The 208,199-nt window shown below is 49.3% G+C and overlaps 8 protein-coding genes and 1 non-coding gene across 18 annotated transcripts; 6 read left to right on the forward strand and 3 right to left on the reverse strand.

Annotated features, from left to right (window-relative positions):
• The first annotated feature begins 19,072 nt into the window (after window positions 1-19,072).
• LOC100584516 (nucleophosmin-like) lies at window positions 19,073-20,039 on the forward strand. The gene is made up of 2 exons (XM_030805510.1): window positions 19,073-19,731; window positions 19,820-20,039. The coding sequence occupies exons 1-2, from the start codon at window positions 19,073-19,075 to the stop codon at window positions 20,037-20,039; spliced, it is 879 nt and encodes a 292-aa protein (XP_030661370.1).
• Window positions 20,040-47,294: 27,255 nt separating this feature from the next.
• On the forward strand, window positions 47,295-124,845 carry WDTC1 (WD and tetratricopeptide repeats 1). The gene is made up of 16 exons (XM_012498512.2): window positions 47,295-47,639; window positions 73,294-73,440; window positions 75,507-75,590; window positions 100,289-100,335; window positions 101,393-101,504; window positions 105,467-105,654; window positions 108,268-108,450; window positions 110,056-110,150; window positions 110,548-110,663; window positions 112,380-112,455; window positions 113,042-113,150; window positions 113,922-114,095; window positions 117,207-117,442; window positions 119,612-119,786; window positions 121,264-121,456; window positions 122,466-124,845. Exons 2-16 carry the CDS (start codon window positions 73,393-73,395, stop codon window positions 122,661-122,663), a joined length of 2,034 nt encoding a protein of 677 aa, XP_012353966.1. The 5' UTR covers window positions 47,295-47,639; window positions 73,294-73,392; the 3' UTR covers window positions 122,664-124,845.
• Window positions 124,846-138,382: 13,537 nt separating this feature from the next.
• On the forward strand, window positions 138,383-152,685 carry TMEM222 (transmembrane protein 222). 3 transcript variants are annotated; one of them, XM_030805144.1, is made up of 7 exons: window positions 138,462-138,626; window positions 146,968-147,052; window positions 148,321-148,352; window positions 148,697-148,865; window positions 150,208-150,304; window positions 150,400-150,530; window positions 151,632-152,685. In XM_030805144.1, the coding sequence occupies exons 1-7, from the start codon at window positions 138,569-138,571 to the stop codon at window positions 151,717-151,719; spliced, it is 660 nt and encodes a 219-aa protein (XP_030661004.1). In that variant the 5' UTR covers window positions 138,462-138,568; the 3' UTR covers window positions 151,720-152,685. The 3 variants fall into 3 exon arrangements, with proteins under 3 accessions (XP_003271720.2, XP_030661004.1, XP_030661005.1); XM_003271672.4 differs by lacking the exon at window positions 148,697-148,865 and having other exon boundaries at window positions 138,383-138,626; XM_030805145.1 differs by lacking the exons at window positions 138,462-138,626; window positions 148,697-148,865 and adding an exon at window positions 138,668-138,733.
• LOC100582629 (actin, alpha skeletal muscle-like) lies at window positions 138,637-142,778 on the forward strand. Its single transcript, XM_012498514.2, has one exon. The coding sequence runs from the start codon at window positions 141,447-141,449 to the stop codon at window positions 142,038-142,040; it is 594 nt and encodes a 197-aa protein (XP_012353968.2). The 5' UTR covers window positions 138,637-141,446; the 3' UTR covers window positions 142,041-142,778.
• LOC115833082 lies at window positions 141,463-141,569 on the forward strand. Its single transcript, XR_004028533.1, has one exon. It is a non-coding gene; the product is annotated as a U6 spliceosomal RNA (small nuclear RNA).
• A 6,347-nt stretch (window positions 152,686-159,032) lies between the features above and the next one.
• On the forward strand, window positions 159,033-171,060 carry SYTL1 (synaptotagmin like 1). 4 transcript variants are annotated; one of them, XM_030805528.1, is made up of 15 exons: window positions 159,033-159,190; window positions 162,292-162,520; window positions 164,414-164,562; window positions 164,801-164,873; window positions 164,960-165,005; window positions 166,099-166,171; window positions 166,416-166,516; window positions 166,670-166,783; window positions 166,993-167,153; window positions 167,410-167,506; window positions 167,821-167,979; window positions 168,285-168,363; window positions 168,483-168,582; window positions 170,423-170,628; window positions 170,841-171,060. In XM_030805528.1, the coding sequence occupies exons 2-15, from the start codon at window positions 162,330-162,332 to the stop codon at window positions 170,978-170,980; spliced, it is 1,689 nt and encodes a 562-aa protein (XP_030661388.1). In that variant the 5' UTR covers window positions 159,033-159,190; window positions 162,292-162,329; the 3' UTR covers window positions 170,981-171,060. The 4 variants fall into 4 exon arrangements, 3 of the variants coding, with proteins under 3 accessions (XP_030661388.1, XP_030661387.1, XP_030661389.1); XM_030805527.1 differs by having other exon boundaries at window positions 166,416-166,783; XR_004028435.1 differs by lacking the exon at window positions 168,285-168,363 and having other exon boundaries at window positions 166,416-166,783.
• Window positions 171,061-172,314: 1,254 nt separating this feature from the next.
• Window positions 172,315-184,481, reverse strand: MAP3K6 (mitogen-activated protein kinase kinase kinase 6). 4 transcript variants are annotated; one of them, XM_030805682.1, is made up of 29 exons: window positions 183,456-184,481; window positions 181,965-182,104; window positions 181,853-181,876; window positions 181,398-181,588; window positions 181,111-181,279; window positions 180,637-180,743; window positions 180,047-180,217; window positions 179,837-179,949; window positions 179,286-179,445; window positions 178,900-179,062; window positions 178,715-178,822; window positions 178,541-178,590; window positions 178,352-178,447; window positions 178,118-178,205; window positions 177,902-178,035; window positions 177,438-177,565; window positions 177,055-177,191; window positions 176,616-176,721; window positions 175,907-176,064; window positions 175,617-175,809; window positions 175,379-175,517; window positions 174,921-175,074; window positions 174,610-174,786; window positions 174,217-174,322; window positions 173,801-173,960; window positions 173,606-173,718; window positions 173,164-173,225; window positions 172,806-172,882; window positions 172,315-172,606 (listed from the first exon to the last, which is right to left on the reverse strand). In XM_030805682.1, exons 1-29 carry the CDS (start codon window positions 183,793-183,795, stop codon window positions 172,516-172,518), a joined length of 3,855 nt encoding a protein of 1,284 aa, XP_030661542.1. In that variant the 5' UTR covers window positions 183,796-184,481; the 3' UTR covers window positions 172,315-172,515. The 4 variants fall into 4 exon arrangements, 2 of the variants coding, with proteins under 2 accessions (XP_030661542.1, XP_030661543.1); XR_004028462.1 differs by lacking the exon at window positions 181,853-181,876 and having other exon boundaries at window positions 173,164-173,240; window positions 173,607-173,718; XM_030805683.1 differs by lacking the exon at window positions 181,853-181,876.
• A 1,311-nt stretch (window positions 184,482-185,792) lies between these two features.
• Window positions 185,793-191,447, reverse strand: FCN3 (ficolin 3). Of its 2 annotated transcripts, XM_003271676.2 has the most exons (8): window positions 191,140-191,447; window positions 190,768-190,863; window positions 190,377-190,421; window positions 190,044-190,076; window positions 189,688-189,815; window positions 187,863-187,992; window positions 187,616-187,750; window positions 185,793-186,160 (listed from the first exon to the last, which is right to left on the reverse strand). In XM_003271676.2, the coding sequence occupies exons 1-8, from the start codon at window positions 191,291-191,293 to the stop codon at window positions 185,919-185,921; spliced, it is 963 nt and encodes a 320-aa protein (XP_003271724.2). In that variant the 5' UTR covers window positions 191,294-191,447; the 3' UTR covers window positions 185,793-185,918. The 2 variants fall into 2 exon arrangements, with proteins under 2 accessions (XP_003271724.2, XP_003271725.2); XM_003271677.2 differs by lacking the exon at window positions 190,044-190,076.
• Window positions 191,448-195,592: 4,145 nt separating this feature from the next.
• On the reverse strand, window positions 195,593-199,736 carry CD164L2 (CD164 molecule like 2). The gene is made up of 5 exons (XM_030805898.1): window positions 199,578-199,736; window positions 198,922-199,089; window positions 198,750-198,821; window positions 198,198-198,242; window positions 195,593-196,617 (listed from the first exon to the last, which is right to left on the reverse strand). The coding sequence occupies exons 1-5, from the start codon at window positions 199,663-199,665 to the stop codon at window positions 196,469-196,471; spliced, it is 522 nt and encodes a 173-aa protein (XP_030661758.1). The 5' UTR covers window positions 199,666-199,736; the 3' UTR covers window positions 195,593-196,468.
• Between the last annotated feature and the right edge of the window lie 8,463 nt (window positions 199,737-208,199).

A 208,199-nucleotide genomic window follows, 5' to 3' on the forward strand; every position in this document is an offset into this window, starting at 1 on the left:
GCTATCTCTAGAATGTCAAATGGTCTCTCTTCAACTGGAACGACAAGAGCTGAAAGAAATGTGTGACCATGAGGATACTGTAACCTATGAATGACATGCTGAGACCAGAAACTCAAAATGATGGTAACTGACAGTAGCACTAAGGCCCTAAGTTTTGGTCCAAAAAGGGAGAATTTTTAAAAACAAAATTATGAGAGGCCATTGTTTTGGATTGAGCTCATGCACTAGGCCCCAACAGACCAAACCAGACCAAAATGGAGTTGCTCATGCTAAGACTTTAAGGAAACACATAGATCCTAGAACAGACAACAGACCAGGTTTTGTTTTTCCCCTGCAGATCTCTATAACAAACATTCCTGACAGCATAGCTATCCACCCCATGAAGTTACCATTAACTCTTTTAACCAAATTCATTTCCTCTCACCTAGAGACCATCAAGCTTCAGATGATCATGTGACAACTGTTCCAGCCAGTTCCAGGTGAAGACACCACCCCTGGCCTTCAAGGAGCTACCCTGCCTCCACTAGACAGAGCAGGGTGAGAGTTCTGTGGTCCCCAGTAGGGGGGCACTATGCCCCAAGCCAGCATGAAGCAGTTACAGAAAAAACACCATCCGTCCCTCTGCCTCCTATAAAGATTTATGGGAATCACGTCTTTCAAGGGGGAAATGAGGCAGGGGAATAGGGCCCGGAGGCAGGGAACTTAAGGACTTCCTAGAACTAAATCAAAGGGAAACTCTTCAGCTATGACAGGAAATATCCTCTTGATTTACATGCGGTGTACACAGAATAAATGGCTTTTTTTCTTTCCTTTTTTTTTTTTTTAATGGAGTCTCGCTTTGTTGCCCAGGCTGGAGTGCAGTGGCGCAGTCTCGGCTCACTGCAACCTCTGCCTGCTTGGTTCAAGTGATTCTCCTGCCTTAGCCTCCCAAGTAGCAGGCATTACAGCATGTGCCACCATGCCTGGCTAATTTTTTTTTTTTTTTTTTTGAGACAGAGTTTCACTCTTGTTGCCCAGGCTGGAGTGCAGTGGCACAATTTCAGCTCACTGCAACCACCACCTCCCGGGTTCAAGCGATTCTCCTGCCTCAGCCTGCCAAGTAGCTGGGATTACAGGCACCCACCACCACGCCTGGCTAATTTTTGTATTTTTAGCAGAGACAGGGGTTTCACCATGTTGGTCAGGCTGCTCAAACTCCTGACCTCGTGATCCTCCCGCCTCGGCCTCCCAAGTGCTGGGATTACAGGCGTGAGCCACTGCACCTGGCCTTTTCTTTTTCTTTTTTTTTTTTTTTGAGATGGAGTTTCACTCTTGTTGCCCAGGCTGGAGTGCAATGGAGCGATCTCGGCTCACCGCAACCTCCGCCTACAGAGTTCAAGCGATTCTCCTGCCTCAGCCACCCAAGTAGCTGGGATTACAGGCATGCACCACCATGCCCAGCTAGTTTTTGTATTTTTTAGTAGAGACCAGCTTTCTCCATGTTGGTCAGGCTGGTCTTGAACTCCCGACCTCAGGTGATCTGCCTGCCTTGGCCTCCCAAAGTGCTGGGATTACAGGCGTGAGCCGCCACACCCACTCTTAATTTTTGTATTTTTAGTAGAGATGGGGTTTCACCATGTTAACCAGGCTGGTCTTGAACTCCTGACCTCAAGCGGTCCACCCTCCTCAGCCTCCCACAGGATTACAGGCGTGAGCCACTGTGCCTGGCCAATAACTTTGTAACTTTACTTCATCCTCTTCATTTACATAGGGGGTATACCAAGTAACCAATGGAAACCTCTAGAGGGTATTTAAATCCCAGAAAATTCCATAACGGGGCTCTTGAGCCCCTATGTCCAGGCCTGCTCCCACCCTGTGGAATGTACTTTCATTTTCAATAAATCTTTGCTTTTTTTTTTCTTTTTCTTTTTTTTCTTTTTCCTTTTTTTTGGTGGGGGGCTGGAGTCTCACTCTGCCACCCACGCTAGAGTGCAGTGGCACCATATCGGCTCGCTGCAACTTCCACCTCCCGAGTTCAAGCGATTCTCCTGCCTCAGCCTCCTGAGTAGCTGGGACTACAGGCGCCCACCACGACACCCAGCTAATTTTTTGTATTTTTAGTAGAGACAGGGTTTCGCCATGTTGGTCAGGCTGGTCTCGAACTCCCGAGCTCAGGCAATTCACCCGCCTGGGCTCTTTTTTTTCTTTTCTTTTCTTTTCTTTTCTTTTCTTTTCTTTTCTTTTCTTTTCTTCTTTTCAGAGGGAGTCTTGCTCTGTCACCAGGCTGGAGTGCAATGACTCGATCTTGGCTCACTGCAACCTCTGACTCCTGGGTTCAAGTGATTCTCATGCCTCAGCCTCCTGAGTAGCTGGGATTACAGCTGCGCACCACCATGTCCAGCTAATTTTTGTACTTTTAGTAGAGACAGAGTTTCACCATGCTGGCCAGGCTGGTCTCTATCTCCTGACTTCGTGATCCACCTGTCTTGGCCTCCCAAAGTGCTGGGATTACAGGCGTGAGCCACCGTGCCCAGCAAATCTCTGCTTTTGTTGCTTCATTCTTTCCTTGCTTTGTTTGTGTGTTTTGTCCAATTCTTTGTTCAAGACACCAAGAACCTGGACACATAAGGATGCAAAGGCATAAGAATGATATAATGGGCTGGGTGTGGTGGTTCACACCTGTAATCCCAGCATTTTGGAAGGCGGAGGACAGCTGATCAGGTCAGGAGTTCTAGACCAGTCTGGCCAACACAGTGAAATCTCATCTCTACTAAAAATACAAAAATTAGCTGGGCGTGGTGGCACGCAGCTGTAGTCCCAGCTACTCGGGAGGCTAAAGCAGGAGAATCGCTTGAACCTAGGAAGCAGAGGTTGCAGTGAGCTGAGATGGCACCACTGCACTCCAGCCTGGGCGACAGAGCGAGACTCTGTCTCGAAAAAAAAAACAAAAAAAACCCCATAAAACAAAACCTACGCCAGGCGCAGTGGCTCATGCTTGTAATCCCAGCACTTTGGGAGGCTGAGGCAGGCAGATCACGAGGTCAGGAGATCGAGACCACGGTGAAACCCCATCTCTACTAAAAATACAAAAAAATTAGCCGGGCGTGGTGGCAGGCGCCTGTAGTCCCAGCTACTCGGAGAGGCTGAGGCAGGAGAATGGGGTGAACCCGGGAGGCAGAGCTTGCAGTGAGCCGAGATTGCGCCACTGCACTCCAGCCTGGGCGACAGAGTGAGACTCCGTCTCAAAAAACAAAACAAAACAAAACAAAACAAAACATACTTTTTTTTTTTTTTTTTTTTTGAGATGGAGTCTCGCTCTGTCACCCAGGCTGGAGTGCAGTGGCGCCATCTTGGCTCACTGCAAGCTCTGCCTCCCGGGTTCACGCCATTCTCCTGCCTCAGCCTCTCCGAGTAGCTGGGACTACAGGCGCCTGCCACCACGCCCGGCTAATTTTTTTGTATTTTCGTAGAAATGGGGTTTCACTGTGTTAGCCAGGATGGTCTTGAGCTCCTGACCTCGTGATCTGCCCACATCAGCCTCCCAAAGTGCTGGGATTAGAGGCGTGAGCCACTGTGCCCGGCCAACAAAACATACTTTTTAGTAATTAAAAGAAAATCACCTAATCCAAACTCCGCTACCACCACCTGCCACCCGACACCCAAATCTACTCAGTGCTCAAATATATCTAACACAAGCCATGTATATAATTGAACACATTCTGGTAACTACCAAAAAAGTAAAAAGAAAGAGGTGAAATTAATTTTAATAATATATTTTATGTAACTCAGCAAATCTGAAATATTATCTTTCAACATGATATGATTATAAAAAATCGTTATGGAGATTTTTTTGTATTAAACTGTCTTGCCGGGTGTGGTGGCTCACGCCTATAATCCTAGTACTTTGGGAGGCCAAAGTGGGACAACTGTATGAGTCTGGGAGTTCGAGACCAGCCTGGGCAAGATGGCAAGACTCTGTCTCTACAAAAAATACAAAAATTAGTTGGGCATGGTGGCACATGCCTATAATCCCAGCTACTAAGGAGGCTGAGGTGGGAGGACTGCTTGAGCCCAGGAGGTCAAGGCTGCAGTGAGCCATGATTGAGCCACTGCACTCCAGCCTGGGTGACAGAGCAAGAACCTGTCTCAGAAATAGTCATCATCACAATAAATAATAAATTTTAAAAATCATCTCCATGTAGACCCTTTCATGCGCTCATTAGCCACACTGGGCTGGTGAATGAAGCACAGACTTACAGGGATCCTATTCCATCCTCAGACCACTCTGATGGGAAGTTTTCCCCTAGATGGTAAAATAATGCTGACTTTGTTTCTTCTTTAGGCTTTTTCTGCAAAGTGCTGGGATTACAGGCATGAGCCCCTGCGCCTGGCTCCTGATTTTTTTTTGTGTGTGTGTGAGACGGAGTCTTGCTCTGTTGCCCAGGCTGGAGTGCAGTGGCGTGATCTCGGCTCACTGCAAATTCCGCGTCCCGGGTTCAAGCGATTCTCCTGCCTCAGCCTCCGGAGTAGCTGGGACTACAGGCACCTGCCACCATGCCTGGCTAATTTTTTTGTATTTTTTAATAGAGACGGGGTTTCACCGTGTTAGCCAGGATGGTCTCGATCTCCTGACCTCGTGATCCGCCTGCCTCGGCCTCCCAAAGTGCTGGGATTACAGGCGTGAGCCACTGTGCCTGGCCTTTTTTTTTTTTTTTTTTTAAAGACAGAATCAGCCAGGCTGTTAATCCCAGCTACTCAGGAGGCTGAGGCAGGAGAATCGCTTGAACTCAGGAGGTGGAGGTTGCAGTGAGCCGAGACCGCAGCACCGCACTGCAGCCTGAGTGACAGAGCAAGACTCTGTCTCAAAAAAAAAAGAGACAGAGTCTTGCTATATCGCCCAGGCTGGTCTCAAACTTCTGGCCTCAAGGGATCCTCTCACCTCAGCCTCCCCGAGTGCTGAGATTACAGGGGTGAGCCACTGCACCCAGCTCCCTTGACTATCTCTGCTACTTCTCTGTAAATCTAAAATGATTCCACATAAAAAGTTTATTAAACATAGATATATATATATCTATATATATATATATATATATTTTTTTTTTTTTTTTTTTTTTTGAGATGGAGTCTTGCTCTGTCGCCCAGGCTGGAGTGCAGTGGCACAATCTCGGCTCACTGCAAGCTCTGCCTCCAGGGTTCACGCCATTCTCCTGCCTCAGCCTCTCCGAGTAGCTGGGACTACAGGCGCCCGCCACCACGCCCGGCTAATTTTTTGTATTTTTTAGTAGAGATGGGGTTTCACCGTGGTCTCCATCTCCTGACCTCGTGATCCGCCCGCCTCGGCCTCCCAAAGTGCTGTGATTACAAGCGTGAGCCACCGCACCCGGCCTAAACATAGATATTATATATTGTGTGTATCATATTAGGAATCCTGGGGGGAAAGGCAATAATAAAAAAAAGATTCCGACTTGGCTCTGGTTGAATAACAAAGAAAAAAAAAAAGGGAGCCCAAGCAGAGACCTCTGAGGCTGCTTTTGAGGAAGCATGGGGAAGGGGTGGAGTAGAGTAGTAAGCCAAATGAAATTGGAGGTTGGATCAGGGTTAAGTTTTTGGGACTTTATCCTGTGGCATGGGGAGTCATTGAAGGCTATTGAGCAAGGGTGTGGACTGATTACATAGTGATTCAGCCAAGGTCACACAGTCCAGCTTCCCTCGATCCTTCCCTCCCCCTACCCACTGCCCCTCCCTTCCACGTGCTCTTCTTTGCCTCCAGAGGCCTAGCTCTGGCACGACTCTAAGTCACTAGCATAGAGGTGATCACCTCCACTGCCCACACCTGCCCTAGCCTTGTTCAGGTGTCTTTAAAGACTCAACATTTCTTTTTTTGCGTGTTTGTTTTGAGAAGCAGTCTCTGTCACGTAGGCTGCAGTGGCACAATCTCGGCTCACTGTAACCCCCGCCTCCCAGATTCAAAGGTTTCTCATGCCTCAGCCTCCAGAGTAGCTGGGGTTACAGGTGCGTGCCACCACACCCAGCTAGTAGAGACCGGGTTTCACTGTGTTGACCAGGTCTCAAACTCCTGGCCTCCACCTGCCTTGGCCTCCCAAAGTGCTGGGATTACAGGCGTGAGCTACCACGCCTGACCCTCAACGTTTAGTTTTTATTCTTGCTCTGTTGCCCAGGCTGGAGTGCAGTGGCGCAATCATACCTCACTGCAACTTCAAACTCCTGTGCTCCAGTGATCCTTCTGCCTCAGTGTCTTGAGTAGCTGAGACTACCAGTGAGGCTCAACATTGAGAATTTCAACATGCCACACCTGGTAAGGGCTGGCACCATTCCACCGACCCAGCACAGAGACCCCTTGGGCAGGGAGTTGCAGGGTGGAGCCTTATGCAAAATTCCACAAGTTCTAGGTTGAGTCATTTCTTCACCACACCCGCTCTGCTCACTCTCCTCCCCCAGTGAGATAAGTCCAGTACATCGGTGGAGGAAGGGGCTCAGCAGCAGAAGAAGACGGGGCTTCAAGACTAAACCAGAATATTGTGCCACCAGGAGAACTGTCAATTCTCTCTTCAACAGGCCTTCTTGAAACCACACATATGCCCAGGTCAGAAGCTGGGGGGAAGGAAGTTGGATAGGAAAAGGAGTTGAAGGGGAATAAATGTACCTGTGTACTTTTTTCCTGCCAGCAATAGCAGCAATGAGAGTTCAAGGCTAGAATTAATTAGATTCTCACACCCCAATTAAGCCAGTTTTCTCCATCCTGGTTGTTAACAAAAGGCTAACATTATTAAACAATCTGTTCTGTGCCAGGCACTGTATGCATAACTTCATTTGTTCCTCATGGCAAATCTGTATTAGTATACCCATTTTATAAATGAGAAAACCGAGGCTTAGAGAAGGTAATGATGTGCCCAGGTTTATGCAACTAGTATGTGATGCAGCTGGCAAAGAGCAAAACCAATTCAAGTCTTCCGAAGACTGCATGGGTTTAAAAGTGCTCTGGGGGAATTTCATCTTTCAGGGAAGAAGGAAATGGTTTTATAGTAAAATCCTTATTCCTTTCAGGGTATTCAGTGCCCATTTCTGACCCCTGCCATGACTGGAGTGGTCACAGCATGGAAAGAATCTCTGACCTCAAAGCCACGCCCTTCTTTTTGCCCAGAAGGGTGCGTCCCCATATCTGCCTGTGTCCCTCCTCACTTCATTCAGGTCTCTGCCTAAAAATCAGAGGAGCCTTCTCTGATCACCCTATCCAAATGACAACCTCCGCCTAAAAATCAGAGGAGCCTTCTCTGATCACCCTATCCAAATGACAACCTCCATGTGTAGCCTCATAATCAGTCTAATTTGTCTTCATAGCACCTACCACGCCTTGACATATTTATAGACACTTCTTTGCTTATTGTCTGTCTCCACCCACTAGAATGTAAACTCCATGAGGACAGGACCTGGTCTGTTTTGTTCACTGCTGTATTCTCAATGCCTGGAATGGTGCCTGACATATAGTAGGCCCCTAACAAATATGTGGGGTTTTTTTTGTTTGTTTTTTGTTTTTTTGTTTTGTTTTTTTTGAGACAGAGTCTTGCTCTGTCACCCAGGTTGCAGTGCAGTGGCACGATCTTGGCTCAGTGCAACCTCCACCTCCCAGGTTCAAGCGATTCTCCTGCTTTAGCCTCCTGAGTAGCTGGGATTACATGCCTTTGCCACCATGCCTCACTAATTTTTGTATTTTAAGTAGGGGCAGAGGTTTCACATGTTGCCCAGGCTGGTCTTGAACTCATGGCCTCAAGTGATCCACCCACCTCAGCTTCCCAAAGTGCTGGGATTACAGGCATGAGCCCCCACCCCCAGTCACAAATATGTGTTGAATGAATACAAAGGGAAAATTCAGCTTGCTTTCACTAAGAGTATTTGACACTCCCGCTTCCATCAGCTGCTAAATTCGTCTCACCCCTCAAAGCCTTGCTCCTTTGTCCTCTCTTCAGGGACTTCTCCCTCATCTTCCCCAGCCCAGGGATTGATACAGCCACCCAACCAGCTGCTCCAGCCAGGAACTGGAAGATACCCTCACCTCCTCCTTCTTTCTTCCCACCTCTGCCCCCCGGCTCCCCATTACTTCCAGCGTTCAATTAATCACCAGCTCCAGTCCACTCTGACTCTTTTTAAAACTTTTTTGGGGCAGGGTCTCACTCTGTTGCCCAGGCTGGTCTCGAACTCCTGGGCTCAAGTAGTCCTCCCACCTCTGCCTCCCAAAGTGCTGGGATTACAGGCATGAGCCACCGTGCTCGGCCTCCATTCTGCCTCTTAATTATCTCCTAAATCTGCTCATATCTCCCAATCTTTGCTACAACCCTTCTACCAGGCAACCCTCCTATTTTCACTGGGTTACTGCACCAACTTTCTCACCAGCCTCCTGCCTCCAGTTTGGCCCCTGCTAGTCAGTCTCCACATTGCAATCAGTGATTGGTCTAAAGCTCAAATTGCCTTGGTAAACAAAGCATTGAGTCCTTAGTGGCCTGAGATAAAGTCCAAAACCTTAATGTGGGTTACAAAGCCCTGCCCCATCTGACCACAGCCTCACTCTTAGCCATACTCTGCTCCTGCCTATTTGAACTATTTCCAGTTCCCCAAATGCACTCCTGATAGTTATTTTGCCCCGGAGCTCAGGCCAACTCCTGCTCATCACTCAGGCCTCAGCTCGGACGTTGCTTTCTCCAGGAAAGCCTCCCTGACTTCTTCTGTCCAACTAGGCTGGGCTAGACGTCCTTAGTGTATCTTAGGGTATAGAATCAGGGCATTCTCCCTACCTGGAGGACTGCCAGTGGTCACTGGTCCAATTTCCACCTTTTCCGTTTCTTGATTGGTGTCACTGCTTAAATAGCCTTCTCTGCTGCTGTGATGCCTCTCACCCTTCAAGACCTATCTTTCTAGACTTGTTATCTAGAAAACTCTCTGGGGAGTAAAAAGTAGGCAGCCTCTGAGTGAGGATGCCCCAAGCTCAAACCACCTCTGCCACTTCTTAGTGATACAACCTTGGGCATGTCACCTCCATGTAAAAACATTAATATCTACCTCACAGTTGTTATAAGTAAAATTATAAATGTTAAAGGACAATTGGCCGGGCACAGTGGCTCATGCCTAGAATCCCATCACTTTGGGAGGCCAAGGCGAACGGATCATCTGCAGTCAGGAGGTCGAGACCAGCCTGACCAACATGGTGAAACCCTGTCTCTACTAAAAACACAAAAATTAGTAGGGCGTGGTGGCACACGCCTGTAATTTCAGCTACTCAGGAGGCTGAGGCAGGAGAATTGCTTGAACCTGGGAGGTGAAGGGTGCAACGAGCCGAGATCGTGCTATGGCACGGTAGCCTGGGCGACAAGAGCAAAACTCCATCTCAAGGAAAAAAAAAAAAAAGAAAGAAGGCTGTTAAAGGACAATGTAAACACTGCGATGTGTTATGGAGACGTGAGGATGATTATTCTCTGCTGGCACTGTGCTCCTGCAGCACTCACAGGCCGTGACCTGCCATTTGCATTTCATTATATCCTGCCTCCAGTGATCTACTCTCTGCAGCCAGTGTGGAAGCCAGCTAGGTTCTCTTCTCTGGCTCTTCCGCATCCCCTGGAGTTCAGAGATTAGTGGAGAGCAAATAGAAGGTGTATGTGATTATAACCAACTACCATTTATTTATCACCTACTATGCACTAATTACTTTACATATATTACAGTCAGGCACTGCATAATGATGTTTTACTCAACTACAGACCACGTATACAGCAGTGGTTCCATAAGATTGGAATACCATGTTTTTATTGTACCTTTTTCATGTTTGGGTATGTTTAGATACACAAATACTTACCATCATGTTACAATTGCCTTCAGTGTTCGGTACACTAACATGGTGTATAGGTTTGTAGCCTAGAAGCAATAGGTTATGCCATATAGTCTAGGTGTGTAGGAGGCCATACTATCTAGGTTTGTGTAAGTACACTCTATGATGTTTACATGACGAAATCGCCTAATAATGCATTTCTCAGAATATATCCTTGTTAAGTAACGCATAGCTGTATTTCTTTTTCTTTTTCTTTTCTTTTTTTTGAGACAGAGTCTCACTCTGTCACCCAGGCTGGAGTGCAGTGGCGCAATCTTGGCTCACTGCAACCTCCACCTCCCAGGTTCAAGTGATTCTTCTGCCTCAGCCTCCCAAGTAGCTGGGACTACAGGCACGCGCCATCACGCCCGGCTAATTTTTGTATTTTTAGTAGAAACGGGGTTTCACCATATTAGCCAGGCTGGTCTCGAACTCCTGACCTCGTGATCTGCCTGCCTCAGCCTCCCAAAGTTCTGGGATTACAGGCTTGAGCCACCACACCTGGCCCATATAGCTGTATTTCTAATTCTCAGAACTACCCAGGAGACAAGCAATTTTATCTCCACGATGCAACCTAAGGCTTAGAAAAATTAAATAACTTGCTGGGCGCGGTGGCTCACGCCTGTAATCCTAGCACTTTGGGAGGCCGAGGCAGGTGGATTGCCTGAGTTCAGGAGTTCGAGAACAGCCTGGGCAACACGGTGAAACCCCGTCTCTAATAAAATACAAAAAATTAGCTGGGCATGGCGGCGTGTGCCTGTAGTCCCAGCTACTCGGGAGGCTGAGGCAGGAGAATTGCTTGAACCCGGGAGGCGGAGGTTGCAGTGAGCCGAGATCATGCCACTGCACTCCAGCCTGGTGACAGAGCGAGACTCCGTCTCAAAAAAAAAAAAAAAAAAAAAAAGAAAAATTAAATAACTTGTCCAAGGTCACAGAGCTGTTGAGGTTAGGGACCTTGGGAATCTTTCTGGCACTTTCCCCAGCTTGATGTTAACAGGCTCATGGCCTTCCTCCTGCCGTTTCCTCTCTTGGTCATAAGCTGAGCTGTGTCCAGAGAAAGAGAAAAAATAAATCGAACTTGGGATGTGGCAAAGGAGGTGAGTGTCATGCCGTAGACCAGACACATGGCAGGAGGAGACTTTTATTTTATTTTATTTTATTTTATTTTATTTTATTTTTGAGATGGAGTTTCACTCTTATCGCCCAGGCTGGAGTGCAGTGGTGCAATCTCAGCTCACTGCAACCTCCACCTCCCAGGTTCAAGCGATTCTCCTGCCTTAGCCTCCCAAGTAGCTGGGATTACAGGCACCTGCCACCAAGCCCAGCTAATTTTTGTATTTTTAGTAGAGATGGGATTTCACCATGTTAGCCAGGCTGGTCTTGAACTCCTGACCTCAGGTGATCTGTCCACCTTGCCCTAAAGTGCTGAGATTACAGGCATGAGCCACTGCGCTCAGACAGGAGGAGACTTTTTTTGTTGTTTTTGTTTTTTGAGATGGAGCCTCACCCTGTCACCCAGGCTGGAGTGCAGTGGGACCGTGTTAGCTCACTGCAACCTCCATATCCTGGGTTCAAGCAATTCTCCTGCCTCAGCCTCCTGAGTAGCTGGGATTGCAGGGGCCCACCACCATGCCTGGCTAATTTTTATATTTTTAGTAGAGATGGGGTTTCACCATGTTGGCCAGGCTGGTCTTGAACTCCTGACCTCAGGTGATCCTCCCGCCTGGGCCTCCCAAAGTGCTGGGATTACAGGCGTGAGCCACCGAACCCAGCCAGGAGGAGACTTTTAAAATGAAAATTAAGATACGGCTCCACCCAAAGCACTGTCACAAAGCCCTGGTTCTGTGAATGCAGAGTGTGACAGGTGGTCAGGAAAAGCCCTGTGACATGTTCTAGCTGTGTCAGCACTGAAGTGATGCCCACATCTTACACATGGAGAGTAGATCGGAGTGGGATCTGTTAGCCAGATCACTCACGGTAAGGGAATGGTCCGCTATTACTCACAAGGGTTTCTATCCTCTCTGACAAAGATTTTAATTCAGGAAGAGAAGATGCAGGGTTCATAGTGAGCCACGAGGTGGCACTGTGAGAGGAGGTCACACAAAGTACCGAATTAGAACCTCTGGACGTGAAGGATTAGAAGAGATTTTATAGCAGAGAAATGCAAAGTAAACGCCTCCTTTTACGGAAGAGATAATGAGGTCCAGAGAAGTTATTCAAGTTGTAGAGTTTTGTGGTTAAGCCAGTACCAGAGACCCAGGTCTCTCTAAGTCTGGTGCACTTAACCTATAATGCTCACCAAATCACATCTACAGATTCCCACCCATTCATGGTGTGATCTTACTCAAGTCACTGATGTATTTCTGGGTCTCAGTCTTCCTGACCATAGAATGTAGGACTAGTCTAGATCTGGTTTTCTTTTTCTTTTTCTTTTTTTTTGAGACAGAGTTTTGCTCTTGTTGCCCAGGCTGGAGTGCAATGATGCGATCTCAGCTCACTGCAACCTCCACCTCCTGGGTTCAAGTGATTTTTCTGCCTCAGACTCCCGAGTAGTTGGGACTATGGGCGTGTGTCACCACGCCTAGCTAATTTTTGTATTATTAATAGAGACGGGGGTTTCACCATATTGGCCACGCTGGTCTCAAACTCCTGACCTCAGGTGATGTGCCCGCCTCGGCTTCCCAAAGTGCTGGGATTACAGGCGTGAGCCACCACGTCCGGCCTCATTTTTATATTTTTCTTTTTTTGTTTGAGATGGAGTCTCACTCTGTCACCCAGGCTAGAGTGCAGTGGCATGATCTTGGCTCACTGCAACCTCTGCCTCCCAGACTTAAGTGATTCTCCTGCCTCAGCCTCCCGAGTAGCTGAGATTACAGGCATGCACCACCATGCTCAGCTAATTTTTTTGTATTTTTAGTAGAGATGGAGTTTCACCATGTTGGCCAGGCTGGTCTCAAACTCCTGACCTCAAATGGCTTGCCTGCCTCAGCCTCCCAGAATGCTGGGATTACAGGTGTAAGCCACCGTGCCTGGGTTTTTTTGTTTTTTTTTGTTTGTTTGTTTGTTTGTTTTGTTTTTTGTTTTTTTAGGAGCAGAAGTTTAATAGGTAAGAGAAAGAGAAAGGAAAACAACTCTCTTCTCTAGTGAAAGAGAGGGCACTTTTGAGAGGAAAAGGCTGGCCAGTGGGGATGCACTGGATTTTATATGCAGGCTTGAGGAGGTGCTGTCTGCATACACAGAAAGGATAGGAGACATGGCAGTCACGGACAGAAAAGGAAGAGATTACGATAGAAAAGTTGGAGATCCTGTTGCTGACGCCCCATCGGGTGGTCGGAGGCTGGGGTCAGTCCAGAAGCCTTTGGATAACACCAGGGGGTAGCCTCAGCCAGAAATCCTCAGTTACTTCCAGGACCTCTTCAGCCCCACATGACAGCTAAGTCCTCTGTGAAAGGAAGCTGGTTCAAACACGGCTAACTTGCCCAGCAATCTGTGGGTACTGGGGGATTCTCCATGTTCTTCTCAGCAAGCCTCACATCTAAGTCTTTAAGAACACAGCCATGCTAATCGCATTCTTAAATGGCTGAAGGATGCCTGTTAGTGATTTGATTTGGTTCTAAAATGGAGGCCTGACACGGTGTGGCTCACACCTGGTATCCTATCATTTTGGTAGGCTGAGGCGGGCAGATCACCTGACGTCAGGAGTTCAAGAGGAGCCTGGCCAACATGACAAAACCCCATCTCTACTAACAATACAAAATCAGCTCAGCACGGTGGTGCAGGCCTGTAATCCCAGCTACTTGGGAGGCTGAGGCAGGAGAATCATTTGAACCTGGGAGGTGGAGGTTGCTGTGAGCCGAGATTATACCACTGCACTCCAGCCTGGGTCAGAGAGGAAGACCCTGCCTCAAAATAATAAAATAAAATTAAATAAATAAAATAAAATAAATAAAAATACAATACAATACAATACAATGGAGGCTGAGAGCCCTAAAATGAAAGGACAGAGTTGGAGTCTGCTCCTGTACTCACTGTTTCAATGAATGATGTACCTCGGTGTCCTGGACAAGGTCCCCAGGATGAAGCAGCTATGTCGTCTGGGTAGGTTCCCAGGGTTCATCATCTCACGCCAAGAAAATTTAGGACATGGACACACATGAGGAGTTTAGGAGCAGAGGTTTGATAGGCAAGAGAAAGAGAAAGGAAAACAGCTCTCTCTCTAGTGAAAGAGGGGGGACTTCTGAGAGGAAAAATCCCCTTCTTTTTTTTTTGAGATGGAGTCCTGCTCTGTCACTCAGGCTGGAGTGCATTGGCGCAATCTCAGCTCACTGCAACCTCCACCTCCCAGGTTCAAGCGATTCTCCTGCCTTAGCCTCCTGAGTAGCTGAGTAGCTGAGTAGCAGGCAGATTACTTGAGCTCAGGAGTTCAAGATCAGCCTGGGCAACAACATGGCGAAACTCTGTCTCTACCAAAAAAAAGTAGAGATGAGATCTTGCTATGTTGCCCAGGCTGGTCGTAAACTTGAACCAGGGAGGCAGAGGTTGCAATGAGCCAAGATTGCGCCACTGCACTCCAGCCTGGGCGACAGAGCGAGACTCTGTCTCAAAAAAAAAAAAATTATTTCACTTTATCTCCAGTATTGGCTTACAAGTTATACCTATTTTTAAATTTTCAGTGGTTACCGTAGTACTTATAATGCATATATTTAACTTATCACAGTCTACTTTCTGTTTTTTTTTTTTTTTTTGGGACGGAGTCTCGCTCTGTTGCCGAGGCTGAAGTGCAATGGTGTGATCTCGGCTCCCTGCAAACTCCGCCTCCCGGATTCAAGCGATTCTTCTGCCTCAGCCTCTGGAATAGCTGGGACTACAGGCATGTGCCACTATGCCCAGCTAATTTTTGTATTTTTAGTAGATACAGGGTTTCACCATATTGGTCAAGCTAGCCTCAACTCCTGACCTCGTGATCTGCCCGCTTCGGCCTCTCAAAGTGCTGGGATTACAGGCATGAGCAACTGCACCTGGCCCAGAATCTACTTTCAAAGAATATTAAACCATTTCCCATATATTGCAAGAACCTCACAACAATATACTTCCAGTTCCTTCCTACCACCTTTGGTACTCTTCTTAATCTTTTTATTTTTTTTTTCTTAAGATGGGGTCTCGCTAAATTACCCAGGCTGGTCTTGGACTCCTGGGCTCAAGTAATCCTCCCACCTTGGCTTTCCAAAGTGCTGGGATTACTGGCGTGAGCTACTGTGCCCGGCCAATTATTTTTTAAAGAGATTAAAAATAAGAATAATGGGCTGGGCGTGGTGGCTCACACCTGTAATCCCAGCAATTTGGGAGGCCGAGGCGGGCGGATCATCTAAGGTCGGGAGTTTGAGACCAGCCTGACCAACGTGGTGAAACCCCATCTCTACTAAAAATGCAAAAATTAGCCAGGCGTGGTGGCGCATGCCTGTAATCCCAGCTGCTCAGGAGGCTGAGGCAGGAGAGTTGCTAGAACTCGGGAGGCGGAGGTTGTGGTGAGCCGAAATCGTGCCATTGCACTCTGGCCTGGGCAACAAGAGTGAAACTCCATCTCAAAATAAATTTAAAAAAAGAATAATGTTTTTCATCTTTACCTTGTATTTTTACCATTTTCAGTACTCTTCATTTCTTTGTGTAGATCCAAGTTCCATCTAGTATCATATACCTTCTGCCTGAGGAATTTCCTTTACCTTTTCTCATTGTAGGTCTGCCGACAATGATTTTTCTCAGCTTTTGTTTGTTGCTTGGTCAACTTTCAGCCACCCCTGCACACTTGCACCCCAGCCGAGCTCCTTCCCCATGCTCCTGCATCTCCCACTGTGGCAGACTGCCTTTGCTTGTTCCTTGGTACTGGGCTCCTCAGGAAGTGAGGTGAGTTTCTCCGTTGTCTTGACCCAGCCTTCGTCTTAGGCAGACTCAATACATCCGGGACTTAGGCTGGAGCCTTCTCAGCATTCCTGCCCCTCCTCCATGTATTTTTGGTTATCTGCAGTGTTAGCAGTTCTCAGCTTATTATTGCTGTAGGATCCTGGGCCTCAGATGGTTTCCCTGAAAAGGTAGAGGGTTTTTGCTTCTACCCTTCTCCCAGGTGCAGTGGGTCACGGGGTGAGAGTGTTTCCTACCCACCCAATACCAAAGGCAAATGAGTTTTGCTTCTACTCCTTTCTAGAAGCAATAAATCTTTGCTGAGCTGTGGCATGAGAGGGTCTGCTTTCCCTCCCGCAGACACCTTCGCCCCCTTGAAAAGCAGCTTGTGGGACTTCATGCTCATCCCTCAACTACAGCCTACCACCTGCACACCCTCGCCACTGAGGGGGCTCTCTCTGGTCTCCTGCCCTGCCTCCAGTCTTGTAAGGGCCCAGCGGAGGCCCATGGAAAAGAGCTTGGAGTGAGTGCAAACTCCCCTTGTGTCTAGGACCCAGTCTGTAACAAACTGATACGCTGACGCACACTTGGTGCTTAAAAATGTTTTTAAGCTTTAGCTGATTTTCTTTTACCCACTTGAATGGCAGCCACCACATTCCCCCATGCTCTGACAAAGGTGATGCAATTTGTGTGTTCCATCACATCTGTGAGAGGCTTGTATCTCTTTGAAATTCAATTGACTTGGTTGCCTTGCAACCTTAGCTCTCCGATGAGCTCAAGAAAAATTAGGACTTCATAAATTATCTGCCTTTTCCTCATTGTTAAGGGAGGAGCAATGTTCTTTGCCACTTTCTTCATTCCAGGTGAGAGTGGAAGCCTAAAATCTTTCTTGAAACTTACTTTTTATTACTGAACAACATATCTTGGATATCTTTCATGGCAATAACAAGGGATTTACATAGTGTTTCGGTACCACCTTGGCTGCAATGGAGGACCCTACATAGGAATATTTTCTTTTTTTTTTTTCTTTTTTTTTGAGACAGAATCTCGCTGTGTCACCCAGGCTGGAGTGCAGTGGCACGATCTCGGCTCACTGCAACCTCTGCCTCCTGGGTTCAAGAGATTCTCCTGCCTCAGCCTCCCAAATAGCTGGGATTACAGGCACATGCTGCCACGCCCAGCTAATATTTTGTATTTTTAGTAGAGATGGGGTTTCTGCATGTTGGTCAGGCTGGTCTTGAACTCCTGACCTCAGGTGATCCGCCTGCCTCGGCCTCCCAAAGTGCTGGGATTACAGGCATGAGCCACGGTGCCTGGTGTTTTTTTTTTTTGTTTTTTTGTTTTTTAGACTTTTTTTTTTGAGACAGGGTCTCCCTCTGTCACCCAGGCTGGAGTGCAGTGGCTCAATATCGGCTCACTGCAACCTCCGGCTCCTGGGTTCAAACAATTCTCCTGTCTCAGCCTCCAGAGCAGCTGGGACTACAGGCATGCGCCACCACGCCTGGCTAATCTTTGTATTTTTAGTAGAGACGGGGTTTCACCATGTTGGCCAGGCTTGTCTTGAACTCCTGACCTCAGGTGATCTGCCTGCCTCAGCCTTCCAAAGTGCTGGGATTATAGGCGAGAGCCACCACTCCCGGCTAGAATATTTTCAGAAATAATTCCCAAACCCTCAAGGATGGATCCATCTCTTGCTGCATCCGAGCATTTGTGCCAGGCACTGTGGGGCAACGTATTCGTCCATTCACCTGGTAAGTATTTACTGAGAGCATCCCATGCACACATATCTACCAGGCTAGCTGCTGGAGATTCTATAGGCAGACCCGGTCCTGGCCTTCATGGGGCTCAGAGTATGGCAAAGCAGATAGTGGGGAAAAACATCACAACAGATGTGGTAAGTGTTACAAAAGGGGAAGTAGAGGACACTGTGGGAGATTATGACTGGGGAACCAATCTAGCCCTGTTCAAGAAAGGCCTTCTTGGCCAGGCACAGTGGCTCATGTCTGTAATCCTAGCATTTTGGGAGGCCAAGATGGGTGGATCACTTGAGGTCAGGAGTTCGAAACCAGCCTGGCCAAATGGTGAAACCCATCTCTACTAAAAATACAAAAAAAAAAAAAAAAAAATTAACGGGGCATGGTGGCGGGTGCCTGTAATCCCAGCTAACTCGGGAGGCTGAGGCAGGAGAATCGCTTGAACCTGGGAGGCAGAGGTTGCGGTGAGCCACGATCGCACCCCTGCACTCCAGCCTGGGTGACAGAGCAAGACTCCATCTAAAAAAGAAAAAAAAAAAAAAAAAAGAAAGGCCTTCCTAAAGAAGGGGCATTTTAGTGAGAGCTGCAGGATACTTAGGACTCAGCCAGGCAAAGAGAGGAAGTGTTCTAGTTATGATGGGTGCATACCAAATTTCTCCAATGCTTATTGGCATAAAACAGCCGTTTATTACAATCACGAGTTCTCTGGGTCAGGAATTCAGGCAAGACACCACAGGTGGCCTATCTCTGCACCAGTGTCTGGGGACTAGCTGGAGCACTTAAAGGCTGAAAACTGGAATCATCTAAAGGTGGTGATTAATGTCCGCTGTTGGCTAGGGGCCTCAGCTCCTCTGCACGTGGGCTTCTTTGAGTGATCGCTCCACGTGGGCCAGTTTGGGCTTCCTCAGCACAGGACTAGGTTCCAAGGGCAAACATCCCAAGAAAGAGACTCAGGCAGAAGTAATATCACCTTTTAGACCCAACTTCAGTAGTCACTCGGCATTCTGTCTCCTGTGTTCTAATTGTTAAGGCAGTCAATAAGAGTCCCATTCCATTTCAAGGGGAGGGGAAACAAAAACAGACTCCCCCTCTTGATGAGGGAGCAGCAAGATTCTGGAACAGCAGAAATATTGCCATGGCCATTCTTGGAAAACACAATCTGCCACAGAGGGAAGAGTGTTTCAGTGTGAGAGAATGCTTGAGCAAAAATCTTCCAGTGAGAGAAGAAAGGGCACACCCTAAGACAGAAAAGGAGCCTGGTAAGGCTAGTCACGAGGAGACTGGTAGAAAATGAGGCTTACGAGGTCAAAAACCAACATCCTCACTCTAGCCCTGAAGAGGTGTATCATGTTAACAGCTATGGTGCCTCCCTTCTATTTAATGCTTTATAAGCCACAGAGCGATGCCTCAGTTCTTCCCTTATTTGTTTCAAACAACAGTCCTGTGAGGGACGTAAGCTTAGCCCTATAAAGACGAAGAAACTAACCATCAGTGACGTGAAGTGGGAGGCAACACAGTGGGGCAGGACTACTCACAGCAATTTTAGATGTCACATGGATAAACATTTTACATGTTAATAGTGAATGTCGCCTGGTATGATTCCATCCTGAGCGGCTGTTCTCTCGAGCAGCGTTCGTTTATCTCCGTCCGCCTTCTCTCCCACCTAAGTGTGTGCCGCCACCCGACAGGAGATTCGATGCACATGGACGTGAGCCCCCTGAGGCCCCAGAACTATCTTTTCGGTTGTGAACTAAAGGCTGACAAAGATGATCACTTTAAGGTGGATAATGATGAAAATGAGCACCAGTTATGTTTAAGAACGGCCAGTTTAGGGGCTGGTGCAAAGGATGAATTGCACATTGTTGAAGCAGAGGCAATGAATTACGAAGGCAGTCCAATTAAAGTAACACTGGCGACTTTGAAAATGTCTGCACAGCCAGCGGTTTCCCGTGGGGGCTTTGAAATCACACCACCAGTGGTCTTAAGGCTGAAGTGTGGTTCAGGCCCAGTGCATGTTAGTGGACAGCACTTAGCAGCTGTGGAGGAAGATGCAGAGTCAGAAGATGCAGAGGAGAAGGATGCGAAACTCTTCAGTATATCTGGAAAGCGGTCTGCCCCTGGAGGTGGTACCAGGGTTCCACAGAAAAAAGTAAAACTTGCTGTTGATGAAGATGATGATGATGATGATGGTTTTGATGATGAAGAAGCTGAAGAAAAAGTGCCAGTGAAGAAATCTAATATGAGATACTCCAGCCAAAAATGCACACAAGTCAAATCAGAATGGAAAAGACTCAAAACCATCATCAACACCAAGATCAAAAGGACAAGAGTCCTTCAAAAAACAGGAAAAAACTCCTAAAACACCAAAAGGACCTAGTTCGGTCGAAGACATTAAAGCAAAAATGCAAGCAAGTATAGAAAAAGGTGGTTCTCTTCCCAAAGTGGAAGCTGAGTTCATCAATTATGTGAAGAATTGCTTCTGGCTAACTGACCAAGAGGCTATTCAAGATCTCTGGCAGTGGAGGAAGTCTCCTTAAGGAAATAGTTTCGGCCGGGCGCGGTGGCTCACGCTTGTAATCCCAGCACTTTGGGAGGCCGAGGTGGGCGGATCACGAGGTCAGGAGATCGAGACCACGGTGAAACCCCGTCTCTACTAAAAATACAAAAAAATTAGCCGGGCGTGGTGGCGGGCGCCTGTAGTCCAGCTACTCGGAGAGGCTGAGGCAGGAGAATGGCGGAACCGGGAGGGGAGTTGCAGTGAGCGAGATTGTGCCTGCACTCCAGCCTGGGCGACAGGCGAGACTCGTCTCAAAAAAAAAAAAAAAATTTCATCTATTTCATTTCTGTAAATTGATATTTTTTTTTATAATAATTTTTTTTTTTTTGCAGTGCAGCTGGCCGGTGGACGATCCACGGAGATCGGACACGGTGAAACCCGTCTCTACTAAAAATACAAAAAAATAGCCGGGCGTGGTGGCGGGCGCCTGTAGTCCCAGCTACTCGGAGAGGCTGAGGCAGGAGAATGGCGTGAACCCGGGAGGTGGAGTTTGCAGTGAGCTGAGATTGTGCCACTGCACTCCAGCCTGGGCGACAGAGCGAGACTCCGTCTCAAAAAAAAAAACAAAAAAAAATTTCCATCATATTTCATTTCTGTAACAGTTGATATCTGGCTGTCCTTTTTATAATACAGAGTGAGAACTTTCCCTACCACGTTTGATAAATGTTGTCTGGGTTCCATTGCCAAGAATGTGTTGTCCAAAATGCCTGTTTAGGCCAGGCGCGGTGGCTCACGCCTGTAATCCCAGCACTTTGGGAGGCCGAGGCAGGCAGATCACGAGGTCAGGAGATCGAGACCATCCTGGCTAACACGGTGAAACCCCGTCTCTACTAAAAATACAAAAAATTAGCCGGGCGAGGTGGCGGGCGCCTGTAGTCCCAGCTACGCGGGAGGCTGAGGCAGGAGAATGGTGTGAACCCGGGAGGCGGAGCCTGCAGTGAGCCGAGATCGCGCCACTGCACTCCAGCCTGGGTGAAAGAGTGAGACTCCGTCTCAAAAAAAAAAAAAAAATGCCTGTTTAGTTTTTAAAGATGGAACTCTACCCTTTGCTTGGTTTTAAGTATGTGTAGAATGTTATGATAGGACATAGTAGTAGTGGTGGTCAGACATGGAAATTGTGGGAAGACAAAAATATACATGTGAAATAAAACTCAGTATTTTAATAAAGTAAAAAAAATAGTTAATGTCAGGCCAGGTGTGGTGGCTTATGCCTGTAATCCCAGTACTTTGGGAGGCTGTGATGGGTGGATCATCTGAGGTCAGTAGTTCGAGATCAGCTTGGCCAACATGGTGAAACCCCATCTCAACTAAAAATACAAAAATTAGCTGGGCGTGATGGTGGGTGCCTGTAATCCCAGCTACTTAGGAGGCTGAGGCGGGAGAATCGCTTGAACCCGGGAGGCAGAGGTTGCAGTGAGCCGATATTGAGCCATTGCACTCCAGCCTGGGCGACAGAGCGAGACTCTGTCTCAAAAAAAACAATAACTTGTACAACTTGCGACCTGCGTCCTGTGAGCTGCATACGGCCCACAATGGCTTTGAATGCGGCCCAACACAAATTCATAAATTTTCTAAAATATTATGAGATTTTAGGCCAGGCACGGTAGCTCATGCCTGTAATCCCAGCACTTTGGGAGGCCGAGGCAGGCGGATCACGAGGTCAGGAGTTCAAGACCAGCCTGGCCAAGATGGTGAAACCCCGTCTCTACTAAATATACAAAAAATAGCCGAGTGCAGTGGCAGGGGCCTGTAATCCCAGCTACTCGGGAGGCTGAGGCAGGAGAATCACTTGAACCCAGGGGGCAAAGATTGCAGTGAGCCAAGATCACACCACTGCATTCCAGCTTGGGTGACAGAGTAAGACTCCTTCTAAAAAAAAAAAAAAAAAAAAATTATGAGTTTTTGTTTTTTGTTTTTTAAGCTCATCAGCTATCGTTAGTGTATTTTAGTTAGTGTTTAGTTTAGTTAGTGTGGCCCAAGACAATTCTTCTTCTTCCAGTGTGGCCCAGGAAGCCAAAAGATTGGATGCCCTGGTGGAAGATCTGTGACTATGGTCATAATGATAAAGATAGAAGGTAAATGAGGAGCGTTGAAGAAAGGGGGGGGGGGGGTGACGGGGGGGGGGATATGGTCAGGATGAACAGTGGTCAAAATACAAAATAGCGGCGGGGGCGTAAGATGGAGGGAGCGGAGAATGACGGCATAGGAGATCTTCACGACCAGCGGCTAAAAAAAAAAAAAAATACCGGCAAAGGGTTCAGCGCGTGGGATCTGGAAAGAGAGCAAATCCTGGCTAGTTTCCAAAAGTAACCATCCCAACAAAGACCCAGGCAAGTTATTTAGTTTCCCTGTGCCTCAGTTTTCCCATCTTTAAAATTAAAATAGGCTGGGCGTGGTGGCTCATGCTTGTAATCCTAGCACTTCGGAAAGCCAAGGTAGGAGGATTGCTTGAGACCAGGAGTTCGAGACCAGCCCTGGCAACATAGCGAGACCCTTGTCTCTATGCAAAATTTAAAAAATAAATTGTGGCCAGGTGCACTGTCTCATGCTTGCAATCTTTTGGGAGGACAAGGCAAGAAGATCACTTGAGCTCAGGAGTTTGAGATCAGCCTGGGCAACATTGTGAGACTCCTGTCTCTAAAAAAAAAGAGAGAGAGAAAAAGAAAGTTAAAAAAAAAAAAAAAGCCAGGCGTCATAGCACACGCCTGTAGTCCTAAGCTACTCAGGAGGCTAAGTTGGGGTGATCCCTTGACCCCAAGAAATCCAGGTGGCAGAGCCATGATTACACCACTGTACTCCAGCCTGGGTGATAGAGGGAGAGAGAGACTCTGTATCAAATAAATAAATAAATAATAAATAAAATGAAAATAATTATATTACCTCCTTTCATAAGGTTGTCATGAAGACTAAATTAGTTGATATTTGTATAGTGCCTACAATAGTTCTTGGCACTTAGTAAGTTCTACATGAGTGTTTGTTAAATAACTAAATTAAATTAACTGACAAGCATAAAAGGGAATGTCCTGGCTCTTCTAACTGAAAAGTTCATGGGTATCTGTCTTCAGGCTAGATCTGAGAGCTCAAAGTTTGTCATCAGCTCTCTCTCTCTCTCTTTCCTTTGCCCCCTCCTGCACCTCCCACCCTCCAACATCTCAGCTCTGCTCCGTGTTGATCTGTCCTCAGGTGACCTCCCACCCAGCATTGGCAAGGTGGCTACTGTATCTCCAGGGTTATATCCTCATAGTTACCAGCGCAGAGGAAAGAGATACCTATTTGCCATTGTTGTAGGAAAGTTACATATGCAGCCTAGAATCCAAGAGCTGAAGCCAAGTTCCCCAAACCTCGTGGACTGAATGTGTGGGAGGCATGGTTCCTTAAGGAAAATCCAGGTGTTCTTCAAAGAAAAAAAGAGATCAGATGCTGGATAGACAAACAAGCTAACAAAAATTTAAAGTCTGGGGCTGGGCATGGTGCCTCAGCACTTTGGGAGGCTGAGGCAGGAGGATCGCTTGAGCCTAGGAGTTTAAAACCAGCCTGGGCAACAAGCTGGTTTAAAACCAGGCTGGGCAACAAAGGCAGCAAGATCCCGTATCTATAAAAAAAAAAGAAAGAAAGAAAAAAAAATTAAAGTCCACTATACTAAGTAACTTTGTAAATTATCTTAGCTCTCTGAGCCTCAGTTTCCTTGTATGTAAAGTGAAGACAATCCATGATAGTGCCCACACAATAAAACCGTGGTAAGGATTAAATGAGTTAAACATTTATTACTGAAGTTTAGCACCATACCAGGCAAACAGTAAGTAGTCAAGAAATGTTCGTTATTATTCTGAAAGTTGCTTTCTGAGGTAGCGTGAGAGTCAGTGTCCTCTTTGTGAGATTTCATTTCGGCGTACCTCGGCCAGGGCCAGAAAGTGCAGGTTATGGTGCAGCCCATCAACTTCTCTTCAGATGTTTACAAAACAGATCCCGGATTCAGGTGCGGCTCTATGAGCAAGTGAATATGCGGATAGAAGGCTGTATCATTGGTTTTGATGAATATATAAACCTTGTATTAGATGATGCAGAAGGGATTCATTCTGAAACAAAGTCAAGAAAACAACTGGGTTGATATTTATTTTCTTTTTTTTTTCAGACAGAGTTTCGCTCTTGTTGCCCAGGCTGGAGTGCAACCGTGCAATCTCAGCTCACCACAACCTCCGCCTCCCGGGTTCAAGAGATTCTCCTGCCTCAGCCTCCCAAGAAGCTGGGATTACCAGTGTGCGCCACCACACCCGGCTAATTTTGTATTTTTAGTGGAGACGGTGTTACTCCATGTTGATCAGGCTGGCCTCGAACTCCCAATCTCAGGTGATCCGCCTGCCTTGGCCTCCCAAAGTGCTGGGATTACAGGCGCGAGCCACTGCGCCCGGCCTAGACTTTCTATCAGCTTCCTCTTAACAGCAATCCCTCTTCTCTCTGTAGTATTTTACGGTATACAAAGACTTCACCTACATTTTTAAAATTTGATCCTCACAATAACCTCCTGGCTTTTTGAAAAGGTTACACAGTTGGAGAACTGGAAACTCAAGGAACCATGCATCCATCCACTTCCTCCACAGACATGAAGTGTGCACCACATTCTGTCGGGAATGGTTCCTCCTCATGCTCCAGCTTCTTCCATATTTCCACTCATCTATACCCTAGAGCAGGGTTTTTCAAGTTGCAGGTCATTATTCATTAGCAGGTCATGAAATCAATTTAGTGAGCCGTTATCAGCAATTTAATTTTTTTAATGAAATGAAAAACACCTGGTGCATCCCAAATAGTGCACCAGAATACCGTTTTGTGAGACTCTTATTCAATTACACATCTGCATATATACGTGGATACTGAGTCACAATGTAAAATGGATTTCTCTTTGTAAGGCATTGTTAAAGAGGTTGAAAGCTGTTGACTAGCAGAGCATCTGAAACTTTGTGGTCCCAAGACCCCTTTACAATCTTAAAAATTATTGAGAACCCTCCAAATATGTCTGTTTTTTGTAGATTATTGATATTTACCATACTGGAATTAAAACTGAAAAAATTTCACAGGAATACCAAGCACAGATACCATTAGCCATGAGATTGATATAATCACATCTTGTAGCCTCTGGAAAACTCCACTGTACCCTCATGAGAGAACCACTGTGGAAAAGGCAGATAAGTTTCTAACACTATTATGGATATTGTTTTGACTTTGCAGACCCACTGAAAAGGTCTTGGAGGAATGGACTACAGGATATCTTCGTCTAAATGTTTCTGCCAAATTTCTTTTTTTTTCTTTTTTTTTTTTTTTTTTGAGATGGAGTCTTGCTCTGTCGCCCAGCCTGGAGTGCAGTGGTACAATCTCAGCTCACTGCAAGCTCTGCCTCCCGGGTTCACGCCATTCTCCTGCCTCAGCCTCCTGAGTAGCTGGGACTACAGGTGCTCACCACCATGCCTGGCTAATTTTTTTGTATTTTTAGTAGAGACGGGGTTTCACCATGTTAGCCAGGATGGTCTCGATCTCCTGACCTCGTGATCCGCCCACCTCAGCCTCCCAAAGTGCTGGGATTACAGGCTTCAGCTACCGCGCCCGGCCCAAATTTCTAATTCACCCTTTCCAAAGCAAACTCATCATCTTCTTTTCCAAACCAATAGATTCTCACAGGGTCCACATTATGGTCATTAACACTTTGAAGTTAAAATAAAAATGTAGACCGTGTGTGGTGGCTCACGCCTGTAATCCCAGCACTTTAGGAGGCCGAGGCGGGTGGATCACCTGAGGTCAGGAGTTCGAGACCAGCCTGGCCAACATGGTGAAACCCCGTCTCTACTAAAAATACAAAAAAAAAAAAAAAAAAAAAGTAGCCGGGTGTGGTGGTGGCACCTGTAATCCCAGCTACTTGGGAGGCTGAGGCAGGAGAACTGCTTGAACCCAGGAGGCGGAGGTTGCAGTGAGCGAAGATCGTGCCATTGCACTCTAGCCTGGGCGACAGAGTGAGACTATGTCTCAAACAAACAAACAAACAAACAAATGTAGAGATGAATCTCTAAATTTAACATTTCATTTGTGAAGAAAGAATTGTAATTTGGGGCATATATGCAGACAGGGTAGTCTTCAGTATGTCTGAAGAACAAAGAGAAAGTTGGAGATTTTATTTAAAAAAAGAGAAATGTATTGCTCTTTGAAAATTTTTGGCCAGGTGCAGTGGCTCACACTAGTAATTCCAGCACTTTGGGAGGCCAAGGTGGGAGGATCACTTGAGCCCAGGAGTTCAAGATAAGACTGGGCAACAGAGTGAGACCCCATCTCTACAAAAAATTTTAAAAATTAGCTGCTGGTGGTGTGCACCTGTGGTTCCAGCTACTCCAGAGGCTGAGGTGAGAGGATCACTTGAACCCAGGAGGTCGAGGCTGCAGTGAGCTGTGATTGCGTCACTGCACTCCAGCCTGGGTGACAGGGTGAGACCCTGTCTCCAACAAAGAGAAAGTTGGCTGGGCATGGTGGCTCACGCCAGTAATCTTAACACTTGGGGAGGCCGAGGCGTGCAGATCACCTGAGGTCAGGAGTTCGAGACCAGCCTAGCCAACATGGTGAAACCCTGCCTCTACTAAAAATACAAAAATTAGACGGGCGTGGTTGTGGGCACCTGTAGTCCCAGCTACTCTGAATGCAGAAGCAGGAGAATCGCTTGAACCTGGGAGGCAGAGGTTGCAGTGAGCGGAGACTGCACCACTGCACTCCAGCCTGGGTGACAGAGCAAGACTCCATCTCAAAAAAAAAAAAAAAAAAAAAGACAGAAAGTTCATTGGCACTAGTAAGGTTCTGGGGAGCTGGCAACCTTTGATTGCCACATTCACTTTGATTGGTGAGTGATGGCAGTGGGTAAATTAGTTTTAGAGTCATTTCAGCAACTATTAGATAAAACTGGTTTCAGGTGACAATAGACACGTTCAGCAGCCAGGCTTTCAGAGAATTACATTTTTGAAACAAAATGTGTCCTGAGTGCTTTTCCCCTCAGCCCCTCAACTCTGTTTTAGTTGGGTATGACAAAAACGACCCAATTCATATAATCAATCGGCACACACATTGTCCTCCTGCAGTGACCCACGGTTCAAACGAAGGATTTTGTTTAAGTTCTGTCTCCTTCGTCATCACAGTCAGTGCCACCAAATCTCAACCACCTCTCTTTTGCCTTCCAAGTGGACAAGGCGTGAGATTATCACTTGGGAGGTAGCCTGGCGTCATGATTAACACCATGGATCGGAGTTACACAGACTTTGCCGTAGAGCTTTGGACAAATTACCAATGCGTGTGTAAAATTCAAAAGTAGGTGTAGGCTGTAAAATGCATTTTAATCAGAGTACCATTATTTTGTTCAAATGCTTTTAATTATTGGAATGTACAATTTTATTTATTTATTTATTTATTTATTTATTTATTTATTTATTTTTGAGACAGAGCCTTGCTCTGTTGCCCAGGCCGAACGAAGCGCAGTGGCTCGATCTTGGCTCACAGCAACTTTCGCCTCCCGGGTTCAAGCTATTCTCCTGCCTCAGCCTCCCGAGTAGCTGGGATTACAGGCGCATGCCACTGTACCCAGCTCATTTTTGTATTTTTAGTAGAGACAGGCTTTGGCCATGTTGGCCAGGCTGGTCTCAAACTCCTGACCTCAAGTGATCTGCCCGTCTTGGCCTCCCAAATTGTTGGGATTACAGGCGTGAGCCAGTGAGCCCGGCCTTGGAATGTACAATTTTTAAAATATTCAAATAAAAAGTTTAAAAACTTAGGAAAAAAAGTACTAGGGAGGCTGAAGCAGTCAAATCATGAGGTCAGGAGTTCAAGACCAGCCTGGCCAACATGGTGAAACCCTGTCTCTACTAAAAATACAAAAAAATTGGCTGAGTACGGTGGCTCACACCGGTAATCCCAGCACTTTGGGAAGTCGAGGCGGGCGGATCACATGAAGTCACGAGTTTGAGACCAGCCTGGCTAACATGGCAAAATCCCGTCTCTACTAAAAACACAAAAACAAATTAGCCAGGTATGGTGGCAGATGCCTGTAATCCCAGCTACTCGGGAGGCTGAGGCAGGAGAATCGCTTGAAACTGGGAGGCGGAGTTTGCAGTGAGCTGAGATCGTGCCGCTGCACTCCAGCCCGGGCAACAGAGCGAGAGTCCATCTCAAAACAAATAAAATAAATAAATAAAAATACAAAAAATTAGCTGGGCATAGTGGCGGGCGCCTGTAATCCCAGCTACTCAGGAGGGTGAGCCAGGAGAATCGCTTGAACCCAGGTGGCAGAGTTTGCAGTGAGCCGAGATTGTGACACTACACTCCAGCCCGGGTGACAGAGTGAGACTCCGGCTCAAAAAAAAAAAAAAAAAAGAAAGGAAAAAAGAGTACTAAAAGGTATAGGAATGAAAAGTAAACCTCTTTCTCTCCCCTTTCCCAGAGCCACTCTGTTTCTCACCTAGGAAGGTAGCCACTTCCCGAATGTCAGTTATGAGTTTCTTTTTTTCATTGCTGCTGCACAAATTAAAGTTCTCAGTGTTTCTAACTTCACATCATGCTTTAAGTTTTCGACTATCAAACTTGAGGCTCATCTTAAATCCCTCCCTGACTCTCTCTCCCTAGGACAGAGTCTGTTGTTCCTTCCTGTGGACAAACTACATAAACCTCTACAAAACTTACTGCATTTATTGCTTTGATCATAGATGTATTGATCTTTGTCACTATCTTATGAGTATCTAGGAAATCAGTGCCTTTTGTCTTTGTAAGCCTGAGCTCTACCCAGTTCAGTGCTTGATGCAGTGTGGGTATTTAGTGAATCTCTGATGACTGAATGCATTTCCCCGATCAGGCATTTTCAGACTCCCCAGTGCATGTGGAGATATAATCTCAACTCTTCATATGGGTTTTCCAATTATTTCCATTAAGCCTCACCTCCCCCACCCAAACTGATCTCCTGGGAAATTTGGCTGTAGCCACGATAATCTCCTTATTAACACCTGTCTGCCAAACTCTGTTTTACCAGCAGACATTTGCTTATGCTGCTGACCATCAGTTGAAATTCTGGAATCAAATATTACATGATATCACATGCTATTTCCTAGGAATAAGAGATTTCTCCAATTTTTTTTTTTTTTTTTTTCTGAGTCAGGGTCTCTTTCTGTTGTCCAGGCTGGAGTGCAGTGGCACGGTCACGACTGACTGCAGCCTCAGCCTCCTGGGTTCAATCGATCTGCCTGCCTCAGTCTCCTGAGTAGCCTTCACTACAGGCACGCACCACCATGCCCGGCTAATTTTTATATTTTTTGTAGAGACAGAATGCCATGTTGCCCAGACTGATCTCAAACTCCTGAGCTCAAGCAATCTGCCTGCCTCGGCCTCCTGAAGTGCTGGTATTACTGGCATGAGCCACCACACCCAGTTCCAATCTATATTTATTTATCCAATATATAAATGCTTAATATGTCTCACAGGAAGGTGTCCGGTTTGGGAAGTTGAAGTCAATCCCATTGTAGCACTTTTTAAAATCGCAAAGAACACTGAAAGTACCCTAAATGTTTATGTTTGTCAATACAGGAATGGTTAAACAACATTTATGGGGTCTTCACTCGTGGTATACTACACGGCTGTTAAATGAGCTAGGTCTAGGCAGGTCAATCTGGATAAATGAAATCATGTAGGAGGAAGCAGGCCTGACTTCTTCCTACAGTGTTATGTTTGCGAGATCCTTCTAGATAGTTACATGTGGTGGTAGTTCTCTACTTGTTGCCATATAGTAACCCCCTGTATGAAAAACACCGCAATTTATATACACATTTATTTATCCACTCTACTATTGATGATCATTTGGGTTGTTTTCAACTTTTGGCTGTGATGGTTGCGTTGGCTGTTATAAATATTCTTGTGCATACCTTGGTATACATATGAACATATATTCAGAATCCACTTAGAGTGTAGGATATGCATATGTGTCTTCAGCTTTATTTGATACTGTCGGATAGTTTTGAAAGTGATTGTACCCTTCTACACTCCTACAAACAGCAAAAGTACCAGTTGCTGCACATCCTCAGCAAAACTTGGTAGTGTCAATATTTTACATTTTAGCCATTTTGGTGGATGAGTAGTGAGCTCTCATTGTACTTTGAATTTGTATTTCTCTCATGACTTGAGATTGATAAACTTTTCATATGTTTAATAATCATATGAATTTTCTGTCACTAATGTTCCTGTTCAAGCATCTTGCTCATTTTTTATCGAGTCATCTTTTTTCTTTCTTTTTTTCCTTTTTTTTTTTTTTTGAGACAGAGTCTCGCCCTCTCACCCAGGCTGGAGTGCAGTGGTGCAATCTCAGCTCACTGCAACCTCCACCTCCTGGGCAATTGTCCAGCCTCAGCCTCCTGAGTAGCTGGGATTACAGGAGTCTGCCACCATGCCCAGCTAATTTTTGTATTTTCAGTAGAGATGGCTTTTCGCCATGTTGGCCAGGCTGGTCTTGAACTCCTGACCTCAGGTGATCCACCTGCCCCAGCCTCCCAAAGTGCTGAGATTACAGGCGTGAGCCACCAAGGCTGGCTAGAGTCATCTTTTTTCTTATTGATTTATAGTGATTCTTTATACGGTATATCCTGAATACACGTGTATTTACATGTGTTGTAAATATCTTCTCCCCCTTTGTGGTTTGCCTTTTTATTTTAGCAATATGTAAGGTTGCCCATCCTTCCTCATCTTTGTCAGCATTAAAATGCAATGTAGGTCGGGTGTGGTAGCTCATGCCTTAATCCCAGCACGTTGGGAGGCTGAGGTGGGTGGATCACCTGAGGTCAGGAGTTTGAGACCAGCCTGGCCAACATGGTGAAATCCCATCTCTACTAAACAAACAAACAAACAAAAAACTACACAAAAATTAGCTGGGTGTGGTGGTAGGCACCTGTAATCCCAGCTACTCGGGAGGCTGAGGCAGGAGAATCACTTGAACCCAGGAGGCAAAGGTTGCAGTGAGCCGAGATCACACCACTGCACTCCAGCCTGGGCAATAGAGGGAGACTCCGTCTCAAAAAAATAAAAAAAAGAAAGAAAGAAATGCAGTCCTTAGCCGGGTGCGGTGGCTCACGCTTGTAATCCCAGCACTTTGGGAGGCCGAGGCGGGCAGATCACGAGGTCAGGAGATCGAGACCACGGTGAAATCCTGTCTCTACTAAAAATACAAAAAATTAGCCGGGCGTGGTGGCGGGCGCCTGTAGTCCCAGCTACTCGGAGAGGCTGAGGCAGGAGAATGGCGTGAACCCGGGAGGCGGAGCTTGCAGTGAGCCGAGATTGCGCCACTGCACTCCAGCCTGGGCGACAGAGCAAGACTCCATCTCAAAAAAAAAAAAAAAAAAACAACATATTTTTGCCAAAAAGCCAAAACCACTGTATATTTCTTTTTTTTTTTTTTTTTTTTTGAGACACAGTTTCACTCATGTCTCCCAGGCTGGAGTGCAATGGCACAATCTCGGCTCACTGCAATCTCTGCCTCCCGGGTTCAAGTGATTCTCCTGCCTCAGCCTCCCGAGTAGCTGGGATTACAGGCGCATGCCACCACGCCCAGCTAATTTTTGTATTTTCAGTAGATATGGGGTTTTGCCATGTTGGCCAGGCTGGTCTGGAACTCCTGACCTCAGGTGATCTACCTGCCTCGGCCTCCCAAAGTGCTGGGATTACAGGCATGAGCCACCATGCCCAGCCCACTGTATATCGCTTAATTAATAGAATTATTTATTTATTTTTGTTTTTGTTTTTTGAGACAATTTCTGGCTCTACAGCCCAGGCCGGAGTGAGTGGCACAATCTTGGCTCACTGCCATCCCAGGCTCAAGCCATCCTCCCACCTCAGTCTCCTGAGTAGCTAGAACTATAAGCATGCACCATCACAGCTGGCTAATTTTTGTATTTTTTGTAGAGAGGGGGTTTTGCCATGTTGCCTAGGCTGGTCTGGAACTCGTGAGCTCAAGCAATTCACCTCGGCACCCAAAGGGCTGGAATTATGGGTGTTAGCCACCACGAGAATTTATTTTTTAGAGTAGTTTTAATATTTACTTATTTATTTATTTATGTGCATGTGTGTTTCTTTTTTTCTTTTCTTTTTTGAGACCAACTCTCACTCTGTTGCCGAGGCTGGAGTGCAGTGGTGTGATCTCGGCTCACTGCAACCTCCACCTTCCGGGTTCAAGCAGATCTTGTGCCTCAGCCTCCTGAGTAGCTGGAACTACGGGTGTGAGCCACCACACCCGGCTAATATTTGTATTTTTAGTAGAGACGGGCTTTTGCCATTTTGGCCAGGCTAGTCTCGAACTCCTGACCTCCAGGGATCTGCCCGCCTCCGCCTCCCAAAGTGCTGGGATTACAGGCGTGAGCCACTGCGCCCGAGTGTTTTCTTTTTCTAGAGTAGTTTTAGATTTACAGGAAACTGGCTGGGTGCAGTGGCTCATGCCTGTAATCCAGCACTTTGGGAGGCCGAGGCAGGCGGATCACCTGAGGTCAGGAGTTTGAGAGCCTGGCCAACATCTCTACTAAAAATACAAAACAAAAAAAAATTAGCTGGGCATGGTGGCAGGTGCCTGTAATCCCAGCTACTCAGGAGGCTGAGGCAGGAGAATTGCTTGAACCCAGCAGGCGGAGGCTACAGTGAGCTGAGATCGTGCCATTGCACTCCAGCCTGGGTGACAGAGCGAGACTCGGTCTGAAAAAGAAAAAAGAAAGATTCACAGGAAACTGAGCAGATAGTAGAGTTCCCATATACCTCCTTTCCACTACCTCCCTCACAGTTTCCCCTATTATTAATATTACATTAGCGTGATACATTTGTACCACACTAATTAAACCAACATGGATATATTACTAATAATCATAATTTGAGTATATTATTATTAGCTAAAGTCCATAGTTTACATTAAGATTCACTGTGTCATATAGCAATATGGGTTTTTAAAAAATGCATAATGTCACATATCCACCATTACAGTATCACATAATATAGTTTCACTGCCCTAAAAATCCTATTTTTATCCCTCCCCTTCTTTTCCCCTTGATTATCTGGTAACCACTGATCTTTTTACTGTCTCTACAGTTTTGCTTTTTCCAGGAAGTCATGTATTTACAATCATACAATAGGAAGCCTTTACAGACTGGCTTCTTTCAGAAAGCAATATGCATTTAAGTTTCCTCCATATCTTTTTGTGGCTTGATAGCTCATTTATCACTGAATAACATTCCGTTGTATGAATGTACCACAGTTTGTTTATCCATTCACCTTTTGAAAGACATCTTGGCTGCTTCCAGTTTGGGGCAATTATGAATAAAGCTAGATAAATGTTCATGTGCAGGTTTTTATGTGGACATAAGTCTTTTAGTTCATTAGGGTATTTATTAAAGTAAATAAACTACTATTTACCCTAGTAAATACTCCTAGGTGTTTACCTAGGAGTGTGATTGCAGGATGGTGGGGTAAGACTATTTTTAGCTTTGTAAGAAACTGCCAAACTGTCTTCCAAAGTGGCTGTACCATTGTGCATTTCCACCAGCAATGAATGAGAGTTCTTGTTGCTCCATAGCCATGTCAGCATTTGTTATTGTCAGTTTTTTGGATTTTAGCCATTCCAATAGGTGTGTAGTGGTATCTCATTTTAAGTTACAATTCCCTAATGACACATGTAGTTTGGCATTTTTCCATATGCTTATTTGCCACTTGTATATTTTCTTTCGTGAGATGTCTGTTTAGACCTTTTGCCCATTTTTTAATTGGGTTATTTTCTTATTGTTGAGGTTTTTTGGAGTTTTGCTTTGTTTTAGTTTTTTGAGACTGGGTCTTGCTTTGTCGCCCAGGTTGGAATGCAGTGGCATGATCATAGCTTACTGCAATCTTGTACTCCTGCGCTCAAGTGATCCACCTCAGGCTTCCGGCTAATTGGTGTGGCTGGAACTACAGGCATGTGCCACCATGCCTGGCTAATTTTTTTTAATTTTTAAATTTTTTTTTTTTTTTTGAGACAGAGTCTCGCTCTGTCGCCCAGGCTGGAGTGCAGTGGCACAGTCTCGGCTCACTGCAAGCTCCGCCTCCCGGGTTCACGCCATTCTCCTGCCTCAGCCTCCGGAGTAGCTGGGACTACAGGTGTCTGCCACCACGTCCGGCTAATTTTTTCTATTTTTTAGTAGAGAAGGGGTTTCACCGTGTTAGCCAGGATGGTCTCTATCTCCTGACATCATGATCTGCCCCCCTTGGCCTCCCAAAGTGCTGGGATTACAGGCATGAGCCACTGCGCCCGACAAATTTTTAAATATTTTTAGAGACATGATCTTGCTCTGTTGACCAGGCTGGTCTTGAACTCCTGGCCTTAAGCAATCCTCCCACCTTGGCATCCCAGAATGCTGGGATTATAGGCATGAACCACCATTCCTGGTCTTATTGTTGAGTTTTAAGAGTACTTTGTCTTTTGCAAATGTTTTTTCCCAGTTGTGGTTTGTCTTTACATTCTCCTAACAGCATCTTTTATAGAGCAGGTTTTAAATTTTAATGAAGTCCAACATAGCAATTTATCCTTTCATGGATCTAAAAATTCATCATCAAACTCAAGGTCACCTACATTTTCTCCTGTGTTATCTTGAAGAAGTTTATGATTTTGCATTTTGCATTTAGGTTTATGATCCACTTTGAGTTAATTTTTGTGAAAGTTGTTTTGTTTTGTTTTTTTGAGATAGAGTCTCACTCTGTTTCCCAGGCTGGAATGCAGTGGTGCGATCTCGGCTCACTGTAACCTCTGCCTCCCAGGTTCAAGGGGTTATCCTGCCTGAGCCCCCTTAGTAGCTGGTACTACAGGCACATGCCACCACACCCAGCTAATTTTTGAATTTTCAGTAGAGACAGGGTTTTGTCGTGTTCGCCAGGCTGGTCTCAAACTCCTGACCTCAAGTGCTCTGCCCTCCTTGGCCTCTCAAAGTGTTGGGATTACAGGCGTGAGCCACCACGCCTGGCTGGTTTTTGTCAAAGTTATAAAGTTAGTGTCTGGATGTCCTAGTCTCTTTGGGCAGCTGTAACATAGACTGGATAGCTCATAAGCAACAGAAGTTTATTTTTTGCAGTTCTTGAGGCTGGGAAGTCCAAGATCAAGGTGCTAGCAGATTTGAAGTCTGGTGAAGGCCCACTTCCTGGTACATGTACCATCTTTTTGCTGTGTCCTCACATGGTAGTAGGGAGCAAAGGAGGTCTCTGGGGTCTCTTTCATAAGAGCATTAATTCATGCGGGCTTTACTCTCACGACCTAATCACCTGTCGAATGCCCCACCTCCTAATACCATCACTTTGGGGGTTAGGATTTCAACATACTAATTTTGGGGGAACACAAATGTTCAAATCATAGTGTTCAATTCATTTTTTACATGTGGATGTCCAGTTGTTCTAGCATCATTTCTTTTTTTATTTTGTTTTGTTTTGAGATGGAGTCTTGCTCTGTTGCCCAGGCTGGAGTGCCGTGGCGTGATCTCTGCTCACTGCAACTTCCGCCTCCTGAGTTCAAACGATTCTCCTGCCTCAGCCTCCCGAGTAGCTGGGACTACAGGCGCCTGTCACCCCAACTGGCTAATTTTTATTTTTAGTACAGATGGGGTTTCACCACATTGGTCAGGCTGGTCTTGAACTCCTGACCTTGTGATCCGCCTGTCTTGGCCTCCCAAAGTGCTGGGATTACAGGCGTGAGCCACCGTGCTCAGCCTCTAGCATCATTTCTTTTTCTTTCCTTTTTTTTTTTTTAACTAGAGATGGGGTTTCACCATGTTGGTTAGGCTGGTCTCGAACTCCTGACCTCGTGATCCACCCACCTCGGCCTCCCAAAGTGCTGGGATTACAGGTGTGAGTCACCACGCCTGGCCGCATCATTTCTTAAGAAAACTACCCATGGCCAGGCATGGTGGCTCACACCTGTAATCCCAGCACTTTGGGAATCTGAGGTGGGCAGATTGCTTGGGCCCAAGAGTTGGAGAGCAGCCTGGGCAACATGGCAAAACCCTATCTCTACCAAACATTATAAAAATTAGCCAGGTGTCATGGTGCACACCTGTAGTCCCAACTACTTGTGAGGCTAAGATGGGAGGATCACCTGAGCCTGGGAAGTTGAGTTTGCAGTGAGCTGTGATCATGCCACTGCACTCCAGCCTGGGTGACAGAGTGAGACTGTCTCAGAAAAAAAAATTATCCTTTCTCCATTGAATTGCCTTTGTGTGTGTGTGTTTCTGAGTTCTATATTCTGTTCCATTAATCTATTTGTCTATTCTTTCACCTGTACCACACTCTCTTGATTATTGTAGCTTTTTTTTTTTCTTTTTTTGAGACAGAGTCTCATTCTGTCACCCAGGCTGGAGTATAGTGGCATGATCTCAGCTCATTGCAATCTCCGCCTCCTGGATTCAAGCGATTCTCCTGCCTCAGCCTCCCAAGTAGCTGGGATTACAGGTGTGTGCCACCACACTCAGCTAATTTTTGTATTTTTAGTAGAGATGGGGTTTTGCCATGTTGGCCAGGCTGATCTCCAACTCCTGATCTTAGGTGATCCGCCCACCTTGGTCTCCCAAAGTGATGGGATTATAGGCGTGAGCCACCGCACCCGGCCAATTATTGTAGCTTTATAGTAATCTGGAAGTTGGGTGGTGTCAGTTTTAAAATTTGAATTTCATTATTTCAATGTGTTCTACAAGCATACTGTGAATTTCTATTTATAATTCTTGTCAAGTAGGTGGTGACATATGGTATACCCTATTTACAAGATATAAAAAGGCTAAATAACCTGCTCATCTAACAGGTAACAGTCTTCGTTTTTCAGTGCCTTGATGCACTAACCTGCTCCCTGAGAGAGGAACCATGCTCTGTCTCTATTGTCAAGCAAGGTTAACAACTATTCCCCACTGCACATTAAAACACTGGAATTCTCTTGTTTCGGTTCATTTGTTTGTTTATTTTTGAGACAGTGTCTTGTTCTGTTATCCAGGCTGGAGTGCAGTGGTGCAACCTCAGCTCACTACAACCTCCATCTCCTGAGTTCAAGCGATTCTTGAGTCCCTGCTCTCAGTCTCCCAAGTAGCTGGGACTATAGGTGTGTGCCACCACACCCAGCTAATTTTAAAATTTTTAGTAGAGATGAGGTTTCACCATGTTGGCCAGGCTGTTGTCGAACTCTTGACCTCAAGTGATCCCCCTTCCTTGGCCTCCCAAAGTGCTGGGATTACAGGCGTGAGCCACCACGTCTGACCCCTGGAATTCTATTTGATATGTCCTTTCTGAGTTTGACTAGCAGAAGTTATACCCCTGATTGGTTTTGTTTTGTTTTATAGAGATGAGTTTTTGCTTATGTTGCCGAGGCTAGTCTCGAACTCCTGGGCTCAAGCAATCCTCCTGCCTCAGCCTCCCAAAGTGTTGGGATTACAGGTGTGGGCCACTGTGCCTGGCCTATCCCCCCTGATTTTGACTGACGCAGCTGAGAGTCTGTCCATATGGAACTAGGTTTGAGCCATGGATTTGAGTTCTGCCCAAAATTATCACCTTGAAATGTTCTGTGGCAGATATTCCTGGTTGGCTAGCTCAAATCCATGCTTCGATTTATTTTCCTTTGCCTTCTCTTGCCATACAGAGGCTAGGAATACTAAATAATTGCTTTCCAGACTTTTCCAGATCTACTTTGTAGATAGAGGTCGTTACAAGGTGTAGCTCTGGCAAGTGAGATATAAACAGAAATCTGTTTGGGGTCTTCGAAAAAGCTTTTGCTTTTTTGATAAAAAGCAGCTAGTGCCTCTCCCTTTCTCTTGTTCGTTTTGCCTTGAACACAGCTGAGATGCTTGGTGCTACAGCAGCCATTTTGTAACTATAGTGAAAAACTAAAACTTAGGATATTCTGCAACAGAAAAAAGATAGAAATAAATTATGTTGAATGGCTGAACTAATTAATCACCTCGGGACTTGCTGTGTGAGAAAACTCCACCTCATATGTTTAAGCCACTGCTAGTTGGATTGCATGTTATTTGCAACTGAAAACAGTCTTAACGGATCTAACTATTCTAGTGGGGCCATCATTGCATAGACATCTTTGGAATGACTCCTGGAAATGCCACAGGTTTTCTTGACATAGTCTCATGAATGTTTTCACTGGTGGCAATCTTTGCCTTTGTTGGCTGGATTGGAAGGAAATGGAGACGTTTAGCTTAGGAAACAGAAGGCTTAGTGGGGACATGAGAGTTTCATTGCCTGAAGTTATTTTTATTTTTATTTTAGAAACAGGGTCTCATTTTGTCACTGGGCTGGAGTGCAGTGGCACGATCATAGCTCACTGTAACCTTGAACTCCTGGGTTCAAGGCATCCTCCTACATAGCTAGGACTACAGGCACATGCCACCATGTCACCATGCCTGGTTAATATTTTAAAAAAGTATTTTCGGAGACGAGGTCTCTCTGTGTTGCCCAGGTTGGTCTCAAACTCCTGGCCTCAAACTATCTTTCTGTCTAGGCCTCCCAAATAGCTGGGATTACAGGTGTGAGCCACCACACACTGAAGGTTTTGTTGTTGTTTTTTTTTTTTTTGGAGAGGCAGGCTCTCGCCGTGTTGCCCAGGCTGGCCTCAGACTCCTGGGATCAAGCAATCCTCCTGCCTTAGCCTCCAAAACTGATAGAATTACAGGCATGAGCCACTGCACTCAGCCCTTGAAGCTTTATTAAGGGCAAAAGGGATCATTATGACTACCACTCCTGCTAATCCCCCCAAATTGTCCCAGACCTTTACAGTTTGCACAATAATCACCCCATTTAATATACAAAACCTATGTTGCCACAGATAACAGAGTTGGGACAAATAAGTGGAAGTTAGAACTTTATCATTAAGAAGAACTGCTTAATGATCAGAATAGTTCCAACAAGAAAATGTGCTGCTGACAGGGTGAATGAAGTGGCTCAACCTTTAATCCCAGCACTTCGGGAGGCTGAGTCAGAAGGATTGCTTGAGGCCAGGAATTCAAGACCATCCTGGGCAAAAAAGTGAGATCCTGTCTCTACAAAAAATAAAATAAAATTTAATAAATGAAAATTTTAAAAGGTTGAGCAGAGAAGTGAAGGTACAGAGAAGGGAAGCTGATTAGGGCCCACTCAAGCCTAAGATTCAGACTCAAGTCTGGGGAGTAAGATCGGCTAATTTTTTTTCTTTCTTTCTTTCTTTTTTTTTTTTTTTGGAGACAGAGTCTCATACTGTCACTCAGGCTGGAGTGCAGTGCGCCATCTCTGCTCATCGCAACCTCCGCCTCCAGGGTCCAAGTGATTCTCCTGCCTCAGCCTCCTGAGTAGCTGGGATTACAGGTATGTGCCACCACGCCCAGCTAATTTTTTGTATTTTTAGTAGAGACAGAGCTTCACTATGTTGGCCAGGCTGGTCTTGAACTCCTGACCTTGTGATCTGCCCACCTTGGCCTCCCAAAGTGCTGAGATTACAGGTGTGAGCCACCGTGCCGGGCCTAGATTGGCTGATTCTTTCTTAGCCTAGCTAAGTAGGATTTTAGAGAAGGAACAGAGATGGGAGTAGGAGAGTGATTCCAAGTGGAAGGCACAGCTGGAACACAGGTACAATATATGCACAAGAGAAGTTTGGAAACTCTCAATGAGTTGGACTAGAGTTTAGAGTTTGGGCTCTTGGTGATTTGTGACTTTAAGCAAGTTACCAAATTATTCTAGGCCACAGTTTTCTCCTTGGTTAAATGAAGGAACTAACTGAAATCAGTGGGTCTCTAACTTTTCTCATGGTAACTTAGATTGTACTCCCAAGACACTTTGCAACCAGAAGTCCTAAATGAAATAAAAGGAGGTAATACTTCTTCGTTGTTACTGTGTTTTGTTTTTCTTTTTTTTTTTGAGACAGAGTCTTGCTCTGTCATCCAGGTTGGAGTGCAGTGGCACAGATATCGGCTCACTGCAGCCTCCGCCTCCCGGGTCCAAGCAATTCTACTGCCTCAGCCTCCCGGGTAGCTGGGATTACAGGTGCATACCACCATGCCCCACTAATTTTTGTATTTTTAGCAGAGTCAGGGGTTTCCCCACATTGGCCAGGTTGATCTCAAACTCCCAGCCTCAAGTGATCCTCCTGCCTTGGCCTCCCAAAGTGCTGGGATTACAGACGTGAGCCACTGCACCCAGACTGTTGTTACTGTTTAAACAATGAATTTCTTGTATGAGGCTGGGCATGGTGGCTCGCATCTGTAATCCTAGCACTTTGGGAGGCTGACGCAGGAGGACTGCTTGAGATCAGGAGTTTAAGACCAGCCTGAGCAACATAGCAAGATTCCATCTCTAAAAAAAAAAAAAAAAATTAGCCAGGAGTGGTGGTGCATGCCTGTAGTCTCAGTTATTCAGGAAGCTGAGGTGGGTGGATTCTTGACTCTAGGAGATTGAGGCTACAGGGAGCTATGAGCCTACCACTGCACTCCAGTCTAGGCCACAGAGCGAGACAGTGTCTCAAAAAAAAAAAAAAAAAAGATGACATTTTTGTATGATAATAATTATCACAGTATAGAGATTATAGACCTTTAACTTTTAGTCAGGCTTAGTGCCTGTCAAGATGGATTTTTTTCTTCATTTAATTAAAAAAAATTTGTGGCTGGGTGTGGTGGTAATGCCTGCAATCCCAGAACTTTGGGAGGTCAAGGCGGGTGGATCAGCTGAGGTCAGGAGTTGGAGACCAGCCTGGCCAACATGGTGAAACCCCGTCTCTACTAAAAATACAAAAATTAGCCAGGCATGGTGGCTCGTGCCTGTAGTCCCAGCTACTTGGGAGGCTGAGGCAGGAGAATTGCTTGAACCTGGGAGGCAGAGGTTGCAGTGAGCTGAGATCGCGCCACTGTACTCCAGCCTGGGCGACGAGAGTGAAACTCTGTCTCAAAAAAAAAAAAAAAAAAAAAAATTTGTAATATTTAATTAGAAACTACTTCAAATATTCATAAATCTACAGATAATATAACCACCAAGATAAAAATGATGTTTAACATTTTGTTTAATATTTAATATAAATGTTATATTTAGTTCTAATCTTTTTTTCTAATCTCTTTTTTTAAGAGATAAAATGATATAAATACAGCTAAAACCCCGTCCCCACCTCTTTTCTTCCCCTTTCTTAGAAGTGAGCACACTCGCTGGTTGACTCAGAATGTACTGCCTATGAGTTAGCTCTGCTCCACAAGCAGCAGTACTGTTTTGGGGAGTTTGGGGGGCTTTTGTGAGACAGGGTGTCACTCCAGTTGCCCTGACTGGAGTGCAGTGGCATGATCTGGGCTCACTGCAGCCTCAACCTCCCCGGCTCAGGTGATTCTTCCACCTCAGGCTCCCTAGTAGGTTGGACTACAGGTGTGCCACCACGCCCAGTTAATTTTTTTTTTTATTTTTTAGTAGAGATGGGGTTTTGCCATGTTGCCCAGGCTGGTCTCAAACTCGTGGACTCAAGCAATCCACCCCACTTCGGCCTCCCAAAGTGCTGGGATTACAGGTGTGAGCTACCCAGCCTGGCCAGAAGTAGTACTGTTAAAAAAAAAAAAAAAAAAGTAAGCACACTGCAAAAATTGCTGTCTTTCCCATTTAACTTTTTGTATTTTTCTACATATATATCTATAAATATATGACATTTTTGTTAAATTTTACATAAGTGCCATACTGAATGTATTATCTTTAAACTTCCTTCCTCTTCACTCATTATGTTTTTAAGATTTATCTATCTCGATTACATGTAAATCATTTAATTGGTTGTATGGTACTCCATTGTATAACTAACCCACAATTCATCCACTGATTCCCCTTACAGAAAGACAGGTTGTTTCAACATTTTTGCTATTATAATACAGTTGGAAGGAGTATTCTTGCCAATGTCTCCTCGTGCACACACGCAATAGTTCCCCTAAGGTATCAGAAGTAGAATTGCTGGGTTGTAAAATATAAGCATCTTTAATTGTAGGTTGAATATACCCACTTTTGCCTAGGAATCCAATTAGGAGATGAAAATGATGGTATCAGTGACTGCCTCTGCAGAGCTGGTGATCAGTTGAGGCATCATCTCATGCTCTTAGGAGAGAAAAAACAGCAACATTCACTGCCATAGCTTTATTTGAATAATCCTTGTCTGTTTCCAAGAGCCAAATAAAAAAATTGGAAACGGTCACTTAATTAAATATCTACCTAATACAATAATTGCTTCTAGAGTATCTTGGACACATGTGTGTATAGCCTGTACTTGAATACTACCAGAAACAAAGAACTTACAACCTCTCAAAGTAGTCCAACTCTATTGGTTAAAAAATTATTTTAGGCCGAGCATGGTGGCTCACACCTGTAATCCTAGCACTTTGTGAGGCCGAGGCGGGCAGATCACGAGGTTAGGAGTTCGAGATCAGCCTGGCCAACATAGTGAAACCCTGTCTCTACTAAAAATAAAAAAATTAGCTGGGTGTGGTGGTGTGCACCTGTAATCCCAGCTACTTGGGAGGCTGAGGCAGGAGAATCGCTTGAACCTGGGAGGCGGACGTTGTGGTGAGCCAAGATCTCGCCACTGCATTCCAGCCTGGGTGACAAAGTGAGACTCCGTCTGAAAAAAAAAAAAAGAAAAAGAAAATTATTTCATAATCTGAAAACACCTGTGGCTGGGAAGTGTGTGTCTAATTTTGAACTTAACCATCTTCTTCTTCTTTCTTCTCCTTTTTTTTTTTTTCCAGACAGGGTCTCATTCTGTATACCAGGCTGGAGTGCAGTGGTGCCATCTTGGCTCACTGCAACCTCTGCTTCCCAGGCTTAAGCGATCCTCCTATCTCAGTCTCCCAAGTAGCTGGGACTACAGGCACGCATCATCACAACTGGCTAATTTTTTTTTTTTTTTTTTTGTATTTTTAATAGAGACAGTGTTTGGCCATGTTGGCCAGGCTGGTTTCAAACTCCTGACCTTAAGTGATCCTCCCACCTTGGCCTTCCAAAGTGATAGGATTACAGCCATGAGCCACACCTGGCCCAGCCAGCATGCCCGCCCTAATTTTTTTTTTTTTAGACGAAGTCTTGCTCTGTTGCCCAGGTTGGAGTGCAGTGGCATGATCTTGGCTCACCACAACCTCTGCCTCCAGGGTTCAAGCGATTCTCCTGCCTCACCCTCCCAAGTAGCTGGGATTACAGGCACGCACCACCATGCCCAGCTAATTTTTGTATTTTTAGTAGAGATGGGGTTTCACTATGTTGGCCAGGCTGGTCTCAAACTCCTGATCTCGTGATCTGCCTGCTTCCGCCTCCCAAAGTGCTGGGATTACAGGCATGAGCCACCGCGCCTGGCCAATGTTTATATTTTTTGTAGAGACAGGGTTTTGCCGTATTGCCCAGGCTGGTCTGGAACCAAAACATTGGGATTACAGGTGTGAGCCTCCATGCCTGGCTGAGTCTCTGTTTCTTCTATGTAAAATGGGAGTATGAATCATACCTAACTCACAACGTGGTTGGGATAAGCAAATGAGTTAGTGTGTGTTAATGTATATATGTGTGTGTCTGTGTACACATATGTATGTATAGATTTATGTATAGGTCTCTGCCTATATGGAGAGAGAGGAAGTGAGAAAGAGAGAAACTCAAGCAAGTGTAAGAGTATGAGTGAGTATCTATTAGAAAATAATAAATAGTAACTGCAGTTGTTAATAGTCTTCTTCCTGGTGGGGCAAGGTGGCTCATGCTTGTAATCCCAGCACTTTGAGAGGCCACGGCAGGTGGATCACCTGAGGTCAGGAGTTTGAGACCAGCCTGACCAATTATGGTGAAACCCCATCTCTACTAAAAATACAAAAATTAGCCGGGCGTCGTGGCGTGTGCCTGTAGTCTCAGCTACTCGGGAGGCTGAGACAGGAGAATCGCTTGAACCCAGGAGGCGGAGGTTGCAGTGAGCTGAGATTGCACCACTATACTCCAGCCTGGGCGACAGAGCAAGACTCCGTCTCAAAAGAAATAGTCTTCCTGTCATCAGTCTCTACCAAGGAAAGTTCATTCTGACAACAAATATTTACTGAGTTTCTGCTATGTGCCATAGACTAGGAGTGCTAGGAGTCACAGAAACATCACCCACTCTTCTCTGTCGGTATATCTAAGATCCTCTGTGACCTTGCCAGCATTAAACAAGACTTTAAAACGGGGGTTCTCTGGCCGGGCGCGGTGGCTCACGTCTGTAGTGACAGCACTTTGGGAGGCAGAGGCGGGCGGATCACGAGGTCAGGAGATTGAGACTATCCTGGCTAGTACGGTGAAACCCCGTCTCTACTAAAAGAAATGACAAAGTGGTGGCGGGCGCCTGTAGTCCCAGCTACTCGGGAGGCTGAGGCAGGAGAACGGTGTGAACCCGGGAGGCAGAGCTTGCAGTGATTGGTGATCGCCCCACTGCACTCCAGCCTGGGCGACAAAGCAAGACTCCGTCTCAAAAAAAGAAAAAAAAAGGGGGGGGTTCTCTGCCAAAAAAACAGGATGCTAAAATGATTTAAAAATGGAGGTTCTGGATTCGAATAGTCTAGGCTTTAATCCCAACTGTACCACTTCCTAGCTATGTGATTGTGGGAGTCTGTCTTTCTTTCTTTTCTTTTTTTCTTTTTTCTTTTTTTGAGATGGAGTCTCTCTCTGTTGCCCAGGCTGGAGTGCAGTGGCACCATCTTGGCTCACTGCAACCTTCGCCTCTAGGGTTCAAGTGATTCTCCTGCCTCAGCCCCCTGAGTAGCTGGGATTACAGGCATGTGCCACCACGCCGGGCTAATTTTTGTATTTTTAGTGGAGACGGGATTTCACCATGCTGTCCAGGCTGGTCTTGAACTCCCGACCTCAGGTGATCCACCCGCCCTTGGCCTCCCAAAGTGCTGGTATTACAGGTGTGAGCCACCGCGCCCGGCCGGGAGTGTTTCTTTTTCTTTTACTTTTTTTTTTTTTGAGACGGAGTCTCGCTCTGTCACCCAGGCTGGAGTGCAGTGGTGCAATCTTGGCTCACTGCAAGCTCCGCCTCCCAGGTTCACGCCATTCTCCTGCCTCAGCCTCCCGAGTAGCTGGGACTACAGGCGCCCACCACCACGCCCAGCTAATTTTTTTGTATTTTTAGTAGAGACGGGGTTTCACCGTGTTAGCCAGGATGGTCTTGATCTCCTGACCTCGTGATCCACCTGTCTTGGTCTCCCAAAGTGCTGGGATTACAGGCGTGAGCCACGGCGCCCGGCCCCAGAGTGTTTCTTAATCCACTAGTAAGCACTTATCTCCCATGGCAAGTATTCAATAAATGTTAGCTATTATTCAGTTTAATTAACCCAATGACCCTAACCAAGGTTGCAACCTGAACCTGAGGAGCTACAGATAGATGATCTCAAAGCTTTCTTCTAGTCCCAAAGTCTATGATTTTTTATATTCAGTGGAACAGCTGTGGTGGAGAGTTCAGGGGGAATGATCCACAACATTTTTAGGAGAAAGGCATAAAAGGCTTTGTGAGCGGTTTCACAAGGGTAGGTTCTTACTCCTCTAAATGGGGAGAAATCTCCCTTGGGGAGAAATCACCAGCAATTGAAATACTACCTTTGGGCGGGCGCGGTGGCTCAAGCCTGTAATTCCAGCACTTTGGGAGGCCGAGGCGGGCAGATCACGAGGTCAAGAGATCGAGACCATCCTGGCTAATCCGGTGAAATCTCGTCTCTACTAAAAATACAAAAAAAATTAGCCGGGCGTGGTGGCGGGCGCCTGTAGTCCCAGCTACCCGGGAGGCTGAGGCAGGAGAATGGCGTGAACCCGGGAGGCGGAGCTTGCAGTGAGCCGAGATCGCGCCACTGCACTCCAGCCTGGGCGGCAGAGCAAGACTCCGTCTCAAAAAAAAAAAAAAAAAAAGAAATACTACCTTTGTCTCTGGGAGTATTCAGGTATTCACAGACAAATTCGTACTCGTGATGTGAGCAGAATTGGAAAAAAAAAAAAAGAACCAAGCGACACACGGAGCGATAAACACTGTAAATGCCAAATGCATATATTCAGTCCTTACTGAGAGCGGGTGCTGTCTGGTTTTCACAGGAAAGACAGGCAGTGTTCAAAGGCTCAGACTCTGGTGTCAGGCAGATCTGGGTCTAATTTCCAATTTGCCAACTTATCAGGACCCCGGGGGCAAGTTGCTTTTAGCCTTTCTGCTTCAGCTTCTTTCCTTTTCTGCAAAACACAGCAATAGTACCTAGCTAAGGGACTGTACCCAATCCAGTGCGAATAAAAGTGAATTATTGTTAGTATCTGACAAATGGCACCCTATGGGTGACAAGTTTCCCTTGTTAGAAGGTGACACGTCTTCCCTTTCTGACTTGAGGTTTCACGGGTGGGGCCTGGTCTCTGCCTTAAGAAGATAGGCTTAGTGCCACCCTTGTCACCTTGGGAACTTCCTTAATAAAGAGGAGGGTCTCTCCTCCATCAGACCCGGGACTCCACAAGGCTGGAACTGCGTCTCTTCCTCAGAGGTGGGACAGCAGTGACTCCGCTAGGGTCAGATGGACCTAGTCGCTCCCATCAACCCGAGGGCACCCAGAGTGTGTGTGGCTGACTCATCTCCAGGCTATTCAGCGTAGGACCGATTCTCTTACACTTTCTTCCTTAAGGCCCAGGAGACGCGAGTGAGGACTGTGCCACTTCAGCAGCCCCCCAGAGCAGGAAGGAGTGGGCTGAGGAGCCCCCGGGGCCCTAGCCTGAGCGGTCCCACAATTCGGGGACTGAGAGGAAGTCTTAGGAGCTCTTAAGGGGCTGTGCAGGGGCCTGGGGGTCAGTGGGCGAGCGTGTGTGGGCGGGTGTCCCAGAAGCGGTGTGAGGAGCGTTTTACCCGGTGGTGGGGTGAGAGGTGCGTCCGGGTAACTAATGGCAACCGGGCGGGGTGAGCCCGCTCGGCAGGAACTCCTCGACGGCGAAAAACTACGACTCCCAGGGTGCCCCGGGGCTTAGCCCAGCTTTCCCGCCCGCCCACTGGCTGCCGGTCCCGCGAGCGGCGAAGCCCATTGGCCACGGCGGTGCGGGGCTCCCCCACTAGCAGGTTAGTGGGCGCCGCCGGCAGCAGACGTTGACCGGGCGCGGGGGGGTAAGTGGGGGGGCCCGGCTAGCCATTCTGGAAGCGGCCGGGCGCAGTCTCCGTGGCGTACCCGCCGGCTGCGAGGCGCGGGGCGGAGGCGGAGACTGCGTGGCGCAGGCGCGTTGCTGGGCTTCTCCTGGGTCCCCAGACAGCTGGAGGAGATAAACAGAGGAGGAGGAGGGAGGGGAGTGCGTGTGTGAGAGCGCGCGAGGGAGTGTGAGTGTGTGTGAGCGCGGGTGTGAGGCGGTGCGCAGGGGCGGGCGGAGGCGCTGTCCGGCCCCGGCCAGGCGCCGGGCGGGGAGCATGGGAAGGGGCTAGAGCTGCTCGAGCCCCCCAGCCCCCTCCCCGGGATCCGCGCCCCCCCTCCCGGGAGAGGGGCCGCCCCCCCCGGACGGACATGGGCTCCTGAAGTTGCGCCGCTGCTGGTCGGGGGAAGAGACCTGACAGGTACGGGTCACCGCCGCCCCCTGCCCTCCGCGGGCGCCGAGGCGGGGACCGGCTCCCGCAGCCCCGGCGAACGGGCCGCCCGCTCTGGGCCGGCTCCAGCCCTGCCGGCCTGGGGGCCTGAGCCTACCCGCCTCGGGGCCCCGGGTGTCCCGAGAGGGGCCAGGCCTCGCCGGGGCGGAGGGCAGAGTGGTCTGGGGGCGGGGTGGGGGCGGAGGGTTTGGTCGGGACGCGGGGGGAGGCTGTGGGAGTCCGGGGAGGATCTGCGGAGGGAGAGGTGGAAGTCATTCCATCACGGGACTTTTTTGCGGAGTTTTTGTTTGACATCTGATCTGGCGCGGGAGTCAGGAAGAAGGGGCAGGTGTAAGTGCTGGGAGGGCAACGCCGACCTGACCTGCTCTCTTAGTTTCTCGCTCTCTGTCTTTCTGTTTCTCTGTGTGTGTGTGTGTGTGTGTGTGTGTGTGTCCACCGCAGATGCCTTCAGTGACCCATCCTGGCACCAAACAACTCTGCCAAGGTGTTTCCACCAGGCGACTGTAGCACCCAGTATACAAAGGGCCTCTGCTTGGGAATGGGCTATTCAGTACCCACTTCAAAGGGTAAATAGGAAGTGAGGAGATAGAAGAGAGACTGCGAACCAGCAGGATCCACTTCTTGGACTGAAAGCCGCAGTGGGACGCCCCCTTGCCAGACTGGTTGACTTTGCTTGGTGCCTTGGGCTCTCTCTCCTCTGCGGGTGTACTCCCAGGGTTTCTAGAGGAGAGTTACAGGGGCCTGTGACTAATGTCTTAACAGCCGAACTTGACTGTTTTCCCCAAAGTTCTTTTCTTCTGTGACTTTCTTTAACCTCCTGAAGTACTGGTAGAGCAACGTTATAGTTTTTCTCTCAAGTTGGTGATTTTAGGAGCCTGGTAGGGTGGCTGAAGCTTCCCCATTCATTCCAAGGATGGGGTAGATGATCTGGGTAAAGTGGCAGTGAAGTCTTCCCTTTCTAACAAAGCCTGGAACCGTTTTGAGAAGAAAACTATTTTGAGGGCAGCTTCTGACTCAAAGACGTTATGAAATCCCCACCTAGGACACCGGTATGCCCAGTGGTCCCTACTAAGCTTTTCTGTGTCTTTTAGAGTCGTTGAGTGGCCAGCTTCTGCTCACTGTACTGAAGGAACTACTTAATGCTATTTCTGTCTTGAGTTCTGGCTTATTCTTCCTTGTGATTCTTATATCTTTAGCGGGATTGAATTGAATTTTTGCTGTTGAGTGTAATAGCCAGATCCTCTATAACAGACCAGGGAGTAACTAGTGGGGCTCCTTTGGGCCAAGTCTGAGACTTACTGAGATTTCTTCATTGTAGGTTGTTGTATTTCATTGGCAGGTGGGAAATGACCTTTTCCGTCATAGTTTGTGATCATGCTGCTTTAAGGCTGGAGTCCTGCTCTCCTTTCCTTTTTTGACCTATATGGGAGCACTTCTGTTCGAGTCTTATCTCAATTTGAAGGAACAGTGCTTTTGGATCAACTCTGCGGAATAATTGAGCAGTAGCCCATATTTCTGCCTGGGACACCTTCCCTGAGGGTCACAAGGGAAAGAGAGAACACGTGTAAATATGACGATGATGTTAACGACTATTTACCAGTTTCATACAATTGACAGTTTTTTTAGCCGGGAGGAGTTCGGTATTGACTCATTGGGCATCTTATGTCGGGTGTTTTTGCACACCTAGACTTCAGGATCTGGAAAGACAACTGAAAATCTTGAAGCCCACTGCCAAACATTTGTGGATCTTGAGGGGCCAACTGCTAAGGAAGATCTAGACTATGACTTGGTCTTTAATTATTTTTATTGTTTTTCTCGTTTTTAAAATTGTATGTATGTATTTGTTTATTTATTGAGATGAAATCTTGCTCTCTTGCCCAGGCTGAAGTGCAGTGGCACGATCTCAGCTCACTGCAACCTCCGCCTCCTGGGTTCAAGCAATTTTCTGCTTCAGTCTCCCAAGTAGCTGGGATTGCAGGTGCCTGCCACCATGCCTGGCTAATTTTTGTATTTTTAGTAGAGATGGGGTTTCACCATCTTGGCCAGGCTGGTCTTGAACTCCTGACCTCGTGATCCACCGACCTCGGCCTCCCGGAGTGCTGGGATTACAGGTGTGAGCCACCGTGCCCGGCCTCTCTCCTTTTATTTTTATTTTTTGAGATGGGGTCTCACTCTGTTGCCCAGGCTGGTCTCGAACTCCTGAGCTCAAGGGATTCTCGTACCTCTGCCTCCCTAGTAGCTGGGACTACAGACACGGCCTCCATGACCACTCTCTTCGCTCCTTTTAAAAATTAAGGAATGTTGCTGACATGTGCAGTTCTGAGTATCAGAGAGGAAGTCAAACAGAACATGTAATCTGGTGATACTTGTGTTTTCTTTGGGTCACTGGTTTAGTTATCCTGTTTCCTTTCTTCTTTCCACCTCACCTTTCCAGATGTTCCACTGCATCTTTAGGCTGCCATTGCAGATTGCTGGGCCCACAAAACCCTTAGGTTGTACTTTCTTAGCTATCATCTCTTCAAAAGCCAAAGTTTTGGCAGTTGCTATTAGAAACCAGTTCCTGGCTGAGCGTGGTGGCTCACGCCTGTAATCCCAGCACTTTGGGAGGCTGAGGTGGGCAGATCACAAGGTCAGGAGATCGAGACCATCCTGGCTAACACGGTGAAACCCCATCTCTACTAAAAATACAAAAAAAATTAGCCAGGTGTGGTGGCACGCGCCTGTAGTCCCAGCTACTCAGGAGGCTGAGGCAGCAAAATCGCTTGAACCCAGGAGGTGGAGGTTGCGGTGAGCTGTGATCGTGCCATTGCACTCCAGCCTAGGCAACAAAAGTGAAACTCCATCTCAAAAAAAAAAAAGAAAAAAAAGAAAGAAACCAGTTCCTTGGTGTAGTTAATTTACTGTGAGAGGTATTTACCAGTTGGGATATGTCCTAAAAAGTGACTGACATTTTATTCAGGGCTTGGTATATCTTGGGCTCAGTGCTAGCTAGTATTTTTACTTTATCCAGTGTAACCTTCATGACTGTCCTGTGAGGTGAGAATCATTTTCCCTATTATACCTATGAAGAAACAGATTCAGAGAGATTAAGTAATTTGCTTAAGGTCACACAGCAAGTAAGAGGAAGGACTGGAATTCAAACCCAGGTCTGTCTGCTCTGTGATATTGAATTGCCTCTGGGACTGTGACACATGAGGAAGCACCAAGGCTAAGAGCCTGGGGGAACATGACACCTCATTCAAATACTTGAAGAATTGTCATGGGGAAAGGAAACTGGATGTTCTCTGTGATTCTAGAAGGCATCTCAGGATTAAATGACATAATTTCCAAGAGGGTAGACTTTGGTTTGATAGGAGATAATGTAGCTTTCTAAAAACAAAATGGGCTGCCTTGTGAGGGAGTGAGTTACCCATCATTGCAGATATTCAAGCAGAGAGTTTGCCACATGTTTTTTTTTTTTCTTTGAGGCAGAGTCTCACTTCGTCATCCAGGCTGGAGTGCAGTGGCATGATCTCTGCTCACTGCAACCTCTGCCTCCCAGGTTCAAGTGATTCTTATGCCTCAGCCTCCCGAGTAGCTGGAATTACAGGCATGTACCACCACGCCCAGCTAATTTTTGTATTTTTGTAGAGATGGGGTTTCACCATGTTGGCCAGACTGGTCTTGAACTCTTGACCTCAGGTGATCCGCCCGCCTCAGCCTCCCAAAGTGCTGGGATTACAGGCGTGAGCCACCACGCCCGGCCTTTTTTTTTTTTTATGAGACAGGGTAGATGGGAATACAGGTGTGTGCCATCACGCCTGGCTAATTTTTTAATTTTTTTCATAGAGATGGGGTTTCACTATGTTGCTCAGGCTGGTCTCAAACTCCTGGGCTCAAGCATCTGCCCACCTCAGCCTCCCAAAGTCCTGGGAATACAGGTGAGCCACCATGCCCAACCTCCCTGTCTGTTTGATCTGTAAAACCTAACATGGCTTGGCACGGTGGCTCACACCTGTAATCCCAGCACTTTGGGAGGCCTAGGTGGGTAGATTGCTTGAGCCCAGGACTTTGAGACCAGCCTGAGCAACATAGTGAAACCCTGTCTCTACAAAAAAAATTTAAAAATTAGCCAGGTGTGGTAGTGTGTGCCTGTATTCCCATCTACCTGGGAATCTGAGGCAGGGTTATCACTTGAGTGCAGGAGGCAGAGGTTGCAGTGAGCCAAGACTGCGCTACTGAACTCCAGCATGGACAACAGAGACCCTGTCTCAAAAAAAAAAAAAAAAAAAAAAAAAAAGCCTGTTGCGCCGTGGCTCATGCCTGTAATCCTAGCACTTTGGGAAGCCAATGTGGGCAGAGCTCAGGAGTTGGAGGCCAGCCTGGGCAACATGGCAAAACCTGTCTCTACTAAAAATACAAAGAATTAGCCAGCCGTGGTGGCGCACACCTGTAATCCCAGCTACTTGGGAGGCTGAGTCATGAGAATTGCTTGAACCTGGGAGGCAGAGGTTGCAGTGAGCCAAGATCGTGTGCACTCCAGCCTGGGGGACAGAGTGAGACTCTGTCTCAAAAAAAAAAAAACAAAAAAAAACAAACTAACATGTATTGAATATTTAGTATATACCAGGCACTTGCTAGATGCTTTTTCTTTTTAAGACAGAGTTTTGCTCTTGTTGCCCAGGCTGGAGTGCACACAATCTCTGCTCACTGCAACCTCCGCCTCCCAGGTTCAAGCAATTCTGCTGCCTCAGCCTTTTGAGTAGCTGAGATTACAGGCGCACGCCACCATGCCTGGATAATTTTTGTATTTTTTTAGTAGAGATGGGGTTTCACCATGTTGGCCAAGCTGGTCTCGAACTCCTGACCTCAGGTGATCCACTCACCTTGGCCCCCCAAAGTGCTGGGATTACAGGCATGAGCCAGCAGGCCCAGCTCTACTTTTTCTACAATGTCTCTTGTAATCTTCAGAACTCCCCTGGAAGGAAGGTATTACCATTATCCCCACTTTACAAATGAGAAACTGAGACTCTAAAGTTAAGGAATATGCTGGAGGTTACACAACTAGTAGTGTAGGGCTGATATTTGAACCCATGTCTCCTCCTTAGCTCTGTGACCTAGGGTCAATCATGTATCCTCTCAGAGTTATGGTTTCACCTATAAAATGAGGCTTATTGTAGTACCTACTTTTCAGTGGGTTTTTGAGGACTAAATGATGAAATATATCCTTTTTACTAGACCTCACTGATTGCCCTTAAGAGCCAGGGCTTGGATGTAAAGGAGTACCACTTAGTTGGCTTCTTCTGGGTAAATTCAGGCCTACATGTAACCCTGAGAGTTCTGGGGCCCATTCTTTGTGCTATTGAGTAATAGCTGCTGACTCCTTGAAGGGCTTTGTGGCATTGAAGACTAATACCTTAAAAACTTTTAAGCCTGGACTGGGCGCAGTGGCTCATGCCTGTAATCCCAGAACTTTGGGAGGCTGAGGTGGGCAGATCACAAGGTCAGGAGTTTGAGACCAGCCTGGCCAAAATGGTGAAATCCTGTCTCTACTAAAAATACAAAAATTAGCCTGGAGTGGTGGCGGGTGTCTGCAGTCCCAGCTACTTAGGAGGCTGTGGCAGGAGAATCACATGAACTCAGAAGGCAGAGGTTGCAGTGAGTTGAGATCGCAACGCTGTACTCCAGCCTGGGTGACAGAGTGAGACTCCATCTCAAAAAAAAAAAAAAACTTTAAGCCTGAATAAGGGGAGGATGCCGTCAAAAGGCCAGAGTGTATAGGAGGCAGTGTCAGAGGCCCTGTGCAAAGAAAATTCTCAGCTACTACTGCAGAGCCAGATTTGAGGGTCACCGTTGGCATTTTTGTATTCATTATCTTCTTTTAGGATACAAGGTCACAACTGCTAGAGCTGTAACAGAGCTCAGTGCCAAGAATAATGACCCTTAATCCTCCATGTAGCCATCTGGGGAGGTATTAACCCCATTTTCTTGGAGGTGGGGTGGGGAACAGGATCAGACCTTGCCCAGGGAGTTCTCCAGAGGCTGTTGAGGGCAGTGTTTGGATCAGGACTTTTGTACAATTTTGTCCTTATTCATGACCCCCAAATTCTGTAAAACTGCTTATCCTTGAACCTCTTAGGGGGCCTTCCTGAGAATGGGAGCTGGGCATTCCTGGTCAGGGAGCTTCATAGTTGAGGCCTGAGTGTTTGGGTGCTGATTACAGGCGTGTGCCATCACGCCCGGCTAATTTTTGTATTTTTAGTAGAGACGGGGTTTTACCATGTTGGCCAGGCTGGTCTTGAACTCCTGACCTCCAGTGATCCTCCTGCCTTGGCCTCCCAAAGTGTTGGGATTACGGGGATGAGCCACCGTGCCTGGCCAGATGGCTCACACTTGTAACCCTAGCACTTTGGGAGGGTGAGATGGGAGGATTGTTTGAGGCCTGGACTTCGAGAACAGCCTGGACAAAATGATGAGACCCCCATCTCTACAAAAAATAAAAATAAAATTAGCCAGACATGGTGATTTGCGCCTGTAATCCTAGCTACTCAAGAGGCTGAGGCAGGAGGATCCCTTAGGCCTAGGAGTTCAAAGTTGCAGTAAACTGTGATAGTGCTACGTTCCATTCCAGCCTGGGGAACAGAGCTAGACCCTTTCTCTTTTTTTTTTTTTTTTTTTTGAGACAGAGACGGAGTTTCGCTCTTGTTGCCCAGGCTGGAGTGCAATGGTGCAATCTCGGCTCACTGCAACCTCTGCCTCCCGGGTTCAAGTAATTCTCCTGCCTCAGCCTCCTGAATAGCTGGGATTACGGGTGTGCACCACCACACCCGGCTAATTTTTTGTATTTGGTAGAGACAGGGTTTCACCATTTTGGTCAGGCTGGCCTCAAACTCCTGACCTCAGGTTATTCACCCACCTCGGCCTCCCAAAGTGTTGGGATTACAGGCGTGAGCCACCGCACCCAGGCGACCCTGTCTCTTAAAAGCTCAAACAGCAATACAGAGCCCACTGGGCAGGGGACAAGACATCAAGGTGAGTTTTTATCTAAAGCTTCCCAGAAAGTGAAGCATTGCTTAGAAGCATCTCTCTTCTACAGAGAAAACCTCAAGCAGTCCTACATGGGATTATTTAAGCCAGGAGCCTCAAAGATGGCTAAGAAGTTTCCTAAAGATGCTTTGGTGATGAGTCTATCCTACCAGCGAAACCTTTCCCAAAAACTGTCCTTGTGCCAACTTTGTCCATGACCCTGAAATGGCACTCTTTAAATTTGTGTTTGAGATCAGCAGAGTCAAGGCAGCTTAACCCTAAGGAATGGTAAGAGACAAAGTTTCAGCAGCTTTCTGAAATTGTATCGATACTGATATTACAGGTGTGAGCCACTGCTCCCTGGCCAGTAATTTTTTTTTTTTTTTTTTTTTTGAGACAATGTCTCACTCTGTCACCCAGGCTGAAGTGCAGTGGCATGATCTGGATCTTGGCTCACTGCAAGTTCTGCCTCCCAAGTTCAAGTGATTCTCCTGCCTCAGCCTCCCGAGCAGCTGGGATTACAGGCACCTGTCACCATGTCCGGCTAATTTTTGTATTTTTAATAGAGACAGGGTTTCACCACATTGGCCAGGCTGGTCTGGAACTCCTGACCTCAAGTGATCTGCTCGCCTTGGCCTCCCAAAGTGCTGGATTACAGGTGTGAGCCACCACACCTGGCCCAGTAGTTATTTTTTAGTGGCCAACGGCCTGGCCCCTGGAGTCAGACTGTATAGGTTGACTCTCTGTCTAAGAACTGTGTAACTTTGGCAACTTCACTTTTCTGTGCCTCACATCCTGCATCTGTAAGATGAGGATAACAATAGCCCCTGTCTCATAGGATTATTATGAGGAGTCTATGAGATGACACTTGTAAAATGTTAGAATGTTCAATAAATATTATTTAATAGGATCAGCGTCAGGCAGTTTACATGCAAGCGCTTCTGTTCCTCCTCACCCTGCAGAGGTAGGTATTATCAGATTAGGAAACTAAGGTTTAAAAATGTCAAGTCAGGGTCTGGCACGGTGACTCATGCCTATAATCCCAACACTTTGGGAGGCTGAGGTGGGCAGATCGCTTGAGCCCAGGAGTTTGAGACCAGCCTGGGCAGCATGGTGAAACCCCATCTCTACAAAAAAAAAATGCAAAAATTAGCCAGGTGTGGTGGCGCATGCCCATGATCCCAGCTACTCGGGAGGCTGATGAGATGGGAGGATCTCTTGGGCCGGGGAGGCAGAGGTTACAGTGAGCTGAGATCATGCTACCACAATCCAGCCTGGGTGACAGAGCCAGACCCTGTCTCAAAACAAATAAAAAAATTTTTTTAATTAAAAAGATGAAGAGACATAAGAAGTGTAGAAAAGAAAAAGAAATTTTAAAAAAATGTCAAGTCAGACAGAAAATAGGTGTCAGAGCTGGGATTTGAACCTAAGATCTGTTAGGTCCACAGCTATGCTCTTCATTTTATTATGCTCTTTCTTTTGTTTTGTTTTGTTTTGTTTTTGAGATAGAGCCTCACTTTGTCACACAGGCTGGAGTGCACAGGCACAATCATAGCTCAATATAACCTCAAACTCCTGGGCTCAAGCAATCCTCCCTCCTCCCTCCTGCCTCAGCCTTCCTAGTAGCTACGACTACAGGAGTGTGCCACCATGCCTGGCTAAATTTTTAAAAATTTTTTTGTAGAGACAGGGTCTTACTCTGTTGCCCAGACTGCTCTCGACCTCCTGGCCTTCAAGTGATCCTCCTGCCTCGGCCTCCCAAAGCACTGAGATTACAGGCATTAGCTACCACACCCGGCCTTATGCTATTTCCAGTGACCTTTATGCATTGAAAGTGAAGCTGAGTCCTTGCTTCGTTGCATCTTTCGTCTTTTTTGTAGGATTGCTCCAATAGAACCACTATAAATAGAGTGAAAGGAAACTTGCATACATCTTTGCATAATTCAGAATGTTGAAAGGGGGTCAGCTGTCACCCTGGTTGGGGGCACGTCTCTGCTATGGGAGGTAGCATGTCCAGAGGAAAGATAATACAGATGTTTTAGGTTCCATCTCTGGTCTGCTGCTAACCAGTAGTGTCTACTTAAAATCTCAGCATAGTGTCATCGGAAGGGGTTTTGTAGCTTATCTCAGAGTCCACCTCTCATTTTATAAACGGCAGAATAGACTGAGAGAGCAAAATGCCTCACTCAGGGTCATACAGCCAGTTAAAGGCAGAGGCTGCCCTGGAGCACAAGACCCTAGATCTCCCAGTCCAGTGCTGCTTCCTCAGTACCATGTAGTGTTCTGCTTCACTTCTCCCTTGTTAAATGGGGATTATTATCGTACATGAATATTCATAGCAGCATTATTCATAGCAGTGTTATATTAGCTTTCTAGCTTCCTCAAAGGATTGTTGCAAAGTTCAAATTAAAAGCTTGAACAAAAGTGCTTTGATAGGTATAAAACATTGTATGTATGTAAGGCAGTCATGCCATTATTCATTCAGCAAATATTTATTGGTGCCTGCTAAGCTTACATCACTCCTGGAAGACCAGGGGGATCAATGGATGAATCGGATTAAGAGCAGGCCCTCAGCATGCTTTTAATCTTCTAAGAAAGAGAAGCCACGTAAATAACCACAGCTCAAAGTAGGAGATAGATGAAGGAAAAGCTAAGAATGAAATTTTCTTTTCATAACCTGTGATTTTGAGGTAGAGAAAAGAAACGGTTTTTTTTTTTTTTTTTTTTTTTGAGACGGAGTCTTGCCCTGTCACCCAGGGTGGAGTGCAATGGCGCGATCTCGGCTCACTGCAACCTCCGCCTCCTGAGTTCAGACGATTCTCCTGCCTCAGCTTCCCAAGTAGCTGGGATTACAGGTGCCTGCTACCATGCACAGCTAATTTTTATATTTTTAGTAGAGAGGAGCTTTCACCATGTTGGCCAGGCTGGTCTCGAACTCCTGACCTCGTGGTCCACCCGCCTCGGCCTCCCAAAGTGCTGAGATTACAGGCATGAGCCACCGTACCTGGCCAAGAAAGAGTTTTAAGGTATTTCTTCTTTATTGACATATAATTCACGTACCATAAAATAGACACTCTCTTAAATTATACAATTCATTGGTTTTAATATAGTCACAAAGTTGTACAACTTGTCACCACTATCTAATTCCAAAACATTTTCATCACCTAAAAAAGAAACACATACCCTTGAGCGATAGCTCATTCCTCCCCGACACTCCCATCTCTTTCTGTCTCTGTAGGTTTTCCTATTCTTGACATTTCACATAAATAGAACCATACAATATGTGGTCTTTTGTGACTGGCTTCCTTCACTTAGCAGAATGTTTTGAAGTTTCTTCAATGTTGTTGTATGAATTAGTACCTCATTCCTTTTTATGGCTGCATAATATTCCATTACAGTGGATATTAACACATTATATTTATTCATCAATTGATGGCCATTTGGGTTGTTTCTAATTTGGGCTATTATGAATAATGCTGCTCTGAGTATTCATGTACAACTTTTTGTATGGACATGTGTTTTCTTTCTTTTTTTTTTTAGACTGAGTCTTGCTTTGTCACCCAGGCTGGAGTGCAAAGGCATGATCTCGGCTTACTGCAACCTCCGCCTCCCAGGTTTAAGCGATTCTTCTGCCTCAGCCTCCCGAGTAGCTGGGATTACAGGTGCCTGCCACCACAGCTGGCTAATTTTTCTATTTTTAGTAGAGATGGGGTTTCACCATGTTGGCTAGGCTGGTCTCAAACTCCTGACCTCAGGTGATCTGCCCACCTTGGCCTCCCAAAGTGCTGGATTACAAGCATGAGCCATTGTGCCCAGCCATTTTTTTTTTTCTTTTTCTTGAAACAGGGTCTCACTCTGTCACCCAGCCTAGAGTCCAGTGCCACAAACATAGCTCACTGCAGCCTCAAACTCCTGGGCCTAAGTAATCCTCCTGCCTCGGACTCCCAAAGTGCTGGGATTACAGACGTGAGCCACCGCACCCAGCCTATTTCTGCATTATTATTTATTTAATTAATAAAAAAATTTTTTTGAGACAGTCTCCCTCTGTTGCCCAGGCTGGAGCACAGTGGCATGATCTCAGCTCACTGCAACTTCTGCCTCCTGGGTTTAAGCGATTCTCCTGCCTCAGCCTCTCGAGTAGCTGGGATTACAGGTGCCTGCCACCACGCCCGGCTAATTTTTGTATTTTTAGTAGAGACAAGGTTTTACCATGTTGGCTAGGCTGGTCTTGAACTTCTGACCTCAAGTGATCCACCTGCCTCGGCCTCCCAAAATGCTGGGATTAGAGGTGTGAGCCACCGTGCCCGGCCTTGTGCAGGTTTTTTATACAGGTAAACTCATGTTATGGTGGTTTGTTGTGCAGATTATTTTGTTACCCAGGTACTAAGCCTAGTACCCAATAGTTATTTTTTCTGATCCTCTCCCTCTTCCCACCCTCCACCCTCAAGTAGGTTCCAGTGTCTGTTGTTCCCTTCTTTGTGTCCATGAAGTCTCATCATTTAGCTTCCACTTACAAGTTAGAACAAGCCATATTTGGTTTTCTGTTTCTGCTTTAGTTTGCTGAGGATAATGGCCTCCGGCTCCATTCATGTTCCTGCAAAGGATATGATCTCATTCTTTCTTATGGCTGCATGGTCATTCCATGGTGTACATGTACCACATTTTCTTTCTTTCTTTTTTTTTTTTTTTTTTTTAACTTGTGAGATGGAGTTTCGCTCTTGTTGCCCAGCCTGGAGCGCAATGGCGTAGTCTCAGCTCACTACAACCTCTGCCTCCCGGGTTCAAGTGATTCTCCTGCCTCAGCCTCCCAAGTAGCTGGGATTATAGGCTCCTGACACCATGCCCGCCTAATTTTGTAGTTTTAGTAGAGACGGGGTTTCTCCACGTTGGCCAGGCTGGTCTTGAACTCCTGACCTCAGGTGATCTGCCCGCCTCGGCCTCCCAAAGTGCTGAGATTACAGGCGTGAGCCACTGTGCCCAGCCTGTACCACATCTTCTTTATCCCATCTGCCGTTGATGAGCATTTAGGTTGATTCCATGTCTTGGCTATTGTGAATAGTACCACAATGAACATACTGCACAGTGTGCATGTCTTTATGGTGAAACTATATTCCTTTGGGTATATACCCAGTAATAGGATTGCTAGGGCAAATGGTAGTTCTGTTTTTAGCTCTTTGAGGAATCTTCACACTGCTTTCCACAATGATTGAACTAATTTACACTCCCACTAACAGTGTAAAAGTGTTGCCTTTTCTCTGCAACCTCACCAGCATCTGTTATTTTTTGACTTTTTAATAATAGCCATCCTGACTAGTGTGAGATGGTATCTCATTGTGGTTTTGACTTGCGTTTCTCTAATGATCAAAGATACTGAGCTTTTTTTCATATGCTTGTTGGCCGCATGTATGTCTTCTTTTGAAAAGTGTCTGTTCATGTCCTTTGCCCACTTGATGGGATTGTTTGTTTTTTTCTTGTACATTTGTTTAAGTTCCTTATAGACGCTGGATATTAGACCTTTGTCAGATGCATAGTTTGCAAATATTTTCTCCCGTTCTATAGGTTGTCTGTTAATGATACACTTTAAAATGATTAGTTTCATCTTATGTGAATTTCACTTAAAAAAAAAATTTTTTTTTTTTTATTCAGAGTCCTGCCCTGTCACCCAGGCTGGAGTGCAGTGGTGTGATCTTGGCTCACTGTAGCCGAAACCTCCTGGGCTCAAGCAGTCCTCCCACCTCAGCCTCCCAAGTAGCTGGGACTGTAGGTGTGCCACCATGCCCAGCTAATTTTTTAACTATTTGTAGAGACAGGGTTTCACCATGTTTCCCAGCTGGTCCCAAACTCCTGGGCTCAAGCAATCTTCCCACATTGGTCTCCCAAAGTGCTGGGATTATAGACGTGAGCCACTGCACCCAGCCTTAAATTTTTTAAAAAGAAACCATATCCTGGCAGGGCTCAGTGGCTCACACCTGTAATTCCAGCACTTTGGGAGGCTGAGGCAGGCAGATCACTTGAGGCCAGTACCTCAAGACAAGCTTAGCCAACATGGCAAAACCCCATCTCTACTAAAAATACGAAAAATTAGCCAAGCATGATGGCGCATGCCTGTAATCCCAGCTACTCTGGAGGCTGAGGCACGAGAATCACTTGAACTTGAGAGGCAGAGGCTGTAGTGAGCCGAGATGGCACCACTGCACTCCAGCCTGGGCAACAGAGTGAGACTGTCTCAAAAAAAAAAAAAAAAAAAAAAAAAAGCCATATCCTTTAGTTGTCACTTCTCCATCCCCCCATTCCCTTCAGCCCTAAGCAACCATTAATCTACTTCCTATTTCTATTCTATTTTGTTCTATTTTATATAAATGGAATTATGCAATATGTAGGCTTCTTTCACTTGGCATAATATTTTCAGAGTTCATCTATGTTGTAGCATGTATCAGTACTTCATTCCTTCTTATGGCCAAATAACATTCCATTGTATGGATATACCACATTTTGTTTATCTATTTATCAGTTGATGGATGTTTCCACCTTTTGGCTATTATGAATAATGCTGCTCTAAACTTTTTTTTTCTTTTTGAGACTGAATCTCACTCTCACTAAGGCTGGAGTGGCATGATCATAGCTCACTGTAACTTCAAACTCCTGGGTTCAAGCAATCCTCCTGCCTCAGCCTCCTGAGTAGCTAGGGCTGTAGATGCATGGCCACCACACCTGGCTAATTTAATTTTTTGTAGAGATGGGATTTTGCTATGTTGCCCAGCCTAGTCTTAAATTCTTGGCCTCAAGTTATCCTCCCTCAGCCTCCCAGAGCACTGGGATTACAGGTGTGAGCCAGTGCACCTGGCCTTGCTATAAATACATTCTTGCACAGATTTTTGTGTGGCTTTTCTTCACTTTTAACAAAGTCACGATTTTCCTTCTGATTTTGCGTTTCAAACCTATCAGGTGATAAAGACATCCTATACTTTGCCCCTGCCATCCTACAATGAAATACCCCTTGTCAGCTTCATCTCTGATAAGGAAATTTGGGGCGGGGGAAATGTTATAATCCATGCCACTGAACAAATATTAACAGGGGTTACCAGGTTTTAGTAGAATTCAATTTAGCTAACATTTGTTGAGCACCTACTGCAATCCAGATACGATACTGTTATGTCCTTTTTTTTTTTTTTTTTTGGAGACAAGAGTCTCGCTGTATCCCCTAGGCTGGAGTGCAGTGGTGCAATCTCGGCTCACTGCAACCTCCGCCTCCCAGGTTCAAGCGATTCTCCTGCCTCAGCCTCCCAGGTAACTTTGTATTTTTAGTAGAAACGGGGTTTTGCCTTGTTGACCAGGCTGGTCTCAAATTCCTGACCTCAGGTGATCCACCCACCTCAGCATCCCAAAGTGCTGGGATTACAGGCATGAGCCACCACACCCAGCCCTGTTATGTATTTTCATATATATTTTATCATGTATTCACAACAACCCATTAAAGTAGGTGTTAGCATCCCCATTTTACAAATGAGGAAATTGAAACTCAGAAAATTTAAGTAACTTCCCTACGTAGGTACTAATTGGTACACTGAGGGGGAAGCTGGAATTCAGGCCCAGGTGCCTAAGTATTATATGTTTTTCTCTTTCTGCTGCATTATCCAGAGCCAAACAAGGACTGTAGCACACATGAAAGGAGTGGTTCTTCATATTTGGATATTACCATTCAATTCTTAGTTCTAGATGAGTGATCTTCACAAATGTACTTTGTTCTAAGTCATATTAACCTCAGGCTATTATATTACTGATCACCTTGGCATTATGATTAGACTAATTCCTCCAAATCAAGCTGTTAATTGACTTGTTTTTTTTGTTTTGTTTTGTTTTGTTTTGTTTTTGAGACAGAGTCTCACTCTGTCACCCAGGCTGGAGTGCAGTGGTGTCATCTTAGCTCACTGCAACCTCTGCCTCCCAGGTTCAAGTGATTCTCCTGCCTCAGCCTCCCGAGTAGCTGGGATTACTGGTGCGTGCCACCACTCCTGGCTAATTTTTTTTTTTTTTTTTTTTTTTTTAGTGGAGACAAGGTTTCATCATATTGGCCAGGCTGGTCTCGAACTCCTGACCACAGGTGATCTGCCCACCTTGGCCTCCCAAAGTGCTGGGATTACAGGTGTGAGCGACCGCACCTAGCCAGACTTCTATTTTTTTGTTAGTGTCCTTTAAAATCATAGAGATAGGCTTATAGAAGAAAGTTTTCCAGTAGCCTAAGTTAAAAGTTTATAGAAATGATGGGGTTACGTGGTGATATGCTGCGCATTTTAGAGCTCCAGGAATAGAATAGCTTTTGGGAGGTATAACATCTGCATAGCAACTCATATTTTCTTTGTAACATTATGTCTTGTGTCTTCTTCTGTGCCTTAAGTATTTTTATGTTTTTCATAATCCCAGCTCCCAGAAATCAGCTGCTTTTTTTCTCCTTAATTCATTGAGTATCTACTAGAGCTGGTCCACAATATCCTAACCTAGAATAGACCTTTGGGCCCGGGCACAGTGCCTCATGCCTGTCATTCCAGCAGTTTGGGGAGCTGAGGCAGGAGGATTGCTTGAAGCTAGCCAGGCAGTCGAGACCAACCTGGGCAACATAGCAAGACCCTGAATTTAGAAAAAAACAATAATTAGCTGGGAATGGTGGTACATGCCTGTAGTCCTAGCTGCTTGGGAGTCTGAGGTGGGAAGAAGGACTTGTGAGCCCAGGAGTTCAAGGTTATAGTATGCTATGATCGCACACTATATAGTGGTGATAGAGTAAGACCCTGCCTCTATTAAAAAAATCAAAATCTGCCAGGCATGTCAGCCTAGCCAACATGGTGAAACGTCGTCTCTACTAAAAATACAAAAATTAGCCGGGCATGGTGGGGGGCATCTGTAATCCCAGCTACTCGGGAGGCTGAGGCAGGAAAATTGCTTGAACCCAGGAGGCAGAGGCTACAGTGAGCTGAGATCATGCCACTGCACTCCAGCCTGGGTGATAGAGCAAGACTCTGTCTCAAAAATAAAAAAATAAACCTGCCAGGTGTGGTGGCTTATGTCTGTAATCCTAGCACTTTGGGAGGCTGAGACGAGAGGATTGCTTGAGCCCAGGAGTTGGAGACCAGCCTGGGCAGCATGGTGAGGTCTTGTCTCTACAAAAAAAATTTAAAAATTAGCTGGGCATGGTGGCACACACATGTGGTCCCAGCTACTCAGGAGGGTGAGGTGGCAGGATTGCTTGAGCTGGGGAGGTCTAGGCTAGAGTGCAGTGATGCAATGATTGCACCACTGCACTCCAGCCTAGGCAACTGAGCGAGATCCTATCTCAAAAAACAAAAATAAAATTAAAAAACCTTTGTCCTCAAGCTAGAGAAATTTTTTGTTGAGCTTTTATATTCTGCAGACAAATTAGCCATTAATGTTATTAGAGCTTCAAGTATGCAAATCAGGGTGTATTGTTAACTGTGCTCTCTTTAGAATGAAGAATACACATTAAAGGTTACTTGTGCCCAGGCACATCTCAGCACTTTGGGAGGCCGAAGCAGGCAGATTACTTGAGGCTAGGCATTCGAGACCAGCCTGGGCAACATGGTGAAACCCTTTCTCTACAAAAAAATACAAAAATTAGCCAGGCTCGGTGGCACATGCCTGTAATCCCAGCTACTCGGGAGGCAGAGGCATGAGAATTGCTTGAACCCAGGAGGTGGAGGCTGCATTGTGCTGAGATTGCACCACTGCACTCCAGCCTGGGTGACAGACCGAGACTCCATCTCAAAAAAAAGAAAAAAAAAAGGTTACTTGTGGTCTGTTATGGTCCCTGTGGTCCCTTTTTTCCATTACAGTTTTCCAAGTTGTCTTTCTTATTCTACTATGATGTGTTTAGTTCATTTCCCTCACTGTCATTTTTGTGCTTCTAAGATGTAGGAACAAATGAGTATAAAGGTTTAACTTATTAATTCATGTTCTTTCTGATTTTTTTGTTTGTTTGTTTGAGATGGAGTCTTGCTCTGTCACCCAGGCTGGAGTGCAGTGGCTCAATCTCGGCTCACTGCAAGCTCCACCTCCCAGGTTCACGCCATTCTTCTGCCTCAGCCTCCCGAGTAGCTGGTACTACAGGCGCCCGCCACCACGCCTGGCTAATTTTTTGTATTTTTAGTAGAGACAGGATTTCACCATGTTAGCCAGGATGGTCTCAATCTCTTGACCTTGTGATCTGCCCGCCCTGGCCTCCCAAAGTGCTGGGATTATAGGTGTGAGCCATGGCACCCGGCCTAAGTTCTTTCTGAATTTAGTGTCCTACCTATGTCTTTTGGTCATTGGTTACATTTCCCTTTTTTAGTCTCTTTATGGTGCTCTGATTACAATGGCCTTGTAGTCAATGAAGGACAACTGTATTGCCTGTCTTTGCTTTTTGTTGTTGGTTTTTTTTTTTTTTTTTCCAGACTGATTCTCACTCTGTCACCCAGTCTGGAGTGCAGTGGTGCGATCTCTGTTCACTGCAACCTCCATCTCCCAGGTTCAAGTACTAGTCCTGCCTCAGTCTCCTGAGTAGTTGGGACTACAGGCGCCCGACAGTACACCCAGCAAATTTTTGTATTTTTGATAGAGACAGGGTTTCACCATGTTGGCCAAGCTGGTCTCGAATTCCTAACCTCAGGTGATCTGCCCGTCTCGGCCTCCAAAAATGCTAGGATTACAGGTGTGAGCCACCATGTCCAGCCTATTGTGTGTCTTTGAAGAGAAGTATCTGTGTTTGGTGTTTGGTTTAGTCTCTGCTGCATTTCTTTTCTTTTTTTTTTTTTTTTTAGATGGAGTCTCACTCTGTCACCCAGGCTGGAGTGCAGTGGTGCAATCTCGGCTCACTGCAACCTCCGCCTCCCGGGTTCAAGTGATTGTCCTGCCTCAGCCTCCCAAGTAGCTAGGACTACAGGCGCGTGCCACCACACCTGGCTAATTTGTTGTACTTTTAGTAGAGACGGGGTTTCACTGTGTTAGCCAGGATGGTCTCGATCTCCTGACCTCATGATCTGCCCACCTTGGCCTCCCAAAGTGCTGGGATTACAGGTGTGAGCCACTGCGCCCGGCCTCCTCTCTGCTGCATTTTCTTCTTCTTCTTCTTTTTTTTTTTTTTTTAAGAGACAAGGTCTTGCTGTGTTGTTCAGGCTGGTTTCGAAGTCCTGACCTCAAGCGATCTTCCCACTTCTGCCTCCCAAAATGCCGGGATTATAGGCGTGAGCCACCACATTCAGGCATCTGCTGTATTTTCAAAGTTTATCACAGTGCCTGGCATAATAGGCATTGAAAATTTTATTTTATGAATTCTTAGTCACTAATTTCAGCCTTTTTGCCTCTTAGCAGAACTGAACATTGTGTAATTTGCATACTGCACCAGATAGAAATCCCCTTGATGTAGTCTTTTCAAGTGTTTAATCATATATGTAACTTTATTGTGTCAATTCCAAATCTCTCATTCATGTCATTTTATTTCTGAGCTCAAAGCCCTCCTTAAAATAATGCTTTTAAAATTTGATCATGATTAAATCTTCTCATCCTCAAATAACTATTGATTTATTGATCTGATTATTTGTGCTTGAGAGACTTTTGGACTGAAGTATGAAACTTGTTATGCCCCTTGGTAGATTTAAGGGTATTTCCTTCCTGATGTGAACCTTTTAAATAATCTCTACTTAGAAGTGTTTCCAGTTTTAAAAACAAAAACAAACCAAAAAAAACCGATTTTTTAAAATAAAGTGTTTCTAGTTAATGTTTGCCTGCCTGTAAAAGCTTGTGGAAAGGCACTGAGTCTCTTTTCTTGAGAGGAGAGAAGATAGGTATGCTCCAAGATGAGCTCTCTACCAGTATGTTATCATTTCTTCTCAGGATGGGAGCAGAAATATTCACCAGAATGCTAACCAGGCCAGGTGTGGTGGCTCACACCTGTAATCCTAGCACTTCGGGAAGTGGAGGCGGGTGGATCAGTTGAGGTCAGGAGTTCAAGATCAGCGTGACCAACATGGCGAAACCCTGTCTCTGCAAAAAATACATAAAAAATAGCCAAACATGGTGATGCACGCCTGTAATCTCAGCTACTTGGGAGGCTGAGGCACAAGAACCACTTGAACCTGAGAGGCAGTGGTTACAGTGAACTATCGTGCCACTGCACTCCAGCCTGGGTGACAGAGTGAGACTGTCTCAAAAAAAAAAAAAAAAAAAAAGAATGCTAACTAGGCATCAGTTGTATTAAATTTTGACTTTTTTTTTTTTTTTTTGAGACAGAGTTTTGCTCTGTCGTCCAGGATGGAATGCAGTGGCGCGATCTCGGTTCACCGCAACCTCCGCCTCCAGGGTTAAAATGATTCTCCTGCCTCAGCCTCCCCAGTAGCTGGGATTACAGGCGTGCACCACCACGCCTGGCTAATTTTTTTTGCATTTTTAGTAGAGATGTGGTTTCACCATGTTGGCCTTGAACTTCTGACCTCAGGTGATCTGCCCACCTCGGCCTCCCAAAGTGCTGGGATTACAGGCATAAGCCTCCACACCTAGCCAAATTTGACATTTTGTTTTTTTTTTTTAAACCTGTCTACCAATTTGATCCCAACTTCCATTTTACCATTTACCTGAATTGTGGTTTCCTGCTTGTCTGGTTTCTCTTTTCCCCCCATTCTTGTTCCTTTTAGTATTTCCAAGCCACACACCAGCCTTAGCTAAAAACCCCTTGTCTTTGATACTGAGCTCTCTTAGTATGGCTACTATGTGTTTCATCTCATTATTCCTCCGTGTCTATCACAGTGCTTGGTGCTAGGTAAATACCCAATTAACATTTTAAGAAAATTAATGAATAAGTCATGGCAATTTAGTGGGCTCTTTTGGTGGATTCTCATAGTGATCGTTACTCTAGGAAATTACATACCATAGTTGTCAAGAGAATGGACTTTGGAATCACATGGCCCTGGGTTTGAGTTCCTGTTCCAGCTCCAGTTTTAGCTGTGTAACATTGTGAAAATTGTTGCATGTCTATGAATATGTTTCCTCATATGTAAAATTATGACAGTAAGAGCATCTACCCTACAAGCTTTTTTTGTTTAAGACAAGTGCAGTAGTGAAAAGAGGGTAAACAGTAGAACAAGGAGTTCGATATGTAACTGTGAATAATCAATTGAGATAACTTGGTACCTTCGGACCAGCCCATAAAACTTTTTTTTGCTGAGGTGGAGTCTCACTCTGTCGCCCAGGCCAGAGTGCAGTGGCACGATCTCAGCTCACTTCAACCTCTGCCTCCCAGGTTCACTCGATTCTCCTGCCTCAGCCTCCTGAGTAGCTGGGATTACAGGCATGCTCCACCACACGCAGCTAATTTTTGTATTTTTAGTAGAGATGGGGTTTCACCATGTTGGCCAGGCTGGTCTCGAACTCCTGACCTCAGTTAATCCTCCCATCTCAGCCTCCCAAAGTGCTCGGATTACAGGCATGAACCACCGCACCCAGCCAAAACTTTTTGAACCACTCTTCTGGGGTCTAGCACTCTCTCCCTGGAAGTGGTTTTCCCCCAGTTCTTTGCTGCTTCTTGTCATTCATGTTTCAGCCTAAATGTCATCTTCTCAGAGAACCCCTCTCTATCAGGCAGGATTTGTAGTTGTATGCAACAGAAACCAACTCTGGCTGATTATTGAAAAGATATTAAGGAAATTCACAAAACATCAGGGAAGGTCATAGAGTTGTGCTTGAAGAATGCTAGAACAAGAGAAACTAGGCAGCAGGCAGAACCCACAACTAAAATCATTCATACACTCAGCCTGGTGAACACACTGTTGCCACCACTACTTACAAAGCTAACACCATCTGCTGCACTGGACTTAATGGCCACTGTGGCCACCCCTTGCTACACTCCAGGTGGACTCTCTGTGGTCCTCTGACTCTGAGACACTAGATCCCAGTTCAAGGTTTAGGGGTGATGTGTCTGGTTGGCATAGCCTGGGCCATATATTCACATTATAGCTGCAAGGGAGCCTCAGAAAGAGAATCTCAGTCACCTCCTTTCTCACTTTATAGTGGTAAGGGGCTCTGCTTCCCACTAGACTCAAAAGGGGAATTCCCAAAATATAAGAAGCGTTCAAATGCTGAGAAGCTAGAAAATTCGACAAATGTCCACTACAGTTTCTTGGACCTGAAGTCTAAAAGTAGCTCACCAGTCATTGTCACTTCAACTTGTGTTATTGTCATCATACACTTTCCACTACTGGATATTTTCTTATTTTTATTTATTTCATTGTTTATTGTCTGTCCCCTCCTGCTAGAATGTAAGTACCATGAGCAAGGACATTGCCTGTTTTGCTCATTGATATATCCCTTCATTCTGTGCCAGGAACAGCACCTGGCATATAGTAAAAGCTCCTTATGTTCATTTGTTGAATGAATGACTATAAAACCCTTAGCACAATGCCTGGCACGTAGTAAGTGCTTAATATTTGGCAACATATATTTCTTTTTTTTTTTTTTTGAGATGGAGTCCCGCTCTGTCACCCAGGCTGGAGTGCAGTGGCGCAATCTCGCTCACTGCAAGCTCCACCTCCCAGATTCATGCCATTCTCCTGCCTCAGCCTCCCGAGTAGCTGGGACTACAGGCGCCTGCCACCACGCCTGGCTAATTTTTTGTAGTTTTAGTGGAGACGGGGTTTCACCATGTTAGCCAAGGATGGTCTTGATCTCCTGACCTCGTGATCCGCCCGCCTCGGCCTCCCAAAGCGCTGGGATTACAGGCGTGAGCCACCGCGCCCAGCCTGACAACATATATTTCTTAGCAAATAAAAACATTTATATTCTTAAAAGAAAAAGCTTTTGATTTACATTGTTTCATTTGACCTCCACAGCAGTCTTCCAAGGAAAAGGGTATTGGGGGTAAGGAATGAGCCTTTTTTGGGTGAAGCGTACGTAACCCCATCAGTGTTTGTTCCAATGCGTCCTATGCCTGTGAGTCACAGGAATGAGTGTCTACTTGGAAAGATTAAGAGACTTAAGCAAGGCCACACAACTATTCTTTCTTAATACCAGATATACTCACTTCTTTGATGTTTTTTCCGATGTAATCATTCTCACCTCATATTCTTGGTGATTGTGGGGAAATCATTGTTGTTGTTTGGCTCTGACCAGTATATCACAAAGCAGAGCTATAGATGCCATTTCAGGCTAGTGTTTAGCTTACATTAATTTGTTCAAATTCACATTTTTAATTTGATGGTCAAAGACTCCTGCAAAAATCATCATGAAACTATATTTCTCAACTGGTATTCCTGGTGTTCTTGATGCTTACTCTTAAAAATGCCAGCGACTGCCATATCTCCCTGGTAATGACACTAAAATGGCAATGCTGAATGGCTTCATGTTGTAAGGGAAGGTTCTTGCCTGTTTTTTTGTTTGTTTGTTTTTTCTTTTTGAGACAGAGTCTTGCTCTGTCACTCAGGCTGGAGTGCAGTGGTGCACACTAGGCTCACGGCAACCTCCGCCTCCCGGGTTCAAATGATTATCCTTTCTCAGCCTCCTGAGTAGCTGGGACCACAGGTGTGTGCCACCACACCTGGCTAATTTTTGTATTTGTAGTAGAGACGGGGTTTCACCATATTGGCCAGGCTGGTCTCAAACTCCTGACCTCGTGATCCGCCCGCCTCGGCCTCCCAGAGTGCTGAGATTAAGGCATGAGCCACCGCGCCTGGCGGTTCTTATCTTTTAAAGAGCTTATGATCCTGCCAGCCACGGTGGCTCACGCCTGTAATCCCAGCACTTTGGGAGGCTGAGGTGAGAGGGTTGCTTGAGCCCAGGAGTTTGAGACAGCCTGGGCAACATAACGAGGCCCCATCTCAATTACAAAAAAAAAAAAAAAAAAAAATGGCTGGGTACAGTGGCTCACACCTGTAATCCCAGCACTTTGGGAGACTGAGGCGGGCGGATCACCTGAGGTCGGGAGTTCGAGACCAGCCTGGTCAACATAGTGAAACCCTGCCTCTGCTGAAAATACAAAAACTAGCCGGGCGTGGTGGCAGGTGCCTGTAGTCCGAGCTACTTGGGAGACTGAGGCATGAGAATCACTTGAACCCGGGAGGCAGAGGTTGCAGTGAGCCAAGATTGTGCCACTGCACTCCAGCCTAAGCAACAGAGCGAGACTCTGCCAAAAAAAAAAAAAAAAAAAAAAAGAAGAAGGAAGGAAGGGAGGGAGGGAAGGAAAGAATGGAAGGAAAGAAAGAAAGAGCTTGTTATCCCAAAATTGATTATGGAGGCGTTAGCCCCAAAGAACTCGGGCTGAATGAGAACATCTAATTTGGTAGCGAGTTTTTTTTTATTGTCCTACTGCATGCCTAGCACTAAAGGAAAACAATCTGCAATAACATAATGTTTAGGTGTCGAGTTTTCTTTTGTGGTTAAATGACAGAGGAAAGGAAGGAGTCTGCTCACAGATCAGGTGAAAAACCTGTGACTTCAGGAGAGGAGGCCAGCTGGTGAGAGATTGAAAAGTAGCCTTGTAAGGTCCTAATGACTGGCAGGGTTGGCAGAGAGAACTGGTGGACCCTGAGAGCCATCTTCTGAGCACAAAGGGCCAACATTGGGAAGAAAGACTAAACTTCTGTGTGGCTTCAGAGGTGGAACCAGGACTAAAAGGTGAAAATGAGAGGAGGCAGAACTTTCCTTGAAAGTCTAGTATTTTAAAATCTGATTACAAATTAGTGTGCTTTTATAGAATAATTTTGAAAATATTAAAAAGTAGAAAAAGTCATATCATTAACCAAAGAGAGCTATTGTTTTCTTTTTATTATTTTACTTATTTTTAATTTGTTTAGAGACAGGGTCTTGTTCTGTCACCCAAGCAGGAGTGCAGTGGTGTCATCATAGCTCACTGCAGCCTCAAAACTCCTGGGCTCAAGTGCTCTTCCCACCTCAGCCTCCTGAGTAGCTGGGACTACAGGCGCATGCCACCATGCCCAACTTTTTTTTTTTTTTTTTTTTTTTGGTATAGATAAGGTCTCACTTTGCTGCCCAGGCTGGTCTCTAACACCTGGCTTCAAGTAGTCATCCCACCTCAACCTCCCAAAGTGCTGGGATTACAGGCATGAGCCACTGTGCCCAGCCATATTTTGAGTTTTCTTACGATAAAATTGTTTTCCTTTTTTAGAGGCAGAGTCTTGCTGTGTTGCCCAAGGAGGACTTGAACTCCTGGGCTCAAGTGATTCTCCTGTCTCAGCCTCCTGAGTAGTTGGGACTACAGGTGCACAGCACTGCACCACCACACCTGACTTTTCTTTTTCTTATGGCAAATCCTCAGAAATAGAATTGCTTATTATTTTTAACAATCAGAGTTGTATAACACGGGAATAGGTTGCTTCAACAAGTGGTAAGGCTAGGCCAGGCGCAGTGGCTCATGCCTGTAATCCCAGCACTTTGGGAAGCTGAGGTAGGCAGATCTCTTGAGCCCAGGATTTCAATACCAGCTTCAGCAAGATGGCAAGACTCCATCTCTACAAAAAAAAAAAAAAAAAAAAAAAAAAAATTAGCTGGGAGAGGTGGTGTGCACCTGTGATCTCAGTTACTCAGGAGGCTGAGATGGGAGGATCACTTGAGCCTTGGAAGTTGAGGCTATAGTGAGCCATGATCATGCCACTGCACTGCAGCCTGGGTGACAGAGTGATGAGACCCTGTCTCAAAAAAGGAAAAAAAGAGTAGTGAGACTAAAAGCCTACCTACCAGGATGTTTTTGTTTGTTTTTTGTTTTTTGTTTTTGTTTTTTTGTTTTGTTTTGAGATGGAGTCTCACTCTGTCGCCCAGGCTGGAGTGCAGTGGCACAATTTTGGCTCACTGCAAGCTCTGCCTCCCAGGTTCACACCATTCTCCTGCCTCAGCCTCCCGAGTAGCTGGGACTACAGGCACTCGCCACCATGCCCAGCTAATTTTTTTGTATTTTTAGTAGGGACGGGGTTTCATGGTGTTAGCCAGGATGGTCTCGATCTCCTGACCTTGTGATCCGCCCACCTCGGCCTCCCAAAGTGCTGGGATTACAGGCGTGAGCCACCACGCCCGGCCCTACCAGGATGTTAAAGAAGGATTTCTTTATTAGGTTGGGTCTTGGACACAGTCACCATTACATTCCCTTTACACCGTTTGATTCTGTGAATCTATTGGAGGCTTGAGAGTTCTCTCTGTGATACTGATTTGGTTTCGGGGAGGGCCAAGCTGAGGATCAGAGATTTGAAGCATAACTAAAAGTTCAGACGAGCTGCCACAGATGCCTGCTGAGCAAGTGAAACTTGATGTCTTTCTAGCTTTGCCTTGTTCTAACTTTAAGGATATGCTACCATTATCCTTCATACTTAAACCCAACCTGCCATTTTCTGATGAAGCATAACATATTCCTTCCGTGTTTGTTCCAATGCTTGTTGGGACTGTGCTACTGTTCTCCCCACCCACTTCACCCATTCCAGAGGTTTTTCAACACTATGGAGCAGGGCCAGCCCACCATGCCACAAATGACAGGCAAGGGCCAGTTCACTGGATGGGCTGTTTTAGGGGTGGAATTAGGTCTTGGGAGTCACCTTATTATCCATCCTCCAAAGTTTGATGGTTTTTTTTCCCCCAGGTAATTAAATGTGTATTTTGTGGACCTGGGCTTGGCTGGAATGCTCAGGGGTCCTGAAGATCCTTTTATAGCTTCCTTCTGTTGAACCATTAAGAAAAGATGGCAAAAGTCAACATAACTAGAGACCTCATCCGTAGGCAGATCAAGGTAAGCAGCCCAGACTTCTGAACCAGATCATGAGATCCTTTCTTTCCCACAGATTGATTTTACAGATGAAAAAACTGAAATCTACAGTCTGTGACTTGCCTAAAGTCACATAGCTAGTTAGTGGCAGACCCAGGACTAGAATCAACGTCTCTTTCTCTCCATCTTGTATTATCTAAGAACATGGATTTCATGGAGACTCTCTCCACATACTTGTGCCTGGGCTGCTGAGATTAATGCAGGCTGGCAAGGGAGGGGAGCTGTCAATGTGTTGTGCAGATACATACACATCCTTGTGTTGGGGAGGTGGTGCACAAGAGCAAATATAACTTCTTCATGTTGCTCCAGCTGCCAAGTTGTATATGTAAGAGATCCTGGGAGAGTATTAGTCCCAGTTCAGCTTGTATTCTCTTTGAGGCTCTCCTGTGCTAAAGCCTGTCCTCTGCAGTTTGTATGTAGAAAACACTCTGATACCTGTGAGATAAATGGATGACTGGGCAGTCAAGTTCAGTTAGTGAAGTGGCCCCAGGCTTTGTTAGAGAAACCCTCAGAAAAGGAGCCATAGAGGTTTAATGGAATACATTAAACCAAGGCATGATGTGCTCCAGCACTGGTAAGAATCCCCAGCTGGAGTCAGGAGCTTCATCTCACCACTACCCTAATTAACTAACTATAGGTCTTTAGTCATTTTACCTCCTATGCCTCAGTTTTATGTTGTTAAATGATGATAATGGCTGTCTGCCTGACCTTGAGAATGAAATCTGAATGAGCTTGAGAAAGTTCTTTGACAAGTTAAGTGCTAAAAACTACTAAAAAAAAATTTTTTTTTTTTTTTTTTTTTTTTTTTTTTTTTTTTTTTTTTTTGAGACAGAGTGTCGCTCTGTTGCCCAGGCTGGAGTGCAGTGGTGTGATCTCGGCTCACTGCAAACTCCACCTCCTGGGTTCAAGCGATTCTCTTGCCTCAGCCTCCCAGGTAGCTGGGACTACAGGCACCCGCCACCACGCCCAGCTAATTTTTTGTATTTTTAGTAGAGACGGGGTTTCACCGTGTTACTCAGGAGATCTTGATCTCCTGACCTCGTGATCCACCTGCCTTGGCCTCCCAAAGTGCTGGGATTACAGGCATGGCCACCATGCCTGACCTAGAAAAATTTTTAACTACAAATTTTTAAAAATCAAGTGGCATGCAGCATAAGCTGTGGTCACCATTTAGAAGGATTGAGTATGTGCCTCTGCGTGAGCCATGTACTTGGCATATTTGTGTATTTTTCCCTGCATCCCTGAATCCTTTTATTTATCTTATTTTTATTTTTATTCTTTGAGACGGAGTTTTGCTCTTGTTGCCCAGGCTGGAGTGCAGTGGCATGATCTTGGCTCACTGCAACCTCCACCTCCCGGGTTTGAGTGATTCTCTTACCTCAGCCTCCCGAGTAGCTGGGATTACAGGCACGTGCCACCATGCCTGGCTAATTTTGTATTTTTAATAGAGATGGGGTTATACCATGTTGGCCAGGCTGGTCTTGAACTCCTGACCTCAGGTGATCCGCCCTCCTTGGCCTCCCAAAGTACTGGGATTACAGGCATGAGCCACCATGCCCAGCCCCTGAATCCTTTTAGCTTTGTCCATTTGTGGAAGTTTTTTGTGTGTGATTTCATTAGACTGGGTGGTCCTCAAAGACAGGGGCCATTTCCTAGAGGCACGGAATCAACAGGGGTTTTTTTTCCCTTTGTGTGCAATATGTGCCCTAAAGATGATGCCCACCCTGTCCAACCTAAATATGGAACTATTCCCTATTGTTGTTTCCAATTTTTCTTCTTTCCTTTTTAAAAATTTTTTGCTTTCTTAAAAAAAAAAAACTGAACAGCACAACTTAGTGCTTAATTAGATACTAGTGTCTTCTATTCTTCTCTAATCCTTGCCCAAGAATAATACAAAGTCCTATAGGCCAGTTCCTTGTTGTCTTCTTTAGCTCCTGTGGTGCCCAGGAAAGGGCTGGATATATAAGAGGCACATAATAAATCATATTTAATTGAATCAATGAAAGCACGAATTTGTTTCTGTCCCCTAGGAGCGGGGTGCCCTGAGCTTTGAGCGGCGCTACCATGTCACTGACCCCTTTATCCGGCGGCTGGGCCTGGAAGCAGAGCTGCAGGTAAGAGATCCAGTTTGCACCCTAGATGCGGATGGCCTGCTGTCCATTCTCTGCCTGCAGAAATCCTCTTGGCCTTATCAAGGCATAAACAAGTGTTTCTCTGACAGTTACTTCTCCAGTAGACAACTAAATCTGAATCAAGATCAGCAATTGACATAGTCACGTATAAATTATTATTTTTTATTTTATTTTTTTTTGAGATGGAGTCTCGCTCTGTCACCCAGTCTGGAGTGCAGTGGCGTGATCTCCGCTCACTGCAAGCTCTGCCTCCCGGGTTCACGCCATTCTCCTGCCTCAGCCTCCTGAGCAGCTGGGACTACAGGCGCCCGCCACCACGCCCGGCTAATTTTTTGTATTTTTAGTAGAGACGGGGTTTCACCATGTTAGCCAGGATGGTCTTGATCTCCTGACCTCGTGATCTGCCCGCCTCGGCCTCCCACTGGGATTACAGGCGTGAGCCACCGCGCCTGGCCTTAAATTATTTTTTTGGACATATTATTTGCTTTGTGCTTTAAAAAAGTTTGTTCAATTCCATACCACTATTTTTACTATTGGCTTGGGCAGTGAATACAGATTCCTACCTATATACAGGAATATAGAATTTATAGTGTTTTCATATACATATACACATAATGTATATGTGCACACACACACAAACACACACACTTTCTTATTTTAGCATCAAAGCAATGCTGTAGGGATGTAGACTGAGAATAGGTATTTAAAAAAAAAAGACCAGCTCATGCCTGTATTCGCAGCACTTTGGGAGGTCAAGGAGGGTGGATCACTTGAGGTCAGGAGTTTGAGACCAGCCTGGCCAACATGGTGAAATCCCAACTCTACTAAAAATACAAAATTAGCAAGGCATGGTGGTGCATGCCTGTAATCCCAGCTATTCGGGAGGCTAAGGCACGAGAATTGCTTGAACCCAGGAGGCGGAAGTTGCAGTGAGCCAAGATAGTGCCACTGCACTCCATCCTGGACAACAAAGGGAGACTCTGTCTCAAAAAAGAAAAAAATAAAAGAAGGCCAGGCTCAATGACACATGCCTATAGTCCCAGCTATTTGGGAGGCTGAGACAGGATTGCTTGAGCCCAGGATTTCAAGTCCAGCCTGAGCAATATAGCAAGACCTCGTTTCTAAAAATTAAAATAAAATAATAAAATGTTTAAAAAAATACAAAACCAAAAACCAAAACACTTGTTCAAGTTTGTCCTGTCCAGTCCATGGATAGGCCAGACCTTTGGTCCAGAAATTCAGCTTTTTCATTGTGTCTGACATAGAGACTCCACAATGTTAGTTCCGTTCTCTTTTCTTCCTCAACATCATGTGTTTTGTGGGTCTTTGTTTTGTTTTGTTTTGTTTTTGGTAGAGTTGGGGTCTTGCTATGTTGCCCAAGCTGATCTCCAATTCCTGACCTCAAACAGGTCTCTCACCATGGCCTCCCAAAGTGCTGGGAATTCAGGCGTGAGCCACCTCACCCAGCCAAGATCACATTTTGAATCTAATTTTTTTTTTTTTTTAAACAGTGTCTTGCATTGTTGCCCAGGCTGGAATGCAGTGGTGCCATCATGGCTCACTGCAGCCTCAACTTCCCGGGCTCAAGTGATCCTCCTGCCTCAGCCCCCTGAATAGCTGGGATTACAGATACATGCCACCATGCCCAGCTAATTTTTGTATTTTTTTGTAGAGACAGGGTTTCACCATGTTGCCCAGGCTGGTCTCAAACTCCTGAGCTCAAGCCATTCACCTGCCTCAACCACCCAAAGTGCTTGGATTACAGGTGTGAGCTACTGTGCCTAGCCCACACTGTAATCTTAAAAGAAATTAGTACTTGTTGAGTTTTGGCATAGTATCAAAGAAAGATATACACAGTTACCTGAAAAGGCTATTCAAATATTCCTTCCAATTCCAGCTTCTTTGTGAGGCTGGATTTTTTTCATATACTTCAACCAAAAATGACATTGCAATGGGCTGAATACAAAAGCAGATGAGAATCTACTGGTCTTCCATTAAACTAGACATTAAAGAAGTTTGCAAAAATGTAAAACAATGCCACTCTTCTCATTAAATTCTTTGCCTTGGAAAATATAGTTATTTCATTTAAAATGTGTTTTTTATTGTTGTTTTTTAGCGAATTAATAATATGCCAGCCTGGGCAACATAGTGAGACCGTGTCTCTACTAAACATTTTTTAAAAAATGAATTAGCCAAGCATGGTGGTGCATACTTGTCCCAACTATTTGGGAGGCTAAAATGGGAGAATCACTTGGGCCCAGGAGGTTAAGGCTGCAGTGAGCTGTGATTGTGCCACTGCCCTCCAGCCTGGGTGACAGAGTGAGACCCTGTTAAAAAAAAAAAAAAAAAAATGCCGGGCACAGTGGCTCACGCCTGTAATCCCAGCACTTAGGGAGGCTGAGGTGGGCGGATCACCTGAGGTCAGGAGTTTGAGACCAGCCTGACCAACATGGAGAAAGCCCATCTCTACAAAAAAATACAAAAATCAGTCAGCCACGGTGGTGCATGCCTGTAATCCCAGCAACTTGGGAGGCTGAGGCAAGAGAATCGCTTGAACCCCGGAGGTGGAGGTTGCAGTGAGCCAAGATCTCGCCATTGCACTCCAGACCTGGGCAACAAGCACAAAACTCCATCTCAGAAAAAAAATATATTTTAATTTCTAATGTGATAAATATTGACAGATATCACCCATATAAACAAAAGCTCTTTGGGATCCTCAGTTGTTTTTAATAGCGTAAAGGGGTCCTGAAACTGAAAATGTTAAGAACCACTGCTCTATAGAGCCATGGAATGGGATACCTGAATAATATCTCCTGGGGGAAAAGTAGGAGGAGCAAGAAAAGGGTCCAGGACCAAGAACCAAGGTGTTTCAGCATTTAGAGAGTACCTACTTTTCCTCTTCCTCTACCCACTGAAGACAGAAAGAATAGCCATAGAGGTCTGAGGAGAACGTGGTATCATGGTAGCCAAGGAGGAAAAAAAGCTCGAATGTGTTGATTTTTACAGTCTAACTCTCAAAAAGCCATCTGTTTTCCTCTTTCCTGGTTTGGAGTTGGAGGGAATACTATTTGCATTACCTCAAATAGTAATTAAAATACCTCTATAAGCAGTATGAACTTGGAGAAGTCGTTTAACTTCTAAAGGCCATTTCTTCATCTGTAAAATAATGTCTCTTAGGTGTAAGTTAATTTATGTAAAGGACCTAGCACAGTGTCCAGTATATTGTATAAGTCCATGGCATACAACAAACCTTAGCTGCCATTATTGTTGTTATTTATGGAAAGCTCTTAAAGTTTCCTAAGACACCAGTCCCAAGATGCTGATTTGATGGCATCTAGCTATTTAAAACTTCTTCAGTCATTTCCTTCCCTGTTTTATTTCCATCATTGTCACATATGAACCTCATGTTAGTCAATCAATAATAGGTTATCTTTGACATTAAGAAAAGGTGATTAGTGGGAGGTAAGGGTTGGATAAGAGGGAAAATCAACAGTAAAAGCTCCTGCCTTTTGGTGGTTACTGGTTATGTTTTCTTTACGATCTGGGCAAAACATTTTTTCCTGGGTTTTCCAATTTTCTACTCTGTATGCTTTTGAAAAATGCAAAGGGAAGCTGAAAGAGAACTATTATGACATAGTGTCAAACATTTAGTAGATGCTCAATAAAAACCTGTTCGTGTGATTGGCTTTTTTGATTTTCCACATTTAGAAGTAGCTTTCATAACCTTATCCCCATTCAACCATGCGATTTCTCTAGCTTCCACCTTAATAATCTGGTCTGATTTTTACTTTTTGACTTTATAGTTTACATTTTATGTCCGTTTAAAATTCAGACTTTAGCTAGTCTTGATATTTGTTACCCTTCCTGTATGTTGATAGAATTTGTACCTACAGAGCTGACTGTTTAAAAAGCCTCCAATTTAACTTGGGTTACTTTCTTTTTTTTTTTTGGCAACAGGGCCTCACTCTGTCGCCTAGGCTGTAGTGCAGTGGCCAATCTCGTCTCAGTGCAACCTCTGCCTCCTGGGCTAAAGCAATTCTCGTGCCTCAGCCTTCTGAGTAGCTGGGATTACAGGCGTATGCCATCACACCCAGCTAATTTTTTTATTTTGCTAGAGATGGAGTTTCGCCAAGTTGGCCAGGCTGGTCTCAAACTCCAGCTAATTTTTTTATTTTGCTAGAGATGGAGTTTCACCAAGTTGACCAGGCTGGTCTCAAACTCCTGTCCTCAAGTGATCCACTCACCTTATTTTTTAATAGGTCAACATTCATATGGTTCAAATTCAAAAGTTTAAAAAGTCATCTCCTCATTATTTTTCCCAGCTACCTAATCCACTTACATGGAATCAACTAATATAATGAGTTTCAGTATCCTTTCAGAGGAATTTTATGCATAAAATTCTTACCTTTTCTCACAAATGTTAGCCTAACATATTTACTGTTTCAGTAAGAAAATCAGCAACTTACTAAAAAAATAAGGTCTAAAACAATGAAGTATCTTTAAAAAGATATTTTCATAATTTTGCCATATTAATACATAAGATATTTCTAATTTCTAATTGTTTCATGGTTCAGAGTGTTCTGTTGTGTATGTGGACCCATAATTTACTTAAATTATCCATACCAATAGACATGTAGATTACTTACAATTTTTTGCATGTACAAGGTCGTTCCTTACGACATCATTTGGCACATGCAGTTATATCCCTATCAGATGAATACCTGGGGTGGAATTTGTAGGTCAGAGGATATACGCATCTGTGATTTTGATAAATATTACCAAAATTGCCTTCCATGGTGTTTGTACCAACTTTTGCTCCTATCATACTCCTTCAGTCTTATATCAAACATAATGCTCAACAAATATTCTCTCTCAAACCCCAATGTGTTCATCATCATTTTGAGAATTTCACAGGCGAGGCATGGTGGCTCACTCCTGTAATCTCAGTACTTTGTGAGGCTGTGGCAGGCGGATCACTTGAGCTCAGGAGTTCGAGACCAGCCTCGGCAACATGGCAAGACCTCTGCCTCTATACCATCAAAAATGAAAGCATGAAAAAAGAGAGATTTCACAGATGAGTGCAGAATGATAGGCCAGAGAGATGACAGATTGGCTTTCAAGATACTTTTTTTTTTTAAATTTTTTAGGTTGTTTTTGTGTGTGTGTGTGTGTGTATGTGTGTTTTGAGACGGAGTTTTGCCCTGTCACCTAGGCTGGAGTGCAGTGGCGCGATCTTGGCTCACTGCAACCTCCGCCTCCCAGGTTCAAGCGATTCTCCTGCCCCAGCCTCCCAAGTAGCTGGGACTACAGGTGCATGCCACCACACCCAGCTAATTTTTGTATTTTTAGTAGAGATGGGGTTTCACTATGTTGGCCAGGCTGGTCTTGAACTCCTGACCTCAGGTGGTCCACCCTCCTCAGCCTCCCAAAGTGCTGGGATTACAGGCGTAAGCCACTGTGCCCAGCCCAAGGTACTTTTTTAAATTAAAAATGTAGGCTGGGTGCAGTGGCTCATGCCTGTAAATCCCAACACCTTGGAAGGCTGAGATGAGAGGATGGCGAGTCCAGAAAGGAGTTCAAGACCAGCCTGGGTAACATAAGGAGGCCCTGTTTCTCCAAAAAAAAAAATCAGCCAGGTGTGGAGGCACATGCCTATAGTCCCAGCTACTTGGGAGGCTGAAGCAGTAGGATCGCTTGAGCCCAGGAGGTTGAGGCTGCAGTGAGCCATGATCACACCACTGCACTCCAACCTGGGCAACAGAGTGGGACTGCCTCAAAAAAAAAAGTACAGAACAGTAAATATGTTAGGCTAACATATGAGTGTGGCAAGAGAGAAAAGAGAATACTCAGTTCAAGAGAACAATTAGTCACAAAGTCCAAGTGGAAGAGGGATGAGAAATGAGGTTGGTGAGGTAAGTGTGGATGGGCTGTTCATAATGAAGGATGTTGTAGGCTACATGGAAGACTATGGACAATGGAGAGTCATTGAATGGTTTTGACCATAAGAGCAACATGATCAGAGTTTTTTGTTTTTTGTTTTTTGTTTTTGAGATGGAATTGCTCTGTCACCCAGGCTGGAGTGCAGTGGCGCAATCTTGGCTTACTGCAACCTCCGCCTCCTGGGTTCAAGGAATTCTGCCTCAGCCTCCTGAGTAGCTGGGACTACAGGTGTGCACCACCACTCCTGGCTAATTTTTGTATTTTTAGTAGAGACGACATTTCACCATATTGGCCAGGCTGGTCTCGAACGCCTGACCTTGTGATCCGCCTGCCTCAGCCTCCCAAAGTGGTGGGATTACAGGCATGAGCCACCGCGCCCGGCCTTTTTTGTTGTCGTTGTTGTTGTTGTTTTTGAGACAGAGTCTTGCTCTGTCACCCAGGCTGGAGTGCAGTGATGCGATCATGGCTCACGATAGCCTTGACCTTCTGGGCTTTGGGTGATCCTCCTACCTCAGCCTCCTGAGTAGCTGGGACTACAGACATGCACCACTATGCCCAGCTAGTTAGAAACAGGGTTTTACCGTGTTGCCCAGGCTGGTTTTGAACCCCTAGGCTCATGTAGTCCACCCACCTTGGCCTCTCAAAGTGCTGAGATTACAGACATGAGCCACCATGCCTGGGCAGAGTTATGCTTTTTAAAAAATTAATGTTGGCTTCAAAATGAAGAATAGATTGCAGGAGTTTAAACTGGAGACAGGCAGAACCAGTTAAGAGGTTATGACAGTGATTCAGGAAGAGGTGATGGGTTACCTGAACTAAAATAACAGTAATTTGGATGGAGAGAAGTCAGTGGATTTGAGAGACATTTAAGAGGTATAATTAGGGCAAGTGCTGTAATCCCAGCACTTTGGGGGGCCAAGGCAGGTGGATTACTTGAGCTCAGGAGTTGGAGACCAGCCTGGCTAACACGGTGAAACCCTGTCTCTACTAAAAATACAAAAATTAGCCAGGGGTGGTGACACACCCCTGTGGTCCCAGCTACTTGGGAGCCTGAGGCACAACAATCGCTTGAGCCTGGGAGGACGTGGAGGTTGCAGTGAGCCAAGATTGTGCCACTGCACTCCAGCCTGGGCAACAGAGCGACTCTCCCTCAAAAAATTAAAAATTAAAAATTAAAATAATAAAACAGCCTAGGCAACAGAGTAAGATCCTATCTCAAAAATAAACAAACAAACAAACAAAACAGATGTTGCCAAATTCTTCACCATGGGAGTTGCACCATTTTGTCTTTCCACTAGCAATGCATGAATGTGCCTGTTTCTCCATAACTCATCAGTAGACTATGTGGTCGAGCTTTTGAATTTTTTTTTATCATTCTAACTAGTGAAAAGTGTCTCAGTATAGTTTTAAGTTACATTTCTCTTATGAATGAAGTTTAATATATATTCCACATGCTTGAGGGCCATTTTAATATAATTTTTGCCAATTTTGGTGTAACAGGGAGGATAAGAATTGATATACGCACCTGCATGGTTTTTGTAAACAGAGGCAAGCACAGGATGGATAAGGAGAAACTAATGCAATTGGTCACTCCAGCGGGTGGGAGGTATAAGGTAGAAGGGTAGAGAAAGGTGAATAACTCTTCTGTGGACCTTTTTGTAGTTTTTACTTTTATTTATTTTATTTTTATTTTGAGACAGAGCCTGTCTCTGTTGCCCAGGCTGGAGTGCAGTGACGTGATCTTGGCTCACTGCAACCTCCGCCTCCTGGGTTCAAGCAATTCATGTGCCTCAACCTCCTGAGTAGCTGGGATGACAGGCATCTGCCACCATGCTCGGCTAATTTTTGTATTTTGAGTAGAGACAAGGTTTCACCATGTTTGCTAGGCTGGTCTCAAATTCCTGGCCTCAAGTGACCTGCCTGCCACAGCCTCCCAAGATGTTGGGATTACAGGTGCGAGCCACCATGCCTGTTTACTTTTAGAACCATGTTGAGACTTTATGTTTTCAAAAAGTAAAATTAAATCAACAAAGTTGGGAAGTGGGATGCCAACTAACTCATGTAATTTACTTTTTGTATTTTATGTTATGTTGTTATGTTAATGTTATGTTATGTTATGTTATGTTATTTGAGATGGAGTCTCACTCTGTTGCCCAGGCTGGAGTGCAATGGCACGATCTCGTCTCACCACAACCTCCACCTCCTGGGTTCAAGCGATTCTCCTGCCTCAGCCTCCCTAGCAGCTGGGATTACAGGCGTGTGCTACCATGCCCGGTGATTTTTGTATTTTTAGTAGAGATGGGGTTTCTCCATGTTGGTCAGGCTGGTCTTGAACTCCCGGCCTCAGGTGATCCGCCCACCTCGGCCTCCCAAAGTGCTGGGATTACAGGCGTGAGCCACTGCGCCCCGCCTAAAAATTTTTTTTTTTAAATAAAAAATAGGCCAGGCACAGTGGCTCACGCCTGTAATCCCAGCACTTTAGGAGGCCGAGGCGGGTAGATCACCTGAGGCCAGGAGTTCGAGACCAGCCTGACCAACATGGTGAAACCCGTCTCTACTAAAAATACAAAAATTAGCCGTGCGAGGTGGTGCACGCCTGTAATCCCAGCTGCTCGGGAGGCTGAGGCAGGAGAATCGCTTGAACCCGGCAGGCAGAGGTTGTGGTGAGCTGAGATCGCACCATTGCACTCCAGCCTGGGCAACAAGAGTGAAACTCTGTCTTAAAACAAAGAAAAAAAATTTTTTTAGTAGAGGCAAGGTTTTGCTGTGTTGCCCAGGCTAGTCTCAAACTCCTGGGCTCAAGTGATCCCTCCTTGGCCTCCCAAGTACTCCCACAGGGCTGGGATGAGGCGTGAGCCACCGTGCCCAGCCAATTTTTTAACATGATACTTTGTATATATTTTCAGCGTAAAGATAAAATGAACTTCAAAGAAATCTTGAGCTCTACTTAGTAGATTTGTCATTTGTAGTAGTATCACTGTAGCAATTCTATAACTACTTTGTGTATGTTACAGAATTGAATAAAGAAGTCAGTGTTGTTGGGAGCCAGAGTTCTCACTGTAGAAGGGAAATTCAAATACGGAATAGGGAAAGACGAGGAAGAACTTTTGAGGTACTGGATTGGAATTAGCCTGTTTCAATATAAACTCATGATTTTAAAAACACGTATAGCTTGAAGCCAGGAGTTGGAGACCAGCCTGGGTAACATAGTGAGATCCCTATCTCCACAAATAAAAAATAGCCGGGCATGGTTACACATGTCTATACTTCTAGCTACTCAGGAGGTTGAGGCAGGGGAATCTCTTGAGCCCGGGAGGTCAAGGCTGCAGTGAGCTATGATTGCGCCATTACACACCAGCCTGGGCAACAGAGTGAGACCTTGTCTCTAAAAAAATAAAAATAAACTACATATATAGAAATTTGTATTTATCTATTATTTCCAGCTCTGTCCACGCAAAGGTAATTTAGAAGCAGTGATACCATAGTAATTATGGGTTACTAGTTTCTAAATACCATTCTGTATTAAACGGAAGCAGGAATCCTTGGAGAAATAACTAATTCTAGTCCTGGGACAGGGCAAAAGTTGATATAGTCTTCAAAAATTTCAGTGTCATAGGAAACAAAAAAGGGCTGAGGAACTGTCTCAGATTAAAAGAAACAGAGAAAATAACTAATTTTCTTTTTCTTTTTCTTTTTTTTTTTTTTTTGAGATGGAGTCTTGCTCTGTCGGCCAGGCTGGAGTGCAGTGGCGCGATCTCGGCTCACTGCAACCTCTGCCTCCCAGGTTCACGCCATTCTCCTGCCTCAGCCTACCGAGTAGCTGGGACTACAGGCGCCCGCCACCACGCCCGGCTAATTTTTTGTATTTTTAGTAGAGACGAGGTTTCACCGTGTTAGCCAGGATGGTCTTGATCTCCTGACCTCATGATCTGCCTGCCTCAGCCTCCCAAAGTGTTGGGATTACAGGTGTGAGCCACCGCGCCCAGCCAGTGACTAATTTTCTTAATGACATTAAGAAAACATAAACCAAATGCAGTGTGTGAGCCTGGATTGGATTCTGAATGAGGAAAATAAAATGGACATTATTGGACAGTTAATGAAATTTGAATATGGACTATATGGTAGACAACAGTATTCTATCAGTGTTAAATTTTCTGATTTTGATAAATATGCACTGGTTAAATAAAAGAATGGCCAATGTTCTTAAGAATTATACCCGGAAGTAGTTAAATGTAAGGGATCCTGAAGTCTACAACTGATTTCTCAAATGGTTCAGAAAAAAAGTACTTTACACGTGTGTGTGTGTGTGTGTGTGCATGCACGCGTGTGTAGAGAGAGAGAAAGAGGAGAGGGAGGGAGAGGGAAAAAGATTATTTAATTTATCAATTAGGTAAAACTTATATATGGGCATTCTTATACTATTCTTGCAAACTTTTTATGTTTGAAATTGTTTCAAAATAGAAAGTTTAAATTGTTCATTAGGAAAATACAAAGGGCTGAGCATAGTGGCTCACACCTGTAATCCTATCACTTTGGAGGCTGAGGTGGGAGGATCACTTGAGCCCAGAGTTGTGACCAGCCTGGGCAACATAACAAGACCTCATCTCTACAAAAAAATACAAAAATTAACCAGGTGTGGTGGTGTGTGCCTGTAGTCCCAGCTACTAGGGAGTGTAACATGGGAGGATTGCTTGAGCCTAGGAGGTTGAGGCTGCAGTGAGCCATGATCATACCACTTACTCCAGCCTGGGCAACGGAAGGAGACACTGTATAAAAAAAAGAGAGAGAGAGAAAGAAAAAAGAAAAGAAAATACAAAGAACTGGCTGGAGCACAGTGGCTCATGCCTATAATCCCAGCACTTTGGCAGTCAGGAGAATCATTTGAGGCCAGGAGTTTGAGACCAGCCTGGGCAACACAGCAAGGCCCCATCTCCATAAAACATTTTTTAAAAGTAAAAGAAAATACAAAGAACTGTTGTAGTGGCAGCAACCAAGTAAGAGAACCAGAAGGGAGGTTGAGGTTAAACAATTTAAATTTAAATTAATGAGGATTAATTTAAGCTGTTCTAGTATATAAGACCCAATCAGTTTTCCACTTTCCTGGGACATTTTTGCTGAGCATTCCACATCCCTCTTCAGTTACATGTGCCAGCTCATCTCATGAGTTTTATTGTCACAACTGGACAAGAACCAAATATCCTGGGATTCCAGCCATGGCCTGTAGTCCTCACTTTTTGGGGGAGTTGCTTGCTTTCATTTTGTATGTATTACCAGGGATCTTCCAAGATCACCTTGGAAGTTGTGATCACACTTTGATTCCTGCTATTTTATTCACTTGTGGGATTTCTTGGCACAGTATTAGACACATGGTAGAAGAAGAAAGGAATCTCACTTTACAAATCAGAGTAAAACTCGGCATTTCTAAGGTCAGATGAGTGGTAGAAATAAGATTTAAAAGATTTATATCAGGCTTATCTGGCTCCAGAGTTCATATCCTTTCCACCTCAACCGTGTGTCTGTTTTAAAAATGGCTTAATAGATAGTTCCTGGCTTGGTGGATTTATTCTCTTGCCTTATTAGTTTTCTTCATATTATCCTTAAACAACTGCAAACATTATGTATCTATCTCACCTTTACAATCTGGCCTGCTTGCTTTTTCCATTTTGTTTCTTATATCATTTTGGCATAAATTCAAATTACGAATTTATGGAAACAAGTCATATGAAACTAGATTGATTTCCTTTGTGAATAGCTTTGGTAGACCAGAGCAGTTCCATGGGCATAGTGTAACCTTATTCTAACAAAGACTTGTCAGAGCTTTTTAAGATAATACCATTTTAGAGAAGTAAACTAGATACCAAGTTCATTAAACAGTCATGTTTAAAGAAAAAGATGCCAGCCTGGCCAACATGGTGAAACCCCATCTCTACTAAAAATACAAAAAATTAGCCGAGCGTGATGGCAGGCACCTGTAATCCCAGCTACTCAGGAGGCTGAGGCAGGAGAATTGCTTGAACCCAGGAGGCGGAGGTTGCAGTGAGCCGAAATTGCACCACTGCACTCTAACCTGGGCGACGGAGTGAGACTCTCTCAAAAATAAAAATAAAAAAATAAAGAAAAAGATGGAGCAGGGATCTGACTTTGTGAGAGATTTCCTTTCGTGAGGACTGTCCTTTAAATCACAGACCAGCAATTTGTGGCCAGTGGGCCAAATCCAGAATGTTGCCTGTTTGCTTGTTTGTTATTTTATTTAATTGAGTGGTTTTGACTATTCACAAACTATATTCACAAAGTTTTGCAACCATCCCTGCTATCTAATTCCAGGACGTTTTCATCACCCCAAAAAGGAACCTCTTACCCATCTTAGCAGTCACTTCCTTCTCCCATACTGGCCCTACCCAAGAAACCACTAATCTATTTTCTGTTGCAATGGATTTTCCTATTCTGAACATTTCACGTAAATGAAATTACAAAGTGTGTGGCTTTTTAGCATAACGCTTTTAAGATTCATCTATGTTATAGCATGAATCTGCACTTTTCTTTTTTGCGGCCAAATAGCATTCCATCATTTGGATATACCACATTCTGTCTATCCATTCATCAGTTGGTGGAACATGTGGTTGTTTCTATTTTTCGGCTATTATAAATAATGCTGCTATGAACATTCGTGTACAAGTTTGTTTTTTTTTTTTGAGACGGAGTCTCGCTCTGTCGCCCAGGCTGGAGTGCAGTGGCGCAATCTCGGCTCACTGCAAGCTCCGCCTCCCGGGTTCACGCCATTCTCCTGCCTCAGCCTCCCGAGAAGCTGGGACTACAGGCGCCTGCCACCATGCCCGGCTAATTTTTTGTATTTTTAGTAGAGACGGGGTTTCACCGTGGTCTCGATCTCCTGACCTCGTGATCCGCCCGCCTCGGCCTCCCAAAGTGCTGGGATTACAGGCGTGAGACACCGTGCCCGGCCGTGTTTAACTTTTTTGAGGAACTGCCAAACCGTTTTTCCAAAGTGGTACCACCATTTTACATTCCCAACAGAAATATGTGAGGGTTCCAACTTGTCTGCATCCTTGCCAACACTTCTTATTATCAATATTTTTTATTATAGGCCAGGCGCGGTGGCTCATGCCTATAATCCCAGCACTTTGGGAGGCTGAAGCAGGCAGATCACGAGGTCAGGAGATTGAGACCATGCTGGCTAACACAGTGAAACCCCGTCTCTACTAAAAATACAAAACTTAGCCAGGCGTGGTGGCACACACCTGTAGTCCCAGCTACTCGGGAGGCTGAGGCAGGAGAATTGCTTGAACCCAGGAGGCGGAGGTTGCAGTGAGCCAAGATTGTGCCACTGCGCTCCAGCCTGGGTGACAGAGCGAGATTTCGTCTCAAAAAAAAAAAAAAAATTTTTTTTTATTATAGCCCTCCTGGTGGGTGTGAAGTGGTATCTCATTGTGGTTTTGATTTTCATTTCCCTAATGAATAATGATGTTGAGCATGTTTTCATGTGCTTGTTGTCATATTTGTGTATTTTCTTTGGAGAAATGTCTATTCAGATCCTTCACTCATTTTTTAATTGGGTTCCCCTTTTTTGTTGTTGAGTTATAAGATATGTATGCTTTGAGATTTTGTTTCTTTTCCTTTGTGTGTTGTCTTTTCATTTTTTAATGGTGACTTTGCATAAAAGTTTTAATTTTAATGAAATTCAATTTATGTTTTATCTTTTTTTTAATGGATATGGGATCTCTCTCTGTAACCCTCACTGGAGTGCAGTGGCACAGTCATGGCTTGCTGCTGCCTTAACCTCCCAGGCTCAAGCAATCCTCCCATCTCAGCCTCTTGAGTAGTGGGACTGCAGGCACACACCATCATGCCCAACTAAACTTTTTTTCTTTTGTTGCTGGTGCTTTTGGTGTTGTGTCTTAAAAAACATTGCCTAATCCAAGGTCATGAATATATACACCTGTGTTTTCTTCTAAGAGTTTTATAGTTTTAGATTTTAGATGTAGGTCTTTGATCCATTTGAATTAATTTTTATGTATGGTGTGAGGTAGGGATCTGACTTCATTCTTTTACATGTGGACATCCACTTGTCCCGGCACCATGTACTGAAAAGACTATTCTTTCCTTCTACTTAATTGCTTGACACTCTTTTTTTCTTTTTTAAGAGACGGAGTCTGGCTATGTTGCACAGGCTGGTCTCAAACTCTTAGTCTCAAGTGATCCTCCTGTCTTAGTCTCCCAAATAGCTGGGATTATAGGTGCCAGCCCCTGTTCCCAGCCTATCTTGATACTCTTATCAGAAATCAATTGACTATAAATTTAAGGATGTATTTATGAACTCTCAACTCTAGTCCATTGATCTAAATGTCTGTTCTTATGTCAGTACCACACTGTTTTGATTACTGTAGCATTGTAGTAAGTTATAAAATCGGGAAGTATGAGTCTTTCAACTTTGTTCATTTTTCAAGATTGTTTTGTCTATTCTGGGTCTCTGATATTTCCATATGAGCTTTATTTTATTTTAATTTGAAAAAAATTTTTTGAGGCAGAGTCTCACACTGTCACCCAGGCTGGAGTGCAGTGGTGCGATCTCGGCTGACCGCAACCTCTGCCTCCTGGTTTCAAGCGATTCTCCTGCCTCAGCCTCCTGTGTAGCTGGGATTACAGGCATGCATGACGACACCTGGCTAATTTTTTTTGTGTTTTAGTAGAGACAGGGTTTCACCATGTTGGCCAGGCTGGTCTCAAACCCCTGACCTCAAATGATCAGCCCACCTCAGCCTCCCAGAGTGCTGGGATTACAGGCGCGAGCCACCACACCTGGCCCAGATGAGCTTTAAATTCAAATTTATTGCCACCTGTTTTTATAAGTAAAGTTTTTGTTGGAACACAGCATACTCACTTATGTATTGCTTATGTTTGCTCTAGTGATTCAATGGTAGAATTGAGTAGTAGTGATATAGACCATATGGCCTGCAAGACCTAAAATATTTACTATCTGAGCCTTTACAGAAAAGATTGCTGACCTCTGCTTTAGATGATGGAGTAAACTCATGCTTTGAAGTGCCAGAGGGCAGAACTAGGAACTATTCATTAATTCAGTCGTATTTTCAAGCAAATATTGAATGTCTACTATATGACAGAAATGTTCTAGACACTGGGAAAAGAATATAGCAGTGAATAAGACCAACACAATTCCTGGCCCCATGAAGCTTCTTGCCATGACCTGTAAAACACCCTTAGGATCTGGCCTCTGCTCACCTCCCTGAGCCCATCTTGCTCATCTTACTCTGTCCCCTTCATCACTATGCTCTAACCACATTGGCTTTCATTCTGTTTCTTTGGCATTATCAGGCCTGTTATTTTTATACTCGTTCTTCCATATGCCTGAAATGATTTTCCTTCACATCTTTGTGTAACTTGCTACTTCTCAGCATTCAGATTTCACCTCAAATATTAATTCCTCAGAGTAGCTTTCCCTGACCACTATATCTAAAGTATATCCAGGCCAAGCATGGTGGCTCATGCCTGTAATCCCAGCACTTTGGGAGGCCAAGGTGGGTGAATCACCTGAGGTCAGGAGTTCGAGACCAGCCTGGCCAACATGGCAAAACTCCGTCTCTACTAAAAATACAAAAATTAGCCAGGCGCGGTGATACGCGCCTGTAACCCCAGCTACTTGAGAGACTGAAGCAGAGAATTACTTGAACCTGGAAGGCAGACGTTGCAATGAGCTGAGATTGCGCCACTGCACTCCAGCCTGGGTGACACAGTAATACACTGTCTCAAAAAATAAAAATAAATAACATATATTCATCACACTTAGCACCATCTGAATTCATCTTACTAATTTATATGTTTGTTTATTTTCTCTCTTACCCTACTAGAGTTCTCTTATTTGCCACAACAACCTTTGCATGTGTAAGAATGCCTAGTATATAATAGGTGCTTGAATAATTGTTAAAAGATTGAATTAAGGCCGGACACAGTGGCTCACGCCTATAATCCCAGCACTTTGAGACGGTGAGGCAGGCAGATCATTGAGCCCAGGAGTTCGAAACCAGCCAGCCTGGTCAACATGGCAAAACCCCATCTCTACAAAAAATACAAAAATTAACCAGGTGTGGTGGCACACATCTCTAGTCCCAGCTACTCAGGAGGCTGAGGTGGGAGGATTGCTGGAGCCTGACCAGAAATATAATCGCTTCTTTTCATGACTTTTAGGAGGATTTTTCTTTCTCCAATATAGTTCACATTGGGCTGTGCTTACATTTTTGTTTGTTGGGATTTTTTTTGTTTTTGTTTTTATGAGACAGAGCCTTGCTCTGATGCCCAGGCTGGAGTGCAGTGACGTGATCATGGCTCACTGTAGCCTCCACCTCCCAGATTCAAGTGATCCTCCCACCTTAGCCTCCCCAGTAGCTGGGACTACAGGTGCACGCCACCACACCTGGCTAATTTTTTTAATTTTTGTAGAGCTACCATCTCACTATGTTGCCCAGACTAGTCTCCAACTCCTGGGCTCAAGGAATCCTCCTGCCTAGCCTCCCAAAGTGCTGAGATTACTGGTGCGAGCCACCATGCCCAGCCTGTGCTGTAAGTCTTGAACTCTCTTGGTGCAATGGAAAAGACATATTTGAATTTTATTTCTGATTCTGCCACTCAGCTATCAAAGTAACCACTCAAAGTGCTTTACAAATACTCTTTGTTTCCCCCAACAACCCTATGAGGCTATCTACAATTATTATCTTTTTTACTGATGTAGAGCCTAAGACACAGAGAGGTTAAAGAACTTGCTCAAGGAAATACAGCTTGTACACATAAAACAATATTTGTTGTATTTTATAGACAACTTAATGGATTTTCAAGGATAATTATGTGAAGTACTTAGGACAGGGCTTGACACATAGTAAGCTAAGTTTACCTATTCTTATAATTATTACTATTCCATATAAGTAATTCTTAGGCACACTAAAATTTGAGAAAACATTGAGCTAGATTAAAGAAGGAACAAAAGAAAAGATTTTATGGAAATGTCTGGATATTCAAATCATTCTGACTTTAAGACAACATATCATTAAGTCAATGGAGAGTGAGTGAGGAATTTTTTAAAGTTTTATTTGCTGTCACAACTTACTCCATTCTGTTAAAATATTGCACCTACATAACCTTAATACATGGTAATAAGTATGTGTATTGTGAAGCTTAAATAAATTGACAAAAGTGAAAGCTTAGCATCTACCCTGGCATTTAGTAAGTGTTCTGTTAATTTTGCTGGATTTTAATCTAAATCTTGCTTGTTCAGACTCATTCATGCTGTTTTTTAAGAAGTTAGAAGCACTTGGCTGTCTGCTTCCTGTCTTTCCTAGTTGGCATTTTTTGTGGAGGCTTCATTAAATATCCGTAACTTTCATGCTCTTTGACATTGACGCTTTAGGTTGAGCCTCATTACACAAGGGTTTAGGCCTGAAGTCAGCAGGTATGTTAAATGTGTATATGATGAATCTCACTGGGTTGTAGTTAAGAGAGGGTCCTTACGTGTAGCTACACAAACTGGATCACAGGCTTTGCCTGAAAGTCAGAAAATGTTCTCAAAGATCCTTTAAGCCTGTTCCTAAAGCCTGACATTCCTATTTTCTTCTGGGTTTCTTTGGTATCTCTCTCCTTTTTCTTTTTCTTATTTTTATTAATTTTTTTTTTTTGGAGACAGAGTCTCTCTGTCTCTCACCCAGGCTGGAGTGCAGGGGCGCAATCTCGGCTCAGCGCAGCCTCCTTCTCCCAGGTTCAAGTGATTCTCCTGCCTCAGCGTCCTGAGTAGCTGGATCCATAGGCGTGAGCCACCATACCTGGCTAATTTTTTTTTTTTTGAGACAGGGTCTCGTTCTGTCGCCCAGGCTAGAGTGCAGTGGTGCTATCTCGGCTCACTGCAACCTCCACCTCCCAGGTTCAACCTTTTTTCCCTGCCTCAGCCTCCCGATTAGCTGGGATTATAGTTGTGCACCATCATGCCTGGCTAATTTTTGTATTTTTAGTAGAGATGGGATTTCACCATATTAGCCAGGCTGGTCTGTAACTCCTGACCTCAGGTGATCCGCCCACCTCGGCCTCCCAAAGTGCTGGGATTACAGGCATGAGCCACCGTGCCCAGCCTGTATTTTTAGTAGAGATGGGGTTTTATCATGTTGCCCAGGCAGGTCTTGAACTCTTGACCTCAAGTGATCCACCTGCCTCGGTCTCCCAAAGTGCTAGGATTACAGGCATGAGCCACCACACCCAGCTGCCTTTTTTTCTTTTTTCTTTTTTTTCGTGATGGAGTCCCACTCTATTGCCCAGGGTAGAGTGCAATGGTGCAATCTCAGCTCACTGCAACCTCTGCCTCCTGGGTTCAAGCCATTCTCCTGCCTTAGCCTCCCAAGTAGCTGGGACTACAGGCATGCGCCACCACACCTGGCTAATTTTTGTATTTTTAGTAGAGACGGGGTTTCACCATGTTGGCCAGGCTGGTTTTGAACTCCTGACCTCAAATCATCTGCCCACGCTGGCCTCCCGAAGTGCTGGGATTACAGGTGTGAGCCACTGCACTTGGCCTCTTTTTTCTATTATGATAAAACTTTGTCTCTTGTTGCTATAAACATGGACCTGTGTCATCCTACTGTTTATTCCCTTTTCTCTCATTACCTTATAAATAATGAGTATTGAATGAATGAGTTGCCTATTTATTGCCTATATGACTTATTATTTTTCTCTGTGGACCCCATATTTTTATTGATTGCTGTCTACCAAATTGTATTTATTAATAATGTTTCCCACTTTAAAACACTTTCCCACAGCATGACTACTCATCAGAGCTTCCTGAGCAGCATGAGTTATAATACAGATTTTAAATATTTCGGTCAAATGCCAAACATTATGGCATTGAGCCTAGTCTGGGCTGCCTAGTCACTGTAAATGTTCTTTTCTCATTGGACTTTTAAAATACATTGACTCACCAAATCAGAACTGACCTAAATGTACAACACTAAGGGAGGAGTGAATAAATATGGCTTAATCTTTGGATGAATATTCTATAGCCATTTGTTTTTTGGTTTTGGTTTTTTTGGGGGAGTTTTTTTGTTTGTTTGTTTTGTTTTGTTTTGAGACAGTTTCGCTCTTGTCTCCCAGGCTCAAGTACAATGGCACAAACTCAGTTCACCACAATCACTGCAACCTTCGCCTCCCCAGTTCAAACAATTCTCCTGCCTTAGCCTCCTGAGTAGCTGGGATTACAGGTGCACGCCACTACACCCAGCTAATTTTTGTATTTTTAGTAGAGACGGGGTTTCACCACGTTGGCCAGGCTGGTCTGGAACTCCTAACCTCATTCTCCTTTTAATGACTATTTGGGTTATTTTCAGTTTAGGGCTTTTAAAAATAAAGCAGCAATGAATGTTCTCATATCACTCTGTATGGACAAATACATTTCACTGGAGTAAATACGTAGGGTGGAATTGCTGCATCATAGGATGGAATTCCTGAGGCATCAGATAGATATAAACTTAGCTATAACAAATTGTCAAAGCAGTTCTGTAAGGAAATGGTAGTGATATGAGATATCCTCTTTATTTTTTTATTTTTTTTCTTGAGATGGAGTCTCACTCTGTCGCCAGGCTGGAGTGCAGTGACGCCATCTCGGCTCACCACAATCTCCGCCTCCCGGGTTCAAGTAATTCTCCTGCCTCAGCCTCCCGAGTAGCTGGGACTACAGGTGCACGCCACCACGCCCAGCTAATTTTTGTATTTTTAGTAGAGACGGGTTTCACCATGTTGACCAGGATGGTCTCGATCTCTTGACCTCATGATCCTCCCGCCTTGGCCTCCCAAAATGCTGGGATTACAGGCATGAGCCACTGTGCTTGGCCAAGATATTCTGTTAATACAGGTGGGAGTAAGGGTGGCATTTGAGGTAGACCAGCACAGAAATCCTTGAGCCAAATTGACCTGGGTTCTCATCAAGGTTTCGGCATTTAAAATATGTATGATCTTGGGTAAGTTATTGAATATCTCTGAGATGGGTCTTACCTTTTAAAAGGGAGTGATAATGACATAACATATGTAAATATCTGGTATTCTACTTTGTAGTAGTATACCAAGGAGGGTACAGTAGTATAGGCTCTAAGGAGGTACATAGTCTGTAAGGAATTTAAAGGTGTTAATAAAACCAACTAAAAGTCCATCTGCTCTTATTATCATTATGCGCTTACAATTCTAAGCAATGTCAGTGATAAAATACTTCTCCCTGCCTCCTCTTCCCCCCTAACACAATGCTACCTGGCAAACTCTAGGGACTTTTTCTTTTTGGGGGGAGGATGGGGTCTGCCTCTGACACCCAGGCTGGAGTGCAGTGGTACAATCAAGGTTCACTGCAGCCTCAACCTCCTGGGCTCAAGTAATTCTCCCACCCCAGCCTCCTGAGTAGCTGGGACCACAGGCGCATGTCACCACATCCAGCTGATTTTTTTATTTGTAGAGACAAGGTCTCGTTATGTTGCCCTGGCTGGTCTCAAACTCCTGGGCTCAAGTAATCGTCCTGCCTTGGCCTTTCAAAGTGCTGGGATTACAGGCATGAGCCACCGTGCCTGGCCTGGTACTTATAATGAATAGCAATTATAATCAGTATTTAATAAAGTTAAGTAGGAACTGAGGGTTAGATTGTAATTTGGAACTCAAGTGAGATTTGGAGCTCTTATTGCAGATTCTTTCCCTGTATACTTCCTGTCTCCTCTAGTTCCCTGGTGTGCAAAACTCACCCTAAACAGAAATGTTTCCATCTCTAAACAGTCCCTACTCTCAATTTATTAAAAGTACCACCTCTCAATTCCTTTTCTTCTCTTCTTTTTTTCTTGTTTACCCACTGTTTAACTCTGATATGATATGCCATAAGCTCAGTTTCTTTCCTTGTATTCTTCAACACGATTATTTATTGTACCTGTAAGCAAACCAGCCTTACTTATCAAGGCCAAAATAACTTGTCTTAAACACTCTGTTCCTTGTTAAGTAGGTTCCCAATGTATGTCCTAACATGTTAAACCCTTCATTAATTTTTTTTTTTTTTTTGAGACGGAGTCTTGCTCTGTCGCCAGGCTAGAGTGCAGTGGCGTGATCTCAGCTCACTGCAACCTCTGCCTCCCGGGTTCAAGTGATTCTCCTGCCGTAGCCTCCCAAGTAGCTGGGATTACAGGGGTGCACCACCACGCCCAGCTAATTTTTTGTATTTTTAGTAGAGATGGGGTTTCACCATGTTGGTCAGGCTGGTCTCGAACTCCTGATCTCAGGTGATCAACCCACCTCGGCTTCCCCAAGTGCTGGGATTATAGGCATGAGCCACCGCGCCCGGCAATACCTGTCTCTTAAAACAGGATTATGGATGCAGAGTGCTGTTGCTGCCATATTGTATTACCAGAAACTTAGTGGCTTAACACAACACAAATTTATTATCTTACAGTTCTGTAGATTAAAAAGTCTAATGCAGGTCTGACCAGGCTAAAATCAAGATGTTGGCAGAGCTATGTTCCTTCTGAAGGCTGTAGAGTAGAATCTATTTCCTTGCTACTCTGAGCTTCTAGAGGCTGCTGTATTTCTTGGCTCCCTGCCTCCTTCCTCCATCTTCAAAGCCAGCAACAGCAGGTCCAGTTTCTTTCATACCTCCATCTCTCCAGTTCTCTGCAGCCAGGAAAGGTACTCCAATTTTAGGGATCCATGTGATTAGATTGGGTCTACCTGGATAATCCAGGCTAATCTTCCCATCTCAGGGTCCTTAACCTTAAGCACATCTGCAAAGTCCCTTTTGCCACCTAAAATAACATATTCATAGGTTTCAGAGGATTAGGACATGGACATCTGTAGGAGGCCATATTTTGCCTACGACAAGTGCTCAGTTAGACACTGTGCCTTGCTTTTTGTAAGCCCTCAGTAAGTGATGGTCATTCAAGGTCCTTGGTGTTCCGGGAGATTCCAAACTGAAGCTGCGACATCACCTCTTGCCCCACTCCACCCCACCCCCACCCCAGCACAAGTAATTTACAGCTTGTTGGAAAAATGAGAGCACTAAGGGCAGAGATGATTCTGACCCAGAGACACCAGAGTCATGCATGAGGTTTGATCCACATGCCATGGGAAGGTAAAAGACCTTAGGTCAGCAAATGATCTGGCAGGCTTGAACAAAGCAGTAATGTATATAAGTAGAGAGCCTGGGAAGAAATGAGTTTCACCTCAGATGAGATTCTTTACAGGACAAGGAGTAAAGAGGGAAGAAGGCCAGGCACGGTGGTGAACACCTGTAGTTCCAGCTACTTGGGAGGCTGAGGTGGGAGCAGTGGCTTGCGGCCAGGCGTTCAAGGCCAGCTTGGGCAACATAGTGAGACCCTGTCTCTTTAAAAAAAAAAAAATCCTGTGGTGTGTACTGAGGTTTGATAAAGAGTGGTGGGGGGCATTTTCTGACTAAACAGTTGGGAAAGTAAATATGTTCATATCTCTCAGCTTTTCCCACTAGTTTCACTACAGTTACTTGTTTACTTAGGCAACAGGTATGTGCCAGGCACCATCCCTAGCCTTGGAGATGCAATGAATATGATCCATACCTGCTTTCTTAGGGCTCTGTCTGGTGGAAGAAAACAACCACACTGACACAGAGCTGTAATGCAGTATGACAGTAGGATCCCATAGGAAGGGCACGCCTTCCTGCCAAATCTACATGACAGGGAAGGCATCTCGAAGGAAATGCCTGTCAACCGAGACCCGAAGAATGAGTTAGAGTTGATTAGTTAGAATGCTATGCTATGGCCTACAGATAACAGCCCAACTCAAATTGCCTTAAACAACAATGAACTGACTCGCCTAACTGGCCCACTTAGCTGTAAGTGCAGGAGTAGGGTAGATGACTGGATTGGTTACTCTGGTCACTCTTGCTCCATTTTTCTCTGATTCCCTTGGCTAGGCTCTTCTCTGTGTATTGATTTTGCTCTCAGACTGGCTTCCCTCTTGGTGGCAAAATGTGTGCAGCAATTTCAGGTGGCACATCCAGAGAAAGAAAGGCATCTCTTCCATAGACTGTCTCCTAAGAAGAGAAGACTTTTCCAGAAGCTCCTAGCAACTCTGCCCCCTTCCATCTGATTGGGGTCACAGGCTCATTTCTGAGTCAATCCCTGTGGCCAAGCGAATGCTGCGTCCTATCTGGTTTCGGCGTAAGTTCCTGAACCCGTCGCTGTGGCAAGGAGAATGAACTTACGCGTCTAAAACACATGGTCTGACCTGGGGCAGGGAGTTAGTCAAATGTAAATCAAGGTGCTGTTGGGAATAAGGAGAGGGTGAAGGAACGGAAATAACAGTATGTAGGAATGCCTCATGACTTGTTCTCTTCTACCCCATGTAAGACCCGTTTCTGCTCCTTCAGTCCTTCTGTGTATTCATGGATCCTGTGCCCCAGCCGTGATTTCTCTCTGCATGCTTTCAGTTTCAGCATCTGCTGTTAACTGCCTCAGTCTCTTCATGCTTTTCAATTCAAATCCCCAAGATAAAGACTCTGACCTAATTTACCTTACTGCACCAGGCTCTACCTATTTGAATTAAGCTCCAGAAGATCCAAGGAGTTTTTTATACTCCTGTACCCCTAGCATCTGAACAGTACCTGGCATGCAGTAGGTGCTTGATGAATAATATGCTGGGTAAGGCTGGGCACGGTGGCTCACGCCTGTAATCCTAGCACTTTGGGAGGCCGAGGCGGGCCGATCACGAGGTCAGGAGATCGAGACCATCCTGGCTAACACGGAGAAACCCCTGTCTCTACTAAAAATACAAAAAATTAGCCAGGCGTGTTGGCGGGCACCTGTAGTCTCAGCCACTTAGGAGGCTGAGGCAGGAGAATGGCGTGAACCCGGGAGGCAGAGGTTGCAGTGAGCCGAGATCGTGCCACTGCACTCCAGCCTGACTCTGTCGCAAAAAAAAAAAAAAAATGCTGGGTGAATAAAAGATTAGCCTTCTAGTTAATTGGCTGTCCTTGGATTGAATGTTTCCTGGCAAATTTTCTATGACTGAGAGGATGTCCCTTAAAGGTACTGTTTCAAACATATCTCTTTTTCTGTTTTTGTTTTGTTTTGTTTGAGACACGGTCTGGCTCTGTTGCCCAGGCTGGAGTGCAGCGGTGTGATCTCAGCTCAGTCCAACCTCCACCTCCCAGGCTCAAGTCATCCTCCCAACCTCAGCCTCCGGAGTAGCTTGGACTACAGGCACATGCCACCATACCCAACTAATTTTTGTATTTTTTGTAGAGACGGGGTTTCGCCATGTTGCCCAGGTTGATTCCAACTCCTGAGCTCAAGCAATCTGCCCAAAGCGCTAGGATTACAGGTGTGAGCCTCTGTGCCTGGCTGACATACTCCTTCTAATGGTAAAAGCAGAAATGTGTTTGCGTCTCACTTTTACTGCTTTCTACTCTCTGAACTTCAGTTTACTTTTCTGCAAAATGGGATCAGTGAAACCTGTCCTTTATGGCTCAGAAGTGCCCAGTATCAAGTGAGATCGTGAATATGAAAGTACTTTATATATTTTAAGACGCTAGTCAGTTTAAGTCCACTCTGGCCACTCACATGCACTTGGAAAATATTGAAAATGGAAAGACTGGTTTACCTGTTCAGTTCCACTTCTTGGTGTTGAGTTCCCCAGGAGAACCCCTAACCAACTCTCTTCCTGTCTCTTTTCATTTGCTCCCGCAGGGTCACTCAGGATGTGTCAACTGTCTGGAGTGGAATGAGAAAGGAGAGTAAGTATGAGCTAGAGCACCTGAAGGGTGCTGGGGAAGGAAGTGAGGAGGGTGGAACAAGAAGGCTCCTCCTGAGTGGACCCAAATGAAAAGAGACTGCTGCTCTCTGCCGTTCTTCAGCTTAGCCCATAGTTTTCAACACAATTAAACAATCTCAGATTGATGGAAAGTTGGATGACCATCCAAACCCTGTTTTGTTTTGTTTTGTTTTGTTTTGTTTTGTTTTGTTTTGTTTTGGAGACAGAGTCTCGCTCTGTCACCCAGGCTGGAGTGCAATGGCGTGATCTTGGCTCACTGCAACCTCTGTCTTTCAGGTTCAAGCAATTCTCCTTAATCAGCCTCCCAAGTAACTGAGACTACAGGCACGTGCCACCGTACCTGGCTAATTTTTTGTATTTTTGGTATTTTTAGTAGAGACGAGGTTTTGCCATGTTGCCCAGGCTGGTCTCAAACTCCTGAGCTCAGGCAATCCACCCGCCTCAGCCTCCCAAAGTGCTAGGATTACAGGCATGAACCACTGCGCCCAGCCCAAAACCCTGTCTTTTTAATAAGCCAATGTGTTTAAGAATAATGGAAATTTCTTGACCGGGCGTGGTGGCTCACGCCTGTAATCCTAACACTTTGGGAGGCCGAGGCGGGTGGATCACGAGGTCAGGAGATTGAGACCATCTTGGCTAACATGGTGAAACCCCGTCTCTACAAAAACAAAAAATTAGCCGAGTGTGGTGGCAGGCGCCTGTAGTCCCAGCTACTCAGGAGGCTGAGGCAGGAGAATGGCGTGAACCTGGGAAGCAGAGCTTGCAGTGAGCCGAGATCGTGCCACTGCACTCCAGCCTGGGGGACAGAGTGAGACTCCATTTAAAAAATAATAATAATGATGGAAATTTCTCAGGACAAAATAGAAGAGAATCAGCTGTTTACAAGGCAACCTTAAATTCTGTGACATTTACTGTTCTTCAAATTCTGTAACCTAACTCCTTGTAAACTGAGAACATGGGATGGGGAAAGGGAGCCTAGGAATTTGAGGAGAGATCACAATCCCTCACTCTGCTTTCAGCTTGCTGGCCTCTGGTTCCGATGACCAGCACACGATTGTGTGGGACCCGCTGCACCACAAGAAGCTGCTCTCCATGCACACAGGACACACTGCAAATATCTTCTCTGTCAAGGTGAGCAGGACGAGCCACAGAGCAAGCACAAGAGTGACTGGGCTGTGGCCACGCCATGTTGGTATGTGTGTGTCCCATATACCACCTAGGGTCACAGACAACCTTATGATCTAAGTATCTGTTGGTGATTCCTGAAACCTCATTTCTCTTCCATGTTCTTCTTCCTCTGTTAGAGCTAAGTGGCCAATTCTAGATGAATTTATCTTTATGTGAATGGTAGTGGTGGGGGTATGGTTCTGAACATGAACTTAGAGAGCAGGCATACCTGGGTTTGTCTCCCTTATCTGCTTCTTGGGCATTGTGTGACCTGGGCAAATCACCTGACCTGTCTGAGCCCATTTGCTCATCTGTAAAAAAGGAAGCAGCGAAGGAAAATCTCCCAGATTTGTAAACAAATTAATTTTTTAAAAAGGAAATAACAGTCTACAGGGTTGATGTGACAGTTCAATGAGATAAGTCTGTGCCCAGTGCTTTTTATCTGTTCTACCCCTTCATAGGAAATGAATATTTTGATTTGTTGGAGGAGGAGAGTTGAGCTGAGGAGAGGTGAGAAGGGGACTTACAAGTGTCTTCAGACCTTTGAAGCTCTGTTGAAGCCCTGGAAATGACATGAGACATGTTTTTTTGTTGCGGAAAACAGACCTAGGACTAGTGGCTATAAGTCCACAGAATTAAATGTGGGCCTGAGGAAAGAAAGAACTGTCTAATGCTTAGAGCTCTTTGAAAAATGTAGAATGGGCCCCTGGAGGAGATGAGTAAATGCCCTATCCCTGCACTTGTCCCCTCGCCAGGTGCTTTATCTCCAAGGTTCGAAGTTGGAAGAAATGGCCTGCAAGGAAGGGCCTTTCCAGCTCTGAGATTCTATAATGGATAGATGTGAGAATGAAGTTGTCCTTCGGAAAGCCTCACTATTCTAAGAAATATTTTCCTAATTAATATCAAGAGGAATTACAGGATACCTGAACAAGATGATAGCTCCTAACCTACTTGTTTTCCTAAACCGTTTTTTTCCCTCAAGCTGTGATTCTCGCCTTTAGAGACAGAACAATGATGATTTACCTCTTACATGACTAACGGAAACTGCTTTCTGCCCCTGCAAAGAGTTTAGGTCCAATTTTTAGTCAAGAGGATAGAGATGTATCCTCTTGATGCTCAGCCCTTCCCTATGGTCCAGTCAGGCCTGGGGAAGGGGACCTAAGCCATTAGTTTAGCATCAGAGCACAAGACATTGAGTTCTAACACCAGAATTTCATAATGGTCTTGATACTCCCTAACAGTAAGACCTTGGGAAAGGCACTTACATGCAGACTCTCAGCCTCCTCTTCTACTTAAAAAAAAAAAAAAAAAAAAAAAAAAAGCCCGAAAAGGATTCTTCTTTCTTTAGGTAGTGGAAACACTGCAGATGTGTATGTATTTAACTCATGCGCTCCCCCTGGTGGTGACTATGGTGAGCGATGCGTGTGGCGCAGCCACAAGATCATGACAAGGGCTCCCCAGTTTATTTCTGCTGTGCGCTGAGTGTATGCCGTCTCTAGACAGGATTAAAGACTACTGGTTGTTCCTAAAATAATTAAATCATGTCTATTTCATCTAGACCTTGTTCTAATGAGCTCTTAGAGAAGCCTATGTGGAAAGAGTGAATCGTTGCTCTTTGTGAACATTTAAAGTCAAGTGGGACATCAGCTGTTTCAGTGTAGGACGTTGCCCCTCCCCCAACAGTACCACGCAGCCTTGTTGTGGGTAGGGAGGAACTTTTCAATTTTAAAAAAAGATATTTCAATTTTTTGAACTCACATGAAAATTCAGCACCACTCCTAAATATTTTTCATCCTCAAAGTTATGTGATAGAACTACATACTTTCTTTCTTTTTTCTTTTTTCTTTTCTTTTTTTTTTTCGAGACAGAGTCTCGCTCTTGTTGCCCAGGCTGGAGTGCAGTGGCAAGATCTCGGCTCACTGCAACCTCCGCCTCCCGGGTTCAAGTGATTCTCCTGCCTCAGCCTCCCGAGTAGCTGGGACTACAGGCATATGCCACCACACCAGGCTAATTTTTTGTATTTTTAGTAGAGACAGGGTTTCTCCATGTTAGTAAGGCTGGTCTTGAATTCCCGACCTCAGATGATTCACCTGCCTCTGCCTCCCAAAGTGCTGGGATTACAGGTGCGAGCCACAGCGCCCAGCCCAGAACTGCATACTTTCTTCTTTCATTATTTGAAGCTATGTTTGCAGCTGTTTTTTTCTTATCAGATGTCATCTGGAGCATTTTGTTCTTGCCTTTATCAGGATGGTGGTTTTTGGGTTTTTTTTGAGATGGAGTCTTGTTTGCTCTGTCACCCATGCCGGAGTGCAGTGATGCCATCTCAGCTCACTGCAACCTCCACCTCCCGGGTTCAAGTGATTCTCCTGCTTCAACCTTCCAAGCAGCTGGGATTACAGGTGCACACCACCACATCCGGCTAATTTTTTTTGTAGTAAAGACGGGGTTTCACCATGTTGGCCAGGGTGGTCTCAAACTCCTGACCTCAGGTGATCCGCCCACCTCGGCCTCCCAAAGTGTTGGGATTACTGGTGTGAGCCACGGCACCTGGCCTGTTTTTTTTTGTTTTGTTTTGTTTTTAATAAATACTGCACAGAGATGTATCCTCTTGATGCTCAGCCCTTCCCTATGGTCCAACATTCGAGCTGTTTCCAATATTTGCTATTATAAGAGGCATCCAAGCATTTCTGACTAGGTCCCTTTTTTCTTTTTGGATTATTTCTTTTTTTTTTTTTTTTTGAGACGGAGTCTCGCTCTGTTGCCCAGGCTGGAGTGCAGTGGCGCGGTCTCGGCTCACTGCAAGCTCCACCTCCCAGGTTCACGCCATTCTCCTGCCTCAGCCTCCTGAGTAGCTGGGACTACAGGCGCACGCCTGGCTAATTTTTTTGTATTTTTAGTAGAGACGGGGTTTCACCGTGTTAGCCAGGATGGTCTGGATCTCCTGACCTTGTGATCTTCCCGCCTCGGCCTCCCAAAGTGCTGGGATTACAGGCGTGAGCCACCATGCCTGGCCTGGATTATTTCTTGGAAGTGGAAGTTTTGAGTCAAAAGATAGAAATTGTTTTTAATCTTTATTACTATTACCAGATTGTTTTTCAGAAGCAGTCAAACTAATTTAAAACACTCATTCCCAACAGGGCATTCTGGCTCATGCCTACAATCCCAGCACTTTGGGGAGGCCAAGGCAGGTGGATCACCTGAGGTCAGGAGTTCGAGACCAGCCTGGCCAACATGGTGAAACCCTGTCTCTACTAAAAATACAAAAATTAGCTGGGCGTGGTGGTGCACACCTGTATTACCCAGCTACTCAGGAGGCTGACACAGGAGAATCGCTTGAACCTGGGACGTGGAAGTTGCAGTGAGCCAAGATTGCACCACTGCACTCCAGCCTGGGTGGCAGAGCAGACTCTGTCTCAAAAAAAAAAAAAAAAAAAAAAAAAACCCACACACACCCATTCCCTTAAAACACTGAAAGTCTTTTTCACTTCAGGACTAATTTATTACTTAATCTCTAGTTACTAAGTAGTCATCATGAGGCAAGTAGGGCATGCGGGAGTCAGACAGACTTGGGTTTGAACACAGTCTTGCTATATATTACTGCTGAACCTCAAGGGTTTGTTTTGTTTTGTTTTTTTGTTTTTTTTGAGACAGTCTCGCTCTGTTGCCCAGGCTGGAGTGCAGTGGCACAATCTCGGCTCACTGCAGCCTCTGCCTTCCTGCAGCCTCTGCCTCCCTGGTTCAAGGGATTTTCCTGCCTCAGCCTGCTGAGCAGCTGGGATTACAGGCATGAGCCACCGTGCCCAGTCTGCATGGGCTCGTTCTCTTATCTGACATGGAGAGAAAAGGGTGCAGACATCCAGGCTAGCCTCCTTCCGTGGCCATTTCTACTGTCACCACCCACCCCTTCCTCCATTTCTCCTAAATAGTTCCTGCCTCACGCTGGGGACCGCATCTTGATCACGGGGGCAGCCGACTCTAAGGTGCATGTGCACGACCTGACGGTAAAGGAGACCATCCACATGTTTGGAGACCACACAAACCGGGTGAAGCGCATCGCCACAGCGCCCATGTGGCCCAACACATTCTGGAGTGCTGCTGAGGATGGGCTTATCCGGTAAGAGTCTGGGGCATCTAGTGGGGCCTGTTGCTCCCCCATCCCATCATCCTATAGTGTTTCCTTCTACAGACCTAGCTCTTTCCCTCCAGCAGAGTTCTAACCTCCTTTGTCTGCCCAGGGCAGTTGTCCGTGTACAAACTCCACTGGGAACATTTGCTTACTCCGCCCTCACCTTCCTCCCTCTTTGCCCTCCTTTGTACTACCTCTAGGCCCACAGCTTTTTCTCACCACCTCAGGTGTCCAGGGTCTCTACTCCCTCTGGGCATTCATGTTACTCTTTCCTCTACTTGAGATTCTCTGTCCCCAGCTTTTCCCATGTCGGACTCTTTCTTATCCTAAGGAGATCAGCTTGAGTTACCTCTTCAGAAGCACCTTCTCTGACCATCCTGTCTAAAGTAGACAGACGTTATTGCTTGTTTTAACAATCCTCTGTAACTCTCATTGCCACCTGTAGTTACTTTATTTTTATTAATTAATTTATTTTTTGAGACAGGGTCTCACTCCATTCTATTGCCGAGGTTGGAGTACGGTGGCGTGATCATGGCTCACTGCATCCTCAACTTCCTGGGCTCAGGTGATTCTCCCACCTCAGCCTCGTGAATATCTGGGACTACAGACATGCTCCACCATGCTTGGCTAATTTTTCTTTTTTTTTTTGTAGAGATGGGGTTTCTCTGTGTTGCCCAAGCAGGTCTCGAACTCCTGGGCTCAAGTGATCCTCCCACCTCGGCCTCCCACAGTGCTAGGATTACTGGTGTGAGCTACCACACCTGGCCTTATTTTATTTTTAGTTATTGGTTTACTTTTTTGTCTGTATCCTCACTAAATAGTGAAAGTAAACTCTCTTAGAGCAACTCCATGTCTGTCTTGTTCTTGGTTGTGTCCCTAGAGCCCAGCACAGCACCTGGCACATAGAACTGCTTGATACATTTCTCTTGAACAGTTGGTCAGTGGCTATATACCTGGGAGGGGGCAAGCCAGCCGGAAATGGTAAAATGGACTGTCCCCTTTTCCAGTGCCCTGCATTGTTACACATTTGCCTCTACTTCCCTTCATTCTAAAATGGTGTCATTGCCCTTCTTTAAATCCTTTATTCAGATGTGACCTTAGAACTTCTTCCTTATCTCCCCAGCCTGCTTTAATCCATCTCCCTTGAGTTCCTGTAGGACTTTGTGCCCTCTTTCCTTTTACAGATGAGGAATATCTAAGTCATATATAAATTATAACATAGTGAAGAGCAAGGCAATGAAGTCAGACAGACCTGGGGTCAAATCCTAGCTCTCTCACTCAGTATTTGACTGGGATAAGTCACTGCATCCCTGAACCTCAGGAGACAGAATGTACTTCGTCAGTGGCAGGTCCAACTCCATGTAGCACTTTTTGACCTTGGCTGACCAGATTTTGCCAGGGCCAGCTGGTAGAAGCTGAGCGTCTAGCGCATCGGGTAGGATCCTAAGGGTTTAGGCATAGGCACAGTCAGAGAAGGTGTCCTAGCAGAAGGTGAACATAAGCTGGGCCTTCCAGAACAGACAGGATTTGGATGGGCAAGGAAAAGCAGAGTGTATTCCCCAGCTTGAGCAGAGTTTGCAAAGGCAGAAATAAACATGGCATGTGCAGGATAAAGAATTCTGTAGTTATAATTGACCCACATTTAGAAAACTGAGGAATAAGGTTGGAGAGAGATGTGAAATTGAGTCTTGAAAACCAGACTGAGGAGTTTGGTAAAAGTAAACTTGTGCTAAAGTATTGAGGAATCTCTGCAATTTTTTGAGCAGGAGAGTGATGTAAAATAATATTTTAGGAAGAGCAGTCAGGTGAAGATGGCTTAGAAAGACAAGGTGAACAGCAAAGAGGTGATAACAGATGTCTAGGCAAGAGGGGTGAGCGTATAGGTGATGTCCCCCCTACCCACCACTCTCTGAGGATACCTGTGTATTGGCAGCACAAAGTTTCCCCGTCTGGAGCGGTGGGAGTTTCCTGCTGTTTGGTAGACTTTTTGGCATTACCTTTACTGCGTGGATGAGACTTTTAGGCTTGCCTTGGCCCCTGGTATATTTAGATAGCTCTTAGACGATCTGCAGATTCTCTTTGCTGTCACCTCCATACCTTGTTTCATGAAAGAAACTAGATTAGGTAGGAGCAGAGCAGTGTTTAAGATGCAGATTCAGAAAGCTTCCCCAGCTCTGCACTTACTAGCAGTGTCATCTCAGTCAGGTCATTCAACATCTTCGAACCTCAGTATTCTAATGATACCTAGGGATGACGTTAGGAATTAATTAAGGGGCAATACTGGACGCAAAGCACATTTTCACTAAATGCTGGTAATCAGTAGTGGTATAATAGTAGCAATAATACTGACATCTGTAGAATATGTACAGTAGTATCCACCTTAGGAGTTCTAGTAGAATAAAATAAGATGTGTGAGAAGCCTACTACAGGTACCTGGCACACTGTGGGCACTCAAGAAGTGGGAATTGTTTTTGACATTCTGATTTAGAAACAGGTCCACAGTCCCTCCCAATCCTCCTGCATAACAAGAACTTGTTTTCTCCCCTGCCTTCCTCGCAAGGACCCCAAGCCCCAATTCCCTAACTCTGTCCTCTCTCACAGCCAGTATGACCTTCGAGAGAACAGCAAACACTCGGAGGTGCTGATTGACCTGACGGAGTACTGTGGCCAGCTGGTGGAGGCCAAGTGCCTCACCGTCAACCCCCAGGACAACAACTGCCTGGCAGTCGGGGCCAGCGGGCCTTTCGTGAGGCTCTATGACATCCGCATGATCCACAACCACAGGTATGAATAGTTTAGTCTCCTGTCTCCCGTGAGTAAGTCCCCGGAGAACCGGCTGCCCCTTTCCCTCACTGCCATTGCCATGCCCTGTTCTTCCATCACAGCTCACTGCAGCCTCAACCTCCCAGGCTCAAGCAATCCTCCCATCTCAGGCACACGCCACCTCGCTTGGCTAATTTTTTAATTTTTTTGTAGAGGTGGGGTCTTTCCATGTTGCCCAGGCTGGTCTCAAACTCCTGAGCTAAAGCAATCTTCCCACCTCGACCTCCCAAAGTGCTGGGACTACAAGCATGAGCCACTGTGCCTGGCCCCTTTTATTTATTTATTTTTTTATTTTTTTACTTTTTTATTTTTATTTTTTTTGAGACAGAGTCTTGCTCTGTCATCCATGTTGGAGCGCAGTGGCACAATCTCAGCTCGCTGCAACCCCTGCCTCCCGGGTTCAAGCTGTTGTCCTGCTTCAGCCTCCCGAGTAGCTGGGATTACAGGCACCTGCCACCACACCTGGCTAATTTTTGTATTATTAGTAGAGACGAGGTTTCACCATGTTGACCAGGCTAGTCTTGAACTCCTCCTGACCTCAGGTGATCTGCCCGCCTTGGCCTCCCAAAGTGTTGGAATTACAGACGTCAGCCACCACACCCAGCCTGGCCCCTTCTTCTATATGAAATGGACTTTCTTCAATTTTGTGATTTTTAAAAAACTTAATCCTTGCTTATGTTGGAAAATATGAAAAGTATAAATTAGGCCGGGCGCAGTGGCTCACGCCTGTAATCCCAGCACTTTGGGAGACCGAGGCGGGCGGATCAAGAGGTCAGAAGATCGAGACCATCCTGGCTAACACAGTGAAACCCCGTCTCTACTAAAAATACAAAAAATTAGCCAGGCGTGGTGGCGGACGCCTGTCGTCCCAGCTCCTGGGGAGGCTGAGGCAGGAGAATGTCATCAACCCGGGAGGCGGAGCTTGCAGTGAGCGGAGATCCCGCCACTGCACTCCAGCCTGGGCGACAGAGTGAGACTCCATCTCAAAAAAAAAAAAAAGTATAAATTACCCATAATCTCTTACATAAATTCCCTATAATTTCCTTATATTTATTTATTCTTATAATTTCTTATATAAATCTCTTATAGTGTCTTTCTCAAAGAAATCACTGTATATAATATTTCCTGCTAATTCTTATAATACTCAGAACCCCCCAGCACTCCCAGACCTGAGTTGCCTCTCCAGCCTGGGCTTTCTGTGATTCGTGGGATGGATGCAGGAATGCCGCCTGTTTATTTTCATTCATGGGCTTGGTGACCACTGCTGCCCCTCACACACTGCATGGCTTGAAGCGGGCCTTGAACCTTAGCTTGCTTGTTTGTAAAATGGGAAAGATAAGGTGGTCATGAAGACCCAGACAGCTTATATGACCTACTTGGTAAAGCACTCTAATGTATATGTCTGTAATTGTCTAGTTGGTGGGCCTTTGGGGTTGCTTAGGTAAGGAAGAAAAATGCCTCCTGTATCTCTCAGATACAAATGTAAGTTTTCTTCTAGTGAGTGTGGTCTGGTCTAGCCAGGGGCAGTGCTGTGACTTTAACCTATATGATTTTCCTTCCCACCAGAAAGAGCATGAAACAGAGCCCTTCGGCGGGTGTGCACACCTTCTGTGACCGGCAGAAACCCCTTCCGGACGGTGCAGCCCAGTATTACGTAGCAGGTAGTGCTCAGCACAGCTCTGGCCCCAAACTCTCGGCTACATGCTGACTCTTTTGGGGGCAGTCCAGGGAGACAGCATGGCAGGGTGGTCAAGAGCAAGGGTTTTAGAGGCAGACAGACCTGAGTTTTAATCTCAGCTCTGCCACTGATAAGCTATGTCACCTTCAGCAAATTACAGAAAAGAAACTCATCAAGGTTAAGTAAAATGGGGTTATAATGACTAAATGAGATAAAATATATAAAGCAGCTAGCCCAGTGCATATAGTAAGGGCTCAACACTTGTAGCTGCTTTTATGCTAAAGTTGATTGGTATCATTTTTGATATGACTGACTTCACACAATCTCATGCCCCTTTGAAGGGGACTGGGACCCTAGTATGACTGGGCTATTCCCTGCAGGTCACCTGCCAGTGAAGCTTCCTGACTACAACAACCGTTTGAGAGTGCTGGTTGCCACCTATGTGACCTTCAGCCCCAATGGCACAGAGCTGCTAGTCAACATGGGGGGGGAACAGGTATGTACAGCATAAGGTGGCTCTGCCCCATCACCATTCCATGCCCAGCAGCCAGGGGCATGTACCTTATGTTCACTGCTGAGGCAGACAAGACGCAACAGCCTTATGGTAAATGATGTTACATTGAAATGTGGGGGTGACGTGGCATCATTGGAGTTCCCAGAGAGGTGTCCTAGCTCAGTCTTTTTATTTCATTTTTTCTTAATGAACTGGATAGAAATATGATAGTATGGCATTTTGGTTAAGAATATAGGCTTTGGAATTGACAGACTTCTGTTCAAATGCTGGCATGCTGTTTAGCAGCTGTTTACTGTGACTTTGAGCAAGTCTCTTTATTTTTCTGAGCCTCAGTTTCCTCATGTACTGTTTTCCTAGGAGGAAATCTCTGGGGCTCAGAGCATGCAGCTCAGAGCAAGCTGTGGGTTAGTGCCAGCTTTGGGAAGTGTTCTTTGATAATGGCAGGTTGCTAAACCTTCTATTTGTGTGCTCTCAGGATATTTAGTAAGCCTTGCATACATTTATTTACTCTGCCAACACTGAGCACTTCCTCTGGGACTAGCATTATTATAAATATAAGAGAGACAAGTGAGAAATACGATCCATCCCCAGGCTGATGGGAGACATGACAAATGAAACAGTTAATGACATTACAAGGCAAGGCCCAAATATGTACAAAGGAAACGGGATGCAGAATAGGTGAGGATAAGCCAGACATTCCTGCACCTGCCCAAGGAATCATGAAAAGCTCAGGAGTAGTGCTAGGGTAAATGTAAAATGAGACATTTGGCTTTGTGACCTTTGAGGAGTTCATCTTTTTAAACATGTGACGTGGTTTCTTTTTCCTTTTTCTTTTTTTTTTTTTTTTTTTTGAGATGGAGTTTCGCTCTTGTTGCCCAGGCTGGAGTGCAGTGCTGCAATCTCGGCTCACTGCAACCTCCACTCTGCCTCCTGGATTTAAGCAATTCTCCTGCCTCAGCCTTCCAAGTAGCTGGGGTTACAGGCACGTGCCACCACGCCTGGCTAATTTTGTATTTTTAGTAGAGATGGGGTTTCACAATGTTGGTCAGGCTAGTCTTGAACTCCTGACCTCAGGTGATCCGCCCACCTCACCCTCCCAAAGTGCTGGGATTACAGGCATGAGCCACCGCACCTGACCTTCTTTTTTTTTTTTTTTTTTTTTTGAGGCAGGATCTCACTCTGTCACCCAGGCTGGAGTGCAGTGGTACAATCTCGGGTCACTGCAGCCTCGACATCCCAGGCTCAAGGGATCCCCCCACCTCAGCCTCCTGAGTAGCTGGGACCACAGGCACCAGCTGGCTAGTTTTTGTATTTTTTGTGAAGACAGGGTTTTTCGCCATGTTGCCCAAGCTGGTCTCAAACTCCTGGGCTCAAGCAACCACCCTCCTGCCTCAGCCTCCTAAAGTGCTAGGATTGCAGGCTCCGTCACCGTGCCCAGCCAAATGTGATTCTAATTAATGATAGTATTTCAAGGAGGGCTTTGGGTAGATCAGATAGCCCACCCTGAATGCTAGAGCTAGGAAGATTTTCCAGCCTGAGGTTTGCTAGAAATACCTCCTGGGATAGCTTGATGGTTCTATGCTCAACATTCACTGTGTTCCAAGACTCTGGTTCTTGAGAAGCCAAGTCCTGGTTACTGGTTCAACCACATCCTTACCTCACAGCTTCCATCTCTTTTTTCGCCCCCCTCAACTCTAGGTCTATTTGTTTGACTTGACTTATAAGCAGCGGCCGTACACCTTCCTCTTGCCTCGAAAATGCCACTCCTCAGGGGGTAAGTTCTCCGTTAGGGTGTCTCTGCTGAGGCGGTGTAAGGGAGCTTAAGTGCACGCTGCACCTGCTGAGAAGCCTGCCCTTTACTCTGGACTGTGATCCTCCAAAAAGAGCAGATCTCTGAAATAACCCCACCTATGCAGTAAGAAAGAAGATGACAATAGAGCAGAGATCTCTTCAAGAGCTACGCATCACTGCCCTTTTTGCTTCCCTCTGAAAAGACAGGTTCCTTCCATGGCTTGGCTCTTGAGAACCTGAAGTAGTTCCCCTCTCTTTTGTATCCTGGCCCAGTCTTCTCATTGATTTCTTCCTGGGGCCTACAGTTGATTTAGGCACCTCTTCACTCCATTCCCACCCCCAGCCCCAGCTGAGTAATGCCACGGTGAAGTTGTGTCCCTCGCCAGCCAGCAGAGGGCGCACGGGCTTTTCTTTACGTCAGAGCTTGCTTTCTGGGAATGGATCTTACTCTGGGAGAATAGTCCCACGATGGAACCATCAGACCCAGTGATGGAAGCTAGAGGGCTGCCAGGAAGAAATGGGTCCTCTTCCTGAGTTGTTGCTGTCACTTTCTCACTATCTTCTGCCAGAAGTCCAGAATGGCAAGATGTCCACCAACGGTGTGTCCAACGGTGTGTCCAGCGGCCTGCACCTTCACAGCAATGGCTTCCGGCTGCCGGAGAGTAGGGGACATGTCAGGTGAGGCCAGCTGGCTTGTCCAGCCCTCCAAGCCCCACTTACACTATATGGACTGGAGGGAGGGACATAACCTGTAAATCTTCCTCCTGACCCACACCCACTCATGCATCCCAGAGAGTGAGGACCAAGGCAAACAGGCTTCTTGGAGGGTGGCTAGTGTTTCCAGTGCCCCTCTGTCTGGCAGGACACTAGTCATGGTCAGACTGTAGCTCTAGCCTGTTGGTACCAGTAACTGGGGTCAGGACTCAGGGGCTAGCTGCCTCTTAGCACTGAGCTCTCTGCAAAAAGGGGCTGCATACAAATGGGCCTCCCCATTATATTATTCCCCATCCTATAGCATATCCTTGCCTCTTTTCTCTGCCAGGCTCTGTGCTGGGCTTTGGATACAGAGTGCTCAAACTCCCTAGCCTTGAGAGAAACAGAATTCTCTAGACAGCGATCCATAGGAGGGACTCGGGTGATCGTAAGGTTCAGCTCAGCATGGAGGCAGGTGATATCAGCTACTACCATGCCCAGGAGTTTAAGTACAGCTTCATTTCTGCCCTTCTTCTTTTCACTGGCTGAGAGTATTTGGAATGGAATTCCAAATGGTATTCCCTATCACAGTAATAGGTAATATCCCAGACTGGGGTAGTGGTCCCCTCTTCCAGATAGCAGTCAGATCTCAGGGGCCCAGAAAACCTGGGTGGCCCTCAGGCCATGTTACAGACTCCCTGAGGGGCTGCTCTGACCTTCTTTGACTGTTCTGACCTGGCTCTATTCCCCCTTCAGCCCGCAAGTAGAGCTACCGCCATACCTGGAGCGTGTGAAACAGCAAGCCAATGAGGCCTTTGCCTGCCAGCAGTGGACCCAAGCCATTCAGCTTTACAGCAAGGCTGTGCAGAGGGCCCCTCACAATGCCATGCTTTATGGAAACCGAGCAGCAGCCTACATGAAGCGCAAGTGGTGAGTGGCCACTGCAGAGGGGATCTGGGTCAGGATGAGGGACAAAGCAGCTGGACCAAAAGGCAGGGGCCTGATGGAGCCAAGTTGCCAAGGCATGCAGGGAAAGTGGCAAGAACATATTGCTGCCTCTTAGGGCTTCTTGGCCTCTCCTCCCCACTTCCAGGTTAATGGTGGGCAGGCACCTGACCCATTAATGAGGAAGTCTCAAGCACTAAGGAAGCTCACAGTTACGTGGAACATGTTCAAAACTAGTTCCTACATGGCATATTATTATAAAGTGCTGTGGCCCCTGGGGAAGTAGGAGTTGAGGATTGTTAGTCCCAACTGTTGGAGAATTGGACTTTGAAGAGCAGTGGAATCTTGCTAAGTGGAAATGAGGGGTTTGGTGAATTCAGTTGGTATGTGTCTAAAATATTCTGCAGTCCCTTGCCCCCCTAAGGCTTGCTTTCTGTGTTCTTAGACCCTTTGGACTGAGTACAAACCATATCCCAGAGATCCAAAGCTGGCTATGGGTCACGCTAGGGTATGGTGGCTGGTAATAAAGAAGTAGACCATGTCGGAAAGAACTCCTCATCTTTGGAGACCATCAGGGCCCCCAGCCCTTCTGCCTGCAGCACCAGCAGGCAAGCAGACATGCAGACCCCGCCCCCCATCCCCCAGCCAGGGCCAGGACTAGAGATGGATAGAGCTGGGCCCACAGCCATTTCTGCTCCGTCTGGCATCCGTCGGCTCTGCCCAGACAGACAGGCCAGCTGGTGTGCCATCGTCTGGCTGCAACTAGGCAGGCCAGAGTGGGAAGCTTCAGAAACCCACCCAAGTCAGCAGGATGGTAGTGCTGGGTGGGGGTGGGAAGATGCTGTCCCCCGGCCTTAGCTAAGGCATCAGGAGTTGGCCAAGGGCTCAGGTGGCAGCCAAACCCAGGAGATGACTGTTTTGGGTGAATCGTGAGTTGATTCACCTCTCTGTCCAACAGTTGGGTAGAACTCAGTGGTCCTCATCCAGGCTGTAGGCTGAGAGCTCAGCTTCACTCCTGCATTCTTGCTGAGAGAGGTTGGTGATTCCCCAATCCATATGTGCCCTCAGCATGTTCTCTGAGCTCCTACTATGTGCTAGGTACTAGGAACACAAAGTTCTATCACTCTGAGCTCCTGTGCTCCAGAGGAGCCTCCGGACAGTGGGTAAAGTGGTGGACATAGCTCAGCATTAAAGAGATAGGAAGCAGTGAGTCTTGTGAATGGTCAGGTAAAGGGCTGTGGGCATCAAGAAAAGTTGGGTCGCTTTAGCTGGGGAGCAGGGAAGCATCAGAAAGACATGGCGTCTGAATGGGCTTTAAGTGTAGGCAGGCTTAGACAGGAGATGAAGGAGAGGAGGGGCCTGTGGGGGAAGGACATTCCAGGGAGATGAAATGGTGTGAACAAAGGCGTGGGGGTGGGGGACTGACTGAAGAGCTTGTTTGCAGAACAGCAAATCCATTTGGCTGGAGCAGAGAGTTCGGAAAGGGACTGGCAGGAGATGAGTCTGTGAGGTAGCCTGGGGCCGGCCTAGGGAGGGCTTGGAATGCAGAGCGGTGACGTTGGCCTCGATTCAGTGCATGATGGGCAGCTACTGGAGAGTTCTGAGCAGGAGAGGGATGTGCCGAGGGCTGTCCTTTCAGGGAGATTGATCTGGCAGTGAGTCTAGGAAGGGTGAGCCCTGGGGCCAGCCTGCTCTCTACCCCCATCCCCACATGCCTGCCAGTGACCCCTAGAATGTCACATTCTGTCCTAGGCCAGTCTCCCCAGGGCTGCCATCTGCTCCTGGATGCAGTGGGAGCTGTCACCCTCTGGCTCCTGGCTGGTCTCTGGTCTGGCTCTCCCCAGGAGCTCAGAGGGGCACCTTGCATGCAGTAATTGGGTTTCCAAACAGTGCCTGCTCCTTCGTCACAGCCATTCATCCTGACGCAGGCCACGCCATTGAAGCAGCTCTGTTTCCTGCCTGCCCCCACGTGGGCTGAGCTGCTGGTTCCTGGTCTAAGCGTGGCTGATCCGAGGACTGGGTGCTCCCTCTAAGTGCTGCAGAAGGAGGTTCAGGAAGAACCTTCCCATGTCAGGCCTGCCTTAGCCATGCCAGATTGTTGTGAGCTGTGCCCTTGGAGAAGGGGCCATTAACTCTAAGGGGTGCCTCTTACTGCTGCTTGGCACAGTTGGGTCCTAGGCCTACTCCAGCCCAGCTGAAAAAAAAAAAAAAAAAGGCTTCTGAAGAAGCAGTTCCTGTGGCCCGTCTGGCTCTCCAGACAAGAGGCAAGGACAGGTCTATGGGTGCTGGGGGAGTGTGCTTCCTATATTCTGGCACAGGGTGGGAAAAGGAGGGGCTTCTCTGACCTCCTTTCACTTCCTCTTTCCCCGCTTCCCCATCAAAAGCACTCCCACTTCCCTTCATCCATGCTTCAGGAGGTTGGAGAAGTGAGTGGGGACGATTTGGAGCTCCTGGTGTGCACAACCCCCCTTACCATCAGCTTCCAGAGAGCTGACTCTGCCAGACTGTCAGGCCCCATCCTCCAGCCCCAGGAGGTAGAGGCCACAGCTGCTGTGGATCAGTCAGCCAGGACAGAGGGGGGTCTGGCTGAGGGCTTGCTGCCTGCTGGTCAGACCCTGCGTCCCCAGCCTGGCACTTCTGGCTTCCCCAGACCACAGAACTGTCCTTGAGGGCCCCCTGCCTTGGACGTGGCTTTGAAGGCCAGCCGGGGGTGATTTGAGAAGGTGGATGGGGGAAGAGAGAAGGAGGGCTTGGGGAGCCTGTGGTGGGCAAGATGCCAGGCCTTCTGCTGCAGAGCTGCGGGTGCCTGGGGTGAGCCAGTGTGCAGTTGCACTCTGTGCCCAGCAGAGGGCAGCCTGACACCAGCTTTTGCCACCCTCAAGACCTCAGGGTTTCCTGGCTTGCTCCTTAACCATACTCTGTCTCCTGATGGGGGAGGCCTGGGCTGAGCCAGGATTCTCTTCGTCCTCAAGTCCCCTTGCCATGAGATCTGTCAGTGGTGGGCTGGGGTGGCCACAGGAAGCAGAGGAGACTGAATGGGGACCCCTTGCTTGCCACGTGGCTCCACCTCCAAGCCACTCTTCCCTGCCTTCCCAGGGATGGTGACCACTATGATGCCCTGAGGGACTGCCTCAAGGCCATCTCCCTAAACCCATGCCACCTGAAGGCACACTTTCGCCTGGCCCGCTGCCTCTTTGAGCTCAAGTATGTGGCTGAAGCCCTGGAGTGCCTGGACGACTTCAAAGGGAAATTTCCGGAGCAGGCCCACAGCAGCGCTTGTGATGCATTGGGCCGCGACATCACAGCTGCCCTCTTCTCTAAAAACGATGGTGGTGAGTGGGCACTAAGGAGGGGGTGCTGTTACTCTTTCTCTTGGAGATGCTGCATGACATTCTGGAGAGGTCATGGTTCTGGGATTGGAGAGGCCTGGGTTCAGATGTTGATTCAGAAACCATGCAACTTTGGGGCAGTTACTTGGTCTCTGTCTGAGAGTGTTTCCTGGTCTGAAAAGGAGACATGCCAGCACCTCCCACTGAGCGTTTCTATTGAGGATCAGCATGTTTAAATGGCATGTTTAAAGCACCTGGGGGAGTGCCTGGTACCCAGGATAGGAGGAAGCTGAGCTCAGTCAGGCTCCCACTAGGCATTCGCACCTGCTTAGACAGGGCCCTGGTGGTTCCACTTGGGCATCTGAGAGGCAGAAGCTGGTCGTTGTGTTTGTTCCGAGTGTACAAGTGCAGCAGAGACAATAGCGCAGAGCAGTAGAAATGCCTCAGGCTTGGACTGTGGGGCCTTGGTTCCAAATGCAGCTCCACCACGTGACTGTGTGGCCTTGGAGAAAGCACAGCCTCTCTACCTACTGCCTTACCTGCACAAAGAGCACGAAGCCCTGCCCAGCTCACCTCAGTGTGCTGGAGAATGAAGTGGGCCATTGGAGTGTGGTCTATAAACGTGAACGGTGAGCTCACAGGAGGCAGACATGGATCTTCACCTCTCTCCTTTGCAGTTTACCAACCATGTGATAAATTCATTTGTTTAATGAATAGTTATCAGACACCTGCCATGTGCCAGGCACTGTGCTGGGTCCTGGAAATAGAGCTGTGACTAAGTCACATGGAATTTCTGTGTTTATGGCATTTACAGTCTAGTGAAGGAACCAAGTGATAAAGGAGAAACAAAAAGTATGACAAGTGCCATGGGGACCTGAATGGTGTGCATGTTGGGAGGGGGGGGCTTGATGGCATTCTGGGGTTCTTCAGGAAGAAACATTTAAACTAAGATCTAAAGGATACAAAGGAAGCATTAACTAGATACAAAATATAGCTGTTCGGCCTAGTGCGGTGGCCCACGCTTATAATCCCAGCACTTTGGGAGGCTGATGTGGGAAAATTGCTTGAGCCCAGGAGTTCAATATCAGCTAGGACAACATAGCAAGATCCCATATCAACAAAAGAAAAATTAAAAAAAATTAGCCAGGGGTGGTGGCACACACCTGTAGTCCCAGCTCCTCAGGCAGCTGAGGCTGGAGGATCACTTGAGCCCAGGAGGTCAAGGCTACAGTGAGCCATGATCACACCACTGCACTCCAGCCTGGGTGACAGAGCAAAATCCTGGCTCAAACAACAACAACAACGTGTAGCTGTGGGAGATGCAGAGCTCCTGGCATAGAGACCAGCATGCTCCAAGGCCCTGCAGCAGGCATGAGGGAGTCACTTTTAAGGAACTGAGAAAACTTGTGTGACTTTTTACCTGTCACTTAACTGATCAGTGACTCTCATTTGGGACCCTAATAACTTGTCTTCCAGAGGGTAAGGGCATGGTCCTTACTGCCCTAAGTGCTATGAATCTGTTTATAAAAGTCACCCAGGCTGGGCTCGGTGGCTCACGCCTGTAATCCCAGCACTTTGGGAGGCCGAGGCAGGTGGATCGCCTGAGGTCAGGAGTTGGAGACCAGCCTGGCCAACGTGGCAAAACCCCGTCTCTACTAAAAATACAAAAATTAGCTGCGCGTGGTGGCATGGTAGTCCCAGCTACTCAGGAGGCTGAGGCAGGAGAATTGCTTGAACCTTGGAGGTGGAGGTTGCAGTGAGCCGAGATCACGCCACTGCACTCCAGCCTGCGTGACAGAGCAAAACTCCATCTCAAAAAAAAAAAAAAAGTCATCCATTCTCTCTTTACTAGTGCCTCACTCTGCCCTCCCCTGCCTCTCCCCTCCACAGAAACAGACTTTGAGTCTCTGCGTCTTTGGGGCTTTCAGGCCCTCATTTAGGGACCTGAACCAGGGCCCTCCTGGCATCAAAGGTCTCCTCTTGAACATCCTCAGGGGCTAAATCCAAAGATGCATCTTCCTCACAACCTTTCCCCAATTTTCCAGGATAAGGGTGGAGGCAGGTAGCTCTATGTTGTCAGACTTTGGACTGAAAACAGAGCCATAGGTGGGGGAAAATAGGGAAGGAGAGAAGGGAACAAGACGCTTACCTTTTCTGGATCTCTGCCCCCAGAGGAGAAGAAGGGACCTGGTGGTGGCGCCCCAGTCCGCCTCCGCAGCACGAGCCGCAAGGACTCCATCTCAGAGGATGAAATGGTGCTGCGGGAGCGAAGCTACGACTATCAGTTCCGCTACTGCGGCCACTGCAACACCACCACGGATATCAAGGAGGCCAATTTCTTTGGCAGGTCCGAGGCCCTGAAGAGGAGGGTGCAGCCCAGTTGGCAGCGGGAGGTTGAGTGGGGAGTGTTGGGGCATAATGGTTTTAGAGAAGAATCTCAAATCCCTGCTCTGCCTCTGTACCCTTGGGCAAATGGCTTCACCTTTGTCAGCCTCTAAAGTTCTTTAATCTATGAAATGACCAACCTGCCATGCCCATTTATGAGGCCGTAACAAGGACTAAGATAACCCAAGTAGAGCCTCCAGCACCCCTTCATCCCCCACCTCCTTCTCGCTCTGTCTGCATGTGCCAGAGCTTGGTTTCTTTATCTGCATTCAAGGAACCTCCCTCTGCTTGGGAGTGTGAGGCAACAGCCCTCCAAGGCTGGGAATCTTGACACATCTGTTTTGTGCTCAAAACTGCCTGTGGGCCGGGCGCGGTGGCTCACGCTTGTAATCCCAGCACTTGGGAGGCCGAGGCGGCGGATCACGAGGTCAGGAGATCGAGACACGGTAAAACCCCGTCTCTACTAAAATACAAAAAAATAGCCGGGCGTGGGGCGGGCGCTGTAGTCCAGCTACTCGGAGAGGCTGAGGCAGGAGAATGGCGTGAACCAGGAGGCGGAGCTTGCAGTGAGCGGAGATCGCGCCACTGCACTCCAGCCTGGGACAGAGCGAGACTCCGTCTCAAAAAAAAAAAAAAAAAAAAAAAACTGCCCTGTGTACTAAGGGACACACCCTGTGTTTCAGACACCATCACCCCCACCCCTCATTTGTAGATGTACTTTCTTTGGGTAGGTGAGACACATGAACATGAATCAAGAATCTCTCCATAGGCCAGGCACAGTGGCTCATGCCTGTAATCCCAGCACTTGGGGAAGCTGAAGCGGGAGGATCGCTTGAGCCCAGGAGTTTGAGACCAGCCTGGACAGCATAGACCCCCATCTCTATAAAAAATCTTTAAAATTATCTGGGTGTGGTGACATGCACCTGTAGTCCCAGCTTTTCAGGAGGCTGACATTGGAGGACCAGTGAAGGCCACAGTGAGCCATGATCATGCCACTGTACTCCAGCTTGGGTGACAGAATGAGACCCTGTCTCTGAGAAAAAAAAAGAATCCATCAAGATGCCCTCTAAATGTCAGTGGTGTGTGAGGGGCACGGGGAGTCTGGATGCCAGAAACCTGGGACTGCTCAGGGGAGGCTTAAAACAGGGTATTTTAGAGGCCCGAGAGATGATGTAAGATGATCCTGGCCCAAGGAGGTAATAATGAACTGCAGGGGAGACTGTCTTGGAGAAATCCAGGTAGTCGCTGGCCCTGGGTTTAAGAGAACAGTGACCAGGGCTATATACATGGAGGAATTCAGGGTCAAGTGCACACCCCAGCATGTGGGGGACTCAGTGGCTGCAGACTTCCTTGCTCCCCCTTTACCTAGGCCATGCAGCCTCTACTTGAGGCCGTAGGGCAGTACCCCACCTGACCTCCCTGCCCTTTGCCCCCGCCAGCAACGCTCAGTATATCGTCAGTGGCTCTGACGATGGCTCCTTCTTCATCTGGGAAAAGGAGACCACCAACCTGGTCCGTGTGCTCCAAGGGGATGAGTCCATTGTCAACTGCCTGCAGCCACACCCCAGCTACTGCTTCCTGGCCACCAGTGGCATCGATCCTGTTGTGCGGCTCTGGAACCCCCGACCAGAGGTGAGGGTGCAGCCAAGGTGACCAAAGCCAAGCAGAGAGGAGGGCAGGGACTCTATGGAAGGCTCCAGGGGAGCCTGCTAGCGCGGGGAAGAGAAGTGAGCCACCCAGAGGCTAGAAGCTGCTGAGTAAGCCTTACCCCGGGGCACAAGGCTGTGTCCTCAGATTCCAGAAGCTCCAAATGCAGCGGCAATTGTCCAGAAGCTGTGCAGAGGCCCTGGTCACAAGGGAACTATGCAGGCTTTGGCATCTGGTAGGCCTAAGTTTGAATCCAGTCTCCTCACTCGCTGCCTGAGAGACTTCACCATCTCTGACCCAGGCTTTTAATCATCTGTACATTGGGAATGGGAATGACAGCACCACCTTGAAAGGTTGTGGTGAGGAGTAAAGAAGAGATGCCTGTGAAGTGTCCAGCCCACAAGGACACTTAGGACAGTGGAGTCCCCTCCACTCCCAGGGTGGGTAGCCAGGGAAGCTGGCTTGGTGCCTCCCCTTCCCCTCTGCCCTACTGTTTCCCTCTTCTCAGCTGGCAAAACAAAAGTCAAGTGGTATGTCTGATTCCCAAGATAATTTGCTGTGACTTTTAAAGAGAGGCCCCTATAGGCTTCCCCACTGAGAGGAGGAGAAAGAAAGATGAAGCGAGAGTTGTTGTGGCAACAAAACAGAATGGGGTGTGGGGAAGTCGCATCTGCCCCTTGTCCCAGGTGTCCCAGTATGTGTGTCCAACATATCCTGGTGTGTACTGTCCCCCACGTGTATCCCAGCATGTTATGACCGGCCTGTGTATCCTGAGGTGGCGTGTCCCCCCGTATATATTCCAGCGTGAGCACCCCCAACAATACGTAGCCAGGGTTGTGTGTTCCCCTCCACCCATATACACCTCCTGGCATGTACGTGTACCTCCCCCTATAGACAGTTTAGTCTGTGTATTTCCCTCCCCCGCCCCTATACATGTACCCTGGTGTCTCTCCCTCCCTGAGCCCCACGTGTGTCACCCCTTTCTCCACCACAGAGTGAAGACCTCACAGGCCGAGTCGTGGAAGATATGGAGGGTGCTTCACAGGCCAACCAGCGGCGCATGAATGCAGACCCATTGGAGGTGATGCTGCTCAACATGGGCTATCGGATCACGGGCCTGAGCAGTGGGGGTGCCGGGGCCTCTGATGATGAGGACAGCTCTGAGGGCCAGGTGCAGTGCCGGCCCAGCTAGACCCTCCAGCCCTGGTCCCCAGCCCCTGCTACTGGCTGGACCCTCTGCCCTGGGCAGGAGGTCAGGGGATTCTGTTTTGGTTTGTCTTCCCCACCCCCCTTTTTTTTCATTTCCCCTGTTTTGTTTGTTAGTTTGGCATTAGGGGTGGAGGTTGCTACAACTTGCTGGCTTTCAGACTCTGGGCTGATTGTCCCCTGACTATCCCCAGCCCTGAAAAAAAGAGCAGGAGGGGACACCCCTCCATATGCCCCCCCATCTCCTGCTTCCATGTCCCTAGAGGGCTCTGGCCTGCCTCAAAACCCCTTCTGCCTCAGGTGGGGAGGAACAAGCTGAACTGTCTTCAGGGACTGTCCTGCCCTTTAGCTGGCAGCAGGAGGAGGAGTGGGATTCCCAATTGGTAAGGGCTCTCCTTGGCCTGTTGCCACTCTTGCTCCCTAGCCTGCAAGGCTAGCTCCCCTGTGGTCTTCAGGAAAGGTTTTGAAAAAGGATGGGTCCCACCCTCCCTCCAGAGCCACCAGTGTTAGAGCGGAACCAAAAGGAAGGATGGGAGCCCTGGAGTGGGCAAGACCAGGCCGCCTGCTGAGGTCGCTGTGGAGCACCCTCGCTCCTCTCCTGGCTACTAGCTCTGGCCCTGCACCTACTCTCACTGGCCACCTCTGGAGGCTCTGCCTTTCCCAAGGGCCCTGGCAGAGGGTGGGGCACTGCACCTTACCCCACCCATCCATGCCAGCACTTCTGCACTACGGCCGTTCTCCTCTTGGGCGCTCCTCAGCCTCACTGTGACCTTTCTGCCAGAGCTCCCAGCCAGGCCTACTCTGCTGAGGTGGCGCTTCCTGCTAAGGGCCCTTCTCTGCCCTTTCTGCCCTCCTTCCCATCCCACATGCTGAGCCGCCACAAAGACCAAAGAAGTGATGGCTTTTCTCTGTCCCTTGCTGCTCTGAGGGGAGAGGGGTGGGTCTCCTGAGCCACTCAGATGGGAAAGTCCCTTACTCGGCCCCTCCCTCCCCAGCAGCCCCAAGCTTTACACTGGATGCAGCGATCAACCCACCACTCACCAGGCCTCCCCTCCCCTCTGCCCCCTGGCTCTTAGCTCCAGCTGCTCCAGGTAGTTGGTTCATCCTTCCCCCTCTCTCCCTCCCTGCTTCCCCTCAGTGCTTACTTGGCTCCAGCCCTCCAGCTGCAGCCCCTGGGGAAAAGCAGCCTCCCTTCTCCTCTCCCTCCACTCCCTCGCTCCCTCCCTCAGCCCCTGTCTCTGCCAGGTGCCTCCTCTCAGTCAGGCTTCAGAGCAGCCCTGGAGACAGGAGGGCCATGTTAAAAGCTTTTTCACAGTTTTAAGAAGACAAGGGGAGGGTGAGGATAGTGGTGGGGGGTCTGGCACCATCTCATTGCTTTAATCCCAGCAACACAGGTGGCAGCTTCTCCCCCTTCCTTCCCACCCCAGTCCCTCTTCCCACCCCTCTCTTCTAGCTTGGTAATGAAGTATATTTATTGGTGAAGGAAACAGCTGCTGCTGCTTCTCCTGCTGCTGGGACCTGCTCCCCTGTCTCTTCTCCGTGACCTTTCTCTAGCCAGGGAGAAGGGAGAGCAGGAGTATTGGGGCTGGGCCCTGGGGCCCAAGGACCAGCTGGGTCCCCTTTGCTTTCTTGTGTTCCAGCCACCTGCCATTTCCTCCCTGCCTCCCACCCTCCCTCCCTGCCTCCTGTCCTGCTTCCCACCCCCTGCCTGCCCAGCCTGGGCCCTGCAGTGTGGAGAGACACATAAGCCTTACTGTCCTCTGGGGGCAGGAGCCGAGCCTTTTTGTTGCTCCGCTCCCAGGAGAGTGAGGGTGACGCAATTGATTAAAACCATTTTGTTCTAGGTGTGGCTGGTGGCATTTGTGGGGTGCAGGTGGGTCTTGGAACCAAAGTGAGGGCACCTGGTCCCTCACCTCTGTAGCTCTGTGACTTTGAGTAACCACACCTCTACTGGGCAGAATGAGGCCTGCCTTGAAGGGTCACTGTGAGCAGTGGCCACCCAGCCCAGCAGGGCTGAGTGCAGAGCCCAGATCTCATGGCTGTGATTTGTAATCATCAGCATTCACTCTCTGGCTGTTTTCTCATCAGTAAAATAAGGGACTTGGAATCTTAGTGGTTTTTCAAACCATTTTACATTGTGACCCAATATACACATGATTACTTGTAGATATATGTGTGTGTGTATATATATATATATATATAATGAACAAAAGTTTTACACAATAATATTTACTCTTGCTACATGCAGTGTACTCTGCTTACCTTTCTGTTTTATTAGGGAAAAAAATATGGTTATAACCCACTAAACTGATTTCACATATGCAAGTTTTTGAAGTGCCCTGGATTAGGTAATCTCTTAGACTAGAGGTTCCTGAACTTTCTTAGCTCACAGCACCATTACCATCTCAGTAATTTTTTCATGGAGCCTCTAAGCCAAAAGAAATAACAGTTCAATTTATTAAGCAGTTAAGTCCAAATCACTTAAAAAGTATTTATGTCCTAACAAGTTAGTTGCCATTTAAAAAATAATACACCTGAATTGGAAGAAACAATATTTATTTCATTCTTTTTTTTTTTTTTCTTTGAGACGGAGTCTTGCTCTATTGCCCAGGCTGGAGTGCGGTGGCACGATCTCAGCTCACTGCAACCACCATCTCCCGGGTTCAAATGATTCTCCTACCTCAGCCTCCCAAGTAGCTGGGATTACAGGCATGTGCCACCACGCCCAGCTATTTTTTTTTTTTGTATTTTTATTTTTATTTTATTTTTATTTTTTATTTTTTAGTTTTTTGAGACACAGTTTCGTTTTTGTCGCCCAGGCTGGAATGCAGTTGTGCAATCTCGGCTCACTGCAACCTCCGCCTCCTGGGTTCAAGCAATTCTCCTGCCTCAGCCTCCCAAGTAGCTGGGATTACAGGTGCCCGCCACAACACCCAGCTAATTTTTTGTATTTTTAGTAGAGATGGGGTTTCACCACCTTGGCCAGGCTGGTCTCAAACTCCTGACCTCAGGTGATCTGCCCGCCTCAGCCTCCCAAAGTGCTGGGATTACAGGCGTGAGCCACCGCGCCCGGCCTTCATTCTTAAACAACTGCAATTACTAATGGGATCTATGCTGCCCATTGGGCACTGAACACCTTGTTAAATTTTCTAATCAAAGCAGACACTGCTACCTTCATTTCCTGTCCCACATTGATTTTCATTTGCTTTTTATCACAGCAACCACTAAAGACCCAGCATTTTTTTTTTTTTTTTTTTTTTTTTTTTTTTTTGAGGTGGAGTCTCGCTCTGTCGCCCAGGCTGGAGCGCAGTGGTGCGATCTCGGCTCACCGCAAGCTCCACCTTCTGAGTTCACGCCATTCTCCTGCCTCAGCCTCCCGAGTAGCTGGGACTACAGGCACCTGCCACCAGGCCCGGCTTACTTTTATATTTTAGTAGAGACGGGGTTTCACCACGTTAGCCAAGATGGTCTCGATCTCCTGACCTTGTGATCCACCCGCCTCGGCCTCCCAAAGGGCTGGGATTACCGGCGCGAGCCACTGTGCCCGGCCAAGACCCAGCTTCTTAAAGATGACATAATCAAAAGGATTGTGGCATAATCTAATAATGGAACTGTGAACTACCTTGAGCTAGTAGTTCTCTCATTAGCCAAAGATGTTGAATATCTTTCAAAATGTCCTACTTAGCCCCCTGTGAATTTGCTGTGGGTGCCCTCAGGCACCTTGATGCACAGTTTGGGAACTATGGTTTAGTCTGTGGGAACAGTAGTTTCACTACTGAAACTACTGAGAGGTCCTGCCAGAAACACAATAGGTGGTATTATAAAACAGATACTGTGGGCTGGTCTCATTCCTCTGTGTACCCAAATTAACGTTTGCAGAAGCTTCTTGAAGGCATTTCCAGACCAGGCAAAGGAGGGACAATGTTCCAGACCAGGGAGTAGTGCAGAGTCTCAGGTTCCTTCATGAACCCTGAGTGACTCCATTTGGCTGGATTGTAGAGGGTAGACTGGAGGGGCAGTCAAACTAGGAAGGATTTCCTGTGCCTGGTGAGAGACCACAGACTCGATCCTGTAGGCAAGGGAGGCATTGGAAGACTTCACGAGGGTCTCCGTTTCATTTGGAGTTGGTACTCCATTTTTTAAAAAAATTAATAGCCTTTACTTTCTAGAGCAGTTTTAGGCTTACAGATAATTGAGCAGATAGTATAATGAGTTTCATATACCCCTCTTTCCCCAGCTCAATTTTCCCAGTTATTAACATCTTGCATTAGTGTGTTGTTATAATTAATGAACCAATATTGATACATCATGATAACTGAAGTCCATAGTTTACATTACGGTTCACTCTTTGTGTTGCAAAGTTCTATGGGTTTTGACAAACGCATGTCTCGTATCCACCATTACATTGTCATACAGAATAGTTTCACTGTTCTAAAAGCACCTCGTCCTCCACCTATTCAGCCCTCATTAGCATCCCCCCAAAAAAGCACTTAGGAATAAATCTAACAACATATGTACAAGGTTTGTATGAGCAAAACTACAAAACTGATAAAAAGAAACCAAGGAAGATCAAGTGAATGGAGAGATGGTCCATGTTCATGGATAGGAAAACTCAGGATGTTAGTTCTTTCCAACTTGATCTATAGCTTCAATGTGATCCTGGTCATAGTCCCAGCAAGTTATTTTGTGAATATCACCAACTGATTCTAAAGTTTACATGAAAATGTAGAAGACCCAGAATAGTTCCACTGTTCCACCTCCTTCTACCTCTCTTGGTGCCGTTTGTGTGCTCATTCATTCTGTGCAGACCTGGTGCCTCATTTGTGAAGCAGCAGCTGAGGAGACTCCAGCACTCGCATGGCTGATGAAAAGCCCAAGGAAGGAGTCAAGACTGAGAATAACAATCTTATTAATTTGAAGGTAATAGGGCAGGATGGTTCTGTGGTGCAGTTTAAAATTAAAAGTCATATACCGGCCGGGTGTGGTGGCTCACACCTGTAATCCCAGCACTTAGGGAGGCCAAGATGGGTGGATCACCTGAGGTCTGGAGTTTGAGACCAGCCTGACCAATATGGTGAAAGCCCGTCTCTACTAAAAATACAAAAAAATAGCTGGACATGGTGGTATGTGCCTGTAGTCTCAGCTACTTGGGAAGCTGAGGCAGGAGAATTGCTTGAACCCGGGAGGCGGAAGTTGCAGTGAGCTGAGATCACGCCACTGCCCTCCAGCCTGGGTGACAGAATGAGATGCCATCTCATATAAGAAAAAAAAAGAGTCATATACCACTTAGTAATGAAAGTCTTTGTGAATGACAGAGTTTGTCAGTGAGGCAGATCAGATTCTAGTTTGACAGGCAACCAGTCAATGAAACAGACACACCTGCACAGTTGGAAATGGAGGATGAAGATACAATTGATGTGTTTCAGCAACAGACAAGAAGTGTCTACTGAAAAAGGAACCTGGTTCTTTACTCTAGAACTTTGTTCTTATAGACCAAGATTACATTCTCAATTAGAAAACTGCAACTTGGTTCTACCACACCATGACTATTACTATAGTATAGTTTTCGCTATTCTTTTATTGTAAATAAAATAATGGGTGTATGTTCACAAGCATTTTGCTGTTTTAAATATTAAATGGCCAATGACATCCACTTGATGTCAATCAAAACATACCCGTGGGGAAAATACTGATTCTTGAAAATTACCTCCCTTTCTCCATCAGTGGCATGCTCATTCAACTCTTATCTTACATTGCAATGTTATTTTGCTCTCACTATTTTAACAAAAAAAAATCCTTAAATACCTTATTCAATTGGAGAATTTTAATGTTTTTCATTTATCATTGTAAAACCAAGGACAATTTTATAACTTTTTGTATATATAGCTCTTACATGTAGGGCAATCTGTCTTTAAGTAGAGATAAATTACTCTTAAAAAAAAAAAAAAGAATCCTAAATAGTTTTCCTTTTAAGTCAAGCATCTCGTTGTTTAAATAAACTTCTTGTTAAAAATGGAGAAAAAGAAGAAAGACCCAGAATAACCAACATAATACTTATGAAAAAAAAAATTCAGAGGATTAACACTCCTGACTTCAAGACTATCAAGCTACAATAATCAAGACAGTGTGGTACTGGCAAAAGAATAGACAAATAGGCCAATGGAACAAATAGAGAACCCAGGAATAGACGCACACAAATACAGTCAGCTGATCTTTGACAAGGCAGTAAAGTCAATTCAATGGAGAAACGATAGTCTTATCAACAAACAGTGATGGAACAATTGGACATCCATATGCAAAAAAAAAATCTAAACACTGACCTAACACTTTACAAAAGTTAGCTCAAAATAGATGACAGACCTAAATTTAAAATACAAAACTATGAAACTTCTAGAAGATAACATAGGAAAAAAATCCAATTTGATCTATAGCTTTAACATAATCGGAGCTGCAGTCCCAGCCACTTGTTTTGTTGGATTTGGCAATGAGTTTTTAGATACAACACCAAAACCTCAATCCATGAAAGAAAAAAATCGGTAAGTTGGACTTCATTAAAATAAAAAATTTTTCAGTTAAAGACACAGTGGAGAGAATGAAAAGAAAAGCCAAGGACTGGGAGAAATATTTGTAAAACACAGATAAAGGATTTGTATTCAAAATACACAACTCACAACTTTTTTTTTTTTTTTTTTGAGACAGAGTCTCACTCTGTCACCCAGGGTGGAGTGCAGTGGCGCAATCTCAGCTCACTGCAAGCCCCGCCTCCCGGGTTCATGCTATTCTCCTGCCTCAGCCTCCCAAGGAGCTGGGACTAAAGGCGTCCGCCACCACGCCTGGCTAATTTTTTTTATTTTTAGTAGAGACGGGGTTTCACTGTGTTAGCCAGGATGGTCTCGATCTCCTGACCTCGTGATCCACCCGTCTCGGCCTCCCAAAGTGCTGGGATTACAGACATGAGCCACTGCGCCTGGCCAAGAACTCTTAAAACTCAACAATATGGAAACAACCCAATTTCAAAATGGGCAAAAGATCTGAACACCACACCAAAGATGATTTACAGGTGACTAGTAAGCATATGAAAAGATTTTTAGCATGTCATTAGGGAATTGCAAATTAAAACAATGAGATACCGTTGCACATTGCACACTTACTAGGATAGCTAAAATGTTAAAACAGTCCACAGCAAATACTGACAAGGATGTAGAGGAACAGGAACTCTCATTCATTGCCAGAGGAAATGCAAAACAGTACAGCCACTTTGGAAGAGCTAAACATACTCTTGCCATACAATGCAGCAGTCGCTCTCCTTGTATTTAACTAAAGGGGTTGAAAACATGACCATGTAAAAACCTGTACATGAATGTTTATATCAGCTTTATTCATGATTGCCAAAACTGGAAGCAACCAAGATGCCACTCAAAAGGTGAATGGAGGCCAGGTGCGGTGGCTCACGCCTATAATCCCAGCACTTTGGGAGGCTGAGGCAGGTGGATCACTTGAGATCAGGAGTTTGAGACCAGCCCGGCCAACATGGCGAAACCCCGTCTCTACTAAAAATACTAAGATTAGCCGGGCGTGGTGACATGCGACTGTTATCCCAGCTACTTGGGAAGCTGAGGCAGGCAAATTTCTTGCCCCTGGGAGGTGGAGGTCACAGTGAGCCAAGATCGTGCCACTGCCCTCCAGCCTGGGCCACGACAAAGCAAGCCTCCGTCTCAATTTAAAAAAAAAAAAGTGAACGGATAAACAAACTGATACAGCCATAAAATAGAATATTAATTCATGATAAACAGAAATGAGCTATCAAGCCACAAAAAGATATGGAGAAACTTAAATGTTTATTGCTTTGTGAAAGAAGCCAGACTGAACGGGCTGCATCCTGTATGATTCCAACTAGACGACTTCCTGGAAAAGGCGAAACTACAGAGACAGCAAAAAGATCAGTGGTGCTCCATTTTTAAAGAGTGTCCACGTGTGATTCATCCAAAGCATTCCCGAGCCCTGTTGATAAGAGAGTCTGGGGCTCAGATGAGCCCATAGTGTGAATGTATAGTAAAGCAGAGATTAGAAATAGGGACTTCTGCATTTGTGGAGGGCAAGTGTGGCCCCAGAGGGCTGCTCCTGTGTCTGCTTAAGAGCATGCCCAAATATTGTTGCAGAACTTAAAAGGTGATGAGAAGTCATCTAGCTCAGAGGCTCTCAGCCCTAGCTGTAAATCAGAATCACCCAGGATGCTTTTATAACTTTCCATGCCCAACCCCAGAGATTCTGTTTTAATTGGTCTGAGGTAGAGCCCAGGCATCCGTCCTTTTTTTTTTTTTTTTTTTTTTAAGAGATGGGGTCTTGCTTTGTTGCGCTGGCTGGAGTGCAGTGGCTGTTCACAGGCGCTCCCACTACTAAATAGCATGGGAGTTTTGTCCTGCTCCATTTCTGACCTGGGCTGGCATCCATTGTTTTAAATCATCCCAGGTTCATTTTAGTATGCAGCCAGAGCTGAGAACCACTGATCTAGCTCTATCTCCACATTGTACAGATAGGGACCATGAGTTTCAAAGAGGGGCAGGAAAAGGGATAGGGTTGCCTGAGGCACCCTAGTGAATTAGAACCAAAGTCAGGACCGGATTCCTGATCCCTAATTCCTAGTCCAGTTCTTTTTTTTTTTTTTTTTTTTTTTTTTTTTTGAGATGGAGTCTCATTCTGTGGCCCAGGCTGGAGTGCAGGGCATGATATTTTGCCTCACTGCAACCTCTGTCACCCAGGTTCAAGCAATTCTCCTGCCTCAGCCTCCTGATAGCTGGGATTACAGGCATGCGCCACCATGCCCAGCTAATTTTTGTATTTTTAGTAGAGACAGAGTTTTGCCATGTTGGCCAGGCTGGTCTCGAACTCCTGACCTCAGGTGATCGCCTGCCTTGGCTTCCCAAAGTGCTGGGATTACAGGCGTGAGCCATCACGCCTGGCCTAGTACAATTCTTTATAAACCATTTCCTTATAATAGGTCACAATACTTTTTTTTTTCTTTAAATAGAGACAGGGTCTTGCCATATTGCCCAGGCAGGTCTCAAACTCCTGGCATCAAGTGATCCTCCTGCCTCAGCTTCCCTAAATGCTGGTATTACAGGTGTGAGCCACCATGCCCGGCCCATGATACTTTTGAGCTCCCACTCTGTGTCTGGCATTGGGCCAGGCACTGGCATAACAAAATTGTACACAACATATTCCTTGCCTTCCTGGAGCCTCCAGATTATCTGGAGGAATAGCAAATACAGGGATTGTGCATGGTTGCTGAACACTGGATTTTACTGTGAAATGTGAGTCCTCCCCAGTATATTCTGCCATCATTCAGTGCCCCACACGTGCCAGGTTCTTCGTCAGGTCTAGGGATATTAACATGTCTGTCAGTGGTGGCGGCCCGAAGAAGGAATGTGCCACTTGGTTGCTCTGCCTCCTGCTCCCACCCAGTTCTTTTTTACATATAAAATAAGGTCCTGGTCCTAATGAGGCCATAGTTTACCCCTATTTTACAGTGATTTAGAGACTCTCACGCTGGTCTCCCCTCATCACTCTAGTAAGCCCTAAAAGGGGTCGTCACCAGGCCAAATGTAGTGGCTCACACCTGTAATCCCAGCACTTTGGGAGGCTGAAGCAGGAGGATCACTTGAGGCCAGGAGTTCAACACCAGCCCAGTCAACATGGTGAAGCCCCATCTCTACTAAAAATACAAAAATTATCCGGGCATGGTGCTGCGTGCCTGTAATCCCAGCTACTTGGGCGGCTGAGGCATGAGAATTGATTGAACCTAGGAGACAGAGGTTGCAGTGAGCCAAGATTGTGCCACTGCATTCCAGCCTAGATGACAGAACAAGACTTCGTCTCAAAAAAAAAAAAAAACCTTAGGAACACAAAGAAGGAGACAACAGACACTGGGGTCTGCTGGAGGGTGGAGGGTGGGAGGAAGGAGAGGAGCAGAAAAGATAACTATCAACATCCAGGCTTAATACCTGGATGATGAAATTAATAATGGCTCACTGGCCAGGCATGGTGGCTCACGCCTGTAATCCCAGCACTTTGGGAGGCCCAGGTGGGCGGATCACCTGAGGTCAGGAGTTCGAGACTAGCCTGACCAATATGGTAAAACCCCCGTCTCTACTAAAAATACAAAAATTAGCCGGGCATGGTGGCATGCACCTGTAATCCCAGCTACTTGGGAGGCTGAGACGGAGAATCACTTGAACCTGGGAGGCGGAGGTTGCAGTGAGTCAGTTTGCGCCATTGCACTCCAGCCTGGGCAACAAGAGTGAAACTCCATCTCAAATAAATAAACAAATAGTGGCTCACTGTGGCCCCCCCAGGCTCAAGCAATCCTCCCAAGTAGCTGGAATTACAGGCATGTGCCACAATGCCCAGCTAATTTTTTTTTTCTTTTTTAGTAGAGATGAGGTCCTGCTATGTTGCCCAGGCTGGTCTCAAACTCCTGAGCTCAGGCAATCCTCCCCTCTTGGCCTCCTAGAGTGTTGGGATTACAGGTGTGAACCACCACGCCCGGCCTATTTCTCATTTTAGAGAGAAGGAAACTGATGCCCTAACAGGTTCTGCTACTTTCCTAAGGTGCGACAGATATTGACAAAGCTTAAGTTCAAACACTGAGCTGGCTGACTCCTGAGTCCACATGTGTAGCCATCATGCTTTCCTGGGCACCCCAAAGTGGGAGACTTAGATTCTGGTCCTAGCTGTGCTTTCTATAACCTTGGGTAACTTAGCCCATCTATAAAATGGAATGGAGGCCAGGTGCGGTGGCTCACGCCAGTAATCCCAGCACTTTAGGAGGCCGAAGTGGACGGATCACTTGAGGTCAGGAGTTAAGGCCAGCCTGGCCAACATGGTGAAACCCCGTCTCTAGTAAAAATACAAAAATTAGCTGGGGCCAGGAGCGGTGACTCACACCTGTAATCCCAGCACTTCAGGAGGCCAAGGTGGGCGGATCACCTGAGGTCAGGGGTTCAAGACCAGCCTGGCCAACACAGTGAAACCCTGTCTCTACGAAAAATACAAAAATTTGTAGGCATGGTGGTGCACACCTATAGTCCCAGCTACTCAGGAGGCTGAGGCAGGAGAATCACTTAAACCTGGGAGGCAGAAGTTGCAGTGAGCCGAGATAGTGCCACTGCATTCCAGCCTGGGCGACAAAGCAAGACTCCATCTCAAAAAAAAAAAAGAAAAAGAAAAAATTAGCTGGGCCTGGTGGTGTGCACCTGTAATCCCAGCTACTAAGGAGGCTGAGGCAGGAGAATCACTTGAACCCGTGAGGCAGAAGTTGCAGTGACTCGAGATGGCCCCACTGCACTCCAGCCAGGGTGACAAAGGGAGGCTCCATTTCAAATAAAACAAAAAAATGGAAAAGGAAGTCGTTTTGTGAACTCTGATGTCTAAAGGACCAGTGGGTTTGCTCTGAAATAGTTTATTGCACTGAGTTGGTCCCCTTAATCTCCTTCCTACCATGGGACGGTTTGGAGTCATAATGGAGAGAGGCCCAGCTTCCAGGGGCCAGAGAGGGCAATGACGAAGCTGAGCAGAAGAGAGGATGCTGCCCTCCCACATGCTACATATACTGCAGCATGCCCCTGGCTCAGGCTCTTCCCCTGAATTGGGGTGATTCTTCCCCAGAGCCCTTAAGGAGACCATCTACAGTCAACAAATAACTCCAGTGACATTACCTGAGCACTTCCTCTCTGCCAGTTGCCTAGTTGGATACAGGGACCAATAGATCCAGTTAGTCCCCTTCTCAAGGAGTTCACACTCTCTTGGGAGCGACAGACATGTAAACAGCTAATGCTAATGCAAGTACACATGAATATTCAATAGGTGGAAACACAGCCTTCGTGCTCTGGGAGCAAAGAGGGAGCATTTGCCTGAAACCTTGAAAGTAGTGTAGAAGAGGAGAGGAAGGACGTCCCCGAGGAGGGAACGGTGTGAGCAGACACACAGGGTATGAAGTGCAGGACTCGTTCTGTGAAGGGCAAACAGGCCAGTGAGGCTAACTCCAGGCAAGTCCCAAAGGAGACTGTGAGAAATGAGGCTGGAAAGAAAATTTGAGGGTATCATGAAGGGCCTTGAATGCCAGGAGCAAGATATCCTGAGAGAGGAGATTTGTGAGTCCTGGGGACTTATACGTGGGGCCAATTGAGGGAGTGCTTTGACGCCCACCAAGAGAAGAAATGCCCCCAGCTCACCCTTCAAACAAGCAGCATCTTACCCTCAAAGGTTTCCCAGCTTGACAATTTCAGCTCTGGCATCCTTCCCTCCCCCAGCCAAACCCATAAGTGGATCCAGATGGTCATTCCTATTTTAGGTTGGGGTGTGTGCTGGGGGAGGGATGGCTCTGAAACCTGTCAATCCTGTCCCAAGCTCAGCCATAACAGGAGCTTCCTCCAGGACCCTGCTGTGATCCTGTGAGCCTGGAAGGAAATATTAGTCTTTGATGGAGATTTCCCATCTGTTTATGGGTGACAAGGAAGCAACAGCAGAGGAGTCCGGGGCACAGGCCAGAGAGACTCTTACAATTGGGTGAGAGAACCAAGGTGTATATGTGAGAAGGAGTGTTCTGCAGGGATGAATCCATTATTAAAAAAAAAAAAAAAAAAAAAAAAGGCCGGGCGCGGTGGCTCACGCCTGTAATCCCAGCACTTTGGGAGACCGAGGCAGGTGGATCACGAGGTCAAAAGATCGAGACCATCCTGGCCAAACATGGTGAAACCCCATCTCTACTAAAAATACAAAAATTAGCTGGGTGTGGTGGTGCACACCTGTAGTCCCAGCTACTCTGGGAGGCTGAGGCAGCAGAATCGCTTGAACCCAGGAGGCAAAGGTCGCAGTGAGCCAAGATCGTGCCACTGCACTCCAGCCTGGTGACAGAGTGAGACTCTGTCTCAAAAAAAAAAAAATCTTGTGGATGGGTTGTGGTGCGGCGCAAGCCTGGGAGACGGGCCCCAGAGGATCTGGCTTCTACCTCCAGGTACCTGGCCCTCCTCATACCACATTTCTGCAGCTGCCTAGGCCAAGGGTAGGATGATGTGGACCTTAGGAAAAGAGCCAGGGCTCTGTCGTCTGACCCTCCGCCTGAGCACTGTGCCGACCAACCCAAGCCCATTAGAAAGGCTTGGGACACCAAGAGGTAGCAGTTCCTGCGTTTAGACTGTAACCAGCATGTGATACCAAGCCTGTAAGTATTTGCCTTTCATTCGATTTAACAAATATTGATTAAACAAATACCATGTGCTAGGCACTATACTGGGCATTGGGTACACACACGTGAGCAAGACAAATAGAGTTTTCAGTCAAGTGGGGGAGGCAAATAGTACATAGCTACAAAGAAGCTATGAAGAAAAAGAACAGGAGATTAACAGGGGCTTTCTCATTTAGACTGGGAGGCCAGGGATGGGCTGAGAAAGTAATATTTGATCTGAGACTGGAAGAATGAAAGTTAGCCGCTTTAAGTGGGTAGGAGTCGTATTTCAGGCAGAGGGGAACAGTGTGTGCCAAGTCCCTGGAATATGAAGGAGTGCATGAGAGGAACTGAAAGAAGAGGCCAGGATGGCTGCAGTATAGTAAATAAGGAAGGGGCGTGGGTCCAGATGGTGCAGGGCTTTGTGAGCAATAGTAAGACATTTGTGTTTCATACGAAGTGCAATGGGAAGCCATTGAAGGTTGGCAGATTAAATGTGGTACGTGTATTAGTACTACCAAACTTGTGGCAGGCCCCGAGAGACTTACTTTTGTTGTTTATTCATCAATACCTACAATAAAGGTTAAAGGGTACCCAGCAACCCTGTGCTAGAATTATGGGTTGACAGTCATGGTAGAAAGATGTCTAAGGCACAGACCTTCCTCACAGCCTGTGGTCCAGAAGAGATGAGATAACTACAGTGATTGAATCAGGAAGTAATGTAATTTATTCTCAACAACTGTAAACTACACACCTAATCTATTCCAAACCCTGTGCTGGATGCTGGTTGTTGCCCTTCAAGGATCACACACTGCACAGGGGTCGAGGAGAGGTACAAATGTGCTCAAAGGATTTGGAGTGGGTTAGAAAATGATTCTAACCCACTGTAATCATTATCATGCCTGTGAATCTGTGAGGTCTTTATAAAACATCCATTTATTCAATCACCTGATAAATCAGTAAACATCTAGTGGGCATATGCTTTGCATCAGGAACTGTGCCGGCTACTGAAGTCAAGGACCTTAGAGTTCCATAGCAGAGACGGACATCCGCCACAAAAAAACATGAAAATATTAGGTGCTACAAACAGGACAGCAAGCTCTCCATAGATCAGCATTGAGGGAAGGTAATTCAGTGGAAGAAGGACCGTCCCCAGATGGGAAGCTCCTAACTTCCTGAGTGCATTTGTCCATACCTTCCTTTACCTGATTACTCTTTTTATTCTTTTTATTTTTCTTTAAGCCTGATTTTTAGTGGCAGCCTTCCTTCTGACTTTGGGCTGTCCCCCACTTCCCCTCCCCACCCCAGTAGACTTCATTTTCTTTGTCTTGACATCCTTTAAAAAGCCAAAAGGCTCCAACATTTGAGCCTGGCTTCTCTCTAAGTATGGTTGTGTGTGATCTCAAACAATTAACTTCCCTGAGCCCGTTTTCCCATTTGTACAATGAAGGGATTGGATCACATCTAAGGCTTATGATTTACTCCAGGAAGTATTCACACTCTTGCACACAGTGGTCTGCACGGCCTTCCTTTTTTTGCACCGCTGCACTCATACTCCCACTCCTGTGCCACATGGCAAACATCAAGACTTAATAATATCCTATCTTCCAGCAAGCCTTCCCTGTATATACAATAAAATACACACACACACACAAGTGCGCACACACAACTGTAGTCTTCCTTTATGCTACCACTACGTCGTGAGAGGGCCACAGAATGAAAAGGGCAAGGGAGGTATAAGACTTGGGTTTGGGCCGGGCGCGGTGGCTCACGCCTGTAATCCCAACACTTTGGGAGGCCAAGGCGGGTGGATCACAAGGTCAGAAGTTTGAGACCATCCTGGCCAACATGGTGAAACCCCACCTCTACTAAAAATACAAAAATTAGCCGGGCGTGGTGGCAGGCGCCTGTAATCCCAGCTACTTGGGAGGCTGAGGCAGGAGGATCGCCTGAACCTGGGAGGTGGAGGTTGCAGTGAGCCGAGATCGTGCCATTGCCCTCCGGCCTGGGCAACAAGAGAAAAAATTCCGCCTCAGAAAAAAAAAAAAAAAAAGACTTGGATTTGAATCGTGGTCTCTCACCTCACCTTTTGAGCCTCAGTTTCTCACTTGTAACAGGAGGGAATACCTAATTTGGATGTCTAATTAGTTTAGACATCCAAATTAGGTATTAGAATTGGAATTAGAAACAATTCATGTCAAGTGCTTGGCACCTAAGAAGTGCTCAATAAATAGCGACTGCACCACACTTCCTAGGGGCTCTCAGCGTACTGAATTAGAGTTCTTTGTAAGTCTCCCGCGCTAGACTGCGAACTGCCTGAGGGCATCCCTTCTGCAGCCGCGGGGCGTAAGCGGCAAATACTCGGGGCTGGCAGGCGCATAGGGAGTGGGGCGGGGCTGGCCGGGCCCAGAGGGACGCGGCTCGGATTCCCGGGGGAAGGCCAAGCGGGGCGGACCCCATCTCCGGGAAGTGACGCCATGGGGACGAGCGGCACCAGAGCCCGGGCCAGTCGGAGCGGGGCGCGCGCCGCATGGCGGAAGCGGAAGGGAGTTCTCTGCTCTTGTTGCCGCCGCCGCCGCCACCCCCGCCCAGGATGGCGGAAGTGGAGGCGCCGACGGCGGCCGAGACGGACATGAAGCAGTATCACGGCTCCGGCGGCGTCGCCATGGATGTGGAACGGAGTCGCTTCCCCTACTGCGTGGTGTGGACGCCCATCCCGGTGCTCACGTGAGTCTCTTCCGGCATCCGCCTGGGGACGAGGAGGGCCCAGGGAGAGCCGGCTTCCGCGCGGCGTCCCTCGGCGGGCCCGGGCTAGCCTCCGGCCCCGACGCGCAGTAAGCCTTTGCCTCGGGTCTGGCCAGCACGCCTCGCCCAGTCACCAGAACCCCGCTATCCATGCAGTGCCAGTTTGTGCACACGGTTGGGACACGCTCCCTGCTCTCAATACACCTGGTGTAGCCGGGGAGAGAGTTGTAGGCCAGCAGGAAAGGGCAAGTGGCTGGGAGGCTCGAGCTGTGAGTGTGTAGAAGAGGGAGTCCCTCATCGGATCTGAGGAGACATTTATATTAATTCACTGGTTTATTCTCTCATTGAGCAAATGCTTACTGGTCGCTTACCATATTCAAGACATCCTGCTGGGTCTGGGAGCAAGAGTGGGAGTTTGGTTGGGACCACACGAGATCCTGGGATGTCCACATTGGAAGGGCCCCCGGAGATCTGAGAGTCCAACCCTTTGTCTCACGTGCCATCTCAGTTGCAAAGCGGGTTTAGATCCCAGATTGTCTGCCTCCCAGACCAAAGTTCTTTCTGTAACATCAGCCTTTGTCAGGGGAGAAGCAGGTGCTCTGGTACTACTTGCCGCCTCTTGGGAGGAGCTCTCACATGGAGAGAGGTGGTTTGCCCTCCTGCTTCAGCCTTGACAGCTGATAAACGTAACCCCTCCTCACCGTGCTGGGCAGTTTGCCAAGCTCTTAAACACCCATTTTCTCAGAATTAAACATCCATCTTCTAAGGTAGGTTATCTTCTCAGATGGTGAAGCTGAGCTGCTTGTAGCATTAAGTGTCTTGATCAGGTTCGCACCCCAATAAGCAAAGGCATGAAGAGCTCAGTCTTCTGATCTAACTTGCTCTTTGGACTACATCTTATCCACTCTTATCTGATGGGATAGCTTGCTCCCCTATCAATAATAGCCAGTGGTGATGTGGAGAAGGGATCATTTGGGGCCTTAGGTGTTGCGGATTCTAAAAAGATCGTAGTTTTTGAATTATGTTAAAATACTTGAATTATTTTGTGTTTTCAAATACTTATGCATATAAGAGCATCCAAATCTGTTCTTTAAAAATAAAATATTGGGACAGGCGCGGGGGCTCATGCCTGTAATCCCAGCACTCTGGGAGGCAGAGTAGGGTGGATCAGGAGTTCGAGACCAACCTGGCCAACGTGGTGAAACCCGTCTCTACTAAAAATACAAAAATTAGCTGGGCATAGTGGCACGTGCCTATAATCCCAGCTACTCCGGAAGCTGAGGCAGGAGAATCGCCTGAACCCGGGAAGTGGAGTTTGCAGTGAGCTGAGATTGCACCACTGCACTCCAGCATGGGCAACACAGTGAAACTCTGTCTCAAAAGAAATAACGAAATAAAATCTTAGGAAAATGTGTACATTAATTCATTCAGTGTTCTTCTAACACATGTGCTAAGTGACCCCTATGTTTCCAGATAGTTCTAGGTGATGCGAATATACAGTGATGAATAAAAGAGTTATGGTCTTTACACTTTTGAGAGTTTAAGTCATAGTGGAAGGAGATAGACAGTAAACAAGTAAGCTAATAAAAGGGCACCTGATAGTGATTAGTGTTGTGAAGAAAATAAAATATTAGTGTGAAAATAACAGGGGCCGGGCGTGGTGGCTCACGCCTGTAATCCCAGCGCTTTGGGAGGCCCAGGCGGGTGAATCACCTGAGGTGAGGAGTTCAAGACCAGCCTGACTAACATGGAGAAACCCCATCTCTACTAAAAATACAAAATTAGCCAGGGTGGTGGCGCATGCCTGTAATCCCAGCTACTCAGGAGGCTGAGGCAGGAGAATCGCTTGAACCCGGGAGGTGGAGGTTGCGGTGAGCCAAGATCATGCCTTTGCACTCCAGCCTGGGCAACAAGAGCGAAACTCCGTTTCAAAAAAGAGAAAATAACAGGGAGGGATACTCAGGAAATGTATTGGTTTTCTTAAAACCTGTCTTGTGATCCTAAACTCTCTTTAGCCTTTCTTATTCTCAAAAACACCATTTGTGGCATGGTCCTCTGCAGGGAATGGTAGCAGCGTGAGGTGGAGGCACCACAATCCTTGGTCATCTGGGCCAAAAGCAGCTCATAGCCCATTTCTATTCAGATCTGTGTACAGGTGTTCATAAGACCAAGATGAATAAGACACTGTGTTCCTGTCAAAGGGCTCATATTCCCTTCTGTGTTAGTCCGTTCTTGCACTAATACTCGAGATAATAATTTGTAAAGAAAAGAGGTTTGACTCATGCTTCTGCAGGCTATACAGGAAGCATAGTGGCTTCTGCTTCTGGGGAGACCTCAGGAAGCTTCCAGTCATGGTATAAGGCAAAGGGGGAGCGAGGCATCTCACATGGCGGGATCAGGAGCAAGAGGGAGTGAAGGGGGGAGATGCTACACACTTTTAAACAACCAGATCTTGGGAAAACTCACTATCATGAGAACAGCACCAAAGGGATGGTGCTGAACCGTTTATGAGAAAACCAGCCTCGTGATGCCACCACCAGCCCCCACCTCCAATATGGGGACTACAGTTTGACTGGAGATTTGGTGGGGACAGATCCAAACCATGTCACCTTCGAAGGACTTACCTCCAGCAGGAGGGAGAGAAAGGTCAATTATGCATCGTAGTATTACTGTATAGTGATGATTGCAGAGCTAGGCATAGATGTAGCGCAAGGAACTGTCACCTGTCTTCGGAGGAGAGATCAGAGGAGGAAATGGAACCCAAAGATCTGTCTACCCCCTCAGAGATGTTGGTAATTCTGCATGAAAAACCAGTTTAGTGCTCGCCTCGGCAGCACATATACTAAAATTGGAACGATACAGAGAAGATCACCATGGCCCCTGCGCAAGGATGACATGCAGATTCGTGAAGCGTTCCATATATCTGTCTCCCTGGACTTCAAGCAGGAGATGGCCACTACCGCATCCTCCTCCCTGGAGAAGAGCTACCAGCTGCCCGATGGCCAGGTCATCACCATCGGCAACAAGCGGTTCCAGTGTCCGGAGGTGCTGTTCCAGCCTTCCTTCCTGGATGTGGAATCTTGCGGCATCCATGAGACCACGTTCAACTCCATCATGACATGTGACGTGGACATCCGCAAAGACCTGTACACCAACATGGGGCTGTCCAGCAGGACCACCATGTACCCGGGCGTCACCGACAGGATGCAGAAGGAGATTAACGCCCTGGGACCCAGCACCATGAAGATCAAGCTCATCCTGCCCCCAGAGTGCAAGTACTCTGTGTGGATCAGCGGCTCCATCCTGGCCTCACTGTCCACCTTCCAGCAGATGTGGATTAGCAAGCAGGAGCAGGACGAGTCAGGCCCCTCTGTTGTCCACCGCACATGCTTCTAAATGGACCACGAGCCGATGCGTAGCATTTGCTGCGTGGGTTAATTCAGAAGTATAAATTTGCCCCTGGCGAATGCATACACCTCATGCTAGCCTCACGATACTGGAATAAGCCTTTTAAAAGAAATTGTCCTTGAAGCTCGTATCTACTATCAGCACTGGGCTGTAGAACTTGTTGCTGATTTTGACCTTGTATTCAAGTTAACTGTTCCCCTTGGTATTTGTTTAATACCCTGTACATATCTTTGCTTTCAAGCCTTAGTACATGTGGCTTGGTCACTGCATGGCGAGGTAAGAATGTGCTTGTGGAAGGCAAGTCTGGCTTGGTGAGTCTGCATGGCCAGCAGCCTCCGATCTTTGCACAGTATTAATATGTCATGGCTGAGTGTTCTGGGATTTCTCTAGTGGCTGACAAGGGCTCCTGAACCAGTTGTTTCTGTCCTGCTGGTCTGTCAGGGTTGGAAAGTCCAAGCCGTAGGACCCAGTTTCCTTTCTTAGCTGATGTTTTCCTGCCAGCAGACCGTGGGCTGTTACTTGCCTTGAGTTGGAAGCAGTTTGCATTTACACCTGTAAATGTATTCATCCTTTTAATTTATGTAAGGTTTTTTTTTGTATGCAATTCTTGATTCTTTAAGGAGATGAGAACAGATTTTGGTTTTCTACTGTTATGTGAGAACATTAGGCCCCAGCAGCACGTCATTGTGTAAGGAAAAATAAAAGTGCTGCTGTAACCAAAAAAAAGGAAAAAAAAAGAAACCAGTTTAATAGCTGCTGCTACTAATAAAAACAGCTAAGATTAGATGCTTACTCTGTCGTAAACATTGTATGTTCACTCAATCCTTATGTCAACCTATGAAAGTAGATACTGTTGTCCCCGTTTTATAGATGAGGAAGTAAGGCTTAGAAGCCAGTGTGGCACTTTTTTGCTGAGTTAGCCTACTTCCCAGACTGAGCTCCAGGATGAGTGAGTCATTTATTCATTCATTGTATTTTTATAAAGCACCTATTATGTATTAGGTCCTGAATAGAAGGTAGTCCACAAAGCAGCTCTGGACCTGCCTTCCGGGAGCTTCCAGGCTGACAAACCACTCTGAGGGTTTCTTCTCTGGGGCTTCCAGCCTTTACTCTGATTTCCATCCGCTGCTGCCAGCACAGCTGTGGCGTGTGGAATCCTGGTTGGACGCAGACTTCCTCCCAAGCAGATGAAAGGAATGGGGGCAGAGATGGGGGTGGAGGGCAGTCCTGAGATCAGGATGAGCTACTTTCCCATAATCCTGAATGTCCATCCTGTGGCCTATGGATCTTCTGCAACTTACTCTATGTTAGTGCAGTCAGTCAGATAGTGCTTATGTGTGAATACGTCGAGATGACAACATTGAGCAGCTGCCAAGCGGAAGGCAGGGTCCTAGGCACTGTGGAAATGGATAAGTCTATCCATGTAATCCTCACAATAGCTCCTCATTAAGGTAATTTTTACTATCCACAGAGAGATGGGAATGAGTAACTTGCCCAGAACAAAGGCAAGCCTCAACCCAGATGATATCTGAGCATGACTTCACTCTTGGCGTTTGTTTGTTGTTTTTAATTTTTATTTATTTATTTATTTTGAGACAGAGTCTTGCTCTGTCACCCAGGCTGGAGTGCAGTGGCATGATCTCAGCTCACTGCATCCTCCGCCTCCAGGATTCAAGTGATTCTCGTGCCTCAGCCTCTCGAGTAGTGGGGATTACAGGCACATGCCACCATGCCCAGCTAATTTTTGTATTTTTAGTATAGACAGGGTTTCGCCATGTTTGCCAGGCTGGTCTCGAACTCCTGACCTCAAGTCATCTACCGGCCTCTGCCTCCCAAAGTGCTGGGATTACAGGTGTGAGCCACTGAGCCCAGCCTTGGCTCACTGCAGCCTCAATTTCCTGGGCCCGGCCTTGGCTCACCACAGCCTCAACTTCTTGGATCAAGCGATCCTCCAGCTAATTTTTAGATTTTTTTAGATACAGGGTCTCACTGTGTTGCCCAGGCTGGTCTCAAATTCCTGGGCTCAAGCAATCCAACTGCCTTGGCCTTCCAAAGTGCTATGATTACAGGCGTGAGCCACAGCACCCAGCCCCAGACTCCACTCTTAAATGCAGGATGTTCATTCATTATTTAGTCAACAAATATTTAGTGAGTTGCAGCTATATGCAGGCACTGCCGTAGTAACCAAGACAAAATCCTGTCTCTCTTGGAGCTTATGTTCTAGTGGAGAGACAGCATGTAAATAACCAAGATGATTTTGGATAGCAGTAGATATTATGAGGGAAGTAAAGCATTGTAGTGGGATCTGGGATTGGGTGGCTGTGCTGGAAGACGCCGTTCAGGCAAGACCTCCGAAGTTGACAGTGAGGCCGAGGCCTAATCAGTGAGGAGTCAGCTGTGCCATGCTCTTGGGGAAGACTGTTCCAGACAGAGGAGAGGGCAGCTACAGAGAAAGCATGGGGTGGGAGGATTCGGCGTGTTGGAGGCCACAAGCAGGCAGTGTAGCTGGAGAGGGCACTGAGATGAGGTTCAAGGGATAATTAGCACCACAGTGTTGGAAGAAGTTTGAAGTGTGTTGTAAGTGTAGTAGGAAGCCATTAATAGGTGTTGAACAGGGGAATGATGGAATCTGAATTCAATTCTCAAAAGACCACTCTGGCCCCACCATCCTCTCAAGCGCTCAAGCTATAGATCTGGAAGACCCCCATCCTGTCAGTCGTAAACTCTCCAGTCTTCATTTGAAAGATCTTTTGAATCCACGTGCTTCTCACCACCCTGCCCCTGATCCTGTAGTCAGGACCTCCGTCATCTCTTGCCAGTGGTACAGCAGTAGCCCCTGAGCTGGCCTCTCCCCCTTTCATTCTTCCAGGTACACACACCACTTTCTTGCCCTGCAGTGTTGTTTTCTGCCTGTTGATGTTGTGTCCTTTCACAGGTCAAGGTTAAAAGTCACCTCCTCCATGAAGCCTTTACTGACTCCACCCCAGCCCCCGTAACTGCTTTTTTAAACTGCATCTCTGGAGGCTTGGCCTCCACCCCTAGCCAGGTGCTTTGTGCTCGTGCCCAGGCAGCATTGAGGCCAGGACCCTGCCACCGGCCCTGTGAGTTCTCCTTAAACTGGATCAGTCTCTCCAGCACCCAGGTCCCGTAGGGCCATGGTTCTCAGAACGCAGACAGGTCTGGGGTTCCTGTGTGTGACATACTGGGGTGCATCTGAGATTTGTTGTTGTTTTTTAATGCCCATGGTTTTTTAAAAAAGGAACTTTTATTTCGTGGCATACACCATGCTTCTGTTCCAATTTCTACCCTTGCACATTCTGTTTCTTCATTATTTCCTCAGGGAAGCCTTTCCTGAATTCCCCCACCCACATTGGTGTCATGTCCACCCACCTTTTTTTTTTTTTTTAACTTTCTTATTGAGGTATAACTTATGTACCAAACGGTGCATAAATCTCAAGTATACAGCGGGAAGAATTTTTGCATATCACACACTCATGTAACCGCCACCCAGGCAGGGGCTAGAAAGCAATGCTAAGACCCAGAGGACCCCCCTGTGCCCTCCCAGTCAGTTCTACCACAGATTCCACCCCGCTGTGGACCTCTAGCCATAGATCCGTTTTGCCTTTTCTTGGACTTCATGTAAACAGAGTGCTATGTTACGTACTCTGTGTAAGATTTCCTTCATTCACCCTTATGTCTGTGAAAGCCTATGTTGTGTGTAGCAGAAGTTACACTCTTTTTCATTGTTATGGACTATTTATTTCAATGTATAACTATACCACACTTATTCATCGTACCATTGTTGAACATTTGGATTCTTTCTAGTTGTTTTTATCAATTTTATTGAATTATAGTTTACATACAATGAAATGCACACATTTTAAGAGTACAGTTCAATGAGTTTTGGCAAATGTTATTTCCCAGGGATGAGGGCGAAAAAGTTTCCAAAAGTGAAACTGCTGAGGCATATAGTATAGTGCCAAACTGTTTTCCAGAATGGTAGAAACAGGCCAGGTGCGGTGGCTCACGCCTATGATTCCAGCACTTTGGGAGGCCGAGGCAGGCAGATGACTTGAGGTCAGGAGTTCGAGACCAGCCTGGCCAACATGATGAAACCTCGTGTCTGCTAAAAATACACAAATTAGCCAAGCATGGTGGTGCGCTCCTGTAGTCCCAGCTACTCGGGAGGCTGAGGCAGGAGAATCGCTTGAACCCAGGAGGCAGAGGTTGCAGTGAGCTGAGATTGTGCCACTGCACTTCAGCCAGGGCAAGAGAGCGAGACTCCATCTCAAAAACAAAATGGTAGGCCGGGCGCAGTGGCTTATGCCTGTAATCCCAGCACTTTGGGAGGCCAAGGCACGTGGATCACGAGGTCAAGAGATCGAGACCATCCTGGCCAACATGGTGAAACCCCATCTCTACCAAAAATACAAAAATTACCCAGGCGTGGTGGCGCGTGCCTGTAGTCCCAGCTACTCAGGAGGCTAAGGCAGGAAAATCGCTTGAACTCGGGAGGCGGAGGTTGCAGTGAGCCAAGACTGTGCCACTGCACTCCAGCCTGGGCGACAGCGTGAGACTCCATTTGAAAAAAAAAAAAAAATAGAATGGTAGAAACAGTTTATCCCTCCCAGAGCAGTGAATGAGAGCTCTGGTTGTCCCTTGCCCTCACCTGCGTCGGTGTTGCTGTCGTTCGAGTTGCAGCCATCCTGGCGGGATGCCGAGGTATCCCATTGGGCTGCCGGTTTGCAGTTGCGCTTGTCTGTGCTTCCCCAGCCTTCTGGACCACCCTAATGGCCACTCGTCAACCAAATGTAATATTCACATGCTTCTGCACTGTATGAAGGGGCCCCAGCGTCCGTCTAACTGGCTGAAAGATCCCCTAAACTCTGTCCCTTCCCCGTCCTTTTCCTCACAGGTGGTTTTTCCCCATCATCGGCCACATGGGCATCTGCACATCCACAGGAGTCATTCGGGACTTCGCGGGCCCCTACTTTGTCTCGGTGAGTCCCCGTTCTGCCCACCCCGGGGGGTTCCAAGGTTTAAGTGGAAGGCTATCCTGTCTTGCCTGCAGGCAGGCTTCGTCTCCCCAGACCCAGGAGAACGCAGATAACCCGCAGTCCTGGCCCTCTGCCCCTCACCAGTGTTTGACCCCTTTCCCCCTTCTCTTGCCTCCAGGACAGGCCGGGAGGGCAGTGTGGCCAGAAGGATTCTTAAGTAACTGACCCAGCCCTTTGCCCCCACCCCTGGGGTACCGAGACATGGGTAGGGATTAGAGGCAAGAGTGGAGAGTCAGACCATCCAGGAACCACATCTCTGGACCTTCAGAAGGTGGGAGTCAAGGTCGGGGGACAGGGGAGGCTGATGCGGTTCCTTGGGTGTGGCCATGGAGAAGAGGGGGTGGGGCTTTAGAATGAACCAGCTGTGTTCTCAGGTCTGTTCCCTGGGGATGTGACCAAGCCTGGTCCAGTGGGCTAGCAGCAGAGGAGCTGCATCATCCTGTCTCCAGGTGTCAGAGGCTGGACTGAAGGGGTGTGGTGGCACCAACCTCTTTATATTAATAGTTGTCATGATCATCTTAACACGACAAAGGTCACTTTGTACTTAAAAATACTTTCACATCCATTACTTTATTATATATTTTTATGGTGATTAATCATTGACCAGGTCTGTCAGCAGGGTCTCCCTGATCTGAACCCAGAGTCTGTCTCTGTGTAACTGCTGTACCCCAGTCTAATGTGATGAGTCTAGGACTTCACTGCAGTGTCTCCCTCACAGGAAGTCCCTCTAGGCCCAGCGCCCCCGCCCTGCTATGAATGCAGTCAGACTACTGGCCTGGAGATGGTCTCCATGTGGGTCTCCACCTCCCAAACAGTGGGCCACCACTGTTGAGTCAGGAGGCCAGACCATGATGGAACCCTCCTGCCGGTCCTCAGAGAAGACTGACCAGAGAACTTGGAGAAAATGAGGCCCAGAGAGGGCAAGAGAATTCCTGGGTGCCACACCAAGGGACAGTGGCAGCTGGAGCCCCAGGTCTTTGGTCTCTGACGCAGTGCTCTGTGCACTTGTGTCACACTGCCTTCTTCCTGCAGAACAGCCGCTAGCTCTTTAGATGCCATGCCAGCCCCGGGGCAGGGCCCAGGCCCCACTTCTGGCCCCCCCACCCCCGACATACCCTCTTCTAAGTCACCGCACTTCTGCCACCTACCCAGGTTTGTCATCTGGCCCAAATGTAAGTTCCTCACTGACCTCTGCTTTTGTCCCTCAACAGGAGGACAATATGGCCTTTGGAAAGCCTGCCAAGTAAGTGATGAAAACCCATGTGACTGGCTCTAGAGGCAGGTTGCTCCTGCCCGGGCGGGCCAGGCCTTCTGGGGCACAGCAGGGGCCAGCACCCTGAGAATAGAGTATTTGGGGTTGGGGGAGAGGTCAGCCATGGTCCACCAGAGCATGGCAGCCCCGTACAGAGTGCCTACCGCACCAGCCCCTGGCTAGGGCCTTTACCTGCAGACCATTTGGGCCTTGCCACAGCTCTTAAGGTTTGTATTTTCAACTCCATGGCAAGGGTGAGGAAAGGGAAGGGACTTGGTCAAGGTCACACAGGAAGTGGCAGAGCTGGGACCCACACCCAGATCTGTCTCCTCTAGATTCACCCTCCTGCCCTTTGGGAACAAAGGAGCCATGGAAGGTAGAAGAGAGGCATTGTTTGGAGCTCTGCTGCAAAGTTCTTGTTGGAGAGAATAGAAACCGTTCAGCCTTCTGGGAGCTATTGCTGGTTTGGTTTGGGACGTTTGGTCTTCATCTTTGCAGTCTCAGGTGCCCACCTCAGCTGTGGGCCTGGTGACAGTGCCTCAGTCATCAGTGTCCTCAGGTGACCTGTTGCCCAAGGCTGCCCTGGGAGGAGGGCCTGGGCCGAGGAGGAGTTGGTGTCCCACACAGCCGAGATGGCCTGGAGCAGGGCTTCCTGCTGCCTGCTCTGGCTTCCTCCGGCAGGCGGCAGTGTAGTCCAGGAGTCTCTGGGCCACCAGGTATTGGCTGCCAGACTGCTCTTCAAGGACAATTTTAAGGGCATCATTTTCCAAGCAGTAGCCCCTAAGCGGCCCCAGTCCAGGCCGTGGTCTCTAGACTCCTCCCCCAAGCCATTCCCCTACACAACAGCCAGGGGGCGCCCTGACCTCCCAGCTGTCCTTGGCCTGAGACCCACCGGGCACTCCGGTGCTTGGAACAGCAATTCTCACCCACCTTGAGGTTTATGGGTTTTAGCACCATCAGCTTCCCTGCCACTCACCCTGGCAAGCTGCATGGGAGACTAGGGGAGAGTGCTTGCTGCTGGGTAAACTGCCCGCATGATGTGGCCTCACCTGCATCTCCAGCCTTAGCTGCCAGCATTCCATCACCGTGTTTCTCCTTCCGCATCCTCCGGGAGGGCTCAGTCACTTCAGTTATGGGTCACGCTGCACGGTTTTATGCCTGTCACTTAGCTTAAGCTGTTGCCACAGCCTGGAATGCCCACCTCTTCTTTCTATGCCTGCCTAAGCCTCTTCCTTCAGACTGGACCCAGGGTCACCTCCAGGAAGCCTCCTCACACCCCATCTTAGTCCGTTCTGGCTGCCATAACAAAATCTCTTTAATTGGGTGTCTTAGAAACAACAGAAATGTATTTCTCACAGTTCTGAAGACTGGACAGTCCTGGGTGCAGGTGCTGGTAGAGTCAGTGTCTGGTGAGGGCCTGAGGTGCCTTTCCACTGTTCCCCACGTGGTGGAGGGGTGAGGGGTCTCCCTCAGGGCTCTTTTATAAGGACACGGATCCCATTCATGAGAGCTAATCACCCCATGGCCTAATCACCTCCCAAAGGCCCCACCTCCTCATACCATCACCTTGGGGGTTAAGATTTCAACATATGAACTTGGTGGGGACACAGACTTTCAGAGCATAGCACCCCCAATTTCGTTCCATATCCCCCCAGGATCCCCCATGGCACCGGCCACCTCACCCTGTGTCACAGTTGACTGCCACGGAACACTTGCCCCAGATCTGGCTTACTGTACACCTCAGCACCCAGCTCAGGCCCGGGCACAGGGCAGGGCTCAGAGGACGTGCGTAGAGCTGAGGGCACAAAGGAGCCAAGCAAGTGTCCAGAGCCCTTCTCTCCCCCAGGTACTGGAAGTTGGACCCTGCTCAGGTCTATGCTAGCGGGCCCAACGCATGGGACACGGCTGTGCACGACGCCTCTGAGGAGTACAAGCACCGCATGGTAGGTGGGCCAGGGCGGCACCAGCACTCCCCAGGTGGGGACCAGGGGGAGGCTGCCCTGCGGCCCAACCTGACCAGCCCTTCTGGTGCCTCCAGCACAATCTCTGCTGTGACAACTGCCACTCGCACGTGGCATTGGCCCTGAATCTGATGCGTTACAACAACAGCACCAACTGGAATATGGTGACGCTCTGCTTCTTCTGCCTGCTCTATGGGAAGTACGTCAGGTGAGCTGCCCTCCTGCCCGCCCACCCACACACTGTCCAGAGGCTGCTGTCCCAAGGATCCTAGAAAGACCATTCCTAGCGTCCTTCAGTCAGCCGGGACAGTTGGAACAGATGCCAGTTGGAGCCATGGTGGTTCTAGAGTGACGAGCTGAGGGCCTGATGGAGAGGGAGGTGGCTGTGCTGAAGTCCAGCTCCACCCGGGCCCCAAATGCAGCTCTGGCACTTGCCTGCTGTGAGACCATGGGCAACTGCCTTGCTCTCTCTGAGCCACAGCTGTCCTTGGTGAAATGCAGACAATGATTCTGGCTCCTCAGGGAGGCTTCTACAGATTCCTGTGCTCCGGTAAAGTGAGCAGATAGATCCTCTCATAATGCCTGCCCCACAGGTCCCTTCCTAGGCAGAGAGATTGAGTGAGTCGCCCGTGGTCCCCACAGCATGGCCACAGCAGAGCCCAGACTCGTGAGCCAGCATAGGCTAGTGCTGATCTGGCCGCCTCTCCAAGCTTTCCTCTTAGCCACGTTCATCATTAAGAGCTTCTGAAAAGAAGACTTTCAGGGATATTTTTAAGTACTGCATGGCTTTTAGAAGTCCCTTGAGAATAACTGTGGTCACACAGAGGTTGAACCCAGACCCCCGGCTCCCAGCTGCTGGCTCCAGCCCCAAAACTGCTGACCCTCGCCAGCCCCAGAGCTCCCAGCAGTCCCCATTAGGAAGTCCATAGGCAGAGGGCACACGTGGCTTCCATACCCAAACTGCAACTCCTGGTCCTCTTACTGGAGACCCCAGAGGTGGGTGGCTATAGATGAAGCCAGTGAGGCCTAGCAATGGGGAGCACGTCTCCTGTTCCCAGCCAGCGAGGTGTCAGTAAATCACCAGGAGCACGGAGCAGTCCCTGCCCGGGACCATACCTGGTGATCCCCCATAGTGGGCAACCAGGCCCAGACTGCTTCCTTGATTGGCCAAGTTTGGGGTGAGGGGGTGGTTGTAGGGTTTTCCTTAGGGATGGCAGCCCTATCGGGGACTGTGGGTGCACAGGGCTGCGGGCTGCATGCCTGCTCACCAGGCCCTGCCCACCTATGCTTGCTCCTTTCTCTCTGTCAGTGTTGGGGCCTTCGTGAAGACCTGGCTGCCCTTCATCCTTCTCCTGGGCATCATCCTCACCGTCAGCCTGGTCTTTAACCTCCGGTGATGGCTGCTCGGTGGCCCCACACCCACCAGGGTCCCGAGGAAACAGCCGCCATCCCTTTTGGTTCCAGATTTTTTTCCCCTCACCCCAAAAGGCAGGGTTGGGCGTGTTGTTGTGGCCCGGGGGTCGGGGCTGGCTGGATGGAAGGGCTGAGGACCAGCATGAGGTGGGGGTTTGTTGTCTCTCTGCCTCTCAGAAGCACCCCGTCCCCTCCTCCCCAGGCCTGTGACTCCGGCCCCGGAAGCCCCTTTGCTCTTGTGTTGAAAGGCTTTGGCTTCCCTCTGTAGAGCTGCTCCTGCCACTGCCTGCTGGGGTCCTGCCTCAGCCCAGTGCCCAGTGCGGAGAGAGGAGGACATTTGGGCTCACCTGTCAAGATGACCCTGGGACCAGAGCTGGATTGGGAGCCTGTCTTTCTGCATTAGCTGTGGTCCCAGCATGGGGTGGGGTACACTTACGTGTCTCTATAAGCCAAGCTGCTTCAGGACCTTCACCACTGGCCTCTAGAATGGTCCAGAGGGGCTGGCTGGGTCCCTTTGTCAGACTTCTGCCGGCAGCTGCCCTGGGGGACATGTGTGCCCATCTGGCGTCCTCCAGCCCGTGCAGTCCACTCTTCATTGTCTCACGGCCTTCCAGTGCCTCCCAGCATTGGACCCATCTCCCCCTGCCGTTTGAGGCCAGAGAGGTGAGTGGACCTGACAAGTGCCAGAGTAACCGTGTAGACAGAGCAGTGTAGACAGCACTCAGCCCCAGCCCCAGGTGTGGACCTCACACTGGTGATGGCTCCCCTGGGTGGCCTGCCAGCACAGCCAGTGCCATCGGGGAGCTGAAGGGGCTGTCCCCCACCTAACTCCAGCTCCCCCTTTCTTCATGTTGTCAGCAAGGCCTTGTGCTGCCCGCCTCGCGCCCCCTGCTCTGTGGATTCCTTTGGGAAGGGCTCCCTGGGCAGGACAATAAAGAGTTTTGATTCCAGTTGGTGCCCTGTCGTTGTTTTCTCCCTCTCTGGGGCCCCCTTGCCCCTTAGCTCATAGCGTCTTGGTATTCTTGGGACCCTCTTACCCTTGACAAGGGTCTGGTTGCCAGCGCCATGGTTGAGTCTGTGTCCAGTGCCTGGAGCCATCAGCATCCCTCAGGTGTATCCCACCCCTGCAGTCTGGGAATTCCCTGCCATTCTGCATTCCCCATTCCAAAGCTTTCCTCTTGAGGCAGGTGAGCACTGAAATCCCTTCCATCGTCCCTGTTGGGAAGGACTTGGGGTTAGGGCTGAGTAGGGCCTCCACTGCTGTCCCCACCGCCCCCCGGGGTGCAGAGTTGGGGATGAGCCAAGAGCACTGCCAGCCTCTGGCCCCTGTATCCATCCAGCCTTCACCTGCCTCCGATCCTTTGCTCTCCACCATCCCTCTCATGGCAGCCCTGCCTAACTAAGGCCCAGCTTAAAAGCTGCTTCCTCCCTGAAGCCTTTCCCAACCCTGCCCATGCATCACTTCAGTTGAACTAGCCAAGGATTTGGTCTCGAAGGTGGCCTTGAGGACATGCTGTAGCAGCTGGCCATGGGGTCCCTGGTCAGGCATCTGCCAGCTCACCCCAGACCCTGCAGTGCTGTGGTCTGCAAGCCTGGGACTTCTGCAGGGCAAGGCAGAGGTACCCTCTCCCTACTTCAGAGCAGTTCCATTTACTTTTCTTTTTTTTCTTTTTCATTTATTTTTTTTTTTAATTTTTTTATTTTTTGGAGACAGAATCTCACTCTGTTGCCCAAGCTGGAGTGCAATGGCACGATCTCAGCTCACTATAACGCCTGCCTCCTGAGTTCAAGTAAATCTCGTGCCTCAGCCTCCCAAATAGCTGGGATTACAGGTGCCCGCCACCACGCTGGGCTAATATTTGTATTTTTAGGAGAGATGGGGTTTTACCATGTTGGCCAGGCTGATCTCAAACTCCTCAGGTGACCCACCCGCCTCAGCCTCCCAAAGTGCTGGGATTACAGGCATAAGCCATTATGCCTGGCCCCAGCAATTCCATTTTCAAAAACCTGTTTTGCAAATTGGGTCCATCCGAGAGTTGGTTGAGGGGGACAAATTCAATACCGAAGACAGGCCGGTTACGGTGGCTCACGCCTGTAATCCCAGCACTTTGGGAGGCTGAGGCAGGCGGATCACGAGGTCAGGAGATCGAGACCATCCTGGCTAACATGGTGAAACCCTGTCTCTACTAAAATTAGCCGGGCGTGGTGGTGTGCGCCTGTAGTCCCAGCTACTTCGGAGGCTGAGGCAGGAGAATGGCGTGAACCCGGGAGGCGAAGCTTGCAGTGAGCTGAGATCGCACCACTGCACTCCAGCCTGGGTAACAGAGCAAGCCTCCGTCTCAAAAAACAAACAAACAAAAAACAAACATGCCTGGCCGCCCCTTCTGGGAAGTGAGGAGCGCCTCTGCCCGGCTGCCTCTTCTGGGATGTGAGGAGCGCCTCTGCCCGGCCGCCCCATCTGGGAGGAAGTGAGGAGCATCTCTGCCCGGCTGCCCCGTCTGGGAAGTGAGGAGCATCTCTGCCTGGCTGCCCCATCTGGGAGGAAGTGAGGAGCGTCTCTGCCCGGCCGCCCGTCTGGGAAGTGAGGAGCACCTCTGCCTGGTCGCCCGTCTGGGAAGTGAGGAGCGCCTCTGCCTGGCTGCCCCATCTGGGAAGTGAGGAGCGCCTCTGCCCGGCCGCCCCATCTGGGAGGAAGTGAGGAGCGTCTCTGCCCGGCCGCCCCATCTGGGAAGTGAGGAGCACCTCTGCCTGGCCGCCCCATCTGGGATGTGGGGAGCGCCTCTGCCCGGCCGCCCCGTCTGGGAGGTCTACCACAGAGGCCAGAAGCAATGTGGGGGCTGGACGTGGTAGCTCACGCCTGTAGTCCCAGTACTCTGGGAGGCTGAGGCGGGTTGATCACTTGAGGCTAGGAGTTCGAGACCAGCCTGGCCAATACGGTGAAACATATGAAAAATACAACTGTCAAACCAACCAACGAACCAAGCGACAACAAAACAGGTCTACCCTGGAGTCACACTCTAATTTTTTCTATTTTCCTCCCTTTCTGATCCTTTATCCCACTTTCTTTTTCTTCCTCTTCCTTCTCCTTCTTCTTTGTCAAATAGAGGATTGAGTTATTATCATTGATCCATACAAAGTCCCTCTCTCATTTATTTTAATTCCCACCCCCCATTTCTATTCCCCGTCTTCCCATGTGCAACCTTCCTAATATGTTTGATATGCATCTTTTTGTTCGTATGTACTTTTAGAAAATGTTTATTGTTTTGTGTGGAAAAAAAAAAGAAAAAAAAAAAAACGAAGACAGCCACAGTAGAATAGATAGAAAAAAGGTTTAAGGCCCGCGTTAGCCTAGCAGAATTTAAAATTTGCCTTGGGGAAACAGGACATAAAATTGTGCCATAGAAGTCACCAACAGGGTCAGCCACAGTGTCCAGCACTTTGGGAGGCCAAGGCTGGAGGAGGGAGGGAGCCCAAGAGTTTGAGACCAGGCTTGGCAACAAAGTGAGACCCCATCTCTACAAAAAATAAAAAAATAAAATTAGCCAGGCGTGATGGTGTGTACCTGCAGCCCCAGCTACTCAAGAGACTGAAATGGGAAGATTGCTTCAGCCCAGGAGGTCAAGGGTGACAGAGCAAGACCCCATCGCTCTCTTTTTTTTTGAGACGGAGTCTTGCTCTTGTCACCCAGGCTGGAATGCAATGGCACGATCTTAGCTCACTGCAACCTCCGCCTCCCGGATTCAAGCGATTCTCCTGCCTCAGCCTCCCGAGTAGCTGGGATTACAGGCGCCTGCCACCATGCCTGGCTGATTTTTGTATTTTCAGTAGAGACGGGGTTACATCATGTTGGCCAGGCTGGTCTCAAACTCCTGACCTCATGATCTGCCTGTCTCGGCCTCCCAAAGTGCTGGGATTACAGGTGTGAGTCACCGTGCCTGGCCTAAGGCCCCATCTCTTAAAAAAAAAAAAAAAAAAGTCACCAACAGTTAGCAAGTGCTTACTCTGTGCTAGGCCTTGTAATAAAAAACCATCTTAGCCTCACAACAGCCCTGCAACAAGGTAGGTGCCATCATCCCATTTTACAGATGAAGAAGGAAGCAGAGAAGTAGTGATTTGCTCCAGGTCACAGAGGTAGGAAGAGTGGAACTATGGTTCAAACCCAGCAGCTGGACTCCAGAGCCCCCACTCAGAGCCACCCTGTGCGATGGCCTCACTGGAGCACAGGAGTGGAAATGAGAGGTGCTGTGATGCGAAAGGAGAGTGGCCGCGGAGGTGAAAAACAAGCTCTCCTGACAGCAGCAGGCCTGTGAGATGGCTATTGTCCCCGCTTCATAAAGGAAGAGAGTGAGGCTTACAAGGATTGTCATTGATCCCAGCCCACAGGGAACCATGCAGCAGAGCCAGATTTTAACCCAGATCTGCTGGCCTCTAGGACCCTGCCTCTTAACGTCCCTCTTAACAGAGGGATGTTGCCTAGAGACTGGCTGCAGCGCAGGGGCACTGAACTCTGGAGGAGGCTGAGCCAGTCCTGGAGCTGGGGAAAAGTATTCCCACAGGGAGCACAGAAGGCCCGGGGTGTTGAAGGATAGGAAATAGCCCATAGCTAAGGCTCTACGGGTATAGGTGACGAAAGGGAGAAAGCCAGAGTAAGGGCAGCAATCCTGAGGGTCAGGCTGAAGGCCAGGCTGTCCTGGGAAGTGGTGAGGCTTCCGTCCTGAGACGTGTCTAAAGGGGACTGGACCAATTTGGAAATGTGTGAACGGGCCCGCGGGATGGCCTGGCTGTCTGCTGGAACCTTCCAAACCAGAGGATGACAAAGAAAAGTATGTTCGAAAGTTGTGCAACAAAGGGCCAGGAGGGCCTCATGTGGCCGCAAGGAGGCAGGAGAAGAGGAGGCTTGAAGAGGAGGCTTCCAGAAGAGGCTGAGCGGGGACTGAGACCTGGGCAGGAGGAGGACAGCGGAGACAGACAGATGGGAGGGCATCTGGAGTGAAGTGTGGACAGCACCTGGAGGCGGCAGGAAGCAGCAGGAGGCTAGGGGCCAGGATGATGGGGGCTGGTTACAGAGGTGGAAACTTGGAAATAGGTTTCAAGTGGGGAAGAGGCCAGAGGAATGCAGGCTGAGACACAGCAGGAGAGATGGCAGGAAGTATCAGCGTCAGGGAGTCACAGCTACAGAAAGGACAGGAGAGCAGAGAAAGGAAGGGAAATTTAGAAACCTGAAGACCAGATAATGAAGTTTCATGCCTTCCAAGAGGGAGAGCTGCTGAGGAGGTGAGAGGGGGGCAGAGAAACATCCTTGGGGGTGCCAGGACCAGGATGGCAGGAAGGGGTGCGGATGTTGTTCGCCACTCTCCTTCCATTTTGAGGGCCTTAATGGAGGAGGCAGCATCACAGTAACGGTCTCACAGCAGCTGCTCAATGGGTATTGCATGTGTGGGTGCATAAATGCATTAATCGAGTCTACTGGGGGCCGGGCAAGGTGGCTCACGCCTGTAATCCTAGCACTTTGGGAGGCTGAGGCAGGCAGATCACATGAGGCCAGGAGTTCGAGACCAGCCTGGCCAACATGGTGAAACCCCGTCTCTACTCAAAATACAAAAATTAGTCAGGCGTGGTGGCGGGTGCCTGTAGTGCCAATTACTTGGGAGGCTGAGGCAGGAGAATGACTTGAACCCAGGAGGCGGAGGCTGCAGTGAGCCAAGAACGTGCCACTGCACTCCAGCCTGGGCAACAGAGCGAGACTCCATCTAAAAAAAAAAAAAAAAAAAAAAAAAAAAAAAAAAAAAAAAAAAGTCTGCAAGGATCTCACTGAATTTTAGTGAAAACCCTCTGAGGAGGGATTATTACCCCCATTTAACAGATGAGAAAAATAAGATTAACTTGCAAAAAATAAGTAGGGAAGCCTCCACTGTGGACTGAGGTGGAGGAGGGTCCTCTGTCTCTCAGTGGTGGTGGGAGCCGGTTCTGATTACGGGGAGGAAGAGTGGGTGTTTTGTTTACTTTGCTTTTTTTTTTTTTTTTGAGATGGAGTCTCGCTCTGTCGCCCAGGCTGGAGTGCAGTGGTGCGATCTCGGCTCACTTCAACCTCTGCCTCCTGGGTTCAAGCGATTCTCCTGCCTCAGCCTCCCAAGTAGCTGGGACTACAGGCATCCGCCACCACGCCCAGCTAATTTTTGTATTTTTAGTAGAGACAGGGTTTCACCATATTGGCCAGGTTGGTCTCGAACTCCTGACCTTGTGATCCACCTGCCTCGGCCTCCCAAAGTGCTGGGATTACAGGCGTGAGCCACTGCGCCTGGCCTGAGACGGGGTTTCACTATGTTGGCCAGACTGGTCTCAAACTCCTGTCCTAGAGTGATCCGCCCACCTCGACCTCTTAAAGTACCGGGATTACAGGCATGAGTCACCGTGCCCAGACTGGTTTTGTTTAGAATCCACCCCTTGTCCTACCTCTCCCAGGGGTCTATGAGGAGCCTGCTAATCTTTAATCCATGGCCCTAGGTTCAGGGGAGGGGGTCGGGCCAGGGCAGGCCATGGGAAGTGAAATGGACTTGGGGGGAGTCAGAAAGCTTTGGTGTGGCCTCTTGTGCCCAAGACAACCCAGGAGGTTCATGGTCCTGAAGCCGATGTAATCTAGGGCTCAAACCTTCTAATCTCAGGGTGGGCAGAATCTGGGTGTAGAATGGGGTGTTCAGGGGGGCTCCCCATAGACAGAGGGTGTGGGACCCTCACCTTGGCACTGGAAGAGTTCAGGCCTCCTCAAACAGATGGGGCCCAGGACAGCAGAGGGGACAGAGAGGGCTGCTCTGCCAGCATGTCCCAGAAGTGCATGTGGATATAGAAGGCAGCAGCTGCTGAGATGGCCGTGGGCATTGGACTATGCTGGAGTGGAGACACCTCACCCCGACTATGCCAGCTTGCACTGGGCACTTTCACTTCCCTTAACATAGGCTCTTTGCACTCTGCTACCCACAGTTTGCATCAGAAGAAATGGAAGAGACCTGCTTAAGGTCGCACACCCAGTGGCAGAGCAGGGACTCTGCGCGGGGTGGTCTAACTGCAAAGTCTGCCATCCTTCCATTCCCCTTGGGGCTGGAAAAGAAAGGTTTCTAACTTGCTTTCAAAGCGAGTTCCTATCAGCTCCGTTGTGGGCAAGGTGGGGCTGCTACCCATTCTACAGAGTGGCTGGGGCCTGCTCAGTGGAGCTGGGGCCAAGCTGGGCCTCTCCAGTCCGCTGCGGGGGCACACCCCGGGGCGCTGGGAGTCCAGGCCCGGTTTTGCATCAGGCCCTGCTGAGGTGTTTCCTCCTCCTCAGTGTGGGGCAGCTGCTGGCTGGGCTGCCTGTTGAGTCAGCCTTCTTCCCTCACGGCTCTTCTCCCCGTCCCTGAAACTCGGCTGCCAGGGGAGCTGGAGCCACCTGCGAAGGTGTCCTCCCATACTGGACCCCTACAGGTAACACATGTCGGTGCCAGGGTCCCCTGCCAGGGTCCAGAGACGCAGGCACTGCCACCTGGTATCCTGAGCACCCTCCAGCACCTTGGGGTTGGGGGAGGTGGGCGCATGTCTGGAACTGGAACAGCCGGACAGATGGACAGACCCTCCTCTTGACCAATGGGTCTGTCCCACGGTGTTGAAACAGCAGGGAAGACCAAACACTTGATTCTGCCTCTGGTAGGAGAGGGGACTTCAGGGAGGGGGTACTGCTGAGGACGCCCATGGCCCAGCTCAGACAGGCCCGCAGGACAGAAATAGGCTCAGTTCTGCCGAATGTCCCCCTGGCCTCCATCCACACTCAGACACACACGCCTGGTGGCCCCCAAGGCACCAGGGGACACCCCACAGCACACAGCCCAGTCACACGTACAGCACAGGAGGAAATGCACAATGCATACCGTACACACCCCACACGGCGCTGTCACCTAGAAAGTCACTGAACACACCAGACAATATAGTCACCATGCAGCATCACACCGCAGCAGGACACAAAGACACACACAGCAACTGCACAGCTCACAGACCCACCCCCCGCAGACATGCCCACCAGACTCGGACCCACACAGCCACACAACAGGGCACAGAGAGGGACGTGGGCTCACACCCCAAGCCACAGGGGAGGCCGAACTGTGCATTTGCAAGACCCACGCCTTGGCCATAGGAGTTCAGGGAAACTGCTGTTGGGGAGCACACGGGTATCCACAGAGTGAATGCACACCGTGCAGCCATGCCGAGGCCTTCTGCTCCTGAGGGTGTCAAGAGGGATCGCTGGGGCCCGGCCACTGACTCAGCTGGGAGGGGACAGAGCATAGCAGGCGGCGGACACAAGCCAGGACCTGCCCGCCAAGCTGCCTCCACCGGTCTCAGCCCCACCTGGAGCCGTGGCATGGAAGGGGCGGGGAAGAGAGGAGAGGCCGCCCAGTGGGCTCAGGACACAGCCCTGACCAAGTCATGGGCCCCTTGCCACGTCTACACGCCCCTCGGCGCTGGGCAAATGTTTTCTTTCCGGAGTCACTGTGGTACCTGAGCGTGGGCTGCTGTGCCAGCCTAGGCCTCCACCGCCGGGACCCCAGCCTGGTCTTGGGAGAACTGTGTGGCCAGAGCAGAGGGGCCCGGTGGCTCCAGGCAAGAGGGCAGGGCTGGCGGCGGGGGCATCCCTGGGTTGGAGGCCTCCGTGGGAGTGGGTGCGGCAGTTACCTCAGGGGAGGAAGTTGGGGGTGTGGGCTGAGGAGGAGGTTGCCTCAGACAGGAAGGCCAAGTGGGCCAGGGCAGGGTGGAGGTGGTGGCGGGAGGGGACCCAGGCTATGAGGTTCCTGGCGCGGGGGAGTGAGCAGATGTGTGTGTGTACGTGTGTGTGTCTGTCTGTCTAGGTGGGTGGTTGTATGTGTGCATTTCCATGTGTGTGCAGGCATATTTCTGCATTTAATTAATCAAACTTTTACCAACCATCTGTTGTGTGCAAAGTAATGGCTTTGAGGGTGACTCCCTCTCCCTGCCTCCAAGGAGCTCACCACCCAGTTAGCTGGGCAATGTATGTGTGCCAAAGTCTGTGTGATTGTTATGTACATCTTTATTGAGGGACATATCTGTCCCCAGACTTGTTCTTGTCTAGGTGAACCCATCCGGGTGGGCCCATCCCCGTTGGTGTGCCTGGGCTGTGTGCAGGTTTGTTTGTTTGTTTTTGTTTTGAGACAGAGTCTCACTCTGTTGCCCAGGCTGGAGTGCAGTGGCGCCATCTCAGCTCACTGCAACCTCTGCCTCTCGGGTTCAAGCGATTCTCCTGCCTCGCTTCCCAAGTAGCTGGAATTACAGGCATGTGCCACCACGCCCAGCTAATTGTTCTTTTCTTTTCATTTTTTTTTTTTTGGAGACAGAGTTTCGCTCTTTTTGCCCAGGCTGGAGTGCAATGGTGTGATCTCGGTTTACCATAACCTCTGCCTCCCAGGTTCAAGCAATTCTCCCACCTCAGCCTCCCAAGTAGCTGGGATTAAAGGCATGCATCACCATGCCCGGCTAATTTTGTATTTTTAGTAGAAACGGGGTTTCTCTGTGTTGGTCAGGCTGGTCTCAAACTCCTGACCTCAGGTGATCTGCCCGCCTTGGCCTCCCAAAGTGCTGGGATTACAGGGGTGAGCCACTGTATCCGGCCATAATTTTTGTATTTTTAGTAGAGACGGGGGTTTCACCATGTTGGCCAGGCTGGTCTCGAACTCCTGACCTCAGGTGATCGGCCCACCTTGGCCTCCCAAAGTGTTGGGATTACACGTGTGAGCCACCGCACCTGGCCACTGTGTGCAGATTTAAGAACATGTGTAGGGCCGGGCGTGGTGGCTCACGCCTGTACCCCCAGCACTTTGGGAGGCTGAGGCAGGCAGATCACGAGGTCAGGAGTTTGAGGCTAGCCTAGCCAACATGGTGAAACCCCATCTCTACTAACAATACAAAAATTAGCTGGGCATGATGGTGCATGCCTATAATCCCAGCTACTCAGGAGGCTGAGGCAGGAGGTTTGAACCCGTCAGGCGGAGGTTGCAGTGAGATGAGATCGCACCACTGTACTCCAGCCTGGGCAACAAAGCAAGACTCCTTCTCAAAAAAAAAAAAAAAAAAAAAAAAAAAAAAAAAAAAAAAGAATGCGTGTGCATGTCTCTCATGGGCACGGGTCCAGGTCTGTGTCTGCAGAGGGCCCTTTCTGGGGGAACAGCTGTGCATGCGCCTGTCTTTATGCAGGTGTCCGTGTGCATGTGCGACCATATCTATGCCTACATGGATCCGCGTGTGCACGTGTGTCCGTGTGTTCCATCACTGTACTTCTGTGTGGCTCTACCTCAGGGTGTGTGCATGTGTGTCTCTTGCTTCTTCCACTGTGTCCCTGAGTGTGTTCAAGGGCTAGTGTATGCATGTGTGCATGAGTGTCTCTCACCCCACCTTGGGCTCAGCCGTCCTGCGGTGGCACCCTACACATACCCGGCCAAGTGTTTGGGGAGAAAAGGGCTGTTGGTTCCAGGATGTGCCAAGCATTTGTGCAGGGCTTGACCTGACCCTCGGTCTGCCCCCAGGAAGCTACGTGTGCCCAGCTGGGGCACAGCCCCAGCCGATGCCCCAGAGGGGCCACCCATCTCAAGAGGGGCTTTGGGCTCTGCCCTCCCTCCCCATGGCGCATGGGCCAAAGCCTGAGACTGAAGGACTGTTGGACCTCAGCTTCCTGACGGAGGAGGAGCAGGAGGCCATTGCTGGCGTCCTCCAACGAGATGCCCGCCTGCGCCAGCTGGAGGAGGGGCGGGTCAGGTAAGGCAGGGCAGACCCTGGCCAGGGAGCACCAAGAGGCTTGAGTGGCCCCCATCCTGCTCCCTACCAACACCACTGCCTGTCAGATGTCTGCGTGATTCTTGGTTTCGCCCTTTAGTCTCCTCTGGCCTTGGCCAGCTCACAGCTCATCACTTCTCCAGGGGTGACTGCACCAGCTTTCTTGCCAGCCTCCCTGCCTCCAGGTTTGCCTCTTGGGCCCACCTCCTGCAGCTGGTGCTCCCCAGATCTTTTTTTTTTTTTGAGACAGAGTTTCATTTTTTCGCCCAGGCTGGAGTGAAGTGGCATAATCTTGGCTCACTGCAACCTCCAGCCCTCCGGGTTCAAGCGATTCTCCTGCCACAGCCTCCCAAGTGGCTGGGATTATAGGCACATGCCACCACGCCCAGCTAATTTTTATATTTTTAGTAGAGATGGGTTTTCACCATGTTGGCCAAGCTGGTCTCGAACCTCTGACCTCAGATGATCCACCCGCCTCGGCCTCCCAAAGTGCTGGGATTACAGACGCGAGCCACCGTGCCTGGCCAGATCTGTCCTTAATATCCCTGCTGAAAACTTCCCCTGGCTCCCCAGTGTCAAGGGCAAGCTCCTGGGCATGGTCCACTGGGCCTCCCTGGTCGGTCCTTGCCAGCCCCCACCATCTCCTCTTTCACCATAACCCCCACCCGACACACAGACACAAAGTGACCCCTCCAGTCACTCAGGTGCTCCCCAGTCCCTGAACCACTCTTCACTTCTATGCCTACGCTGGTACTTCTTCCTGGAAGAGCACAGTGGTAGAAGAGCATGGGCGTTACAAGCAATGTTTGGGGACAGACACTTCCTAGCTATGTAGCCTTGGCAACTCACGTGACCTCCTTGAGCACCACGCTCCTCGTCTGTAAAAGGGGGCTAAGGAGTCCTACTTCACTGATTTAAGAGGAATCGGCCAGAGATAGTGGCAATGCCTGTAATCCTAGCACTTTGAGAGGCTGAGACAGGAGGACTGCTTGAGCCCAGGAATTCAAGACCAGCCCGGACAACACAGTGAGACCCCATTTCTACAAAATATAAAAAATTAGCCTGGTGTGGTGGTGTGCGCCTGTAGTCCCAGCTATTTAGGCAGCTGAGGTGAGAGGATTGCTTGAACCCAGGAGGTCAGGCTGCAGTGAGCCATGATCATGCCACTGCACTCCAGCCCAGGCAACAGAGCAAGACCCTGTCTCAAAAAAAAAATAATAAAAAGTATAATAATTATTATCCTTCTCTACCTGGAGAATTCCAATTTGTCTTTTAAGAAGAAATTCAAGGCTGGGCATGGTGACTTACAACATTGCGGGAGGCTGAGACAGGTGGATTGCTTGAGTCCAGGAGTTACAGACCAGCCTGGGAAACATGGAAAAGCCCCGTCTCTACAAAAAAAATATTAAAAATTAGCTGGGTATGGTGGCACGTGCCTGTAGTCCCAGCTACTCAGGAGGCTGAGGTGGGAGGATCACTTGAGCCTGGGAGGTGAAGGTTGCAGTGAGCTGAGACTGCGCCACAGCACTCCAGCCTGGGCATAGAGGGAGACCCCATCTCAAAATAAGTAAATAAATAAATAAATAAATAAATAAATAAAGGCAATTCAAATGTCACCTCCTCTGGGAAGCCCTCCTGGATTCTCACAGGCAGAGCTGGCTTTTCTTACTTCTATCACATCATCCAGCTCACTATAGTGTACTTGTCTCTTCTGTCTGGACTTGGTGTCCCCAGCAGCCCGAGCTCCTCCACAGCACAGATCAAGTCTGATTTGCTGCTGGGTCCCTGGCTCCTGGTCCCAAGCCTGTTACAGTGTGGGTGGCGGGAATGTTGCTTGGGTGAGTCGTGACAGCCACACCCTCCCCCTTCCTCCAGCAAGCTCCGGGCCTCACTGGCAGACCCTGGGCAGCTGAAGATCCTGACGGGGGACTGGTTCCAGGAAGCACGCTCCCAGCGGCACCACAATGCCCAGTTCGGCTCTGACCTTGTCCGAGCGTCTATGCGCAGGAAGAGGAGTGCCAGGGGTGAGAGGAGATCCTCGGGGCAGGGCAAGCCATGTGCCGTCCAGGGCGCTGGCTGTATGTGGACAGGGAAAGAGGGCCACTAGGGCTCCAGTCCTGGCTGCCCCCAGTACTGTGTGTCTTTGAGTGGGCAATGCCCCTCCATGGGCATGGGGTGGGTGGGCATCTCCCAGGGCCTCTCCCGAGTTACAGCCAGGCTTCCTGAGCATGGGGGCTCACAGAACTTCTCACCTGTGCCCAGGAGACCAGGCTCCAGGCTGCGACAGGGAGGCTGAGGCTGCTGTGAAAGAGAAGGAAGAGGGGCCAGAGCCCAGGTGAGGAGGAGTCTCAGGAAGGGGGAGACGGTGCCCACCAGTCACCAGGGTCCCTCCCTCTGAGAGCGTCCTCTCCCTACTCCTAGGCTCACCATTGATGAGGCCCCTCAGGAGTGGCTCAGGGAGACTGAGGTAAGAGTGAATGAGCCAACATGTGAGTACGGTGTCCCTGGAGGGGAGGTGGAATGTGTGGGGGCCAGCGGGGAAAGAGCCCCAGCCTGGGAATGGGGAGACCCTGGAAATGTCCCTTCCCGTGTCTGCACCTCATCACCTCCCGGGTGGAACAGTGGTGAACAGTGGTGAACGGTGGTGAACGGTGGTGAACGGTGGTGAACAATGGTGAACGGTGGTAAACAGTGGTGAATGGTGGTGAACAGTGGTATATGGACCCAGCCTCTAAGGGAACTTCTGAATCTGGCTATTAAGGGGTGAAGTTGGGCCAGGCGCGGTGGCTCATGCCTGTAATCCCAGCATTTTGGGAGGCTGATGCAGGAGGATCGCTTGAGCCGAGGAGTTCCAGACCAGCCTGGGCAACATAGCAAAATGCCCCCTATCTCCATAAAAAATAAATAAAAAAAAAAAGGCCGGTCATGGCAGTTCACGCCTATAATCCCAGCACTTTGGGAAGCCGAAATCACCTGAGATCAGGAGCTCGAGACCAGCCTGACTAACAGGGAGAAACCCCATCTCTACTAAAAATACAAAATTAGCCGGGCATGGTGGTGCATAACCTGGAATCTCAGCTACTCGGGAGGCTGAGGCAGGAGAATCGCTTGAACCCAGGAGGCTGAGGTTGTGATGAGCCAAGGTCGCACCATTGCACTCCAGCCTGGGCAACAAGAGTGAAACTCTGTCTCAATTAAAAATAATAATAATAAATTTTTAAAAAAAGAAAAAAGGTTGTCTACCAATGGGTCAATTAAAAAAAAAAAAAAAAAAAAGGAGTTTGGAAGGGACTGGCCTGGCCTGGCAGAGGTGGAGGACTCAGGTATGAATGCCCCCACCAATGGGAGCAGGGAGTCAGGCGGCACAAGCCCTGCGGGGTGGGCTGTGAAGCACTGGTCTCACCGCTCCTGCAGCTGGCTGCCAGCCCAGCCCCGAGGGCTGCCCTAAACCTGAAACTGGGGTAGCTGGCTGGAGCCCTATGACCTCTGACCCCAATATGACCTTTGACCTCTTCCTCGACAGCCTCCGTACTGTGACCTCTACCCCTTTCTTCCTTCAGGGACCTGATTTCCCATCGCCTTCTGTGCCCCAAAAGGCTTCAGATCCTGAGGAGGCGTCCCAGGCCCAGGAAGGTGAGTGGGAGCGCCTGTTGGGTAGCACGGAGAGGTTTTGGGGGTCAGAGGCAGCCCTAAGGGGCCCCAACCACCTGTGTTCACTTTCCTCACCCCCACTCCCACCCTGCGTCGGAAGTGGGGACGATCCCAGGGCAGCACCGGGGCCTGAATCTGCACTCGCTGGGGTTGTAAACCAGTTCCTCCGAATTTGCTTAGGGGCGAGCAGGAGAGGGCTCGCTTAGCATCTCGTGCCCCACCCCAGATCCTGGCCAAGGAGACCAGCAGGTCTGTGCCGAGGAGGCGGACCCGGAGCTGGAGCCCGCGTCGTGGGGAGGGCAGGAGCCGCGGCCCCCGCAAGCCCAGGTAGGCGGGAGTGGCCCGTGGCTGCTCTCAACATCTGGAGCGGACTCCGGGCGGGGAGCGCTCCTGCCCAGGGCTGCGAACCGCCCGCGACCCAGGGCGCTCGGGGCAGGGGCGGGGAAAGAAGGGGCGCCCCGTCACTTGCCCCCTCTGCAGACCAAGGCCGCGTGCCAGATCCTGGAGAACGGGGAGGAGGCCCCGGGGCCCGACCCCTCACTCGACCGCATGCTCAGCAGCAGCTCCTCCGTGTCCAGCCTTAACTCCTCCACGGTGAGGCGGGAGGGAGGGGACCCGGGCGGCGGACCCGTTCCGATGCGTAGCCCCTGCCTGCCCCTCCCTCGCCGCGGGACCCAACGCTGCAGCCCCGACCCCGCCCCCCGGCCTGCCACCCATGACCCGGGTCTGAAGCCTCCGCGCTGCCCCCGGCCCCGACGTGAGCCCTGTGAGCGGCCCTGACTCCCACCCACTCCCGTCCGCAGCTGAGCGGCAGCCAGATGAGCCTGTCAGGCGAGGCGGAGGCGGTGCAGGTCCGCGGCTCCGTGCACTTCGCGCTGCACTACGAGCCGGGCGCCGCCGAGCTGCGCGTGCACGTGATCCAGTGCCAGGGCCTGGCCGCCGCCCGGCGCCGCCGCTCGGACCCGTGAGTGCCCAGCCGGCCAAGCGGGGCGCAGCTGTCACAGCCCAGCCCACCATTCACAGGGTCTCGGCCTCCTCGTCCTCATCTTCAAAATGGGAACGACAGCGTTACTGGGGGGCGTGGGATTAAGTGAGACAATCCCTGTAAAGCGCTTAGCACGAGGCCTGGCACGTGTTCGGGGTGGTGGCTGGGGGAGCCCACAGGCAGGGGAGAAGGCTCTGGGAGGGCCCCTCCTCACCTCGGGTTCTCACCTCCCCAGCTACGTCAAAAGCTACCTCCTCCCGGATAAGCAGAGCAAGCGCAAGACGGCGGTGAAGAAACGGAATCTGAATCCGGTTTTCAACGAGACTCTCCGGGTGAGACTGTGACCACGATGCGGTTCCCCGTTAATGAACAGAACGCCCCTTCCTGCGGGGCGAGGTGGCAAGGGCAGCCAGTAACGTCATTGCCCGGAGGATCGGCGGGGGCGGGGGGGGGCCATTAACTCGTTATCCAGTGTTGTCAGCCTTGTGGTGGGCGTGGTGATAGTGCAGGCCCCCATTAATGCCCTTCGGGGCTCCCCAGAATTCCGTCACGGTAGGAACGCGGTAGGACCCGCCCCAGCCAAAATCGCGCAGCATCTACGCGGGCCACCAGCAGTGCTCCGCTAAAGCGCACCTCCTGCCCTCAGTACTCCGTCCCGCAGGCCGAGCTCCAGGGCCGCGTGCTGAGCCTGTCCGTGTGGCACCGCGAAAGCCTGGGTCGCAACATCTTTCTGGGCGAAGTTGAAGTGCCCCTGGACACGTGGGACTGGGGCTCTGAGTCCACCTGGCTCCCCCTGCAGCCCCGGGTGAGGCAGCCAGGCCGCGTGGGGAGACCTGCGGCCCGGGTCTCCCGCATTTAGCCCACCAGGCTCTCCCGCAGCCCCCTCACACCCCACCTTCGACAGAGCCTCCCCTCAACCTCTTAACCTCACGGCCCCAGGCGAAGCCCGGCCGGCCACGGCCCCTTCCCTGAGGGCGCTAGGACCCCTAGGTTCTGCCCCTGCAGGCCCCGCCGTCTCTGCCAGCCGCACCCCATCCGGGTCTGCAGACCCCACCCTCCTGAGGCCCCTTTCCATTAGCCCCTGCTCCACGATAAGCCCGCCTCTCGCAGGTCCCACCCTCTCCCGACGACCTTCCGAGCCGCGGGTTACTCGCCCTGTCCCTCAAGTACGTCCCCGCCGGCTCCGAGGGTGAGTGACAGCCAGAGAGGCCAAGCTGGACACGCCCTGAAAAGCGGGAGACTCCTGTCCCCGGGTTTGGGGGCGGTGGACTCCATCCGTGTGCGGGCCTGAGCCGAGCCTCTCCGCAGGCGCAGGACTGCCCCCGAGCGGGGAGCTGCACTTCTGGGTGAAGGAGGCTCGGGACCTCCTGCCGCTGCGGGCAGGATCCCTGGACACTTACGTACAATGGTGAGGAGTGCTGGCCCTCCGGGCTTCCCCCCCATCTTTTGCCTGCAGTGGAGTGCCCAACCTCGACAAACCCCTACTAATCAACGATCACGCAGCCTGGGCTTTCACCACTGAGCAGGGATGAAGGGGACGGTTTGAGCAAAGGCCTGGAGTGAGGAAAGTTGAGGACGCCTTTGAGGGGCTGCATTTCAGCGTGACTGGCGCCTATAGGACTTGTTGAAAAGCTGAGGCTGAGGGCTGCAAGGGTCCTTCCATAGAGAACCTGGGAGGCCAGGCTGTGGGGCTTGGCCGGGAACTTACAGTTCAGTGTAAGCTTCCAGGGGACTTCTAGGGGTGCCTCCAGGTGCTGCCCCTACTCTTAGAGAGTGAAATGGAGGTAGGCGGATCACTTCTGGGTGTCCACCCTGATGCAGCCAGAGGCTGCAGTACAGAGGTACTGTACTTCTGAGCAACACTGTATTTTGCAGAGGGGGTTCCCAGGCTTTGAAAACCTTGGAAACAGGCCAGGCATGGTGGCTTATGCCTGTAATCCCGGCACTTTGAGAGGCTGAGGCCGGTGGATCACCTGAGGTCAGGAGTTCGAGACCAGCCTGACCAACATGGTGAAACCCCGTCTCTATTAAAAGTACAAAAAATTATCTGGGCGTGGTGGCGGGTGCCTGTAATCCCAGCTACTTGAGAGACTGAGGCAGGAGAATCACTCAAACCCGGAAGGCTGCAGTGAGCCAAGATCATGCCACTGCACTCCAACCTGGGCCACTGCACTCCAGCCTGGGCCACTGCACTCCAACCTGGGCCACTGCACTCCAGCCTGGGCCACTGCACTCCAACCTGGGCCACTGCACTCCAGCCTGGGCCACTGCACTCCAGCCTGGGCCAAACAGAGCGAGACTGTCTCAAAAAATAAAAAAAAACCCTTGGAAACTGCTTGAGGAGGGGTGGTGGTGGAGCAACAGGGAGATAATAAAAGTCACTGAGCCAGCGAGAATAGCAGAACTGCATTTCAGAGACATTGCTCTGCAGCCCTGTGAATAGGAGCTGTAACTTTTTCTTTATTATTATTATTATTATTTTTGAGACGGAGTCTCACTCTGTTGTTGCCCAGGCTGGAGTGCAGTGGCACCATCTTGGTGCACTGCAAGCTCCGCCTCCCAGGTTCACGCCATTCTCCTGCCTAAGCCTCCTGAGTAGCTGGGACTACAGGTGCCCGCCACCACGCCCAGCTAATTTTTTTGTATTTTTAGTAGAGACGGAGTTTCAGTATGTTAGCCAGGATGGTCTCGATCTCCTGACCTCGTGATCCGCCCGCCTCGGCCTCCCAAAGTGCTGGGATTACAGACGTGAGCCACCACGCCTAGCTATTATTATTTTTTTTTAAGACGCAGTCTCGCTCTGTTGCCGAGGCTGGAGTGCGGTGGTGTGATTTAGCTCACTGCAGCCTCAGTCTCCTGGGCTCAAGCGATTCTCCTGCCTCAGCCTCCCGAGTAGCTGGGATTACAGGTGCACGCCACCATGCCCAGCTAATTTTTGTATTTCTAGAAGAGATGGGGTTTCACCATGTTGGCCAGGCTGGTCTCGAACTTCTGACCTCAGGTGATCCACCCACCTCGGCCTCCCAAAGTGCTGGGATTACAGGCGTGAGCAACCTCGCCCGGCCAGGAGATGTAACTTTTAAAGCCAGGAGACCTGAGAGGAGGCTAGTGCAAAGGTCCCAGGGCAGTGAAGGTCTAAGGCCAGGGGACATGGACATATGTGAGGGAGAATGAGTGGGACGTGGTGACTGGATGACTCTAGGGAGTGTGAGGGGTGGTCACCTGATGCCAGGCCACCTCCCGCACAGCTTCGTGCTGCCTGATGACAGCCGGGCCAGCCGCCAGCGTACAAGGGTTGTGCGACGCAGCCTCAGCCCTGTGTTCAATCACACCATGGTGTACGATGGCTTTGGGCCTGCTGACCTGCGCCAGGCTTGTGCCGAGCTCTCCCTCTGGGACCATGGGGCCCTAGCCAACCGCCAGCTGGGGGGCACACGCCTCAGCCTGGGCACCGGTAAGTGGGACAGCACCCTGAGACAGGCCCTGGGAGATGGGGGCTCAGTGTGTGGCCCTGGATACCTCTCTGTCCTTTCCTGAGCTTTGATATCTGCTGAGAACTGAGGGTGGTAACGGGGGACAGTGCATAATCTGGGACCAGGCAGGTGTTTGGGGGCCCCAAGGTGTCCAGTGTGATCATGCCCTCAACCCCTGCCCACCCACATCCAGGCAGCAGCTATGGGCTGCAGGTGCCCTGGATGGATTCCACACCCGAGGAGAAGCGGCTGTGGCAGGCCCTCCTGGAGCAGCCGTGCGAGTGGGTGGATGGCCTTCTACCCCTCAGAACCAACCTGGCCCCCAGGATGTAGCCCCACCAAGCCTCTCTCTCTGGACCCCCATCTCAGGGCCTGCCCTTGGCTAAAGTCAATAAAGTCTGTTCTAAGAGCAATGAAAGGCTGGTGTCTGCTGGGGCAGGGAGGAAGAAAGGTGATTGCAGGAAAAAGCCAGGGAAGTAAGACGGGCCAGATGAAGGAACTTCAGACTCCGCCACCAAGACTTCAGAGAAGCCAGGCACAGTGGTTCACGCCTGTAACCCCAATGCTTTGGGAGGCTGAGGCAGAAGGATTGCTTTAGCCCAAGAGTGCAAGACCAGTCTGAGCAGCATAACGAGACCCCATCTCTACAAAATTTTAAAAATTAGCTGCAGGTGGTGGTGTCACATGCCTGTAGTCCCAGCTACTCAGGAGGCTGAGGCAGGCAGATTGCTTGTGCCCAGGAGTTCGAGGCTGCAGTGAGCTATGCCACAAAGTGAGATGCTATTTCTACAAAAAAATGTTTAAAAATTAGGTGGGTATGGTGGTGCACAGCTGCGGTCCCAGCTACTCAGGAGGCTGAGGAAGGATAGCTTGAATCCAGAATCTTGAGGCTACAGTGAATATGACTATGCCACTGCACTCCAGCCTGGATGACAGAGTGAGACCTTGTCTATAAAAAAGTTTGTTATTTTTTTGAGACAGAGTCTCGCTCTGGAGTGCAATGGCGTGATCTCGGCTCACTGCAACCTCTGCCTCCTGGCTTCAAGCAATTCTCCTGCCTCAGCCACCTGAGTAGCTGGGATTACAGGCACATGCCACCACGCCCAGCTAATTTTTGTATTTTTAGTAGAGACGAGGTTTCACCATGTTGGTCAGGCTGGTCTCAAACTCCTAACCTCATGATCCACCCACCTCGGCCTCCCAAAGTGCGGGGATTACAGGCCTGAGCCACCGCACCCAGCCTAAAAACTTTTTATTTATTTATTTATTTATTTATTTATTTATTTATTTATTTATTTTTTGAGGCAAAGTCTCGCTCTGTCACCCAGGCTGGAGTGCAGTGGCGCGATCTCGGCTCACTGCAAGCTCCGCCTCCCGGGTTCACCCCATTCTCCTGCCTCAGCCTCCCGAGCAGCTGGGACTACAGGCGCCAACCACCAGGCCCAGCTAATTTTTTTGTATTTTTAGTAGAGACTGGGTTTCACCGTGTTAGCCAGGATGGTCTTGATCTCCTGACCTCGTGATCTGCCCGCCTTGGCCTCCCAAAGTGCTGGGATTACAGGCGTGAGCCACCGTGCCCAGCCAGCAAAAACAATTTTTTTTAAAAAGACCCAGGGGGCTCTTCCCAGGATACCCCTTCCCCCATACGCCTCCAAAATTGCCAGGACAAAGGTTCAAAAGTGTTCTGTTTAATACGCTTTGTCTGGTAGTGCTTGGGTGCCTGTGGTTGGTTTCTCTCACTGGAACCAGTCCTGGCCCCCACTCGCCTGGCTTCCTCCAGTCACCCCAGGTCCTGGGGCTGGTGTGTCAGAAGCTGCCTTTGTCCTCTCTATTCATCCATCCTTGGGTCTGTCTGGCCTCTGATGCCCTCATTCAGCCTCTCGGAGTCCAGGGGTGACAGGTGTGGATCCTGTTCGCTGTGCCAAGATGGCCCTCCAGATGCGGCATACCATCCCTCCCCTGGGGGTAATGGACTCGGTGTGGCTCAGCCAGAAGGTGGCCCTGGACTCTCTCTTGCACCCACTGTCTGCCCAGTGCCCCCTCTGTCCCTAGGGGACCCAGGTGCCCCTTTGGTTTCCCGGAAGGAACCTAGGCAGGCCTGCAGTTGGCCAGGATGAGGCCATATGCATGGTTCACACTTGGGGGGCCCAGGATGTACCTGATGCGGGTGTAGATAAGGTCATCTCGAGTGGCATAGGTGAGCAGGGTGTGGAGGGTGAAGCTATGGTTCAACAGCTGAATGTGGTCAAAGACGCGCAGAAACAGGGAAATAAGAAATTACAGAAAGATGTGTCGAGACCCAGGTACTAGCTCTGCTCTCTTGCCAAAATACTGAGGCAGATCACACCCTTCTGGGCCTCAGTTTTCTCATCCATACAATGGGACGAGAATACTAAGTGTTCTTCTGCTATTGAGATTCTCTGCATCAGAGGGCACAGTGAGAAGAGCAGGAAGATGGACAGAGATGGAGGCTTTGGCTGGTGAGGTCAGGGATAGCCAAGCACTCCTCGACTCACCATTTGGATGGTGCCTGAATCCACATTCAGTTCCTGTAGCCACTGCACCAGGCCCTGGTCAGCTGTCAAGAAGCAGTCAGGTGATGAGCCCGAGGGTGCCTCCTGCTAGAAGCTGCCTCGAATCCACCAACAGTGTTCTCTAGCCAAGGCCCGCTCAGGTGATGAGCCCAAGTCAGGTGATGAGCCCGAGGGTGCCTCGTGCTAGAAGCTGCCTCGAATCCACAACAGTGTTCTCTAGCCAAGGCCCGCTCAGGTGATGAGCCCAAGTCAGGCGATGAGCCCGAGGGTGCCTCGTGCTAGAAGCTGCCTCGAATCCACAACAGTGTTCTCTAGCCAAGGCCCGCTCAGGTGATGAGCCCGTCAGGTGATGAGCCCAAGGGTGCCTTGTGCTAGAAGCTGCCTCGGACCCACCAATAATGTTCTCCAGCCAATGCCCACTCACTTGGAGGCTCTGGGGCCAGGGCATCGGTCCGGGCTTCCTCATTCAGCCGCTGTAGAGCCCGCTGCACCAGGGCCTGGTACTCCCGTTCCTTCCCTGCCAGGACTTCGCGCAGCCTGTGGGGCGCAGAAGAGTAGAATGGAGTGGGGAGTGGGTTGAAGCCTGGCAGAGGCTATGAGCGATTCCAAGGGGCTTTACCGATCAGTCTCTGCCCTCAAGAGGCTCAGCTGCACCATCAGAGGAGCGGGGCCCTGCTCGGGCTCCACTGGAAGCAGGCTCTGCTGGCCTGGGCTCTGCTGGGAGTCCCCTTCTTTACTCAGCTCCTCTGACCTCGGTGAGACCGCCTCCTTCTCCACCTCTGCAGCCCAGTGCGGTGAACTCAGGCAAGGCTACAACGCCCGTTTGGGAACCCCAGACTCCAGCAAGGGAGTGCGGGGGTAGGGTGCCCAGCTCTGGGCAGGCCCCAGGCGGTGCCGGTATGGGAGACGTCCATTTAGTCACCGGCGCCTGCCCGCCCCTGTCCCGCCTGGCCCCACCGGCCCCATTCGATGTTCACCGCGCCCAGCAAGCACCACACCCTCGCTGGCAGGAGGCCCGTGGCATTCCCCTCCTACCCGGGCCTAGCACAGCCAGGGCTGCCCGCACAGCACGGCTGAGCAGTGAGTCCAGGACGAACATCCAGTGTGGACGGATCTGGCGCCTGCGGAGGATCTGCTTCACCTGCGGGGGAGGGAGGTGCCGCTGAGGCAGCTGAGCCTCAATTAGAGGCGGGGCTTGAGTTGGAAAGGCCTAGAAAGTCTTCGGCGGCGGGAGGCGAGTGGGGTGGGCGGGCTTGAGGTCCAGGGAAGGCCTGGGAAGCTAAGACTGGGCAGACGGTTTTTTGCTGCAGGCCTGATCTTCACGGAGGAGACAGGGAATCTTGGAGCGTCAAGTCCTGGCACCTCACCAGGCACGGGGAGCTCACTACCTGTTGCTGGGCAGCTCTAACTACCAGAAGGCGCCCTCACCGCATCCGGGAAGGCAAACAGCGGTCTGTGCAGGAGTGCAGGCCCAAGGCCCTGGGCCCTCAGCCGTCCTTGCAGAGCCCGCAGCTCCTGGGCCAGCTGCCGGCGGTTGGGAGTGTGGATGTGGGCCCTGAGGCAGCGCAGCAGCTCTTCCACATGGTTTCTGGCCAGACGGGCCCCCTGAGAAGGAAGAGAGGGGTTGTCAGCGAGTGTTCCAGCCAAAAGAGACGCCGCCGCGGAGGTGGGGGGCGGGGACATCAGCAGGTGTCCTGACCCTGCGCGACCACCAGGGGGCGCTAGGGCGGACCGCCCACCTGCTCCTGGTGCAGATTCGCCGCCAGCGCTGGCAGTTCCTGCTCCAATACCGCCGCCAGCATGGCCCGACGCTTGCTCTCCTGGTGCAGCAGGCTCAGCCCCGAGCTCTCCTCCGGAGACGTAGGCTCCTCGGCCGCAGGCTCCTCGGGCACCCTGGGCACAAGGGCGAGCTGCTGATTGAGGACGGGCAGCAACCGGCCAGTCACCTCTGTTGCCGGGTTTGAATCCCGGCTCTCCTACTTTTATGCCTACCTCACAGGCATGAACATAGATTAACCCCGCACTGCGAGGACACAACAAGTCCAAGTTAGAGATGCCAGAACAGGGCATGGGGAGGCACCAAATGCCACATTCACAAGTGGTCAAGGTGCCCAGGTCCCCAGGGACGGCTTTTGTAGGAGGGGAGAAAAAGGCAAAACCAGGCAAATGGAACCCATCCCAGGAGCCTAAGTCTCACCGGAGCTGGCTGGTGCCCCCATAACTGAGGCAGCGCTTCGGGGGGCTGGGCGGGTGCTGAGAGGGTGCCTGAGGGCACGGGAATGTCTGAGACTGGATGGTTGAGTTGGCTGAAGGAGTGGGACTGGCAGAAGGGGCATCTGAGGGAGGGACAGAGCTGTCAGCTGGGCTCTCCTCCAACCTCACAGCTCCACTACTCCTCTGCCCTCTGGTGTGCCCATCCCGCCACCCCCAAGCACCTGAGGGCCGTGGAGCATGTTGTGGGGAGCTGGGGCTGCGGCTCCTTTTCCCAGGCTGCAGGAAGGGGTCCCCCAGCAGTGTCTGGGCGCTGGCTCGGAGGCGGGGGTCTGGCTCAAAAGTTCGGAGGAGAAAGGCTTGGGCCTCGGCCGACAGAGAGCCGGGCATTGGCGGATGGACCTTGTACATACCCACCTGTGGGGGGAAGGTGAACAACGGTGACATTCAGAGGTGTCCAAGGCCCAGGCTGGCCCTATGTCACTTCCATGGGCCAGGCCCAAAGGGGTCTCACCTGAAACATGGCAGCCTGTGGACTCCCTAGCTCATGGAAGGGGGGGCGACCTGTGGCCATCTCAATGACAGTGCAGCCCAGTGACCAGATGTCAGCTGCTTTCCCATACCCACGTGGGCCCTGGTCAATGATTTCTGGGGCCATATACTGCAGAGTTCCTAGGACAGAAACGGGAGCACCAATGCCCATCTAGGCTTCATCATGGGGTTGGAGCAGGGAGGGGAATGCCATCATTCTCAGGCCGACTGCACCCATACTGAACGTATCATCCAAAACGTACCTCAACACCTATCCTGGTCATCAAACATCTATCCTGAGTTCCATCACCACCCTGGGCTCCATCACCTGCCAAGGCTTCCATCATTCATCCTGGGCTCCACCACATTCACAGACTCCATCACCCACAGAAGCGCTCCAGCACACATCCTGGATTGCATCGTCCCCCTGAACTCCATCACCCGCTTTTTCCTCCAACTCCCACCTTGGCCCTACATCAACACTCCTCAAGTGCTAAAGTCAATTTCATCACTTATCCAAGCTCGAGTTCTAGATGCCATCACCTCAGCCCTGGCCCAATCACTCACCCTGGGTTTCATTCCCCATGAGGACTCCAACTCCATGCCTAGGAGAAACCCCATTCCCTGGAAAGTTCCAAGAGATCTTCTGCCCCAGGTCAGCATCCCCACTCACCACCCCCACAGCTTGTTACCTGTGAAGGTCTCAGTGCAAGGTGTGAGGCCTGCCAGCCGCTTGGAGGTGCCGAAGTCAGAAATCTTGAGCAGCCCACTGAAGGTGTTGATCAGCACATTGTCCCCCTGATTGATAGCCATTAGTGGACACTGGGCTGGGCCCCTGCCGGCAGAACTAGACCCTCTTTCTGGGATCCCATCTCCTGGAGATCCCAGCCTGGTCCTGCCTCTGTCAACACTCTCCCTTGCCATCCCACTTATATGCCCCTCTGGGAGCTGACAATTGGTTTGGCTTCAGAGCTGAACTTCTCCCCTCCTTCTCTAAGGAGCCTCCCTGATGAATTCCCTACCCTTTGCAACAGGTCTGCTCACTTAATCTAAACTGCCAGCCTGTGTCTGGGACCATGTCTCCTTCCCCGCCACCCCAGCAGATGAGGGCGGGCCAGCCCCAGGGCTTACCTTGATGTCCCTGTGCACGATGTGGTTGTCGTGCAAGTAGCCAAGTCCCTGCAGGATCTGGCGGGTGTAGAAACTGATGGTGCTCTCGTTGTCCTTCAGGGGTCCCCACACTGACCGCAGCAAGGAGGACAGGCTGCCTGGGTGGGGACAGTCCAAGTTCATTCTTCCCACCCACTGGCTCCAGCCCACATCTCTCTGCTCAAGGCCTAGACTCACCCTGTTGTAGCCCCAACTCCATCACCCAGCGCCACTCCTCAGCTAATTCTAGGCTACACCACCCACCCGCACTAGGGTGCATTTCCCCCTGGGGCTCTCTACCCCTGCCTGCCTCGGTCCCATGCCCCACACCTCGGTTTCATTCCCATCCCACACCGCGCAGGCACCTCCAGGCACTTCCTCCATGAAGATCTTAAGGTAGCCGCCCTGGCTAGCTGAGCCCAGATAGCGTACTATGTTCTTGTGGCGCAGGCGTTTGTGAAGAGCGATCTCTTCATGCAGGGGCTGAGAGAACCTGGAGGGAGGTAGGGGAGAGAGGAAAGGGACAGAGGTGGGCAGAGAAGCCCCGCCCATCCCACTCCAGCCCGGCCCCGCCCCAAGGCCCCGCCCCGCCCACGAGCCCTCTCCGATCTTCCCCACCCTTGCCACCCTGCTCATAGGACCCTCCAGACCTCAGTCCCGCCCGCCCGGTCCTGGCTGTTCCGCCCACGGGCCCAGTCCACAGGGCTCGAACTCTCAGGTCCTACGAGCCCGCCCCCTGGGCCCTGCCCACAGGAGCCGCTCCGCCCGTGGCCCCGCTCACTCGGCCCTCGCGAGCCCTCAGCCCCACCCGCGCGGCCACGCACCGCACCTGCTGTCCCGCTCCGGGATCTCCTTGATGGCGATGCGCACCCTCGTGTGGCGATCGCGACCCGCGTACACCACCCCATACGTGCCCTTGCCCAGCACCAGCCGCTCGCCCGTCTCCGTGTACTCATAATCAAACTGCCGGGCGCGGGGTGAGATGGGGGTTCAGCGGGGCCCGCGGCCCCTCGCCCTCCGCGAGCTCCCAGTCCCGCGTCCTCACCTCTAACATCTCCCCCGCGCCCTCCGCTTCCTCCGCGGGCGCCGTGGAATCCGGGTTCGTCACCCAGGCCTGGATCAGGCCGCAGAACCTGAAGGTGGGGGAGGTCAGACCCGCGGGAGGGGCATCTTGGTCCCCACCTAAGCCGGAGCATCCAAGGGACGTCATCCCTTATTTTCCCCCACTCCCCCGGGCATCCTGGCCCTCAGAGTACCCCGACCATGAAAGGCTGCGCACCACTGGCAGTGCCCTACGCTGGGGAAGCACAGCTGGACGTCCTGAGCCGGGGGGAGTGCATAGAGGAAGCAGCAGCGCTCGTCGCGCTTGGAGGCGCTGGGAAGGGATGAAGAACCCAGTAAGCGTCAGGCTGGGTGGCAGCGACCCTCACCTCCCATCTTTCCAGTCGCCCCAGGTCCCGCCTATCACCTGACTCCGCATATGGAGGCGACTGGGAAGGTCCAGCTAGAGGGAATGTCCTGCAAGAAGAAATGGGGTGTGATGGGAGGTGCTGGTGACAGGAGAGGGGTCTGAGGATGGGAGAAAGGCTCCACAGAAAAGGTCCCAGCAAAGGTGAGTGAGGGGCCTCAGCAGCGACTTCACCTGGGTCTCAGGCTCCAGCAGGCTCAGGGTCACTGTGCTTACTGGGTCAGTACCCCGAACCTCGAGCTTTGCAGGCAGCAGCACCTTGTTCATCTCCAGGACCAGCACCTGCAGGCAGTGGGGGAGTGGGGTCAGTCGGAAGGGGCTTACCCCTTTCCTGGGTCCACCACCCCTACAGGCCTCACCAAGCACTGGTCGCCCTGGGGACAGGCCGTCTTGAATGGTTGGCAGGACTGTAGCAAGAAGTGGAGCCAGAAGTGGGCACGGCGTGGTGGCCCTCCAGGGGGCTCTGGCGTGGGCCTGAAGTGCTGGTAGAGCAGGAAGGTCTCCATCACGGACACCAGGTACCTGCACGCAAAGCCGCATCCTCAGTTCAGCCCAGGCACCAACCAGCACTGCCGGGGAGAGGAAACTGGCCTGGATATAGCTAGAACGTTGGCATGGGGTGCCACGGGCACTGGTCTAAATGTAGCCAGGTCATTGGCTCAGGGTTCAGTCTAGCATGCCAACGGACATAGGTGCAGGAGCTGACAGCCCAGGTCAGGCCAAGAATGCAGAGAGGGCCACCTACCATATGGGGGCATTGAGCTTATACAGCTGCTCTGCAGCCAGCACCACCTGGGTGGGGTCATTGGCGAGGATCTGGGCTCCCAGGTAGAAACCCACATCCCAGTAATACTGCATCTTCTCCACGCAGCCTTTGCGGGCCAGCAGGCAGCCCAGCTTCATGCCTGGGGGAGAGGGGCATGGGCTCCAGTGAGTGTGGGTGCAGGGGCGAGTGAGGCCCACCATTTCTGTGGGCCTGAGTGTGGTCATGAACATAGATATGAGTAAATCATTGGGTGTGGCAAGATCTCGGGTGCGATCAGGAGCTCGGGCACAGGTATGTGTGGAATTCAGGATGTAATGAACACGCAGATGTGAGTTGGGGAAACATTTGTGGGTTTGAGGGCTCCTGAGGGCCCAGAACAGGTATTAGGACCCAGGTGTGGGTACGGGCAGGACAGTCCAAAATGGATGAACTCATCCTAGCTCTTGCCCAGTGTGCTCTCTCCCTGCCCTCTTCCCAGGCCCCTCTGAACCCCTGTGGGTGAGGAGACGAGAGCCAGGATCAGTGCTCACCTATTAGCCGGAGCTCCTTGGAATCCTCAAAGCGCTGCCCGGCAGCAATGAGGAGCACAGCTGCGTTGATGCCTGAGTGGAGGCTGGGCTCTACGTCAAAAGCCTTGCGATACCTGGGGTGGGGGTGGGGGGTACAGGGCTGGACTGATGCCCACAGCACCATCCCTCATCTCACAGCTCAGCCCACCGGCCACTCACTGTGCTCTTTACCAGTGATAGGCCTGCTCCCGGTGCCCAGCATCCTGGAAACCCGAGCCGAAGAACATGTCCTTGTAGATACGGCCACACATGCAGTACAGATCGGGCGCCACAGAGCCCTCAAGCTGTACCAGCGGCAGCAGCACGGCCAGGGCCTTCGCCCGGTCCCCAGGCCTGTTCCTCCTAGGGAAAAGACGGGCTCAGGCCCTCCCTGATGGCCCTGGCCTACTCTGCCCAGGGACCTCTAGACACTGAACAGCAGGGACCCTTCCAGGGGCCTGACAAGAATGACCTCAAAATGATAGTGACCCTGGCCAGCACTGACCTCTCTAGTGACCTCAGATGGAAGTGATTCCTAGATGCAATGACTCTTAGGAGCAGTGATCTTGGCCAGCGGTGACCATACCACAGGCAGCACCACCTCCCCCACCCCGACCCAGGCAGCAGTGACTCAGAACCACAGGGACCTACTGACATCAGTGACCCTGGTCAGCCGATTCCCCGAACAGCAGTGATCCCAGACAGCAATGGCTTTGCACTCAGAGACCCAGGTTTCGGAAACCTTTATGTGGCTGTGACCTAACCCTTGCTCTGCCACTCACCGGTTGAGGGCAAAAGTGTAGTGGAAGCACACATTATGCTGCTCGGCCACATCGCAGGTGGGCAAGGCCTGCAGCGTCTCCACCAGCTCGATGATGGCTGAGTAGTCCTGCATCAGGGAACGGCAAGCACTGGCATCATGGGCCTCCAGGCCCCGAGGAACCTTGAGCCAGGGTCCTGTCCCACCCCTGACATCCCACCTAGCCACCATCTTCTGCATGCCTCCCTCAGGCCCAGCGGACACCACATCTCACAGGGAGAACCTACTGTATGCCCCATGCTGGGCGTTCCCAACCCCACAACTGCCCCAGGAGGCAGGGACACGCTCATCCTAACAAATAAGGAAGCCAACACTCAGAGACATTTGACAATTTGCCCAAAGCCACCAGTGAGCAAGTGGCCCAGCCGGGAGCTGAACTCGGGTTTGTCTGACCTCAAATGCCAGCTGCCCTCCTGCCTCTCTGAACACCACGCACCTGCACGTCACGGTAGGAGAGCAGCAAGTTCATGATGATGTCGGGGCTCAGCAGCTCCACGCTGTCCAGTCTCCGCTGCAGACGAGCCAGCTCCTGCCGCAGCCGTGGCCCACTGAACCGCTCCCGCGCCTGCCGGATGTCCCGCCGAATGGTCTCCCGGAAATAGCCACTGATGCCCAGGGCAGGGGAGGCAGGGAGAGAGAATGGTGGGGCCTGTACCTCAGCCCCAGCCCACCGTACCCTTACCAGCCCCCTCCTGGAGCACCCGTCCTGGGGACCCTCATTACCAAGAGTCCGTGGGTGTGGCCTCCAGCAGGCGGGCAAGCCGGCCCACCAGGGGAGTGAGCAGGGCCTCGGACCCCACTCCGGCCTGTACCAGCCCATCAGCCAGGCCCCGCAGAAGGCCTGCATCACCACACAGCACCCGACCAGTGGCCGTCACCACATAGGGGATCAGTGTGTAGCTGCCAACGCAATCCTGGTGGAAGGGAGGCAGGAATCAGTGAGGTCAGAGGTCAGCACAGGGCTAGACAAGGGGAGTGAGAGCATCAAAGGTCAGCACCAGTGGGAATTGGAATCGCAGGAAAGGGGCACCCGTCATGAGAGGAGGCAACGGGAAACAGGAATACATGGGATGTCAGGGGGGTGTTAGGTGACTGAGGAGGCCAGGAGGATTAGTGGAGGTCAGAGGTCATAGTGGAAGTCAAAGGGCACTTTTGAGTGAGAGGTGGATTCTGCTCACCGAGTTCTTCTGGAAAACATCCTCCTGCAGGAGGCAGACAGTCAGATACTGGTGTTCTGTGTAGGCCTTACCCCAGCCCTGTGCCTGCCTCCACCAGCCCCAGGCCACCTACCCGCAGGGCCTGCAGGTCAGGCAGGTCGGCCTGGGAGCAGAGGAGCACGTTGTTGGTCATGCTGAAGCTCTCACGCACGCCAAGGTGGTAGAACAGGGAGGGCTGTACCAGCGAGCTGCTCACCTCCAGCACCACCACGTCTGCAGGCACAGAGGGGGCGGCGCTGATCCCTGAAGCCCAGCTTGATGGGGAAGGAGCCGGGGGCCATCCTGGCTTGACCTGCCTTGCTGTGGGACTCCAGTAGGGTCTGGTTCTGCTTTGGGCTTCGGTCGGCCCTTTTTAGAGTCCCCCTGGCATTTTCACAGAACTGATCTCTGTGGTGTTGCAGGAGAGGAGTGGGGCTCACTGGGTTGGGACCCTCAGGCCACGGTTCAGAGCCTGTGAGCACCTGGCATGGGGGAAGGGAAGCTGTGGACCAGTTGAGTCTGTTCCAGGCCATTTAGCAGGTGGGAGTTGCGCAAACATAGAAGTCCCCTCCTTTGGTCTTCAGCACAGTCTCTTGAAAGGGGCTCCCATCAGTGTGCATAGACAACGCTGTGCCTAAATGTATGTATGTGTATATCTGTGACATGTATAGCTTACTATGTCTGACTTTATCTGTGTGTGTGACAGCGTCTGCTAGGGCCTGCATGAGTCAACATGTATGCGATCTGTGTCTGTCGATAATTGTATCTTTGTGTCCCAGTGGTCGGGTCAGCCTTCATTTTAGGCTACGATTTCATGGACATCCAGGAAGCACAGCTACTGGACTCTAGCACGAGCAAGTTAAGTATGGGGGCCGAGCACCCGGGCTGGCTGGAGGGAGGAGTGACCCGCGGGGGAATAGCCTCCTTCTGGCCCCGCCCCTGGCCCATCCTTTCCCGCCCACTTCCCCGCCCCTTCCCCGCCCATTCTTTCTTGGCCGCTGAGGCCACTTCACCTAAGCTCCCTCACCCAATATCCAGTCCGGTCGGGCCCCTTCGCTTCTCTTTTTGCCTCTCCTAGCCCGATCCTCGGAAGTAGTATGTTAGGACTCCTGAACTCCAGCCTCCTAGGTACAGCCCCTTTCCCTAAGTCCAAGCTCCTCTCCCAGTAATTGTCCTCAAGAGATCCGCGTGACATTCTCCCGAGGGTGACGCTGAGTTCTCCAACCCCACCCCTGAGACACCACAGCCCCGCGCCGCTCCCCGTCCCGCCCCAGAGTTCCAAAGCCCCTCCCCATCCTTGCCCCGCTGGTCGGGCACCGCTCCGACTGAAGGGTGCCTAAGCCCCAACCTCGAGCCCTAGAGCCGCGCCGAGATCCCTGTCTCGTCCCGAGCCCGGCCGCGCCCCAGATCCCCTAAATCCCACTTTTTTCACGGCCCTGTCCCAAGCCCTTCAGCTTTAGCTCACTTTAAATTCCCTAGACCCGGTACCCCTCTCGGCCCCTCCCTTGAGCCTTCGAGCCCGGCTTGGTCCCCTCCCAGGACCCTGAGTCCCGCCTGGATCCGGCCCCGCCCCCAGCGCGCTCACCCGCGTTGTAGAAGGCATCCAGCGCCGCGGTGTCGCCTAGCTCCAGCGTCCCGAAGGGCAGGCTGCGCAGCTGCGGGGGCGGCCGCGGCCGGGGGACCTGCGCGCAAGCCTCGCGCAGGCAGCGCAGAGGCAGCGGCTCCGCCTCGGTTCCCTCCCGAGGCTCCAGCCCGGGCTGCGGCTCCCGGGTCAGCACGTACACCACGCTGAGCGGCCGGCTCCGCGCGCAGCCCCGGCCCGGGGGCGCCGCGAGCGGCCGGCTCCGGCTCAGCGCCACGGCCAGCGGGTCCTGCCAGCAGCTGCCGGCGCGCTCCGCCCCGGACCGGGGACACGGCCCCGCCATGCGGGGGCGCTCAGGCGCGGGGCGCCGCGCACTGGGAACCTGGGGAGGGGCAGGAGCCTGGGCCGGCAGATCAGGAATCTTGGAATCTGGACTCCGTTCGGAATCGGAGAATCTCCCACGGGATCTAGGGGCCCGGAATCCGGCCTGACGTCCAGTTCCAGGAATCTAAAGTCCAGGGAGAAATCCTAGCTCGGACTTGCAAGGTCCTGACGTTCTGAAATCCGGGATTGGGTTCCAGGAATCTGGGGCATCCGGTGATCGGCAGCTCAGAGCCACTTGGGGGATCCTGGGAATCGGCCCGGAGGTGCTCGCCACCTGGACTTCTCAAGGGAGCGCCCGCCAACGCTGTCCTGCCTTCACTTGTAGGCTGAGCCCAGCCCTTTCCCGGCCGACCCAGAAAGCTCCACCCTCGGCCCTGGGGCAGCGCCGCTCCCTAGCGGCTTGAGACTCACCCTCTCCCCTCCCTTCTCTCCCGCCAGAACTTTGGAGACTGGCGGCTTCCGGAACAGCCTGTGCCCCTGTGCGCGCCAAAGACTGTGGACTGCTCACAGCAAGCGCACATAAAATGTGTGACGAGGCCAGGGCTAGGGAAAAGGTTCGATACAGGCGCTGCTCTGCAGGGATCTGTTGAATGAATGGCTCTCTAGAGACATCAGGGTGCGCAGAGCATGATGAACAAGGGGTGTCCTCCCGGGCCCAGTGAGTGCAGACAGGGAGGGACTGGGATGGGGGAAACCTACACCTTAGGCCGCTTGCCCGAAAGCCTTCATTCCTGGAGTGGGACTTGGCATCTGAGCCTTTACTGTCGCTAGGGGGCTGCTTTCCGCAGGACCCAACCTGCTGTGGACCCCCGCTGACCTTTGACTTCTGTGCAGAAGGTGACCGTGGGACCTGAGAAGCACTTCCTACTCTAAACAACTCTAAACATTTCTTTAGCCACCCCTTGAAGGAGTCAACCCTTTGCACTACAACACCTTCTCAGCTTCAAATCCCCAAGAATCCCCAACTTTCTCGTGTGAATTAATGAGTGAGGCAGCAACCTGGTATAAGCCTCAGTGGACCCTGAAACCAAGAACTGGGGACTTAAGTTGAATAACGTGTCCAGGATCAGTCAGCGCATGACAGAGCAGGGTGCAAACCCAGGACCGCCTGTCAGACTCTTAACTATTTAATTCTGCCACTTACTAGAATGTGGCTTTGGGAAATAAACTGCTTAAATGCTACTCAATGGCTGTTTCATTGCCCTGTTGCTTTGTGGAAGGAAAATGTACCTTCCTTGGTTTGACCTTGGATTCGAACTAGCACCCAATGGGACAGGCAGGAAGTGGTAGAGTTTGAGAACTTGGCCTGCAACAGAGGCTGGAGTGGAAAACAGACAACTTACAAAGGACAGGCATGGGCAACCGACAGGCTGAGAAAGCTGTGCAATTCCCAGCCAGGGCAGTGGCTCACGCTTAACCAAGAAGGTAGATCCGAGGCTGGCCACTGGTGGCCCAACAGTAGCCTGTGATCTCAGCTACTTGGGAGGCTGAGGCAGGAGAATCACTTGAACCTGGGAGATGGAGGTTGCGGTGTGTGGAGATCATGCCATTGCACTCCAGCTTGGGCGGGGCGACAGAGCAAGACTCCATCTCAAAAAAAAAAAAAAAAAAGCTCTGCAAAATATGATGCAATTCCTGCCCACAACCCCCATCCACTGCCACACAAGAGGCTCCATAGCCAAATCTGTGCAATTGTGCAATTCCTGCCACAAAGCCATCCACTTGCAGGGCCCAGAGGGCCTCAGGAAATTGTCAGTGGATGCTTGAATCTCCTCCAGTCCTTCCACTATATGCCCCTCTGGCCTTGTCTTGCACACCTCCAGAGACAGAAGCCTCACTACTTTAGAGGCTGTCCTTTCCATCTTCCTGACTGGAAGGAAATTCTTCCCTGAATGGAGCTGAAACTTGTGTCCCTGCTCTGCCCTCTAGGGTTTTTTCCCAGTAACTGGAAGAGTCTTGAAAGGGCTAAAATGATTTTATTTTTAAATGTGGACAGGCAAGCAGAGGTGGTTGGCAAAGGCAAGGCGGCTGAGGATCCGGAAGCTGTACAGGAGAGATAAGGGCACTGGCTGCCAGAGTGCCCTATCGAAGCATCATCCGAACCCTGCGGTAGGGGTGGCCCACACCACGGCCTGAGGCCCAGTCAATGCCATATTTGTGGGCGGCAGCCTCAGACACTGCGTAGAGACCATTGAGATTTGATCGGTAACAGGATGCATACCACCAGGCACCGTGGACAATCACTGCACAGTTGCCGTTGCTTGAATCGTGGTCAGCGTCGTAGGTGGTGAAGGGCCTCCCACTGTGGAAGCTCAGGGAATCACCTGGCAGGGAAGGGATGGAAAGCACCTTGGTGCCCAGCACCAGGCCTGGCACCTTTGGAGATGCCATGGCAGTCTCAAAGCAGCTAAGAGTGGAATTTTATCAGGCCCCACGGGCAACACCAAGGGGCCAGGTTGTTTGCACAGGGTCACTCGGCTAGTCGAAGCAGCAGCAGGACTTGAACTCGGGACTGTCTGGCTCCAAAGCTCCCAGCTTTTCCCCCTGTCTTACCCCCTCCAGAGTCCCCAGCCTCCCTCTAGCTCTTTGTCTTCTCTCAGCTCCCATCCAGTCTGAGCAATTCTGCTAGGAAAAGCTGAGAGGAACCTCTTAGTGCCTGGCCAGGAAAGGGGTTCCCTGAGGCACTCCCTCATAACCACTTCCCTCTTTGAAATCTCTCCCCAGCAGTCACTGTTTCTCTGAAAGAAGACTTCCCTGGTTCCTCTTCCAAAGCAGAGAACGTTAACACTCAACAGAGCCTCAGGTGGCACCCAAAACCTCCTCCTTGCCTCCCTGCACGTTTTTTTTTTTTTTTTTTTTTTTTTTTTTTTTTTTTTTTTTTTTTTTTTTTTTTTTTTTTTCTGAGATGGACTCTTGTTTTGTCGCCCAGGCTGGAGTGCAGTGGCACTCTCTCAGCTCACTGCAACCTTTGCCTCCTGGGTTTAAGTGATTCTCCTGCCTCAGCCTCCTGAGTAGCTGGAATTACAGGCACCCTCCACCATGCCTGGCTAATTTGTTTTTTTTTTTTTTTTTCTTGAGACGGAGTCTCGCTCTGTCGCCCAGGCTGGAGTGCAGTGGCATGATCTCGGCTCACTGCAAGCTCCGCCTCCCGGGTTCACGCCATTCTCCTGCCTCAGCCTCTCCGAGTAGCTGGGACTACAGGCGCCCACCACCACACCTGGCTAATTTTTTGTATTTTTAGTAGAGACGGGGTTTCACCATGGTCTCGATCTCCTGACCTCGTGATCCGCCCGCCTCAGCCTCCCAAAGTGCTGGGATTACAAGCGTGAGCCACCGCGCCCGGCCACACCTGGCTAATTTTTTTGTATTTTTAGTAGAGACGGGGTTTCACCACGTTGGCCAGGTTGGGTTTGAACTCCTGACCTCAAGTTATCTGCCCGCCTCGGCCTCCCAGAGTGCTAGGATGACAGGCATGAGCCACCGCACCCGGCCTCCCTGCCCATTTGATAGAGGAGGAAACTGAGGCTCAGTGGAGGGGTAGGACTTGCCCAGGGTCACATAAGTACTAAATGGCAGAGATGGATTCAAACTCAGGTCTGTTTGCCTCCAGAGCCCAAATTCTTCACTGTTCCACCATCCTGTTTCATGACGGCCATTTGTCAGATGCGGAAACTAAGGCCCACAGAGGAGACAGCATTGCCCTGGGTCATTCATGGGGGCAGTGGCAGCACTGGGAAAGGATCCAGCCTCCTTCCTCTGCTCCCCTTAGGCTCACTCACCTGCAGTGCCCTCTGAGAACTTGCCCAGTGCCAGCTGGTAGTGGTCTACCTCGCCGAGGAGGCGGAAGGTCGCATAGTGGGCGAAAGTACGGTTGCCATTAAAGTCTTCCAGCTCCACCCGCAGCTCCCAGGTACCTGGAAGAAAGGGGAGGCAGGGATGGAGGAGTCCTCAGATCTTGGGGGAGGGACAGGGATTCAGGACGGCAGACAGTAACCCCCAGACTCCAGGGTCCTGCTGGGAACTCACCCTGGAGAGTAAGCTGGTGCAAATTCTCATTTCCCAGCCAGAATTCAGACTCTTGGTTCCCAAAACCTGCTTTGTAGGAGGACCAAGAGCGGAAGAAATCCACAGAGCCATCCTGGCGCCTCTGAAACACCTGCGGGACGGGGGCATGGCAGCTATTACTCCAGGCTGGGCACTGGCAGCTGAGGATGCAGGAACTGAGGGGTGGGTGGATACCCACTCTCTCTTTGGATTGGGGCCTGTTGATAAAATGGGGATCCTTCAAGTTAGCTTTAAATATTTCTATGAACTCTGCATTCCCTTATTAACTTTTACTGATACTCAACTTCATGCCACAGCCTTGCAAGCCCTGGGAAGACTGAATTGACAACGCACTGTCCCCACTCACAGGAGATGGCCAGCACTGCTGGGAGTCAGTCAAAATCACCCAATTTCATTTACTATAAGAACCAACCAAGATATTTGGCCGCACTCGGTGGCTCATGCCTGTAATTCCATCACTTGGGGAGGCCGAGGCGGGCGGATCACTTGAGGTCAGGAGTTTGAAACCAGCCTGGCCAACATGGTGAAATCCCATCTCTACTAAAAATACAAAAACAATTAGCTGGGCGTGGTGGCATGCACCTGTAATCCTAGCTACTTGGGAGGCTGAGGCAGGAGAACTGCTTGAACCTGGGAGGTGGAGGTTGCAGTGAACCGATATCACACCACTGCACTCCAGCCTGGGCAGCAGAGCAAGACTCCGTCTCAAAAAAAAAAAAAAAAAAGAACCAAGATATTTACATTAGAGAGGCCACCCCCTACAGACCAAGCTGGATCCCTGGCCTTACCCTGATGTCTTCCACCTCCCCCTCCAAGCCAAGCAGGCCCCAGGTCCTGTAGAGTTGTCAACCTAAGTACCTCTATTTCCATTGCTCCACTGTCTTATTTTATTTATTTATTTTTTTGAGATAGAGTCTCACCGTCACCAGGCTGGAGTGCAGTGGTGTGATCTCGGCTCACTGCAACCTCTGCCTCCCTGGTTCAAGCAATTCTCCTGCCTTAGCTTTCTGCATAGCTGGGATTACAGGCACCTGCCACCATGCCCAGCTAATTTTTTGTATTTTTAGTAGAGACGGGATTTCGCCATGTTGCCCAGGCTGGTCTTGAACTCCTGAGCTCAGGTGATCCGCCCACCTCGGCCTCCCAAAGTGCTGGGATTACAGGCATGAGCCACCACGTCCAGCCAACCACCCCGCCTGGGTGCCCTGCACACTTCTTAAGTTGATCATTTAGTGCCTTCCATGAACTGGCCTTTACAGAGATCTTCAATCCATGCTCCATCAGAGCCGGCAGACTTTAGCCGACACCCACGCCTGCTCTCAGCTCACTCACGTGTTCCCTGCAAACCTTCTTTTACTCTGCTGCCTCCCTGAGTTTATCTTTACTTCCAGCTGGAATACCCCTCCCGACTCTATTTTTTTTTTTTTTTTTTTTTTTTTTTTTTTTTGAGACAGTTTCACTCTTGTCACCCAGCCTGGAGTGCAATGGCAAGATCTCGGCTCACTGCAACCTCCGCCTCCTGGGTTCAAGCGATTCTCCTGCCTCAGCCTCCCAAGTAGCTGGGATTACAGGCATGAGCTACTGCACCTGACTCAAGGTCTTTTCAAACGGCACCTCCTCTGTGAAGCCCTCATACTTCTTCAGGTCCCATTGGGGGCTCACTAAACATTTGTCGGTGAATTCTTCTAGGAAATGCCTTGCTCTGATGGGCTCTGGCTCCCCTAGGGGCCAAGGGGGAGAAGTGATCACTGGGCCTGGCCTGTTAGCCCATTTCTCAGACACTCACCAGCCAGCCGCCCCCCTCGGTGTCCATGTCACAAAAGACTGGGAGGGCCCTGCCCTCAGGTAGGCACAGATGGTACCAGCCGCTCAAGGTGGCGCCCTGTCTCAACAGCTCCCGGCAGTTTCTAGGGCCTGGGAAAGGGGAGATAGTAGACTGGGGGTGGTGCCCAGGTTATTCCCTGACCCCCACCCCTAGGCACTGGAACAAGTGTGGGACCCTAGGGACCCTCTTGGCTCCTTCAGGTCCCTGAAGAAGGGTTCTACGGAGGCTGTGGGGAGGGGCCTGGCCACACTTGGGGGTCTGCCAACACCCAACACCGTGTGATCCCAAGTTCCTGGCTCCTTCAAGGGCTGCCTCACCTTCCTGGCACCGGAGCAGGTTCGCTGGATCTCCTGCCCCAGAGAAGGGACGAGTGTTGGCTCTGATGTCTCAGCACCCCAGCGCTGAGCCACCAGCGGAGCCGGTGCCCAGGCCCTTTTCCAAATCCTTCCCACTCCTCCCAGCCTTCCATACCCTGTAGGAGGGCCATCATAGGGTACCCAGGCCCTTCTCCTCATCCTCTGCACTCCTCCCAGCCATCCATTCCCCTGTGGGAGAGCCATCACAGGCGCAGCAGCCAAGCAGAGATCCCGCCCTAGGGTCCAGGGACAGAGGCAAAGGGAGCGGGGAGGCCTCCAGCCCCACTTACTCACCTGGCTCACCCTTGGGGCCCATCTTGCCTGGTGGTCCAGGTTGCCCTGAAATCTCAAAGGCAGAGATTTCCTGAGTCCCAACCCATGCCCAGGACCAAAAAGAAACAAGAGGCTTGGAGCCAGAGGTTCAAATCCCAATTTCACCCTTCACTCACTTTGTGATTGTGGACAAATATCTTATCCTCTCTCAACCTCCCCTTCCTCCTCAGCAGAATGGGGATGAAACCACTTACCTGGCAGAGTTGATCTTAGGATGCCGGGTGCCCAGCCTGGAGCTGGCACAGAGTAGGTTCCTTGCTCCTTTGTCGTGGCCCCTCAGCACAGACAAAAATTGCTGCATTCCTGCCTTCCCCGTTCCCAAGATCCCAGCCCGCTCCGCAGCCTCTCTCACCTTGAGGACCTGGGGCTCCCTTCTCCCCAGGACTTCCTGGAGCTCCGGGACAACTGGGCAGGAGGACAACTTTGCTGGCTTCCAGTTCCCTGGGTCCTACAGGGAGACACAGGCAGGGTGGGCACAGGGTAGACTGTCTCTTCCAGACCCCTCTTCAGTTCTCTTCCTGTCTCCCAGTTTCCCACTGTCAGGATGCTTGTCTCCTGAGCTGGCAAGGTTTCGTGTGCTTTGCATCCATTTGCATATATTTACATGCAGAGCCCAGATTATGAAACTCCCACCCTGCTCCTTGAGGTTGATGAGGCTTGGTGGGGGAACACCCAGCGAGGGAATGAGGAGTGGGTTGGTGAGGAGGGCACCCTAGGTGTCTACCTGGGCAGCTGGGGTGTTCCTGGGTCTTCAGGCAGGCAGGCCCCCCAAGCAGGAGGAGCCACAGGGAGGGCAGGATCCACAGTAGATCCATCTTGCTTGGGCCACCAGGGGAAGGATGCCAGATTATAAGGGGGCCAGGCTGGTGGGAGGACATGAAACAAGACTTCCTCCCATTGTCCCCCAGGGACACCCCACCCAGACTGGAGCCAGCAGGGGGTGGGAGTATTTCCTCCCTCAGCCCCAGAGATAAAGGGCATTATCCCTGCCCTATCCAACCAGGATGGAGTCCAACATCTTTTTGTTTTTTGTTTTTTTCTTGAGACAGAGTTTCACTTTTGTTGTCCAGGCTGGAATGCAGTGATGTGCTCTCAGCTCAATGCAACCAATGCAACCTCTACCTCCCAGGTTCAAGTGATTCTCCTGCCTCAGCCTCCCAAGTAGCTGGGATTATGGGTGCACGCCACCACGCCCACCTAAATTTTTGTATTTTTTTTTTTTTTAGTATAGACGGGGTTTCACCATGTTGGCCAGGCTGGTCTCGAAATCCTGACCTTAGGTGATCCACCCACCTCGGCCTCCCAAAGTGCTAGGATTACAGGCGTGAGCCACCGCACGCTGAAAGAGTCCAACTTCTGATCCTGGCTTCCAGGGCTCCCCAGCCATCTCTCCAGACCTCTACATTCACAGTCATCTCTACCTGTGAAGCCCCATCTGTCCATGAAGGTCTAGCTCTACAGCCATCTCCACTGGGAATCCTTCCCTGATCCTTGTCAATGCTATGAATAGTGACAACTGCTACCATTTCCTGGGCATCTACTGTATTCCAGCGTCATACTGACGTCACCTCTGATCCTCACATGGACTTGCTATTAATCCTTATTATTGCGTTATGGGCCTGGTACAAAATGGGTGCTCAGTAAGAAAGAGTTAAATAAATAAGGAAAGAGAAACTGAGGCCCAGGGATGGGACATGACTTCTGTTCTCTTGGCCACTTATATGCTGAGAGCCACAGAGTTTTACCCAAGCCCCATGCCCCCACCAGGGAAAAGCACCATTAAGAAAGTGATTCTGGCTGGCTGCGGCGGCTCATGCCTGTAATCCCAGGACTTTGGGAGTCTGAGGCAGACAGATCACCTGAGGTCAGGGGTTCGAGACCAGCCTGGCTAACATGGTGAAACCCCGTCTCTACTAAAAATACAAAAATCAGCCGGGCTTGGTGGCATGCACCTGTAATCCCAGCTACTCAGGAGGCTGAGGCAAGAGAATCACTTGAAACCGGAAGGCAGAGGTTGCAATGAGCCGAGATCGCACCACTGCACTCCAGCCTGGGCGAAAGAGCAAAATCTCCGTCTCAAAAAAAAAGAAAGTGACTCCATCCTCAACCTTCAGTCCCGTGAGGCTTAGGAAACAGCTGCTAATGTAGGCCAATCGAGCAGGAAGCCCATGTAGGAAGGCCTGGAGGCCGGGAGGCCAGGGAGGACGCAGCAGCCAGGGTCCAGATGTGAAGGGTCAGGCCTGGGCTGGAGAGGGACCTCAGGCGATAAGGGAGGAGAGGAGGGCTCGTTCATTCACTCATTCAGCAAACCCTCCCTCAAGGCCTTCTCTGCACCTCCCCGGTGCTTGTGGAGAGGGCTGAGGTGCAAGAGGTGTCAGGGGAAGTGGAGGCTGTGTTTGCCTGATAGGATGTGTCTGCGAGAGGGATATCCTGAGACCGCAATTCCAGTTCTAGGAATCTGTCTTCCTCAGACTGTGCCACGAGTGTGCCAAGATCTGCAGACAAGCCCGTTTACCACGGTGCTGTTCGTAAGAATCAACGTGGAAATGACCCAACCAGCCATTGATGGGATTCACATGAATTAGGACCATTCAGACAACTCATAGGGCAAATCTGATCTAAAATGAGAGGGGCAAAAATGCAAAACAGTATGCACAGCATTATCCCACTTTGTATTGTTAAAATGCTAGAGGTGTGCATATATATATTTTGTAAATTCACAGAAAAAGGTCTGACATAGACCTTGTGAACTGTGGTTATTTCTGGAGAGTAGGACCGGGGGAGGAGTGGTTCTTTCTTTTTTTTTTTTTTTTTTTTGGAGACAGGGTCTCCACCTAGGCTAGAGTGTGGTGGAGTGTGGTGGTGCGATCATAGCTCACGGCAGCCCCAAGCTCCTGGGCTCGAGCAGTCCTCCCACCTCAGTCCCCCAGGTAGCTGGGACTCCAGGCAGAGCCACCACAATGGGCTAAATTTTTATTTTTATTTTATTTATTTATTTCCAGACAAAGTCTTGCTGTGTTGCCCAGGCTGGAGTGCAGTGACTCGGTCTCATCTCACTGCAACCTCCGCTTCCTGGATTCAAGTGATTCTCCTGCCTCAGTCACCCAAGTAGCTGGGATTACAGGTGCGTGCCACCACGCCCAGCTAATTTTTGTATTTTTAGTAGAGACGGGGTTTCACTATGTTGGTCTGGCTGGTCTCAAACTCCTGACCTTAAGTGATCCGCCCGCCTTGGCCTCCCAAAGTGCTGGGATTACAGGTGTGAGCCACTGCGCCTGGCCTAAATTTTTATTTTTTTGTAGAGATGGGTTCTCACTATATTGCCCAGGCTGGTCTCAAACTCCTGGCTTCAAACAATCATCCCGTCTCAGTCTCCCAAAGTGCTGGAATTACAGGTGTGAGCCACGGTACCTCCTGGCCAGTTTTTTATTTTTTAATATATACAGGGTCTCACTCTGTCACCCAGGCTGGAGTGCAGTGGCATGATCTTGGCTCACTGCAGCCTGGACCTCTCGGACTCAAGTGATCCTCCCACCTCAGCCTCCTGAGTACTTGGGACTACAGGCGTGCACCACCACATCCAGCTAATTTTTGTATTTTTAGTAGAGATGGGGTTTCACCATGCTGCCCAGGCTGACCAGGCTGACTCCAACTCCTGAGCTCAAGCAATCCTCCTGCCTTGGCCTCCCAAAGTGCTGGGATTACAAGCATGAGCCACCGCACCCAGCCCAGTTCTCACTCTTCTTATAAACTTCTGTATAGTCGTTTTTCAAATCCTCACAGGCATTTACTACTTTTGCAAGAAAAAGAAAGCATCCAATAAAGGAGGAGGGTGAAGAAGAAAACTCCTGCTGGGGGAGAAACAAGGGCAGGGTGACCCAGGCAGGAGGAGCTGCTCATGCAGAAGCCTAGAGAGGAGAGAAGGCAAGGCAGATGGGGTGTTATCATATCCCATACAGGGGAAGCAGCAGGGACTTTAGGGAGATGGGGGAGTGCACAAAGGGGAGGCTGATTTCCAGAGGCTTGGAGCTTTGGCAGAAGTGAGGGTGCAAGGGAGGGGTGAGGAGGTGGACTGTGGTTGGCAGGGGGAGGTGGAGGTTGCAGTGAGCCAAGATCTCACTACTCTACTCTAGCCTGGGCGACACAGTGAGACTGTCTCAAAAAAAAAAGAAAAGAAAAAATAAAATAAAATAATAAAAAGTTATAAAACGCGCAGCTACATGCCTGGCTCCTGGCAAGCGCCCATCCATGGGCGATGTTACCATCAGGGAAGACTTCGGTGCCTGGGGACAGAAGGCAGGGCTTCCCAGGAGAGCCTGAGAGAGGAAGGCCAGGAATGGCTGCGTGGAGTCCCTGGGGCCCTTTCCCCCTTGGCACGGGGGCAGAGACCTAACTTTTGGAGGCGAGAGAGCCTGGAGATGCCTCCGGAATGCTGTTCTGCTCACTCTGGAGTCAGAAAAGCCTGAATTCATTTTATTGTTTATTTTAATTTTACTTTTTTTTTTTTTAATCGATGGGGTCTCAACTATGTTGCCCAGGCTGGTCTCCTGGACTCAATCGATCCGCCCACCTCAGCCTCCCAAAGTGCTGGGATTTTAGGCATGAACTACGACGCTCAGCCCAGAGAAGCCTGAATTGAAACCCCAGCCCTGCCCTGTCCAGCTGTGTGACTTGAGCATGTGTACTTCCCTGAGCCTCCGTACCCTCATCTGTAAAGGGGCAGGGGGTGGGGGTTAAGCAGGTGTCAAAGATGAACTTTTTTTTTTTTTTTTTTTTTTGAGACAGAGTTTCACTGTTGTCGCCCAGGCTGGAGTGCAATGGCATGATCTTGGCTCACTGCAACCTCCACCTCCTGGGTTTAAGCGATTCTCCTGTCTCAGCTTCCCGAGTAGCTGGAATTACAGGTAAGCGCCACCACGCCCGGCTAATTTTGTATTTTTAGTAGAGATGGGGTTTTACCATGTTGGTCAGGCTGGTCTTGAACTCCTGACCTCAGGTGATTCACCCGCCTCAGCCTCCCAAAGTGCTGGGATTACAGGCCTGAGCCACTGCGCCTGGCCAGATGAAAATATTTTAAAAGGTAACAGCGACAGTCCTAGGTGGAATTCCCGTTAAGAAGAGGACAATGGCCGTACCCTAACCCCATCCAATCCACACACAGCGCAAGACACAGGACATGAAGCGCAGTGCAGAGTTCCTTTATTTGGGGGCAGTGCCAGGCCAGTTGGTGGGAAGAGGCAGGCACACAACCCAGTGTCAGGCTGAGGGGCCCAGCAGGAGCCATGGAGGAGACGAGGCGGTTGAGGGATGCTCTCAGCTGCAGGTTCCAGGCCCAGGACAGGAGGAGATGTCAGGCATCAGACACTGAGCCTGCCTGGTGCCCACAAGAGCCAAAAACTAGCAGCCAGAGTTTTTCCCACCCCTGCCCCCTGCTTACCCACAAGGGTACCCAGAAGCCAGCCTCTGCATCCTCCTTTCCCCTCAGGATGGAGTCCAGGCCCAAGGGGGTCAGATTCTGCAGAGGCCAAAGAGGACACTCAGGGAGGTGACCCTGCCTCAGCCAGCCAAGGACCCCCTGCCTCGAGAGGAGGCAGCAGAGGAAGAGCAAACACTTTAACACAGGCTTCGGTGACCCGCCCCACAGCACACACGGCACACAGAGGGCCTCAGGCACAGCTCCCCTTCTCAAAGCAAAACCCAGCGAGACACACGGCCCAGCTCCTGCCCACAGCCACAGAAATGCGGGCCACAGGCTTGCCTGGGCTGGCACCTACTGGTTCTCTTCCCTGCTGGCAGCATGAAGGGAAAGGACAAAGGAGGGCTCAGCTGGGCTCCTAGACTGGCCCAGGCTGAGTCCTGGTCCCAGCCAACACCTGACAAAGGAAATCCCCCAACTGGAGGAGACAAAGGGGGTGTGGCTCACATGGGACATGCTGTCACCGTCCTGAGGGCTTTGCCCACGGAGAAGACAGCACCCTGGGTACTGAAGGGGAACGGTGGGGCAGGAACCAGGAGGTGAGCTGGGACTCAGGTACTTGCTGCTGGCCAGGTACTCACAGCGTCTGGTAGGTGCTGTCCTTGGCCTTGAGGAAGCGCAGCACAAAGAAGGCCACCGCCTGTAGGCTCAACACCAGCACGACACCTCCGACAAAGCTGGCCCCGTCAAATCCAGGGCTGTGGGCCTCAGGGACTGGGGGGCTCCCTGGAGGGGTGAGGCAGGGCAGGGGTCATAACAGTCACTCTGAACCAGGACCCCAGTCCCACCCTCATAACCGGCACAAGTAACCTGGAGGCCCCGGTCCTCAATATGGGGTGCTTGAACCCTGGGCTCAGTTTAGTCCAGATCCCACAGGCAGTTGGGAAGCGCCCGGTGAGAGGAACAGTGGCAGGGGAGGGTGGGGTGCCGTCCAGCCCTGGCTGTGCTCCTGGCTTGCTCTGTGGCTTTTATGCCACCCACATTCTCTCTGGGCCTCGTGATCACGTGGTCCAATAGGTGTCTTGGACCAGTGACTGGGCTCCCACCCTCCCTGGGCCTCACTAGCCCAACAGGGTGAAGACAGAGCCAGAACTCAGACCCCTCCGCTCACAATTCCTTTCAGCCTCGGACCTCAGGGTTCAGAGCCAAGATGCAGATGATATAGTCCCTTTTCAGGACTCCTAAGCCCTAAGACCTCAGTGTCACCCAATGTCAGAGCCCTCAGAGAGGGAAGGAGCAGGGGGAGAAGTGGAGGCCCCAACTGTCACCCTGCTAAGTGGGTAAGCGAGGACTGGACAGTGTGTGTTGGGGGGAACATGGCTGAGGGACAGGCTAGGCCAAAGTCACCTCACAGGACACAGCCAGACTCACACAGGGTCCCCTGACCATTTCCTCTGCCCCTTAGAAGGTAGGGCCTTAGGGCCATGGTTGCCAGGCTATGCCTGGGTGGCTCCCAGCTGTGCCATGGTACCTGTCCACTCCCAGCAGGGATTCGATTTCAGGCCCTGGGCTGGGTGCCCAGAACAGGGCAGGGCTGGTGGATGGAAAATCATTCTGGGACAGTGGAAAGGGGCCCAGCCTGAACTGGGTCCACCTCCCAGAAGGTGTAAGGGGTGGAAGGAGTCTGACAATACGAAGGGCAAACAACGGTCCCAGCTCCCGCTCAGGGAGCCCCAGAGAAGGAAGCTGGGGGATAAGGAGCAGAAGAGGGGAGAAATGAGCCACACGAGGCTGATCTGGGGCTCCAGCTGAGGGCTGAGCCATCAATAATTCAGCTTCTGAGATCGGTTTCTGGCTTTAATTAACCAAGGGCCTCTTCAGCCATCCCTGCCAAGTCTGGTGACCTCCAGCCCCTGAGAGGGAGTGGGAAGCAAAGGGTGGCATTCTCGCCTCTGCTCCACCAGGAACCCGCCTTGTGACCGTCTCTGGGCCTGGAGGGTATAGTAGGCAGGCACTGAGGATGCCTGCTGAGCAACTCCAGCCACACACCCTCACCTCCAAGGACAAGTCCCGAGGGGTGACCTTGAGTTCCCAGAACTAGCGATGGGGAGGAGGGATGGGAACTGTCATTTCTTGATTGCCTTCAGGGAGTCAGACACTGAAGTGGGCACTGTACAGCTTCTCATAAAACCTGCAGAGCACCTCTATGAGGAAGGCATCATCCAGCCCATTTCACAGATGCAGAGACAGGCTCCGAGGGAGAAGGCGCAGGGCCGAGGTCACAGAGCATGTCAGTGCCTGAGCCCAGAGCTGTCTTCCCCTGCACCTCTGCTCCTCCCACTGCCCTGTCCCCAGGGAGTACTCACCTGTTGTGACTGTCTTCGGTTCATAGGTGGGGTGGTGGTGAGCAGCTGAGGAGACAGGGGTTCCATAGCAAAGCAGCCTTCCCACCTCCTGACTCCCATCAAGACCCCAGCCCCCACTCACCGCTAAACTTCTGATTCAGATGCAGCCCTGTCCCTGCTCTAGACATCCAACATACTTGCAAGCCCCAGTCACACAGTTCCCTCCACCAGATGTGCTCTCTCTCCATCTCTACCTTCCAGGCTCATTACTGATGCCACTTCCTCCAGGAAGCACTCCCTCTCATTCCTTCTGAACTTCCAAAGTCCTTGCTATGCCTTAAACTAGAAGAAGAGCTAACGCGCCCATCCCCTCCACACACCTGTACTAATTTTCAGATGAGGAAACAGGCAGAGAGAGGAGGGGACTTCTCAGTGAGCTAAAGGCAGAACTGATACTGGGCCCAGGTATTGGTGAGCACAGTTCACCGCCTGAGAGAGGCTGTTTCCTCCTGGGGGGCAGGCTATGGCTGGGGAGACCCATCCAACTTGGCTTAGGCGCAAGAACCCCCTTACCTGGACATGCCTCTGAGAGGTTGTAGATGGAGCAACCTTCCTTGACCACCTCAGCTTGGGCCACACAGTGTCCTGGTGGGAGAAGGTGCAGGGAGGAGGTTTGGGGAGAGGGGCCAGGGCCTTGGGGTTCAGAGCTGGGGGCACTCAACCTGGGGAGGGCTCAGCTCCATACCTGGCTCCTCTGGCCGGCACTGCTCCCACAAGCAGCCGGAGAGATTGCGCGCTCTATCTCCCTCCACGCAGTGCTCACAGACCTCCAGCTGTTTGCAGGCCCCTTGGACCGCCGGCCAGATATTCAGGCGGATCAGGGCTCCCCGCCCAAAGCCTCGAGCTCCTTTACCTGGTAGTGCAGTGGAGTGGGAAGGGAGAACTCCTCGAAGCCAAGCTGTGGCACCTGCCCACCCTCCCACCCAGCATTCCGGTGGCCCTCGCCCCTCTGCACACATCTGGGCTCTCACAAACACTCACTCCTGGATCCCCAAGCCCCAGCGCACACCTGGAGCTTCCACAGCAGAGGTCTACACACACCTAGAGCCTCCCCACATTCACCCAGAGCCCCTCCCTTTGCATACACCTGGGGTTCCCAGATTCAGTTGGAGCCACCTCCCCCAGACCACCTGAAGCTCCCTAGGTCCCCACACCTGGGGCCTATATTTACACACAGGGCTCCACACAGAGCTGGAGCCCCCTCTCCCACCCCTGGAGGCCTGCACTCGGCCGGAAAGCCCCCTCCCCTCAAGCCCAGGCTGCTCCTGGGGAGACGGCTGGCTGAGGTGCAAGCTCCACCCGCCCCCGTCGGGCCCCTAGCCAGACCCTGCCGCGAGTTACCAGCCACAGCCAGCTGGGCACACAAGAGGAGGCAGCAACAGCCGCCACAGAGAGCAGTCCGCAAGGCGCGGGGTCCAGGCGCCTCCATGGGCTCGGGGGCGGGGACCAGGGGCAGTGGACTGCGGCCGGGCGCGTCCCTCCCAGACTGGGCTCTGCTGAGCGTGTGCGGAGCGAAACCTGGGCAACCGGGGCGTGGCCAGGTGGGGGCGTGGCCAGTGGGCGAGGCAGGGGCGGGGCTTCTCGGTCGGGGCGGAGCCAGGTGAAGGCGGGGCCAGTTAGGGGCGTGGCTAGTGTGTGCGGCCAGGTGAATTCGGGGGTCTGGGGCGGCGCTTGGACTAAAGCAGGTAGGGTCCAGGACTGGTGGCTGGCGTGGTTACTGTGTGCCTCCAAGGGCAGCTTCTTGAAAATTCTGGTAAGTACTGACTGCTTTGATCCCTGCTTCACAGGTGAGGAAACTGAGGCTCAGACAAGATGAGTGACTCGTTCGAGGTCACGAAGAGAGGCAGTGGCAAAAATCTGGATTCGAAACGAGGTCACTTCCCTGTCTTCAGGGCTCGGTGCAGGCCCCGCATTGTACACCCTCCACCCAGGCCCCGTGACCGCTGGGCCGGGCCCCAGCTGGCCCCTGCCCTCTGGCTGCCCAAGCTCAGCTTCGGTGCTCCCTCTCCATTCACTGCACCCCTCCACCCGCCTCCCTTCTGCCCCTCATCCGCTGTGTCTGCCTCCGGCCTACCACACCCTCTGGCCAGGTCAGGGGTGACGCCATTACTAGGCCAACTGGGCCTCTCCGCAGCCTTCCCCACGGCTTCCTGCCCTGGCACCAGTCTCTTTTGGTTCCTCCTCAGGCTCCTTAGGGGGCACTTCCTCTCCTTCCTCTTCCTCCTCCCCCCCTCCTTCCCCCATCTGCTTCTCCTAACCCTCTCTTATTCGATGGTGGCCCAGGTTAGTCCCAAGCCCTGTTCCACACTCTCCTGGGGTCATCCTGGACATTCCACTGCCATCAGTCCCCATTTAAAACCCAACAGCTGAGGCAGGAGGATCGCTTGAGCCCAGGGATTTGAGGCTGTAGTGAGCTGTGATCATGGCATTGCACTCCAGCCTGCGCAACAGAGTGAAACCCTGCCTTGAATGAATGAATGAATGAATGCCAACAGGTCACCTATCCCAATAAATATATACACCCACTATGCACCCATTAAAAAAATTTTTTTAAGCCCACAGATCTCTTAATCATCTTCAGGCCAGTTCTGACTTCACAACTGCCACACCTGTAACTGACAGTATATAGCTAGCAATTATTGACCCCTTACTAGCAGAATGTACATTTTGAGAGCTTTTACATGCAACTTCATCTAATGTCCACAGCTACCCTCTAGGCATGAGTTTTGTCATCTCCCATTTGCAGGCTGCTCAGGGGCACACGGTTTCAATGCAGCAGGCCAGGATGTAAAGCTAGGATTGAATGATGCTGGAGGCCATGCTCCCTCTGCTATGCCTCCCATGGGTCCACGGCACCTCTACCTGAGTGTCCCTGAGGCCCCCAAAACTGCCCAGTCTCTTTCCCCACTCAGGGGAAAAGAGACCCTTCGGGTTCTGGGGGAGGGAGGAGGGACAGCATTAGGAGATATACCTAATGTAAATGATGAGTTAATGGGTGCAGCACACCAACATGGCACATGTATACATATGTAACAAACCTGCACGTTGTGCACATGTACCCTAGAACTTAGAGAATAATAAAACAAAAAATATATATATATACAAAGAAAATGTGGCACATATACATCATGGAATACTATGCAGCCATAAAAAAGGATGAGTTCATGTCCTTTGCAGGGACACGGATGAAGCTGGAAACCATCATTCTCAGCAAACTATCGCAAGGACAGAAAACCAAACACTGCACGTTCTCACTCATAAGTGGGAATTGAGCAATGAGATCACTTGGACACAGGGCGGGGAACACCACACACCAGGGCCTGCTGGGGGGTGGGGGGCTGGGGGAGGGATAGCATTAGGAGAAATACCTAATGTAAATGATGAGTTGATGGGGGCAGCAAACCAACATGGCACATGTATACCTATGTATCAAACCTGCACGTTGTGTACATACACCCTAGAACTTAAAGTATAATAAAAAAATAAAATAATAAAACAAAATTAATAAAAAATAAAAGGTTCTGTCCGCTTGTATTTCCTCTGTACGTCTCACTGCATCTCAGCAGCTTCCAGGCCCCTCCTATGCTGGCCCTCACAAATCATATATTTGACCATATCTCTTCCAGTTAACAACTTTTATTTTTGAGACTGAGTCTCACTCTCCTGCCCAGGCTGCCCCCCCCCCCCCCCCGAGGCTGGCCAGTTTTTTTTTTTTTTTTTTTTTTTTTTTTTTTTTTTTTGCTGAGTGCAGTGGCGCGATCTCGGCTCATTGCAAGCTCCACCTCCTGGGTTCACACCATTCTCCTGCCTCAGCCTCCTGAGTAGCTGGGACTACAGGTGCCCGCCACCACGCCCGGCTAATTTTTTGTATTTTTAGTAGAGGCGGGGTTTCACCGTGTTAGCCAGGACGGTCTTGATCTCCTGACCTCGTGATCCGCCCGCCTCGGCCTCCCAAAGTGCTGGGATTACAGGCGTGAGCCACCATGCCCGGCCAATTTTCTGTATTTTTTAAGTAGAGACAGGGTTTCACCATGTTGGTCAGGCTGGTCTCGAACTTTTCTTTTTTGAGAAGGAGTTTCTCTCTTGTTGCCCAGGCTGAAATGCAATGGTGCAATCTCAGCTCACCGCAACCTCTGCCTCCCGTGTTGAAGCAATTCCCCTGCCTCAGCCTCCCAAGTAGCTGGGATTACAGGCATGTGCCACCATGCCCAGCCAATTTTGTATTTTCAGTAGAGACGGGGTTTCACCATGTTGGTCAGGCTGGTCTCGAACTCCTGACCTCAGGTGATCTGCCTGCCTCGGCCTCCCAAAGTGCTGGGATTACAGGTGTGAGCCACCATGCCCGGCCAGTTTCAAACTTTTGACCTCAAATGATTCACCCACCTTGACCTCCCAAAGTGCTGGGATTACAGGTGTGAGCCACCATGCCTGGCCCCACGCAACAACTTTTCAGCAATGGCTTGACCTCCACAACCCTTTGATTTCTGGTTCTAGAAGTCGCTCTGTCCTGGCCTGGGCGCTTCCCATCACCTTCCTACCCTCTAAGAAGATAGAACAGTGCCTTCCCCCTATACCTCTCTTCCTTTATCCTAGCTGTTCTCTCTCCTAGAGGGTCCTCCTCAACCTTGGACTTCACTTGCCTGGCAAACTAATTCTTCAAGACACCACTACAAGACCATCTCCTGCAGGAAGCCTTCTGTGACTGTCACAGAATGAGGCTGAGCTGCTGCAGCACTTAGCTAGAAATCTAAGTCCATCTGCTTTTCCACTTCAGAGCCCTCCCCATCTCTTGCCTGAATGACTGCAGTGGGCTCCTGGTGGGGCTCCTGCTCCCCATTCCAGTCTGTTCTGCACTCAGCAGTCAGAGTGACCCTTTGATAACGTGTCAGTTCAGATCATAACACTTCCCTCCCACCAGTGGTGTCTGTCTCACTGATCTGGGATTACAGGCGCCCACTACCACACCCGGCTAATTTTTTGCATTTTTAATAGAGACGGGGTTTCATCATATTGACCAGGCTGGTCTTGAACTCCTGACCTCAGGTGATCCACCCGCCTTGGCCTCCCAAGTGCAGGAATTACAGGCGTGAGCCACTGTGCCCAGGCAGATGTTTATTAAGTAACCTTTCTGTACCATGTTGTGACCATCTGTGTACATGTTTGTCTGTCCCACTGGTCTGTAAGCCCCCAAGAGCTCCCTTCTGTCTCACACGATCTTGCCTCTGCCCACCTCGCCTCTCCTCCCTCTCCCCTTTGCTGATTTAGCTGCAGACACACTAGCCTCCTCTCTCTGGTCCTCACACCCATCAGTGCTTTCTCTTCTCGGGGATTTTACACTTGTCATATCCTCTCCTTAAGACTCCGGTTCTCTCTTCACGTGACTTGTTCCATGACCTCCCTCCCTAAAAGAGGCCACCTGGTGATTCTACATCCCAACAGCTGCTCTTTTCTTCAGAGAAGGTAGCTAATGTATAATTAATTACTCATTTGTTTCCTAGGCTGTAAGCTTCATGAAGGCAGGAACCATGTTGATCTTCCCTCCTCAGTGAACTCCTTGCACACAGTAAGGGCTGAATAGATGTTGGGGTTTTTGTTTGTTTGTTTGTTTGTTTGTTTGTTGAGACCGAGTTTCGCTCTTGCTGCCCAGACTGGAGTGCAGTGGTGATCTCGGCTCACTGCAACCTCCGCCTCCCAGATTCAAGCGATTCTCCTGCCTCAACTTCCCAAGTAGCTGGGATTACAGGTGTCTGCCACTATGCCCGGCTAATTTTTTGCATTTTTGGTAGAGACAGGGCTTCATCACATTGGCCAGGCTGGTCTCGAACGCCTGACCTCAGGTGATCCACCCACCTCGGCCTCCCAAAGTGCGGGAATTATGGGCGTGAGCCACCACCTGGCTGGGCAAGCCAGATGTTTATTAAGTAACCTTACTGTGCCATGTTGTGACCATCTGTGTACACGTTTGTCCCACTGGTCTGTGAGGCCCCCAAGAGCTCCCTACTTGAATCGATTTTAAGGATCTATTTGTAGATTGTCCATCTCTCCGGATTAAAACTGAAGCTTGGCCTGGCACAGTGGCTCATGCTTGTAATCCCAGCACTTTGGGAGGCCGAAGCAGGCGGATCACCTGAGGCCAGGGGTTCGAGACCAGCCTGGCCAACATGGTGAAACCCTGTCTTTACTAAAAAATACAAAAATTAGCCAGGCGTGGTGGCATGCACCTGTAGTCCCAGCTACTCGGGAGGCTGAGGCAGGAGAATTGCTTGAACCCGGGAGGCGGAGGTTGCAGTGAGCTGAGATCGCACCACTGCACTCTAGCCTGGGCAACAGAGCAAGACTACGTCTCAAAATAACTAACTAAATAAATTAATTAATAAAACTGAAGCTCATTGGAGATGGCAGGGATTTTTGTTCACTGCCGTATTCTCTGTGCCTGGGAAATAGTAGATGCTCAATAAATGTGTCTATTGACTGTTGAAAATGCAAGAATGTCGCCAGATCATCTTTCTGTCCCTAGCACCCACTGAACAAACCCTAAGCCCAGGGGAGCTGCCAGTAAATAATGGCTGAATGAATGGGTCTCTGCTAAGAATATGGGCACTGATGATGCCTAGACCCTTGGGTCTTAGACAAGGGACTCAGGTGTGGAGATTATCTATGACTGACACACACACACACACACACACACACACACACACACACACACGCGCACGAACACCCCCTCCCCGCCAATTCCTCCCTCCCCAAGGGATTTCTCCGATTGGTGAAGACAGAAGAGGCAAGGAAAAAAGTCTCACCTGGAAGTGAGTCCTCACAGCCATCTGGTGGCCACCTGGAGAACTGCAGATACTGTCAGCCCTAGTCAAACTTCAGCCTCAGCCCCTTCTGGGAAGAAGGTGACATCTAGGCCAGAATGGAAGGCACGCTGGACTTGGTGACAGATGGACCTGGCTTCAGATCCCAGCTCTGCCATTTACTATGTGATTTGGGGCAAGTCCGTTGGCTTTCCTGGTCTTCACCCAAGAAATGGGGACATGGTCCCTCACTTTTGCAGGTTGTCGTAAGCCTTGGGCTCTGGCTGGGCACCTGGTAGGTGGGAAGGGTTGGAGGAGGTGTCAAGGAGGTAGGGACAGAGGGCATGAGGAGAATAGGAGAGAAGGAACTATCTCTTCCTTTAGAGAGCAAGTATGCAGGGAATGGAGACCCGATTGCTATGAGCACTTTCGGTGCGTGAGGGAGAGCACATGAGGTCCACGTGAAAACCCATAGCCCCCCTTTAGTCTCTTGGCTCTCCTGGGTTTCTCGGGGTTAGAAATGTCACTGCATGCCGGGTGCGGTGGTTCACACCTGTAATCCCAGCACTTTGGGAGGCTGAGCAGGGTGGATCACCTGAGGTCAGGAGTTCAAGACCATCCTGACCAATATGGTGAAACACTGTCTCTACTAAAAATACAAAAAAAAAAATAAAAATAGCTGGGCATGGTGGTGGGCACCGGCAATCCAAGCTACTTGGGAGGCTGAGGCAGGAGAATCGCTTGAACCCAGGAGGCAGAGGTTGCAGTGAGCTGAGATTGCATCACTGCACTCCAGCCTGGGCAACAAGAATAAAACTCTGTCTCGAAAAAAAAAAAAAAAAAAAGAAGAAGAAAAGAAATGTCACTGCACTCTTTTCCTCCCTGGCTGCCTTAGGATCAACTTCCCTTGCAAACAAAAACAACAGGATAACTATTGGGATCAGAAAGTTCATGACCAATACTTCAGTGGAAATGATGGTCTTCCGTGTCCTTCACCCTGGGAAGACAACAATACCTAAGACAGAAAACTAGTCAAAAAGTAGAAGACCACTCTGGATGTCATCTTTGTATTTAGAACCCATTTTGGGCTGGGCACAGTGGCTTATGCCTGTAATCCCAGCACTTTGGGTGGCCAAGGTGGGCCGATCACTTGAACCTACGAGTTCAAGACCAGCCTGGGCAACATGGCGAAACCCTGTCTCTACAAAAATTACACGCCTTAGCCAGGCGTGGTGGCGTGTGCTTGTAATCCCAGTTACTGTGGAGGCTGAGATGGGAGGATTGCTTGAGTCCAAGAGGTTGGGGCTACAGTGAACAGTGATTGCACCACTACACTCCAGCCTGGGTGACAGACTGAGATCCTGTCTCAAAAAAATAAAATAAAAACAGAACCCATTTTGGTGGTGTTAAGACAACGGGCTTGGGTATGATTTATGATTCCTTGGATTATGCAAAGAAAAATTAATCAAAACACAGACTTGCATGACATGAAAGAAAAAGACCTCAAGAAAACAGCTAAAGGAACTCAAGACCAGAATGACAGCCAGGGAGTCACAAGAGTGTGGTGCTGGTGCTGGCAAACAGGAATGGCTTTATCGGCAGCAATGGAGCAGATTTTTCACCAGAGGATTAATCAACTATGAAAACTTAAAAAATATATAATTGCCATTCAGAGTAGCAGAAGATAGTCCCTGATACCCCCCTTTGATGCCAACCTCCCAGCAGCCTTCACCCATCGCTGAGACCAGAACTCTGTAAGGACCCAGCTCTGATGGGGGAGTAAGTGGATCCCTGAGTCTTGGGGCCCTGATGCCCTTGGATCCTCTCTCTGACACCCCCACCTTCCTGGGCACCAGGCATATTACTATTCTCTCTGTTTTCCTTTTTCCTCTGAATGCTCCCTTTTAGGTCAATCATCCAGTCCATGATATTTCTTCAACACCCATTACATGTCAGGCACTGTTCTCCAGCAGAAATGGGACATAGTCAGTATCCTCTTGGAGCTTAGATTCTAGTGGGGCTGACATGAAGTAAAACAAATAAACATGCATTCATTTATAATTTCAAGAGCGCTTCATCCTCTGAAAATGAATAAATCAAGAGAAGGGGAGGGAGAGTGATGGGGAGGCCAGTGGGGATCTGAGAGTTCAGAGCGGCCCGTTTCAGAAGTGACCTGGGAGCAGAGACCTGGATGAAGAGAAGGGTTGTTGTCAGAGGGGTCAGGTGCAAGAGCCCAGGAGCAGGAGCCCCTGAAGCCACTCCTCACTCTCTGCTCCCGCCCCTGGGTGACATCATTTACCCCTAAAACATCAGTTGCCACCTGCATGCCTACACCTCCCAGGTGTTCCTCATTGGCCAGCTGTAACATTGATGGCCAACGGTGTGTAGAACCCACTCCACAACCCCACGAGGCCGGTGCTAATATTATCCCTGTGTTTTAGATGAGGAAATAGGCACAGAGAGCTGAAGAAACTCTCCAAAGTCACCCAGCTAGGAAATGGAGAAATTGAGATTTGACCACTTCCGCCCCCTAAACTCACCACATCCAACCTGAAATGAATCCTCTTCTGCAGCTCCGACCCCCTCCTCTTCCCATGTTCCCTGCCACTTGACCTTCTGCTGCCTCACACTCAAACCCAAAACCTGCCTGGTGGAGGCTGACCACAGGGGCTGCAGTGATGGTGCTGTGATGGGGCTGTCCAGTGGGGCCTGGGATCCTCAGGCCTCTTAACCTCATCTTCCCCTCCCACAGGCCTGCATGATTCCAGGGAGCATCAAGACAAGAGACACAGGGAGAAGGAGCAGCCAGTCCCCCTGCCGCAGGACTGGCCACATCTGTCACATCTGGAGAAGTCTGACCAGAGTGGTTCCCCTGGACTAAGGGCAGACGGCGGCGTTGGGGAAGAGGGAGCTCTTTCTCCTTGCTCCACCCATCAGGATGCCTAAAATAGGAGGCTGAGAGGGGCCTGCCCTGAGGACTGAGCTGCCAGGCTTTCTGCTTCCAAGTTCTTCCCGGCTCCCCATCTCCTCCTGCTTCGGGGAAGTGCACCCCCCACCCGCTCCACGCTGGCTTTCTAGATCCTGGAATAAATAATTCAGGTTTTGAAATCTTGCCAGGCCCACCCCTCCGGTGCTGTGAGGGCGCTATTGGGCTGACATGAGTGACGTC

Source organism: Nomascus leucogenys, chromosome 24 (assembly GCF_006542625.1).
Source record: "Nomascus leucogenys isolate Asia chromosome 24, Asia_NLE_v1, whole genome shotgun sequence".
Taxonomy (NCBI): domain Eukaryota; kingdom Metazoa; phylum Chordata; class Mammalia; order Primates; family Hylobatidae; genus Nomascus; species Nomascus leucogenys.

What these genes read in the sequence shown, in the direction of transcription:
- LOC100584516 (XM_030805510.1), top strand. Translation starts at nt 19,073, where the DNA reads ATGTTAATAGTGAATGTCGCCTGGTATGATTCCATCCTGAGCGGCTGT. An exon ending in GAAGAAAAAGTGCCAGTGAA is followed by an intron (nt 19,732 to 19,819) that starts GAAATCTAATAT and finishes AACACCAAGATC; the next exon opens with AAAAGGACAAGAGTCCTTCA.
- WDTC1 (XM_012498512.2), top strand. Translation starts at nt 73,393, where the DNA reads ATGGCAAAAGTCAACATAACTAGAGACCTCATCCGTAGGCAGATCAAG. An exon ending in GAGTGGAATGAGAAAGGAGA is followed by an intron (nt 100,336 to 101,392) that starts GTAAGTATGAGC and finishes CTCTGCTTTCAG; the next exon opens with CTTGCTGGCCTCTGGTTCCG. An exon ending in GCCTACATGAAGCGCAAGTG is followed by an intron (nt 114,096 to 117,206) that starts GTGAGTGGCCAC and finishes CTGCCTTCCCAG; the next exon opens with GGATGGTGACCACTATGATG.
- TMEM222 (XM_030805144.1), top strand. Translation starts at nt 138,569, where the DNA reads ATGTGGAACGGAGTCGCTTCCCCTACTGCGTGGTGTGGACGCCCATCC. An exon ending in ACGCCCATCCCGGTGCTCAC is followed by an intron (nt 138,627 to 146,967) that starts GTGAGTCTCTTC and finishes TTTTCCTCACAG; the next exon opens with GTGGTTTTTCCCCATCATCG. An exon ending in CGGGCCCCTACTTTGTCTCG is followed by an intron (nt 147,053 to 148,320) that starts GTGAGTCCCCGT and finishes GTCCCTCAACAG; the next exon opens with GAGGACAATATGGCCTTTGG.
- LOC100582629 (XM_012498514.2), top strand. Translation starts at nt 141,447, where the DNA reads ATGAAAAACCAGTTTAGTGCTCGCCTCGGCAGCACATATACTAAAATT.
- SYTL1 (XM_030805527.1), top strand. Translation starts at nt 162,330, where the DNA reads ATGCCCCAGAGGGGCCACCCATCTCAAGAGGGGCTTTGGGCTCTGCCC. An exon ending in CGGCGCCGCCGCTCGGACCC is followed by an intron (nt 167,154 to 167,409) that starts GTGAGTGCCCAG and finishes TCACCTCCCCAG; the next exon opens with CTACGTCAAAAGCTACCTCC. An exon ending in CTGGACACTTACGTACAATG is followed by an intron (nt 168,583 to 170,422) that starts GTGAGGAGTGCT and finishes CCTCCCGCACAG; the next exon opens with CTTCGTGCTGCCTGATGACA.
- MAP3K6 (XM_030805682.1), bottom strand. Translation starts at nt 183,795, where the DNA reads ATGGCGGGGCCGTGTCCCCGGTCCGGGGCGGAGCGCGCCGGCAGCTGC. An exon ending in TGCTGGAGCCTGAGACCCAG is followed by an intron (nt 178,591 to 178,714) that starts GTGAAGTCGCTG and finishes TTCTTCTTGCAG; the next exon opens with GACATTCCCTCTAGCTGGAC. An exon ending in TTGAGGGCAGAGACTGATCG is followed by an intron (nt 173,719 to 173,800) that starts GTAAAGCCCCTT and finishes TGCGCCCCACAG; the next exon opens with GCTGCGCGAAGTCCTGGCAG.
- FCN3 (XM_003271676.2), bottom strand. Translation starts at nt 191,293, where the DNA reads ATGTCCTCCCACCAGCCTGGCCCCCTTATAATCTGGCATCCTTCCCCT. An exon ending in GGGAGCCCCAGGTCCTCAAG is followed by an intron (nt 190,422 to 190,767) that starts GTGAGAGAGGCT and finishes TTGAGATTTCAG; the next exon opens with GGCAACCTGGACCACCAGGC. An exon ending in GTTCTCAGAGGGCACTGCAG is followed by an intron (nt 186,161 to 187,615) that starts GTGAGTGAGCCT and finishes CTTCCCTGCCAG; the next exon opens with GTGATTCCCTGAGCTTCCAC.
- CD164L2 (XM_030805898.1), bottom strand. Translation starts at nt 199,665, where the DNA reads ATGGAGGCGCCTGGACCCCGCGCCTTGCGGACTGCTCTCTGTGGCGGC. An exon ending in TGCCCAGCTGGCTGTGGCTG is followed by an intron (nt 199,090 to 199,577) that starts GTAACTCGCGGC and finishes CTGCACTACCAG; the next exon opens with GTAAAGGAGCTCGAGGCTTT. An exon ending in ACCGAAGACAGTCACAACAG is followed by an intron (nt 196,618 to 198,197) that starts GTGAGTACTCCC and finishes TCACCCCTCCAG; the next exon opens with GGAGCCCCCCAGTCCCTGAG.